The sequence below is a fragment of the Elephas maximus genome, chromosome X, assembly GCF_024166365.1.
Source record: "Elephas maximus indicus isolate mEleMax1 chromosome X, mEleMax1 primary haplotype, whole genome shotgun sequence".
Classification (NCBI taxonomy): Eukaryota; Metazoa; Chordata; class Mammalia; order Proboscidea; family Elephantidae; genus Elephas; species Elephas maximus.
This window is the reverse complement of record NC_064846.1, coordinates 18,772,989-19,012,413: the sequence shown is the minus strand read 5'-3', so window position 1 is coordinate 19,012,413 and position 239,425 is coordinate 18,772,989. Positions and strand designations below refer to the sequence as shown.

General features: G+C 40.7%; 2 protein-coding genes, 1 long non-coding RNA gene and 1 other non-coding gene across 7 annotated transcripts; 1 reads left to right on the top strand and 3 right to left on the bottom strand.

The window, feature by feature from the left end:
- Positions 1-1,425: 1,425 nt before the first annotated feature.
- Positions 1,426-10,546, bottom strand: RBMX (RNA binding motif protein X-linked). 4 transcript variants are annotated; one of them, XR_007515931.1, is made up of 10 exons: positions 10,382-10,545; positions 9,123-9,252; positions 8,821-8,927; positions 8,042-8,213; positions 7,481-7,633; positions 6,606-6,720; positions 6,393-6,518; positions 6,227-6,309; positions 3,415-3,498; positions 1,426-2,615 (listed from the first exon to the last, which is right to left on the bottom strand). XR_007515931.1 is itself a non-coding variant. In XM_049872941.1 (9 exons), exons 2-9 carry the CDS (start codon positions 9,229-9,231, stop codon positions 3,494-3,496), a joined length of 870 nt encoding a protein of 289 aa, XP_049728898.1. In that variant the 5' UTR covers positions 9,232-9,252; positions 10,382-10,545; the 3' UTR covers positions 1,426-3,493. The 4 variants fall into 4 exon arrangements, 3 of the variants coding, with proteins under 3 accessions (XP_049728898.1, XP_049728896.1, XP_049728897.1); XM_049872941.1 differs by having other exon boundaries at positions 1,426-3,498; XM_049872939.1 differs by lacking the exons at positions 1,426-2,615; positions 3,415-3,498 and adding an exon at positions 5,206-5,602 and having other exon boundaries at positions 10,382-10,546.
- Positions 9,006-9,077, bottom strand: LOC126069763 (small nucleolar RNA SNORD61). The gene has a single exon (XR_007516035.1). It is a non-coding gene; the product is annotated as a small nucleolar RNA SNORD61 (small nucleolar RNA).
- Positions 10,547-66,526: 55,980 nt separating the features above from the next.
- On the top strand, positions 66,527-170,702 carry LOC126069501 (uncharacterized). The gene is made up of 3 exons (XR_007515935.1): positions 66,527-66,567; positions 122,249-122,306; positions 170,588-170,702. It is a non-coding gene; the product is annotated as an uncharacterized LOC126069501 (long non-coding RNA).
- A 10,323-nt stretch (positions 170,703-181,025) lies between these two features.
- On the bottom strand, positions 181,026-182,591 carry GPR101 (G protein-coupled receptor 101). Its single transcript, XM_049872935.1, has one exon. The coding sequence runs from the start codon at positions 182,589-182,591 to the stop codon at positions 181,026-181,028; it is 1,566 nt and encodes a 521-aa protein (XP_049728892.1).
- Between the last annotated feature and the right edge of the window lie 56,834 nt (positions 182,592-239,425).

Here is a 239,425-nt window from a genome sequence, read left to right as displayed (position 1 = left end):
CGGCTAAATTCAAAAACATCAAACACTGTTGAGTGTGTGGAGTAAGCAGAACCCTCATACATCATTGGTTAAGTAGATAAGACGTTACTACTTTGAACTCCAACTATCCTGTGATCCAGCAATTCCACACGTGTGTTTTCATCTCTCAATAATTATGCCGAAAGGGTTGTACAAGAACATTTATAGCCACTTTTTTCATAATAACCAAAAACTAGGAAAAGTTCAGATTTCCATCAACAACTAAATACTTGGCAATTAAATGCAACTGATTCTCACAAGCATCTTGAAGAAAAGCCTTGCATGAGGCTATGTATTTTATGACTGCATTTATGTTCTAGAGCAGGTAAAGCTTATCTAGGAAAATTAAAAAAAAAAAAAACAGAATAGTGCTAGTCTCTGGGGAATGAGGGCAGGAATTGTCTGAAAATGGCAGGAGCAAACATTCTGGAGTAATGGAATCGTTCTCTACCTTGAGAGCAGATATTTATCAAATCTCATGCAATGGTATGCTTAGTATTTGTACACTTCATATTTAAATTTTATCTGAAAATCCACATTGAGCTTGACACTTATTTCTCCGCTAAGTCTGATGCATGTAACTTCATAACGGACTGAATGGATTGTTTCTCTGAACAACTGGTGTGGGGAAGGGGATACACAGAATACCATTCCAATGCTCAGCTACGTTCCTGTCCCATGTCTTGAGCTCTAAATTCACAACTGCAGTTCAAATTCATGACTGCAGCTCAAATGCAATACCCAGCAAATGAATGTCAATTGGTCAGATGTGCATAGAACAACTGTTAATTGCCATCCAGTTGATTCTGACTCACGTTAAGGTAAGGCTAAATGGCTGAAACAATTTCAAGGACAGAAATACACATGCCCTTGGTTTAAGAGCATCACTGAAGTGCTTTGTGCAAAGTGCTTGGGACTTACTTGTTATTGTTACTGACCTGTTCCCAAGAGATAAATAGAAAATAGAGTAAAAGCACTATATAGAAGAACCTTGATACTTTCACCTTGGTGTTAACCCTGCCACAGAAACCCTGGTGTAACCTTTAAGAGCTGCAGCTGCTAACCAGATCAGCAGTTTGAACCCACCAGGTGCTCCTTGGAAACCCTATGGGGCAGTTCTACTGTCTTCTATGACTCTGTGAATGGGTTTTACCCCTCCCACTAATTTTTAGGAGAGGATTAAAATTGTCTCAATTACCTTGATGCCTAGCTGAAGCTCACTCTGCTCAAAGCTGTAACAGGAAAAGGCCACTTCAGTGACTCTGGATGTCCCCTAGTCAAGTGTAAGCAGATCATCAGAACTAGAGCTCTTTTGGGGGGGAAGGTAAGAGTCAAGTGAAAAAAATCACTTAAAAGGCTAAGTGAATTCCTTATTTTGTAGAAAAAAGACATTTCCACCAAAAAAAATGCGTATTAAGTTTTATTAAGTTTCAAATACAAAACATTCCAAGAAAAATGACTTATAATACCGAAGTTCTGGCTATTTCTGACTACCAGTTAAACATTCCGTTTCTTTTACAACCAGTATAAAGTTGGAAGACTGTCAACCCACTTTTTCCAATGGGAGCTGAGTGAAGTCTGCTAGATCAGAAAACTATGTCAAACAGGTGTTTGGTCATTTAAACATACTCAGTATGAATGTAGTATTCATGGTATTTACTGTGATCAATCTACATGTTCTACACTACCTCCCAGGTATCTAAATAAGGTCCTCAGACATACTGACCCAAGTAATCATGGAAAAGGTTGGAGGGTATTTATGTATGCTCAATACCCTCATGGTCTGTGGTTAACCAGAAAAATCGGTCCCATGAGGATTAACACTTTTGGATTCTTTTCTCAAATGCAAATGTTAAACATGATAGTACTGACTGACATAATCCCTACGCAAAAATTTGCATAAGTTGAGCTGGTTTCTTTTTGACATTAGCTTTTATTCAATTGGCTCTAGTCTGGAAAGCAACAGAGTACCTGCATTTGTTTCCAAGATGGGAAGTGGGGGGTGAAGCAGGCTTACAGAAACAATACAGTGCCAAGTGGCCTGACCAGTTTTTTTTTAACCAGTTTTAAGTGTGCTTCATAATTTTAGCAACGTTTCTAGTTATTAACTTTCGCTTCCAAATGTTACTCTTCTCTAAGTTTTTGTCCAATAACTAAACCCTGCTTATGGATAGATACACTAACGTCAAAAAAAGTTTCATTTGCTGTCACTTTACTGGTTGTTATGCCTTTCATTCTTCTAATTCAACTTTCTGACATTTTCAGTGACAATTAAAAACTAAATTGCAGGGTTGTCCCTATGGCTTTAAACAAAAATGAAAGCTAGAGCTGTAAAATCTGTCCTAAAGAACTTCCTGACCATCTTCACTTAGCAATTTCCTTAATTGTTTTTCCCTTTCTGCATTTGCTCAATTACTTATTTTAAGTAATTATCACTCCCTAGCTAAGGGTGCTGCTAACCAACACTGATGCCTTTCTCAGATCCTTGGGAACCCTTGAAAGCATAATCTATTGCCTGACCAAACCAACTCTGATGAACACCGCTAATGCAACTGGTGTAATTTATTGACAATCAGCATTCTTCTGCTTCAACAACTCTGCAAAATGAAAAGCATGGTGTCAGATCATAAAGATATTTAGTGGTGCATACTGGGTAGGACTCCTCCTTCTTACCTAATAAACATTACTGCTTTATTTGGAAAGAAAATACTTGCTTTCAAGTACAAACTCTAAAAAGCACCATAAATGCCCATTACAGTTCCTACAAGCACCAAGTCGGTAATATTACCTACTTTTTTTTAATGTGTCATTACACTAATAAAATTCAGTTACTCCAAATAGGAACTTGGTAGCAGTATACAGGAACAAGCACTGCTAATAATGAAAATGTCCCTTTACACAGTGCATGGGAGTGCAAGAACTATATACCCAAAAATGCTAAGTGTATAAGCCCAGTAAAAGAACAATTACAAAGAGATATTAGAAAACACTGTATTTTTAACAGCTAAGAATATTGCACTTTTGAGCCACTAATGGAAATGTGATTATGATACTAGGTGAACATGACAGGTGTTATACGTTACTTTCTCATAATTTCATCTTCATAATCACGGAAGGATTACCCACTAGGCAAGGTACACATGGGCTGACTTGTGTTTGCCAATCTGTAGAACACAAATGTCACCAGTTTTTTACCATGTCAAAGATGTGGTGAAATTATGGACTAGATTAGTAAACACAACAAGCCCATGCACCTTGTTTACTGGCTAATCCACCCCTGCTTATAATCCATGAGTTAGGTGATATTCTCTCTTTTACAGATTGAGCATCAGAAATAACTTGCCACACTGGCAAAGCTACAGTAAGGAAACTTAAGGCCACTGTCGTCAAACTTACCTTAGCATTTGATTTCCCTTGCCGCCAGCTTTATTTAGTGAATAAATCAGCACTCCCATGACCATAATGACCATAATCCTCAACCTGTAAAAACAGATAACTAGTTATCTTTCTTAAGGAAATTCTTTATAACTTGCCTATAACTGCCCTCTTTTCCAGAAGAAAAGGCAAGTTCAGACTTGCAGTTTAATGTATTTCATGTTCTACTACTTCTCTTAAGTGGTGGCAGATTCACTGGCTTGGGATGGACTGGAATGGCTTAAATGGTTAGGTTGCATGGCTTATGGATTGTCATTCTGCTCCAATGGTGCACTGCCATGTTAAATCCATAAGTTGAACGGACAAAACTTATTTGAAGGAATAAGTGCAGTATAAAGGATTTTTAGTTGGAGGTCTTCAAGTTTACTATATTCAAGAGCATCTTTTTCAACTTCATGGCTGGACCTGGGTCATGCTGCCTCAGGTTTTGCTTTTTTAAAGACCACTTGCAAAAGATTTTCTCCATAGAGTGTATGTAGTTTCATAGAACTAAAAACATGTCAGGCATCCAACTAAATGTCAAGTTTGCAATGGCTTACAGGGGTAGAGACTGGGACCCCAAAGTTAAGCCATTTCCTATATTGACTAAAAGACTAAATTTTAAAAAATGTTTAAATATATGAAGCATGTTTAAAGGTCTTCCATCAAAAAGTCTTTAAAAAAAAAAAAGGCACCCCCTCCCAAACCCCAGATCGCTATTGGTAAACAGCTGTATTTAAGGCCTTTAAGTGTCACACATGCTTAAAAAACAAAATCCAAGTGTTGAATTTGGAGGACTTCTAATATGCTATTGAACATCTGTTTTTCCAAGTTTTTTTTTTAATCTAGAAAGTATTTCCATTGCCATGATGTACAGTATGTTTCACTGTACTATGAGGAAGGTAACTGTTCAATTTCGACTTAGACGGAAAAACTAGTTTGCTTTGCTTACCATCTTTGCTGTTTCACAGGCATTTGATGCTTTAAATCTGATGTGGAATGCTGACAGAGTCACTTTTTAGAAGTCATAAGCCTTTGAGAAGTTGGAGATAACTTCATTGCTTATCTATTTTCTCCTTTGCAATCAAGCTGTTCCTTTAAAAGTGAGACACTACAGAGTTGCAAAAATTTGAAACAGTAAGAGCAAGTATTGTTTGCAGCTTCATGGTTGGTTTTGGCCAAACGTTTTATTTAGTATTCTGTAGTTGTTTAACACACACTTAAATGGTCTTATTGGGGGAGGGGGGAAAGGGGAGGTTCTTGTAGATTCCCAAGGAAATGTCAGAAAGGCAAAATGTGGCCAGCATTTATCCACTCGCTTTTTTGGGTTTACTGGGTGAATAGCACTTTCCTTATGTAAGCATCTGATCTCAGGTTTTTCACACTGAGAATATTTGAGATTTCAGTTTGAAGGCACCCTGAAATCCTAAGAGTAGCAAACCCAACCACCCTTCTAATATCTAGCTTGTTTGTGTAGAAAGAATGAGTCACCTCTCCATTTTAGATGGCTAGATGTTTGTGGAAGATCTTAGTATTGCTTGCCTTATTGGGAAGAATCAAATAGGAAGTGGCCTTTAGGGACACTTAGAGAATAACACACTAGTACACAAGTCAAGTCTTACACATTTAACATTTGCTTGTTGAAAGCAATGTCATAAAAATCAAATAAAATTAAACATGTTTTACTTTTTTTTTTTCCTCACCAGAACATAAAAATTATGGAGGAGAACTTAACAGGAAAATTTTTAAAAGTAACACAATTTTTCCTTTTAGTAGTCCTTGGGTAGTTATGACAGAATAGGTTCCACTTTTTGTTTGTTTCTTTGAACAGGGATTTTGGTCCAAAGTTTTGTTTGTTTTTAGTATCTGCTTCTGCCTCCCCCTCTATCAGATCGGCTTCCTCCACGGCCACCACCTCTTGGTGCTCCGCGGCTTGAACTGCTGTAGGAATCACGTGGAGGAGGGTAGCCCCTTTCCATAGAAGGGGGAAGCCCTCTTTCTTGTCTGCCAACCCGATCACGGCCACTTGAGTAGAGGTCACTTCGGCTGCTTGAGTAACTGTCTCGACTTCCACCATATCCGTCACGTGAGCTGCTGTAATCATCATAGCGACTGCTTCCACCATAAGATGGCGGGGGCCCTCGTGTAGGTGGAGCACTACGTGAGTTACCTGCAGGGTCAATGGTCAGGTAATATGGCAACACTATAAATTGTATATATACAACATTTAAATCTGAATTTACAGAATTTCTGTATTAAACGTTTACTTTCTCAACTGGGAAGTTTTAAACTCTGCCATTGCTGGCCATAACAGGGATTTGCTCCTCTGCTGAGATACGGAAATGGATTGATTTTAATGTTTGTTTGAAAAGACTGAAGACGGTGTGTATTTCAAGAGGATATTCCAGACAGCTTGTTATTTTAGAGTAGAAACTCAGCCACTTGCCAGTGATAAGTTGCAATTTTGAACTGTAGACTTTCCTTCATATTGCAATGGTAAACATCTGATCTTGTTAATAAAATTTTTAAATTGTATTTTCACTGTTGGGGGAAAACACATAAGGCTGCCAATTTAAGCAAGCAAAATCCCCTCCAAAGCAAGCAAACAGCCTCCAAAAAAACTCAGAAAAGAACAAAAGCCCCTCACAAAACTAGGAAAAGCCCAGCTGATAAAGTCGCCCCCTAAAAAGCAGGCAAACGTCCCTTTTATAGCAAGCACCACACAGCCTAATAAAATGGCTCATGAACCTAAAGTCAAGCTGGTGACATTCAAGACCCTCAACCAGTATCTTACCATAACTCTCATAAGAGTCTCTGTAGGAACCTCCACTTGGATGATCTGAATAGTCACGGTCACGACCATAGCCATCTCTATCACTACAAAACAAAGTCTTTAAGTCCCAGAGCATCAGGTTTTACAGCAATACTGACAATCAAGCCACACACGCGAAACAACTTACCTATAGCCTCTGGATGGATAGTCATCACGTGAACTGGAATGACCATAATCACGGTATGTATAATCTCTTGGGGGTGGTGCATAATCTCTTGTATCACGAGAACTTGGGTAATCTCTGCTTGAATAGCTGCAGAAACAAAAGTAATTTGATCCATGGTTTGCTGAGTTCCTCCTTCAACCTTAACTACCAATGAGAAGGCAGCTGAACTCTTACCTGTCTTTTGTAGAATATCCATCATCTCTGGGGGACAAATAAACATCTCTACGAGAGGGCAGGGGTTCCCTTCGTGGCGGGCCTCCATAACTATCTCTTCCACGTGACACAGGAGCTTAAACGAAAAAAATAATTTTAAAAATATACTTAAAAGAGAAAAATGAAAATCTGAATTTACACTCAGGTTATTAAGTACTGATTCAGATAGGAATTGGTCTGGACTATAAGACAGTAAGACAGAAGGGAACCCCTGTTGGCACAGCGGTTAAGTGCTACGGCTGCTAACCAAAAGGTCAGCAGTTCAAATCCACGAGGCGCTCCTCAGAAACTCTATGGGGCAGTTCTACTCTGTCCTAGAGAGTCACTGAGTCGGAAATCAACTTGATGGCAGTGGGTTTTTTGGTTTCTAAGACAGAAAATGATACTGGTGAGGAGCTCCTTGGCTCAAGTAAATACATGCGACTATGTGAGCAGCTCCTGTCTGGAGGGGAGATGAGAAGGCAGAGTGGGACAGAAGCTGGTTGAATGGGCACAGGGAATACAGGGTACAGGAGGAGGAATGTACTGTCCCATTAGGAAGAAAACACCTAGGAGTACATAGCAAGCTGTGTTTAACTTTTTGTGTGAGACTCAATGGACTTACAAACTTTCACTTAAAGCACAATAAAGTACTGATTCGACATGGAGCTAGATCAATAAATTTTCTTCTCTAAAATGTTTATTTCCTGTTTGTACCTAAATTATTTTCAGGGCTCATGAATTGCATGTACCCAGGTCCCCTGAAGTCCATGAGTCAATAGTAAAAATCATTTTTAGGGTTTGCCTCAATTCTTGTATTATATTGGGAGAACAAACTGTTATAAATGGAACTTTACCTCTTCCTCCCATTCCACTGCTGCTGCGAACTGGTCCTGAAGGGGCAGATCTTTTAGGAGGAGGACCTCCACTTCGTGGTGGTGGTCCTCTTTTTACTGGAAGTGGTCCCCTGGAAGAACTCATGTTAAAATTCATAGAGTAGCCACCATCATCTGTATTACAAGAAAAAAAAAACAAGTACATTAAAACTCAATCAAAAAGCTGTAAAAGTTTTCTTTCTAATGGAAAGAATATGACCATAATTTATTTAGTTGGGGAGTTTAGCTTTTAACTTGTACAAGATCAGGTAATGAGGAAGTCATAAAGACTGGGAAAATAAAACTAAACTTAGTCTTAAAAATTACTTCAAAGAAAAATAGGCCCATCACCTTTGCCTACTGAAAGGAAACTTCCCTTAACCTTTTCCTACAAAATGAAGTACTTGGAAATATTGTCCTTTGTTTATAATTTATGGTACGTAAACTGTTCAATTTCTAAAGCTGGAGCCTTTGAACAAGGACTCAACCTAAACATACATTAGTAGGAATCTGCAGTTCCCTATCATACACCAAAGTCATTACCCATGTGACCCCCACGTGAAGGTGGTCCCCGGGTTCCTCCACTTCCTCCTCTTCCACCTCTAAGGCCTCTCGGAGGGCCTCTGCTTCTTGGAGGTGGAGGGGGTCCACGTCTTCCACTTTCAAATGTTGGTTTAGTGGCTTGTTCCACCTTGATGGCTTTTCCATCTAGGGACTAAAAAAATAAAACAGTCAAAATCGTTAATTATATCAAAATGAAAAGGAACACCCACATCCACCTTGTACTGTGACACCAAAATGTTCTTCAAAATAGTTACTAAATACTCAATCCAAAAGGTAAATTTCACTCATCCTAGCAAAAATGTTAAAAAGTATACTTAGGTAAAAACTTTTCCATTTACGTTAAATGCTTGCTATCTGTAAGACTGATACTAACTACAATTTTAAAAAAGGGGGGGTACTCATGCTTTAAACTAAAACACAAGGCGAATCCAGAGCTGTTTGATGAAATTTAAAACTTAAAAATAACCAAAGAGGTTATTAATTCATTTTATGGACCCCAAGATAAAGTACTGCCACCTAATAATCTGCTGAGAAACTTTGTTAAAATAATCCTTAACTTTTGCTACAAAGTTTTGCTCCAAAATCGCAGAATAGGCTATTGAGATTATTGCTACAAAAGGCTATGGTAGGAGGACTCTAGAAATATACACAACTCAAAAATTCAGAAGCTGCTCTGGACCAAACTGTGATAACTAAGAACAGACTGTACTCTCTTTTACACACTAGGAAACATGGAATCATTATGCAGTTAATATCACCTTTCCATTCATATCTCTGGCTGCATCTTTGGCATCTGCCGGGCTTTCAAAGGTGACAAAAGCAAATCCTCTGGATTTGTTGGTTTCACGGTCTTTCATCAACAGCACTAAAAAATAGTTTGGGGGTAGGGAAAACAGTGTTACTCTAGTTCAAACGAAATAACAAAAGACACTCCGTAGTGAGAAAGCTCAGAACTTCTTAGAGGACAAAATACATTATCATTTCAGAAGATCAATGCAATAAAATTCATCACAGCTTACTTTTATCATAATAGCCCAGCATATACTCTCAGACAATTTACCTTCCACAATTCGTCCATATTTCCCAAATACTGCCTCAAGGGCTTTCTCATTTGTTTCTGTATTGAGCCCACCAATGAAGAGCTTTCCGGGACGATCAGCTTCAACCATTTTTCCCTTGGGTGATTATATCTGTTGGAAAAAAAATAGGATTTAACTTTCTGGGAAAGTTTACCAGGCACATGTTTAGAAGTGCATTTTTCATTTGTTTCACTAAAACCATTACTTCTAATTTACCGGATAGCAATGTTTTCCAAACCCAAGCCACCACAGAAAAACAAATGAAGTTAACTTTAGTACTAAAATAATTTACCTTAACCCAGTTAATAGGGTCAACTTAAGTTTTGCCATTATCCTTAATCTCCCTTGATTGTTTTTAATTAACGGCTAAACGATTCCTTGGGGGGGGGCGAAATCTAGCTTTACTTTGAATCCTAAATTTCCGTTGCCTTCTGAAAATTCTCTTACCACACCCCAGCCACCCTAACGATGGGGTTTTTTAAAGTCTAGCGGCTCATTCAAGGTCACAGGCCAGACGCAGCACCTCAACACCAAGCCTTCTTCCAAGGCCTCTTCAGGATTCCCTGGTACATCTAAGCGGAGAACTAAAGTTTGAGCCAAGTTCTGCCTCCCCTCTCACCAGCCTCCGCGCTCCGCCGAATAGGTTACTATTAGACTAAAAAGAAACGAAGCGTTCACTCGGTTTCATATTAAATAACGGGACGTGGAAGCGCACACTGTAGCACTCAACACTCCCCAACTGCGGAAGAACCTAATTAAAACCCGTCATTAAATACCGCGTGGAGAAGACAAAATGGCGACACTTGGAACCCGCCCAGAACAATCAACATCGATTAGATGAGGAACTTTTACCACCCAGAAAGGCTGGAAAAATTCAAACGGCTTCCTCTCCGAGGCCGCCTGTGAACAAGGACCCTGCACAAAGTCCTCATGTACATCCTTAGCGCTAGCGCCATGCCAATGCAAGGACCGCGGTGGCGCGGGCTCTCCTTGTCCTGCTCCAGCCTGCAAGCCCCAACCTCCGCCACCATTCCCGCAGGCAGCATTCCAAAATTGCTCGAGGCATACAAGGAGACGGACTCCTAGTCCGTGTTCTTTCAACCCTCTCGGTTCTATGGAACAGCTTGGCGCCTCCGGGTTCTAAAATGGCGCCCGCTGCCCCCTATCTCCAGGGAGATAATCCGACGTTCTAACGTGACACTTGTATACGAAAGACAGACTAGGGAAAGGATGTACATACTACTAGAGAGTTGACGACCGTTTCAAGCTCCTACCAGCTCGCCGACAGGCGCTTTGTAGCGACTCAGCACGAGGGCCGAATGCCGGGTCCGATGACGGAACTGGAAGCCGCTAGCACTACTGCGCAACGAGGGCGAACAAAGGAGACGGCAAACTTTATAGTGCCCGGGAACGAGGCTGAAGGACCCGGATGGAAACCGAGCTTAGAATTTGAACCGCGAAGGGAGGGGAGCGGTTCCCAGCCTCTCCATTGGCCGAACCCTTTGTCACTCACTTCTCGCTCCTCCCCTTTCCCCAGGCCCTCGTTCCGGCCGGCGCCTGTGTCTAACCGTTTTCCCTACCCCCACGGGGCTGCACAGCGCGCGCTTTTGCTTTCCGCTAAGAGGGTACACAGGCTTCATTAATAAACAACTGACACGTATTGAGCGTTCTAGTGAGCTGAGCACGGTGTTAAACACTTTCCACCTATTAACTCCTTTAATTCTCGCAACAATGTGATGAGGGCGGATACTCCTATCCCAATTTTACAGGAGTAGAAAACAAAGAAGTTAGATCATAAAATATATTTCCAAAATTAACTTTGAACAAGAATTTTTAATGAATAGAGGAAATTCTGATACATGCCAGATGAGGGGGAAAAAACGTAGAAAACGGCATACAGAGACTTCATTCATGTGTAACAATTACTGAACATCTGGGTTTTCTTTTTTTTTTAACTAAAAGGCAGGCTCTGGGCGGGACGGTGAGGATGCAATCCAGAGCAAACCTGACCAGAACAAGGTGCCACGTGGATAAGGTTGTGCAGATTTAGTTAATAAAAATACAGGACGCTCAGTTAAATTTGCATTTCAGAGAAACAACAAATTTTAAGCATAATTGTGTCCCAAATATCATACACCAAAAAAAAAAAATTAGTTGTGCCACAAAATGTCACAATTAACACAGTAATTGCAGGTTAACACAGTAACTGCTGGGGAGAACGTAAACTAGGTGTTTTGATGAACAATGTTAGGGAGACTAAATGTGATTAAGAGTTCAGGGAAGGTCTATCTGAAGAAGTAACTGGAGATCAAACTCTAAGGAAGAAAAGTAAGCAGCTATGGGAAGAGCTGGGGAAAAAGATTTTCAGGGAAAAGAACACAAAGCACAAAGTGGAGGGAAAGAGCTTAGCATGTATCAACGGACGGGGATTTAGGGACAAAAAATGAGGGAACCAAGGTAGGCAGGACCTTGGAGACCACTCGAAGATTGTAGGGGACCACGTGTGGAAGCAGGGACACCGCTGGGGCTATGGGAGCAGACCAGAAGAGAGAAAACAAGATAGTGGCTTGAATCCGGGTGACTTGATTTAGGCAGTATACTTGAAAGGAAGGAACAATTTGTAGCAATTGTCCCCTCACCCGGCATATATGCAGGTAGAATGGACAAAATTTGCTGAAGTCAGATAGGGGAAGGATGGGGGTGGAATTGAGCAAACGGAAGTCACTATACATGACTCCCAAGTATCCGGTGTTAGTAGGACAGATGGTGATGCCATTTGCATTAAAAAGAAAGATTGCAGAGGAGGAAGTCTGGGGGGATGGGGGTGGAAAAATGTGCTCAGTGGGGAGACCCGGGCTGAACTGTTACTTTAACCCAACCCAGAGCTATCGAGTCGATTCCGACTCAGAGCAACCCTATAGGACAGAGTAGAACTGCCCCGTAGAGTTTCCAAGGAGCGCCTGGCAGATATGAACTGCCGATCCTCGGGTTAGCAGCTGTAGCACTTAACCACTACACCACCAGGGTTTGTTACTTTAGAGATGGTAATAAAAGCCATCAGAATGGATGAAACCACCCAGTACAGACGGAACAGAAAGGCCAATATACATAATGTAAACTATAAATGTATATGGCAACAAAATAACTAGAATATGCTAAAATACTACCAGTTGTGTGAGGAATTTATGGACTATTACAATTTTTCTTCTTCATAGTTGCAATACCTGTCCATGGTGAATTACTGTTTATAACAGGCAGGTAAATAATGTTCAGGTCATGGCTAAAAGGCCCCAAGGATCTTTGGAACCAGCCCTCAATTATTAACATTAATGGGGGGAATAATAATCAGCAGGACAAGAATATTCATTTTTCTTTTTCTCCCAGCCAAATCATACCAAAGCAAAAGCCATGTCCATCTGCCTGCAGACTGAGTTACATAAATTGATTGGCTCTGATAGTTGAGAGCTGGCCAGATTGACAAAATGCCAGGCTCAGCAAGCAGGCCCTGTACCCCTCAAAGGGGAACCAGAAGAAATCCCTGACCCTGGGGGAGGCAGCACTGTCTTTCTGGGTTTCAAGTCCAGACAGAAGGACTACAGGACCCTCCCTGGACTCAAACTCTAAGCCAGACCTCTCCCAGTCTAGGGTAGCACAAATTAAGTTCCACAATAGATGTCCCTGTTCACCTGGATATCAGGAAGGAAACGTGCATCCCTGCGGACATCCCTGTGGACATTCTGGCCTTTGTGATTATTTCCCATTAAAGTAGGAGAGGGGGAGAGTAGAGTGCTCTAGACAAGGGGGACAGTGCTTCCTAGGACCAGAGCGGGGAGGGGGGAGGATGGCTACTTAAGGGAATTATATGAGACTCAGTATGGCTGTAGCATGGGGGGGAGGGGCAGAGAATGATGAGGGCTGGAGAGGGAGGAAGGAGGCCTAAACAATAAATCCTGAGGGCAATGGGGAAGGGGAGCCTTTTTTTAAGAGGTAGAAGCAAGGTAATCAAACTTGCATCTTAAAGCAATCACTCTCGCTGCAGCCCGATGGGATTGGACGAATAGAGAGACAAACAAATTAGGAGAGTATTGCTAATGTGATCCCGGAGAGAAGAATGCGGGCATGAGACTGTGACAGGCTCTGGCCAATAGGCAGTTATATAAGCAACTCTCACCAAACCCAAAGCTAATTTCTGGATCCCATTCCTCCTTTAAATTTTTCCCTTCACTTCATTTTCAACCTCTTCCTTTCTTTTTTTTTTTTTGATTATCAATTAAATGTAATTATATTCTCTTTTTAATGTAACTTTTCCCTTAGCTCATTATTTCTTTCCAGATGCCATCTCAATGATTGGCTGATAGACTGAGTCAAGCAATGTTATTTGGCCACTAGGTATCCTTGGCACTGAGTGTACATTGGCAAGTGACATAAACAGAGATTCTGCCTTTATGGCTGTGAAAGCTTGGAAGATGGACATTAGAGATGTTATTTACAAGTAGGCCGAAGCCTACCAATAAAAGTGCTACAAGGAATTGAAGAGAATGACTTATACAGCCCAGGGAAATTGCCAGGGCAGGCTTCATAGAAAAACTGACAGTTAAGTTAACATCCGAAGGATGTACAAGAACTTGGGGAAAATGGAAGGGAACAACTTATAATAAGGCCTTGAGCCAAGAAGCTTGGTGCGGTGGGGGGTGGGGGGAGAAGCCAGGGTGTTGGAGTGTAGACAGCATGAGTGGGATAGTTAGGGACCATAATTTATTCATTTAATCTTCACACCAACCCTGTATTTTACAATGAGAACACAGACAGAGGGGTTAAGTAATTTGCCCAAGGATCACACAGCTTAAAAGCCTCAGAGTCAGAACTAGAACATTCCTCTCCATAGCCGTCAGAGTTATCTTTCTAAAAACATAGTCAGATGCATGTCACTCCTTTGATAAAAAGACCACCATCACCACAAGACAAATATAAACACCAGCCGGAAGGCCTTTTCGTCCCTGTGTATCAAACTCCTTATTCTTCAAGGCTCAGGTCAAGTGGTCCCAGTCCCTGTCCCCCCTCCACTTCAGAATTAAATGCATTAGGGCAGTTCTACTCTGCCCTATGGGGACCCTAGGAGTCAGAATTGACTCTCCTGCAATGGGTTTTTGTTTTGTTTTTGGTACTGTACCATTTGTTTGTACGGAACAGGGAGCTCCTTGGGGGCAGGGACTTAGTTTTATTCATCTTTGTACCCTCCCAGAGCACCTGGAATATAATCACAGCTAAAGAAATATTGGAAACCCTGGTGGTGTAGTGGTTAAGAGCTACGTCTGCTAACCAGAACGTTGGCAATTTGAATCTACCAGGCGCTCCTTAGAAACCCTATGGAGCAGTTCTATTCTGCCCTATAGGGTCACTATGAGTCGGAATCCACTCGATGGCAGAGGGTTAAAGAAACATTGGCTGAATTGACTTGTCAGCCCTTCTTATCCTCCACAGCATTTGATACGAACTGGGCTCATAAAAAAAAAAAAAAAGCATTTAATGAATGCTGATGGCCTTGTCTTAAATCCCAGCTTACCTGTAAGGGACTCATGCTTAACTAAACAAACAAAAAGCCATGGTTTTTGAAGCCTCAACCAGTTATACGATTAAGAAATAACCTTCAGTCATCAAACCAGGGGTCACTCTGAGATAAGTAAGCTGAAACTGTCAGGCATGCAGGCTTTTTGACTTTTACCATCTTTACATGCAGGGCGTATGTAAGGTCGCTCTGCATCTAGTTCTGCCTGTTATCCAAACTACAGAAAGATAACCCTGCCACATGTTCTAAAAAAGTCTGTTATCTAGTGTGAAGCAGGAAAGAACTAGCAGTGGAAGAATTCTACTTGATTATAAGATTGGGAGACTTTCCAAACCACTTTATGTAGCCATGATCCGGAATATACCCTACTTGGCTATAACATACAAGGAATAGATACTTTGTAACCACTATACAGCTCAGGTATCTATTTGGGAACAGGTCGACTGAATGAAGATACAATTCTACTTTATCTTTTTCCACAATGACTTTTGAAGATGACAGGTTTTAACCAAACTTAATACTGAATTAAAAGGTATGTGTTAAGAAACATTTCAAATGCAGGAGTGGGATGATGGATTTTTCAGTACATTGGGTTGAAATAACTGGAGAGTCATCTGAATGGAAAAAAAAATCAGGATCCATACCTAATTTTTTAATCCAAAATAAATTCTGGCTCAAATATTTAAATGTAAAAAGTAAAATCTCTAAAGTACTAGAAGAAAATATGTAGATACTTTTACAATCTCATCATGGAGAAGACTGTTCATTAGTTCATTCATTTATCAAATAAAAAAACACTAAATAAATTATAAAGTATTTTGGAAGGTGAAAGTGCTATGAAAGAAATAGAACATGTCTATTGGGAAGTCGCGCAGTCAACGTATCAGTCAGGGTTCTCTAGAGAAACAAAAGCATAGGATGGATATACATATACATACATTTTATATGTGTATATATATATATAAATATATATATATATGCTCAAGCATACCAACAATCATGAAAATGGCACAGGACTGGGCAACATTTTGTTTTGTTACGTATAAGGTCACCATGAGTTGGAAACAACTCAATGGCAATTAAAAACATGTATGGAAGGAGCCCTGGTATAGCACAATGGCAAAGCGCTTGGTTGCTAACCAAAAGGTGAGTGTTCGAACCCACCAGCGGCTCCCTAGGAGAAAATACCTGGCGACCTACTCCTGTAAAGCCTAGGAAACCCTACTGGGCAGTTCTATCATACTGGGTTGTTATGAGTCAGCATGGACTCAACAGCACACAACAATAAGATTTATTTTAAGAAATTGGCTCACAAACTTGTGGGGGATAGCAAGTCTGAAATTTGTAGAGCAGGTCAGCAAGCTGGAAACTAGGCAAGATTTCTATGTTTTAGTCTCGAGGCAGAGTTCCTTCCTTCTTTGGGAAACCTCAGTGTTTGCTCTTAAGGCTTTCAACTGGTTGGATGAGGCCCATCCACCTTATGAAGGGTAATCTGCTTTAAAGTCAACTGATTGTAAATATTAACCACATCTTCAAAGCAACATCTAGCCTACTGTTTGACCAAACAGCTGGGAACCACAGCCTAGCCAAGTTGACACACAAAATTAACATTCACAGGCAGATGGAGTCTCTTATAAAATTCATGATCACAGACCTCAAATGAGACTTCAATATTGCCAAACAATCCTGCTACATATCTTTGGTCAATTCACACTCATACTCCGTGCAATCATTTTTTAAACCTCCTTCTCTTTTAAAGGGAAAATGGAAGCCATTATATAGGAACTCCCTCATCAGGTTACTAAACGCACATACCTATCCATCTCTGCACCCGTCCTATCTTCCTTTCTTCCGGCAACATGAAGTAGTCCCCCAGGCCAGCGGCATCAGCCCACCAGGGAACTCGCTAGAAATCCAAAATCTCAGGCCCCATCCCCTGACCTAACCTAAAAAAACCCAGTGCTCTCGAGTCATTCCGACTCCATATTCTGGGGCGGGCAAGGGAAAAGCTGCAATGTGTGCTTAAAAAGCCCTCCAGGTGATTTTGACACTTAATCCTTAGAAAACACTACAATAGAAGAACAATGGCCCCTTTATGTTTAATGCAAATCATGCTGCCTGTGCTTTGGATAATGTCCTCCCTTGCCTTCTCGAAAATTGTATGTCATTACTTATCTTTTTTTTTCCTCCTGTATATTCAACAACTCCTTCTTAAGTGGAACTTTCTCTTGCCATTAAAATATGGTCAATACTGGACCTACTGAGGCTAGAGGAGTCCCTGAGATTATGGCTCTGAGCTGCTCTTCAAACCTTGAATTGAAACTATCCCCTGAAGTCACCTTTAAACTAAGCAACAGTTTAGCCCAAATAGTGAAGTTTGTCACCCTTGACTACTGCATTTCTTTAAAAAAAAAAAAAAAAAAAAGAATTCTCTACACAAGACCAAATGATCAACAGCTATTTTAAAGCAGAGATAAGAAGTTTAGGGGCAGGGAGATTAAGTAAATGGAAGTGAAATGAGTACAACAGAGATAAGGAGAATGTTGACACAATAGAAAGAATGTAACCGATGTCACTGGTCGTTATGTCTAGAAACTGTGGAAAAGGAACAGGTTTTGCTGTGTATATTTTCACCAAAAATAAAATTAAATAAATTACAGTTAACACACACACACACATACAGCCAAGGCTTTCTCATACACCTATCATCCATAAGCCATTAACTCCCACACATATAACTCCATTAGAAAAAAACTCATTGCCATCAAGTCAATTCCAACTCATAGAGACCCTATAGAACACAGTAGAACTGCCCCAAGGGCTTCCAAGGCTGTAAATCTTTACAGAAGCAGACTGCAACACCTTTCTCCCATGGAGCAGCTGGTGGGTTTGAGCCACCGACCTTTCAGTTAGCAGCTAAGCATTTAACCACTGTGCAACCAGGTCTCCTGTATCTTCATTAAAAAAAAAGAAAGCCCAAGGCCATCTAAACTTTTCAGACTCATAGTGACCCCATAGGGTTTCCAAGGCTGTAAATCTCTATGGAAGCAGACTGCCACATCTTTCTCCCTCAGGGTCAGTGGTAATTTCAAACTGCCAAACTTTCGATTAGCGGTTGATCGCTTTAACCAGTGTGCCGCCAGGGCCCCATTAAAGAGCTATATATTCAACTGCATGCTTGGTATCTCCAGTTGTAATTCTGGGACTCCTCAAGTATAACATGCTGAAATGCAAACTTGTGATCCCTAAACCTGGTCCTCTTCCAATATACCATGCGTTAGTGAATGGCTTCCCCCTCCATCCAGTTGTGCAATCCAGAAGCCAATGGCAGAGCAAGCTCACTTCCCTCTTTCTTATCTTATGTTGTTGTTGTTGTTAGGTGCCGTTGAGTCGGTTCCGACTCATAGCGACCCTATGCACAACAGAACGAAACATTGCTCGGTCCTGCGCCATCCTTACAATCGTTGTTATGCTTGAGCTCATTGTTGCAGCCAATACCTATACCCCTACCTAATCCACCTGTCTTAGACTGGGTTCTCCAGAGCAGCAAAGCCAAGGAAATTTTTATGTATATAAACATACATATAATGTAAAATAAAAAAAACCCAAACCTGTTGCTATTGAGTTGATTCCTACCTGTAGTGACCCTATAGAACAGAACAGAAATGCCCCATAGAGTTTCCAAGGAGTGACTGGTGGATTCAAACAGTCCTTTTGGTTAGCAGCTGACCTCTCAACTACTGCACTGCCAAGTCTCCAAATACATAATATATATATATATATATAACAGTTTGCTGTCAAGTTGATTCTGACTCATAGCGACCCTATAGGACAGAGTAGAACTGTTCCATAGAGTTTCCAAAGAGTGGTGTGTTCAAACTACTGACCTTTTGGTTAGCAGTCATAGTGCTTAACTACTATGGCAACCAGGGTTTACAAATACATACACAGAGAGAAATTTAATTCAAGGAAATGACTCACGCAGTTGTGGAAGCCGGTAAATCTGAAAATCTGTGGGTCAGGCGTCTGGAGGCTTCTACTGACTCATGTGGTTGCAGAGCCAGAGGAACCCAAAATCAGCACGTTAGACAGCAGGCTGCTGGCTCACGTCCCAAGAACAGCAGTTCAGTTGATGACGAGTCAGATGCAGGATCCAGAAAAAGAATGAGCCCTCTGGAACATCTATTTATATACTGGAGGGAGGCCACACTCCAAACAAAACTCCCTTTTCAACTGATTGGCTGCTTGTAGCAGACCTCATCATGGAAGTGATGACGTTACATAAGACCTCATTGTGGAAGTGATTACATTATGGAAGAGCAATCAATGTCGGCCAAACCACTAAGAATCATAGCCTAGCCAAGTTGACACATAACATTAACCATCACACCATCAATCCCCAAGTCCTGTCGTTTTAGCTCCTAAATATCTCATCACGTCTGGCAGTTCTCATAGTATGGTTTGGGGACCTCTGGGACTCCCTGAGACCCTTTTAGTGCATCCACGAGATCAAAACCAATGTTCATAATACCAAGATGTTATGCACTTTTTTTCACTCTTATTCTCTCACACGTGTAAAGCTGAATTTTCCAGAGGCTACATGACATGTGATATCAGAGCAGAATGAAAGCAGAAATAAAGACAAGAATCTGGCTGTCTTATATTAAGTCAGACATTAAAGAAATTTGCAAAATTGAAACACAATGCCACTCTTCTTACTACTTTGTTTTTAGAGAAGAGTCTTTTCATAAAAATGTGTTATTTATGTTAAAATGGTTTTACAATTATTAGTTTCCACGACCCATCTGATTTTCTTCAGTTTCGGCTTGAACTCGCATATGAGCAATTGATGGTCTGTTCCACAGTCGGCCCCTGGCCTTGTTCTGACTGATGATATTGATCGTTTCCATCGTCTCTTTCCACAGATGTAGTCAATTTGATTTCTGTGTGTTCCATCTGGCAAGGTCCATGTGTATAGTTGCTGTTTATGTTGGTGAAAGAAGGAGTTTGCAATGAAGAAGTCGTTGGTCTTGCAAAATTCTATCAATCTTCGGCATTGTTTCTATCACCAAGGCCATATATTCCAACTACTGATCCTTCCTTTTTGTTTCCAACTTTTGCATTCCAATCGCCAGTAATTATCAATGCATCTTGATTGCATGTTCGATCAATTTCAGACTGAAGCAGCTGATAAAAATCTTCTATTTCTTCATCTTTGGCCCTAGTGGTTGGTGTGTAAATTTGAATAATAGTTGTATTAACTGGTCTTCCTTGTAGGCGTATGGATATTATCCTATCACTGACAGCATTGTACTTCAGGATACATCTTGAAACGTTCTTTTTGATGATGAATGCAACACCATTCTTCAAGTTGTCATTCCCAGCATAGTAGAGTGTATGATTGTCTGATTCAAAATGGCCAATACCAGTCCATTTCAGCTCACTAATGCCTAGGATATTGATGTTTATGCATTCCATTTCATTTCTGACGGTTCCCAATTTTCCTAGATTCGTACATCGTACATTCAGGTTCTGATTATTAATGGATGTTTGCAGCTGTTTCTTCTCATTTTGAGTCATGCCACATCAGCAAATGAAGGTCCCGAAAGCTTTACTCCATCCACGTCATTAATGTCGACTCTGAGGAGGCAGCTCTTCCCAGTCATCTTTTGAGTGCCTTCCAACCTGGGGGGTTCATCTTCCAGAACTATGTCAGACAATGTTCCATTGCTATTCATAAGGTTTTCACTGGCTAATACTTTTCAGAAGTAGACTGCCCGGTCCTTCTTCCTAGTCTGTCCTAGTCTGGGAGCTCAGGTGAAACCTGTCCTCCATGGGTGACCCTGCTGGTATGGATTGCGCCTCAACATAAAGAAAACAAAAATCCTCACAACTGGGCCAGCGAGCACCATCATGACAAATGGAGAAAAGATTGAGGTTGTCAAGGATTTCATGTTACTTGGATCCACAATCAACAGCCATGAAAGCAGCAGTCAAGAAATCAAAAGATGCATTGCATTGGGTAAATCTGCTGCAAAGGACCTCTTTAAAGTGTTGAAGAGCAAAGATGTCACCTTGAAGACTACGGTGCGCCTGACCCAGGCCATGGTATTTTCAATCGCATCATATGCATGTGAAAGCTGGACAATGAATAAGGAAGACCGAAGAAGAGTTGACGCCTTTGAATTGTGGTGTTGGCAAAGAATATTGAATATACCATGGACTGCCAAAAGGACAAACAAATCTGTCTTTGAAGAAGTCCAACCAGAATGCTCCTTAAAAGCAAGGATGGCGAGACTGCTTCTTACATATTTTGGACATGTTGTCAGGAGGGATCAGTCCCTGGAGAAGGACATCATGCTTGGCAGAGTACAGGGTCAGCGGAAAAGAGGAAGACCCTCAACGAGGTGGATTGACACAGTGGCTGCAACAATGAGCTCAAGCATAACAACGATTGTAAGGATGGCTCAGGACTGGGCAGTGTTTCATTCTGTTGTGCATGGGGTCACTATGAGTCAGAATCGACTCGATGGCACCTGAACAACAACACCACCACCCATCTGTCAGTTTGCCTTACTGTGGTGACCTGCATGTTGCTCTGATGCTGGAAGCTATGCCACCAGTATTTCAAATACTAGCAGGGTCATCCATGGTGGACAGGTTTCATCGGAGCTTCCAGACTAAGACAGACTAGAAAGAAAGGCCTGGCAATCTACTTCCATAAATTAGCCAATGAAAACCCCATGGAGCCCAACAGAAGATTGTCAGATACAGTTCTAGAAGATGAACCCCTCAGGTTGAAACCCTTTGCCATCGAGTCGATTCCGATTCATAGTGACCCTACAAGAGCAGAGTAGAACAGCCCCATAAAGTTTCCAAGGCTGTAATCTTTACAGAAGCAGACTGCCACATCTTTCTCCCATGGAGGCTGGTGGGTTCAAACTGCCGCCATTTCGGTTAGCAGCCAAGCACTTAACCACCTTACCACCAGGGCTCCTTCCTAGGTTAGAAGGCACTCAAAAATACAGTGACCGCAACAATGGACTGAAGCATACCAATGACCATGTAGATGGCACCGAACCAGGCAACATTTCATTCTGTTGTACATGGAGTAGCCATGAGCTGGAGCCAAGTCAACAGCAACTAACAATAGTTTAAAATGAATTAATAAATATTTTTTAAAGTTCTGTTTTATTTGCTAATATGATAACTGCCCCCCAAAGTTTGAGAACCATTGCCCTTATCTAAGCCATTCTTATCCTTCACTTGGAGTAACTGCAATAGGCCCCCTGCTGGCCTAGCCACATCAGCTTTGGCCACTGGGGTCACTAGGGGGGTGACACCGTCAGAGGGGGTGACACCCAAATGACTGTCTGTAAAATTTTGGTGCAATGTTTCCGCCACGCAGCCCAGGAGGAGACAGTGAAGCTGATCAATAGGGGGTGCCTGCAACTCCGCAACTCCTGCTACCCCTCCACCTTAGCCCAGTGAAGCTACAGAGCTGCCCACGTGGTGCCCCTCACGGGTCCTGCACCCCACAAAATGCAGAACCACACTCCAATGTGGCTCCTGGGCACTGCAGACAGAGGGCAGGTGCCGACCTGCACTCGTGGGTGCACCCTGGCCTGCACCAGCTCCACGCCAGCTCTCCTGTCTCACTCTGAGCCCAGGGTACCCTGGGCACTCTGGCTCTGGTCCACACAGTGGGGTTCTCAGCACCAAGGTGCCCCCTAATATGCATCTCCTGCCCACCTGCAGGAACGGTCCCTACCGGTATCAAGGGAGGAGGTCAATGCGGGTGGTGGTGACACCATTAGTTACTGCACTGGGTGGCACCAACCCTAGTGACCCCACTGGGTTTGACTCCTCTGTGATCATATCTTTATAAAGCAGCAAGAGTGAGCTGATAATATCACATCGCCTCCTCAACACACACATGGTTTTTGTTGTTGGGTTCCCTAAACTGGATTCCAACTCATAGTGACCCCATTTCACAGAGTAAAACTGCCCCATAGGGTTTTCTAGGCTATAATCTTTACAAGAGCAGGTTGCCAGGTATTTTTCCTTCGAGAGGCTGAGTGGGTTCAAATCACCAACCTTTAGGTTAGTAGCTGAGCACTTAACTGTTACACTACCAGGGCTCCTTAGAACACACATACACCCACATATTTACAATTATCCAGTGAGTTTCCAATGCCTTTAGGTAAAAGCTTTATATTTTTTATATGATCGACAGGACAATTGTGGTCTGGCTCCTACCGATTGACATTCTGTACCCTCTGCCTAAAACCCTTCCACCCTGCCCCATCTCCTCTCCTAACCTATTACCTTTTACTTATTCTTTTGAGGAGACCCTGGTGGTGTAGTGGTTAAGTGCTGTGGCTGCTAATCAAAAGGTCAGCAGTTCAAATACACTAGGTGCTCCTTAGAAACTCTTATGGGGCAGTTCTACTTTGTCCTAGAGTGTTGCTATGAGTTGAAATTGACTAAACAACACTGGGTTTGGTTTGTTCTTTTGAAGCTGGATCCCTACCCCCACCACTGGGTCAATGCTCTGGTTTTTCTTTTTATAAACAGCTTTCTTGAAATATATTTTACACATCATAAGATTCACCCATTTCAAGCGTACTTGAATTCAATAGTTTTTCATAACTTGACTAAGTGGTGCAACTGTTACCACAAATCAGTTTTAGAACATTTTTATTTCTACAACAAGATCCTTCCTGTCCTTTTACAGTAATCCCCTTTCCCATGCCCAGCCTCAGGCAACCACTAATCTACTTTACGTCTCCCTAAAACTATCTTTTCTGGAGATTTCGTATAAAAGGAATCATACAATATGCAGTCTCTTGTGTCCGGTTCTTTCACTTAGCAAACGTTTTTGAGGTTCATCCATATTGTAGCATGTACCACTAGTTCATTCATTCTTATTGCCAAACAATATTCCATTGTGTACATAGGCCATATTGTATTTTAATATTCATCAGTTGATGGACATTTGAGTTGCTTCCAGTTTGGGCTATTATGAATAATGCTGCTGTGAACACTTGCATGAAAATCCTCTGTGGACATATGTTATCATTTTTCTGGGTATATAGCTAGAAGTGAAATTTCTGGGTTGTATGGTAGTTTCGGAAACCCAGGTGGCGTAGTGGTTAAGTGCTACAGCTGCTAACCAAAGGGTCAGCATTTTGAATCCACCAGGTGCTCTTTGGAAACTCTATGGGGCAGTTCTACTCTGTCCTATAGGGTTGCTATAAGTCGGAATCAACTTGATGGCACTGGGTTTGGTTTGGTTTTGGTTTATGGTAGTTTTATCTTTGACTTTTTCAGGAACCTCCAAAATGTTTTCCACAATGGTGGTACCATTTTACATACCTACCAAGAATGAAAGAGTGTTCCAATTTGTATATATCCTCTCCTACGTTTGTTACTGTCTGTGTCCTTTATTATACCCATTTTTAATGTGTATGTTCCACCACTCGTCTGTCAGTTTGTCATACTGTGGTAGCTTGCATGTTGCTATGACGCTGAAAGCTATGCCACCAGTATTTCAAATATCAACAGGGAAACTTATGGTGGACAGGTTTCAGCAGAGCTTCCAGACTAAGACATACTAGAAAGAAGGACCTGGTGATCTACTTCTAAAAAAAACCTGGCCAGTGAAAATCTTTTGCATAACAGCGGAACATTGTCTGATATAGTGCCAGAAGATGAGACCCTTAGGTTTGAAGGCACTCAAAATATGACTGGAGAAAAGCTGCTTCTTCAAAGTAGAGTTGCCCTTAATGATATGGATGGAGTCAAGCTTTCGTGGCCTTCATTTGCTGATATGCACAACTCAAAATGAGAAGAAACAGCTACAAATATGACTGGATTGTGGAATGTACAAAATATGAATCCAGGAAAATTGGAAATCGTCAAAAATGAAATGGAACTCATAAACATAGATACCCTAGGCATTAGTGAGCTGAAATGAACTGGTATTGACCATTATGAATCAGACGATCACATAGTCTACTATGCTGGGAATGACAAATTAAAGAGGAATGGTGTTGTATTCATTGTTAAAAACGTCATTTCAAGATCTACCCTCAAGTACCACACTGTCAGTGATAGGATAATATCCATATGCCTACAAGGACGACTAGTTAATATGACTATTATTCAAAAATTTATCCACGAACCACGAAGGCCAAAGATGAAGAAATCGAAGATTTTTACCAACGTTTTAAATCTGAAATTGATCAAACATGAAATCAGTATGCATTGATAATTACTGGTGATTGGAATGTGAAAACTGGAGAAAAAAAAGGATTGGTAGTTGGAAAATATGACCTTGGTGATATAAAGGACATCAGAGATTGCATGATAGAATTTTTCAAGACCGTTGATTTATTCATTGCAAATAACTTTTTTCAACAACATAAATGGCAACTATACACATGGAAGGTTTTCACTGGCTAATGCTTTTCAGAAGTAGGCTGCCCTGGGTCTTTCCTAGTCTCTCTTAGTCTGGAAGCTCAGCTGAAACCTGTCCTCCATGGGTGACTCTGCTAGTATCTGAATACTGGTGAGATAGCTTCCAGCATCACAAAAACACGCAAGCCCCCACAGTACGACAAACTGACAGCAACTGGCTAAAAGCAGAGAATACCAGAAGGATATTTACCTGTGTTTTATTGACTACTCAGAGACATTCCACTGTGTGGATCATAACACATTATGGATAACGCTGCAAGGACGGGGAATTCCAGAACACTTAATTGTGCTCATGAGGAACCTTTACATAGATCAAGAGGCAGTTGTTCTGACAGAACAAGGGGATACCGATTGGTTTAAAGTCAGGAAATGTGTGCGTCAGGGTTGTACCCTTTTACCCAACCTATTCAATCTGTATGCTGAGCAAATAATCTGAGAAGCTGGACCGGTGTGAAGAAGAACGGGGCATCAGGATTGGAGGAAGACTCATTAACAACCTGTGTTATGCTGATGACACAACCTTGCTTGCTGAAAGTGAAGAGGACTTGAAGCACTTAGTAATGAAGATCAAAGACCACAGCCTTCAGTATGGATTGCACCTCAACCTAAAGAAAACAAAAATCCTCACAACTGGACCAATGAACAACATCATGATAAACAGAGAAAAGATTGAAGTTGTCAAGGATTTCATTTTACTTGGATCCACAATCAATACCCGTGAAAGCAGCAATCAAAAAATCAAACAACGCATTGCATTGGGCAAATTCGCTGCAAAGGACCTCTTTAAAGTGTTAAAAAGCAAAGATGTCACCTTGAAGACTAAGGTGTGCCTCACCCAAGCCATGGTATTTTCAATAGCCTCATATGCATGTGAAAGCTGGACAATGAATAAGGAAGACCAAAGAAGAATTGATGCCTTTGAATTGTAGTGTTGGTGAAGAATATTGAATATCCCATGGACTGCCAAAAAACGAACAAATCTGCCTTGAAAGAAGTGCAACCAGAATGTTCCTTAGAAGCAAGGATGGCGAGACTGCATCTTACATACTTTGGACATGTTGTCAGGAGGGATCAGTCTCTGCAGAAGGATATCATGCTTGGCAAAGTGCAGGGTCAGTGGAAAAGAGGAAGACCCTCAATGAGGTGGATTGACACGGTAGCAACAACAATGAGCTCAAGTATAATGACAATTGTAAGGATGGCGCAGGACCGGGAAGTGCTTCTTTCTGTTGTGCATTGAGTAGCTATGAGTTGGAACCAACTCGGCGGTATTTAACAACAACAACAGCAACATACACATGGACTTCACTGGACAGAATACACAGGAATCAAATCAACTACATCTGCGGAACGGGACAATGGAGGAGCTCAATATTATCAGTCAGAACAAAGCCAGGAACTGACTGTGGAACAAACCATAAATTGCTAATATGGAAGTTCAAGTTGAAGCTGAAGAAAATTAAGACAAACCCATGAGAGCCAAAGTACCACCTTTAGTATATCCCACTTGAATTTGGAGACCATTTCGAGAGTAGATTTGACACATTGAACACTAATGATAGAAGACCAGACAAGTTGTGGGATGACATCAAGGACATCATACACGAACAATGCAAAAGATTATTAAAAACACAGGAAAGAAAGAAAAGACCAAAATGGATGTCAGAAGAGAGTCTGAAACTGGCTCTTAAATGTAGAGTAGCTAAAGCAAAGGAAGAAATGATGAAGTAAAAGAGCTAAACAAAAGATTGGAAAACTCGAGAAGACGAAGTATTATAATGACATGTGCAAAGACCTGGTGTTAGAAAAACAAAAGGTAAGAACATGTTCAAGATTTCTCAAGCTGAAAGAACAGAAGAAAATATTCAAGCCTCGAGATACAATATTGAAGGATTCTGTGGACAAAATATTGAACAATGCTGGAAGCATCAAAAGATGGAAGGAATACACAGAGTCACTGTACCAAAAATAATTTGTTGATGTTCAACCATTTCAGGAAGTAGTATAAGATCAAGAACCGATGGTACTGAAGGAGGAATTCCAAGGTGCACTGAAGGCACTGGCAAAAAACAAGGGTCCAGAAATTGACAATACCGACTGAGACGTTTCAACAAACAGATGCAATGCTGGAAATGCTGTCTCGTCTATGCCAAGAAATTTGGAATAAGCTACCTGACCAACTGACTGGAAGAGATCCATGTTTGTGCCTGTTCCAAAAGAAAGGTGATCCAACCAAATGTGGAAATTATCAAACAATATTATTATTATCACATACAAGTAAAATTTTGCTGAAGATCATTCAAAAATGGTTGTAGCACTACATCAACAAGGAACTGCTGGAAATTCAAGCCAAATTCAGAAGAGGATGTTGAACCAGAGATATCATTGCTGATGTCAGATGGATCTTGGCTGAAAGGAGAGAGTATCAAAAAAGTGCTCACCTGTGTTTTATTGACTATGCAAAGACATTTGACTATATGGATTATAACAAATTGTGGACAACATTGTGAAGAATGGGAATTCCAGAAACTTAATTGTCCTCATACAGAACTTGTACATAGACCAAGAGGCAGTTGCTCAAACATAACGAGGAGATACTGCATGGTTTAACATCAGAAAAGGTGTGCTTCAGGGTTGTATCCTTTCACCATACTTATTCAATCTGTATGCTGAGCAAATAATCCAGGAAGCTGGACTATATGAAGAAAAACTGTGGCAATAGGATTGGAGGAAGACTTATTAACAACCTGCAATATGCAGATGACACGACCTTGCTTGCTGAAAGCAGAGCTGAAGAATTTATTGATGAAGATCAAAGACCATAGCCTTCAGTATAGATTAAGCCTTAACATGAAGAAAACCAAAATCCTCACAACTGAGTCAATAAGCAACATCATGATAAGGGGAGAAAAGACTGAAGTTGTCAAGGATTTCACTTTATTTGGATCCTCAATCAATGCGCATGGAAGCAGCAGTCAAGAAATCAAATGATGCATTGCATTGGGGAAATCTGCTGCAAAAGACTCTTTAAGTGTTAAAAAGCAAAGATGTCACTTCAAAGAACTAAGGTGCTCCTGACCCAAGCCACGGTATTTTCAATCACTTTATAATCCTGTGGAAGGTGGACAATGAATAAGGAAGACTGAAGAGGAATTGATGCCTTTGAATAACGGTGTCGACGAAGAATATTGAGTAAACCACGGACTGCCAGAATAATGAACAAGTCTTGGAAGAAGTACAGCCAGAATGCTCCTTAGAAGTGAAGATGGTGAGACTTTGTTTCATGTGCTTTGGACATGTTATCAGGAGGGACCAGTTCCTGGAGAAGAACATCATGTGTGGTAAAGTAGAGGGTCAGTGAAAAAGAGGAAGACCCTCACTGAGATGGGTTGACACAGTGGCTGCAACAATGGGGTCAAGCATAACAATGATTGTTGAGGATGGGATGGTGCAGGACTGGGCAGTGTTTCGTTCTTTTGTACATAGGGTTGCTTTGAGTCAGAACTGACTCAATGGCACCTAAAAACAGCAACAACAATAGTTTGCCTATTTTTTATTGAATTATTTGTTTTCTTATCGTTGTGTTCTAAGATTTCTTTGTAAAATCAGTATGGAAGTCTTTTATTGGATAAGTGTTTGCAAGTATTTCCTCCTAATCTGTTTTTCCCGCCATTTTCTTTAAAGATATCCTTTGAGGGAGAAACATTTTGGGTTTCGATAAGGTTCAATTCAGCAAATTGTTTTCTTTTATGTTTTTATACTTAAGAAATCTTTGCCTAATCCCAAGTCTCAAAGATTTTCTCCTAGGTTTTATTCTAACTTTCATTGTTTTAACTCTAAAAATTAAATGGATGATCCATTTTGAGTTAACTTTTGTGTATGGTGTGAGTTGATCGTCAAGCTTACCTTTTTAAAGGTAAATATTCAATTGCCTCAGCACCATTTTTCAACAGACTATCTTTTTCCCAATGAATTGCCTTGATACCTTGCCAAAAATCAACTAACTATAAATACAAGAATTTATTTCTGGACTCTTAATTTTGTTTCATTGATCTGTTTGTTTATTCTTATATCAGTACTGCATTGTCTTGATAACTGTAGCTTTGTAGGAAGTTTTGAAATCAAAGTGAAACCCCTCCAACTTTGTTCTTCTTCTTCAAAACTCGTTCAATTATTCTAGGTGTTTCATATTTCTACATAAATTTTAGAATCTGCTTATTAATTCTTGTAAAAAAAAAGCCCTGCTGGAATTTTTCTTGGGTGGTCACTGAATTTATAGTTCAACATGGGGAAAATTGCCATCTTAAAAATATTGAGTCTTCCTCAGGTGGACATTTGAGACTGAGTTGGCATCTCCTGTCTGGAGGGGAGATAAGGGGGTAGAGAGGGTTAGAAACTGGCAAAATCGTCATGAAAGGAGAGACTGGAAGGAGGGAGCGGGCTGACTCATTGGGGGAGAGTAAGTGGGAGTATGGAGTAAGGTGTATGTAAGCTTATATGTGACAGACTGACTTGATTTGTAAACTTTCACTTAAAGCACAATAAAAATTATTTAAAAAAATATTGAGTCTTCCAATCTGTTACGAATTGAATTGTGTCCCCCCAAAATACGTATTGAAATCCTAACCCCCCCTACACCTGTGGATGTAATCCTGTTTAGAAATAAGTTTTTCTTTGTTATGTTAATGAGCCAAACCAGTGTAGGGTATGTCCTAAACCTAATCACGTCTGAATTATAAAAAATCAATAGACGCAGAGGCAGGTACACGCAAGGGAAGACAAATGTAATTTGAGAATCCTTTACAAGGCATGCCTGGGGTACCAACAAGGAAGGAATCCACAATTCTGAGGTCTTCATTTGGGCTTTTGGCTTCCAGAACTGTGACAAAATACATTTCTGTACTTTAAAGCCACCCACTTGTGGTATGTCTGTTAACGCAGCACTAGGTGACTAAGACATCCCAGTGATAATCTTATGATATAGGTGCAACCATTATTATTCCCATTACAGGTGAGGAAACTGAAACACAGGTCTTCAGAAACTTGCACAAAAGATCACATAGCTCTTAAGTGGCAGAACCAGCAATACGGTTCCATTTAATGCCTGCACTTTTTAGAATTCAGCTACAAATGAAAAGTAATAACTATAGTAATTCAATATTTCTTAATAAATATGTAGTTCTACAGTTATCAATAAAATATTGTCCCTGCCCTTAAGGAATTTACCATCCACTTGGGGAATAGATAACTAAGGAGAAATTATCCCTTGGTGTAGGGAAAATTTCTGTGCTCCAGTGGAAAAATTATCCATTATCTGATTCTAGAGAAGCCCTCTGGGTTATTACATTCTGATTCTATGGGAGCTGTTCTACAACTCTGTAAATTGTAGATAACGGGTAACACAGAGTAATTTTTGTCTATAGACATGTGGATTCTGTCCTGTTTGGGTGAGAGTTAATGGACTTCCCTCCCCCCACTTGGGAAAAAACGAGTTCTGCCTCTATCTGCACATTCATTTCAATATCGCTTACGTAAAGATGGGTCTCTTTGAATTCTCTTTTGAACTAGTAATAACCAGGGCTTCAAACTGGTTCCTTCCAGTTTGAATCCCTGCTGGGAATTTGCATTTCTAACAAATTCCCAGGAAGTTATATGTAATAATCACCTGGGAATCTTGTTTAAATATAGGCTCAGATTCAGTATATCTGGGGTGGAAATGCAAATTCTCAGCAGGGAACTTGTTAGAAAGGCAAATTCTCAGCAGGAGTTCGAACCAGAATAAACCAGTTCGAAGCCCTGGTTATAACAGCTGTCTGGTTCCCTCATGAAGTAAATAAAATTGTTAATTTGTGTTCATTTTTATATTGTAAAACAGTCATGATTTTACCTTTTTTTGAAAACTATCTGTCTTAGTCAAGGTTCTCTAGAGAAACAGAACCAGAAACACATAAATATAGAAAGAGATTTGTTTCAAGGAATTGGCTCACCCAATTGCAGGGGCTGGCAAGTCCAAAATATGTAGGTCAGATGGCAGGTGGATGACTTCTGCAGGCTTGCATCCCAAGCCTGCAGGTCAGGCGATGGCAAGAGTACAGAGTAGAGAGAGAGAGTGAATTCTGCGAAAGTATCTGCTTATAGTATCAAGGCAGACCACACACAACCTAAGAAAACTCCTCTTTCCAAGAGAGGATGAAGAAAACTAAAGATACAAGGGAAAGATTAGTCCAAAGGACTAACGAACTGCATCTACCATGGCCTCCACCAGTCTGAGCCCAGTAGAACTAGATGGTGCCCGGCTATCACCACTGACTGCTCTGACAGGGATCACAATAGAGGGTCCCAGACAGAGCTGGAGAAAAATGTTAGAACAAAATTCTAACTCACAAAAGACCAGGCTTGTTGGCCTGACAGGGACTGGAGAAACCCTGAGATTATGGCCCCTGAATACCCTTTTAACTCAGTACTGAAGTCACTCCTGAAGTTCACCCTTCAGACAAAAATTAGACAGGCCTATAAAACAAACAATAACACATGAAGTTCAACCATGTATACAAGACTAAATGGGCACACCAGCCCAGGGACAAGGATGAGAAGGCAAGAGGGGACAGGAAAGCTGGACAAGTGGAAATGGGGAACCCAAGGCTAAGAAGGGGAAAGTGTTCACATGTCGTAGGGTTGGCAACCAATGTCATAAAACGATGTGTGTATTGTTTCATGAGAAACTAATTTGCTCTATAAACTTTCACCTTAACCACAATAAAAAAAAAAAGAAAAGTCTTTCAATGCATTGACTGGATCACATCCTTAGAGGTGATTACATTGCGTTATATTGCATTATGGAACCACAACTAGTCTAGTCTTTGATCAAACTGTTACTGGAATAAGGTTCTTGCCTCTCAACTGGTCAAGAATGAGCAGGTAAGGCATATAGAGTTTTCCACATGAGCAAACTTTATTGAAGAGGCTTGCAAGCGGAGAAGAGGAAGGCCTAAGAACGCATAACCCCGTTTCACAGAACAAAAGATGGGCCTGGTTTTTAAAAAGTTCTTGGGCGGAAGAAGGACACTACATAATGATAAAAGGGACAATTGACCAGGAAGATATAACCATATTAAATATTTATGCACCCAATGACAGGGCTGCAAGATACATAAAACAAATTTTAACAGAACTGAAAAATGAGATAGACACCTCCACAATTATAGTAGGAGACTTCAACACACCACTTTTGGAGAAGGACAGGACATCCAGTAAGAAGCTCAATAGAGACACGGAAGACCTAATTACTACAATCAACCAACTTGACCTCATTGACTCATACAGAACTCTCCACCCAACTGCTGCAAAGTACACTTTTTCTTCTAGCGCACATGGAACATTCTCCAGAATACACCACATGTTAGGTCATAAAACAAACCTTTGCAGAGTCCAAAACATCGAAATATTACAAAGCATCTTCTCAGACCACAAGGCCATAAAAGTGGAAATCAATAACAGAAAAATTAGGGAAAAGAAATCAAATACTTGGAAACTGAAACAATACCCTCCTGAAGAAAGACTGGGTTATAGAAGACATTAAGGAGGGAATAAAAAAATTCATAGAATGCAAAGAGAATGAAAATACTTCCTATCAAAACCTCTGGGACACAGCAAAAGCAGTGCTCAGAGGCCAATTTATATCGATAAATGCACACATACAAAAAGAAGAAAGAGCCAAAATCAGAGAACTGTCCCTACAACTCAAACAAATAGAAAGTGAGCAACAAAAGAATCCATCAGGCACCAGAAGAAAACAAATAATAGAAATTAGAGCTGAACTAAATGAATTAGAGAACAGAAAAACAATTGAAAGAATTAACAAAGCCAAAAGCTGGTTCTTTGAAAAAATTAACAAAATTGATAAGCCATTGGCAAGAATGACGAAAGAAATACAGGAAAGAAAACAAATAACCCGAATAAGAAACGAGATGGGCCATATCACAACAGACCCGATTGAAATTAAAAGAATCATATCAGATTATTACAAAAAATTGTACTCTAACAAATTTGCAAACCTAGAAGAAATGGATGAATTCCGGGGAAAACACTACCTACCTAAACTAACACAATCAGAAGTAGAACAACTAAATAGACCCATAACAAAAAAAGAGATTGAAACGGTAATCAAAAAACTCCCAACAAAAAAAAGCCCTGGCCCGGATGGCTTCACTGCAGAGTTCTACCAAACTTTCAGAGAAGAGTTAACACCACTACTACTAAAGGCATTTCAAAGCATAGAAAATGACGGAATACTACCTAACTCATTCTATGAAGCCCCCATTTCCCTGATACCAAAACCAGGTAAAGACATCACAAAAAAAGAAAATGACAGACCTATATACCTCATGAACATAGATGCAAAAATCCTCAACAAAATTCTAGCCAATAGAATTCAACAACATATCAAAAAAATAATCCACCACGACCAAGTGGGATTTGCACAAGGTATGTAAGTCTGGTTTAATATTAGAAAAACCTTTAATGTAATCCACCATATAAATAAAACAAAAGACAAAAACCACATGATCTTATCAATTGATGCAGAAAAGGCATTTGATAAAGTCCAACACCCATTTATGATAAAAACTCTCAGCAAAATAGGAATTGAAGGAAAATTCCTCAACATAATAAAAGGCATCTATAAAAAAAAAAAAAAAAACCAACAGCCAACATCACTCTAAATGGAGAGAGCCTGAAAGCATTTCCCTTGAGAACGGGAACCAGACAAGGATGGCCTTTATCACCGTTCTTATTCAACATTGTGCTAGAGGTCCTAGCCAGAGCAATTAGGCTAGACAAAGAAATAAAGGGCATCCGGATTGGCAAGGAGGAAGTAAAATTATTTCTATTTGCAGATGACATGATCTTATACACAGAAAACCCTAAGGAATCCTTCAGAAAACTACTAAAACTAATAGAAGAGTTTGGCAGAGTCTCAGGTTATAAGATAAACATACAAAAATCACTTGGATTCCTCTACATCAACAAAAAGAACATCGAAGAGGAAATCACCAAATCAATACCATTCACAGTAGCCCCCAAGAAGATAAAATACTTAGGAATAAATCTTACCAAAGATGTAAAAGACCTATACAAAGAAAACTACAAAGTACTACTACAAGAAACTAAAAAGGACCTACTTAAGTGGAAAAACATACCTTGCTCATGGATGGGAAGACTTAGCATAGTAAAAGTGTCTATTCTACCAAAAGCCATCTATACATACAATGCACTTCCGATCCAAATTCCAATGTCATTTTTTAATGTGATGGAGAAACAAATCACCAACTTCATATGGAAGGGGAAGAAGCCCCGGATAAGTAAAGCATTACTGAAAAAGAAGAAGAAAGTGGGAGGCCTCACTCTACCTGATTTCAGAACCTATTATACAGCCACAGTAGTCAAAACAGCCTGGTACTGGTACAACAACAGACGCATAGACTAATGGAACAGAATGGAGAACCCAGATATAAATCCATGCACATATGAGCAGCTGATATTTGACAAAGGCCGAGTGTCAGTTAATTGGGGAAAAGATAGTCTTTTTAACAAATGGTGCTGGCATAACTGGATATCCATTTGCAGAAAAATGAAACAGGACCCATACCTCACACCATGCACAAAAACTAACTCCAAGTGGATCAAAGACCTAAACATAAAGACTAAAACGATAAAGATCATGGAAGAAAAAATAGGGACAACGTTAGGAGCCCTAATACAAGGCATAAACAGAATACAAAACATTATTAAAAATGACGAAGAGAAACCAGATGACTGGGAGCTCCTAAAATCAAACATGTATGCTCATCTAAAGACTTCACCAAAAGAGTAAAAAGACCACCTACAGACTGGGAAAGAATTCTCAGCTATGGCATCTCTGACCAGTGCCTGATCTCTAAAATCTATATGATTCTGTCAAAAGTCAACCACAAAAAGACAAACAACCCAATCAAGAAGTGGGCAAAGGATATGAACACGCACTTCACTAAAGAAGATATTCAGGCAGCCAACAGATACATGAGAAAATGCTCTCGATCATTAGCCATTAGAGAAATGCAAATTAAAACTAGGATGAGATTCCATCTCACTCTAACAAGGCTGGCATTAATCCAAAAAACACAAAATAATAAATGTTGGAGAGGCTGTGCAGAGATTGGAACTCTTATACACTGCTGGTGGGATTGTAAAATGGCACAACCACTTTGGAAATCTATCTGGCTTTATCTTAAACAGTTAGAAATAGAACTACCATACAATCCAGAAATCCCACTCCTGGGAATATACCCTAGAGATACAAGAGCCTTCATACAAACAGATATATGTACACCCATGTTTATTGCAGCTCTTAGCAAAAAGCTGGAAGCAACCAAGGTGTCCATCAACGGATGAATGGGTAAATAAATTGTGGTATATTCACACAATGGAATACTACGCATCGATAAAGAACAGTGATGAATCCGTGAAACATTTCATAACATGGAGGAACCTGGAAGGCATTATGCTGAGCGAAATTATACAAATATTGTATAAGACCACTAGTATAAGATCTTGAGAAATAGTATAAACTGAGAAGAACACATACTTTTGTGGTTACGAGGGGGAAGAGGGAGGGAGGGTGGGAGAGGGTTCTTTACTGATTAATTACTAGCTAAGAACTTCTTTAGGTGAAGGGAAGGACAACACTCAATACATGGAAGGTCAGCTCAACTGGACTGGACCCAAAGCAAAGAAGTTTCTGGGATAAACTGAATGCTTCAAAGGTCAGTGGAGCAAGGGTGGAGGTTTGGGGTCCATGGTTTAAGGGGACTTCTAAGTCAATTGGCAAAATAATTCTATTATGAAAACATTCTGCATCCTACTTTGAAATGTGGCATCTGGGGTCTTATATGCTAACAAGCGGCCCTCTAAGATGCATCGATTGGTCTCAACCCACCTGGATCAAAGGAGAGTGAAGAACACCAAGGTCACACGATAACTAAGAGCCCAAGAGACAGAAAGGGCCACATGAACCAGAGACTTACATCATCCTGAGACCAGAAGAACTAGATGGTGCCCGGCCACAACCGATGTCTGCCCTGACAGGGAGCACAACAGAGAACCCCTGAGGGAGCAGGAGAGCAGTGGGATGCAGACCCCAAATTCTCATAAAAAGACCAGATTTAATGGTCTGACTGAGACTGGAGGAATCCCAGCGGCCATGCTCCCCAGACCTTCTGTCGGCATAGGACAGGAACCATCCCCGAAGACAACTCATCAGATGTGGAAGGGACTGGACAGTAGGTAGGAGAGAGATGCTGATGAAGAGTGAGCTGTTTGTATCAGGTGGACACTTGAGACTGTTGGCATCCCTTGTCTGGAGGGGGGATGGGAGGGTAGAGAGGGTTGGAAGCTGGGAAATTGTCACGAAAGGAGAGACTGGAAGAGCTGACTCATTAGGGGGAGAGCAAGAGGGAGTATGGAGTAAGGTATATATAAACTTATGTGTGACAGACTGACCTGATTTGTAAACGTTCACTTGAAGCTCAATAAAAATTAAAAAAAAAAGGTTCTTGGGCGGAGAAGATTCATGTTTATTCACAGGTATAGGTGGGGCTATGTTAATTACGGTGCATGCACAGCAGGTTTCTAAGATGGCTCCTGTCCTGGAGGCCTCTGGGATTCGTAGCAGGATTTGTTACGGGGTGTCGCACCTGCGCAGTCTCCCGGCTGTTGCTGCAGCCCCTCACTGCCCTTGGTGGAAGGTCACACAGCGGTCACAGATGGATGTTCTGCACATGTCCCTGGGGCTGGTTTTCTCCAGCTGCTTCTGAAACACAACTTTAAAGAAGTTTGCGGGCTATTTTCTGATACCCTGCCCCATTGTTCTGGGGAATGGCTTTGTTTCTGTGCCCTGGACCATTTCCTGTTACTTTGTTTGCAGATTTGGCGGGGGAGAGGCCTCTGTTCCCTGTCTTAAAACCACTACAACTGTAGCCTAGCCTAGTTGACACACAAATTAATCCTCACACTATCTTTTAACAGTGGCAAGGACAGGGCAGGAGGAAGCTAGAGACTGAAGCAAGACATGGCACCACCAAGGGTTTAGACACTGAGGTAAATGAGCCACGTTTGAGAAGACAAATTTTTATCTTTATTTAATTTTATTTTTGGTGAAAATATACACAGCAAAAGCTGCTCCCATTCCACAGTTTCTAGACATACTGATCAGTGACATTGGCTACATTCTCCACATTTTATCAACAGTCTTGTTATTTCTGTTTTAGTTGTTTCACCACCATTTTCTTAGTCTCCCTGCCTCCCAACCTTGTCTATGCTTTAAAATACACGTTGACCCTTTGGTCTCAAGTAGAGAATTTTTTTTTTAAAGAAACACAATATTCAAGGGTGACCATCTTTGATCTTTGAGCTAGACTGTTACATAACTGGAAACCCTGGTGGCGTAGTGGTTAAGAGCTACGGCCGCTAATCAAAAAGGTCAGCAGTTCGATTCTACCAGGTGCTACTTGGAAACCATATGGAACACTGTTCTATAGGGTCACTGTGAGTCAGAATCCACTCGATGGCAACGGGTTTTTTTTTTCTGTTTGTTTTTTGTTACTTAATTTAAAGGTGACTTAAGGGGATTGTTTCAATTCACGGTTTGAAGAATAACTCAGGGCCATGGTCTCAGGGACTCCTCCAACCTCAATAGGTCCAGTAAGTCTGGATTCTTTAAGAATTTGAAGTTCTGTTCAGCTTTTTTATCCCTTTTTATCAAGATTCATCTATAGTGTTCTTGATCAGAATGTTCAGTAGTGGTAGCCAGGCATAATCCAGTTGAGAAGACAGATTTCAACTGTTAATGTCAGGCTTGAAAGGCAAGAAAGGAAAAAGGACTCTTGAATTGCTTAGAAAAATATCTCTGTACATAATTAGCATTCCAATTTTTTGTTAACAGTTTGAATAAGTATCTTTGCTTAAGTTTTGGCATTCATAAAACTGTGGTAAAAAAGTATACTCTTTTCATAAAATGTTGGTATTTGTGCAGAAATCTGATTCTCAGTCTGAACTTCATAGTATCAAGGGAAAAACTAAAACTCTTGGCTCTCACCATGTTGCAGAGTATATAAATTATAAGAATTCCTCGAATGAAAAACTTAATCCCCAAAACCTTGAACGTGTGAAATCAAGCTATTTCAATGGCTGCCTTGTTATATAAGTGATAGGTGTGGATAGAAGATCCAGAGTTAGCAGGTGACTCGTGGGGGAGATACACAGAGCTATCACACAGTGTGATAAGTGGCAAATTGGAGGAACACATAGGGTACAGTGAGAGTACATGTAAGGGGCACTTAATCCAAACATGTGTATGTGTGTGTGTGTACAGGGGTGGGTGGAGGTGTGTGTGGGTCGGTGGGTGGCAGGTGGTTTATTTGGGGCCTGTCAGGGAAGACCTCTTGGGAAAATTAACTTCTAAATTAATTAAGAGCTGAAATAAATGGGCATTATTTCAGCCACACAAAAGGAAGGACAGGGGGCAGCAGGGAAAGCAGCACATACAAGGCCAAGGGAACAGTAAGGAGCTTCTTTGTTCAGAAGCTAGAGGGAATGGACTCTCAGTGGAACTAGAGTAGTTCAATGAAGCTGAGCCAGAGAGAAGAGGGTGGGAGTGGAGGCCTAGGCTCAAGTTGGATGCTGGCGAGATATGTCTGAGGGAGGGTAAGGCCATGCAAGTCTTCTCAAGCCAAGGTGTTACAGGAATAAGGTTCTTGCCTCTCACTGGTCAAGAATGAGCAGGTAAGGCACGTAGTTTTCCACAGGATCAAAGCTTTATTGAAGAGGCTGCAAGCGGAGACAAGGAGGGCCTAGAGCAACACTTACCCTCATCTCAGAAAACAAAACAAAAAAACAGTCCTAAGTTTTTAAAAGTTCTTGGGCGGGAAAAGATTCATGTTTATTCACAACAAGGGCGGGGATATGTTAACTAAGGTGCTCGCGCAGCAGCTTTCCAAGATGGCTCCTGTCCCCGAGGTAGTAGGTCACACAGCGGTCACAGGGATGTTCTGCACATGTCACTGAGCCTGGTTTTCTCCATCTGCTTCTGAAAGGCAACTTTAAAGAAGTTTGCAGGTTCTTTTTAGATGTCTTGCCCCACTGTTCTGGGGAAGGGCTTTGTTCCTGCTCCCTGGCTCATTTCTTGGTACTTTGCAGGTTTGGGGGCCCCTCTGTCCCTTGTCTTACTAAGTCTCTAGGTTCCACACTCAACCTCCTATTACCTCCCTGATTAAAAAAAAAAAAACTCCCTGATAGTATAGTCTATTTCTCTTTTACTTGCTTCTGAACCTCTAACCATACCAGTCTCTTCGCTATTTCTCAAACAGGCACCTTCCAATCTTAGGGCCTTTGCTCCCTGTCTTAAAGGTAAGGAGTTTGGACTTAATCCTTAGGGCGATGGAAAGCCAGTAGAAGAAGTTTTTAAGGTTTTTCTTTTGAAATAATTTTAGACTTACAGAAGCATTGCAAAAATAGCACAAAGAGGTCTTTATACACTTCTCCCAGCTTCCCTTAATGAGAAAATCTTACATAACCTCTGTACAATGATCAAAACTAAGCGATTCACATGGGTACAAGACTATTAACTAAACTACAGGCTTTATCTGGATTTCCCCAGTTTTCTCACTAATGTCTTTTTTTTCTTTCAGGATCCAGTCCAGGATCCCACATTGCATTTACTTGTCCCGTGAAAAATTTTAAAGAGGAGTGTAACCCAATGGGATTTGCACCACCAATTCGGGAGAAACAGATTTGGGGGAGCTGGAAAGGAAAAAGTGAGTCAAGGCATGAAGCCCAAGGGGTAAGCTAGTCTGGCCCTGGCAGCAGTTTGTGAAAGGTACGATGTGCTGCTGGAGCTTGTAAAGGTATGATGTGCTGCTGGAGCTGGTAAAGGTACAATGTGCTGCTGGAGCTGGTACACTTGGCATGCCAGGACACATTAGTTTCCCTTTTTGATGTGCCAACACGCTTATTTAGAAATGTGGCTTAAATAGAGCATGAGTCCACTGGATCGTGGTATTGTTTTTTTCATTACTTAATTTTGGTATTCACAGGTTGAAGTGAACTAGAAAGACTATGAGAACTGTAGCTCAGATACCTTTAACTCTAAATGGTTAGAAACTTGGGGAAAATACTTAAAGACCTAGTTGTTGCATTACAAAAAAAACCACAACAACCCAAATCCATTGCCCTCCAGTTGATTTTGACTCCTAGTGACTCTATAGAACAGCGTAGAACTGCCTCATAGGGTTTCGAAGGCTGTGATACTTATGGAAGCAGATTGCCATGTGTTTCTTCCCCTGGGGCAGCTGGTAGGTTCGAACCACTGAATTTTCCATCAGCAGCCAAGAGCTTTTAACCACTGTCCCGCCAGAGGTGTGGCGATGGGGGGGGGGGGCGAGGCAGAGGAGGGCCCTTGCCCAGAGGCACAAGTTCAAGGGTGTGCCAGATGAAGGGAGGAATGAAATTCCAAGGCACCATGGATATGAAAGGCAGCCCAAAAAGACGTGAAAGCGTTTCTGCTGACAAGAGGCTGCTATCAAAGTCTAAAAAAAATTAAAAAATTGTCTATTCACCCTGAAATTGGGTGGAGGGTCGCAATTTAGAGATCATTATCCTCCTTATGCCTCTGTGCCCCACCAGGGCTCCTAGTAGCTGTATTAGTCTGTTGTATACATTTTCTTTAAGGTGGCCTGAAGCACCAAATTTTGTAAGGTGCCATTCCTTGTTTCTCTCTCCTTTTACAAAATCATTTGAGTGACCCTGGATATCACAAATTTCATAGATAAATCTCCGTAGGCACTGTTCTAAATATAGCCCTTATGTGGGTGGAGATTCGCATGCTTTATTCAATCTTTTCCTTGCTTGTTTCTGAAACATTCTTACCTGATGTAGCAGGAAATTTAACAGCTGTATCATAAGACAAATTTACTTCTTTTTATTACCAAACACTTTACATTTTCTTTCAATGCCATTATATTTGGGGACTATAGTAGGAAGATCTGCTTTCTACTCTAAGCTTGGTCATCTACTAGCCATGTGACCTTGGATAAGCAAATTAACTTCTCTCAGCCGCAGGTCAAAGATGAAGAAAATGAAGATTTTTATCAGCTGCTGCAGTCTGAAATTGATGGAACATGCAATCAGGATGCATTGATAATTACTGGGGATTGGAATGCTAATGTTGGAAACTAAGAAGGATTGGTAGTTGGAAAACATGGCCTTGGTGATAGACACAATGCTGGAGACTGAATGACAGAATTTTGCAAGACCAATGACTTCTTCATTGCAACGACCTTTTTTCACCAACATAAACAGCGACTATACACACGGACCTTGCCAGATGGAACATACAGGAATCAAATCGACTACATCTATGGAAAGAGATGATGGAAAAGCTCAATATCATCAGTCAGAACAAGGCCAGGGGCCGACTGTGGAACAGACCATCAATTGGTCATATATGAGTTCAAGCTGAAACTGAAGAAAATCAGAGCAAGTCCACAGGAGCCAAAATATGACCTTGAGTATATCCTACCTGAATTTAGAGATCATCTCAATGATAGATTTGCCACATTGAACATTAATGACCAAACACCAGACGAGTTGTGGAAGGACATCATACATGAAGAAAGCAAGAGGTCATTGAAAAGACAGGAAAGAAAGAAAAGACCAAGACGGATGTTAGGGGAGACTCTGAAACTTGCTCTTGAACACTGAGGAGCTAAAGCAAAAGGAAGAAATGATGAAGTAAAAGAACTGAACAGAAGATTTCAAAGGGCGTCTCGAGAAGACAAAGTAAAGTATTATAAAGACACGTGCAAAGATTTGGAGATAGAAAACCAAAAGGGAAGAACATGCTCATCATTTCTCAAGCTGAAAGAACTGAAGAAAAAATTCAAGACTCAAGTTGCAATAGTGAAAGATTCTATGGGGAAAACACAAAACGACGCAAGAAGCATCAAGAGAAGATGATGGAAGGAATACACAGAGTCATTATACCAAAAGGAATTAGTTGATATTCAACCATTTCAAGAGGTGGCATATGATCAGGAACTGATGGTACTGAAGGAAGAAGTCCAAGCTGCTCTGAAGGCATTGGCAAAAAACAAGGCTCCAGGAATTGATGGAATATCAATTGAGATGTTTCAACAAACAGATGAAACACTGGAGGTGCTCACTCGTCTATGCCAAGAAATATGGAAGACAGCTTCCTGGCCAACTGACTGGAAGAGATCCATATTTATGCCTATTCCCAAGAAAGGTGATCCAACTGAATGTGGAAATTATAGAACAATATCATCAATATCACATACAAGCAAAATTTTGCTGAAGATCATTCAAAAATGGCTGTAGCAGTATATCAACAGAGAACTGCCAGAAATTCAGGCCAGTTTCAGGAGAGGATGTGGAACCGGGGATATCATTGCTGATGTCGGATGGATCTTAGCTGAAAGCAGAGAATACCAGAGGATGTTTACCTGTGTTTTATTGATTATGCAAAGGCATTCGACTGTGTGGATCATAACAAATTATGGATAACATTGTGAAGAATGGGAATTCCAGAACACTTAATTGTGCTCATGAGGAACCTTTACATAGATCAAGAGGCAGTTGTTCGGACAGAACAAGGGGATGCTGATTGGTTTAAAGTCAGGAAAGGTGTGTGTCAGGGTTGTATCCTTTCACCATACCCATTCAATCTGTATGCTGAGCAGATAATACGAGAAGCTGGACTGTATGAAGAAGAACAGGGCATCAGGATTGGAGGAGGGCTCATTACAACCTGTATTATGCACATAACACTACCTTGCTTGCTGAAAGTGAAGAGGACTTGAAGCATTTACCGATGTAGATCAAAGACCAGTCTTCAGTATGGATTATACCTCAACATAAAGAAAATAAAAATTCTCAGAACTGGACCAATATGCCACATCATGATAAACAGAGAAAAGATTGAAGTTGTCAGGGATTTCATTTTACTTGGGTCCACAATCAACACCACTGGAACACCACCAACTTCCACTGGAAGCAGCAGTCAAGAAATCAAAAGATGCATTGCATTGGGCAAATCTACTGCAAAGATCCTCTTTAAAGTGCTGAAAAGCAAAGATGTCACCTTGAAGACTAAGGTGCGCCTGACCCAAGCCATGGTATTTTCAATCACATCATGTGCATGTGAAAGCTGGATAATGAATAAGGAAGACTGAAGAAGAATTGCCACCTTTGAATCGTGGTGTTGATGAAGAATGTTGAATATACATACCACGGAGTGCCAAAAAAATGAACAAATCTGTCTTGGAAGAAGTAGAGCCAGAATGCTCCTGAGAAGCAAGGATGGTGAGACTGCATCTTGCATACTTTGGACATATTGTCAGGAGGGATCAGTCCCTGGAGAAGGACATCATACTTTGTAAAGTAGAGGGTGAACGAAAAAGAGGAAGACCCTTAAGGAGATGGATTGACACAGTGGTTGCAACAATGGGCTCAAGCATAACAATGATTGTAAGGATGGTGCAGGACTGGGTAGTGTTTCATTCTGTTGTATATAGGGTTGATATGCACTGGAACCAATTGGAGGGCACCTAACAACAACAATTTGCGTGTTTCATGTAAGTGAGATCACACAGTGTTTGTCCTTCTGCAGCTGACTAATTTTGCTCAGCGTGTTTTCAAGGTTCATTCATGTAGTGCCATGCATCAGGTCTTCATTTCTCTTTATGGCTGAGTAATGTCTCATTGTATATAGATACCGCATTTTTTTTTAATCCATTCATCTGTTGATGACATTTTGGCTATTGTGAAAATGCTGCAATGAACATTGGTGTACAGGTTTCTGTTTGCCTTACTGCTTTCAGTTCTTGTGGGGATCTACCTAGGATTGGTATTTCTGGGTCATATGGTAGTTCTATGTTCAATTTTTTGAGGAACAGCCACAGTGGCTGTACCATGTTACATTCCCACCAGCAGTGGATGAGGGTTCCTGTTTCCCCACAACCTTCCCAACACCTACTGTTTCCTTTTTTTGACCATTGCCATTCTAATCAGTGTGAAGTGGTATCCCGTTGTGGTTTTGATTTGCTTCTCGCTGGTGGTATAATGGTTAAGCGCTATGGCTGCTAAGCCAAAAGGTCAGCTGTTGGAATCCACCAGGCGCTCCTTGGAAACTATGGGGCAGTTCTACTCTGTCTTATACGGTCACTATGAATTGGAATAGAGTCAACCTTTGTGGGTTTGGTTTTTAACACATAATGACCTTGAGGATCTTTTTGTTGGTTGTTGGCTATTTGAATATCCTCCTTGGTGAATTGTCTGTTCAAGTCCTTTGCCTACTTTTTGACTGGGTCGTTTGTGTTTTTGTTAAGTTGTACAAGTATTTTATATACTTTGGATATTAGACTCTCATTGGATATATGTTTTTCCCCAAATTTTCTCCTAATCTGTAGGCTGCCTCTTGACTTTTTTGATTAAGCACTTTGATGAACAAAAGTATTTAACTTTTATGAGGTCCCATTTATCTATTTTATCTTTTGTGCTTGTGCTTTTGTCATATCTGATATTCCATTACTAAAAACTAGGTCCCACAGCTTTCCCCTACTTTTTCTTCTAAGCGAAATTAATTTTAATAATGTTTTACTTAACTCAAAGTACCCAAAATATTATCATTTCGACATGCAATCAATATAAAAAAAAATTAGTGAACTAATTTACATTCTTTTAATCATAGTCTTTGAAACACGGTGTGCAGTTTACACTTAGAGAACATCAAAATCCCATTAGCTGAATTTCAAGAGCCTAGCAGCCACATGGAAACCCCAGTGGCGTAGTGGTTAAGAACTACGGCTGCTAAGCAAAAGGTTGGCAGTTGGAATCCACTAGGCCCTCTCTGGAAACCCTAATGGGGCAGTTCTACTCTGTCCTACAGGGTTTCCTGTGAGACGGAATCCACTCGACGGCAACGGGTTTGGTTTAATAGCCACACGTGGCTAGTGGCCCCAGTACTGGACAACTCTGGCCTCAGAATTTGCCCGCCAATCCCCTGGCAGCCAGAAAAAGATGGCAGGGGCGTTTAACACTTTGGGACTGAGAGAGGCAACCTCGGGAAGACATGAGACCCTGTGATATTGAGACCTCTCAGTCAGCCTCTCCCCTCTCCCCCCACGGGCTCCGCCAGGCAGCACCAAAGACAAGCGAGAGGCACCGCAGGAAAGTGCCCAGGCGGAAGAGTAGAAGTGGTGGAAGCGCGGCGGGCGCCTGCACGCAAGCGCGCCCCGCAGGCGCACAAACCCAGCCAGGTGCCCTAGCAACCCGGTTCCACGCCAGGGTCTCGCCCGATGAAGTGGCATTGCCGGGACTTCCAGTCCCACCAGTCGATCTCAGCTCTTTCCTCTTCACGGTTCTTCCCTGTCGTTCCTTCCTCTCCCTTTTCCCTGGTTCCCATCTCGGTGTGTGCCCCGAGAGCCCGGGCCGGCTTTTAAAATGAATGCCCGTGGTTTCCGCGGGGGAGGCAACTTCTGCGCCCCTGGCTCGCCCTCTTCGGGGTGGGCTGGCTGCTGGGTTGGCTGGGGCTGCTTCTGCACGGCTCTCTAACTCCCCAGGTTGTCTTTGGTTAACTTCTGCGAAGAGGACCGAGAGACTGAGTCCGGCAAGGTGAGGATCAAAGGGAGAGAATGTGAGGCGAAGGCTTTGGGTGGGACCTTGGGGCCGGCCAGGCCAACTCTAACTCAGAACGCGCAGGCCCTCTCTGTGGGTCAGTCTCCAGGTCTCTCAACCTCTGAGATGCTGGCTGCCTTCCACAGGGATCCTGAACTCTTTTTCGCTGACCCTCTTTCCCTCCCTCTTGTCTCTTCTCCCCCCTCGGTTCCTCCTCCTCTTTCTCAGCTCCTCCCCTTGCTCCTCCTCTTTCCCTTTCCCTTCCCCCTCCTCAGTTGTTCCTTCCCCTCAGTTTCCTTTCTTCCCCTCCCACACCTGTTTTGGCTCCTCCCTCCTCCCCTTTGGCCCCTCTCTCTTCCCTTCCTGCCTCCTCCTACCTAGGCTCCTCCTCTCCTCACATCGCCCCTCCCCACACCTCCCCACTCTTCCCTCCTCTCCGGCCCCTCGCCCTGCCCCTTCCCCTCTGCTCTACCTCCTCCCTCTCAGCTCCTCCCCTTCCCCTTCCTCTTGGCTCCTCTTCCCCCTCACTCTTGGCTCCTCTCCCTTGGCTTCTCCCTCTCCCTCTTAAATAGGGAAATTAATTCCTTGTTTAACATGTGTGGCAAATCCTTTTTCCAAGTCTGTCGTCTTTTTTTAAAAAAACATGTTTTATTGTATTTTTGGTACAAATGTACACAGCTAAATATGCTCCCATTCAACAATTTCTACATATAATGTTCAGTGACATGGGTTACATTCTTTACATTGTGTCAACATTCTCATTATTTCCATTCTGGTTATTTCACGGGCATTAACTTAGTCTCACTGCCCCCAAACTTCTCATCTGTGCTTTAGAGTAACTATTGTCCATTTCGTCTCATATAGATAATTTTTTAAAAGAGCACAGTACTCAAGGATGACATTCTTTACTTTTTGAGCTAACCTGCTATTTAATTAAAAGGAAACTTTAAGGGATAATTTCAAGGTTTAAAGCTTCAGGGTTTAAAGAGTATCTTAGGGCAATAGTCTCAGGGGTTCCTCCAGTCTCAATGGGTCCAGTAAGTCTGGATTCTTTGAGAATAATGTTCCACATTTTTCTCTCTATCAGGAAACATATATTGTGTCCCTGATCAGAAAGTTTGGTAGTGGTAGTCAGGCACTATCTAGTTCTTCTGGTCCCAAGGTAAAAGAGGCAGTGGTTCATGGAGACAATGAGTTCTTTCTCTGATTCTTGAGTTTCTTCCTTTCTCTTGCTCCAGATGAATAGAGACAAATAGTTGTAAATTAGATGGCCACTTCTCAACCTACCTGGATCAATGGAGAATGAAGAACACCAAGGACACAAGGTGATTACAAGCCCAAGAGACAGAAAGGGCCACATGAACCAGAGACTTACATCATCCTGAGACCAGAAGAGCTAGATGGTGCCCGACTACAACCCATGACTGCCCTGACAGGGAACACAACAGAGAACCCCTGAGGGAGCAGGAGAGCAGTGGGATGCAGACCCCAAATTCTCATAAAAAGACCAGACTTAATGGTCTGACTGAGACTAGAAGGATCCCAGTGGTCATGGCCCCCAGACCTTCTGTTGGCCCATGACAGGAACCATTCCCGAAGCCATCTCTTCAGACATGGATTGGACTGGACAATGGGTTGGAGAGGGATGCTGGTGAGGAGTGAGCTTCTTGAATCAGGTGGACACTTGAAACTATGTTGGCATCTCCTGCCTCAAGGGGAGATGAGAGGGTGGAGGGGGTTAGAAGCTGGTGAAATGGACCCGGAAAGAGAGAGTGGAGGGAGAGAGCCGGCTGTCTCATTAGGGGGAGAGTAATTGGGAGTGTGTAGCAAGGTGTATATGGGTTTTTGTGTGAAAGACTGACTTCATTTGTAAACTTTAACTTAAAGCACAATAAAAATTATAAAAAAAATTAGATGGCCACTTGTAAGCTTTTAAGATCCCAGATGCTACTCACCAAACTAGGAGGTAGAACATAAACTTTAAGAACTATGTTGTGCCACTTGACTGAATCGTCCCACGAGACCATGTCAGTTGTCTTTTGATTTTGCTTACAATGGCTCTTTACAATTTATTCTAATTTATCAATTTTTTTATAGCTTCTGAGTTTTGCGTCCTACTTTGAAAACCGTTTCCTATGCCAGCTAAGCTTGTAAAGTAATTCTCCCATGGCTTCTTCTACTACTTTTATGGCTTAAATTTTTAACATTTAAGCATGATTCATTTGGAATATTTCCTGGTATAGTGTATGGGGTAAAGATCCCACTTAACGTTTTCGTTCAGATTGCTGACCAGTTGTCATAACTCCATTTATTGAATTATTCATCTAGTTCATTTGAGACACCATCCAGTTTCCTTTAGATGCAGTAAACTCCAAAGCACATTCCAAAATATAGTTCAAATTTTATGCTACTTTGCCTTGTAAGTTTTTGTACTCCAGGGTGTACATTACTATACTTAATTATCTGCTGTTCTTTCAGAAACTTAATTTTTTTTAGTGTTTTCAGTTTTTTTATTGTGCCTTAAGTGAAAGTTTACAGTTCAAGTCAGTTCCTCATAAAAAATTTATACACACTTTGCTATGTGACCCTAGTTGCTGTCCCTATAATGTGACAGCACACTCCTCCTTTTCACCCTGTATTTCCTGTGTCCATTCAACCAGCTTCTGTCCCTCTCTGCCTTCTCATCTTACCTCTGGACAGGAGCTGCCCATTTAGTCTCATCTACTTGAGCTAAGAAGCACACTCTTCATAAGTAATATTTTATGTCTTATATTCCAGTCTAATCTTTGTCTGAAGAGTTGGCTACGGAAATGGTTTTAGTTTTGGGCTAACAGAGAGTCTGGGGGCTATGTCTTCTGGGGCCCCTCCAGTTTCAGTCAGACCAGTAAGTCTGGTCTTTTTACAAGAATTTGAGTTCTGCACCCCACTTTTCTCCCGCTATGCCAGGGACTTTCTTCTGTTGTGTTCCCTGTCAGGGTGGTCATTGGTGGTAGCCAGGCACCATCTAGTTCTTCTGGTCTCATGCTGATGGAGTCTCTGGTTTATGAGCCCTTTCTGTCTCTTGGGCTCATTTTTTCCTTGTGTCTTTGGTGCTCTTCATTCCCCTTTGCTCCAGGTGGGTTGGGATCAATTGATGTGTCTTAGATGGCCGCTTGCAAGCTTTTAAGACCGCAGACACTACTCACCAATCTGGAATGCAGAACATTTTCTTAATAACCTTTGTTATGCTGACTGACCTAGATGTCCCCTGAAACCGTGGTCCCCAGACTGCTGACCCTGCTACTTTGTCCTTCAAAGTGTTTGGTTGTATTCAGGAAACTCCTTAGCTTTTTGTTTAGTCCAGTTGTGCTGACTTCCCCTGTATTGGTTTAGTCCAGCTGTGCTGACTTCCCCTGTATTATGTGTTGTCCTTCCCTTCACCTAAAATAATTCTTGTCTACTATCTAATTAGTGAATACCCTCCCCTCCCTCCCCACCCTCATAATGATCAAAGAATGTTTCCTTCTGTGTTTAAATCTTCTCTTGAGTTCTTATTATAGTGGTCTCATACAATATTTGTTCTTTTGCGACTAATTTCACTCAGCATAATGCTTTCCAGATTCATCCATGTTATGAGATGTTTCATGGATTCATAGATGTTCTTTACTTTTGTGTAGTATTCCATTGTGTGAATATACCATAATTTGTTTATCCATTTTTCTGTTGATGGGCACCTAGATTGTTTCCATCTTTTTGCTGTTGTGAACAGTGCTGCAGTTAACATGGGTGTACATATATCTATTCATGCGAGGGCTCTTATTTCTCTAGGATATATTCCAGGGAGTGGGATTGCTGGGCAGTATGGTACTTCTATTTCTAGCTTTTTAAGGAAGCACCAAATCAATTTTCAAAGTGATTGTACCATTTTTACATTCCCACCGGCAGTGTATAAGTGTTCCAGTCACTCCACATTTATTATTTTGTGTTTTTGGGATTAATGCTGGCCTTGTTGGGGTGAGATGGAATCTCATTGTAGTTTTGATTTGCATTTCTGTAATGGCTAACGATCCTGAGCATTTGCTCATGTATCTGTTAGCTGCCTGAATGTCTTTTTTGGTGAAGTGCCTGTTCATATCCTTTGCTCATTTTTTAATTGGGTTATTTGTCTTTTCGTAGTTGAGTTTTTGCAGTATTTTGTAGATTTTATAGATCAGGCGCTGACCGGAAATCTCATAGCTAAAAAACTTTTTCCCAGTCTGTAGGTAATCTTTTTACTCTTTTGGTGAAGTCTTTGGATGAGCATAGGTATTTGATTTTTAGGAGCTCCCAGTTATCTAGTTTTTCTTCTGTGTTGTTAGTAATGTTTTGTATACTGTTTATGCTATGTATTAGGGCTCCTAACGTTGTCCCTATTTTTTCTTTCATGATCTTTATCATTTTAGGTTTTATATTTAGGTCTTTGATCCATTTTGACTTCATATTTGTGCATGGTGTGAAGTATGGGTCGTTTCATTTTTTTGCAGATGGATATCCAGTTATGCCAGCACCGATTGTTAAAAAGACTGTCTTTTCCTCATTTAACTGCTTTGGAGCCTTTGTCAAATATCAACTGCTTATATGTGGATGGATTTATGTCTGGCTTCTCAATTCCGTTCCATTGGTCTATGTGTCTGTTGTCGTACCAGTACCACGCTGTGGCAGTATAATAGATTCTAAAATCAGGTAGAGTAAGGCCTCCCACTTTGTTCTTCTTTTTCAGTAATGCTTTACTTATCTGGGGCCTCTTTCCCTTCCATATGAAGTTGGTGATTTGTTTCTCAATCTCGTTAGAAAATGTCATTGGAATTTGGATTGGAATTGCATTAAATCTATAGATCGCTTTTGGTAGAATAGACACTTTTATAATGTTAAGTCTTCCTATTCACGAGCAAGGTGTATTTGTCCACTTATGTAGGTCTCTTTTGGTTTCTTGCAGAAGTGTTTTGTACTTTTCTTTGCATAAGTCTTTTACATCTCTGGTAAGATTTATTCCTAAGTATTTTATCTTCTTGGGGGCTACTGTAAATGATATTGATTTGGTGATTTCCTCTTCAGTGTTCTTTTTGTTGGTGTAGAGGAATCCAACTGATTTTTATGTTTATCTTCTGTCCTGACACTCTGCTCAACTCTTCTATTAGTTTCAGCAGTTTTCTTGAGGACTCTTTAGGGTTTTCTGTGTATAAGATAATGTTGTGTGCAAATAGAGATACTTTTACTACTTCCTTACCAATATGGATGCCCTTTATTTCTTTATCTAATTGCGCTGGCTAGGACCTCCAGCACAATGTTGAGTAAGAGTGGTGATAAAGGGCATCCTTGTCTGGTTCCTATTCTCAAGGGGAAGGCTTTCAGAGTCTCTCCATTTGGAATGATGCTGGCTGTTGGCTTTGTATAAATGCCGTTTATTATGGAGAGGAATTTCCCTTCTATTCATATGTTGCTGAGAGTTTTTATCATGAATGAATGTTGAACTTTGTCAAATGACTTTTCTGCATCAATTGATAAGATCATGTGCTTCTTGTCTTTTATTTATATGATGGATTGCATTGATTGTTTTGCTAATGTTGAACCATCCCTGCATACCTGGTATGAATGCCACTTGGTCATAATGAATTATTTTTCTGATATGTTGTTGAATTCTATTGGCTAGAATTCTATTGAGGATTTTTGAATCTATGTTCATTAGGGATATTGCTCTGTAATGTTCCTTTTTTGTGATGTCTTTACTGGTTTTGGTATCAGGGTTATGCTTTCTTCATAGAATGAATTTGGGAGTATCGTATCCTTTTCTATGCTCTGAAATACGTTTAGTAGTAGTGGTGTTAACTCTTCTCTGCAAGTTTGGTAGAATTCTCCAGTGAAGCCATCCAAGCCAGGGTTTTTTTTTTTTTTTTGTTGGGAGGTTTTTAATTGCCTTTTAAATCTCTTCTCTTGTTATGCGTTCATTTAGTTGTTCTACCTCTGTTTGTGTTAGTTTAAGTAGGTACTGTGCTTGTAGAAATTTGTCCATTTCTCCTAAGTTTTCAAATTTGTTAGAGTACAGTTTTTCATGGTATTCTGTTATGATTCTTTTAATTTCAGTTGGGTCATTTGTGATATAATCCATCTCATTTCTTATTTAGGTTATTTGCTTCCTCTCCTGTTTTTCTTTTGTTAAGTTTTGCCGGTGGTTTATCGATTCTGTGGATCTTTTCAAAGAACTAGCTTTTGGTCTTGTTAACTCTTTCAGTTGTTTTTCTATTCTCTATTTCTTTTAATTTTCTTTCAGAAACTTTTGCCTGTTCACCTTTATATAAGTGATATGTTGCCATTGATAAGTTTCTGAGTAGATTTCACTACGTGCATGTAGAATTCTCTTATTTTGCAGAGTTATCGTAGTTCCATTTATATTTGTTCCCAAACTTGATAATTTTCTGTATCTTCTCCTTAAAAAAAAAACAAACTAAATTTACGGTAAAGCTGATAACAGATGTTTAATTTTTTTTTCTTTTCGCAGCCCATGGAGTTTTCAAAAAGGATAGTTATTACCCAAGTTCTGCTGTTTTAGTGGTTTAAAAATCAAATCTGGTTACCTATCAGGAACAAAGCTGAGATCTAGGAATTAACCAGAAATAGCCAGTGAAGAGCCAGAGTAGATGTCAAAATGTTCATGAACTAAATCTCATGCCCTCAGATGTACTTTTATACCTAGTTTTAATGTATGGTTATTTACTTCCACAAATTGAAGCCCTGTTCTCTGGCAGATAACAGCTGACAACCTGAACGAAAGAGACATAACAACTTTACAAACGTTTAGTTTTAGGGCAAAGAGCTCTTCTGGTCCCATTTGATCCTGAGGATATCACAGTGTTAAAGCAGGTACAATGATTGATATTTAAAATAACCCTGCATCATCAAGGAAGTTAAATTGTCATCATATGTTCTGTTTAAAATAGGAAAGAGTGAAGTGTATTTTAGAATGATTCTTATAAAAATGGTTAAAATAATACAAGAAAAGTACTTATGCAGGTAGCTTTAATTAACCCTTGGAGAATATGATGCATTCCATGGACTCCATGGGCTCTATGAAGCCTTTTAAAACTGAAAAGAAGATTTGGTGAATATGTGTGTTTTTTTGGAAAGAGAAGCCAGTACTTTTGTCATATTCTCCAAGGGTTCTATAATTTATACAAGGTTAAGAATGGCTGAGGTATCTGAAAAATTTATGTATCCAGAGAACCCAATGGTGCTAGATAAATGAAATGTTATAAATTTCTAATACTCTGTTTAAAATCTATAACAGTACTAAGTTACAAATTTGTAAAAAAAAAATTTTTTTTAAGTATACAGTAATTATAAAATGATGGTAGCAATGAGCCTAATTACCTTTCATTTACTTCATTATGGATTTTTCAAGTGATACCTTATCTTACCTTGTGTTATTAATGAATTTTTTCCTTTCTTTTAGTCATCAATTAAACTATTTAAGAATATAATAGACTCAGTGGAATTTGTGCTACCTTATGAATATGATACGTAAGTGTGGTATGAAGTATGGTATGATATAATTGTGTTAAAATGTGCCTTAACTTTTTTTAAAGATAGCGAATGAAAGCCCTGAATGTATTAATAAATGTTGTGGTAATTTTTTAATAAAGGTGACAAGGAAAAAATATTTGAATAGAGAGTTCTCAATGTGAGGCAAATGCTTAAAAAATTAGGAAATTGTTATACTTGATTTTTCTTTCTAAGGTAGGCAAGGTTTAAATCTACTACATTTTGGAATTAGAAAACATATTTTTGGAGAGTTGCAGATTATTCGCAAAACATGGAATAGATAGGTGTATGCTAAGTTTTTTTAATGGCTGAAGGTGCTTAGTTTAGTCATGAGTAGTTATATGATTAAAATTAAATATGATGCATCATTTGAGGAATAACAATAAATAATATGCTTTTTAGAAAAAATGATTATAGTTCCCTATGGTATTACTTTATTTCTTCTAACAAAGCAGAAATCAAGTTATGTCTGATTGTCATTAAAATACCGCATACAAAAGTAGAGTGCTAGTATGAGTATTTAAAATATTATACAGGACTAGTATTTATTTTATCTTCTACTTAAGCCATTTTATATTTAAATTTACTTAAAGGCAGTTGTAATTTTTTCACCTAGTCGCCTTCTGATTTCTGAGTGTGGGAATGTGTTCGGGAGAGGGGCCCTTTGTTTTTAAGATCCCTTTGATCAGAAAGGAAACCTGGTGGGTAGTGGTTAAGAGCTATGGCCGCTAACCGAAAGGCTGGCATTCTGAATCCATCAGGCGCTCCTTGGAAACTGTATGGGGCAGCTCTACTCTGTTCCGTAGGGTTGCTGTGAGTCAGAGTCGGCTCGATGGCAACTTTTTTTGTTTTTTGTATTTAATCAGAACTGGTAATTGCACTTTCTAAATCTCCAGAATTAGTACAAGCTTTAAACTTTTGGTTTCCTTATTTTTATGTAATTTGAAGTTTAACCCTGAAAATAATATTGTTTTCTTCTTTTTAAAGATTGTGATTTCCTACATTTAAAAACTCACAAGCAGTACCACAAGCATTTTCAATAATGAATTCATCATTATCCAAGGTTAAACAATGTAAAGAGAAATATCTAATACAGTATATTAATTGGACGCATTCTGGGTCATATTTTTAGAAGGATCTACCATTAACAGTGGAGGGGCTAGATAAATTGCAAAGGTTGATTTCTTTGCTGATATTTTTACCTTACTTGAACCTCTTACAGCTTTTTTTTTTAATCAACTTTTATTGAGCTTCAAGTGAACGTTTACAAATCCAATCAGTCTGTCACATATAAGTTTATATACACCTTACTCCGTACTCCCACTTGCTCTCCCCCAATGAGTCAGCCCTTCCAGTCTCTCCTTTCGTGACAATTTTGCCAGCTTCCAACTCTCTCTATCCTCCCATCCCCCCTCCAGACAGGAGATGCCAACACAGTCTCAAGTGTTCACCTGATACAAATAGCTCACTCTTCATCAGCGTCTCTCTCCTACCCACTGTCCAGTCCCTTTCATGTCTGATGACTTGTCTTCGGGGATGGTTCCTGTCCTGGGTCAACAGAAGGTTTGGGGACCATGACCACCAGGATTTCTCTAGTCTCAGTCAGACCATTAAGTATGGTCCTTTTATGAGAATTTGGAGTCTGCATCCCACTGATCTCCTGCTCCCTCAGGGGCTCTCTGTTGTGCTCCCTATCAGGGTAGTCATCGATTGTGGCCAGGCACCAACTAGTTCTTCTGGTCTCAGAATGATGTCAGTCTCTGGTTCATGTGGCACTTTCCGTCTCTTGGGCTCTTAGTTATCATGTGACCTTGGTGTTCTTCATTCTCCTTTGATCCAGGTGGGTTGAGACCAATTGATGCATCTTAGATGGCCGCTTGTTGGCATTTAGGACCCCAGATGCCACATTTCAAAGTGGGTTGCAGAATGTTTTCATAATAGAATTATTTTGCCCATTGACTTAGAAGTCCCCTCAAACCAAGTTCCCCAGACCCCAGCTCCTGCTCCGCTGACCTTTGATGCTTTCATTTTATCCCGGAAACCTCTTTGCTTTTAGTCCAGTCCAATTAGGCTGACCTTCCTTGTGTTGAGTGTTGTCTTTCCCTTCACCCAAAGCAGTTCTTATCTACAGATTGATCAATAAAAAGCCCTCTCCCTCCCTCCCTCCCTCCCTCCCTCCCCCCTTTGTAACCACAAAAGTATGTGTTCTTCTCCGTTTTTTCTATTTCTCAAGATCTTATAATAGTGGTCTTATACAATATTTGTCCTTTTGCCTCTGACTCATTTCGCTCAGCATAATGCCTTCCAGATTCCTCCATGTTATGAAATGTTTCAGAGATTCGTCACTGTTCTTTATCGATGCGTAGTATTCCATTGTGTGAATATACCACAATTTATTTACCCATTCATCCGTTGACGGACATCTTGGTTGCTTCCAGCTTTTTGCTATTGTAAACAGAGCTGCAATAAATATGGGTGTGCATATATCTGTTTGTGTGAAGGCTCTTGTATCTCTAGGGTATATTCCTAGGAGTGGGATTTCTGGGTTGTATGGTACTTCTATTTCTAACTGTTTAAGATAACGCCAGATGGATTTCCAAAGTGGTTGTACCATTTTACAATCCCACCAGCAGTGTATGAGAGTTCCAATCTCTCCGCAGCCTCTCCAACATTTATTATTTTGTGTTTTTTGGATTAATGCCAGTCTAGTTGGTGTGAGATGGAATCTCATCGTAGTTTTAATTTGCATTTCTCTAATGGCTAATGATCGGGAGCATTTTCTCATGTATCTGTTGGCTGCCTGAATATCTTCTTTAGTGAAATGTGTGTTCATATCCTTTGCCCACTTCTTGATTGGGTTGTTTGTCTTTTTGTGGTTGAGTTTTGACAGAATCATGTAGATTTTAGAGATCAGGCACTGGTCTGAGATGTCATAGCTGAATATTCTTGCCCAGTCTGTAGGTGGTCTTTTTACTCTTTTGGTGAAGTCTTTAGATGAGCATAGGTGTTTGATTTTTAGGAGCTCCCAGTTATCTGGTTTCTCTTCATCATTTTTGGTAATGTTTTGTATTCTGTTTATGCCCTGTATTAGGGCTCCTAGGGTTGATCGTATTTTTTCTTCCATGATCTTTATCGTTTTAGTCTTTATGTTTAGGTCTTTGATCCACTTGGAGTTAGTTTTTGTGCATGGTGTCAGGTATGGGTCCTGTTTCATTCTTTTGCAAATGGATATCCAGTTATGCCAGCACCATTTGTTAAAAAGACTATCTTTTCCCCAATTAACTGACACTGGTCCTTTGTCAAATATCAGCTGCTCATATGTGCATGGATTTATATCTGGGTTCTCAATTCTGTTCCATTGGTCTATGTGCCTGTTGTTGTACCAGTACCAGGCTGTTTTGACTACTGTAGCTGTATAATAGGTTCTGAAATCAGGTAGAGTGAGGCATCCCACTTTCTTCTTCTTTTTCAGTAATGTTTTGCTTATCCGGGGGTTCTTTCCCTTCCATATGAAATTAGTGATTTGTTTCTCTATCCCCTTAAAATATGACATTGGTATTTGGATTGGAAGTGCGTTATATGTATAGATGGCTTTTGGTAGAATAGACATTTTTACTATGTTAAGTCGTCCTATCCATGAGCAGGGTATGTTTTTCCCCTTAAGTATGTCCTTTTGAATTTCTTGTAGCAGAGTTGTATAGTTTTCTTTGTATAGGTCTTTTACATCCTTGGTAAGATTTATTCCTAAGTATTTTATCTTCTTGGGGGCTACTGTGAATGGTATTGATTTGGTTATTTCCTCCTCGGTGTTCTTTTTGTTGATGTAGAGAAATCCAAGTGATTTTTGTATGTTTATTTTCTAACCTGAGACTCTTCCAAACTCTTCTATTAGTTTCAGTAGTTTTCTGGAGGATTCCTTAGGGTTTTCCATGTATACGATCATGTCATCTGCAAATAGTGATAGCTTTACTTCCTCCTTAGCAATCTGGATACCCTTTATTTCTTTGTCTAGCCTAATTGCCCTGGCTAGGACTTCAAGTACGATGTTGAATCAGAGCGGTGATAAAGGGCATCCTTGTCTGGTTCCCATTCTCAAGGGAAATGCTTTCAGGTTCTCTCCATTTAGAGTGATATTGGCTGTTGGCTTTGCATAGATGCCCTTTATTATGTTGAGGAATTTTCCTTCAATTCCTATTTTGGTAAGAGTTTTTATCATAAATGGGTGTTGAACTTTGTCAAATGCCTTTTCTGCATCTATTGGTAAGATCATGTGGTTTTCATCTTTTGTTTTATTTATGTGATGGATTACACTAAGGTTTTTCTAATATTAAACCAGCCTTGCATACCTGGTATAAATCCCACTTGATCGTGGTGAATTATTTTTTTGATGTGTTGTTGGATTCTATTGGCTAGAATTTTGTTGAGGATTTTTGTATCTATGTTCATGAGGGATATAGGTCTAAAATTTTCTTTTTTTGTAATGTCTTTACCTGGTTTTGGTATCAGGGAGATGGTAGCTTCATAGAATGAGTTGGGTAGTATTCCGTCATTTTCTATGCTTTGAAATACCTTCAATAGTAATGGTGTTAAGTCTTCTCTGAAGGTTTGGTAGAACTCTGCAGTGAAGCCGTCTGGGCCAGGACTTTTTTTTGTTGGAAGTTTTTTGATTACCGTTTCAATCTCTCTTTTTGTTATGGGTCTATTTAGTTGTTCTACTTCTGAATGTGTTAGTTTAGGTAGGTAGTATTGTTCCAGGAATTTATCCATTTCTTCTAGGTTTTCAAATTTGTTAGAGTACAATTTTTCGTGGTAATCTGAAATGATTCTTTTAATTTCATTTGGCTCTGTTGTGATGTGGTCCTTCTTGTTTCTTATTCGGGTTCTTTGTTTCCTTTCCTGTTTTTCTTTAGTCAGTCTAGCCAGTGGTTTATCAATTTTGTTAATTTTTTCAAAGAAGCTGCTTTTGGCTTTGTTAATTCTTTCAATTGTTTTTCTGTTCTCTAATTCATTTAGTTCAGCTCTAATTTTTATTATTTGTTTTCTTCTGGTGCCTGATGGGTTCTTTTGTTGCTCACTTTCTATTTGTTCAAGTTGTCGGGACAGTTCTCTGATTTTGGCTCTTTCTTCTTTTTGTATGTGTGCATTTATCGATATAAATTGGCCTCTGAGCACTGCTTTTGCTGTGTCCCAGAGGTTTTGATAGGAAGTATTTTCATTCTCGTTGCTTTCTAAGAATTTCCTTATTCCCTCCTTGATGTCTTCTATAACCCAGTCTTTTTTCAGGAGGGTATTGTTCATTTTCCAAGTATTTGATTTCTTTTCCCTAATTTTTCTGTTATTGATTTCTAGCTTCATTGTCTTGTGGTCTGAGAAGATGCTTTGTAATATTTCGATGTTTTGGATTCTGCAAAGATTTGTTTTATGACCTAATATGTGGTCTATTCTAGAGAATGTTCCATGTGCACTAGAAAAAAAAGTATATTTTGCAGCAGTTGGGTGGAGAGTTCTGTATAAGTCGATGAGGTCAAGTTGGTTGATTGTTGTAAGTAGGTCTTCCGTGTCTCTATTGAGCTTCTTACTGGATGTCCTGTCCTTCTCCGAAAGTGGTGTGTTGAAGTCTCCTACTATAAATGTGGAGGTGTCTATCTCACTTTTCAATTCTGTTAAAATTTGATTTATGTATCTTGCAGCCCTGTCATTGGGTGCATAAATGTTTAATATGGTTATGTCTTCCTGATCAATTGTCCCTTTTATCATTATATAGTGTCCTTCTTTATCCTTTGTGGCGAATTTAAGTCTAAAGTCTATTTTGTCAGAAATTAATATTGCTACTCCTCTTCTTTTTTGCTTATTGTTTGCTTGATATATTTTTTTCCATCATTTGAGTTTTAGTTTGTTTGTGTCTCTAAGTCTAAGGTGTGTCTCTTGTAGGCAGCATATAGATGGATCGTGTTTCTTTATCCAGTCCGTGACTCTCTGTCTCTTTATTGGTGCATTTAGTCCATTTACATTCAGCGTACTTATAGATAAATAAGTTTTTAGTGCTGTCATTTTGATGCCTTTTCATGTGTGTTGTTGGCCATTTCATTTTTCCACATGCTTTTTTGTGCTGAGACGTTTTTCTTAGTAGCTTGTGAGATCCTCATTTTCATAATGTTTAACTTTGTGTTTGTTGAGTCGTTACGTTTTTCTTGGCTTTTTTCTTGAGTTATGGAATTGATATTCCTTTTTGTGGTTACCTTATTATTTACTCCTGTTTTTCTAAGTAAAAACCTAACTTGTATCCTTCTATATCGCCTTGTATCACTCTCCATCTGGCAGTTCAATGCCTCCTATATTTAGTCCCTCTTTTTGATTATTGTGATTGTTTATCTATTGATTTCCATGATTTCCTGTTATGTGTATTATTTTGTTTATTTATTTATTTTTTAGAATTAGTCTTAATTTGTTTGTTTTTGTGCTTTCCCTATTTGAGTTGCGTTGATATCAGGACGTTCTGTTTTGTGACCTTGTATTGTGCTGGTACCTGATATTATTGGTCATCAGGCCAAACAATCTCCTTTAGCATTTCTTGCAGTCTTGGTTTAGTTTTTGCAAATTCTCTAAACTTGTGTTTATCTGTAAATATCTTATTTTCTCCTTCATATTTCAGAGAGAGTTTTGCTGGATATATGATCCTTGGTTGGCAGTTTTTCTCCTTCAGTGCTCTGTATACGTCGTCCCATTTCCTTCTTGCCTGCATGGTTTCTGCTGAGTAGTCTGAACTTATTCTTATTGATTCTCCCTTGAAGGAAACCTTTCTTTTCTCCCTGGCTGCTTTTAAAATTTTCTGTTTGTGTTTGGTTTTGGCAAGTTTGATGATAATATGTCTTGGTGTTTTTCTTTTTGGATCAATCTTAAATGGGGTTCGATGAGCATCTTGGATAGATATCCTTTCGTCTTTCATGATGTCAGGGAAGTTTTGTGTCAGGAGTTCTTCAACTATTTTCTCTGTGTTTTCTGTCCCCCCTCCCTGTTCTGGGACTCCAGTCACTCGCAAGTTATCCTACTTGGTAGAGTCCCACATGATTCTCAGTGTTTCTTCATTTTTTTAAATTCTTTTATCTGATTTTTTTTTCAGCTATGTTGGTGTTGATTCCCTGGTCCTCCAGAAGTCCCAGTCTACATTCTAATTGCTCGAGTCTGTTCCTCTGACTTCCTATTGCATTGTCAAATTCTGTAATTTTATTGTTAATCTTTTGGATTTCTACATGCTGTCTCTCTATGGATTCTTGCAACTTATTAATTTTTCCACTATGTTCTTGAATAATCTTTTTGAGTTCTTCAACAGTTTTATCCGTGTGTTCCTTGGCTTTTTCTGCATTTATCCTAATTTCATTTGTGATATCTTTAAGCATTCTGTAAATTAGTTTTTTATATTCTGTATCTGATAATTCCAGGATTGTATCTTCATTTGGGAAAGATTTTGATTCTTTTGTTTGGGGGGTTGGAGAAGCTGTCATGGTCTGTTTCTTTATGTGGTTTGATATGGACTGCTGTCTCCGAGCCATCACTGGGAAACTAGATTTTCCAGGTAATCAGCTAAAAAAAATGCAGTCAAATCCCTATCTGAATTCTCCCTCTGGCTCCAGGTATTCGGATGTTAATGGAGCCGCCTGGGGAGGGTGGGGGTGCGATCAGAGAGCTAGGAGTGTAGCACCACAGAATATAGAGCTGATCACCGCGTTCACGCTCCGCCCCCGTCCACCAAAATCCGGGCGGGACGGCTCCCCGGTTGGGACGCTACTCTCCCCACTCCGAGACCTGTCACTTCCTCCCAGGGACTTCTCCCTCCGGTGCGCGGCACTGCTTGCGTGAACTGGGTGGGCGTCACCCGCACGACCAGGTGGGCCCGCCCCCTGGGTCAATTCAGGGGAATATAATTGGACCCCACGCTCACGCCCCGCCTGCTTTCGCCAGAATCCCGGCGGGAAGGCTCCCCGGCTGGGACGCTGCTCTCCCTGCTCCAAGACCAGTCACTTCCTCTCGGTGACTTCTCCCTCTGGTGCACCGTGCCACACGCACGAACTGGGTGGGCGTCCCCCCGCACGAACGTGTGGGCCCCGCCCCGGGGTCGCTTTAGGGAAATATAGCTGACCCCCCCCCCCGCTCACGCCCCGCCCGCTTCCCGCCAAACTCCCAGCGGGACGGCTCCCCGGCTGGGACGCTGCTCTCCCTGCTCCAAGATCAGTCACTGCCTCCCTGGTGCTTCTCCCTCCGGCTGCGCCTCTACGCCGCCCGCGCCAACCAGCTAGACTCTCTCCTGGGATGGGTTCGGGGGGGTAGGGCTGGGCCCCTTGTCTGTGCCATCTGCCCCCCTGGGCTCTGCGCCAGATCGGGCTCCGAAGGTCACCTGCCTGGTATGCTGGCTTCTAGTTCTGAAAACGGTCGCTGTCTGCCTGTATTTGTTCGTTTTCCGTCTCTAAGTCTGTGCTTGTTTTTCAGAGTTCGTAGATTGTTATGTATGTGATCGATTCACTTGTTTTGCGAGTCTTTGTTGCAAGAGGGATCCGCGGTAGCGTCCACCTAGTCCGCCATCTTGGCCCCGCCCTCGCTTTTTTTTAATTAAAATATTTTATTGTGTTTTCGGTGAAAGTTTACACATCAAATTAGGTTCCCATTTAACAATTTGTACACACTTTGTTAAGTGACATTGGTTATATTTTTCATAGTGTGTCAACCTTATTATTTCTATTCTGGTTGTTCTGTTTCCAGTAATCTAGTTTCTCTATTCCTTTGTCTTCTTGTCTTTTCTTTTGAGTAAATGGTGACTGTTTGGTCTCATATAGGTAATTTAAAAAACCTGTTTTACCTTTCACTTCTGTCAGGACTCTGGAAAGAAAAGATCTGAAAATCTTGAACAAGTACCATTTGGAGAAAGAATAACATCTCCTTATGAGGTTATTCAGCTGATTTCATTGTTAGATCTTATTTGAAAATGAATCTTCTCAAAAGTGACTACTTCTAATTATACCAAAGATTCTTTGTTTTAAAAGGAGGTAGAGAAAAAGAAAACAGAGGGATAGCGAGGGAGGAAGAGGGGGGCACTTGCCGCTGGGTGAAAGTCCAAGGGGGTGCCAGATGAGGTGCGGAATGACATTCTGAGTGCCACAGATATGAAAGGTGCCTTACTGAGGTAGCCGGCCAGGAGGGGGGAAGGTGTTTATGCTGATGCATCGCTGCTATCAATTTCTATTCATCTTGGAATTGTGGGCGTGAATTCAAGATTGTCCCTGAGGACTCTACCCTCCCTCTGCCTCTGAAAGAAAAGGAGGTAGAATCTGGCATTGCCAGAAGAATGCATTAAAATATGCTTTTTAAGCTATCCATAGTAGTTAGTGATCCCAAATAAAGATTTTTTTCTTTGAAGTTTCATAAAGAAAAAAGCTTAATTTATTGTTCTGTGGATAGGGTGATATAAGCAGATGTAAGTGGAATCTCAGTGTCTTTTGATACTGCCTTCACGGAATTAAGATGTTTTCATAAGCAGTTATTATTGAGGCATTAACTTTTTCTCCTTTCCCCCCCAACTTTATTGAAGTATAACTGAAGTACAATAAATTGAACAGATTTAATGTATATAATTTGATCAGTTTTAACATATATATAATTGTGAGGCATCAGACGTTGTTGTGTGCTGTGCAGTCGATTCCGAGTCATAGCAAAGCTATATGACAGAGTAGAGCTGCCCCATAGGGTTTCCAAGGCTGTACTCTTTATGGAAGCAGTTTGTCACATCATCCTCCTGCAGAGCTAGCTGCTGGTGGGTTTGAATGGCTGACCTTTCGGTTAGCGGCTGAGTGCTTTAACTATTGCTCCACCACGGCTCCTTAACTTTAAAAAAGAAACTTTATTTTGCAATAGTTGTAGAGTCACAGGAAATTGCCAAAAGCATACAGAGAGGTCTCATGTGTCCTTCACCCAGGTTGGCTCAATGGTAACATCTCCCAGGACTGTAGTACAAGACCCAAACCAGGAAATGGACATTAGTGTAATCCATAGAGCTTATTTAGATTTCACTCATCATCTGTGCACTCAATTGTATGTGTGTATAGAGTAACCATTTCAGGTATGAATCAAAACTTAGAGGAGATAGTGTTGAGAATGATGGCATACTGAAGTCTTTGAACAAAAGTTTTACCTGTAAGATAAAGTGCTCATTTTGTGACATTTGATTTGTACAATTTAGTCAAGTTTCTTAAGAATTTTTAATTATTTTTTAACAGTTCTCTTTTATCCAAACAGAAGCATGTATAAAAGTTTGTGTAAAATCTTATGATCCAGCAAATGAAGACCAAAAGAACAAGCTGACCTTTTTGAAGAAAGGAATGCAACACAATCATCAACATCAGTGGTAGGCTGGCATGTAAAATAACGACTTAATGTTTCAATTCCTTTCAGAAGGACTTCTAATAGATATTTGAAATTGTATACCATTTATTTTTGCAATGTCATCTTGATTGAAAACTTAAATATATGTAGGGTGATGTTAGTATTGTTTGATGTGAGGTGCTTGTTAAAACTTTTATTTTAAAAACATTTATACTTAGGATTATTGATAATATGCTGGTAACATGGTGTCGTTATATGGAAAATGGAAAAAAGTCCTGTACACTAGAATTTCCAATAACCCAAAACCAAACTCATTGCTGTCAAGTTGATTCCAACTCATAGCAACCGTATACGACAGAGTAGAATTGCCCTGTAGGGTTTCCAAGGCTGTAAATCTTTACAGAAACACACTGCCACATCTTCTCCCATGGAGCAGTTGGTGGTTTTGGACCATAAACCTTTCAGTTAGCAGCTGAGCGTTTAGCTACTGTGCCACCAAGGCTCCGTGGATTTCTGATAGGATGTTTTTTTACCCAAAGTGGCGTATTAAAATATGCTTACGTTATCAGTGTAAGTGCTGAAAACTATTATCGGAATCAACTCAACAGCACTGGGTTTGGTTTTTTTTTTTTTTGTTTATTATTGTTATTTAGCAAACATTAATGGGGCACCAACCATCTTCTAGGAGTCCCTGGGTAGGGCAAATAGTTAACATGCTCAGCTGCTAACTGAAAAGTTGGCAGTTTGAGTCTACCCAGAGGTGCCATGGAAGAAAGGCCTGGTGATCTACTTCTAAAAAATCATCCGTTGAAAACCCTGTGGAGTTGCCATGACTTGGTCGTCTTGATGATTCCTGGTAGTGGCGCCATCTTCTAGGCTTTGTGCTAGGTTTTGTGTTGGGGATACAAAGACATGTAGATGTGGTTCCTGTCCTCTAGAAGTTCACATTCATAAGTAGACAGATAGACATGTAAACGAGAGAGTGCATTAAATGTTACATGATAGGAGACTATATAAGGAGCAATAAAAGAAAAAAAAACCAAATTATTGTCATTAAGTCGATTCGGGGTATGTAATAGAGGGAATGAAAAGGTATTTGTTAGGCAAATGGAGAGGTGAGCATTTCTAGCAGAGAAATTAGTGTGATCAGGAGATTGGAAGTGTGAAACAGCATGCTGTGATTGGGGAACTGAGTAGTTGAGCATGTCTGTGGCATAAGGTTTGAGGTATGGGGGTTGCAGCTAGAGATTAAGCTAGAAAGGAGGTAGGCAGAAGCCAGATTACGGAGGGAGGTCTCCTATGCAATGCTATGGAAAAGAATACCGAACATGCCAGGAACAATGTTACATTACTCTACACGCAGTGACTGATTTAATCCTCAGAATCGCCGTGTTGTTAGAATCTACTACTGCTGTTTTACAGATGAGGACCCTGAAACGCAGAGAAGTTAAGCGACTTGACCAGTCATACACTTAGTAAGTGGCAGAAGTAGGATTCCAACTCAAATCTCTTTAGCTTTGAAGTCCCAATCACACTGTTTGAAATCTATCTTGTTCTCAAACTGTCTCCTGATGGACCTGAGGGTAACAGAAGTGACTCAGGGGCTGCCATGGAGGCTAACGAAGAGGCTGAGTTGGCATGGTAGAGCTCACCTATTTTGTATGGGGGGCCTGGACATGATCACTGATGGGCAGGGGGAAAAGAGAGGGTGGAGTATAGGATGACTCCCAGGTTTCTGGCTTGGTAGTCACGGTAGATGGTGGTACTATTGTTTTTTTTTTTCCAGAAAAAAAAAAGGACTGGTGTTTCTTAAATTCCAGTCATTCATGTACCATGTTGATGATTTTTGCCATATCCAAGGACACCTTTATTATTATTTATCTCTTTAAAAAAATCCATTATTTAACATAAATATATTTAGAAAGGAAATTATAATATTCCCCCAATTACAGGTTTACTGTACTATTTACATTTTTATTGATCTCATTAAACAACAATTTTGAATTGTTATTGTTAGGTACTGTCAAGTTGGTTCCAACTCATAGCAACCCTGTGCACCACAGAACAAAACACTGCCCAGTCCTGCACCATCCTCACAATTGTAGTTATGCTTGAGCCCATTGTTGCAGCCACTGTGTCAGTCCATCTTGTTGAGGGCCTTCCTCTTTTTCGCTGACCCTCTACTTTACCAACCATAATGTCCTTCTCCAGGGATTGATCCCCCCTGACAACATGTCCAAAATATGTAAGACGCAGTCTCACCGTCTTTGCTTCTAAGGAGCATTCTGGTTGTACTTCTTCCAAAACAGATTTGTTTGTTCTTCTTGCAGTTCATGGTATATTCCGTATTCTTGGCCAACACCACAATTCAAAGGCATCAATTGTTTGGCCTTCCTTATTCACTGTCCAGCTTCAGCATGCATATGAGGCGATTGAAAACATCATGGCTTAGGTTAGGTGCACCTTAGTTCTTAAAGTGACATCTCTGCTTTCTAACACTTTGAAAAGGTCTGTTGCAGCAGATTTGTCCAGTGCAATGTATCATTTGATTTCTTGACTACTGCTTCCATGGCTGTTGATTGTGGATCCAAGTAAAACTAAATCCTTGACAATTTCAATCTTTTCTCCGTTTATCATGATGTTGCTCATTGGTCCAGTTGTGAGGATTTTTGTTTTCTTTACGTGCAGGTGTAAGCCATACTGAAGGCTGTGGTCTTTGATCTTCACCGGTAAGTGCTTCAAGTCCTCTTCGCTTTCAGCAAGCAAGGCTGTGTTATTTGCATAACACAGGTTGTTAATGAGTCTTCCTCCAATCCTGATGCCCTGTTCTTCTTCTTATAGTCCAGCTTCTCGTATTATTTGTTCAACATACAGATTAAATCGGTATGGTGAAAGAATACAACCCTGACGCACACCTTTCCTGACTTTAAAACAATCAGTATGCCCTCGCCCTTGTTCTGTCCGAACAACCGCCTCTTGATCTATGTAAAGGGTCCTCATGAGCACAGTTAAGTGTTCTGGAATTCCCATTCTTCGCAATGTTATCCATAATTTGTTATGATCCACACAGTCGAATGCCTTTGCATAGTCAATAAAACACATGTAAACATCCTTCTGGTATTCTTTGCTTTCAGCCAGGATCCATCTGACATCAGCAATGATATCCTTGGTTCTATGTCCTCTTCTCAAACCAGCCTGAAAGTCAGGAAAACTGTGCGTCAGGGTTGTACAAAGCGAGACCTCTTGCCGTCGAGGAGATTCTGACTCATAGCGACCCTACAAGACAGAGTAGAACTGCCCCATAGGGTTTCTAAGGAGAGCCTGGTGGCTTTGAACTGCCAACATTTTGGTTAGCAGCCGAACTCTTAACTACTAGTCTCCCCATAATCTTCCCGATTTTAACGGATTCTGTTTATGGATATATAATTTTAATCTATGTGAGATTAAAAACAAAAAAACCCGTTGCTGTCGGTCAGTATGTGTGTGTATGTGTGTATATATACATATAAAATTTCTGTAATCTGCTTTTTAATTTTGTCATTAGTTTATTTATATGTAATGAACTTGTTTTCTATACTCATACTATGTGTGTGTGTGTGTGTGTGTGTGTGTATGTATATATAAAGAGAGAAAACGAGAAAGAGAACATGAGAGCAAGAGTATGTATACTTTATAATAAGTTCATAGTATTCCATTGTATGGATGTATCAATTTTTTATCTGTTACATTATGATGTTTTCAATTTTCTGCTATTAAGGCTTCAGTGCACATTCTTTTACTTCTCTGAGTCTCATACATAAATGGGAATAGTAACAGTGTATACCACAAAGGGTTGTTGTGAGGAGAAATAGGATAATACTTGTAAAGTGCTTAGAACAGTGTCTAGTACATAGTAAACCAAAACCAAACCAAACCCATTGCCGTCGAGTTGATTCCGACTCATAATACTTAGTAGGCACTCAATAAATGATAGCTATTATTGTTATTGTACAAACGATTGTGTACTCTTGTCTGATTATTTTCTTAGGATAAATTCATATACGTGTAATTACTGGTTCGAAGTACGGACCTTTTAAAACTTTTTTTTAACCACACAGATCAAATATACAGTTTAATGAATTGTTATAAAGGAAACACCTTTATAAATTCCACCCAGGTTGAGACTTAAAATTTGGCCAGCCACCCCAGAAACTCTTCACGTGTCCCTCCGCATTCGTAACACCCTTCTTTCTCCTGAAACTAACCATTATCCTGCCTTAAAAAACATTATATATATGTATCTTTTATTGTGGTAAATATATAGGTAACAAAACATTAGTTAGGTTTATCATGTTGTTCAACCATCACCATTAACCATTTCTAAATTTATCCTGACTTTTACACTAATCGCTTTCGTGCGTTTCTTGTATAGTTTTGTGACCCAAGTGTACATCCCTAGACACTGTGCTTTAGACTTGACCATTTCTTGATGTGTCTTTTTCCAACATTTTATTATAAAAATTTTCAAACACAAAGAAAAATTCAATGAATTATGTAGTGAACACTCATATTCATCACCTAGATTCTACAATTAACCATTTGACTATATTTGCTTTATCACATATCTGTCCATCTCTCCATCCCTGTATCATTCAATTCAATTCGTGGTGGATGCTCTTGCCCTTTGTATTTCCTGCAAATTGGCAGCTGGATCCAGAGGCTTGATCAGATTCAGGTTTGATCTCTTTGGCAGGATAAGGTGATGGTGTGCTCTTGCATCAGGAGGCACATGTCTTTTTGTCTTTCTGTTGGTTCCTAGATCCATGAATTCATTCAGGGTTGTAGCACATCGGAGAAGGAGCCTGTAAAGTGAGCGCATATCAAACAGGAAACAAAACTCTTTTCCTTTGCCATATCTGTACAGTGCCCTAGCGCCCTCTACTGACAAAGCTGCGTGTCAGTTTGCAAAGGAAAATGTTTAAAGGGCCTGGATTATTCTCACAGAGAGAGGCAATACATTGATAACTGGCACACCTGACAGGCATGGGATGGAATGATCAGTACTCTCCTGAACACTTGAGGAGAAAGCCTCTGTATATCTCCAGAAATCTCTTTCTGTGCTGCCCTCTTCTCTCTGGTACTCTGCCCTGCCAATTCTGGCCGCCTTGGCCTCCTTGGACTTTGAACTTTTGTCTTCTCAACCCAAGGAGACCACAGGGCTCTGCTTGGGTATCCCTTCCCTGCATCACAGCCTGGAAATTCTCTTTGGGCAGAAAGTTTGAGGCAGTAGTAGGGCTCAACTTGTTTCATTTCAGTGATCACTGTCCTGCTCCTTGTTGTCCAATGTTTGAAAAACGATTGTTTCAGATATTTTGCCCATTTTTTTTCTTAGTTGTTTAAAGCAGGAGGATGAATGTGATTTCATGTTATTACCTTATGTCTTTGGTGTTCTTCATTCTCCTTTGCTCCAGGTGGGTTGAGACCAATTGATGCATCTTAGATGGCTGCTTGCTACCATTTAAGACCCCAGACGCCGTTCTCCAAAGTGGTATGCAGAATGTTTACTTAATAGATTTTATTATGCCAATTGATTTAGTTGTCCCCTGAAACCATGGTCCCCAAACCTCTAAGCTAGCCTTCAAAAGCACTCAGTTTATTCAGAAAACTTCTTTGCTTTTAGTTTAGTCCAGTTGTGCTGACCTCGCCTACATTGTGTGTTGTCTTTCCCTTCACCTAAAACAGTTCTTATCTACTATCTAATTAGTGAAAAACCCTCCCTCTCCCTCCCTCCCCACTCTCCTAACCATCAAAGAATATTTCCATCTCTGTTTAAACTATTTTTCGAGTTCTTATAATAGTGATCTCATACAATATTTGTCCTTCGGCAACTGACTAATTTCACTCAGCATAACGCCTTCCAGGTTCCTCCATGTTACGAAATGTTTCACAGATTCCTCACTGTTCTTTATTGATGCGTAGTATTCCATTGTGTGAATATACCATAATTTATTTATCCATTCGTCCGTCGATGGGCACCTTGGTTGCTTCCAGCTTTTTGCTATTGTAAACAGTGCTGCAGTGAACATGGGTGTGCATATATCTGTTCGTGTAAAGACTCTTGTTTCTCTAGGATATATTCCAAGGAGTGGGATTCCTGGATCATATGGTAGTTCTATTTCTAGCTTTTTAAGGAAGTGCCAAATTGATTTCCAAAGCGGTTGTACTATTTAACATTCCCACCAGCAGTGTAGAAGTGTTCCAATCTCTCCACAGCCTCTCCAACATTTATTGTTTTATGTTTTTTGGATTAATGCCAGCCTTCTTGAAGTGAGATGGAATCTCATTGTAGTTTTGATTTGCATTTCTCTAATGGCTAATGATCGTGAGCATTTCCTCATGTATCTGTTAGCTGCCTGAATATCTTCTTCAGTGAAGTGTGTGTTCATATCCTTTGCCCACTTCTTGATTGGGTTGTTTGTCTTTTTGTGGTTGAGTTTTTGCAGTATCCTGTAGATTTTAGAGATCAGGCACTGATGAGAAATGTCATAGCTAAAAGCTTTTTCCCAGTCTGTAGGTAGTCTTTTTACTCTTTTGGTGAAGTCTTTGGATGAGCATAAGTGTTTGATTTTTAGGAGCTCCCAGTTATCTAGTTTTTCTTCTGCATTGTTAGTGATGTTTTTTATACCGTTTATGCCACGTATTAGGGCTCCTAGTGTTGTCCCTATTTTTTCTCCCATGATCTTTATTTAGATTTTATATTTAGGTCTTTGATCCATTTTGAGCTCGTTTTTGTGCATGCAGTGAGGTATGGGTCTTGTTTCATTTTTTTTGCAGATGGATATCCAGTTATGCCAGTGCCATTTGTTAAAAAGACTGTCTTTTCCCCATTTAACTGTTTTGGGTCCTTTGTCAAATATCAACTGTTCATATGTGGATGGATTTATGTCTGGATTCTCAATTCTGTTCCATTGGCCCATGTACCTGTTGTTGTACCAGTACCAAACTGTGGCGGTATAAAAGGTTCTAAAATCAGGTAGAGTGAGGCCTCCCACTTTGTTCTTCTTTTTCAGTAATACTTTACTTATCCGGGGTTTCTTTCCATTGCATATGAAGTTGGTGATTTGTTTCTCCATCTCATTAAAAAATGTCGTTGGAATTTGGATTGGAATTGCATTGTATCTATAGATTGCTTTTGGTAGAATAGACATTTTTACAATGTTAAGTCTTCCTATCCATGACCAAGGCATGTTTTTGCACTTATGTAGGTCTCTTTTGGTTTCTTGCAGTAGTATCTTGTAGTTTTCTTTGTATAGGTCTTTTACATCTCTGGTAACATTTATTCCTAAGTATTTTATCTTCTTGGGGGCTACTGTAAATGGTATTGATTTGGCAATTTCCTCTTCAATGTCCTTTTTGTTGGCGTAGAGGAATCCAATGATTTTTATGTTTATCTTGTGTCCTGACACTCTGCTGAACTCTGCTATTACTTTCAGTAGGTTTCTTGAGGATTCTTTAGGGTTCTCTGTATATAAGATCATGTCATCTGCAAATAGAGGTACTTTTACTTCTTCCTTACCAACCTGGATGCCCTTTATTTCTTTATCTAGCCTAATTGCTCTGGCTAGGACCTCCAGCGCAATGTTAAATAAAAGTGATGATAAAGGGCATCCTTGCCTAGTTCCCGTTCTCAAGGGGAATACTTTCAGAATCTCTCCATTTAGGATGATGTTGGCTGTTGGCTTTGTATAAATGCCCTTTATTATGTTGAGGAATTTTCCTTCTATTGCTATTTTGCTGAGAGTTTTTATCATGAATGGGTGTTGAACTTTGTCAAATGCCTTTTCTGCATCAATTGATAAAATCATGTGATTCTTGTCTTTTGTTTCATTTATATGTTGGCTTACATTAATTGTTTTTCTAACACTGTTAAACATCCCTGCATACCTGGTATGAATCCCACTTGGTCATGGTGAATTATTTTTTTGATATGTCATTGAATTCTATTGGCTAGAATTTTGTTGAGGATTTTTGCATCTAAGTTTATGAGGGATATAGGCCTGTAATTTTCTTTTTTTGTGGCGTCTTTACCTGGTTTTGGTATCATGGATATGCTGGCTTCGTAGAATGAGTTTGGGAGTATTCCCTCCTTTTCTATGCTCTGAAATACCTTTAGTAGTGGTGGTGTTAACTCTTCTCTGAAAGTTTGGTGGAACTCTGCAGTGAAGCGTTTGGGCCAGGGCTTTTTTTTTTGTTGGGAGTTTTTTGATTACCTTTTCAATCTCTTCTTTTGTTATGGGTTTATTTAGTTGTTCTACCTCTGTGTTAGTTTAGGTAGGTAGTGTGTTTCTAGAAATTCATCCATTTCCTGTAGGTTTTCGAATTTGTTAGAGTACAATTTTTCGAATTAATCAGATATGATTCTTTTAATTTTAGTTGGGTCTGCTGTAATATTGCCCATCTCATTTCTTATTTGGGTTATTTGCTTCCTCTCCTGTTTTTCTTTTGTCAGGTTGGCCAATGGTTTATCAATTTTGCTGTTTTTTTCAAAGAACTAACTTTTGGTCTTATTAACTCTTTCAGTTGTTTTTCTGTTCTCTTTTTCTTTTAGTTCTGCTCTAATTTTTATTATTTGCTTTCGTCTGGTGTCTGAGGGTTTCTTTTGTTGCTCTCTTTGTATTTGTTCAAGTTTTAGGGATTCTTTGATTTTGATTTTCTTTTGATTTTCGTCTTTTTGTATGTGTGCATTTGTTGATATAAACTGACCACTGAGCACTGCTTTAACTGTGTCTGAAAGGTCCTGATAGTGTTTTCATTCTCATTGGATTCTAGGGATTTCTTTATTCCATCCTTGATATCTTCTATAACCCAGTCATTTTTGAGCAGGGTGTTGTTCAGTTTACAAATGTTTGATTTATTTTCCCTGCTTTTTCTGTTATTGATTTTTACTTTTATGGCCTGATGGTCAGAGAAGATGCTTTGTAATATTTCAATGTTTTGGATTCTACTAAGACTTGCTTTATGACCTAATATATGGTCTATTCTAGAGAGTGTTCCATGCGTATTGGAAAAGAAAGTATACCTGGCTGCTGTTGGGTGGGGTGCTCTCTATATGTCCGTGAGGTCCAGTTGGTTGATTGTGGCATTTAGATCTTCGTTTCTTTATTGAGCTTCTTCCTGGATGTTCTGTCCTTCACCGAAAATGGTGTGTTGAAGTCTCCTACTATAATTGTGGAGCTGTCTATCTCAGTTTTCAGTGCTGTTAGACTTTGTTTTATGTATCTTGCAGGCCTGTCATTGGGTTCATAAATATTTAATATGGTTATATCCTGCTGGTATATTGTCCCTTTAATCATTATATAGTGTCCTTCCTTATCCTTTGTGGTGGATTTAACTTTAAAGTCTTATTTTGTCAGAAATGAGTATTGCCACTCCTGCTTTTTTTGATTGTTTTTGCTTGATGTATTTTTTTCCATCCTTTGAGTTTTAGTTTCTTTGTGTTTCTAAGTCTAAGGTGTGTCCCTTTTAGGCAGCATATAGACGGGTCATGTTTTTTTACCCATTCTGCCACTCTCTGTCTCTTTGTTCGTGCGTTTAGTCCATTTACATTCAGTATAATTATGCATAGGTATGAGTTTAGTGCTGTCATTCAGATGTCTTTTTTTGTGTGTTGTTGACAGTTTCTTTTTCCCACTTAATTTTTTGTGCTGAGTACCTTATCTTTATATACTGTCTTTTCCTCTTATTTGTTGCTGTTGATTTTGTTTCTGCTCAGTCTCTATTTTTTTCTTGTATTTAATTTGGATGAGTAGGATTGTTAGTCTTCCTTGTGGTTACCTTAATATTTCTTAGTCCCTCTTTATGGTTTGATGTCTTCTTTTACATAATGACAACACTGTTTCCCCATTTTGAGCTTTTTTTTTTTTTTTAATCTGTATTTGTTTTTATGATTTCCCTATCTGGGTTGACATCTGATTGCTCTGTCCAGTGTTCTAGTCTTGGGTTGATACCTGATATTATTGATTTTCTAACCAAAGAACTCCCTTTAGTATTTCTTGTAGTTTTGGTTTGGCTTTTTCAAATTCTCTAAACTTCTGTTTATCTGGAAATGTCCTAATTTTGCCTTTATATTTGAGAGACAGTTTTGTTGGATATATGATTCTTGGTTAGCAATTTTTTTTTCCTTCAGTGCTTTATATAAGTCATCCTATTGCCTCCTTGCTTCCATGGTTTCTGCCAAGTAGCCTGAGCTTAGTCTTATTGGCTCTCCTTTGTAGGTGACTTTTTGTATATCCCTAGCTGCTCTTAAAATTCTCTTTTTATCTTTGGTTTTGGCAAGTTTGATTATAATATGTCTTGATGACTTTCTTTTAACATCTACCTTATGTGGAGTTCGATGTGCATCTTGCATAGGTATCTGCTCATCTTTCATGATATCAGGGAAGTTTTTGTGAACAAATCTTCAACAATTCTCTCTGTATTTTGTGTTATCCCTCCCTGTTCTGGTACTCCAATCACTCGTGGGTTATTTCTATTGATAGAGGCCCATGTGATTCTTAGGGTTCCTTCATTTTTTTATCTGATTTTTCTTCAACTATATCGGTGCCAAGTGCTTTATGTTTAATCTCACCAATTCTGCCTTCCACTTGCTCAGTTCTGCTCCTCTGACTTTCTACCGAGTTGTGTAATTCTGTAATTTTATTGTTAATCTTCTGAATTTCTGATTGCTGTCTCTGTATGGATTCTTGCAGCTAATTAGATTTTTCATTATGTTCTTGAATAACCCTTTTAATTTCTTCAGCTGCTTTATCTGTGTGTTCCTTGGCTTGTTCCGCATATTGCCTGATCTTCCTGATGTCTTGAAGAGTTCTGTATATTAATCTTCTGTATTCTGCATTTGGTAATTCCAGAAATGTACCTTCATCCAGAAGATCCCTCGATTCTTTGTTTTGAGAGCTTGTTGAAGTGACCATGGCCTGCTTCTTTATGTGATTTGATATTGACTGTTGTCTCCGAGCCATATATAAGTTATTCTATTAGTTTATTTTGTTTGCTTACTGTATCCTAGCTTCTTGCTTTGTTTTGTTTTGATATGCTCAAATAGGTTGCTTGAGTGAGCCTGCTTGGTTATTTTTGCTTTCGAAGCTCTAATACCGTGTCACCAGTTGGCTGGAGCTGTTATAAGGTATATGAGCCTAGGAGTCCATTCACTTTTCTTGTATGGATTCAGCTCAGGTGTCCAGGTAGTTTGTCATCAAGTGTGTGGTACCGGCTCTGTTCCACAGTCTTAGTGGGGCAGGGGTGATTGGTTTAGGCACAGGTATCTGGTTGTAGCAGGGGGTCACAATCTGAAGAATCAGGGGGCTGATAGCCATCCCCCAAGTATCTGTGAGGAGAATGGGTCCCTGTTCCCTGGAACGTACAGGTGGGTGGGTCCTGTAGTCGGACCATGGGCACCCAGTGCTTTTGGTTGTAAGGACTGGGAGGTACCACTTATCCTTGGACCCCTGTCACAGGTGGCTAGGTGACATGGGTGGAACCACCAGTCCTTAGGCCCCTGATGTGGGTAGGTGAGGACCCTGTTTAATAGGCAAAGCAGTGAGAAATATCAAACACCCACCTTTCCACTGCACAGCTGAAACAGTTGTGACTGCCAACAAGGGCCTTTTCGCCTGAAATGGGCCCACGCAGGTCCATGCAGGGGTGAAAGGTATTCAAACTCCACAGCCCATTTGCGCCTGGACAGGAGCCACTTCTGTCCTGAGCTCCCCAGGTTAGTGGAACTGGCAGGTTATCTTTTCCCCCAATTGCGAATTTATTCCTTCTCCAAGGCCAGGAGGATAGCTCAGAGCACACAGCAGGACCTGTCTCAGGCCCAGGGAAACCGATAGCCACTGACGCTGGCTTGGGGGCTGAGAGCATGGTAAAATATAGGCAAGTACTTAGCTTTTGCCAAGAGCGTTGTTCTTCTCTTGTTCCGGAGGTGTGAGTAGGCTGTGCGGCTCGTTGTTTCTCCCTGAGGAAACTGCAGCCAAAGGCTACCTCCAGCCCACCGCAGTCGCTCCTGGGAATGGTGCCTGAGGGTTCCCAGCAATTCAGGTCTGGCAACTTCTCTCTGCTTCTAAACCATTTCTCATTCCCCCTGTTGCTCAGTCTGTTTTCTAACTTGGCCTTGATGTTCAGGGCTCCTAAGCTTGTCATAAATGTAATGGTTTCACTTGTTTATTTGGGTCTTTGTTGTAAGAGGGTTCACCAGAAGCATCTGATTACTCCATCATCTTGGCCCTGCCTCCTCTAATTCTTTATAAAATATCTTTAGTCACCTCTTTAGGTGGTCTTTAGTGTCTGCAGTTTCACCATTATGTGTTTAGTTATGAATTTTTTTTAATCCTGTTTGTAATTTCTTGTGTTTCCTGGATTGATGTCTTTAATTGGTTCTAGAATTCTCAACCAGTAGCAGGTATTGCCTCTTCTCTATTTTCTAAAATCCTTTTTGGCTCCAGTTAAAGCTATGCTAAATATTCTCATTTTCTCCTTTATGTATTGTGATGGTTAAGGTTGTGTGTCAACTTGGTTGGCCATGAATCTCAGTAGTTTGGCAGTTATGTAATAGTATAGTCACCTTCCATGATGTGATCAGCTAATCAGTTGTAAGGGGAGTTTCCTCAGGGGTGTGGCCTGCATCCAATATGTATATGGATGTTCTGGTAAATCTTGCTCACTTGCTCCGAATTCTGCATCCACCTCATCATCATCTGACCTCTGATTCTTGGGACTTGAGCCCATGGCCTGCCCTCTGACCTGCTGATCTTGGGTTCATCAGCCCCACATAGGTGCTGTGGCTATGTAAGTCAGAAGCATCCTCCAGCCTGACGCCTGACCCACGGACTTGGGACTTGCCAAGCTTCTACAACTGCATGAACCAGTTCCTTGAGATAAATCTCTTTCTCTCTTTCTCTATGTATGATTTACTGGGTTTTCTTCTCTAGAGAACCCAGCCTATGACATATATCTTAACCTCTTGTATTTTTCCATCTTTGTGTCTTTGTGCTATGTTCTTCTGGCCTATGCTCTAATCTACCAATTCTCTCTTTAGCTGTTTCTTATCTTCTCTTAAAGCACATATATTAAAATTTTAATTTCAGTAATCATCCTTCTCATTTCTACAAGTTCTATTTTGTTCTTTTTCTAATCTGCTAAGTGATTTAAAAAAAGTTTCTATTTCCTGCATACGCTTACAAACTATTATTTTCTTTTAAATATATTAAATTTAGTTAATTTAAATCTGCTTCTGATAATTCCTGTACCTGAAATAATTGCAGATTTGTTCCTGCTGGTTCTTGCTCATGATGTAGTGGTTCTTACTCATGAAGTAGTAATAATATCCTTATTTGCAGATGATATGAGCTTACACAGAGAAAACCTTAAGGAACCCAGAAGAAAACTACTGAAACTAATAGAAGAGTTCAGCCAAGTATATAAGGATACAAGATAAACATACAAAAATCAGTTGGATTCTTCTATACCAACAAGGAAAACTTAGAAGAGGAAATTGCCAAATCAATACCATTTACAATACCCCCTAAAAAAATAAAATACTTAGGAATTAATCTAACCAGAGATGTAAAAGACCTGTACAAAGAAAAGTATAAGACACTACTGCAAGAATCCAAAAGAGACCTACATAAGTGGAAAAACATATTGGTCATGGATAGGAAGACTCAACATCATGAAAATGTCTATTCTACAGATACAATTCAAATTCCAATGACATTTTTTTAATGATATGGAGAAACAAATCACCAACTTCCTATGGAAAGGGGAAAGAGACCCCTAATAAGTAAAGTATTACTGAAGAAGAAGAACAAAGTGGAAGGCCTCACACTACCTGATTTCAGAACCTGTTATACCACCATGGGAAACCCTTGTGGCGAAGTGGTTAAGTGTTATGGCTGCTAACCAAAGGGTCAGCAGTTCGAATCCACCAGACGCTCCTCGGAAACTCTATGGGGCAGTTCTACTCTGTCCTATAGGGTCACTATGAGTCAGAATTGACTTGACAGCACTGGGTTTGGTTTCAGTTTATACCACCACTGTAGTCAAAAAAGCCTGGTACTTGTACAATAAGAGATACTTAGACCAATGGAACAGAATTGAGAATCGGGACGTAAATTCATCCACCTATGAGCAGCTGATATTTGACAAAGGCCCCAAATTCAGTTAAATGGGGAAAAGACAGTCTCCACAACAAATGGTGCTGGCATAACTGGATATCTGTCTGCAAAAAAATGAAACGACCCATACCTCACACCATGTACAAAAACTAACTCAAAATTGATTAAAGACCTAAATATAAAATCTAAAGTGATTAAGATCATGGAAGAAGAAATAGGGACAATGCTAGGAGACCTAATACATGGCATAAACAGAATACAAACTATAGCTAACAATGCACAAACACCAGAAGAGAAACTAGATAACTGGGAGTTCCTAAAAATCAAACACTTGTGCTCATCAAAAGACTTCACCAAAAGAGTAAAAAGACAACCTATAGACTTGAAAAAAAAATTTGGCTATGACATATCTGATCAGTGTCTAATCTCTAAAAATCTTCTAGAAATAGAAGTACCATATGATCCAGCAATCCCACTCCTTGGGGTATATCCTAGAGAAATAAGAGCCTTTACAGGAACAGATATATGCACTCCCATGCTCATTGTAGCACTCTTCACAATAGCAAAAAGATGGAAAGAACCTATATGCCCATCAACAGAAGAATGGGTAACCAAATTATGGTATATTCACACAATGGAATACTACGCATCAGTAAAGAACAATGATGAATCTGTGAAACATCTCATAACATGGAGGAATCTGGAAGGCATTATGCTGAGTGAAATTAGTCAGTCGCAAAAGGACAAATATTGTATGAGACCACTATTGTAAGAACCCAAGAAAAGATTTAAACACAGAAGGAAACATTTTTTGATGGTTACAAGGGTAGGGGAAGAGGATAGAAGACAAGAATTAGATGAAGGGAAGGACAACACACTATACAGGGGAAGTCAGCACAACTGCACTAAACCAAAAGCTAAGAAGTTTCCTGAATACAACCAAACACTTTGAGGGACAGAGAAGCAGGGGAAGGTGTCTGGTTTCAGGGGACTTCTAGGTCAACTGGCATAAGAAAGTTTATTAAGAAAATGTTCTGCATCCCACTTTGGTGAGTGGCAACTGGGGTCTTAAAAGCTAACAAGTGGACATCTAAGATGCACCAATTGGTCCCAACCCACCTGAAGCAAAGGAGAATGAAGAACACCAAAGACACAAGGAAAACGTTAGCCCAAGGGACAAAAGGGCCACATAAGCCAGAGACCCCATCAGCCTGAGACCAGAAGAACTAGATGGTGCCTGGCTACCACCAACAACTGCCCTGACAGGGGACACAACAGAGAGTCCCTGACAGAGCAGGAGAAAAGTGGGGTGCAGAACTCAATTCTAGTAAAAAGATCAGACTTAATGGTCTGACTGAGACTAGAGGGACCCCAGAAGACCTGACCCCCAGAATCTCTGTTAGTCCAAAACTAAAACCATTCCCGAAGCCCACTCTTCAGACAAAGATTAGACTGGAGTATAAGACATGAAATGGTGCTGTTGAGGGGTGTGCTTCTTAGCTCAAGTAGATAAAAAACCAAACCCAGTGCCGTCGAGTCGATTCCAACTCATAGTGACGCTGTAGGACAGAGTAGAACTGCCCCATAGAGTTTCCAAAGAGCACCTGGCGGATTCGAACTGCCGACCCTTGGGTTAGCAGCTGTAGCACTTAACCACTACGCCACCAGGGTTACGTGAGACTAGATGGGCAGCCCCTGTCCGGAGGTGAGATGAGAAGGCAGAGAGGGACAGGAGCTGGTTGAATGGGCATGGGAAATATAGGGTGGAAAGGAGAAGTGTGCTGTCACATTATAGGGAGAGCAGCCAGGGTCACATAACAATGTGTGTATGAATTTTTGGATGAGAAACTTACTTGAACTTTTAACTTTCACTTATATCAAAATTAAAAGAGAAAAAAAAGGAGCACATTCCTCATGGGTGTTATTGTTTATTTTATAGGCCAATCTATTGTTGTTGCTAGGTGCCATCAAATTGATTTGGACTCATATTGACCCCATGTACAACAGAAGAAAACACTGCCCAGTCCTCCGCCATCCTCACAATTGTTGCTATGTGTGATCCCATTATTGCAGCCACTGTGTCAACCTATCTTGTTAAGGGTCTACCTGTTTTTTACCTTACCAAGCATGATATCCTCCATCATGTCCACAGTACGTGAGACGAAGTATTTCCATCCTCAATTCTAACATGCACTCTGGCTGTACTTCTTCTGAGATAGATTTGTTCGTTCTTTTGGTAGTCCACGGTATATTCAATATTCTTTGCCAACAGCATAATTCAAAGGCATCCATTCTTCTTCGGTCTTCCTTATTCATTGTTAAGCTTTCACATTCATATGAAAAATTCATAGGAGGCAATTGAAAATACCATGGCTTGGATCAGGCGCACCTTAGTCCACAAGGTGACATCTTTGCTTTTTAACACTTTAAAGAGACCATTTCCTGATCTGCCCGATGAAATTCATTGTCTGATTTGCTGACTGCTGCTTCCATGGGTGTTGATTGTGGATCCAAGTAAAATGAAATCCTTGACAACTTCAGTCTTTTCTCCATTTATTGTGATGTTGCTTACTGGTCCACTTGTGAGGGTTTTTTTCTTTGTCTCGAGGCACGTAATCTATACTGAAGGCTGTGGTCTTTGATCTTCATCAGTAAGTGCTTCAAGTCCTCTTCACTTTCAGCAAGCAAGATTGTGTTGTCTGCATAATAAATCTTCCTTCAGTCCTGATGCCACATTTGTCCTCATATGGTCCAGCTTCTTGAATTATTTGCTCAGCATACAGATTGAATAAGTATGGTGAAAGGATACAACCAGGGATGGATTACCCTGTAAGCGAGGTATGCATGGGCTTACTTGTGCTTACTTACTAAACTGTAGTACACATTTTCACCTGTTTTCACCATGTGTAACCATGCTCACCCTCCTTTTCTGATTCAGTTCTCTGTTAACATAAATTCACTGCCCCCTAAGGTTCCTATCTAATCTTTTGAGTTGCTATTGTCAATTTGATTCCATATAGTTACTAAAAGTGCATAATTGTCTCCATAAAAAGGCGGCATTATCTTAACTTTTAAAAAGAGGAAACTGAGGCTCAAAGAGGTTAAATGACTTGTCTGTGAGGGGGTGGAGTGATTTCAGCTTGGTCATATAACTAGTAAATAGCTGTCTGATTGCAAACCTTATGTTCTTTTTTTAAAAAAAAATTTTATTGTGCCTAAGTGGAAGTTTACAAATCAAGTCAGTCTCTCACACAAAAACTTACATACACCTTGCTACATACTCCCAATTACTCTCCCCATAATGAGACAGCCTGCTCCCCCCTCCACTCTCTCTTTTCGTGTCCATTTCGCCAGCTTCTAACCCCCTCCACCCTTTCATCTCCCCTCCAGACAGGAGATGCCAACATAGTCTCAAGCGTCCACCTGATGCAAGAAGCTCACTCCTGACCAGCATCCCTCTCCATCCCATTGTCCAGTCTAATCCATGTCTGAAGAGTTGGCTTTGGCAAACTTTATATTCTTAATCCTTATGCTGAAACTGCCCCAAATCCCCACGGAAAAATAGTCATTCACTCTCACCAAAAAAAAGCAGTCAAAGTTTTCTTTCTTCTGTCCTAGAGCAGTGGTTCTTAAAGTTTGTTTCAAGACCAGGAGTGTCAGCATCCCCTGGGAGCTTGTTGGAAATGCAGAATCTCCGACCTACTGAGTCAGAACTTTCAACAAGATGCCCATTGATTTGTATACACCTTCAAGTTTAGGAAATTTGCATAGTTGTCTTCAGCTATAGTTGTAGCTACTACTTTTTGTGTTTGATGCTTGTGATTATCGACGTAAATGTATGCTCTTTATGGAAAATTGGAAAGTACAGAGAAGCAGAAATAAGCAGTGGAAAAACTATTCTGTAATCTCACCACCCAGAGGGAACATTATTACCATTTTGAAACATTTCCTTCTATTTTTTCTTGCTTCATTGCTTTTACCATAGCTAAGGGCCCCAAATCTTCATGTGCTTAATCTTTACGTACCGATAATGTTTTATTAGTTTATTTGTATTACTTTTTAAGGGCCCCAAATCTTCATGTGCTTAATCTTTACGTACTGATAATGTTTTATTAGTTTATTTGTATTACTTCCAGTCTGTGTAGTTAAAATCAAGAGGCACATATTTTTGTTAATTTTATAGTTTTGTATTTTTTTTAACAACTATTTATATAACTGTAGAATTAACTAACATTTTAATTTTAGGGCAGATGTTAATGGCTGCATTTTTAATCTTATAAAAACACACTTACTCTTTAGTATCCTGTTACTTGTAAAGGGCAATTCTGTACTAGGTAGGAGATTGGATAAATGACCTTTGATGTTTCAACTCTAAGATTCTTTGAAAGTGTAGGATAATATTAGTGCTCCTCAATTAAGACAGGTAAAGAAGGGAATATATCACACAACGTGTAAAATCACGATCCATTATGAGCAAAGTATTACAAAACCTGAAATGTTAGGATGGAAGAAGTTATTCCTTGCAATTTATGTCAAGTCTATTAAAGGAGGCAGCTGTAGTATAGTTTCAGGACACAAAACAAGACATTAGGAAATCTGGATTTTAGTATCATCTCTGCTGGCTCAATTTTGGAAGTCTACCCTGAGTTCGTAGAAATGAATTGGACCTCATTGTTTTTAGGCTTACGTTCCTATTTTATTTTAGCCAAGATTGTTGGGTTTTTCACAGATGATGGCCAAAGGGAAAGAATGGTTAGAGAATGTATTGTACCAAACTTTTGACCATGACTAGCTTAACTTGATCTCTCTTAGGCTTACCTTTATCTGTAAAACGAGAGCGCTGAATTAGGAGATTTTGGTATGGAGTCTTGTGTGTTACTGTGATACTGAACAGGTTTCAGTGGCGTTTCCAGACTAAGACTAGGAAGGAAGTCCTGGTGATCTGCTTCTGAATATCAGCCAATGAAAAAACCCTGTGGATCACAGTGGTCCCATCCACAGCTGATCATGGGGATAGTGTAGAACTGGGCATTTCATTGCATTATCAATGGAGTTGCCGTGAGGCAGGGGCGGAAGCAACAGCAGCTAATAGCAACAGCAACAACGTGAAGCCCGATGCATCAACCCTTGGAAATTTTGATTCATGTGTATTTTTCTGATGGAAAGGGTCCATAGATTTCACTGGACAAAGAGGTCTCAATTGGTTATAAACACTGATACTTTACAGCTCTGCTTTGTTGTTAATAAAAAGATGTTCTTTTTAAATTAGTCCTGGTGGCTCAGTGGTTAAGAGCTTGGATGCTAACCAAAATGTCGGCAGTTCGAATCCACTAACCACTCCTTGGAAACCCTATGGGGCAGTTCTACTCTGTCCTACAGAGTCACTATGAGTCAAAAATTGACTTGATGGCAATGGGTATGCTGAAACTGTGACGCTTATTTATTGATACAAGGTGTTCTAGACAGGAAATGAAAAAGGAATTAAAAGGACTAGGGCATATGTTGGAAACCCTGATGGCGTAGTTGTTAAGTGCTACGGCTGCGAACCAAAGGGTCGGCAGTTTGAATCTGCCAGGTGCTCCTTGGAAACTCTCTGGGGCAGTTCTACTCTGTCCTATAGGGTCACTATGAGTTGGAATCGACTCGACGGCACTGGGTGGGTGGGGTGGGTAGGGCATATGTATAAATATCTGCAGTATAGATACCTACTAAGAGAGGCCAGGACACGCCTATTTTTTAAATTGCATTTTAGATGAGGGTTTACAGAGCAAATTAGTTTCTCATTAAACAATTAATACATATATTGTTTTGTGACATTGTTTGCCACCCATATGACATGTCAACATTCTCCCCTTTTTGACCTTGGGTTCCCTGTTGCCAGCTTTCCAGCCCCCTCCTGCCTTTTCGTCCTTGCGCCTGGGCTGGTGTGTCCATTTAGTCTTGTTTTGTTTTATGGGCCTATCTAATCTTTGGCTGCAGGGTGAACCTCAGGAGCGACTTCATTACTGAGCTGAAAGGGTTTCCGGGGGCCATACTCTCAGGGTTTCTCCAGTCTCTGTCAGGCCAGCAAGTCTGGTCTTTCTTTTGAGTTAGAATTTTGTTCTACATTTTTCTCCAGCTCTGTCTGGGACCCTCCGTTGTGATCCCTGTCAAAGTACTCAGTGATGGTAGCTGGGCACCATCTAGTTGTACTGGACTCAGTCTGGTGGACACCGTGGTAGTTGTGGTCCGTTAGTCCTTTGGACTAATCTTTCCCTTGTATCTTTAATTTTCTAAAACCTGAAGGAGTGAGACCAGTGGAATATCTTAGATGGCTGCTCACACGCTTTTAAGACCCCAGACGCTACTCACCAGAGTAGGAGGTAGATCATTTTCTTTATAAACTGTGTTATGCTAATACTTGGAAACTGAACAATACCTTCCTGAAAAAAGACTGGGTTATAGAAGACATTAAGGAGGGAATAAGGAAATTCATAGAATGCAACGAGAATGAAAATACTTCCTATCAAAACCTCTGGGACACAGCAAGAGCAGTGCTCAGAGGCCAATTTATACTGATAAATGCACACATACAAAAAGAAGAAAGAGCCAAAATCAGAGAACTGTCCCTATAACTTGAACAAATAGAAAGTGAGCAACCAAAGAATCCATCAGGCACCAGAAGAAAACAAATAATAAAAATTAGAGCTGAACTAAATGAATTAGAGAACAGAAAAACAATTGAAAGAATTAACAAAGCCGAAAGCTGGTTCTTCGAAAAAATTAACAAAGGTGATAAACCATTGGCCAGACTGACTAAAGAAATACAGAAAAGGAAACAAATAACCCGAACAAGAAACGAGATGGGCCATATCACAACAGACCCAACTGAAATTAAAAGAATCATATCAGATTATTACGAAAAATTGTACTCTAACAAATTTGCAAACCTAGAAGAAATGGATGAATTCCTGGAAAAACACTACCTACCTAAACTAACACAATCAGAAGTAGAACAACTGAATAGACCTAGAACAAAAAAAGAGATTGAAATGGTAATCAAAAAACTCCCAACAAAAAAAAGCCCTAGCCCAGATGGCTTTACTGCAGAGTTCTACCAAACTTTCAGAGAAGAGTTACCACCACTACTACTAAAGGTATTTCAAAGCATAGAAGATGACGGAGTATTACCTGACTCATTCTATGAAGCCACCATTTCCCTGATACCAAAACCAGGTAAAAACATCACAAAAAAAGAAAATTACAGACCTATATCCCTCATGAACATAGATGCAAAAATCCTCAACAAAATTCTAGCCAATAGAATTCAACAAAATATCAAAAAATTAATCCACCATGACCAAGTGGCATTTATACCAGGTAGGCAAGGCTGGTTTAATATTAGAAAAACCATTAATGTAATCCACCATATAAATAAAACGAAAGACAAAAACCACATGATCCTATCAATTGATGCAGAAAAGGCATTTGACAAAGTCCAACACCCATTTATGATAAAAACTCTCAGCAAAATACGAATTGAAGGAAAATTCCTCAACATAATAAAGGGCATCTATACAAAGCCAACAGCCAACATCACTCTAAATGGAGAGAGCCTGAAAGCATTTCCCTTGAGAACGGGAACCAGACAAGGATGGCCTTTATCACCGCTCTTATTCCACACTGTGCTAGAGGTCCTAGCCAGAGCAATTAGGCTAGACAAAGAAATAAAGGGCATCCGGATTGGCAAGGAGAAAGTAAAATTATTTCTATTTGCAGATGACATGATCTTATACACAGAAAACCCTAAGGAATCCTTCAGAAAACTACTAAAACTAATAGAAGAGTTTGGCAGAGTCTCAGGTTATAAGATAAACATACAAAAATCACTTGGATTCCTCTACATCAACAAAAAGAACATCGAAGAGGAAATCACCAAATCAATACCATTCACAGTAGCCACCAAGTCGATAAAATACTTAGGAATAAATCTTACCAAAGATGTAAAAGACCTATACAAAGAAAACTACAAAGTACTACTACAAGAAACTAAAAAGGACCTACTTAAGTGGAAAAACATACCTTGCTCATGGATGGGAAGACTTAGCATAGTAAAAGTGTCTATTCTACCAAAAGCCATCTATACATACAATGCACTTCCGATCCAAATTCCAATGTCATTTTTTAATGTGATGGAGAAACAAATCACCAACTTCATATGGAAGGGAAAGAAGCCTCGGATAAGCAAAGCATTACTGAAAAAGAAGAAGAAAGTGGGAGGCCTCACTCTACCTGATTTTAGAACCTATTATACAGCCACAGTAGTCAAAACAGCCTGGTACTGGTACAACAACAGACACATAGACCAATGGAACAGAATGGAGAACCCAGATATAAATCCATGCACATATGAGCAGCTGATTTGACAAAGGCCGAGTGTCAGTTAATTGGGGAAAAGATAGTCTTTTTAACAAATGGTGCTGGCATAACTGGATATCCATTTGCAAAAAAATGAAACAGGACCCATACCTCACACCACGCACAAAAACTAACTCCAAGTGGATCAAAGACCTAAACATAAAGACTAAAACGATAAAGATCATGGAAGAAAAAATAGGGACAACGTTAGGAGCCCTAATACAAGGCATAAACAGAATAGAAAACATTACCAAAAATGACGAAGAGAAACCAGATAACTGGGAGCTCCTAAAAATCAAACACCTATGCTCATCTAAAGACTTCTCCAAAAGAGTAAAAAGACCACCTACAGGCTGGGAAAGAATTTTCAGCTATGACATCTCCGACCAGCGCCTGATCTCTAAAATCTATATGATTCTGTCAAAACTCAACCACAAAAAGACAAACAACCCAATCAAGAAGTGGGCAAAGGATATGAACACACACTTCACTAAAGAAGATATTCAGGCAGCTAACAGATACGTGAGAAAATGCTCTCGATCATTAGCCATTAGAGAAATGCAAATTAAAACTACGATGAGATTCCATCTCACTCCAACAAGGCTGGCATTAATCCAAAAAACACAAAATAATAAATGTTGGAGAGGCTGCGGAGAGATTGGAACTCTTATACACTGCTGGTGGGAATATAAAATGGTACAACCACTTTGGAAATCTATCTGGCGTTATCTTAAACAGTTAGAACTAGAACTACCATACAACCCAGCAATCCCACTCCTCGGAATATACCCTAGAGAAATAAGAGCCTTCACACGAACAGACATATGCACACCCATGTTTATTGCAGCTCTGTTTACAATAGCAAAAAGCTGGAAGCAACCAAGGTGTCCATCAGTGGATGAATGGTTAAATAAATTGTGGTATATTCACAAAGGAATACTACGCATCAATAAAGAACAGTGAGGAATCTTTGAAACATTTCATAACATGGAGGAACCTGGAAGGCATTATGCTGAGCGAAATTAGTCAGAGGCAAAAAGACATATATTGTATAAGACCACTATTATAAGATGTTGAGAAATAGTATAAACTGAGAAGAACACATACTTTTGTGGTTACGAGGGAGGGAGGGAGGGAGTGTGGGAGAGGGTTTTTTACTGATTAGTTAGTAGATAAGAACTGCATTAGATGAAGGGAAGGACAATACTCAATACATGGAAGGTCAGCTCAACTGGACTGGACCAAAAGCAAAGAAGCTTCCGGGATAAACTGAATGCTTCAAAGGTCAGCGGAGCAATGGCGGGGGTTTGAGGACCATGGTTTAAGGGGACTTCTAAGTCAATTGGCAAAATAATTCTATTATGAAAACATTCTGCATCCCACTTTGAAATGTGGCGTCTGGGGTCTTAAATGCTAACAAGCGGCCATCTAAGATGCATCAATTGGTCTCAACCCACCTGGATCAAAGGAGAATGAAGAACACCAAGGTCACATGATAACTAAGAGTCCAGGAGACAGAAAGGGCCACATGAACCAGAGACTTACATCATCCTGAGACCAGAAGAACTAGATGGTGCCCGGCCACAACCGATGACTGCCCTGACAGGGAGCACAACAGAGAACATCTGAGGGAGCAGGAGATCAGTGGGATGCAGACCCCAAATTCTCACAAAAAGACTATACTTAATGGTCTGACTGAGACTAGAGGAATCCCGGCGGTCATGGTCCCCAAACCTTCTGTTGACCCAGGACAGGAACCATCCCCGAAGACAACTCATTAGACATGAAAGGGACTGGACAATGGGTAGGAGAGAGATGCTGATGAAGAGTGAGCTATTTGTATCAGGTGGACACTTGAGACTGTGTTGGCATCTCCTGTCTGGAGGGGGAATGGGAGGATAGAGAGAGTTCGAAGCTGGCAATATTGTCAGGAGAGACTGGAAGGGCTGACTCATTAGGGGGAGAGCAAGTGGGAGTATGGAGTAAGGTGTATATAAACTTACATGTGACAGTTTGACTTGATTTGTAAACGTTCGCTTGAAGCTCAATAAAAGTTAATAAAAAACAAAACTGTGTTATGCTAATTGAGCTACATGCTCCCCGAGACCATATTCCCCAGCCCTCAGCATAGTAATTCAGTCCCTCAGGGAGGTTGGATGTGTCTATGGAGCTTCCATGACCTTGCCTAGGTCAAGATGTGCTGGATTCCGCAGTATTGTGTACCATCTTACCCTTCACCTCACTTATTTAATGTCTATTTAGTATTTTTCCATCCCCACCACTGCGCTCCCTCATAACCATCAAAGATTATTTCTTTTTGTGTGTAAACCTTTTCATGAGTTTTTATAACAGTGGTCTCATACAGTATTTGTCCTCTTGTGGTTGACTTATTTCGCTCAGCATAATGCCCTCCAGGTTCATCCATGTTGTGAGATGTTTAGCAGATTCATCATTGTTCTTTATCATTGCGTGATACTCTACTGTGTGTATGTACCACAGTTTGTTTATCCATTCATCTATTGACGGGCACTTAGGTTGTTTCCAACTTTTTGCTATTGTGAATAGTGCTGCAGTGAATATGGGTGTGCACGTGTCTATTCATGTGACAGCTCTTATTTCTATCAGGTATATACCTAAGAATGGGATTGCTGGGTCTTATGGTATTTCACACTCCCTCTTTTCATCCCAGATTTTCCGTGTCCATTCAACCAGCTCCTGTCCCTTTCTGCCTTCTCATCCCGCCTCCAGACAGGAGGTGCCCATTTAGTCTTCTGTATCTATTTGAACTAAGAAACACACTCTTCACGAGTATTTTATGCTTTATAGTTCGATCTAATCTTTGTCTGAAGAGTTGGCTTCGGGAATGATTTTAGTTCTGGGTTAACAGAGAGTCCAGGGACCATGTTTTCTGGGGTTCCTCTAGTCTTAGTTAAGACCATTAAGTCTGATCTTTTTATGTGAATTTGAGTTCTGCACCACACTTTTCTCCTGCTCCATCAGGATCCATCTGAAATCAACAGTGATTTCCCTGGTTCCATGTCCTCTTATAAATCCGGCTTGACTTTCTGGCAGTTCCCTGTTGATGTACTGCTGCAACCACTTTTGAATGGTCTTCAGCAAAATTTTGCTTACGTGTGATATTAATGATATTGTTCCATAATGTCCACATTCGTTTGGATCAGTTTTCTTAGGAATAGGCATAAATATGGATCTCTTCCAGTAGTTGGCCAGGTAGTGGTCTTCCAAATTTCTTGGCATGGATGAGTGAGCACTTCCAGTGCTGCATCCATTTGTTGAAACATCACAATTGGTATTCTGCCAGTTCCTGGAGCCTTGTTTATCACTAGTGCCTTTGGTGCAGCTTGGACTTCTTCCTTCAGTACCATTGGTTCCTGATCATATGTTACGTACTGAAATGGTGAAACGTCAGCCAATTCTCTGTGTGTTCTTTCCATCTTCTTTTGATGCTTCCTGCATCATTTAATATTTTCCCTGTAGAATCCTTCAGCATTGCAACTCGAGGCTTCAATTTTTTCTTCAGTTCTTTAAGCTTGAGAAATGCTGAGCACGTTCTTTCCTTTTGGTTTTCTATCTCCAGGTCTTTGCACATGTTGTCATAATACTTTACTTTGTCTTCTTGAGCTGCCCTTTGATATATTCTGTTCAGCTCTTTTACTTCATCATTTTTTCCTTTTGCTTTAGCTACTCAACGTTCAAAAGCAAGTTTCAGAGTCTCTTCTGATATCCATTTAGGTGTTTTCTTTCTCTCCTGTGGGGGCTTGGTTGTTGCTCTGATGCTGGATGCTATGCCACCAGTGTACAAACACCAGCAGGGAAACCAATGGCGCATAGGTTTCAGGTTAACTTCCAGACTAAGGCAGACTAGGAAGAAGGGCCCACTGGTCTACTTCTGAAAAGAATTAGCCAGTGAAAACCTTATGAATAGCGACGAAACATTATGCGATATAGTGCCAGGAGACCGGGCCCCTTAGGTTGGAAGTCACTCAAAATGCAACTGGGGAAGAACTGCCTCCTCAAAGTAGAGTCAACCTTAATGATGTGGATGGAGTCAAGCTTTTGGGACCTTCATTGGCTTATGTAGCATGACTCAAAATGAGAAGAAACAGCTGCAAACATCCATTAATAATTGGAACCTGGAATGTATGAGGTATGAATTTAGGAAAATTAGAAATCGTCAAAAATGAAATGGAATGCATAAACATCAATATCCTAGGCATTAGTGAGCTGAAATGGACTGGTATTAGTCATTTTGAATTGGATAATCACATGGTCTACTCTGCTGGGAATGACAGCTTGAAGAGGAATGGCATTGTATTCATTGTCAAAAAGAACATTTTTGAACATCAAAAAGATCTATCCTGAAGTACAACACTGTCAGTGATAGGATAATATCCATGTGCCTACAAGGAAGACCAGTTAATACAACTATTATTCAAGTTTACGCACCAACTACTAAGGCCAAAATGAAGAAATGGAAGATTTTTACCAACTTCTGCAGTCTGAAATTGATCAAACATGCAATCAGGATGCACTGATAATTACTAGTGAGTGGAATGTGAAAGTCGAAAACAAAGAATGATCGGTAGTTGGAAAATATGGCCTTGGTGATAGAAATAAAGCTGGAGATTGCATGATTGAATTTTCAAGACTGACAATTTCTTCATTGCAAATACCTTTCTTACCAACATAAATGGTGACTATACAGATGGGCCTCACCAGATGGAATACACAGGAATCAAATTGACTACATCTGTGGAAAGAGATGATGGAAAAGCTCAATATCATCAGTGAGAACAAGGCTGGGGCCATCAGTTATTCATATGCAAGTTCAAGTTGAAACTGAAGAAAATTAGAACAAGTCAACGAGAGCCAAAGTACGAACTTGAGTATATCCCACCTGAATTTAGAGACCATCTCAAGAATAGATTTTACACGTTGAACGCTAATGACCGAAGACTAGATGAGTTGTGGAATGACATCAAGGACAACATACATGAAGAAAGCAAGAGGTCATTAAAAAGACAGGGTATTGCTAGGTTAAGATTGAAACGATGGCTTCAAGAGTATTTACTATGCTAAAGAGCATGGTGAATTTCCAAAAGATGATTATAATATGCAGTATTTCATAGACCCTGGAGCAATTCCTTTTGACTGGAATGTTCTGTAGAACATACAAAGGAAACACTATACATGGTGCTAAAAGGATTATAACTTTACACAAATGACATCTACTACATGTACTATTTTCACTTAAGCTGTATGTCATGCACATCTTCCCATGTCAATAAATAGTTACATCCTTATTTTTCATTTTTTTATGATACTACATTTTTTTATTGTGCTTTAAGTGAAACTTTACAGCTCACGTTAGTTTCTCATACAAAAATTTATGTATGTATTGTTATGTGCCCTAGTTGCTATCCCTATAATATGTCAGCAAGCTCCTCCTTTCCATCCTGGGCTTTCCGTGTCCATTACACCAGCTCCTGTCCTTTTTGCCTTCTCATCTCGCCTCTGGACAGGAGCTGCCCATTTAGTTTCATCTATCTACTTGAACTAAGAAGGACTCTCTTTGTGAGTATCATTTTATGTTTTACGGTACAGTCTAATCCTTGTCTGAAGACTTAGCTTCAGGAATGGTTTTAGTTCTGGGTTAACAGAGAGTCTGAGGGCCATGTCCTCTGGGGTTCCTCCACTCTCAGACCACTGAGTCTGGTCTTTTTACCAAAATTTGAGTTCTGCACCCCACTTTTCTCTTGCTCTGTCAGGGACTTTCTGTTGTGTTCCCTGCCAGAGCGGTCATTGATGGCAGCCAGGCACCATCTAGTTCTTCTGGTTTCAGGCTGATGGAGTCTCTGGTTTATATGGGCCTTTCTGTCTCTTGGGCTCATATTTTCCTTGTGTTTTTGGTGTTCTTCATTCTCCTTTGCTCCAGGTAGTTTGGGACCAATTGATGCATCTTAGATGGCCACTTGCTAGCTTTTAAGAGCCCAGTTGCCACTCATCAAAGTGGGATGCAGAACAGTTTTTAAATAACCTTTGTTATGTCAATTGACCTAGATATCCCCTAAAACCACAGTCCCCAGACCCCGCCTCTGCTACTGTGTCTCTGGAAGTATTTGGCTGTATACAGGAAATTTATTAGCTTTTGGTTTAGTCCAGTTGTGCTGACTTCCCCTGTATTCTTTTTTGTCCTTCCTTTCGCCTAAAATAATTCTTGTCTACCATCTAATCAGAGAATTCCCCTCTCCCTCCCTCCCCGCCCTCATAACCATCAAAGAAAATTTTCTTCTGTGTTTAAACCTTTTTTTAGTACTTATAATAGTGGTCTCATACAATATTTGTCCTTTTGCGACTAACTCATTTCACTCAGCATAATGCCTTCCATATTCATCTGTTATGAGATGCTTCTCAGATTTATTGTTGTTCTTTTTCATTGAGTAGTATTCCATTGTGTGAATATGCCATAATTTGTTTATCCATTTGTCCTTCAATGGGCATCTAGATTGTTTCCATCTTTTTCTTATTGTGAACATAGGTGTGCACATGTCTATTTGTGTAACAGCTGTTATTGCTGTAGGATATATAATATTCCAAGGAGTGGAATTGCTGGATCGTATGGTACTTCTATTTCCAGCTATTTTTTTAATATGGATTTAAAAAAAATTTTATTGTGCTTTAAGTGAAAGTTTACAAATCAAGTCAGTCTCTCACACAAAAAACTTATATACACCTTACTACATACTCCCAGTTGCTCTCCCCATAATGAGACAGCCTGCTCCCTCCCTCCACTCTCTCTTTTCATGTCCATTTCGCCAGCCTCTAACCCCCTCTACCCTCTCATCTCCCCTCCAGGGAGGAGATGCCAACATAGTCTCAAGTGTCCACCTGATCCAAGAAGCTCACTCCTCACCAGCATCCCTCTCTAACCCATTGTCCAGTCCAATCCCTGTCTGAAGAGTTGGCTTCGGGAATGGTTCCTGTCCTCGGGCAACAGAAGGCCTGGGGATCATGACTACTGGGTCCTTCTAGTCTCAGTCAGACCATTAAGTCTGGTCTTTTTATGAGAATTTGGGTTCTGCATCCCACTGCTCTCCTGCTCCCTCAGGGGTTCTCTGTTGTGTTCCCTGTCAGGGCAGTCATCGGTTGTAGCCGGGCACCATCTAGTTCTCCTGGTCTCAGGCTGATGTAGTCTCTGGTTTATGTGGCCCTTTCTGTCTCTTGGGCTGGTAATTACCTTGTGTCCTTGGTGTTCTTCATTCTCCTTTGATCCAGATGGGTCGAGACCAATTGATGCATCTTAGATGGCCGCTTGCTAGCACTTAAGACCCCAGACGCCTCTCTCCAAGGTGGGATGCAGGATGTTTTCTTAATAGATTTTATTATGCCAATTGACTTAGATGTCCCCTGAAACTGTGGTCCCCAAGCCCCTACCCCTGCTACGCTGGCCTTCGAAGCATTCAGTTTATTCAGGAAACGTCTTTGCTTTTGGTTTAGTCCAGTTGTGCTGCCCTCTCCTGTATTGTGTGTCGTCTTTCCCTTCACCTAAAATTATTCTTATCTACTATCTAATTAGTGAATACCCCTCTCCCTCCCTCCCTCCCTCTCTCCCTCCCTCCCTACTCTCATAACCATCAAAGAATATTTTATTCTCTGTTTAAACTACTTCTTGAGTTCTTATAATAGCGGTCTAATACAATATTTGTCCTTTTGCAACTGACTAATTTCGCTCAGCATAATGCCTTCCAGATTCTTCCATGTTATGAAATGATTCACGGATTCATCATTGTTCTTTATTGATGTGTAGTATTCCACTGTGTGAATATACCGTAATTTATTCATCCATTCATCAGTTGATGGGCACCTTGGTTGCTTCCATGTTTTTGCTATTGTAAACAGTGCTGCAGTGAACGTGGGTATGCATGTATTTGTTTGTGTAAAGGCTCTTATTTCTGTAGGACATATTCCAAGGAGTGGGATTGCTGGATCATATGGTAACTCTATTTGTAGTTTTTTAAGGAAGCACCAAATTGATTTCCAAAGTGGTTGTACCATTTGACATTCCCACCAGCAGTGTATAAGTGTTCTAGTCTCTCCGCAACCTCCCAACATTTATTATTTTGTGTTTTTTGGATTAATACCAGCTTTGTTGGAGTGAGATGAAATCTCATTGTAGTTTTGATTTGCATTTCTCTAATGGCTAATGATTGTGAGCATTTCCTCATGTATTTGTTAGCTACCTGAATGTCTTCTTTAGTGCAGTGCCTGTTCATTTCTGTTGGGAGCTTTTAATTACCTTTTCAATCTTCTTTTGTTATAGGTTTATTTTGTTGTTCTGCTTCTGTTTGTGTTAGTTAAGTAGGTAGTGTTTCTAGAAATTTGTCCATTTCCTTTAGGTTTTCAGATTTGTTGAAGTTCAGATTTTCATAGTATTCTTTAATTATTTTTTCAGTTTCAGTTGAGTGTGTTGTGATATCACCCATCTCATTTTCTTATTTGGGTTATTTGCTTTCTCTCCTGTTTTTCTCTTGTCAGTTTGGCCAATGGTTTATCCATTTTCTTTATCTTTTCAAAGAACCAGCTTTTGGTCTTGTTAACTCTTTCAATTGTTTTTCTATTCTTTATTTCATTTAATTCTACTGTAATTTTTATTATTTGCTTTGTTCTGGTGCCTGAGGGGTTCTTTTGGTTCTCTCTTTCTATTTGTTCGAGTTGTAAGGTTAATATTTTGATTTAGGCCCTTTCTTCTTTTTGGATGTGTGCATATATTGCTATAAATTGATCTCTGAGTACTGCTTTTGCTGTGTCCCAAAGGTTCTGGTAGGATGTGTTTTCATTCTCTTTTGATTCTGTGAATTCCTTTATTCTGTCCTTAATTTCTTCTTTAACCCAGTATTTTTTAACCTAGGTGTTGTTCAGTTTCCATGTGTTTGATTTTTTTTTTCCTTGCTTTTTTCTGTTATTGATTTCTAATTTTATGGCTTTATGGTCAGAAAAGATGCTTTGTAATATTTTGATGCTTTGGATTATGTTCAGGCTTGCTTTGTGGCCTAATATGTGGTCTTCTGGAGAATGTTCCATGTGTGTTGGAAAAGAAACTATACTTGTCTGCTGCCGAGTGGAGTGTTCTGTATATGATCAAGTTCATTGATGGTGGCATTTAGATCTTCTATGTTTATTGAGCATCTTTCTGGATGTTCTGTCCTTCACCGAAGTGATGTTTTGAAGTCTCCTAGTATTATTGTGGAGCTATTTCTCTTTTCAATGCTGTTAGACTTTGTTTTATGTGTTTTGGAGCCCTGTCATTGGGTGCGTAAATATTTATTATGGTCATGTCCTGCTGGTGTGTTGTACCTTTTATCATTATATAATGTCCTTCCTTATCCTTTGTGGTGGACTTTGCTTTAAGGTCTAATTTGTTTGAGATTAATATTACCACTTCTGCTGTTTTAGGATTGTTGTTTGCTTGATATGTTTTTCCATTCTTTGAGTTTTAGTTTGTGTCTTAAAGTCTAAGGTGTGTTTCTTAAAGGCAGCATATAGACAGATGGTGTTTTTTTAAATCCATTCTGTCACTCTCTGTCTCTTTATTGGTGCATTTAATCAATTTTACATTCACTGTAATTATTGATAGGTTTTTTTTATGAGTTTAGTGCTGTCATTTTGATTTTTTTTGTGCATGTCGTTGGAAGTTTCTTCGTTCCACTTAATTTTATATGCTGAGTTGTTTGTCTTTATGTATTTTCTTTTCATCGTTGTTGATTTTGTAATTGCTGAGTCTTTAGTTATTTATTTTATTTTGATGTGTAGGATTATTAGCTTCCTTTGTGGTTACCTTAATATATACCTCTATTTTTCTAAGTTTAAACCAATCTTTTATTTGTTTATATCGCCTTGACCTCCCCTCCATATGAAAAATCTATGACTATATTTTTTAAGCCCTCTTTTTTATTTGGTGTTGTCATCTTTTGCATATTGACATCTGTTTCCACATTTTCAGTGTTTTTGCTTTGCTTTTAGAATACTGTATTTTATGTACAGCGTGTTTGACTTATTTAATCCCCCATTGATGAAAATAAACCAAATATATGGTTCTAGCCAGGCACCATCTAGTTCTTCTGGTCTCAGGATGATGTAGTCTCTGGTTTATGTGGCCCTTTCTGTCTCTTGGGCTGGTAATTACCTTGTGTCCTTGGTGTTCTTCATTCTTCTTTGATCCAGGTGGGTCGAGAGCAATTGATGCATCTTAGATGGCTGCTTGCTACCTTTTAAGACCCCAGACGCCACTCTTCAAAGTGAGATGCAGAATGTTTTCTTAATAGATTTTATTATGTCAATTGACTTAGATGTGCCCTGAAACCATGGTCCCCAGACCCCTGCCCCTGCTGCGGTGGCCTTCGAAGCATAACATGATTCTTCTTAATCTCATTCTGAAAGCAAATCCAGATTGGGGATGCCTTGCTTTTGCCCCTGAAAAAAAAATTTTTTTTATCACCTATAGTGGTCATCTCCATTTTATAAGTGATACTGAAGCCCAGTAAACTAATTTTCCCAGGATAACAGCTAGTAGGTAGTAGAAGTGATATGCAAACCCAAATTGGTCTGGCCCCAAAACTCATAGTTTTCCCACTACTATTTTACCTTTCTATATTAAGTGGGTCTATATTTTCTGCCTATGGAGCTACTGTAAAGAAAATGGGATACATTTGTGTTAGAAATGCATGTGTACCTTGAATCATCCAGCCAGAGGTTAGGATTACTTGATCCTACATCCTGCAGTTTACGCAGACTACAATTGGTGAATACAGGCAATTTACTTGTCTAATAATGAGTATACTCTAGTCTTCTAATTTCTGGATGGAATACAGCAGTGTAATTTGGGGAAAGGAATGAAATACACTCTGAAGAAATTGAAATAACCTTTTCCTAATGATTGAAAATGATATCCAAAATCTAAGCTCTTATCAAAAATTGATAGAAGAGCTGAAGCCCTTATAAATTTTTATCAAATTAAAATTTTAAATGTAGGAACTTTTGTTACAGTAAAAAGCCAAAGGAAAGCACATGTAAATTGAAGTTCAGAATCATACCCAGAGCCTACGTGATATAGTGTTAGTGGTCTATCTGCCTGTGAGGAAGCAATAGAAGCTATCAGAATAGCTGAAGTGCAAGCTCAGATTCAGCCCTATCAAGTGAGGGAAGGAGAGAAATCTCTCTCTTGTTCCTCAACAGTCATGTTTAAATACTGGAAGCTGTTTTAGAAGAGGGAATTTTCTTTTCTCTTTGAAATTTGTTTAGGGTGCCTAGAAAACCCTTGGCTTCCACAGGTGGCACCATGGATAGAAACAGACATACCTGAGCTTGAATCCTAGCTCTGCCACTTACTAGCTGTATGACATTGGGTAAGTTACTTTGAGCCTATATTTCCTAATCTGTAAAATGGGGATAAAAATATTCACCTCATGTGATTGCTATCAGAATTAAGTGAGCCAACTTTTAAAATACTTAGCAAAGTGCCTAGCTCACAGTAGACACAAAATGTCTCCCATTCCTTCTCTCAGATACAGGTTCTCATAGACCCAGGACCACTTGACTTTCAAATGTCTTATACAGCAGTAGCTCATGCATGCAGAGAGTGGAATTATGCAGTGAGAGCCCACCAAGCCACCATGTTCTTTATCTGAACACCAGGAAGTTGCTGTCAGAGTTGTTGGGGGAGGGTACAACGAAGAGTGGGGCTGTATGTCTCTGATGGTGCTGGGTTTTTTAGTTTTCTTGTCGTGGGAGGAAATGCTTTTTCACCTAGTGACAGTGATTATTGTTGTTAGCTGTTGTCAAGTTGACTGCGACCCATGGTGACCCTATGTACAACAGAAGGAAACATTGCCTGGTCCTGCATCATCCTCACTATTGCTGGCATGTTTGAGTCCATCAATGTGGTATTGTGCCAATCCTTCTTACTGAAGGCCTCCCACACCCTTGGTGGCCCTCTACTTCACCAATCCTGATGTCCTCCTGTAGCAATTGATCCCTTCTGATGATGTGTCCAAAGTAAGCAAGTTAGGCAGTGTTCTGTTTTGCTCCATAAAGTTTTCATTGGATAATTTTCAGAGGTACGTTGCCAGGCCCTTCTTCCTAGTCTGTCTTATTCTGAAAGCTCCGCTGAAACCTGTGCACCATGAGCGGCCCTGTTGGTATTAGAATTACGAGTGGCATAGCTTCCAGCATCATGTTGTTGTTGTTAGGTGCCGTCGAGTCAGTTCCGACTCATAGCAACCCTATGTACAACATAACGAAACACTGCCTGGTCCTGTGCCATCCTCACAATCATTGTTATGCTTGAGCCCATTATTGCAGCCACTGTGTCAATCCCTCTCATTGAGGGTCTTCCTCTTTTTCACTAACTCTCTGCTTTACCAAACATGATGTCCTTCTCCAGGGACTGATCCCTCCTGACAACATGTCCAAAGTATGTAAGATGCAGTCTCACCATCCTTGCTTCTAAGGAGGATTCTGGCTGTACTTTCTCCAAGACAGATTTGTTCATTCTTTTGGCAGTCCATGGTATATTCAATATTCTTCACCAACACCACAGTTCAAAGGCGTCACCTCTTCTTTGGTCTTCCTTATTCATTGTCCAGCTTTCACACACATATGATGTGATTGAAAATACCATGGCTTGGGTCCGGCGCACCTCAGTCTTTAAGGTAACATCTTTGCTCTTCAACACTTTAAAGAGGTCTTTTGCAGCAGATTTACCCAATGCAATGCGTCTTTTGATTTCTTGACTGCTGCTTCCATGGCTGTTGATTGTGAATCCAAGTAAAATGAAATCCTGGAGAACTTCAATCTTTTCTCCGTTTATCATGATGTTGCTCATTGGTCCAGTTGTGAGGATTTTTGTTTTCTTTATGTTGAGGTGTAATCCATACTGAAGCCTGTGGTCTTTGATCTTCATTAGTAAGTGCTTTAAGTCCTCTTCACTTTCAGCAAGCAAGGTTGTGTCATCTGTATAATGCAGGTTGTTAATGAGTCTTCCTCCAATCCTGATGCCCTGTTATTCATGTAGTCCAGCTTCTCGGATTATTTGCTCAGCATACAGATTGAACAGGTGTGGTGAAAGAATACAACCCTGACACATACCTTTCCTGACTTTAAACCACACAGTATCCCCTTGTTCTATTCAAACCACTGCTTTTTGATCTAGGTACAGGTTCTTCATGACCACAATTAAGTGTCCTGGAATTCCCATCCTTCACAATGTTATCCATAATATCATTATCCAGCACCACAGCATTCATTCTAGCCCTCTTCCCCTTGCTTATTTATAACTTCTTTCTCTGACAGTGAGAAACCTGGCTCTCTTTTTTTTTTTTTTAATAATTTTTATTGTGCTTTAAGTGAAAGTTTACAAATCAAGGCAGTCTCTCACACAAAAACCCATATACACCTTGCTACACACTCCCGATTACTCTCCCCCTAGTGAGACAGCCCGCTGACTCCCTCCACTCTCTCTTTTCGTGTCCATTTCACCAGCTTCTAACCCCCTCTACCCTCTCATCTCCCCTCCAGGGAGGAGATGCCAACATAGTCTCAAGTGTCCACCTGATCCAAGAAGCTCACTCCTCACCAGCATCCCTCTCCAACCCATTGTCCAGTCCAATCCATGTCTGAAGAGTTGGCCTCGGGAATGGTTCCTGTCCTGGGTCAACAGAAGGTCCAGGGGCCATGACCACCGGGGTTCTTCCAGTCTCAGTCAGAACATTAAGTCTGGCCTTATGAGAATTTGGGGTCTGCATCCCACTGCTCTCCTGCTCCCTCAGGGGTTCTCTGTTGTGTTCCCTGTCAGGGCAGTCATCGGTTGTAGCTGGGCACCATCTAGTTCTTCTGGTCTCAGGATGATGTAGTTGCTGGTTCATGTGGCCCTTTCTGTCTCTTGGGCTTGTAATTACCTTGTGTCCTTGGTGTTCTTCATTCTCCTTTGATCCAGTAGGGTTGAGACCAATTGATGCATCTTAGATGGCTGCTTGCTAGTGTTTAAGACCCCAGACGCCACTCTTCAAAGGCTCTCATTTTTTATAATGTTGTTATTAGTTGTCGTTGAGTCGATTCTGACTCATGGCAACCCCACGTGTGCAGAGTAGAGCTGCTCCATAGGGTTTTCAAGGTTGTGACTTTTTAGAAGCAGATCACCAGGCTTTTCTTCTGAGGTATTCCTGGGTGGGTTTGAACCACCAACCGTTCAGCTAGTCCTCAAGCACTTTACTGTTAAGCCACCCAGGGACCTCACTGTTTTTATACCACCAACCAAAGGCTTTTTGGCTTTATCCTAACCACATTAATTTTAGCTATATATTTGAGTTATATAAGCTTTTTGTGGGCTAGCCTGAGACTCTAGCCACATTTATAGCATTGATTTTATTGAAAGCTCTATTCCTGATTTTCACTGAAGCATGGACCAACAGCTGAATTGAGAATCAGAAAGTCTTGATGCTGGCCTGCCTCAAAGTTATACTGTGACCTTGAACAAGTTCATTTTCTTTTCTGGACCTCACTCTCCCCATATGGAAAATGGGTTGGCTGGACTATGTCTTAGTCATCTAGTGCTGCTGTAACAGAAATACCACAAGCGGAGGGCTTTAACAAAGAGAAGTTTATTCTCTCATAGTCCAGTAGGCTAGAAGTCTGAATTCAGGATGCCAGCTCCAGGGAAGGGCTTTCTCTCTCTGTTGGCTCTGGAGGAAAGAACTTGTCATCAGTTTTTTCTTGGTCTGGGAGCATCTCAGTGCAGGAACCTCAGGTTCCAAAGGATGCACTCTGCTCCTGGTGCTGCTTTCTTGGTGGTCTGAGGACCCCATGTCTCTCTGCTTGCTTCTCTCTTTTATATCTCAAAAGAGATTGGCTGATAGAGTTGGAAGCTGGCAAAATTGTCATGAAAGGAGAGACTGGAAGGGCTGACTCATTAGGGGGAGAGCAAGTGGGAGTACGGAGTAAGGTGTATATAAACTTATATGTGACAGTTTGACTTGATTTGTAAACGTTCACTTGAAGCTCAATAAAAGTTAATAAAAAAATGATATGAAATTTAAAAAAAGAGATTGGCTGAAGACAGTGTCTAATCTTGTAGATCTTGTCAATATAACTGCCACTAATCCATCTCATTACATCATAGTGATAGGATTTACAACACATAGGGAAATCACATCAGATGACAAAATGGTGGACAAATCATACAATCATACAAGGGAATCTTGACATACCCAAATTGACAGATATTTTTTGGGGACACAGTTCAATCCATGAGAGACTGGATCAGTAGTTCTCAACCCTATCAGATCAATGTTCCCCTTTAATAATACCTATTTTATAACTCTCCCTTTAATAATCTAAAATGATATTAATAGATAATAGATCATAAAGCCTGCCTATATACACAATTTCAATAAATGTCAATATAGCACTCTAACTATAATATAAAAGGAAAATAAAAGGAAAGTAACTTTTAATAAAATAATATGTATTTCACTATGTATTTCAGTTGTTGTCAGATGCTGGTTGCCTACATGCATAAGCATTTGTCAATGTGACAGCTGTAAATGCAGATGGATGTAAGTATATTGTACATTGGTGACTCAAAGACCACAGGTTTCCAATGATGCCATGATTTTCTGAAATGTTGACCAATGTTTGGTAAAGTTACAAAGCAAACATAGTACCATTTTCCTTCAATTTACTTGGTAGTTGCATGCCTGGGGGAAAAAAATCAATGTATATTAAAACCGTGTAAAAATCCTTGATATTAATCTGTAAAATGGAGTTATATTCTAGGCACAGATAATTTTAAGCAGTTTTTCGCCTACGTGTGTGTCATGTGGGGCGTGGGACAGTTCTCAGTTCTCCACCGTGCAGGTCTCCCCAGTGCACTGCAGGACACCTGGCATTCTACTATGCTGAGAAATACCAGTAGCATCCCCACACATTTTCATTATGCCCCCTAGGGGGTGCTGCTCCCCCTGTTGAGAACCACTGGATTTCTGTAAATCTGAAATTGCTTGCCAGCTTGATTCTTTTTTTTTTTTTGATTTATTTTATCTTTTTTGGTGAAAATATACACAAGAAAGGATATACCATTTCAACAAATTCTACCGTACAATTCAGTGACATTGCTTATACTCTTCAAGTTGTGTAACTGGAAGTTGGCCAGCTTGATTCTTTGAATCTCTGCATGAATTTTTTAAATTAATTTTTATTGTGCTTTAAGTGAAAGTTTACAAATCGAGGCAGTTTCTCACACAAAAATTTATATACACCTTGCTATATACTCCTAATTGCTCTCCCCATAGTGAGAGAGCACACTCCTTCCCTCCACTCTCTATTTTCATGTCCATTTGGCAAGCGTCTGATCCCCTCTGCCTTCTCATCTTCTCTCCAAACAGAAGCTGCCCACATAGTCTCATGTGTCTATGTGTCCAAGAAGCTCACTCTTTACCAGTATCATTTTCTGTCCCATAGTGCAGTCCAATCCTTGTCTGAAGAGTTGGCTTTGGGAATGGTTCCTGTCTTGGGCTAACAGAAGGTCTGGGGGCCATGACCTCTGGGGTCCTTCTAGTCTCAGTCAGACCATTAAGTCTGGTCTTTTTACAAGAATTTGGGGCCTGCATCCCCCTGCTCTCCTGCTCCCTCAGGGGTCCTCTGTTGTGTTCTCTGTCAGGGCAGTCCTTGATTGTAGCCGGGCACCATCTAGTTCTTCTGATCTCAGGCTGATATAATCTCTGCTTTATGTGGCCCTTTCTGTCTCTTGGGCTCATAATTACCTTGTGTCTTTGATGCCTTCATTCTCCTTTGGTCCAGGTGGGTTGAGACCAATCGATGCACCTTAGATGGCCGCTTGCTAGCATTTAAAACCTCAGATGCCACTCTTCAAAGTGGGATGCAGAATGTTTTCTTAATAGATTTTATTACCTGCATGAATTTTTATTGAATGAGACCCATCATGGGATACTGTGCTGTGGATTAAGAAATCCTGCCTTCGTTTTTACCTTTGTTGCTTGGGCCTCCATTTTTACCCACATTAAGACCTGTTTACCACATACGATTTTTTAAGAATTGCTCTGTCTTAGGAAAGATTTTGAAATACTGTAAAGATGCAAAATAATTAATTTTAAATGAATTAAAAAATAGATCCCACCACTTGGTTACCCTCTTGCCTTTGTCTTTTTGTTTTCGAATGTGCCTTACCCTTAGAGCTTTTAAATAATTCCCTATTTCTTTATGGAAGAGTAATGTGTATTATGGAAACCCTGCTGGCATAGTGGTTAAGTGCTATGGCTGCTAACCAAAAGGTCGACAGTTCAAATCCACCAGGTGCTCCTTGGAAACTCTATGGGGCAATTCTACTCTGTCCTATAGGGTCGCTATAGTCAGAATCCACAGGATGGCAGTGGTTTGGTTTTTGGTTTGGTTTAATATGTGTTATGGCCTATTATTTCCAGCAGGTGGCAATGTTTGGTGCAAAAACTACTTCAAAGACAACTGCAAATTTTCTAGACGCTGCATTTAAAAACCAAACTTTATAGTGTATATTTGAAAGCATCACTCTTTTTAAAAAGAATTGATATGAGTTAACTTGCTTAAGGCAGTGGATAGGCTGGTGAAGAGATGCATGCAATTCACGTCTTGAAAAATTAAGTCACATTTTACTATTGAAGCAATATTTTAATAGATGGCTAAGACAAATCTTTTCATGTCATGCATATTCATCCCATGATTTTCTTATAGGTTTAAAAATATAATTTCTCATAGGTTTTGAAAAATAATTTATTTTTAAGCAATTCCAGATTTACAGAAGAATTGCCAGAATGGTAGAAAGAACTTCAGTAGTAAGTTTGCCCAGATGTCCCAATTGTTAACATTTTACTTAATTTGCTCCATTGTTTACTCTTCTGGGTCTATGGCCATTATCATGAGTCTTTCCTCCGAATCTTCTGCGAGTTAGCTGAAGACATGTTGTCTTATCACCCCTAAACACTCCAGAGTCTATTTCCCCCAAACAAGGTCACTCTCCTATGTAACTAAAAAAAAAAAAATGTAACTAGCATAACAAAAAACCCAAACCCATTGCTGTTTAGTCAATTCTGACTCATGGCTACCCTACAGAACACAGTACACCTGTCCATAGGGTTTCTAAGGCTGTAATCTTTATGGGAGTAGACTGCCAGCTCTTTCTCCCCAGGAGCAGCTGGTGAGTTCGAACCACTGACCTACTGGTTAGCAGCCAAGCACTAAACCACTGTGCCGCTAGGGTTCCTCATAGCATAAAAAAAAGCCCTCCAAATCAGAAACTCAATATTGACGTAACATTACCATCCAGTCTACATATTCCATTCATATTTCACCAGCTGGCCAACAATGTCCCTTTTTTTCTTTCTGGTTCAGCATCGTATCCAGGATTATGTGTTGCGTTCAGTTTTAGGTCTCCAATCTGGACCAGTTCCTTCGTCTTTCTCTGTTTTTCATAATCCTTGAAATTTTTAGAGTACACACCTTACACTTTGTAGGGTGAACATCAGCCTTGGTCCGTCTGATATTTCTTCATGACCTTACTCAGATCGTGCATTCTTGGTAGGAATACCACAGAAATGATGCATCATATTAGGATATCAACCTCCCTCATCACTGGCGATGTTAACCACGAGCATCTGGTCATCAAGTTTTAACTAAAACCCATCAATGAATTAAAACCTGTTTAATTAAATGCTGCAGCTGCTGCTGTTGTTAGTTGCCTTTGAGTCTGTTCTGACTCACAGCAACCTCATGCATCCAGAGTAGAGCTGCTCCATAGGGGTTTTTTTAAAAATAATTTTTATTGTGCTTTAAGTGAAAGTTTACAAGTCAAGTCAGTCTCTCACACAAAAACCCATATACACCTTGCTACACACTCCCAATTACTCTTCCCCTAATGAGACAGCCCACTCTCCCCCTCCACTCTCTTTTTGTGTCCATTTCGCCAGCTTCTAACCCCCTCCACCCTATCATCTCCCCTCCAGGCAGGAGATGCCAACATAGTCTCAAGTGTCCACCTGATCCAAGAAGCTCACTCCTCACCAGCATCCCTCTCCAACCCATTGTCCAGTCCAATCCCTGTCTGAAGAGTTGGCTTCGGGAATGGTTCCTGTCCTGGGCCAACAGAAGGTCTGGGGGCCATGACCACCGGGGTTCTTCTAGTCTCAGTCAGAACATTAAGTCTGGTCTTATGAGAATTTGGGGTCTGCATCCCCCTGCTCTCCTGCTCCCTCAGGGGTTCTCTGTTGTGTTCCCTGACAGGGTAGTCATTGGTTGTAGCTGGGCACCATCTAGTTCTTCTGGTCTCAGGATGATGTAGTCTCTCATTCACATGACCCTCTCTGTCTCTTGCGCTTGTAATCGCCTTGTGTCCTTGGTGTTCTTCATTCTCCTTTGATCCAGTAGGGTTGAGACCAATTGATGCATCTGAGATGGCTGCTTGCTAGTGTTTAAGACCCCAGATGCCACTCTTCAAAGTGGGATGCGGGATGTTTTCTTAATAGATTTTATTATGCCAATTGACTTACATGTCTTCTGAAACCATGGTCCCCAGACCCCTGCCCCTGCTACGCTGGCCTTCAAAGCATTCAGTTTATTCAGGAAACTTCTTTGCTTTTGGTTTAGTCCAATTGTGCTGACCTCCCCTGTATTGTGTGCTGTCTTTCCCTTCACCTAAGGTAGTTCTTATCTACTATCTAATTAGTGAATACCCCTCTGCCACCCTCCCTCCCCCCTCTCGTAACCACAAAAGAATGTTTTCTTCTCAGTTTAAACTATTCCTCAAGTTCTTAAAATAGTTGTCTTATACAATATTTGCCCTTTTGCAACTGACTAATTTCACTCAGCATAATGCCTTCCAGGTTCCTCCATGTTATGAAATGTTTCACAGATTCCTTACTGTTCTTTATTGATGCGTAGTATTCCATTGTGTGACTATACCATAATTTATTTATCCATTCATCTGTCGATGGGCACCTTGGTTGCTTCCATCTTTTTGCTATCATAAAGAGTGCTGCAGTAAACATAGGTGTGCTTATATCTGTTCGTCTAAAGGCTCTTATCTCTCTAGGATATATTCCAAGGAGTGGGATTGCTGGATTCTATGGTAGTTCTATTTCTAGCTTTTTAAGGAAGCACCAAATCAATTTCCAAAGTGTTTGTACCGTTTGACATTCCCACCAGCAGTGTAGAAGTGTTCCAATCTCTCCACAGCCTCTCCAACATTTATTCTTTTGGATTAATGCCAGCCTTGTTGGAGTGAGATGAAATCTCATTGTAGTTTTGATCTGCATTTCTCTAATGGCTAATGATCGTGAACATTTCCTCATATATCTGTTAGCTGCCTGAATGTCTTCTTTAGTGAAGTGTCTATTCATATCTTTTGCCCATTTTTTAATTGGGCTATTTGTCTTTTTGCAGTTGAGTTTTTGCAGTATCATGTATATTTTAGAGATTAGGCGCTGATCAGAAATGTCAAAGTAAAAACTTTTTCCCAGTCTGTAGGTAGTCTTCTTACTCTTTTGGTGAAGCCTTTGGATGAGCATAGGTGTTTCATTTTTAGGAGCTCCCAGTTATCTAGTTTTTCTTCTACGTTCTTTATAATGGTTTCTATACTGTTTATGCCATGTATTAGCTACTTGAATGTCTTCTTTAGTGAAGCGTCTATTCATATGTTTTGCCCATTTTTTAATTGGGTTAGTTGTCTTTTTGCAGTTGAATTTTTGCAGTATCATGTAGATTTTAGAGATCAGGTCCTGATCGGAAATGTCACAGCTAAAAACTTTTTCTGAGTCTGTAGGTAATCTTTTCACTCTTTTGGTAAAGTCTTTGGATGAGCATAGGTGTTTGATTTTTAGGAGCTCCCAGTTATCTTTTTTTCCCCCAGTTATCTAGTTTTTCCTCTGCATTGTTAGTAATGTTTTATATACTGTTTATGACATATCTTTGGGCTCCTAACATTGTCCCTTTTTTTTCTTCCTTGGTCTTTATCATTTTAGATTTTATATTTAGGTTTTTGATCCATTTTGAGTTAGTTTTTGTGCATGGTGTGAGGTATGGGTCTTGTTTCATTTTTTTGCAGATGGATATCCAGTTATGCCAGCACCATTTGTTAAAAAGACTGTATTTTTCCCATTTAACTACTTTGGGGCCTTTGTCAAATATCAGCTGCTCTTATGTGGATAGATTTATGTCTGGATTCTCAATTCTGCTGCATTGGTCTATGTATCTGTTGTACCAGTACCAGGCTGTTTTGACTACTGCGGCGGTATAATAGGTTCTAAAATCAGGTAAAGTAAGGCCTCCCATCTTGTTCTTCTTTTTCAGTAATGCCTTATTTATCCGGGGCCTGTTTCCCTTCTATATACAGTTGGTGATTTGTTTCTCCATCTCATTAAAGAATGTTGTTGGGATTTGGATCAGAATTGCATTAAATGTATAGATCGCTTTTGGTAGAATAGACATTTTTATAATGTTAAGTCTTCCTATCCATGAACAAGATATGTTCTTCCACTTATATAAGTCTCTTTTGGTTTCTTGCAGAAGTGTACTGTAGTTTTCTTTGTAAAAGTCTTTTACATCTCTGGTAAGATTTATTCCTAAGTATTTTATCTTCTTGGGCATTGATTTGGTGATTTCCTCTTCGATGTTCTTTTTGTTGGTGTAGAGGAATCCAACTGATTTTTGTATGTTTATCTTGTATTCCGATACTCTGCTGAACTCTTCTGTTAGTTTCAGTAGTTTTCTGGAGGATTCTTTAGTGTTTTCTGTGTATAAGATCATCTCATCTGCAAATAGAGATACTTTTACTTTTTCCTTGCCAATCTGGATGCCCTTTATTTCTTTATCTAGCCTAATTGCTCTGGCTAGGACTTCCAGCACAATGTTCAATAAGAGTGGTGATAAAGGGCATCCTTGTCTGGTTCCCGATCTCAATGGGAAAGTTTTCAGGCTCTCTCCATTTAGGGTGATGTTGGCTGTTGGCTTTGTATAAATGCCCTTTGTTGTATTGAGGAATTTTCCTTCTATTCCTATTTTGCTGAGAGTTTTTATCATGAAGCAGTGTTGAACTTTGTCAAATGCCTTTTCTGCATCAATTGATAAAATCATGTGATTCTTGTCTTTTGTATTATTCATGTGGTGGATTACATTAATTGTTTTTCTAATGTTGAACCATCCCTGCATACCTGGTATGAATCCCACTTGGTCATGGTAAATTATTTTTTTGATATGTTGTTGAATTCTATTGGCTAGAATTTTGTCGAGGATTTTTGCATCTACATTCATGAGGGATATAGGTCTGTAATTTTCTTGTGGTGTTTTTACCTGGTTTTGGTATCAGGGATATGGTGGGTTCATAGAATGAGTTAGGCAGTATTCTATTCTTTTCTATGCTCTGAAATACCTTTAGTAGTAGTGGTGTTAACGCTTCTCTGAAAGTTTGGTAGAACTCTGCAGTGAAGCCATCCGGACCAGGGCTTTTTTTTGGGGGGAGTTTTTTGATTACCGTTTCAATCTCTTTTTTTGTTCTGGGTCTATTTAGTTGTTCTACTTCTGATTGTGTTAGTTTAGGTAGGTAGTGTGTTTCTAGGAATTCATCCATTTCTTCTAGGTTTTCAAATTTGTTTGAATATACTTTTTCATAGTAATCTGATATGATTCTTTTAATTTCAGTTGGGTCTGTTGTGATATGGCCCATCTCATTTCTTATTTGGGTTATTGCTTCCTCTCCTGTTTTTCGTTTGTCAGTTTGGCCAATGGTTTATCAATTTTGTTGAGTTTTTCAAAAAACCAGCTTTTGGTCTTGTTAATCCTTTCAATTGTTTTTCTGTTTTCTGTTTCATTTAGTTCTGCTCTAATTTTTATTATTTGTTTTCTTCTGGTGCCTGTGGGTTTCTTTTGTTGCTCTCTTTCTGTTTGTTCATGTTGAAGGGATAGTTCTTTTATTTTGGCCCTTTCTTCTTTTTGGATGTGTGCATTTATTGATATAAATTGGCCTCTGAGCACCGCTTTTGCTGTATCCCAAAGGTTCTGATAGGAAGTGTTTTCATTCTCATTAGATTCTATGAATTTCTTCATTCTATCCTTAATGTCTTCTATAATCCAGTCTTTTTTGAGCAGGGTATTGTTCAGTTTCCAAGTGTTTGATTTCTTTTCCCTGCTTTTCCTGGTATTGATTTTCACTTTTATGGGCCTTATGGTTAGAGAAGATGCTTTGTAATATTTCAATGTTTTGGATTCTGCTAAGTCTTGCTTTATGACCTAATATGTGGTATATTTTAGAGAATGTTCCATGTGCACTAAAACAGAAAGTATAGTTGGTTGCTGTTGGGTGGAGTGTACTGTATATGTCTACGAGGTCAAGTTGGTTGATTGTGGCATTTAGATCTTCCGTGTCTTTATTGAGCTTCTTTCTGGATGTCCTGTCCTTTACCGAAAGTGGTGTGTTGAAGTCTTCTACTATAATTGTGGAGGTGTCTATCTCACTTTTCAATGCTGATAGAGTTTGTTTTATGTATCTTGCAGCCCTGTCATTGGGTGCATAAATATTTAATAGGGTTATACCTTCTTGGTGTATTGTCCCTTTAATCATTATATAGTGTCCTTCCTTATCCTTTTTGATGGATTTAACTTTAAAGTCTATTTTGTCGGAAATTAATATTGCCACTCCTGCTCTTTTTTAATTGTTGTTTGCTTGATATATTTTTTTCCATCCTTTGAGTTTTAGTTTGTTTGTGTCTCTAAGTCTAAGTTGTGTCTCTTGTAGGCAGCAGATAGACGGATCTTGTTTTTTAATCCCTTCTGCCATTCTCTGTCTCTTTATTGGTGCATTTAGTCCCTTTACATTCAGGGTAATTATGGATAGGTATGAATTTAGTGCTATCATTTTGATGTCTTTTTTTGTGTGTTGTTGACAGCTTCTTTTTCCCACTTGATTTTATGTGCTGAGTAGATTTTCTTTGCATATTGTTGTTTCCTCATATTTGTTGTTGATTTTGTTTATGCTGAGTCTGTATTTTATTTTGATGAGTAGGATAGTTTGTCTCCTTTGAGGTTACCTTATTATCTACCCCTATTTTTCTAAATTTATAACTAACTTTTATATCTTTGTATCGCCATATCTTCCTCTCCATATGGAAGGTGTATGATTACCTTTCTTAGTCCCTCTTTATTATTTTAATGTTGTCTTCTTGTATATAATAACATCGCTGTTACCCTGTGTTGGGCTTTTTTTTTTGGATTTCCCTGTCTGGGTTGACTTCTGGTTGCTCTGACCAGTGTTCTAGTCTTGGGCTGATACCTGATATTATTGATTTTCTAACCAAGGAACTCCCTTTAGTATTTCTTGTAGTTTTGGTTTGGTTTTTACAAATTCCCTCAACTTGTGCTTATCTGGAAATGTCTTAATTTCACTGTCATATTTAAGAGACAGTTTTGATGGATATATGATTCTTGGCAGGCAATTTTTTTCCTTTAATTTTTTAACTATGTCATCCCATTGCCTTCTTGCCTGCATGGTTTCTGCCGAGTAGTCCGAGTTTATTCTTATTGGCTCTTCCTTATAGGTGACTTTTCTTTTATCCCTTGCTGCTCTTATAATTGTCACTTTATCTTTGGTTTTGGCAAGCTTGATTATAATATGTCTCGGTGACTTTCTTTTAAGATCTACCTTATGTGGAGTTCAATGAGCATCTTGGATAGATATCTTCTCATCTTTCACAATATCAGGGAAGTTTTCTGCCAACAATTCCTCAAAAATTTTCTCTGTATTTTCTGTTATCCCTCCCTGTTGTGGTACTCCAAGCACTCATAGGTTATTTCTCTTGATAGAGTCCCACATGATTCTTAAGGTTTCTTCATTTTTTTTAAATTCTTTTATCTGATTTTTCTTAAAATATATTAGTGCCAAGTGATTTATCTTCAAGTTCAGAAATTCTAACTTCTACTTGCTGAATTCTGCTCCTCTGACTTTCTATTGAGTTATCTAATTCTGTAATTTTATTGTTAATCTTCTAAATTTCTGATTGCTGTCTGTCTATGGATTTTTCCAGCTTATTAAACTTTTCATTATGTTCCTGAATAATCTTTCTGATTTCTTCAGTTGCTGTGTTTGTGTGTTCCTTGGCTTGTTCTGCGTATTGCCTCATTTCCTTCCTGATGTCTTGAAGGGTTCTGTATATTAAACTTTTGTATTCTGCGTCTGGTAATTATAGGAATGCACTTTCATGTAAAAGATCCCTGGATTCTTTGTTTTGAGAGCCTGTTGAGGTGATCATGGCCTGTTTCTTTATGTGACTTTATATTGACTGTTGTCTCCAAGCCATCTGTAAGTGATTGTATTAGTTTATGCTTGCTTACTGTGTTGTAGCTGCTTGCTTTGTTTTATTTTGGTATACCCCTATGGGTTGCTTGAGTGAGCTAGCTTGAGTATTTTCACCTTTGGAGCTCTGGTGTCCTGTCCCCAGCTGGCTAGAGCTGTTATCAGGTATATCAGTCTAGGAGTCTATTCAGTTTTCTTGTATGAATTCAGCTGAGATTTCCAGGTAGCTGATAATCAAGTGTGTGGTACAGGCTCTGTCCTACAGTCTTAGAGGGGCAGGGGTGATTGGTGTATATACCCATATCTGATTGCAGCAGGGGGTTACGCTCTGAACAAGGCAGGGGGTGAGAACCAATCCCCACATGTCTCTGAGGAAAATGTGTCCCTGTTCCCTAGAGCGTGCTGGTAGGTGGGCTCTGCAGAGGGACCATGGGCACCGAAAATTTTTGTTGTAAGGACAGGGAGGTACCAGTTATCTTTGGAGCCCTGTCGCGGGTGGCTGGGTGACCTGAGTGGAGCTACCAGTCCTTAGGTCCCTGATGTGGGTAGGTGAGTACCTTGTTTAATAGGCAAAGCAATGTCAAACATCCACCTCCCCATTGCAGCGCTGAAATGGTTGTAGTTTGCCAAAAAGGTCCTATTCTCCCGAAATAGGCCCACACAGGTCTATGCAGAAGGGAAAGGTGCTCAAGGTCCACGGACGGTTTATGCCTGGACAGGAGCCACTTCTGTTCTGAGTTCCCCCGGTTAATGGACTTAGCAAATTATCTTTTCCCCCCAGTTGCAAATTTTTTGCTTCCCCAAGGCTGGGAGGATGGCTCTAGGTGCTCACCAGGGTCTATCTCAGGCCCAGGGATTCAGCTGCTGAAGCTGGCTTGGGGGTGGGGAGGGCACGGTAAAATATACACAAGTACTTAGCTTTTGCCAAGAGTGCCCTTCTCCTCAGGTTTCAGAGGTGTGAGTGGGCTGTGTGGCTGCTGCTTCTCCCTGAGAAAACTGCGGCCGAACGCTAGGACCATCCTGCTGCCGCTGCTGCAGGAATGGTGCCCGAGGGCTCCCCGCGATTCAGGTCCGGCAACTCCTCTCCGCTTCTGAACGGCCTCTTCCTCCCCCTGCCCCTCAGTTCATTGTTTAAGCTTGCCTTTGATGCTCAGGGCTCCCAGCTTGTCAGAAATATACTCCTTTTACTTGTTTTTTTGGGTCTTTGTTGTAAAGAGGGCTCGATGGAAGTGTCTCTCTATTCCGCCATCTTGGCTCCGCCCTCCATAGGGTTTTTAAGGCAGTTACCTTTCAGAAGCAGGTTGCCAGGTCTGTCTTCCAAGGCTTCTCTGACTGCTAACCTTGCAGCTAGTAGTTGAGTGCTTAACCATTTGCACCACCCAGGGAGTCCTAAAACTCATTTAATTGAAATATGTCATTTATGTTTTTTTTAGACAGTGTATATTGACTTTCTTCATATAGCCTAAATTTAAGGAAAAAATACCTAAAGGTATCCAATATATTTCAAATATAACTTGGTCAGTTTGTGCCAGTGTTTCCCGTTTGCTAATAGCATGTCGTTGATTTGAGGGGTAATAACACCACATTAATGATATAAGTGTTTATTGGGCATATCATTTAAGATCTACATCTACTGGGGATATTTTATAAGAAAGCTACTGACAAGTTGAGTTTGACCACACATCAACAGAAAAAGCTTGATTGGTTATTTTATATTCTTAGGTTTTATTCCATACCAAAAATCATAGTATTAAAAAAAAAAAACTTTTATAGATACATCCACCACTCATCTGTCAGTTTGTTGTACTGTGGTGGCTTGCGTGTTGATGTGATGCTAGAAACTATGCCACCAGTATTTCAAATACCAGCAGGGTCATCCATGGTGGACAGGCTTCAGTAGAGCTTCCAGACCCAGACAGACTAGGAAGAAGGACATATTGATGTACTTCTAAAAAATTGGCCAGTGAAAACCTTATGGATAGCAGCGGAACATTGTGTGATATAGTGCCGAAAGATGAGCCCCTCAGGTTGGAAGGCACTCAAAATATGACTGGGGAAGAGCTGCCTCCCCAAAGTAGAGTCAATCTTAATGACATAAATGGAGTCAAGCTTTCCAGACCTTAATTTACTGATGTGGCGTGACTCAAAATGAGAAGAAACAGCTGCAAACATCCATTAATAATCAGAAGGTGGAATGTATGAAGTATGAATCTAGGAAAATTGGAAGTTGTCAAAAATGAAATGGAATGCATAAAAATCTATATCCTAAGCATTCATGAACTGAAATTGACTAGTACTGGCCATTTTTAATCAGCCAATCATATGGTCTACTTTGCCGAGAATGACAAATTGGAGAGGAACAGCATCATATTCATTATCAAAAAGAACATTTCAAGATGTATCCTGAAGTACAACACTGTCAGTGAGAGGATAATAGCCATACACCTACGAGGAAGATCAGTTAACACAACTATTATCCAATTTATGCACCAACCACTAATGCCAAAGATGAAGAAATTAAAGATTTTTACCAATTTTTGCAGTCTGAAATTGATCAAACATGCAATCAAAATATATTGATAATTACTGGTGATTGGAATGCGAAAGTTGGAAACGAAGGATCAGTAGTTAGAAAATATGGCCTTGGTGATAGAAATGATGCTGGAGATCGAATGATAGAGTTTTGCAAGACCAACAGCCTATTCATTGGAAATACCTTTTTTTCAACAACATAAATGGCGACTCTACACATGGACTTTGCCAGATGGAATACACAGGAATCAAATCAATATATATGTGGACAGAGACAATGAAAATGCTCAATATTGTCAGAACAAGGCCAGGGGCCGACTGTGGAACAGACCATCAATTGCTCATATGCAAGTTCAAGTCGAAGCTGAAGAAAATTAAAACAAGTCAATGAGAGCCAAAGTATGACCTTGACTATATCCGACCTGAATTCAGAGACCATCTCAAGAATAGATTTGACACACTGAACACTAATGACCAAAGACCAGACGAGTTGTGGGAGGACATCATACATGATGAAAGCAAAAGGTTATTAAAAAGACAGGAAAGAAAGAAAAGACCAAACCGGATGTTAGAAGAGCCTCTGAAACTTGCTTTGAACACAGAGTAGCTAAAGGGAAAGGAAGAAACGATGAAGTAAAAGAGCAGAAGATTTCAAAGTGTGGCTTGAGAAGACAAAGCTAAGTATTACAATGAAATGTGCAAAGACCTGAAGTTAGAAAACCAAAAGGGAAGAATACACTCATGATTTCTCCAGCTGAAAGGAGTGAAGAAAAAATTCAAGCCTCGAGTTGCAATATTGAAGGATCGTATGGACAAAATATTGAACGACAAAGGAAGCATCAAAAGAAGATGGAAGTGCTGGTCTGACAGAGATTGGAGAAACCCTGAGAGTATGGTCCCCGGACATGCTTTTAGCTCAGAAATGAAATCACTCCTGAGGTCTACCCTTCAGCCAAAGATTAGACAGGCTCATAAAACAAAACAAGACTAAGTGGGCACACCAGCCCAGGGGTAAGGACTAGAAGGCAGGAGGGGACAGGAAAGCTGGTAATAAGGAACCCAAGGTTGAGAATGGAGAGTGTTGACATGTCATGGGGTTGGCAACCAATATCACAAGACAATATGTGTACTAATTGTTTAATGAGAACCTAGTTTGTTTCTGTAAACCTTCATCTAAAGTACAATAAAACAAAAAAAAGAAGATGGAAGGAATACACAGAGTCACTGTACAAAAAAGAATTGGCTGATAATCAGCCATTTCAGGAGGTTGCATATAATCAAGAACTAATGTTATTGAAGGAAGTCCAAGCTGAACTGAAGGCATAGGCGAAAAACAAGTCTCCAGAAATTTACAGAATACCAATTGAGATGTTCCAACACAGGAATGCAAGGCTAGAAGTGTTCATCTATCTATGCCAAGAAATTTGGAAGACAGCTACCTGGCCAACCACCTGGAAGAGATCCATATTTGTGCCCATTCCAAAGAAAGGTAATCCAACGGAATGTGGAAATTATCAACCAATATCATTAATATCACATGCAAGTAAAATTTTGCTGAAACTCATTCAAGAGCAATTGTAACAGTACATTGACAGGGAACTGCCAGAAATTCAAGCAGGATTCAGAAGAGGACTTGGGATGAGGGATATCATTGCTGATGTCAGATGGATCTTGGCTGAAAGCAGAGAATACAAGAAAGATGTTTACGTGTGTTTTGTTGACTATGCAAAGGCATTTGACTTTGTGGATCATAACAAATTATGGATGACATTGGGAAGAATTGGACTTTCAGAACACTTTGTGCTCATTTGGAGCCTGTACATAGACCAAGAGGCAGTCATTAAAACAGAACAAGGGGATACTGGGTGGTTAAAAATCAGGAGAGGGTGTGCATCAGAGTTGTATCCTTTCACCTTACTTACTCAATCTGTTTGCTGAGCAAATAATCTGAGAAGCTGGACTATACGAAGAAGAACATGGCATACTGCTTCTATGGGTGTTGATTGAGGGTCCAAGTAAAATGAAATCCTTGACAACTTCAGTCTTTTCTCCGTTAATCATTTGTTGCTTATTGATCCAGTTGTGAGGATTTGGGTTTTCTTTATGTTGAGGTGTAATGCATACTGAAGGCTGTAGTCTTTGATCTTTCTTAGTAAGTCCTTCAAGCCCTCTTCACTTTCAGTAAGCAAGGTCGTGTCATCTGCATATCACAGTTTGGAAGCAGCAGTCAAGAAATCAAATGACCCAGTGCTGAAACACCAGAAGAGAAACTACATAATTGGGTACTTCTAAAGATCAAACACTCATGCTCATCAAAAGACTTCACCAAGAGAGTAAAAAGACAACCTAGAGACCAGGAAAAAATTTTTGGCTACGACATATTTGATCAGGGTCTAATCTCTAAAATCTACAAGATACTGCAAAACCTCAACAACAAAAAGACAAATAACCCAATTAAAAATTGGGCAAAGGATATGAACAGATGCTTAACCAAAGAAGACTTTCAGGCAGCTAACAGATACATGAGGAAATGCTCACGATCATTAGCCATTAGAGAAATGCAGATCCAAACTACAATGAGATTCCATCTCACTCCAACAAGGCTACCATTAATCCAAAAAACACAAAATAATAAATGTTGGAGAGGTTGTGGAGAGACTGGAACACTTATACACTGCTGGTGGGAATGTAAAATGGTACAACCACTTTGGAAATCGGTTTGACTCTTCCTTAAAAAGCGGGAAATAGAAGTACCATACAATCCAGGAATCCCACTCCTTGGAATATATCCTAGAGAAATAAGAGCCCTAACACCAATAGATATATGCACACCCATGTTCATTGCAGCACTGTTCACAATAGCAAAAAGATGGAAACGTAGATGCCTATCAACAGATGAATGGATAAACAAATTATGGTATATTTACACAATGGAATACTATACAACAGTAAAGAATAACTATGAATCCATGAAACATCTCATAACATGGATGAACCTGGAAGGCATTATGTTGAGTGAAATTAGTCAGTAACAAAAGGGCAAATATGGTATGAGACCACAATTATAAGAACTCAAGAAAAAGTCTAAACACAGAAGAAAACATTCCTTGATGGTTACAAGAGAGGGTATTCACTAACTAGCTAGTGGACAAGAATTATCTTAGGTGAAGGGAAGACAAAACATAATACACAGGAAGTCAGCACAACAGGACTAAACCAAAAGCTAAGACATTTCCTGAATACAACCAAAGACTTCAAGGGGCAGAGTAGCAGGGGCAGGGGTCTGGGGACCATCAGGGGACATCTACGTCAATTGGCATAACAAAGTTTATTAAGAAAATGTTCTGCATCGCACTTTGGTGAGTGGTGACTGGGGTTTAAAAGCTAGCAAGAGGCCACCTAAGATACATCGATTGGTCCCAACCTACCTGGAGCAATGGAGAATGAAGAACACCAGAGACACAAGGAAAATATTAGCCCAAGAAATGAAAAGGGCCACATCAACCAGAGACTCCATCAGCCTAAGAGCGGAAGAACTAGATGGTGCCCCGCTACCACCAGTGACTGCCCTGACAGGGAACACAACAGAGAGTCCCTGACTGAGCAGGAAAAAAGTGGGGTGCAGAACTCAAATTCACATAAAAAGACCAGACTCGGTGGTCTGACTGAGACTGGAGGGACCCCAGAACACATGGCCCCTGCACTGCATGTTAACCCAGAACTAAAGCCATTCCCGAAGCCAACTCTTTAGACAAAGAATAGACTGGAGTATAAGACATAAAATGATACTCATGAAGAGTGTGTTTCTTAGTTCAAGTAGATACATGATACTAAATGGACAGCTCCTGTCTGGAGGCGAGATGAAAAGGCAGAAAGGAACAGGAACTAGTTGAATGGATACGGGAAATCTGGAGTGGAAAGGAGGAGTGTGCGGACATATTATAGGGATAGCAACTAGGGTCACAAACAATGTCTGTATAAATTTTGGTTTGCGAACCTAACTTTAGCTGTAAACTTTCACTTAAAGCACAATAAGAAAAAAATCAAATGACGTATTTATTACATTCGGCAAATCTGCTGCAAAAGACCTCTTTTAAGTGTTAAAATGCAAAGATGTCACCTTGAGGGCTAAGGTGCACCTGACCGAAACTATGGTATTTTCAGTTGCCTCTTTTTTTTTTTCTTATGTATGCGAAAGCATATGGACATTGAATAAGGAAGGCCAACGAAGAATTGATGCCTTTGAATTATGGCATTGGCGAAGAATATTGAATATACCATGGGCTGCCAGAAGAACAACCAAGTCTGTCTTCAAAGAAGTATAGCCAGAGTGCTTCTTAGAAGCAAGATGGTGAGACTTCATCTCATGTACTTTGGACATGTTATCAGAAGGGATCAGTCCCTGGAGAAGGATGTCATGCTTGGTAAAGTAGAGGGTCAGATAAAAAGAGGAAGAAGCTCAACGAGATAGATTGACGTGGTAGCTGCAACAATGGGCTCAAGCATAGCGAGGATTGTGAGGATGGTGCAGGACTGGGCAGTGTTTTGTTCTTTTTTTCCATGGGGTCACTATGAGTCAGAATCAACTCAACAGCCCCTAACAACAACATAGACAAGTAGATACATCCCAAAGTGCTTAACAAACAAGAAAGGTACAATATTGGAGTTTTTGATAAGAAATTATGACTGAAGTTGAACATTGTTCTATAATTAAACAAAACACCTTAATAATAAATCTATTTTCAGGAGGTAGAACTGATGGGTTGCAGTGAAGCAAGTTGTTTTTAAATTTAATTTAAAGCAGGATGTTAATACTACTTGTATATGAGAAAGACTTCATATAGAAAAAAATCTAGGTAGAATTCTCCCTTCTCTTATCCCTAATTCGTAGTCTCTCCCTCGACTCATAGCAACCCTATAGGACGGAGTAGAACTGCCCCATAGGGTTTCCAGGGAGCACCTGGTGGGTTTGAGCTGCTGAGCTTTTGGTTAGCAGCCGTAGCTCTTAACCACTACACCACCAGGGTTTCCTCCAAAAGTATAACCATTATTTTTTTTCTTGCTTGTCTTTCCCCAAAATGTTTACATTTGCAAGATATACACACACACACAATTTTCTTGGGAAAAAATGGAATCCGGCTATACATATTTTTCACCTTGCTGTTTTCATTTAATGCTATTTAATGGCCATATCATCACCTACAGGTCCCTGGGTGGCATAAATCCTTTGTGCTTGGCTGTTAACCTAAAGGGTTTTGGTTTGAACCCACTTATTGGTGCCTCAGATAAAAGATCTGCCAATCTGCTTCCATAAACAAGAGTACAGTAAAGAAAACCCTACGGAACAGTTTTACTCTGTAACACGTGGGGTCACCATGAGTTGGAATTGACTTGACGGCAGTGGGTTTGGTTTTGGCTTATCATCACCTATAGATGCCTTTCATTCTTTTTAATGGTTACATACTATTTCCCAGAATGGATTGCCATTGTTTATTTATTCCCAATGGACATTTTTTTTAGGTTTTTAAATTTACAAACAAGGCTACTGTGACTCTGTTTATTACATGTATATGTTCATGCCTTTGTAAATATGATATGAGGGTACAATTAAGATGAAAATGTGGTCTGGACAAAAGGAAATGAAATACGGGGTGGATTTATGGTTACGTAAAAATAGTTGCAAAAAGGTGCTTATTTCTGGTGAGTAGGAGAAGCTAAATTTATTTTCTTCCTAAACCCTTTTTGAAATGAGGTAGTAAATACAAATAAGATAAAAATGTCAAGGTAGATACCATGATTCCATGAAGTTAGAAGTAAAGAAATGGGGAAAGCTCACACAGAATCATTTTTCTGTCTGTTTTAGGATTATGACCTGCAAAAGATCAGTGAAAATTTGGTCTTATTATTTTATATTTTTGTTTTAGGAAAACAAAAACATGTAAGTGGATTGAATTGTGTCCCCCAAAAATATGCATATCAATTTGGCTCGGCCATGAATTCCCACTATTGTGTGATTGTCTACCATTTTGTCATCTGATGTGATTTTCCTATGTATTGTAAATCCTACCTCTGTGATGTTAATGAGGTGGGATAGGCGGCAGTTATGTTAATTAGGCAGGACTCAGTCTACAAGATTGGATTGTGTCTTGAGCCAAGCTCTTCTGAGATATAAAAGAGAGAAGCGAGCAGAGAGACGGGGACTTCATACCACCATGAAAGCAGTGCCGGGAGCAGAGCGCATCCTTTGAACCTGGGTTTCCTGTGCACAGAAGTTCTTAGACCAAGGGGAAGACTGATGACAAGGACCTTTCTTCAGAGCTGACAGAGAGAGAAAGCCTTCCCTTGGAGCTGATGTCCTGAATTTGGACTTCTAGCCTACTAGGCTGTGAGAGAATAAACTTTTGTTTGTTAAAGCCATCCACTTGCGGTATTTCTGTTACAGCAGCACTAGATAACTAAGATAGTGGGCCTCTAGGTGGGGTTATATTTTGGGGCCTATGCCTCATTCAGTGGTTTAGGTAAGCACTTAATGAAATAAAGAATAAGTAATTATGTATATATACATATATATGTATTTGCAGTTTAAAAAAAATAATATTTTATTGTGTTTTCTGTGAATGTTTACACAGAAATTTAGGTTCCCATTCAACAATTTCTACATAAGTTGTTCAGTGACATTGGTTACTTACCTTTCCTTCTTCTCCCCATCCCCTACACACAAAGCAAAGAGATGGACCACGGGAGTTCATAATTCAAAGGCTAGCAGTTTGAAATGCTGTGGTGAGCTTGGGCCCTGGTCTTTAAATGTATAAATAAAATGACATCTTTACTAGGCTTCCAATGGCAGATGATCCCTGGCTGCCATCATTTATAACCTAAAGATGGAGTTTGTCAGTTTTTAATAGCCAGAGTAGTGATGGTCATAAACGAAGCTGTAAAAACTGGCCAGTTAGGTGTTTTAGATGTCAATGATAATTTCAAAATTCAGCTCTTAAGGTTATATTTTCCTGATACCAAGTCTTGCTTTGATTCTTGTGTTCCTCACTTTGAATAAAAGGAAACAGAAGGAAATTTTTGTGGGAAGAAACAATTTGCTCTTTTCAAAGTGACTTTCCAGGTCAGAGCGGGAAGGTATTTTCTTTAAATTGGATTGAAACAGTGGAATTAAAGACTAACTCAACTCCAAAACTTACATTGAAAATACAATTTTTTTTCTTTCTGAAAAAGTTGTCAAAGAATTAGCTAAATGAATAACATTTGTTTGCAATGTCATTTACACACTCACATCAAAGAATTTTCTTGTGTACTATTTCACATTATATGTTTTAATAAGGTCGTGTTTATAATTTATCATAAAGTCCTATGCACTTCTGAGGCTATTGTAGTCAGAGGTTCGATATTCTGTGTTTGTGCCTTTAGTTCTGTCCTGCCTTGGTTTTCTTTTCTCTGCCAATCGAGATGCTTTTATGGCCTGTACTGTTGTATTTTGGGTGCTTCTGGGAACACTTGCCAGGATATGCATCTGCTAAAATGTGTAAGAGTAAGCATTACAATTGTTATTGTGCCAGTAAGTTGGTGTATTAAATGTAGAAATTAAAAGACAGTAAAATAAAAAAATTGTATGGTGAATTTTACCTGACCTAGCAAAACATAATTATGCCTTGGTTGGTTACTATAACCTGGTGGTGCAGTGGTTAAGAGCTCAGGCTGCTAACCAAAAGGTCAGCAGTTTGAATCCACCAGGCACTGCTTGGAAACCCTCTGGGGCAGTTCTACTCTGTCCTATAGGGTCACTATGAGTCTGAATCGACTTGACGGCAACGGGTATTTTGTTGTTGTTGTTTTTGTTACTATACAGGATTTGTAAAGTGGACAAAATCAAATTGCTATAGTAACTGTTCTTTTTTTCTTCTTCTTTTACATCCTCAGCATTTAAAGATATGAAGTGGAAGACAAAATTTTGGCTGACAGCACTATTAAGTCCTAGGTTAGTATCTCATGTGGTCTTTTCTCTATGCAATTATCCTCTTTCTTATACTTTATCTTGGGAAAGTCGTTGTACACAGTGATGAGAAGTAGGAAGGAGATGAATGGCCACTGTGTTTTCTGTAGCTGCAGTGTTCCCTTTCTGTTGTATCTGTGTCCTTTTCATCTTTGTGTGCATCTTAACCTCTGGTATAAAGGGATGGCAATGGTGCCACGGTATTCAATTTTAATCTTTGTTTTTAAAGCAGATTTTATATTTATCTCATTTATATAGCTTACATTATATATCATGCTAGAATGGCAATTCATGCACCACATTGTGTTATCCTCCTGGTCTCTACTTCAGCGGTCATTTCTTCCTGTCTCACCTAGTTATTGCAGTGTCATTGGTAAATGCAGTTTCAAGTTCACAGTCAAATTGGGGATGGTGGTGGTGCTGTGCAGTGGCTGTGAGAGCGGCTCATCTGGTTCCCTAATTTATACAGATGGAGAATCTCTGACCGAGCCAGGCAACAACTTGTTCAAAGACACAGGTGGAGTCTGTAATAGGGTCTGTGCTCTATGTAACCCAGCGTTTCCCTGAACCACCATCCAGTGCTCTTCCCTCAGTACCTTACTTCACTGATGAAATGCTGACTTGCTCAGGGTTTGCCTCCAAATTCCTCAATATGCTTCATTAAAAAAAAAACTTTCCCCATGGTATGTTCTGAACGTTTTTGTTTTTAAAGGAAAAAGTGATGCATTATATCTTAATTGTTAGATGGCACTTTTAATTTCTCTTTGTAACAAAATCTCCATGTCCTTGATGCTAGAAGTGTGTCACAATAGGGGAAGAGATCCTATCCTGAGAGTTTTACAGAGTAAATTCAATTACGTAGACGTTATATACTAATTAGTAACAAAATGAGAGCAGATGGCTTAATAATGCGCTGTGACTCATTATAATGGCCAAACCTGTGCAATGCAGTGCTGTATTCAGTAGACTGAGAATCTTTTATTTACATGTGTTTTTTTTCCCCTAAACTCTGGTAGAAAAGATAAGATCGTTGAAAGGACTGAACATTACAAGCTTGCACATCAAATGCATGTATGTCAGAATTTTTGAGTCATTTAAACACAGTGTATCTCCCTCTCCACCTCACCACCTTGAATAGAGCCATCTGCTTTCTCCATGACTCTTTTCAAGGAAAATAGTACGGGTGGTCTTTCCTGAGGTGAAACCTTGAGTACATTTACGTAAAAAAGCAATGTCCTTGACAATTTTTCAGATATGTGTTGCTTTATGTTCATGGCTCAGATGAATCTAAAACCAAATAAATTTGGTAACAAAGTGGCATTGTACAAAAGTCATTATGTTGGATTGTAATGCAAGGGATGTCGCAGGCAAGAACTGGTCAATAAGCCATCTACTATTCTCTGCATTATTTAGTTGCTCATTCAATATGTTCGTCGTGGGTTTCTTTGTTTTTACCCTATTTAAGACATTATGCTAAGCACTGTGAAGGAAATACATATAAATCATCCCTGAAACTCTGCCTTCAAATAACAGTATAACCTAGTGGGTTGTTGGGACAGGAGGAGAGGAGGAGAAGGCATGTAAAACAATAGCAATTCTATTGCATAGGTGAGTACTAGGCGTTATAAGAGGGGTATTTATAAAGGGATGTGGGATTCAGATGAGTAAAACGGAATTTCCTATTTGGGGCACCTGGCAAGGCTCTGCAAAGGTCATAATGCTTAATCTGTGATAATGGTGCAGTTATCACTTAATGCAAACACACACATACATAGCCATGCTATTTAAAAGGTATTTATTTTTAAATTCTGTATAGTAAAATTCATTCTCTTTGGGGTACAATTCTTTGAGTTTTGACAAATGCATAGAGTCATACAACTACCACCACAGTCAAGATACAGAAAGATTCCATCACCCCCAAAAATTCCCTCATGTTACCCCTTTGTAGTCAACTTTGTCCCCCAGCCCAAACCCTGGAAACAATTGATCTTTTTCCACCAGTATAGTTTTGCCTTTGTCAGAATGTCGTATGAATTAATCATACAGTGACTCATATAGATGTTTTTAGGTCTGACTTATCTCACTTTTTTTCATTGCTGAGTAGTATTCCATTGTATGAATGTCTTGTGGTTTATCTATTCACCAAGTGAAGGACATTTAGTTTATTTCCAGTTTTTGGTCATTATGAATAAACATTGCCATAAAGTTCTATAAATATTTAGAAAACAGGTTTTTATGTAAACGTAAGTTTATATTTCTCTTGGGTAAATACTTAAGAGTAGAATTATTGAGTATTATGGTAAGTGTATACTTAACTTTATAAGAAACTGCCCAGTGGTTTTTCAGAGTGGTTGTATCATTTTGCATTCCCATCAGCAATGGATGACAGTTCTAGTTGCTTCACATCCTTGCCAGTACTTGACAGTGTCTGTTTTCTTTTAGCCATTCTAATAGGTCTGTAATGGTATTTCATTGTGATTTGAATTTGTAGTTTAATGACTATGTTGAGCAAATAATCTGAGAAGCTGGGCTATTTGAAGAAGAACGGGGCATCAGGATTGGAGGAAGGCTCATTAACAACCTGCGTTATGCAGATGACACAACCTTGCTTGCTGAGAGTGAAGAGGACTTTAGCACTTAGTGATGAAGATCAAAGACCACGCAGCCCTCAGTATGGATTACACCTCAACATAAAGAAAACAAAAATCCTCATAACTGGACCAATGAGCAGCATCATAATAAACAGAAAAGATCGAAGAAGAGGACATTGAACAAAGGATATCATTGCTGATGTCAGATGGATCCTGGCTGAAAGCAGAGAATACCAGAAAGATGTTTACCTGTGTTTTATTGACTGTGCTGAGGCATTTAACTTTGTGGATCATAACAAATTATGGATAACACTGTGAAGAATGGGAATTACGGAACGCTTAATTGTGCTTATGAGGAACCTTTACATGGATCAAGGGGCAGTTGTTCAGACAGAACAAGGGGATACTGTTTGGTTTAAAGTCAGGAAAGATGTGCATCAGGGTTGTATTCTTTCACCATACCTATTTAATCTGTATGCTGAACAAATAATACGAGAAGCTGGACTATATGAAGAAGAACAGGGCATCAGGATTGGAGGAAGACTCATTAACAACCTGCATTATGCAGATGACACAACCTTCCTTGCTGAAAGTGAAGAGGACCTGAAGCACTTACTAATGAAGATCAAAGACCACAGCCTTCAGTATGGATTGCACCTCAACATAAAGAAAACAAAAATCCTCACAACTGGACCAATAAGCCAGATCATGATAAATGGAGAAAAGATTGAAGTTGTCAAGGATTTCATTTTCCTTGGATCCACAATCAACAGCCGTGGAAGCAGCAGTCAAGTAATCAAAAGACGCATTGCATTGGGTAAATCTGCTGCAAAGGACCTCTTTAAAGTGCTAAAAAGCAAAGATGTCACCTTGAGGACTAAGGCGCGCCTGACCCAAGCTGTGATAGTTTCAATTGCCTCATATGCTTGTAAAAGCTGGACAATAAATAATGAAGACTGTGGAAGAATTAGTGCCTTTGAATTGTGGTGTTGGTGAAGAATATTGAATATACCATGGACTACCAGAAGAACCAACAAATCTGCCTTGGAATAAGTACAGCCAGTCAGACTGCTCCTTAGAAGCAAGGATGGCGAGACTGTGTCTCTTGTACTTTGGACATGTTATCAGGAGGGACCAGTCCCTGGAGAAGGACATCATGCTTGATAAAATAGAGGGTCATTGAAAAAGAAGAAGTCCCTCGAGGGAATGGATTGACACAGTGGCTGCAACAATGGGATCAAACATAGCCATGATTGTAAGGATGGTGCAGTACAGGGCAGTGTTTCATTCTGTTGTACATAGGGTCGCTATGAGTTTGAACAGACTTGACAGCACCTAACAAAAGCAATGACTAATGAAAGGAGCCCTGGTGGTGCAGTGGTTACAGCGCTTGGCTGCTAACCAAAAGGTCAGCAGTTTGAACCCACCAGCTGCTCCCCGGGAGAAAGAGGTGGTGGTCTGCTTCTGTAAAGATTACAGCCTTGGAAACCCTATAGGGCAGTTCTATTCTGTCATATAGGGTTGCTGAGTTGGAATCAACTTGATGGCAACAGGCTTGGTTTTCGGTTAAGGACTAATGAAGGAGTGGCACAAAAGCACTCGACTACTTGTCAGAAGGTTGGTGGTTTGAACCCATTCAGAGGCACCTTGAAAGACAAGCTTGACGATCTGCTTCCAAGAGGTCACAGTGTTGAAAACTTTATAGACTAGTTTGACTCTGCACACGTGGGGTCACCATGAGTCGGAATCATCTCAACAGCAACTGACAACAACAATGACTAATCATGTTGAGCATCTTTTCATGTACTTACTTGCCATCCGTATCTATTCTTTGGTGAAGTGTCTGTTTAAATCTTTTGCTCATTTTTTAATTGGATAGTTTTCTTACTGTCAAGTCTTGGTATATTCTGGACACAACTCCTTTGTCAGATAAGTGATTTGCAAATCTTCTCTCACAGTGGCTTGTCTTTTATAGAGCAAATTTTTTTACTTTTGCTCAAGTCCAATTTATCAACATTTTTCTTTTATAGATTGTGCCTTTGGTTTTATATTTAGGAGATATTTGTTTAACACAGAGTCACAAAGATTTTTCTCCTAGAAGTTGTACAGGTTTACATTTTGCATTTAAGTCTATGCTCCATTTTGAGTTAATTTTTTATGTAGCGTGAGTTATAGATCAAGGCTTATTTTCTTTCTTATAGATGTTCTATAGTTCCAGTACCAGTTGTTTAAAAGACCGTCCTTTTTCCATTGAATTACGTTGGCACCTTTGTCAAAAATCAATTGTCCATATTTTTGTGGGTTTATTTCTGAAATCTATTCTGTTCCATTGATTTGTCTGCCTACCCTTTTGCTACTACCACACTATCTTGATTATTGTACCTGTACAATAAATTCAGAAATCCGACAGTGTGAATCCTCTTTGTGGTTCTTCGTAAAGATTGTTTTGATTATTTTCGTTCCTTTGCCTTTCCATATAAATTTTAAAATAAGCTTGTCGATATATACAAAAACTCTGCTGGAATTTTGACTGTGATTGCATTGAATCTATAGATCAGTTTAGGGAACATTGACATCTTCATAATAAGAAGTCTTCTAATCCACAAATATGGTATATCTCTCCATTTATTTAGGTTCTCTTTGATGCCTTTCATCAGTGTTTTGTACTTTTCAGCATACAGACCTTGCCCATATGTTATTATACTTGTACCTACACCTGTCTTTGTTTCTTTCTTTCTTTTTGGTGCTATCATAAATGCTATTCTTTTTAACAAGTTTGAATTCCAATTGTTTATTGAAGGTATATAGAAATACAGCAGATTTTTGTATATTCACCTTGTATCCTGTCACCTTGCTAAGCTCATTTATTTGTTCTAGGAACAATTTTTTTGTAGAATCCTTGGTATTTTCTATGAAGACAATCACGCTGACTGTGAATAGAGACAGTTATATTTCTTCCTTTTCAATCTGGATGCCTTTTATTTCTTTTTCTTGCCTTACTGTACTGGCTAGACTTCCAATATAATGTTGATGAAGGGTAACAGTGGATATTTTTGCCTTGTTCCAAACCTTAGGGGGGAAAGCACCCAGATTTTCACCATTAAGTATGGCATTAGTTGTAGGTTTTTTCAGAGATGTGCTTTATAAGGTTGAGGAAATTCCCTTCTATTCCTTATTTCCTGAGAGCCTTTATCAGGAGTAGACGTTGAATTTCATCAAATGCTTTTTCTGCATTTATTGAGCTGGTCATATGGTTTTTCTTTTTAGTCTGCTAATATGGTGAGTTACATTGATTTTTTTTTCTTTATTGTTGAACCAGTCTTTCAGTCCCAGGGTTAATTTCAATGTTTGTTATTGTTAATTTTCAATAAAACACTAGAGCTAATTTTATGTGAATTGTTACTTGAAGGTTTATAACCTAAATGCAAGTAAAAATGTTTTCTCTAAGTAACTTGTCATGATGTATTATATATTATTAGTCATATGTGTATGGATTTATTTCTGAATTCTCAGTTCTGTTTTGTTGATCTATATGTCTATTCTTATGTCAGTACCACACAGTTTTGATTACTGTTGCTTTATAGTTAGTTTTGAAACTAGAAGTGTGATCTTCCAAATTTTTTATTTTTCAAGATTGTTTTGGTTATTCCAGATGTTTGCATTTTCATATGAGTTTTAGGAACATTTTTTCAATCTCTGAAAAAAAAAGTATCCAGCTGAGATTGTGTGGAATCTGTAAATCAACTTCGGGAGTATTGTCATCTTAAGAATATTAAGTCTTCCTCTTCATGAATGCAGGATGCCTTTCCATTTATTTAGGTCTTCTTTAACTTCTTTTAATGACGGACTTTAGTCCCTTAGATTTTACTAAGGCTTGTTTTATGGCCTAACATATGGCCTATTCTGGCAAATGTTCCATGTTCACTTTAGAAGAATGTATGTTCTTCTGTTCTTTGGTGGAGTGTTCTATAGATATTTTTTAGGTCTAGTCAGTTTATAGTGTTGTTCAAGTCTTCTCTTGCCTTGTTGATGTTCTGTCTAACTATTCTATCTATTATTGAAAGTAGTGTTTTGAAGTCTGTGGATATTATTGTTGAATTGTCCATTTCTTCCTTCAATTCTCTCAGTTTTGGCCTCATGTATTTTGGGGCTCTGTGGGTGTTAGATATATGTCTGTTTATATTGTTATGTCTTCTTGATGGTTTGACCCTTTTATCATTATAAAATGTCCTCCTTACACTATATAATGATTAAAGGGACAATTTTTTTATACCAAGAAGATATAACCATATTAAATATTTATGCACCCAATGACAGGGCTGCAAGATACGTAAAACAAACTCTATCAGCATTGAAAAGTGAGATACACAGCTCCACAATTATAGTAGGAGACTTCAACACACCACTTCCAATGAAAGACAGGATATCCAGAAAGAAGCTCAGTAAAGACACGGAAGATCTAAATGCCTAAATAAACAAACTGGACCTCTTAGATATATACAGAACACTCCACCCAACAGCAGCCAAGTATACTTTCTTTTCTAGTGCACATGGAACATTCTCTAGAACAGTCCACATATTAGGTCATAAAGCAAGCCTTAGCAGAATCCAAAACTTTGAAATATTACAAAGCATCTTCTCTGACCATAAGGCCATAAAAGTGGAAATCAATAACAGGAAAAGCAGGGAAAAGAAATCAAACAGTGGAAACTGAACAATACCCAGCTCAAAAAAGACTGGATTATAGAAGACATTAAGGATGGAATAAAGAAATTCATAGGATACAATGAGAATGAAAACACTTCCTGTCAGAACCTTTGGGACACAGCGAAAGCAGTGCTCAGAGGTCAATTTATGTCAATAAATGCACACATACAAAAAGAAGAAAGGGCCAAAATCAAAGAATTATCCCTACAACTTGAAGACATAGAGAGCAACAAAAGAAACCCACAGGCACCAGAAGAAAACGAATAATAAAAATTAGAGCAGAACTAAATGAAACAGAAAACAGAAAAACAATTGAAAGAATTAACAAGACCAAAAGCTGGTTCTTTGAAAAAATCAACAAAATTGATAAACCACTGGCCAAACTAACAAAAGAAAAACAGGAGAGGAAGCAAATAACCTGAATAAGAAATAAGATGGGCGATATTACAACAGACCCAACTGAAATTAAAAGAATCATATCAGATTACTTTGAAAAATTATACTCTAACAAATTCAAAAACCTAGAACAAATGGATGAATTTCTAGAAACACATTACCTACCTAAACTAACACAAACAGAGGTAGAACAACTAAATAGACCCATAACAAAAGAAGAGATTGAAAAGGTAATCAAAAAGCTCCCAACAACAAGTAAAAAGACTACCTACAGACTGGGAAAAAGTTTTTAGCTATGACATTTCTGATCAGCACCTGATCTCTAAAATCTACATGATACTGCAAAAACTCAACTGCAAAAAGACAAATAACCCAATTAAAAAATGGGCAAAAGATATGAATAGACACTACTAAAGAAGACATTCAGGTACCTAACAGATATATGAGGAAATGTTCACGATCATTAGGCATTAGAGAAATGCAGATCAAAACTACAATGAGATTTCATCTCGCTCCATTGAGGCTGGCATTAATCTAAAACACACAAAATAATAAATGTTGGAGAGGCTGTGGAGAGATTGGAATACTTATACACTGCTGGTGGGAATGTCAAATGGTACAACCACTTTGGAAATCGATTTGGCACTTCCTTAAAAAACTAGAAATAGAATTACTATATGATCCAGCAATCCCACTCCTTGGAATATATCCTAGAGAAATAAGAGCCTTCACATGAACAGATATATGCACACCCACGTTTATTGCAGCACGGTTTACAACAACAAAAACATGGAAGCAACCAAGGTGCCCATCAACAGATGAATGGATAAATAAATAATGGTATATTCACACAATGGAATACTATTCATCGATAAAGAGCCGTGAGGAATCTGTGAAACATTTCATAACATGGAAGAACCTGGAAGGCATTATGCTGAGTGAAATTAGTCAGTTGCAAAAGGACAAATATTGTATAAGACCACTATTATAAGAACTCGAGAAATAGTTTAAACGGAGAAGAAAACATTCGTTTGTGGTTACGAGATGGGGGAGGGAGGGAGGGGGAGAGAGGGGCATTCACTTATTAGATAGTAGATAAGAACTACTTTAGGTGAAGGGAAAGACAGCACACAATACAGGGGAGGTCAGCACAATTGGACTAAACCAAAAGCAAAGAAGTTTCCTGAATCAACTGAATGTTTCGAAGGCCAGCGTAGCAGGGGCAGGGGTCTAGGGACCATGGTTTCAGGGGACATCTAAGTCAATTGGCATGATAAAATCTATTAAGAAAACATTCTGCATCCCACTTTGAAGAGTGGTGTCTGGGGTTTTAAATGCTAGCAAGCAGCCATCTAAGATGCATCAATTGGTCTCAACCCACCTGGATCAAAGGAGAATGAAGAACACCAAGGACAGAAGGCGATTACTAGCCCAAGAGACAGAAAGGGCCACATGAACCAGTGACTACATCAGCGCGAGACCAGAAGAACTAGATGGTGCCTGGCTACAACCGATGACTGCCCTGACAGGGAACACAACAGAGAACCCCTGAGGGAGCAGGAGAGCAGTGGGATGCAGACCCCAAATTCTCATAAGACCAGACTTAATGGTCTGACTGAGACTAGAGGGACCCTGGTGGTCATGGTCCCCAGACCTTCTGTTGGCCCAGGACAGGAACCATTCCTGAAGCCATCTCTTCAGACATGGATTGGACTGGACAATGGGTTGGAGAGGGATGCTGGTGAGGAGTGAGCTTCTTGGATCAGGTGGACACTTGAGACTATGTTGGCATCTCCTGTCTGGAGTGGAGATGATAGGGTGGAGGGGGTTAGAAGCTGGCGAAATGGACACAAAAAGAGAGAGTGGAGGGAGAGAAAGGGCTGTCTCATTAGGGGAAGAGTAACTGGAAGTGTGTAGCAAGGTGTATATGGGTTTTTGTATGAGAGACTGACTTGATTTGTAAACTTTCACTTAAAGCACAATAAAAATTATTAAAAAAAAAAAAAACCTCCCAATAAAAAAAAAGCCCTGGCCCAGATGGCTTCACTGAACAGTTCGACCGAACTTTCAGAGAAGAATTAATACTGCTGCTACTAAAGGTATTTCAGAGCGTAGAAAAGGATGGAATACTCCCGAACTCATTCTATGAAGCCAGCATATCCCTGATACCAAAGCCAGGTAAAGACACCACAAAAAATGAAAATTACGGACCTGTATCCCTCATGAATGTAGATGCAAAAATCCTCAACAAAATTCTAGCCAATAGAATTCAACAACATATCAAAAAAATAATCCACCATGACCAAGTGGGATTCATACCAGGTATGCAGGGATGGTTCAACATTAGAAAAACAAGTAATGCAATCTGTCATATAAATAAAACAAAAAACAAGAATCACATGATTTTATCAATTGATGCAGAAAAGGCATTTGACAAAGTTCAACACCCATTCAGGATAAAAACTCTTGGCAAAATAGGAGCAGAAGGAAAATTCCTCAACATAATAAAGGGCATTTATACAAAGCCAATAGCCAACATCATCCTAAATGGAGAGAGCCTGAAAGCATTTCCCTTGAGACTGGGAAATAGACAAGGATGCCTTTTATCACCACTCTTATTCAACATTGTGCTGGAGGTCCTAGCCAGAGCAATTTGGCTCGATAAAGAAATAAAGAGCATCCAGATTGGCAAGGAAGAAGTAAAAGTGTCTCTATTTGCAGATGACATGATCTTATACAGAGAAAACCCTAAGGAATCCTCCAGAAAACTGCTGAAACTAATAGAAGAGTTCAGCAGAGTATCGGGATACAAGATAAACATACAAAAATCAGTTGGATTCCTCTACACCAACAAAAAGAACATTGAGGAGGAAGTCAACAGATCAATACCATTTACAATACCCCCAAGAAGATAAAATACTTAGGAATAAATCTTACAAGAGACTTAAGTATACAAGGAAAACTACAAGATACTACTGCAAGAAACCAAAAGAGACCTACATAAGTGGAAAAACATACCTTGCTCAAGGATAGGAAGGCTTAACATTATAAAAATATCTATTCTACCCAAAGCGATCTATAGATTTAATGCAATTCTGGTCCAAATTCCAACCACATTTTTTAATGACATGGAGAAACAAATCACCAACTTCATATGGAAGGGAAAGAGGCCCCAGATAAGTAAAGTATTACTGAGAAAGAAAAACAAAGTGGTAGGCCTTACTCTACCTGATTTTAGAACCTATTATACTGCCACAGTAGTCAAAACAGCCTGGCACTGGTACAACAACAGATACATAGACCAGTGGAACAGAATTCAGAATCCAGACGTAAATTCATCCACTTACGAGCAGCTGATATTTGACAAAAGCTCAAAGTCCACTAAATGGGGGAAAAGATAATCTCTTTAACAAATGGTGCTGGCATGACAGGATATCCATCTGCAAAAAAAGAAACAAGACCCATATCTCACACCGTGCACAAAAACTAACTCAAAATGGATCAAAGGCCTAAGTATAAAATCTAAAATAATAAAGATCATGGAAGAAAAAATAGGGACAACATTAGGAGCCCTAATACATGGCATAAATAGTATACAAAATGTTACCAACAATGCAGAAGAAAAACTAGATAACTGGGAGCTCCTAAAGATCAAACACCTATCTATGCTCATCCAAAGACTTCACCGAAAGAGTAAAAAGATTACCTATAAACTGGGAAAAAGTTTTTAGCTATGACATTTCTGATCAGCGCCTGATCTCTAAAATCTACACGATACTGCAAAAACTTAACTACGAAAAGACAAATAACCCAATTAAAAAATGGACAAAAGATACAAATAGGCACTTCACTAAAGAAGACATTCAGGTTGCTAACAGTTACATGAGGAAATGCTCACGATCAGTAGCCGTTAGAGAAATGCAAATCAAAACTGCAATGAGATTCCATCTCACTCCAACGAGGCTAGCATTAATCCAAAAAACACAAAATAATAAATGTTGGAGTGACTGTGTAGAGATTGGGACACTTATACACTGCTGGTAGGAATGTAAAATGGTACAACTACTTTGGAAATCGATTTCGTTCTTCCTTAAAAAGCTAGAAATAGAACTACCATAGGATCCAGCAGTCCTACTCCTTGGAATATATTCTAGAGAAATAAGAGCCTTTACATGAACAGATACACGCATACTCATGTTCATTGCAGCATTGTTTACAATAGTAAAAAGATGGAAGCAACCAAGGTGCCCATCAATGGATGAATGGATAAATAAGTTGTGGTATATTCACACAATGGAATACTATGCATCGATAAAGAACAGTGATGAATCTGTGAAATATTTCATGACATGGAGGAATCTGGAAGGCATTATGCTGAGTGAAATTAGCCAGTTGCAAAAGGAGAAATATTGTATAAGACCACTATTATAAGAACTCGAGAAATAGTTTAAACTGAGAAGAAAACATTCTTTGAGGGTTACGAGAGGGGGGAGGGAGGGAGGGTGGGAGAGGGGTGTTCACTAATTAGATAGTAGGTAAGAACTACTTTAGGTGACAGCAAAGACAGCACACAATACAGGCAAGGTCAGCACAACTGGACTAAACCAAAAGCAAAGAAGTTTCCTGAATAAACTGAATGCTTCGAAAGCCAGGGTAGCAGGGCGGGGGTTTGGAGACCATGGTTTCAGGGGACATGTAAGTCAATTGGCATAATAAAACCTACTAAGAAACATTCTGCATCCCACTTTGAAGAGTGGCATCTGGGGTCTTAAAGGCTAGGAAGCGGCCATCTAAGATCCATCAATTGGTCTCAACCCACTTGGATCAAAGGAGAATGAAGAACACCAAGGACAGAAGGTGATTACTAGCCCAAGAGACAGAAAGGACCACATAAACCAGAGAGTACATCAGCCTGAGACCAGAAGAACTAGATGGTGCCCGGCTACAACCGATGACTGCCCTGACAGGGAACACAACAGAGAACCCCTGAGGGAGCAGGAGAGCAGTGGGATGCAGACCCCAAATTCTCATAAAAAAACCAGACTTAATGGTCTGACTGAGACTAGAAGGACCCCGGTAGTCATGGCCCCCAGACCTTCTGTTGGCCCAGGATAGAAACCATTCCCAAAGCCAACTCTTCAGACATGGATTGGAGTGGACAATGGGATGGAGAGGGATGCTAGTGAGGAGTGAGCTTCTTGGATTAGGTGTGTCCTTGAGAGTATGTTGGCGTCTCCTGTCTGGAGGGGAGATGAGAGGGTAGAGGGGTTAGAAGCTGGTGAAATGGACAGGAAAAGAGAGAGTGGAGGGAGGGAGCAGGCTGTCTCATTGGGGGAGAGCAATTGGGAGTGTGTAGCAAGGTGTATATGGGTTTTTGTGTGAGAGACTGACTTGATTTGTAAACTTTCGCTTAAAGCACAATAAAAATTAAAAAAGAAAAATCTTTACATACACAAAATTATCTAAATAATATGACAAACTAGAAAAAAATTTACAATTGATTTAATTACAGGGAATATTAATTGAACCGCAATGAAGCAAAATGATATCTCCCAAAAAAGAATTCTATTTTTCTCCTTAGTAAACCTGCATTGCAAAAAAGTAATTATTATTATATTTTGAATTTCATGAATAAAAAATTTGAGGAAAAAAATGTCCTTTTTGTCTCTCACAGCAATTTTTATCTTTACATCCATTTCGTCTAAGTCTAGCCACTCCAGCTTTCTCTTGGTCACTGTTTGCATGGGTTATTTTTTCCATCCTTTTACTTTCAACCTATTTGTGTCTTTGAATCTAAACTGTAAAATGTCGCTGTGAGGCGAAAGTGACTCAATGGCAATGAGTTTGTTTTTGTTTTTTTTTTTGGTATAGACATCATATATTTGGATTATATTTTTCTTTCAATCCATTCTATCAATCTTTGCCTTTTAATTGGAGTATTTCTTCCATTTACATGTAATGTAATTATTGATAGGGTAGGATTTACATCTCTCATTTTGCTATTTGCTTTCAGTATGTCTTTGTGTCTCTTTTGTTCCTCTACTCCAACATTCCTGCTTTCTTTTGTGTTAATTATTTTCTAGTATACTGTTTTTATTCTTTTGTCATTCCTTTTACTCTATTTTTTGAGTTATTTTCTTAGTATTTTCCCTGAGGACCACAATTAACATCTTAATTTTTGAAAATCTAGTTTAGATTAATGCCACAGTAATTTCAATAGTATATACAAACTGTATTCTTATATAGGTCCTTTTCCTCCCCCTCCTTTGTGGTGTCATTGCCTTAGTTTCCTAGTGTTCATGTAAGAAAAAATATGTGAAGTGAGTGGCTTTAGAGAACAGAAATTTATTGTCTCATAGTTTTGAAGGCTATAAGTCCAAATCAGGGCATTGGCTCTAGGGGAGGTCCTTCCTTTTTTTTTTTTTTATAAATATTGTATTTTTGGTGAAAGTGTACACAGCAAAATAGGGTCCCATTCATCAGTTTCTACACATACTGTTCGGTGACATGGGTTATATTCTTCACATTGTGTCAAAATTCTCATTATTTCTGTTCTGGTTGTTCTTTTTCCAATAACCTAGTCTCCCTGCCCTCCTACCTTCTCATCTATGCTTTAGAGTGTTTCTTGACCATTTGGTCTCATATTGATGATTTTTTTAAAAGAGCGTAGTATTCAAGGGTGATATGCGTTACTGTATGAACTAACCCACTATTTAGCTAAAAGGTGACTTGGGGGGATAGTTTCAGTTCAAGGTTTAGAAAGTATCTTAGGGCAATAGCCTTAGGGAGTCCCCCAGTCCCAATGGATCCAGTAAGTCTGGATTTTTTTGAGAATTTGGAGTTCTGTTCCACATTTTTGTCCTTTTTTATCAGGGCCCATCTATTGTGGCTCTGATCAGAACATTTGGTAGTGTTAACTGGGCACCACCTCTTTCTTCTGGTCTCAGGGTAGAGGAGGCAGTGGTTCATGTAGACAATTAGCCCTATAGACTGATTCCTTCTTTGAATCTTGTTTTTCCCTCTTCTCTTTTGCTACAGATGAGTAGAGACCAATAATTGTATCTTACATGGCCGCTCATAAGCTTTTAAGTCCGCAGATGCTACTCACCAAACTAGAATGTAGAACATAAACTTTATGAACTATATTATGCCAATTAACTGAGCTGTCTCATGAGACAGACTAAAATGGACTGAGTCTTCAAACCAAGAAAACTAATTTTGTGAGGTGATTATGTCTATGAATTATCATTTTCTGTTATGTTACCCTTATATATTTTATTATGTATGTGAAGTACACATACATATATATATGCATACATACACATAAACACTTACATATGTATTTTTGTTACAAAATTATATATATCGTAGCATTTACCAAATCCAGGGATGGATTATCCAATAGGTAAGGTAATCACAGTGCTTACCTTACTTACCAGATCATCTGTAGTGAAATTTTTCACTACAGGTTAGTAAGTAAGCACAAGTAAGCCTCTGCTTACCTTGCTTACTGGGTCACCTGTCCCTGTCAGGGATTATAGATTTGAAAAGAGGTTTTGATTTCTGTAGGAAGGTGCTGTGGGATTGGGAGAGAGATGGGTACTACCCATACCTAGAAGCAGAGTCTTTGATATGGTGAAAAAAATGTGAAGTTGTTCACTACAGTTGTTTTGGTAAGCAAGGTAAGCACTGTGTTTACCTTGCCTATTGGATACTCTGTCCCTGATCAAATCACCTTTGAGTGTGTGTGTACAACTTGCTGGCATCAGTTATCTTGGTCAAGCTGTACATACTTCACTCACATTGAGTGCTACCTTTCCCATCACCATAAATAAAAAGTGACTACTATCCAGAGAATGAATTGCCCTTTCCCGCCTCTACCTTGTTACCCACTGATGATCATTGTTCTCCATATAGATAGCTATTCTTGTCATTTTATAAAAGTGAGATCACACAGTATTTGTCCTTTTGTGATTGACTTATTTCGCTCAGCATAACGTCCTCCAGATTCATCCACATTCCAAGATGTTTCAGGAACTCATCTTTTCTCTATGGCTGCATAGTATTCCATTGTATGTATGCACCACATTTTGTTTACCCATTCATCCATTGATGGGCACTTAGGTTGTTTCCATTTTTTGGCTATTGCAAATAGTGCTGCAATGAACATAGGTGTGCATATGTTTGTTTGTGGTTCTACTATTAGATCTCTAGGGCATATATCAAGGAATGGACTTGCTGGATCATAGGGTAGCTCTATTTCTAATTTTTTGAGGAATCATAATACTGTTTTCCATAGTTGTTATACCACTTTACATTCTTACTAGCACTGGATAAGGGTCCTTCCTTGTTGATGGTCCTGGGTGTTCCTTGGCATTCCTTGGCTTGTAGATGGTTCTTCACATGGTCTCTTCCCCCTGTATGTGTCTCTTCCTGTCTTTTTTCCCCTTTTATAAGATACAACCGAGAAGGGATTGGGTTGAGGACCCACCGTACTCTAGTATGACTCATTAACGTAACACAAGAAAGCCTCTATTTCCAAACAAGGTCTCATTCATAAGTACAGGAGTTAAGAGTTCCACATATCTTTTTGGGAGACGCAATTTAATCCATAACATTGTCATACAAATTACATCTTTATACTTTGGTGTGCCCATCATCACAGATTTATGATTATTGCTGTATGCAGTTGTCTTTTAAATCAGATAGGTGAAGAACAGAGTTTCAAACGAAAATGCATGTGTACTCTCTTTTACGTGTTCCTGTGTAATTACCTTTAGAGCCCTGGTGGTGTAGTGGTTAAGAACTCAGCTGCTAACCAAAAGGTCGGCAGTTCAAATCTACCAGCCGCTCCTTGGAAACCCTGCGGGACAGTTCTATTCTGTCCTTACAGGGTTGCTATGAGTTGGAAACGACTTGACAGCACCTAACAACGATGGCATGTAATTACCTTTACTCTTTATAGCTTCCTGTAGATTTGAGTTACTGTCTATTATCCTCTCATTTTGAACTGAATGACTCACTTTTGTATTTATTGTAGGGCAGGTTTGTTAGTGATGAATTATCTCAGTTTTTGTTTTTCTGGTATAGTAGGTATAATTGTGCCACCCAAAAAAAGATATGTTCATGTCCTAACCCTTGATACCTGTGATGTTAGCTTATTTGGAAGTAAGGTCTTTGCAGATGTAATCATTTAAGATAAAATCATACTGGATTGTAGATGGAGTAAGTGCTCAGTAGATGTTTACTGTATGAATGAATAATGTGAATAATTTACAAATACAAAACAAATTCAGTTTCCTAGTTAGTAAAACTGAATGTAATTTCAGTGTAATAAACCAGGTTTCACACAGAGAACATATTCCATCAAGTAGTTTAGACAGATGGAGAGAGAATCATGAGGTACTGAGATTCTTGTTTCGTAAAATGTGGTAGTTTGAAAGAGAATTTCACTGCCTCACAGTGTATCAATGGGTAGTGTGAAAATGGATTTGAATTGAGATGGGGAAGAAATTACACTAGTGAACATATATGCTTCCTAGAAGAACTAGAAAAAAGTTATGCTTTTCCTCCATGTGACCCCAAAAGTGGTAGGCAGTGAAGGGAGGAAGCAGCGTAGTTTGGAATTGGAAGAAAAAAGTTTGAGTTCCAGGACTCAGTATTAGGTGAGTGAGTTTGCGTTTAAGTCCTGTAACCTTTCTGATTGTCCGTTTCCTTGCCTGCTATGCTTGTGTCGCAGAGCTGTTTTGAGAAGTAAATGAACTGATGGATATGAAACTGTCTGGTGAACGATAAAGCATTTTTGGCCACTCTTTTCTTCTTGGTTCTTACTGCTGTATGTTCATCGGTCTGCTATAGTATGTCCTATATTGTATTGTGAGGGTAGTGGTGGTTCCATGGTAGAATTCTTGGTTTCCATACTGGAGACCCGGGTTCGATTCCTGGCCAACACATCTCACGTGCAGCCACCACCCATCTGTCAATGGAGGCTTGTGTGTTGCTATGATGTTGAACAGTTTTCAGTGGAGCTTCCAGACTAAATTGTACTAGGAAGAAAGACTTGGCTATCTACCAAAAAATCAGCCAATGAAAACCCTATGGAGCACAACAGCCCAATCCGCAACTGATTATGGGGATGGCACAGGACTGGGTAGCATTTCATTCCAATGTGCATGTGACCATCATGAGTCAGGAGCTGACTCAAGGGCAGCTAAAAACAACATGTTGTATTGTAATTTATTTGTCCCCTACTAAGGTAAAAAAAAAATTTTTTTAAGGTGAGCTTTTTAAGAGCAAAGATTTTTCTTTATCTATCTTTAATAAAATTTTACTGAAGATAATTAAAAAATGGTTTCAGCAGTACATTGACAGGGAACTGCCAGAAATTCAAGCTGGATTCAGAAGAGGATGTGGAATGAGGAATATCATTGCTGATGTCAGATGAACCTTAGCTGAAAGCAGAGAATATCAAAAAGATGTTTACCTGTGTTTTATTGACTGTACAATGGCATTCAGTTCTGTGGACCATAACAAATTATGGATAACATTACAAAAAATGGGAATTCCAGAACAATTAATTGTGCTCATGAGAAACCCGTACATAGATCAAGAGGCAATTGTTCGAACAGAACAAGGGGATACTGAGTGGTTTAAAGTTAGGAAAGGTGTGTGTCATGATTGTATCCTTTCACCATACTTATTCAGTCTGTATGCTGAGCAAATAATCCGAGAAGCTGGACTATATGAAGAAGAATGGGGCATCAGGATTGGAGGAAGACTCATTAACAACCTGCATTATGCAGATGACACAACCTTGCTTGCTGAAAGTGAAGAGGACTTAAAGCACTTACTGATGAAGACCAAGGACTACAGACTTCAGTATGAATTCCCACTGCTGTTGAGTCGATTCTGGCTCATAGTGACCCTGTAGGGTTTCCAAGACTGTAAATCTCTATGGAAGCACACTGCCACATCTTTTTCCTGTGGAGCCACTGGTGGTTTTGAACTGCCAACTTTTAGTTAGCAGTGGATCACTTTAACCACTGTGCCACCAGGGATTACATCTCAACATAAAGAAAACAAAAATCCTCACAACTGGAGCAATAAGCAGCATCATGATAAATGGAGAAAAGATTGAAGTTGTCAAGGATTTCAGTTTACTTGGATCCACAATCAACACTCATGGAAGCAGCGGTCAAGAAATCAAAAGACACATTGTGTTGGGCAAATCTGCTGCAAAAGACCTCTTTAAAGTGTTGAAAAGCAAAGATGTCACTTCAAGAACTAAGGTGCACCTGACCCAAGCCATGGTATTTTCAATCACCTCATATGCATGCAAAAGCTGGACAATGAATAAGGAAGACTGAAGAAGAATTGATGTCTTTGAATTATGGTGTTGATGAAGAATATTGAATATATCATGGACTGCCAGAAGAATGAACAAATCTGTCTTGGAAGAGGTATAGCCAGAATGCTCCTTAGAAGAGAGGGTAGTGAGACTTTGTCTCATGTACTTTGGACGTGTAATCAGGAGAGACCAGGAGGAGAAGGACATCATGCTTGGCAAGGTAGAGAGAGGGTCAGCAAAAAAGAGGAAGACCCTCAACAAGATGGATTGACACAGTGGCTGCAATAGTGGGCCCAAACATAGCAACAATTGTGAGGATGGCATAGGACCAGGCAGTGTTGCGTTCTGTTGTACATAGGGTCGATATGAATTAGAACTAACTTGATGGCACTTAACAACAACAGCAATCTTTGAATACCAGGGCCTAACAAATAAATACTCAATAAATGTTTGATGAATGTGTGAATAAACGTTTCAGGTAGAAAACTGACCCAGGTGACTTCTTAATCTTCCTGCTGGTTTTGCTGTTTAATATGCCATGAAAAGGTCTAGAAACAGTTGGAGATTGACATAGGAAGCAATATTTAGAATGTAAAAACATGAGATTGAAGGACAGTCATGGATTTGTTAAACTCATTAGTATTCTAGAGTGTGCTTTCAAAAGGGAAATTGTTGATAAGGGCTAATTGAGTTTATGCATAAGAGGGAAGGTTATGATTCATCAAGTAAAAAGTAATTTTTCTGGTCATGGAATGATAACAACTGAAATGAATCTCTCAAAACCTAAAAAATCTGACAAAGGAATATTATGGCTAAACAAATTCACTACACCAGAAAGGCATTAAAAACATGTTATAAAGTACGGTTAAATCATGGGAAACCAGGCTCTTTATTAACACGCCAGACTGATGAGATATAGGGTAGAGGTTTTGTTGTTGTTTTTAAGGACTCAAAGCCACATCTCCAGCAGAAGCAAAGCATGAGTCTTTAGAGAGCAGAATAGATACACCTATTTGAAGAAGGCATTAATGGACAGAAGAGATTGTAAACACAAGGGGGAAAGTTGAAGCAGAAGTACCGTAGTGAAAGAAAAGAAGAAATGACTGAAGTTGGCTCCTCCATTGCCGCCAAGTCGATTCCGACTCATAGCAGCCCAATAGGACAGAGTAGAACTGCCCACGGGATTTCCAAGGCTGTAATCTTTACAGAAGCAAGCTACCACATCTTTCTCCCGAGGAGCAAGCTGGTGGGCTCAAACAGCCGACCTTCTGGTTAGCAGCTGGCAATTAACCACTGCACCACCAGGGCTCCTTGACGTTGGCGTAGACAGGACCAACTGTCACCACATCATACGGATTCTTATCACCTTTTATCTGGACTCCTTTTTTCTAGCATCTTTGTCTATTTGTGTGACAGCTCTTATTTCTCTAGCATGTATTACTAGGAGTGGGATTACTGGATCATGTGGTATTTCTATTTCTAGCTTTTTAAGGAGGTGCCATATCGTTTTCCATAGTGGTTTTATATTTTTACATTCCCACCAGCAGTGCAGAAGAGTTCCAATCTCCCTGCAACATCTGTTATTTTCTTTCTTTTTTTGATTAGTGGCAGTAATGTGAGAGGGTAACTCATTCTAGCTTTGATTTAATTTCTCTAATGGCTACTGATAGCAATAATTTCCTCATGTGTCTGTTAGCTGCCTGAACGTTTTCTTTGGTGAAGTGTGTGTTCATATCCTTTGCCCATTTAAAAAAATATTTTATTGTGCTTTAAGTGAAAGTTTACAAATCAAGTCAGTCTCTCATACAAAAATTTATATACACCTTGCTATATACTCCTAGTTGCTCTCCCTCTAATGAGACAGCATGCTCCTTCCCTCTACTCTCTACTTTTGTGTCCATTCGGCCAGCTTCTGACCCCCTTTGCCCTCTCATCTCTCCTGCAGACAGGAGCTGCCCACATAGTCTCATGTGTCTACTTGATCCAAGAAGCTCACTCTTCACCAGTATCATTTTCTATCCCATAGTCCAGTCCAATCTCTGTTTGAAGAGTTGGCTTTGGGAATGGTTCCTGTCTTGAGCTAACAGAAGGTCTGGGGACCATGACCTCCGGAGTCCTTCTAGTCTCAGTCAGGCCATTAAGTCTGGTCTTAGGAGAATTTGAGGTCTGCATCCCACCGCTCTCCTGCTTCCTCAGGGATTCTCTGTTGTGTTCCCTGTCAGGGCAGTCATTGATTGTAGCCTGGCACCATCTAGTTCTTCTGGTCTCAGTCTGATGTAGTCCCTGGTTTATGTGGCCCTTTCTGTCTCTGGAGCCTTTGCCCATTTTTTAATTTGATTATTCATCTTTTTGTTTTTGAGATGTTGAAGTATTCTATATATTTTAGAGCTTAGACCCTTGGATATGTCGCAGCTAAGTTTTTTTTCCCCATTCTGTAGATCTCTTTTTATTCTTTTGGTGAAGTCTTTTGAGGAGCATAAATGTTTAATTTTTAGGAGCTTCCAGTTATCTAGTTTCTCTTCTGGTGTTTGTGCATTGTTAGTTGTGGTTTGTATTCTGTTATGCCATGTATTAGGGCCCCTAGTGCAGTCCCTGTTTTTTCTTCCATGATCTTTATCATTTTAGCTTTTATATTTAGGTATCTGATCCATTTTGAGTTAGTTTTTGTGTTTGGTGTGAGGTATGGGTCCTGTCTCATTTTTTTTTTTTACAGGTATTCAGTTTTGCCAGCACCATTTGTTAAAAAGACTGTCTTTTCCCCATTTAACTGAATTTGGGGCCTTTGTCAAATATCAGCTGTTCATAGGTGGATGAATTTATGTCTGGGTTCTTGATTCTGTTCCATTGGTCTATATGTCTGTTGTTATACCAATCCCAGGCTGTTTTGACTACCGTGGCTATATGGCAGGTTCTGAGATCAGGTAGTGTGAACCCTCCGACTTTGTTCTTTTTCTTCAATAATGCTTTGCTTATCCGGGGCCTCTGCTTCCTGATTCTTGACTGTGTTCTGGTATCAGGAACTGCCTAAGTGGAGTGTTATTGTGGAGGACTTTCTAGAGATGGGGCAAAGGTACCATCAAATAAAATGCAGCAGTTAACTGTATGTGTTTACAATACTTTTATCCCAAAGCATCCCTTTGACAACACTTTCAAGTCTTCAAAAATTAGGTTTAATTATGCACATTAATTTCTGAACTTTTAGACAGCACTGTGCAGAATTTGTTTGAAAGGTAAGCAATAAAATCAGTTACCTTGTCAGCAACTTAATATTTAACATGCTGCAAAGTAGATTATAGTAACCATATCTTCTAGATGTCTTTGATGGGAGAATAATTTTAAAGCAAGAACTAAAAGATTCTTTAGACAAATTAAATTTTGTTTCAACGAAATACAGCGTACTTGTTATATACAGCTTGTATTTAAGGGATGATTCTTTCACTTTCCTTTGTCCTCACACCCAGGTATATATTTTATATGATATTTTAGAATGGGGATTGATTGGTTAATTAGTTTCTTCTTATCTTCAGAAGACTTTTAAAAATGTATATTGCTGTAATGGATTGAATTATGTCCCCCCAAAAATGTGTGTATCAACTGGGCTAGGCCATGTATGATTGTCTTCCATTTTGTGATCGTAATTTTATGTTGAGAGGATCAGGGTGGGATTGTAACACCACCCTTACTCAGGTCACCTCCCTGATCCGAGGTAGAGTTTCCCTCGGGTGTGGCCTGCACCATCTTTTATCTCTCAAGAGATAAAAGGAAGCAAGCAGAGAGTTGGGGACCTCATACCACCAAGAAAGCAGCACCAGGAGCAGAACACGTCCTTTGGGCCCGGGGTTCCTGTACCTGAGAAGCTTCTTGGCCATGGGAAGATTGAGGACAAGGGCCTTCCTCCAGAGCCAACAGAGAGAGAGCAAGCCTTCCCCTGGAGCCAACACCCTGAATTTGCACTTCTAGTCTACTAGACTGTGAGAAAATAAATTTCTCTTTGTTAAAGCCATCCACTTGTGGTATTTCTGTTATGGCAGCACTAGATGACTAAGACAATTGCTCATTCTAATTTAGTCAGCTCACCTTTATACTATGAAGGGAATTACTTCATTCCTTCAAAGTTTGACCGAAATGTAATCCACACACAGATTTTTTTAAAAAAAGATACATGTTTGAAAAAATATTTCATACAATTATGCATGTTGTACTATAAAGACATGTTTGAAGAGACTGCATGTCAATAAGAACTTCAAAAGCGAAGTGGTGTTTGATTCTGTGGTTTTATGTTGTATATTACATTTGCTAGTATTTATGGCATTTACAACCTTCTATTCCAGAAGAGAAAGCAAGTTTTTAAATGTATGTAGAGCAAATTGTAGAGAAATTGATGGGTCTTAAGTGAAAATGAAATTATATGGGAAGAGAAATATGGGTAAGGAGCAGCACTGATCCTGACTAGAGAAGATATGGCCAAACTCTGAAGCTACATGGATAAGGGGGTGTCTTGGTCATCTAGTGCTGCCATAACAGAAATACCACAAGTGGATGGCTTTAACAAAGAGAAATTTATTCTCTCACTGTCTGGTAGGCTACAAGTTCAAATTCAGGGTGTCCGCTCCAGGGAAAGGCTATCTCTCTCTGTTGGCCTTCTCAACATTCTTTCCCCAGACTAGGAGCTTCTCTGCACAGGAACCCCAAGTCCAAAGGACGTGCTCTGCTCCCAGCGCAGCTTTCTTGGTGGTATGAGGTCCCCACTCTCTGCTTGCTTCCTCTTCCTTTTATCTCTTGTAAGATAAGAGGTGGTGCAGGCCACACCCCAGGGAAACTTCTTTACATTGGATCAGGGATGTGATCTGAGCAAGGGTGTTACATCCCACCCTAATCCTCTTTAACCACAGGCAGAGATTAGGATTTACAACATATAGGAAAATTATATCAACCACAAAATGGAGGACAGCCATACAGTACTGTGAATCATGGCCTAACCAAGTTGACAGGTATTTTTGGGGGACAGAATTCAATCCATGACAGGGGGTTTTGTTTTTTGTTCTAGATGAATAGCTGAAGGTTTGGAATACAGAGTGAAAGGTTTAGAGAAGTGTGAGATAGTCTATTGTATAGATTTGGGCTGATCTTTCTGTGTATATTTTTAAGTTTAAGTTTATTTTAAGGCTATTATTCTTGTTTTCAGGTCTCATGAAATGTATTACATGTTTGGCTTCCTTTTTTCTTAGTTGTTGTAATTCTTCTGATTACCTGTTCAGAAGCCACAGCTTTGCTGTGTTACTTTCAGTTATGTGCTGAGGTACAGACATAAGAAACTAACGTATCTTAAGCTTTCTAACTTGTATAGTTGGAACTAGCAGTCTGTGTTTAGAAAGGCCTTGAAATAAATGTTAACTGCATGGCTTGTACCACCTGGCCTCAGTTTTATATTGTATTTCCTAATGATACATTTTGACTCTGATGCACCTATCACGTTAATGCTACTTTGATGGGAAATTTAAACAGAAAGTCATTGGTCTCTGGCCGTTTCCTGTAATTGCAGCATAATCTTCAGTTAACAGAGAAAGATATGGGGGACTGATTGATAGAGACATATACAAGATATGGTTCAATGATACTTTCTTTTTAACAAAGTTTTCTTTGCTCTTAGGCCACGGTTGTATTTTGTGGGTTTCAGATCATTGCTTAATGTCCTTTCTCTTTCATTTCATTGCTTTTTGGTTATCACATAAAGTGCTCTTTTTACCCTACCCCTCACTCCCATTTTTTTTCTTGAATTTGTTCTGAATAACTGAGGTGTTCTAAACCCCTCTTAGTGTGGTAGTTAAATGTAACTCTGTAAAGGTGACAATAGATGGTTTACGGAATGCTTTTTATACGCATGATGTCCTAGAGAATTTTCTTCTTGAGCTATAGGTGTGATGGTAAAAAAATAATTATATATATTATACTTAGCTGCTCCTCAGTTCCAAGGTATGTTTTATCATAGATAATCTGCAACAGTTGTTCATGAAACATACTGTAATAAGCATGTTCTTAGGTGCTGTGGCCTTGGTTCTGACTCACTCATAGTGACCCTATGTACAACAGAACAAAACACTGTCTGGTCCTGTGCCGTCCTCACAATCATTGCTATGTTTGAGCCCATTGTTGCAGCCACTGTGTCAATCCATCTCATTTAGGGTATTCTTCTTTTTCACTGACTCTTTATTTTACCAAGCATGATATGCTCCAGGGACTGGTCCCTCCTGATAACATGTCCAAAGTACATGAGACGAAGTCTTGCCATCCTTGCTTTGAAGGAGCATCCTGGCTGTATTTCTTCCAAGACAGATTTATTTATTCTTCTGGCAGTCCATGGTATATTTGATATTCTTTGCCAACACCCTAATTAAAAAACATCAGTTCTTCTTTGGTCTTCCTTATTCATTGTCCAGCTTGTGCATGCATATGAGGTGACTGAAAACACCATGGCTTGGGTCAGGCACACCTTAGTACTTAAAATGACAGACACATACTGGACAGCAATAAGCATATGATGTGGATATTTTTATTTCTTAAAAAATATGCTGGGTTAGTCCAAAGGACTAATAGACCACATCTACCATAGCCTCCACCAGACTGAGTCCAGTACAACTAGATGGTGCCTGGCTACCACCACTGGCTGCTGTGACAGAGATCACAATAGAGGGTCCTAGACAGAGCTGGAAAAAATGTAGAACAAAATTCTAACTCAAAAAGAAAGACTGGACTTGCTGGCCTGACAGAGACTGGAGAAACCCCGAGGGCATAGCCCCGGACACACTTTGAGCTCAATAATGAAGTCACTCCCGAGGTTTACCCCTCAGCCAGAGATTGGACAGGCCCATAAAATAAAATGAGACTAAAGGGGCACACCAGCCTAGGGGCAAGAACTACAAGGCAGGAGGACAGGAAAGAAGGTAATAGGGAACCCAAGGTTGAGAAGGGAGAGTGTTGACATGTTGTGGGGTTGTTAACCAATGTCATAAACAATATGTATACTAACTGTTTAATGAGAAACTAGTTTGTTCTGTAAACCTTCATCTGAAGTACAATTTAAAAAAAGATAGACTTAAGACACACACACATACAAAAATATTGTGGAGGTCCCTGAGACCACCCACATGTTTGGTGATTCACTAGAAGGACTTGTGGGACTCAGATATAGTTGTAGTCATAAAAAGGCTAGGGTTTATTATACCAAAAGGTTACACAAAAGGATTAGCAAGGAAGAAGGACATAGGTGGGGTATGGAAAAGTCCATGGACAGTCTTCCTATGCTTTCTCCTATGAGGAGGCACACAAAGAATGCTCCATTCTCCAGAAGCAAAAAATGCAGTAATATGTGTGTAATGTTTCTGCCCAGGGAAGCTTATTAGATACTCAGAGCCCAAGGTTTTTATTAGGAGCTGGTCCCATATGCAGCTTCTGCCTAGCTACTACCAAAATTCCAGACTCCCAGAAGGAAAGCAGGCGCTCGACATAAATTACATTGTACAGCCTAGCTAGTTACAGCAAACCAGGGAATAGTCAAGTGCCAAGTTCCCAGATGCAAACCAAGGCTAACCTTGCAAGAAGGCCTTTCTAAATATAGTAGCATTGGGCCTGCCGTTAACTCTTTTCTGCACAGTCTACTCTTAGCCCTTGGCCACAGTCTTTACATTAAAATTATTGTCAATAGGAGTCCATGGGACAGAGTCAAACTTGCAGTATTGATCTTAGTTGTGCCCTGCAGGGGTCCTGGATTTAGCCAGTTAAATCAAATCCCATTAACTATAAAGTTCTATCTTAAGTTTCTGTGTGGTGCCTTGGTGGTGCAGTGGTTAAGCACTCAGCTGATAACCAAAAGGTCGGCAGTTCGAACTCATCAGCTGCTCCCTGGGAGAAAGACGTGGCAGTCTGCTTCCGTAAAGATTACAGCCTTGGAAATCCCATGGGACAGTTCTACTCCGTCCTATAGTCGCTGTGTGTTGGAATCCACTCGATAACAGTATTTTTTTTTTTTTTAAGTTTCTGTGTGAATTTTTTTTAACCTGGACTGAAGCATCAATTGAGGCATAGCCCAACTCTGGCCAGTAAGTGGAAGCTGACCTGAATGCCTCCTAGGGCTGAGGCAGTGTCATGATGGTCAGGCCCCACACACCGGAGGTACAGCCCCAGGTACATGTGGCCCAATGAAAATGAAGAGCTTACAGTGTTCGGATACCCCAAGAGGACATATATTAATCAGGTAGTATGTATTATATTAAATTTCTTATAAAACTTCCTCTTTTGCTTCTTCTAGTCCTATAAGTTTATCTTATGGAGCCTGTCTTGTGTTTGTTATTACAATAACTAACTCATTTATAGTTAGAATTTCACCTGAAAAAGTCATTTTTTTTCTACTTCTATTTGCAGGATTATCATCGGTGGTGGAGAGCCTTTTTTACCAGCAGTTTTACTTCTGTTTATCTTTTTATGTATGCAGTTTATTACTTCTTCACCAAACTTTAGATCACAGGCCTTGCAAGGGCCATTTTGTACTTTAGGTCCATGATGATCATGGTCTTGATTTTCTTCCTTTTCACAGATAACCATAGACCTACTTAGTATATTTTAGACTCTCTAAAGAGCCTTGGAGATAGCCATAAGGTAATAAGCATCAATAAACAATAAATGAAGGAATAGGGAACAAAGTCATCATGTTCGTTTTAATGCTCTGGAGATAAAAGATTGCAAAGCCTGGAGAGTGGGAGGGACCTTATGTACTTACGGCAAGCCTGACCTTTGTGAATACTTTTAAACAGTAGAGATGTGTTCCAAAGCACAGAAAGGGTTATGTGTAATCACCTTTGGATAGCTTCCAAGCATAAAAATTAACTGATGTGAATAATTTTAAATGAGTAAAATTGCGTTAATTAAATGTATGGTCATATAAGCAATTATATGTAAAGGACAAGATGTATACTTCTTTGCTAGGATTATCCATTTGGGTTGTTATATGGGTTCAAATATGATGGAAACCTTTGTTTAGATTAATGCTTGATGCAGGGAAAAAAAGTCGAATGGTTTATAAAATGCCCTAGTTGGAGAAATAATGAAATTGGAGAGCTTTAAGCCCTTCTGAACAGAAATGAAGTAGCATCCCGTCTCTACCTGCCTCGCTTCAAGATCTGGTTTTAGCTCAAGTCTTACTTATGTAGGTCAGAATGGAAAATTTCAAGTGTCTTCTCTAATTTCAACTCTCAAGGTCAACAAATATGTAAAAATTTAACAATGGAAATTTTTCAGAAATCAAACTTAAGACAAATGAAAACATTATCTAAGAAATTGGGCATCTTGGTGGTGGCTCCTTTTTAATACGATTTTAACCTATGTACAGCTGGTCTCAATGGCTCAGTAAAGAGAAGACCACGAAGGTCTCCTTTCATTTTGCAGCCACCAGAATTTCTATGTAAAACTGAAGGCCTGAGAGCTTCTCACCATTCTAGTCTACCCAGGCTTTTCATGTTTGTTTGTTAACTTTTTATTGGAATATGTGTACAGAAAAGTGCACGTCTTAAGTGTACAGCTTGATGAGTTATCACAAAGTGAACATACCTATATAAGTAGCACCCAAATCAAGCAGCAGTACATGATCAGTACCCCTGAAGCCACCACTGAGACCCCTTCCACTCGTCTTCCCCAAAGGCAACCACTATCCTGACATAACAGATTAACTTGGCCTGGTTTTAAATTCTGTGTAAATGGAATCATATAAGATGTACCCTTTTGTGTCTGATTTCTCTCTCAGTATTGTTTGTGAGATTCATCCATATCATTGCATGTAGATGTAGTTTGTGCTCCTCATGTCTTTTGTTTTGAATTTTCTCCCTAGTGAATTACTGGCTTTTATATTTGTGTAACGTGCAGTTGGATGCATCAAGCACAGTGATTTCAGGCTTATGTTTTCTTTATCACCTGACACTTTAACTCAGACATCCTTTGTTTCTGGGAATCTTATATTACAATGGCTTCTTTCAAATGTTAGATGTAATCCTGAAATGGGTCACATTGCTGACAAAAATCCTCCCCCATGGTTGACTGCACCACCTGCATTCTAGCTTCTGTTGCCACACTATACTGAATACTGCGTCATAGAGGTTGACAGTGATCTCTTGCCAAATTTAATGGCCTTCACCTTCCTTGGCTTCTTCATTTTACACTAAAATCCATTGCCATTGAGTCATTCTCTCAACATTATTTGCTTTCTTCTCCTTGTACCACTCTGTGCTTTCTCTTGTAGTCCTTCTTCCTATCACCTTACTCTAGTGTTTATCCAAGGTTCAGTCTTCAACCTTTCAGTCCTTTCTTTTTCTTTTTAATTATAATTTATTTTATGTATTTTCATTGTTGAAAATATACACAGCAGAACATATACGAAGTCAGCAGTTTCTATGTGTAGAATTCGGTGACATTGATTACATTCTTCAAGTTGTACAACCATTTTCACCCTCCTTTTCTGAGCTGTTCCTCCTCCATTAACCTAAATTTACTGCCCCTTAAGGTTCCTGTCAAATCCTTCAAGTTACTGTTGTCATTTTGATCCCATATAGATAAATCTTGAAAGAGCACAATGCTCAAGGAAGACATTCTTTACTAGTTAAGCTAAACTATTATTTGGTTAAAAACAATAAATAAAATAATAAAAAGCAAAGATATCACTTTGAGGACTAAGGTGTGCCTGGCCCAAGCCATGGTATTTTCAATCACATCATATGAATGTGAAAGCTGGTCAATGAATAAGGAAGACCAAAAAAGAGTTGACGCCTTTGAATTGTGGTGTTGGCGAAGAATATTGAATATACCGTGGACTGCCAAAAGAGCAATTTAATCTGTCTTGGAAGAAGTACAGCCAGAATGCTCCTTAGACGCGAGGATGGCGAGACTACGTCTCATATACTTTGGACATGTTATCAGGAGGGACCAGTCCCTGGAGAAGGACATCGTGCTTGGGAAAGTAGAGGGTCAGCGATAAAGAGGGAGACCCTCAATGAGATAGATTGACACAGTGGCTACAACAGTGGGCTCAAGCATAGCAACGACTGTGAGAATGGTGCAGGACTGGGCAGTGTTTCAGTCACTATGAGTCAGAACCAACTCGATGGCACCCAACAACAACAACATTGGTTTTAAGAAGACTTCGGGGAATATTTTTGGTTTAAGGTTTAAAGATTACCTCAGGGCAATGGTTATGGGGGTTCATCCAGCCTCCATGGCTCCAGAAAGTCTGGAGTCCATGAAAATTTGAAATTTTGTTCTGCATTTCCCCTTTTTGATCAGGATTCCTCTATAGAGTCTTTGATCTAAATGTTCGGTAATAGTAGCTGGGCACCATCCGGTTCTTCTGGTCTCATGGCAAAGGAGGCAGTTGTTCATGGAGGCAACTAGCCACACATTCCATAACCTCCTCCTATTCCTGACTCTCCTTCTTCCTCTGTTGCTCCAGGCGAATAGAGACCAATTGTTGTGTTGTGGATGACCATTTGCAAGCTTGCAATGAACTAGGTGGTTGAACAGAAGTACTAAACACATTATTAGGCCAATTAACTGGGGTGTCCCATGATACCATGACCCTAAACCTCTAAACGAAGGAACCAAATCCCATGAGGTGTTTTGTTGTACATAATCAATCCTTTCTACATTGTTCCTTTTAGAGCTCATTTAGTCCCACAGCTTCATTTGTTTCCTCAATGTTGACAGCTCCCGAATCTACATCTCTTGCCCTAGCCTGTATCTAGCTGTGTAGTGGACACTTGCATGTCCCATTGGTACTTCAAGCTCAACATGCTCCCTAAGTGAATTTAGCGCTTCCGTTTCTCCAGACCTACTTAATTTTTTTCTCTTTGACCATCATCACTAATCTCTGATCTCCTTGGTTCATTCTGAAGAAATTCTTAACATAGCCCTTCCATACTACTTCTCTATTTATTCTTCTTTGAAAGCTTCTCATTTCTGCCCATCCCTTTCTATTTCTACTCCTACAATCTCAGTCTCTGCCTTTATTCCCTTATGCCTGGATTGTTCCAATAGTCTCCTAATTGGTCGACTGGACTCTAGCCCCTCCTCTTCTAACCAACCCTGTACATTATCTTCTTCCAGGTGAAATTTTTTCTCATTATAATAATGTAATTCAGTCCAAGGTTAATTTTAACATGTCGGCATGTATTTAAAGAACGCTTACACTGTGCCAGATGCTGTGCTAGGTGCTTGGGACATAGTGGTGAAGAATACAGAAATGAACCCTGGTTTTATAGAACTTATAGTCTAGTGGAAGGAAGACATATTAAAGAAGAAATTATAGGTTTGATGAGCTTTGCAAAACAAGTGATGTTGAAGAAGGGGATGATATGTGTTAGAGGGTGGAGGTGGATGGTCAAATGTTTCAGGCAAAGGAAACAGTGTGTTCAAAAGCCCTGAACTGGGAAGGAGTTTGATATCTTCAAAGAACAGAGGGAAGTCCGGGATGACAAGAGAGGAAAGGTGGCATTAGGTGGCAGTAGTGATGTTAGAGAGGTAAGGAACAGTCAGATCTTATGAGTGTCTTGCAAACTACCTTAAGGAATTTAGATTTTATTGTAGGACTGATGGGAAGTTGGGGGAAGGGTTTAAACAGTGGGCTAATGTGATGTCATTCTTATTCAGAAACTTTAATAGCACCATATTTCCTTCTCTATCAAGGTCTAAACTCACCTTGGCTTTTGGAGCCCTCCACAGTGTGATATTGCTCTGCTTACTCAATGTATTTTCTCAGCCTCTCAAAGCTGAACCACTCACTAATCTCACGCTTGTATTCTTCCAGCTTCTGGGGCGTGTTGTGATCATTGTGGTCTTTGTGCTTTGATGTGTGCTCTCTCCATCTCTCTAACTGAATGTCTTTTCTCTCTTTTCAAATATTCCAAATCATACTCAGTTTTCAGGAGTGAGATCTTTTCTTCTTCACTAAACGTCCCCTTACCCTTTAAATTCCTATAGCCTTGTTGACTATGTTGTTCATTTTGACACTTAGGCTATTTAATTCGTTTATGTGTACTTTGTCTCCCCAACTACATTGGAAGCTCCTGAGAACAGGGACCACATCTTATACCTATTACCCATTCTTCATAGTGTTAAGCACATGGTTCTTGTTGAATAGCATAGAGTATGGAAGAGAGCGGGTACCATCATGGCGTCAGGTATCCATATTTGTTTTAAAATTAAATCCTGGATATGAGAAAGCCCCAAAGTAAATTATAGTTGCCATTCATATCAGGAAAAAAATTATGAAATCATGAAGTCTACTTTTGACATCTGTTTTCCAAAATTGCTCTTCAAGAAGCTGTATCTGCTTACAGACTCTTTTTGTTTTTAATTTTTATTGTGCTTTAAGTAAAAGTTTACAAATCAAGTCAGTCCCTCATATAAAAATTTATATACACCTTGCTATTTTTTTTTATATACTCCTAATTGCTCTCCCCCTAATGAGACAGCACACTCCTTCTCTCCACTCTCTCTTTTCGTGTCCCTTTGGCGAGCATCTGACCCCCTCTGCCCTCTCATCACCTCTCCGGGCAGAAGATGCCAACAGAGTCTCATGTGTCTACTTGATCCAAGAAGCTCATTCTTTACCAGTATCATTTTCAATCCCATTGTCCAGTCCCTTCCATGTCTGATGAGTTGTCTTCGGGAATGGTTCCTGTCCGGGGCCAACAGAAGGTTTGGGGACCATGACCACCGGGATTCCTCTAGTCTCAGTCAGACAATTAAGTCTGGTCTTTTTATGAGAATTTGGGGTCTGCATCCCCCTGCTCTCCTGCTCCCTCAGGGGTTCTCTGTTGTGTTCCCTGTCAGGACAGTCATCGGTTGTAGCCTGGCACCATCTAGTTCTTCTGGTCTCAGGCTGATGTAGTCTCTCATTTTTGTGGCCCTTTCTGTCTCTTGGGCTCATAATTACCTTGTGTTTTTGGTGATCTTCATTCTCCTTTGGTCCAGGTGAGGTGAGACCCATTGATGCATCTTAGATGGCCGCTTGCTAGCTTTTAAGACCCTAGGTGCCACTCTTCAAAGTGGGATGTAGAATGTTTTCTTAATAGATTTTATTATGCCAATTGACTTAGATGTCCCCTGAAACCATGGTCACCAAAGCCCCACCCCTGCTATGCTGGCCTTCAAAGTGTTCAGTTTATTCAGGAAACTTTTTTGCTTTTGGTTTAGTCCAGTTCTGCTGCCCTCTCCTGTATTGTGTGTTGTCTTTCCCCTCACCTAAAATAGTTCTTGTCTACTGTCTAATTAGTGAATACCCCTCTCCCTCCCTCCCTCCCCACTTTTGTAACCATCAAAGAATATTTTCTTCTCCAGTTAAACTGCTTCTTGAGTTCTTATAATAGTGGTCTGATACAATATTTGTCCTTTTGCAGCTGACTAATTTTACTCAGCATAATGTCTTCCAGGTTCCCCCATGTTATGAAATGATTCATGGTTTCATCAATGTTCTTTTTTTTTTATTTTTTATTGTGCTTTAAGTGAAAGTTTACAAATCAAGTCAGCCTCTCATACAAAAACTTATATACACCTTGCTACATACTCCCAATTGTTCTCCCTCTAATGAGTCAGCCCACTCCCTCCATCCACTCTCTCTTTTTGTGTCCATTTCACCAGCATCTAACCCCCTCTTCCCTCTCATCTCCCCTCCAGACAGGAGATGCCAACATAGTCTCAAGTGTCCGCCTGATCCAAGAAGCTCACTAGTCACCAGCATCCCTCTCCATCCTAGTGCAATCCATGTCTGAAGAGTTGGCTTTGGCAATGGTTACTGTCCTGGGCCAACAGAAGCTCTGGGGGGCATGACCACAGGGGTCCTTCTAGTCTTAGTCAGACCATTAAGTAATTCTGCTCTTTTTATGAGAATATGGGGCCTGCATCCCATTGCTCTTCGGCTCCCTCTGGGGTTCTTTGTTGTGTTCCCTGTCAAGGCAGTCATCGGTTGTAGCCGGGCACCATCTAGTTCTTCTGGTCTCAGGCTGATGTAGTCTCTGGTTTATGTGGCCCTTTCTGTCTCTTGGGCTCAGAATTATCTTGTGTCCTTGGTGTTCTTCATTCTCCTTTGGTCCAGGTGGGTTGAGACCAATTGATGCATCTTAGATGGCCGCTTGCTAGTGTTTAAAACCTCAGATGCCACTCTACAAAGTGGGATGCAGAATGTTTTCTTAATAGATTTTATTATGCTAATTGACTTAGATGTCCCCTGAAACCATGGGCCCTAAACCCCCACCCCTACTATGCTGGCCTTTGAAGCATTCAGTTTATTCAGGAAAATTCTTTGCTTTTGGTTTAGTCCAATTGTGCTGACCTCCTGTATTGTGTGCTGTCTTTCCCTTCACCTAAAGTAGTTCTTACCTACTATCTAATTAGTGGATGTCCCTCTTCTACCCTTACTCCCTCCTCCCTCTCATAACCCTCAAAGAATATTTTCTTCTCTGTTTAAACTATTTCTTGAGTTCTTAAAATAGTGGTTTTATACAACTTTTTGCAACTGACTAATTTCACTCAGCATAATGCCTTCCAGATTCCTCTATGTTATGAAATGTTTCACAGATTTCTCACTGTTCTTTATCGATGTGTAGTATTCCATTGTGTGAATATACCATAATTTATTTATCCATTCATCAATTGATGGACACCTTGGTTACTTCCATCTTTTTGCTATTGTAAACAGTGCTGCAGTGAACATGGGTGTGCATATATCTGTTTGTGTGAAGGCTCTTGTTTCTCTAGGGTATATTCCGAGGAGTGGGATTTCTGGGTTGTATGCTAGTTGGCCAGTTTTGTAGTCTTGGGTTGATACCTGAGATTACTGATTTTCTAACCAAAGAGATCCCTTTAGTATTTCTTGTACCTTGGTTTTGTTTTTACGGATTCCCTAAACTTCTGTTTATCTGGAAATATCCTAATTTCACCTTTATATTTGAGAGACAGTTTTGCTGGATATATGATTCTTGGCTGGCAATTTTTTTCCTTCAGTGCTTTATACAAGTCATCCATTACCTTCTTGCCTGCATGGTTTCTGTTGAGTAGTCTGAGCTTATTCTTATTGATTCTTCTTTGTAGGTGACTTTTCATTTATCCCTAGCTGCTCTTAAAATTCTCTATGTTTGGTTTTGGCGAGTTGGATTATAATATGTCTTGGTGACTTTCTTTTAACATCTACCTTATGTGGAGTTTGATGAGCATCTTGGATAGATATGTTCTCATCTTTCACGATATAAGGGAAGTTTTCTGCCAACAAAACTTCAACAAATCTCTCTGTATTTTCTGTTGTCCCTCCCTTTTGTGGTACTGCAATCACTCATAGGTTATTTTGCTTGATAGAGGCCCACATGATTCTTAAGGTTTCTTCATTTTTTTAATTCTTTTATCTGATTTTTCTTCAAATATATTGGTGCCATGTGCTTTATCTTCAGTCTCACCGATTTTGCCTTTCACTCGCTCAATTCTGCTCCTCTGACTTTCTAGTGAGTTGTCTAATTCTGTAATTTTATTGTTATTCTTCTGAATTTTTGATTGCTGTCTCTCTATAGATTCTTACAGCTTATTAAATTTTTCATTATGTTCTCGAATAACCTTTTTAATTTCTTCAACTATTTTATCTGTGTGTTCTTTGGCTTATTCTGTGTATTGCCTGATCTCTTTACTGATTTCGTTCCTGATGTCTTGAACAGTTCTGTATATTAATCTTTTGTGTTCGGCATCTGGTAATTCCAGGAAGGCACCTTCATTCAGAAGATCCCTTGATTTTTGAGAGCTTGTTGAAGTGATCATGGTTTGCTTCTTTACGTGATTTGATATTGACTGTTGTCTTCGAGCCATCTGTAAGTTATTGTATTAGTGTATTTTATGTTTGCTTACTGTATCCTAGCTTCTTGCTTTGTTTTGTTTTGATATGCCCAAGTGGGTTGCTTGAGAGAGATAGCTTGATTATTTTTGCCTTTGAAGCTCTGAAGTCCTTTCACCAGATGGCTAGAGCTCTTATCCTGTGTATTAGCCTAGGATTTTATTCACTTTTCTTGCATGTATTCAGCTCAGGTGTCTGTTTAGCTGGTTATCAAGTGTGTGGTACATGCTCTGTCCTACAATCTTAGAGTGGCAGGGGCAATTGGTATAGGTACTGGTATGTGGATGCAGCAGAGGGTCACGCTCTGAACAAGGCAGGGAGCTGACAACTGTCCCCCAAGTGTCTGTGCGGAAAGCGCATCCCTGTTCCCTAGAGCGTACAGGTGGGTAGGTTCTGCAGCGGACCATGGGCCCCCAGTGGTTTTGGTTGTAAGGACTGGGAAGCACCAGTTATCCTTGGACCCCTGTCATGGTGGCTGGGTGACCTGAGTGGAGCCACCAGTTGTTAGGCCCCTGATGTGGGTAGGCGAGGACCCTGTTTAATAGGCAAAGTGGTGTCAGACATCAAATAGCCACCTGTTCACCACACAGCTGAGACAGTTGCAGTCTGCCAACAAGGGCCTATTCTCCTGCAATAGGCCCACACAGGCCCATGCAGGGGGGAAAGATATTCAAAGTCCACAGACCTTTTTTGCATAGACAGGTGTTGCTTCTGTCCTGAGGTCCTCAAGTTAGTGGAGCTGGCAAGTTATCTTTCCCCCCAGTCGTGATTTTATTCCTTCTCTAAGGCTGGGAGAATGGCTCAGAACACTCAGCAGTGTCTATTTCAGGCCCAGGGAAATCAACAGCCACTGAAGCCTGCTTCTGGGCGGGGGGCATGGTAAAACATACGCAAGTACTTATCTTTTGCCGAAAGCAACATTCTTCTCCTGTTCTGGAGGTGTGAATAGGCTGTGTGGCTGGCTGTTTCTCCCTGAGGAAACTGCGGCCGAACACTACTACCAACCTGTAGCGGTCGCTTCTGGGAGTGGTGCCGGAGGGATCCCGGTGATTCAGTTCTGGTTACTCCTCTCCGCTTCTGATCTGTCTCTCCCTCCCCCTGCCCCTCAGTCTGTTTTCTAACTTTGCCTTTGATGTTCAAGGGTCCTAGCTTGTCATAAATGTAATTGTTTCACTTGTTTTTTTCTGGTCTTTGTTGTAAGAGTGATCACTGGAAGCATCTGGGTATTCCGCCTTCTTGGGCCCGCCTCAAGTCTTTACTTTTTTGTGAATTTGAATTGTTCTATAATTTTTCTCCCTCTCTGTCTAGGACCCTCTGTTGTCATCCCAGTCAGAGTGGTCAGTAGTGGTAGCCATGCACCATCTAGTTCTTCTGGTCTCAGGGTCATGGAGGCTGTGGTTCTTGTAGTCTGTTAGACCTTTGGACTAATTGCTCCCTTAAGTCTTTGGTTTTCTTCACTCTCCTTTGCTCTGGATAGTAAAAGATCAATAGTCGTATCTTAGATGGCTGCTCAGAAGCTTTTAAGACCCCAGATTCTACTCACCAAAGTAAAGTGCAGAACTTTGTCTTTATGAACTATATTGTGCCAGTTGATGTAGATGTCTCCTATACTTACAGATTCTTAAATGGCATCTCCTTACATTTCATCATCATGTTTTCAGTTTCACAGTGGGAAGCCAGGCCTTTTACCTGTTTTTCATGTTGTTTCATTTATGTGGAAGAAGGCCTTAATAAATAGTCTTGGGAAGATAGAGGTACAGAAAATTACAGTTATTAATTGCTGATTACTCTTTTTTGCTGCAGACAAATTTTCTGAGAGTTTTTTTTTATATGACAACTTGAAAATGTGCAATACCTTCTAATGTAAAAACTGTTGAGGAGTTTCACGCTTATTTAGAATAATTAAACATTTATTCAAAGCTTGTCCTGTGGTCACCACATTCCTCTCTGGTGTTTGCACACATCCATAGCATTGCTGCGGAAGTAGAAGACTTTGCAGCTGTCACTTTTTCATATTGAGGATTGTGACTGTAAGGAAAACCAACCCAGCAACTATAAGGAAGGTACTTTATATGCTAAGTATTTTCCATGTTGCTGCATAGTCTTCATATTTATCATTTTTATGACTGCTTAATCCCTTGAGGAGATTGCTTGACTTTTTCTTCATTATTGAATTTATTTCTTCCCCTGTTTTGGATGATTTCCCTATTACAAAGTCTGTAAAGTGGGATGACAGGGTCAAAAGACATGAATATTTTTATGGCTCTTTATGCTTTTGTGCCATCACCAGAATATATCAGTTTCACTCAGCTGATACTGAGTATATTTTAAAAAATAAACAAACAAAACCTTTTTTGTTAATACAATGTGTCTAAAATGGTACCCCATTGTTTTCTTCCTTTCATTTTTTGAGCCAAGGGAAATGATATGCATAGTGGCTGTTGTTCTTCTACACAATTTTCATTTGGCCGCACACTTAGAGATGTGTGAACAATGTATCAAAATAGGACTTAAGAGACAGGGAAGGGAGGATAAACCACAACATACTAACAATGTCATCAAAGGGTACCCGTAGGGAAACGTTATATATTTTCAGTCTCCAGGAAGCTTTTATTATAGTCAATGGAAGATGAAAATTAAATAGGCAATCAAATACAAAATGAAATGAAACATATAGAGGTTATTAGAGGTTTACTTCACTCTCTTAAATTGCTACATAGTATCTCATAGTGGCATTCTACCATAATTGGACATATATTCTGCTCCTAGCAGGAACCGGGGACACACTAGTCACCAAGACAGACGATGTCCTTGCTGTATTGCCGTTTTCTTGGTCTAAAGGAGTTCCTGGATGGCTCAAATGGCGAAGCATGCTTGGCTACTGACCAAAAGATTGGAAGTTTGAGTCTACCCAGAGGCACCTCAGAAGAAAGTCCTGTTAATCTACTTCAAAGTATTACAGCCGTTGAAAACCCGATGGAGCACAGTTCTGAAACACATTAGGTCCCCACGAGTTGGAATTGGTTCTATAGCAGCTGGTTATTGGTTAAGTAGTCATCTTCACTTATAACTTTTTAAAGTAGTTAAATTTAACATTTTGCTTATTTGATTGGCAAAGATTAAGAACAGGGATCATGCATAAGGTTAGTAGGTGAAGGAATGGGGACTCCAGCTTTGGGGATGTAGGTTGGTAAGAGGTTTTTGAGGCTAACTTGGTGACATATGATAATTTCCTTTAATCAAAGTTCATCAGGAAGACAACAAAGTCAAGCTTATTGCCTCATTGCAACGAGCGAGAATCCATATCGTGGGGATTCCAGGGGCATCTCAGTAAGAGGATCTTATTATTGTTAGCTGCCGTCAAGTTGGCCCCAACTCACGGAGACCCCATACACAATGGAACAAAACGCAGCCAGATCCTGTGCCATCCCCATGATCTGTTGCTGATTAGACTGTTGTGCTCCATAGGGTTTTCACCAGCTGATTTTTGGAAGTAGATTGCTAGGCATTTCTTCCTAGTCTGTCTTAGTCTGTAAGTTCTGCTGAAATCTGTTCAGCATCCTAGCAACACACAAGCCTGTACTGACAGAAGGGTGGTAACTACGCCTGGAAGGTAAGAATTTTACCATTGAACCACCGCTGCTTCAAGAGGATCTTAAAAAGGACTTATTACTGGGGTTGGGATTGGGTTAGGTGATTTGGGGAAGGTTCAAAGAAGGGCGGCTTTGCCTGACTGGATACTGTCTGGAAATGGGGGTAATTTTGTGATTCATTAACTTGTCTAGAAGGTGAGGAGAATGGAGTGCTGCTAAAGCTGTGATCTGTATATAAAAGTAGCTGTCACTCATACGAGTCAGTATACAGAGATGTTAGTCTTTTTGGGTTTGGACAATGCTTGTGTTTTTGTCTCTGATTAGGAGCCCTGGTGGTCCAGTGGTTAAGCCCTTGACTACTAATTGAAAGGTCAGTGATTGGAATCCACCATCTGCTCTGCAGGAGAAAGTTGTGGCCGTCTGCCTCCGTATCGATTACAGCCTTAGAAACTATGGGGCAGTTCTGCTCTGTCCCATAGGGAAATCTTATATTTTTATAGATAAAGATAAATGAATTCCAGTTAAATCTGAGTGACTTGCCTTAAATCCTACACCTGGTTAAACTAGTTTTTTTTTTAAGTAAGTTTATGCATGTCTAAATATTATGCTATGATCTCTAATTTGATTGTTTTATTCAGATCTCTAATGTATACACATAGTTGGCACCTTTATGGATACTTAATCCTGACTGGAGGATAGTGATTTCTTATTTGCATCAAGTTTTATTTTAGATGTCAAAAAATGAGTTAAGGTCTTAAGAAAATTAATTGAAATAATATATTTCTGTTTTGATACAATGGATGTAAGATCACAATAACCAAATAAGATGTAACGCTTAGGCTTTATCTTAAAGTCTAAAATGCTATCTTGTATAATGGAGTTTAAACAATGGGAATTTATAGCTTAATATAAGCTTTGACTACCATTGCCATTGGGTAGTAGATTAAGTATTTTTATATGATGATATATGTTTTAGGCAAGCAATTAAAAAAATGTTTGCATTTAGCTACAGTTTTAGAGCAGTGCTTCTCAACCCAGAACGATTTTTCCTCCTTGGGAACATTTAGCAATGTCTGGAGATATTTTTAATTATGACTAGAAGGGTGCTAATAACATCTAGTGGGTAGAGGCCAGGAACACTGCTGAACATTCTACAATACACAACGTCCTCCTCAACAAAGAATTATCTGGCCCAAAATGTCAGTGGTGCTGTTGTTAAGAAACCCTGTTCTAGAGTGGCCTTTTTTTTTTTTTAATTTTACTTTAGATGAAGGTTTACAGAACAAACCAGCTTCTCATTAAACAGTTAGTACACGTATTGTTTTATGGCATTGGTTAACAACCCCACAACATGTCAACATTCTCCATTCTTGACCTTGGGTTCCCCATAACCAACTTTCCTGTCCCCTCCTGCCTTCTAGTCCTTGCCCTTGGGCTGGTGGGCACCTTTAGTCTCCTTTTTGTTTCATGGGCCTGTCTAATCTTTGGCTAAAGGACAAACCTCAGGAGTGAGTTCATTACTGAGCTAAAAGGGTGTCTGGGAGCCATACTCTCAGGGTTTCTCCAGTCTCTGTCAGGCCAGTACCTCTGGTATTTTTTTGTGAGTTACAATTTTGTTCTACATTTTTGTCCAGCTCTGTCACAGATCGTCTATTGTGATCCTTGTCAGAGCCGTCAGTGGTGGTAGCTGGGCACCGTCTAGTTGTACTGGACTCTGTCTGGTGGAGGCCACGGTAGTTGTGGTCAATTAGTCCTTTGGACTAATCTTTCCCTTGTGTCTTTAGTTTTCTTCATTCTCCTTTGCTCCCAAAGGGATGAGACCAGTGGAGTATCTTAGATGGTAGAGTGGCCTGTTTTTGAACCTCACTTTTACTTTCAAAATACAGTTTTGATCATCTGAAGAGATTATGTTTATAACCTGAGACTCTGAACCCCATTCACTGTGCAGTGATTGAAACTAGTGTGATACAAAGACTCAGAAGAAGTATTAGCCAAGTGTAGAGTGGTTTTCTCTTTGATTTTGAGAAAAAGCAAGTTTCTGTGCTTTGAATATATTTTTATTCATTAAAAGAAGCTAATGCAGTTCAATATACTTTGAGAGAGTGTACTATGTAATATTTTATCACAGAATTAAAATGAAAAATCCATGTTCTCACACAGTACAAGATGAAATATAGTATAAAAAAAAACTGAAGGAAATATCCAACTATCTTAACACACAAATGTTAGCTATAGTGGGCCTTTTGTGTTTTATTATACCAAGTTGTTGCTAGTTCTACCTTATTAAAAATTTCACTTCTAAAGTCCAAATGATCAAAAAGAGATAGAAATGTATTAATGCTAATCTTTAACCAACAAATAAGTATTTATTAAGCTTTTTTCTTTGGGATTGACAATGTGCTAATTGGGAATAGCAAAACAAAAGATACAATACTATTTGTTTTTGATTGAGTTGACTGTGTATCAAATGTTTGTATACATTTATCTCACTTAATTTTTACAGTTACCATGAGGTATAGATCATATTACTCCCATTGTATGGACGAGGAAACTGAGGCCCAGAGAGAACAAGTGACTTATTCAGAGTCACTCAGCTAGTAAGTGATGGAGCCATGAGTCATTCAAACTCAGGTTGGTCTGACTCCAAAGCTCATTATCTTAAACACAACTCTTTACGTCCTCAAGAAGAGAAGCACTTTCTTTGAGCTGGGATCAAACCAACAACCAAAGGATGCCCACAGAACTCTGTGGTCTGCTTGACAAGGTGGACTGCCCTTTAATTGAGGAACTAAGGCTGATGCACATAAAGCAGTAACATATCATCTTCAGGAAATGTATGATGACAAAGAGAATATCTCAAGAGTTTCCCATGCCCACTCAAGTCTTCTTTAAAAAATATAGAGGCCCTTCCTTCCAATTTTTCTCCATTTTATTCTAGGATAGAGGGGGTCAAGGCTAGTGCAACTTCTGGAACAATTCCATTACCTCTTCAATTTGAAGCTTATTTTGATTTCAGCTTTTGTTGATGGACCAGAGTGCTAGTTGCTATAGCGATGAACAGGACACAGTCCTTCTCAAGGACCTCGAAAACCTCTGGGTCCCATTGTTATTCCCAGTGCAAGTAATTATAGACCTACTCTACTCTGGGGCCCTGTGATAGCCAACATTCTTCTAGCTTTGAGTAACATACTAAAAAATTTCAAAGGAGGGAAAGCATTCCTTTCCTTCCAGAGATAAGCAGAAGCTGCATTCTCTGGCATTTTTGTATTTTGCATTTTACATTGTCTGGCATCTCCTACCTGGGTTGGATGCTATGCTTAGCTTTTCCTGTCCAACTGCTGCTTGTTCTTTGAGGGCTTTGTGTACAAAGCAGGTCCTGGTCACTTCAGCCCATACTGTTATCTCCATCCTAGAACAATCAGGAACAGAATTGGTCTTGAGTCCCATCTGTGCAGCTTACTGACTGTGTGTTGTAAAGCAAGTCACTTTATCTCTCCGAGTCCCCATTTCCTTATAAGATGAGGAAAATAATATACCTACCTCATACAGTTCAACTCAGTGTTATATAGTACATGTAAAGCACTTAGCCCAGAGCTAGGCATTTAATAAATATTCAGTAAATAACAGCTATGATAATGATAATGAAGAAAGAGGAGAAGGAGAAAAAGAAGAAACGCAAATCTTATAATCTTATCTCATTCTCTGGTTTATGTATCTTCACTGGCTCCCAGATATGCATATGAGTCGATTGAAAACACCATGGCTTGGATCAGGCCTCCTTAGTCCTTAAAGTGACATCTTTGCTCTTTAACACTTTAAACAGATCTTTCGCAGCAGATTTACCCAATGCAATGCGTCTTTTGATTTCTTGACTGCTGCTTCCATGGGTATTGATTGTGGATCCAACTAAAATGAAATCCTTGACAACTTCAATCATTTCTCCGTTTATCATGATCTGGCTTATTGGTCCAGTTGTGAGGATTTTTGTTTTCTTTATGTTGAGGTGCAATCCATACTGAAGGCTGTGGTCTTTGATCTTCATCAATAAGTGCCTCAAGTCCTCTTCACTTTCAGCAAGCAAGGTTGTGTCATCTCCATAAGGAAGGTTCTTAATGAGTCTTCCCCCAACCCTGATGCCACATTCTTCTTCATATAGTCCAGCTTCTTGGGTTATTTGCCCAGTATACAGATTGAGTAAACTTGGTGAAAAGAAACAATCCTGATTCACACCTTTCCTGATTTTTAAACCATGCATTATTCCCTTGTTCTGTTCAAACAACTGCCTCTTGGTTCTATTTGCTTTAATGCCTCCTTAATCCTCTGATCTTAGTTCTTAATTCTCTGCTATTAACACTCCAGCACCCCTGTCACGGTTTTTTCTTTCTTTCTTTCTTTTACTGTTTCAGGCTTTTAAGGGTACTTTTTCCTTTGTCTGAAATAGTTGTCTCCCATCCTCAAATGCCTCTGAACCTGGCTTTATAGCAAATTCTCTGTTCTGCCTTCCCCACGTTATTGCCATTCATTCTTTCAATAAATATATATTAAACACCTACTCTTTGTCACGTACTGCCCTAGGGGCTCAGGCTTCAGGTAGTGAACAAAGTGGATAAAAAAAAATCCCTATGCTCATGGAGCTTACGTTTTTATGCGGTGTATTTAAATAGTTCAGTTTGACAAACATTTGCTGCCCACCTACAATGCTTCCAGTACTGTGCTAAGCACCAAAAGAGGACAAAATTGAGTAAGACTTGATCCCTAGCATCTCCACTATAGTCTAGAGAGAATACCCCTAAGTAGATTGTTTCCATGCATTGTAGTAAGGGGCCTCATAAAGTTAAGCCCAGGGTTTTGTGAAAGGACAGAGGAGGAGCACCTAGCCCACTGGAGGGGTGAGAGGTCAGGGAAGACTTTCCTGTTGAAGGCGATACCTGAGCTTCTCACCCCTTGACTGAAATAGAGCAAGGCATGGTATATGGAGATCTGTAGGTCATGTGGGGTTGTCGGAGCTTGAAATTTCAGGTGCACAGTGGCAGGAAAAAGGCCTAAAAGAATAGGCTAGGGCCAGGTCCTGGAGGACCTGTGTGTCAACACTAAGGGGTTGGAATTTTTATCATACATAGTTGTTTTCAAACTTGGGTGTACATCAGATTCACATTCACTTCTGGTAATTATTTAAAGCCAACTAAAACCAATAGATCTGATGTCCATGGCCCATCACAGAGTCCATGAATCAGAATCTCTATTGATCTGTATTTTTAACAGCTTAAAAGATGTTTCTGATACACTCCCAAGTTTGAGAATATTTGCTATAGGACAGGAAAATAGGAACCATTAAAGGGTTTTATGTGGGGGCATGAAATCAAATTTGTGTTTTAGAAATATCACAGTCACTCTCAAAGAGTGGAGAATGGACTTGAGAGTGAGACTGGACATAAGGACACAAAATGGGAGTGAGTTTTCTAGGTGAAAGATGAAGAGGGCATGACTTAGGATTCAGTGGCTGTGAAGAAGATGGATGGATGGAGAGAATGGATTCAAGAGCTGTTAAGGAGTTGGAATTTGCAGGACTTGGTGACTTGACAGGATGTGGGTGTAAAAGAAGGAAGAGTTAAGGTTGAGTTCCAGGTCTCTGACTGTGATCTCTAAATAAATAGTGATATGTACTATAGCCACAAACAAAGATTGTTCCCTACAAGAGGAACATTTTTTGTATCCCTCTCTCTCTCTCTCACACACGTGCGCACGCATCAAATCCATTGCTGTTGAGTTGATTCCAACTCACAGTAACCCCATAGGACAGAGTAGAACTTCCCTATAGGGCTTCCAAGATGTAATCTTTACAGAAGCAGACTGCCACATCTTTCTCTTGCCGGAGCCACACTTTTCGGTTAACAGCCAAGTGTTTAACCGCTGTGCCACCAGGGCCTGGCAAGTGCCAAGCCCAGAGAAAGTAGCTGAAGAGAATCAAGCCCCCAAGACCCTGTCCTCCAAACAAGCTTTCTCTGTATTCCTTTGTGCAATGGCTAAAATTCCAACATTAGGAAAATCTTTCTTCTGCACGTCTTATTTACTGCTCCAAGTTCTGAAATTAATGTGTCTTGGAATTTAACTCCCGTATCTTCTTTAGTACCTATAAGAAGATTTTTTTTTTAGGAGGGGGCTCTTGAGGAGGCATCACATACATGGGAGTAGAGAGATGAGGGCATAGGAGAATGCCCAAGTGTGGGTAAATGAGGTTGGAAAAATCGGGAGATGGCCAAGGTTTGAGAAGTGAGGAGTTGGGAAGGGAAAGGATGCAGCCCAGGTATGGGGAGTGAGAGGGTGTGAGGGGCCAGGAGATACTCCAGGTTTGGGTAATGAGGAGGTCAGAGGTGTCAGAATGAAGCGCAGGTGTGGGTAACTAGGAGCTGGGAGGATCAGCAGGCAGCCCAGGTATGAGAAAAGAAGATGTAGTAGGAGCAAGGAGAACTCCCAGGTGTGGGTAATGAAGAAGTGGGCAGGGTCAGGAATTAGCCCGGGATGTGAGGATGTTGGAGAGGTCAGGATAATGCCATCATTTGGGTATTGAGGAGGTGGGAGGGGTCAGGAGATAGACCAGGTATGGCAAATGAGGAGGTGGAACTGGTTAGGAGGCACACCAGTTATAGAGAGTGAGAAGGTGGGTGGGGTCAGAGAATACCCAGGTTTGGGGAACAAGTAGATGGGAGGGGTTAGGAGAAAGCACAGTGTTGAAAAGCGAGCAGGTAGGAGTGGCAAGAGGATATCCAGGTGTTACATAGAGGAGATGGTTGGGGTATAGGAAGTAAGGAGGTGGGAGGGGCCAGGAGAACACCCAGGTATGGGGAAAAAGAAGGTGAGAAAGTTTAGGTGGCAGCCCAGACATGGGTAATGAAGAGGGGCCAGGGGGTTGCCAAGGTGTGGGAAATGAGGCTGTGTGACGGGCTATGCTGTGGCTGTATAGGCCGAGAGCAAGACCAGATTTGAATTAGGGGGTGGTGGGAGTGGCCAAAAGAAGGCCTAAAAACCAAAAACATTGCCTTCGGCTCCTAGTGACCCTAAAGGACAGAGAAGAACTGCCCCATAGGCTTTCCAAGGCTGTGATATTTACGGAACCAGACTGCCACATCTTTCTCCCACAGAGCAGCTGGTGGGTTTGAACCACTGACCTTTTGGTTAGCAGCCGAGCATTTTAACCACTGCAGCACCAGAACTTCTTAGAAGAAGGCTTAGGTTTGAGTAATTAGAAGGCATGAAGGGCCAGGAGTGCCCCTATCACGATGTAATGAGGAAGTCAAAGAGGTCAGAAGACAGCCCAGTTATGGGAAGTGAGGAGGTGAGATGAACCAGGAGACCATATGGGAAGACTTCTTAAAGGTTCGTTTATACGTGAATAGAAAGTGGTTGACTTTCAAAATGTTTTATTTAGCTAGTTTCTTCTTTTTCTTTTTAAAATGTACATGTAATGTCTACTTTGGGTAAGACTTAGAATAAACTTACATGGGATGCTGGTCCTACTATCTTTATCTTTTCATTACAGAATTGAAATTAGGGAAAAGAAAAGGTTAAAAATGGGTTTCTCTGCTTGTCTTGGACTGCCTCATTCAAGAGTCTGTGGATGGATTGTCTTTTTATGTATCGGCTGACCAAATGCTAAATGGTTATGAAGTGTAGAATGAAACTAGGATATTTCTAGTGTTGGTTTAGTGTTTTCTCTGACCTGAGGCAAAAGTAGGCAAAGACACTGAGGTGATAACTCTCTCCCTTTTTGTCCCATCTCCCTTTCTCTACTTGAGAGTTGTGATACGAGCAATTGAGCTATGGGAAAAAATATTTTAATTTCTCCGAACATTTAAGTTGCTTTTAACAATGACCCTTATAAATTTCTCCACCTCTCTTCATACTTAGTTATGTTTGTTTACATATGAAAAAAAGAAAAAAGGAAAGAAAGAGTAAAAGGAAGGAAGGAAGACTAGTCTAGACGTTCTCAAAAATCCTGATGCTTAGAGTACATCCCATACCAATTTAAATCAGAATCTTTGTGGGCGTGACCCAGGCCATTCCAATGTGCAACCAATGTTGAGGACCACTACTCTAGTCAAATGAACCCCATGTGACCATATTTTTCGAGTGCCCAAATAAGAACATCAACTATCACTTCTTGCATGCTAACTTTGCCAAGCACTCCATTATATATGATCCTTTTTCTCTCAGGTCAAGTCGGCTAGTTGGGTAGGGGTATAATTCCTATTCACATATGAGGAACAGAGGGAATAGGTAGCTTGCTCTACATCTAAAATAACGAAGTGTCTGCCTGACTCCAAAGTCCAGGCTCTAGCTCGGCTGACTATCAGGACAATGTAAGGGTTGATGGATTTTTGTGTTTTGGGTAGGAGATGATTTGGGTATTATAGACAGAGCATCAAAAAGTTGAGAATTCATAGACATTTCATTGGTTTATGGGAACGATGGGCAGGAAATTGAAATTAGGAATGTTTTGGATTCAGAGGCATGTGTTAGCTGTGTATGTGTCATCTCCTGAATCTTCAAGTCATTGGTTGCAGAAAAGGAAGCATAAAGTAGGAATAGACACTGTTGTCATTAACTGCCATGGGGTCGCTGTATGACTCTTGGTGACCCTATATACAACGGAATCAGGCTGTGGTGATCCATGGGGTTTTCACGGGTTGATTTTTGGAAGTGGCTCACTGTTGCTTTCTTCCTAGCCTGTCTTGGTCTGGAAGCTCTGCTGAAACCTGTTCGGCATCACAGCAACACGCAAGCGTCCACTGACAGATGAGTAGTGACTGCGCTTGAGGTGCACTGTGCATTAGCTGGGAATCCAACCTGAGTCTTCCACATGGAAGGCAAGAATTCTACCCCTGAACCACCACCGCCCTCAGGAATAGGCATTATCATCCCCATTTTTCAGCCAAGAAAACTGAGTCTTGTCAGGATTGTCACTTGCCCAAGGTCATACAGCTAGTAAGCAGTACAGTAGGTCTGTGTGACTCCAGAGCTCATGTTCTTAATATATAATACTGACTCCTGACAAGGAACTTTGAGGAGTGGGTGGGAAGTGGTGTGGTGATATATTGGATGGAAAAGTTATTCTAAGTTTGGAAATTGGCAAAGAAAAAGGTACCAAGCCCTGACTGAAACTTTCTGTGATCTCATTACTGAGTGAGATGTTTTTCTAGTTGAATTGTCTTGGGGTGCCCTCATTACACTGTACAATCCGGAAAGCCTATTAGAGTTTTCTTCAAGTAAGTCACTGAACCTTAATGTCATCTGCTCTGCTCTGTGTAGTACGTGTTTATGCTTATGTATTTTTTTTTTTAATGTTCACATTGGTGTGATGGCTGGGAGCAGCTTACTGTCTGGCTTTTGTCACGTAACACCGTATTATAAAGTTTGCCCCAACTGCTATGTAGCCTTTATATTTATCATTTCTGATGACTATGCTATTTTACTGAGCACTTTGACCACAATTCAGCAGTCATCTATTATTGTGCATTTGTAATGTTTCTGTATTATAAACAATAGTATTATGAACCTGTAAAAAAACAATAAAACCTGTTGCCATCAGTTCCAGCTCATAGCAACCCCGTGTGACAGAGTAGAACTGCCCTGCCCTGTAGGGTTTCCAAGGATGTTATCTTTACGGAAGCAGACTGCCACGTCCTTCTTCTGTGGAGTGACTGGTGGGTTCAAACCGCCAACCGTTTGGTTGGCAGCAAGCTCTTAACCGCTGCACCACCAGTGCTCCTTAGTGTTATGAACACCTTCTTGTATCTAAATTTCTTCTTTGGGACCACTTCTTTAGTATAAATCCCCGGATTTTTTTCAAGTCTATTTAGAAAACTATTATATGCTCTGGATATGCGATAGATTACTCCCTCTTTTGGGACTTAAAATGTTACTTGCATTTTCTAATGTAAGTGTTATTGAAAGTTATAAGAAGTCTATTGTTTTAGAAATTAGCCTTGGACCTCTTGGTATTTTGTTTGTTTGTTTGAGAGGGAGAACTTTAGCTACTCTGACGTTTTTGCTTTGATTGCATTCAATCAGGTGGATTCTCACAGCCTCTTGCAGGCGCCTGCCTCCGGCCTGCCGCTCATCCTTTTGATTACGGGAGAGAGCCTGGTGGTTTCTGTTAGACGATGTACACGTTTTGAGGTTTAGAGAACCAGTGGAGCACTTCAAAACTGCCATGTTTTGTGTTTTTGGGAAAGCTATATTGATTTGCTAGAATGTCTGGTTAACAAAGATCTTTTTCATTTGGTTTCAGGGACAGTTGGATTTTTTGCCTGCTTCTGGTTTGTTACCAAAATCTACAGCGTGATGAAAGTGGATTAAAGAACGTCCCCAAAGGCTTCCAGGCATATCGCCCTTGCTTTTCAATATCTGTATATGAACATCTGCAGAGATATATGTGTATGCTTCCAATTACATAAGTTTTAAGTGTATGTAAATTTAAAGTCTCATTTTCTGGACTCAGTTTGTATGACACAAAATGTCTTAGTTCTCTAGCGCTGCTGTAATAGAAATACCACAAATGGGTGGCTTTAACAAACGGAAATTGCTTTTCTCACAGTTTAGGGGGCTAGAAGTCTGAATTCAGGGTGCTGGGTCTAGAGGAAGTCTCTCTTTCTCTGTCAGCTCTGCAGGAAGGTCCTTGGTCCCTTCAGCTGCTATTTCCTGGTTCCTTGGAGATCTCCATGTGGCTTGGCATCTCTCTTCCCCATCTCTACTTGCTTGTTTAATCTCTTTTATATCTCAAAAGAAATTGACTCAAGACACACTCTACAGTAACACACTACAAATTGACTCAAGACACACTCTACAGTAACACACTACACATTCCTTCCATTAACATAACAAAGACAACCCATTCCCAGACGGGATTATAACCACAGGCATAGAGGTTAGGATTTACAACACTTACTTTGGGGGGACACAATTCAATCCATGACACAAAATGTTGATTTTACAGAAGAAAACAGGTTGGGAAATAGGTTTATGCTGCCCTATTTTCTTGAAAAGTTGCCATAAGAAGGTTATACTGAACACAGAGCAAGGGAGATACATTTCTCTACAAAATTAAAGTTGAGTATACTGGTTTTCAGGTAAAATTTTCTTTGCTCTTTTGCTTCCTCATTTTGTTTAAAGCATCTGAGTACTCCATTAGAACTATTCTCCGATGTTATGTAAAATGTGAATTTTTCTAATTCAAGTTGTCCTTTGGAGGCTGAGAACATTTAAGCTTGACCTAGTTGTGTGTAGATAACACATCTTTGGAGTCAAATTTCTTGGATTTATTAGCTTATACTAAAAAAAAAAAAAATTTTTTTTTTTTTTTACTAAACAATAGTCAGGTGTGACAGCCCCCCAAATGTTGAGAATTTGTACTGCAAATGTTCTTCAAGCCTGCAGTTTCAAGCCGTCATGAAAAGCATATATTTTCTATGATAAATTTTATTGATACGTATTGTTCTTATTTAGGAAAATGTTTGAAAGCTGTCCATACATCCCCTTCAATTTGTGAACATTCAAAGCCATCTTTAAGCTTAGGAGTAGTTGTTTGGTTTGCAGGGATCAAGGAAGACAAGTTGCCCTTGAAGGAGAGATTGGAATGAGGAGGGACAGGGTCAGAGTTGCATCCTGAGAGGGAGCAGGAATTAACTAGTTGTCTCATAGAAAGAAGACATGATTCACATTCACTATCCAGTAGTAGGCTTTTGTCTAGATTGGAACGAGTGGGGCTGGAAGGAGCAGGGCTATGGCTGGTGACAAATGGGCCTGGGGCTTAAAGCAGACTGGTGGGAGAGGGAGTGGCTACAGAAGGTCAAAGGTGGTGTCTTTTGACAGTGGAATTTTCAGATCTTTTTGGTCCTCTCCCATTCAGTCTCATAATCTAGGGCTAGACCCTAAGCCCTGCCTGAGAGGAGACACTGTGATTGTGAGGTTCACTGGGAGCCAATTCCATTCTCAAGATGCTGTGAACTAACCAGTGTTATAAGTGAGCTTCAGGGCACTCTTTTTTTCCACCAGGTTTGCTGCCTAATAGTTTTATTTGAGCTTCTGAGCTCATTTATTTGCAATGATAGCAGTAGTTTGCTAGGAAAGCGAATTTATTTCTGCAGCAGGAAAGAATCATCACCTTCATGGCATTGATAGATTCAGGTGAAGGAAGCTACATGCAGGTCTTGTGGCAGCCATCTTTGAGCATCTTGAAATACAGTGTGTACATCAGTATTTAGCTTGATTTTGGAGTAAGAAGGGGAGAAGAGCACTTTACCTTGATTCAAACAGGGATGGATAGCTCCCTAAGCCTTTGAATTTGGGCCCATGAATGCCACTTCAGAAACACAAGGTGTTCCTTCCACCACCGCAGATGAGAGTACCAGAAGAGGAGCTACTAGTAAGTCAAGCACTTTGACTCAAGAGGAACTAACAGGATCTTATGTCTGAGACACATTTGCCTATCTCATCTGTGTAGTGTGTTTTTATATGTAATAGTTGGTGTTAGAGGTATAACCATTTCCTGAAACTGGCACTTGAGAGAACACGCTCCTGCCCTCCTGTTCTGTGAACCCTGGGGAGTTGGGGCTGAACTGAGGTGAGTGTGGGGAGCTAGGCCAGGCAGGGCTGAGTTGTGCTTTGGGAAGTATACTGGGCCTGAGTCACAGGGCATCCGGGACAGGTGTCCAGTGGAGGTGACCCAGGTGCTGGGCAGTACTGTTTCCTAAAAACAGAGGCTATCTACCCCACCTCCCCTCTGCTCAAACCTCCCTGCCTTTAGAATAAAGTCTGGCATTTGAAAGCCCCACAAAACATCTGGTCCCATGTTTCCTCTCTGCCCACCCCTACCCTCACCTTTGAAATCCTTTTCATTTGTGGAGCATTAGGTGAATGCTCCTCTTCAAGCAAGCCTCCCCGCCCCCACCCCCAGCCCCACTGCACATTCCTTATATTGGAATGTGAAATATTGGAGCCCGTCTACTTCATTCTAATTGGTTATCCCCTTGTCTCCTCCACTGGACAAAAGAGCAAGGATGGAGACCTATTTGTGTGTCTCCCTTGGCGTGTTCTCACAGAGCTCCACATAATAACCAGATACATGCATAAAATTAGACTTTATTTAGCATATTAAGAAGAATGTAGCAACAACAGATTAACAGCACGCACCTATTTAAGAAATACAAACATAATTTAGTAATATTTAGTTAAACCTCAAACATTAATCTGTCCGCATTCCCCAAGCAGGAGTCTATTCCTGTTCGGCAAAAAAACAAATGCATTATAACCATTTTAGGAAGGATCCAATTAAAGCCAATCAATATATGAAACCTTGCTCTTGGGTAGAGTTTTTGAAACCACTGACCCATGTAACAGTATTGATTTATGAATTTGATTGGGGTGTAAGGGGCTTTCTTTTGCTGGGGGGAGATGGATAAAGCCTACCTCTTTGTACACCTGAAGGTAAGTTGTGCCCATGGGAATGGCCTCAGGATTAAAATTTGACAATCCTTTGAAGAGGTACTTTTAAATTACAAATATTTTTTAAAGGAAAGAAATTTTAAAATTCAACATCTTAAATATTAAAGAGGAACAGAATTGTTCATTGACTGAATGCATTTTTTCTATTGTTTTCAGCCTTAAAGCAGCACACAAAATTTGGTATTGAAGGCAGCTTTAGAAATGATTCAATGAGGGTGTGTGTATACGGTTTTCTAGTTTTTAATACTTTTGTTTGAAAAATATAATAAAATCATCTCATAGTTGTCTTTTATTGTCTGATGCAAATATTCGTGATACATGATTGTCCTTCTCAAACACTTTAGCTGCGACCCCCAGAGGAGTCCCACTACCTCTGCGATCTATTTACCTATCCATGTTCCACCTTATCTCTCAGGCAACCAACCCAAGAAAGAACCAGAAGTCTTCTTCTTGCTTTTGGTAATGCTCCAGGAGGGCAGGATGGTCACTGTAGTGATCCTGCCTGTCCACGGTCAGGTACTGGTTGGGTCTTGAGAGTGCAGTATTCTTCTTGTCTTCTAACAAGACTCCAAGAGCCTATCCTGGGGTCCTTTTTGGAGAAAGGGTTGTCTTGTCTTTTGCATTCTGTACATTCAGTTCATGGAAAATGCATACTAGTGGCAAGTGTGCTCTGGAGAACTGCCAGCAAGGACTTCGGCCAAGACGATTAGTTCACATTAACGAGCACTGCTACCAGAACCAGTTCTCACCCATCGTACGTTGTACCAGGGATTTAGTGAATGAAGGGCACCACTTCCTGCCACCCCACCTTGGAGCCATTTTTAAAATCCTGTGGTATATACTCTAAACGTTTAAAAACAAATGTACTATGTTCTACTTCAGAAACTGACATAGAATTCTGCATGCATTTTATTAACTAGGTTTACATACGTATGTACTACCCATTTTTTTGAAGATGGCACTACGAACACAAAATCTTATCTCCAAAAACACATATACAGTTAGAGCTTACAATTAGGAGAATCACTACAAAAAGCAATACACCACTAAAGCAAAAATACCACACTTTTAACATTAAAGTTGTAACACAGATGAAGAGGGGGGAAAAGCCACTCAAGTTTGAAGCACCAAACTAAAGCCAATCTTGTTTGTGTCTATATTTTAGAACAAGAGAGATCTATCTAATCCTCAGACATGGCCAACCTCTTGTGAGTGTACAAGTTACTATGGTTCCCCTTGGTATGTGTACTCCAGGATCTGGGGACTTGGGGAAGCAATGACGGGAACACTTGGTTCCTATTGACAACCTTCATTTACCTTATTCTAGGGATTCTTATTCTGCTTACCGAAGAACAGTTATGTTGCCGGTGACCTGGCAACCAGTGGCCAAGTTCAGTGGATTTTAGCTTTCCTATGTCTTTCTTCAGCCAGTCTCGTTGTTTATAGGAGACTGCTGTAAGCAAGCTGGGCATTTGCAGGAGAGGAAGGGATGGTTTGTAAGTCATTGAAAGAATTTATGACAAGGGTTTCTCATCTTTTTGAGTTTTAGGCTATGGCCTGCTGTTTCCAGCTCATTGTTTCTATCTCCTCATCCTAAACTTGGGGCGGAGGGGTGGGGCTTTGAGAGGCTAAGAGCACCTGTCCAGCCAGCAGAAGAAGAAAAAAAAAAAGAAGACGAGAGAAATAAAGAGGGAGAGGGTTAAAGCCATGACTGACAAGATTTTCTCTCCTTATCTTGGCAACTGGCTAGCAGCCAATGGTTCCCTTAATCTTTTGTCTGCTCTAGAAGGAAAAGACATTTTGCTTAGAGAAGCCTCTCCTGACAGCATGGGGTTTGTCTTCAAGAGGAATCCAACAAAAAAGGCATTATAAGGGGAAAACACTTTTTTTTTTCTCAAAATACGGCGGCCGGGGGGTGGGGGAGGAGTTCAGGAGAAAAAAATAAAGTCCAGTAGTATAAATTGTTACTCTGTTTCATCGCAACAACCCCTGAGGGGTTTATCTTGAAGAGTTCAAATTGCCAGGTGATGCATATTTTTTCTCTTCCAAATGGTGTATTTCAAATATTTTAAACAGCTTTTTGGCAAAATCTAAGAAAGCCTAGTTTAATTGTGTAGATCATTCTTCAGATAGGATGAAAAAATCTTTTGAAGTAACCCTACCTAGCTGAATTGGCTAATTATGTACAAAATAAGGCAATGTTAGACACCTTATAATTTTATAGATAAAATATTTTTGTGTGTTTTTTTTTGCTGAAATAATTGGACAGCATCTACAGGATTGAATGCGCCCCAAAGATGTGTTGTATTGGGGTGCCTTTTGTAGGAAATGAGGTGTCTCTGTCCCTTAAATTATAAAATGGCACTTCTCCTTACCTGTTGAATTTGCAGTAGGTATCTATCATCTCTAAATTGGACTGGAGTTGGGGAAGAGATGGAAAAATACCTTTCATTGCTGGTCAGTTCTCTCCTTCCCTGCTTCCATGAGTCCCCAGTTCCTTGTCAATCTGTCAGCTCTGAGTTTGGGGGCATGGATGGGGGGGGCAGGTGAGCAGACAGGACTTCAAGCAGGGCCAGCACGGGGGTGGGAGGGTGGGGGGAGTAAGGCAGGTGAAGGCAGAGGGCATGACGGCAAGAGGTAGACAGGGAGCTGGTATTCGCAGCATCTTAGAAAAGACCGACCCTCACATGATAAACTTCAATAGAAGCCCAGGGTTTGCTCCTTCTTACTCCCTTCCCAAGCTCGTTGAAATTGGTGTGTTGGCCAAAGCACCTGCAACTCTGTGGCAAACTGGATGCCCTATTCTTCTTAAATAAGGAAACCATTAAATTTGAAATCACATCATTTTTAAAGTCTGGCTTGCCTTGGCCCTTGTACTTTAATGGGATTTTTCCTGCACACATGAAGTGGCCTTGGCAAAAGAATACATCCTTTAAAAAACGTTTAGGAGAAGCTACTGCATATGATGACGATCTGGGAGGCTAATGATGACTTTTTTGTGTGCTTTCAGATTTTCCGATGGCAAAGGGTTTTTGCAGTAAACCCTCATTAAGCTGATAGAGTTTTATTTGAAATAGCACAAAATTTGAAGCAGTTGCTATATCCAAGCTAACTAGAGGCCCTATTGTTCATTAAGAAGAAAATGTCATCAAGGCAGAATGCTCTTAATTCAAAGGTCCTCTTTTCCACTCTCCAATTTTCAAAAGGTCTTCACCTTTGAAAAATCCAATTTGCCAAAAGAATGGCCAATAATTAAAATAGGGAAGAGAGGAAGTTTAAAAGAGAATATCGGCGAGCCTCGTTGCCTTGGAGAACATTGTGTATTCTGTGAAATGAACTTACCACACTCGTACAGGTTCTGGTTCCACTTGGATTTGGGAGTTTGGCAAATAGTTTTCTCTGATACACTTTGAAGGAGTTGAGCTTTAAAAATAAAACGAGAAGCTCAGTTTCAACAAAATATTTGGAGACACTTATGTTTGAAATCCCTGTTTCCTACCAAGATCGGCATCTCTGCTCAAAGGACAACCTACAGCTGCCTTGAACTCCTCCGACCATGGCAGGCCTTGAAGGCAATACCCCTGTAGAAGGAGCGGTCACATAGGCCCTTCTTTCACCAGGATACCCTGTAAGGCAGGTTAATACAAGAGTTAGGCAATACATTGGTATAATAAAGTTATGACTGTTGATTCACTTTATACATTTGAGTTGAAAAATAAATGGTAGTGTGTGGGTAAACTTCAGCCCTCAAGCCTTGTCTGGATTATCACAAGTTCCAAATTTACGAAGTTGGAATCAATAAGGTTTACGTGGACATACCAATTTGACCAGCCAGCTCAATATCATTTGGGTCTGTCCCCTCTCCTTTTCCAAATTCTGAACATGACAATCCCAAATTCCCATGCAGGCTTATTTACAGCCCCAGTACATCGAGGCTTACTTCTCCCCCTGGAGAAGCCAATGTTGGAAGCTGTGAGGAGGAAGAGATCGAGGGAAATCTAAATGAGCTGGGCATACAGCCAATAAATAAGTTTGTATGAATGAAATTTAAGTTCTCATAAAGATATGGTAATCATACAAGAATGAGGCTGAACTCTGAGTATGGACATCTTTATATACAACCATCTGATGAACTATTTTTCACCTTAAAACTCCCTCCTCTTCTCTAACCCATATTAACAATTTAATTTGGTTTTCAGAAGGCTCAAAAGCACTGGCTTGATAGTTTTCTGGTTCAAGTCTATTTGGTCATGTAGATATGGCCTGTGCCCTCAGAAATAACATATATAACCCTACTCAAGGTAATTTCAAGATCTAGAATTTGGAAATACCTTCCCTCTGTACTGACCTGGGGGATAATTTAGATAGTGTAAAGATTTTTCCAAAGTCATATATTTCAACAGCAGTAATTACGATAAGTCTGACCTGAAAGCTTTGTTTGCAACAGGTCAGCTGCTTGCCAGGCATTAACGATCCTCTGTTATTTCTGACTCTCTCATATACCTTCCGCATCTGCAGAGAGAAGCTTTAGAGAGAGCCACAGGTGGAAAAGACACAGCGTGCCTGGAGGAAGGAAAACGCTCATCCTGATTTATTTACTTCCCATGCGGAGATCATACTTCTTGTCTATGATCTCACAGACACAAAAGAGATTTCTGAAGGGCACATCACTCTTGGTTGGCAGTGTGAGTTTTGTAGGACTTTGGCCACTTTCATCTGAAATTCTTTTTTCTAGAAATATTATTTGGTCAAAAAGGCCTATTTGAGGAAAAAAAAAAGTCAACGTTGAAGTTTTGTGTACCCTGATTCACTCACAAAGGGGAAATTTAGAAGAGTGGCATGATTTCTGTCCCACTATTTTTCAAATAGTTTAAGTCAATTGGCAGTTTTCCACTGTATGACACGACCATGCAAAAACCCCAGGATTTTATAGGAAAAAAGTCAACGTTTGGCCCCATGAATGTAGGTTATTATTTCTCTCTTTTCCCCTGGACTAGCTTCCTATTTCATACAAGCCATATTATCCTTGTCCACTTTTCTGGATCCCTTTAGGGGACTGAGAAACCTTCTTGGTATTCTAACTACATGATGCCCTTTGTCTTAGCTTCCATAATAGCCTTTGCACCAGGTTGTGGGTCTCTTCAGTTCGAAATTTGGCTCAGACATTAATCAGTCAGTCAGGCTCTGCTTCCTGGGCTCCATGAATGATTTGGTCCATTGCTTTTCTTTCAGTTGAACGTAAGCCGTAGCCCTTGCTCATGAGCTCCTGACCCGAAGGCCTAAGAGTCCTTAAGTTCTCAGGAATCACCTTTCGTTTTCCTCAGAGCTAAGGAAGCCACGCTGTGGCTCCGGGGAGACAAACAGAATACTGAGTACCGGTCCAAAATGGATAGCCCTTGTTGCTTTAAGAAATTTAGAGCCTAATAATTTTGGGGGAGAAATTTCAGTCAGAACCTCAAACCTGTGCTTTGAAAGAAAACCCAGTTCCTACTATGCTTTTAAGGGAAAACCCAGTTCCTACCTCTTGCACATATTTACCTAGCTTGCAGTAAGAATGATGTGTGTGCAACACCTCTGCTTAGGATGGTACGGGTTGGCATTAATGGAATTGTGGGTGGTTCATTGTGGACGGACAGTTCAGGGCTTGCTTTAGAAGTGACTTCAAGGCGAAGAGGCGGAATCGTGGGAAGGGACGATCTTACCACCCTGTGTGCCGGCTTCAGTTCCAGGCAGGTCTGGGTGGCTGTCTTCTTGGGCGGGCTTTTCCTTGCAGAAGAATTTCCTCAGCATATCCTGGATTTCCTTTCTGATGGTCCTGTGCATGTAACCGTAAACGTAGGGGTGGATGCAGCACTGCAGGAAGAAAAGCCAGATTATTATGGTGATCACCCACTGGGGAACCCGGGTTTGGACATCCACCCAGATGGCCAGGACTGCTAGAAAGCAGTAGGGACCCAGGGACAGCACGTAGGAGAAAATGATGAGAAAGATCACTTTGGCAGCTTTGCACTCGTAGCACCTGGGCAGAGAAAGGTCGCCACTGTTTCGACGACTGGGTGGGAGACTCTCTGGGATGTTCCAGGCCTCAATGTCATCCTCATTGAAATGGACACCTTCACCAAACTCCAGGCCATCCTCACCGAACTCTAGGTCATCTTCCCCCAAGTCAATGCTGCAGTGGTCGACCTCTGTACGGCCCTTGTCTGCCTTTATGCTGCTCTCCTCAACTTCGGTGCCACCGTCTTTACCTTTTACACTGCCCTCCTTGGCCTCCATGCTGCCTTTGCTGGCTACCATGTTGCTCTTTGTGGTCTCCTCGATGTCCTCAGCCTCCATGGTACCCTCAGTCTTCTTCAAGTTACCTTCCTTGACCTTCATGTTGCCCTCTTCTGCCTCCATGCTGCCCTCCTTGGCCTTGACCTCACCTTCATCCTGACTTTGGAGCTCGCGCTCATGCTGGAACTTATCCTTCTTCCTCCTTCTCTCTTTATGCTTATTCACACAGTCCTTGGCCCGCACCTCCAAGCGGTGGCTCCTGACGTTGTACAGCAGAGCATGCTGCCGGCGGGCTGCACTGAACACCACAGCGTAGCAGATGATCATGACCATCAGGGGGATTATGATGAAGGACACTACGCTGAGGGTGGTGTAGCTGGGGCTGTCCCCCCAGAGCATGGAGCAGAGGGCATTACGCTCGTCAAAGGCAGCCTTGCCCCAGCCATAGAATGGGGGTATGCTCTGCAGAATGGCCATGATCCAGGTGCCATAAATAAGCTTGTAGCCCTTGCTTAGGGTCATCCTGGCTGGGTATGTGAGAGGGTGGATGATGGACAGGTAGCGATCTATGGACACCACCACGATAGTGTTGACACTGGCGAAGGCAAACAGGTGGGTGAGGCTAACCAGGGCTGTGCAGAAGTGGTTGTTGAGGGGCCACAAAAAAGGCACGGAGATGGCCACCACCCAGGGGGCCACAAGCAAAACTTGCAGCAGGTCAGTGACTAGGAGGTTAAAGATGAAGCGGTTGGCCACCTGCAGCAGCTGCGGCTTGCGCTGCAGCACGATCCCCAGCACTAGGTTGCCAACTAACGCAACGACGAGTAAAATGATCAGCACGGTGGAGCGGATAATGCCATGCGCCAGGCTGATGGGCATTTTTGAGAGGGGGACGCACGCGTGGCTGCTGCTGTTGTGCGTGTCTGTGCTGTTGGTGCAGTTGGATGTCATGGTGGAGACGGGGAGCAGTGCTCAGGCTGGGGGCGAAAGAAACAAACGGGGCCGGTTACTCAGCCTGCCGAGCGCCCCTCCCTCCCTGGCCCGCGCCGCCCGGCCAGACGCTTTCCCTGGGTTCTTCTCTGCTCTGCGGACCTCACTCAGGGCCTCTAAGTCCCTGGCGCCTCTGTCTTTCCCGACGGCCTGTGTGTGTGTGGCGGGGGCGGGGGGGGTGGTCTCCCGCACTGTCTCTGGATCCCGGAGTTAGGGCTTTCCAGCAGGCTCTCCTGTCAGCGCATGCGCGCGCGCTCCAGCCCTGTCCGTCTCCGTGGGTCACTCTAGTCTCTGTCTCTCAGGTCTCTCACTAGTGCGCTTTCCCTGTCCGGGGGCGGATTAACCGGTAAACACTATAAGCACCAGTTTGCATTGAGCCAGGTACGCACGGGCTTAATTTTATGTATTTGCTAATCTGTGGTTAGCAATCTCACATGGGTTTCACCACGTCTTTGACGTTGTGGGGGACAGGTGAAATTGTGCACTGCAGATTGGTGAGAAGACACAACTGGGCCGTGTGTACCTTGCTTATCGGGTAATCCAGCCCTGCCTCTATCTCTTGGGGTGTGCGGGTGTGTCTCACCGTGGTCTCTGACTCTCTTGCCTCAGTTTCTCACTCTTTTTGTCTGTTTCTCAGCCTCTCGCTCGCTCAAGTGTGCGCACTGTCTGTAGGTCTCTGTCTCCGCGCTCTCCCCTTTCTGTGTCCCTTGTTACTCCCCTGTCTCCCCCCACTCGCAGCCAGCGTCGCTGTCTCTCTGCCTCTCTGCGTCTCTTTTTCTAGCGCACTTTCTCTGTAGCTAGGCGCTCCTCTCTGTCTCTCTCCGTCTTTCTCCACGCTTGTCCCTGGCTCTCCTTCTGTCTCTCTCTGATCTGCTCTCGTCTCTCTGAGTTTCTCTGCTTGTCGCTGTCTCTGTTCCTCGCTAGTGCTGTGCTGCTCCATCGTTCCCTGACACTATCTGGTCTCTCCAGTTCTCTCAGTTGATTTCCCTGACGGTCCACCTCTGTAGGTCCCTGGCGCACCTGTCCAGTGTCACATGCTGGAGATGTGTCTCTGTCAGTCTCCGTGTCCCCCGGGTACTTTCTCTAACCATTACCTGTCTCTCTGTCTTTCTCGTCTCTGTCTCTCCCTGTCTCTCTCTGCAGGTTAGTGGTTTTTGGATGCGCACCCACTCTGTAGCAGCCGGCTTGCCTGTCACACTGCAGGTCTCTGGCCCTCTTGCGCCATCTCCCCTGCTTGTTCCTGTCTCTCAGGGTTTCAGACGCTCTCTCTAGCATACGCACTCCGTGTCCAACCCATCTCCCTCTCCTGGTCCCCCTCTCTCTGGGACCCTCGCAAAGCACTTTCTCTGTCTAAGTGCCGGGATCTCTGTCTCCCCAGTCTTCTCCGACGGCCCCTTGCCTCAGTCTCTCTGGTTGGCCTCTGTCTCTTTGGGACTCTGTGGACTTTGTTCACCATAAGAACCAGTCCCGCCGACCCCCACGGGCTCAGGTGGGAAATCACTCGCTTCTCAGCAGCATAGCGGTGGCGGGAGGAGCCAGGGCATACTGGGGCACCCCCAAATTCAGCCTTGGGGGCTTGGGGGAAAGCAGGGGAGCAAGCAGGGGAGCCGGGAGGTGGGGAGACACTGAGAAAGAGAGACTGGGGAGGGCGAGAGGGTGAGAAGCAGGGGAAGAGAATGAGAGAGAGAGAGACAGAGACATATAAAGAATGACAGAGACAAAGAATGAGAGGGAGAGAGAGGATGAGAGAGCAAGAAACAGACAGAAAAGAGAATGAAAGAAAATTCGAGATACCCAGAGGGACAGAGAAAATGAGAGACAGAGAGGGAGAGATACAGAGACAATGAAAGAACAAACGAAAGAGAGGGAGAGAAAGGGAAAAGGACAGAGAGAGAGAGAGAAAGAGGGTGAGAGAGAGAGGGAATTCAAGACAGGGAGAGAAACTGAGGCAAGGAGAGATGGAGATAGAAAGGGCAGAAAAGAGAGCATAAGGAGAGGATGAGAAGTAGAGAATGATGGAAAAATGCGGGAAACCCGCGTGAATTGAGAGGGAGAAGCCCGCGTACAAGGAAGTGCGGGCGCCGACGCGGGGGCCACCGGCTGGGCCAGGGGCCGCAGGGCAGGCGGGCGCGGGACGGCGCGGGGGGGGCGGCGCCGAGCCCACGGGCTCGTACCTGTTGCTGCGGGAGGCGTCGCGCTGGAGCTGTTGGCTCGTGCCTCGGGGCTAGCGCGCTCGGCCGGCTGCCTGCTGTCGGGCTGCGAGCTGGGCGCGGGCGGCAGAGCGGTGGAGCGAGAGCGGAGCGCGGGCGGGAGTGGGGCGCTGCTGTGCCCGCACGTCCTGCCGGCTCCGCGCGCTGCGAGCTCCGAGCAGCGCAGGGGCGCGTGGCGTCTTAAGGCGGCGGGGCCCTCACCTTGCGGCGCCCCCGCCCGCGCAGTGACGCACGAGCTGCGGCGCCCCGGCAGCCCGCGTGCGGGGGAGGGGGGCGCTGCAGGGGACCCCGCTGGGATCTGCTGGCCGCCGCGCCTGGGCGGCCGGGGCTTGGGCTCGCGAAACCGCACGCGCTAGCGCTTGTCACCGTGCCCTCCTAGCCAGGGCCCGACCACACACCTACAGAGCCTTCCAAAGGGGAGCAGAACCCGGCCCGGGCCTCGGGCTTCGGGCCTCAAGCTCTGAAGATCCCCCAAAGTATGGATCGCCCCTGGGCTCGGGAGAGGAATTGTGACTTTGATGTCAGCGATTTTCCCCAGTTTTCTCTAGCTCCCGGCAAGAGCTAAGCAGCCATTCCTTTCCCTTAGGTTTTGGGAGCGGTTTGCCTAAGACAAGCTGCGTAAATACCTACTGTAGTATTTGATTGAAGTCTGTCCGTCTGTAAGTCAGTCTCAGTCTCAGTCTCTCCCTCTTCGTCCCGGCCAGCACCGCTGTGTGAAGCTGTTTACACAGAGAATGCCTCCGAAGTCTTACCTCAGCCTTGTGAAATAAATACGCTATTATCTACATTTTATAGTGACAGAAGCAGAAGCCAAGAGAGAGAACCCTACTTGCCCAAGTTCCAGTAAACGTCGCACCTGCTGTATTACCCAAGACTTTCTGGTCTCTCCCAAATACATACAGGTGTTCGGTCTCTATCAGGCCTGGGCAGGCACCCGGCCTAAGGCCCCCGGCCTAAGGCCCCCTGGGCAGTGGGGAGCAGAGAGTCTGGGAAGGTGTCCCAGAACAGGGGGTCGTTTTCTTTGCATTTCCAAGGAAGCGTTGTCTAGGCAGGACAGAAGGGGAAGTGTTCTGAGAGGAAGGAGCTGCAAGGGCAAATTTAGGGCTGCAGCAGAGAGCTGGGAAAACTGAGGGAGTGCAGTCCTGGAGGGCTGGAGGCCAGCTGGAGGAGTTGGTTAGGGCAGCTCCTGAGGGGCTTTGAATGCTGGTGCTAGGACCTTGGACTTATCCTGAGATCCCTGGAGAGCCACTGAGAATTTGCTTTAAACCTTTTTATTATGAACAATTTCAAACATACCCAAAAGTAATAAGAATAATAAAATGTACCCCATGTCCTCCACCTCCAACCTTCACAATTATTCATATTTTGCCATTCCTTTAAAAAAATTATTTATTTTGTTGTCGTTGAGAATATACACAGCAAACCATACACCAATTCAACAGTTTCTACATGTATAATTCAGTGCCATTGATTACATTCTTTGAGTTGCGCAATCATTCTCACCCTCCTTTTCTGAGTTGTTCCTCCGCCATTAACATAAACCCACTGCCCCCTACTGTTCCTATCTAACCTTTCGAGTTTCTGTTGTCACTTTGATACCATAGAGACCTTAAAAGAGCATAATGCTCAAGGCAGACATTTTTTTACTAGTTAAGCTAAACTATTGTTTGGTTTTAAGAAGACTTCAGGGGATATTTTTGGTTTAAGGTTTAAAGATTATCACAGAGCAATAGTTTTGGGGGTTCATCCAGCCTCCATGGCTTTAGAAACTCTGGAGTCCATGAAATTTGAAATTCTGTTCTGCATTTCCCCTCCCCCCCCCCTTTGATCAGGATTCTTCTGTGGAATCTTTGATCAAAATGTTCAGTTATGGTAGCCGGACACCAGCCAGTTCTTCTGGTCTCATGGCAAAGCAGGCAGTTGTTCATGGAGGCAATTTGCCACACATTCCATTTCCTCCTCCTATTCCTGCTTCTCCTTCTTCCTCTGTTGGCCCAGGTGAAGAGAGACCAATTGTTGTGCTTTGGATGGCTACTTGTAAGCTTTTAAGACCCCAGGCACTATGCAATGAACTAGAAGTTAGAACAGAAACACTAAACACGTTATTAGGCCAATTACCTGGGATGTCCCATGAAACCATGATCCTAAATCTCCAAACCAAGGAACCAAATTCCATGAGGTTTTTAGTTGTACATAAGCAGCCTCAGCAGCTACTCTTTGTCATTGTTGTAAGCATAATTATCACACAACTTTTGCCAGTTCAACTTTTTACAGGTGTACAACTTATTGACAGCACTTAAAATAATTGGCTATGTAACTCTACCCTTAATCAATGTAATTTTTTTGTAACTGTAAACCAAAACTCAGTACTCTGGAAGCAATATCTCCTCTTTCCTTCTCCCTCCCACCCCTGGTAACCACTAGTAAACATTGGTCTCTCTATATTTGCTTTTTCTTGTCTTTTTATATAAGTGATGTGAGACATATTTTACCATTCTTATTCATTGATGGTTTTTAAGCAGAATGATGTGATGAGATTTCTGTTTTTCCAGGGCATCCTAGGAGCAGGGCTGGGCGAGGCTGGGGTGTTGGAGGGAGGGAGAGCAGAAAGGAGGCTGTGGCAGAAGACATGGTGGGTCTCAACAAGGGCACCCAGAGAGGGCTGAGCAGAGACGTGTAGGGATAGGGTCTAGGATGAGCAGGTTGGACCACATAGTGATGGCCCCCCTCCTCGTTGTACCTCTGGGACAGGAGGAAGGGCAGATGTGGAATCAGGTCCCAGGATGCTCTTTGGATTTAGAGTCCTACATTTGCTCTGAAATTGTGTGCCTTTTTTTCTGCTAGGCTGGATCTTATCTTTCCAAGGCTGGATGGTAGAAACTGGGTTGTTTTTCCTGGAGACAGTTTCCAGGATAGTTACTCACAGTTATTAATTCCTAGTCTTGCGCTGGCCATGGTGCAGAATACTGGGTGGCAGGCACTGTCATGCAGCAGTTTGGTCAGACTTGTTGTTTTATGGTCACTTGGAAGATAGTCAAGCTACAAGAAATGTCCAGAGGCCGTGGATAATCCTTCTTGCCCTTTCTTCCTTTTCACTGTGGTCCTGAGAGTACCCTGGGAAAAAGCCTCTAGGGACATGTTAAAGATGGGTGCCTCAGAGAGGAGGGCCCCTGCAGTCTGCAGCTCTACACCTGGGTGCTAAGAGGGATGGTGGGGAGTGGAACTGAGGCCATCCTGCACCTGGCTGCCAACCTGCTAGAAGGGGACACTGAGAAAGCTGGGGAAGCTCTGTAAAAGCCATGCAAGCCACATTTCTGTACAGGGAGATGTTTGGATGTTGTTAATCCTCAGGCGGCTATTTCCTTTCTTTCTTTCCAGAAGTGAACAGAGTTGGTGCCCTTGAATTTCAAAGGCATCCAAGTATCAGCTCCCCAACTGGAAGTATGAGAGGGGGCCTCTGAGGATGTGGACTTGGCTTCCTGCCCTGTGGGCTGATTCCTATGACCTTGGAAGAGTCCTTCAACTGACAAGCCTCATTAGGCTTTGGGGAGGATCTTTGGAATGAGACGGAGACAATATGGGATCATGGTTCCAGAAGTCACCTAGTGCATTTCCCTACCCTTGGAATTCAGTAGCAGCAGAGGTAAGATCTGGCTAAAGATATTAATGGGGCAGGGGTAGAGGGCAAGAGGCTACTGACAAGAAAGGACCCTAGGGCCTGACAACAATCCCTAACTGGAACACTGGCCAGCAGATTGTCAGTCTAATCTCCCCAGACTTCTGCACCCCATCAGACTGCTCTGATTGATGGACCAACTACCAGGTGAAGGAAGTTGGAAGGCCTAAGACCCAGCCAGGTATTGATTCTAGTCACAATGGGGATGCAAGAGCCCTTGAGTGCCTACTGTGTGCCAAGCCCTGTGCTTACTTTATCCTATTGAATCCTTGAGGAAATGGCAAATTAGGCATTAATACTGAATTTCTTGAAATCCAAGACGCCATTGATGGTGAGATGCACTGTAATTTCATGTTACCATTAAGAAAGAAAAATCTCTGCATATTCAACTACGCCACACTATTGTTAGCAAGATACATCTCAATTTCAAAGATAATAAAATGTGGGGGAAAACCCCATGTACTTTAGAATTAATGTAAGATGGTACCACCCCATCCTTCTCGACAGTTAAGTAACTTACAGAGATGTTAAGTAACTTAATCAAGGTAACATGCTAGTAAGTATTGGAGCTGAGTATTAAAACCTGTTCTAACTCCAAAGCGGAGGTATTTCCCAGGTTGCTTTTTGGAAAGGCCCAGAGGCAGAACAGAGGGCTCCCAAAGATCCAGCAGCCGAGATAAATTTTTATTTTATTTATTTACTTATTTTTATTGTACTTTAGATGAAGGTTTACAGAACAAACTAGTTTCTCATTAAACAGTTAGTACACATATTGTTTTATGACACTGGTTCACAACCCCATGACATGTCAACACTCCCCCTGCTCAATCTTGGGTTCCCTATCACCAGCTTTCCTGACTCCTCCTGCTTTCTAGTCCTTGCCCCAGGGCTGTGTTAGTCTTGTTTTGTTTTATGGGCCTGTCCAATCTTTGGCTGAAGAGTGAACCTGAAGAGTGACTTCATTACTGAGCTGAAAGGGTGTCCAGGGGCCATACTCTCAGCGTTCCTCCAGTCTCTGTCAGGCCAGCAAGTCTGGTCTTTCTTTTTGAGTTAAAATTTTGTTCTAGCTCTGTCCGGGACACTCTATTGTGGTCTGTGTCAGAGCAGTCAGGGGTGGTAGCCGGGCATCATCTAGTTGTACTGGACTCAGTCTGGTGGAGGCCGTGGTAGATGTGGTCCATTAGTCCTTTGAAATAATCTTTCCCTTGTGTCTTTAGTTTTCTTCATTCTTCCTTGCTCCCGAAGGGGTGAGACCAGTGGAGTATCCTAGATGGCCGCTTCCAGGCTTTTAAGGCCCCAGACGCTATTCACCAAAATAGAATGTAGAACATTTTCTTTATAAACTATGTTATGCCAGTTGAGCTAGATGTGCCCCGAGACCATGGTCCCTACAGCCCTCAACCCAGCAATTTGGTGCCTTAGGGAGTTTGGATGTGTCTATGGAGCTGCTATGACCTTGCCTTGGAGAAGTTGTGCTGGCTTCCCCAGTATTATGTATTGCCTTACCCTTCACCAGAGTTACCACTTACCAGATAAAATTTTTGAATCTAGGTGAAAGGGGCCTAGGAATTGCTAGAATTATGGGAAGACAAATGCCATTGCAGTGGTAATGGCTTCTTTTTGTAGGACACATGGTTTCCATCGGTGGCAAAATGACTAAGTCAGTCTAAATTCTCTGTCACACTCCTTTCCGCTTAGTGAGTTCATAATAAGTCAATGGGGGAAAATATATGGCTGTATTCTGGAGTACCTATCCATGGGGGTGTTTTCAATGTTTCAGTGTTATGAGCTGCTCTGGTCTTCACTTTAGTTCAACCGCTAGGTGTTGTGTTTGCAAAACTTGAACTCAAGTACCATCTGGCTGTGAGCTAATATTGCCCACTCTGTGGGCTCAGGCAGAATGGAAGGCCTGGATTTCAAAGTCGTCTATCCAAACAAACTGATTTGGAAGAGAAAATCATCAGAAAAGAACTGGATGGGTGTCTTGTCACCTTCGCACCTGTACACATCTCCTTAAACCATAATAATCTCTGAATAAAGACAATTATAAAGCCATACTTGCACCTAACATGATACAATGAACACACATACAACTGAATATGCAAAAGCCCTGTTTACATCTTATATTTTATCAGTAAAGAAAGCAAAAAATATTTGGTGCACGCATACAAGGCAGAAATACTTATAACAATTACAGTCCTCATTTCTGCAACTAGTCACATGGTCGTGTAACTGGTATTTGGAACTACCTTCTTCTACCACCCATTCCATATCCCTTTGCCCTCAGCAAGCACCTCAGCTGGTTGTGGTTCTTTACTTGGTGGGGTGACCCAAACCTTCATTCCTGAAGGGCCTGGGCCATTAGCAGTCATGTTTGAATTGGGTTGCTATAGTTTTCCATTGACTTTAATCACAGGGCATGGTAGTACTGAGACACCCTAAGGGATCTCCTGCATTCGAGACATACTGTTCTTTACCTCCATTATGTAATATCAATTTGATTTCCTCTTGGTAATCAGAATCAGCCACTTCAGTCAATATGGTCACTCCCTTCTTTGCCTGTTGATCCAGAGGCATAAGGAGCCCAAAGTGGCCACGTGGCATTCTTAGCTTCCAATTCAATGGAATCAGTGGTGTTTCTCTAGGTGGGAGAATTCCTTCCTTTGGAACTAAGACCTCTAGACCCACAGAGCATAAAGTTGCAGGGACAGGAAGCAAAAATTTTGTGAGCAGGTCACTAGGGATAATAGTGAGTGGTGTCACTCCCATTTCCACCCCTCGATTCCTGGACCCATGAATTCTGGCTATGGGAGAAACAGCACCATATATTGGACACTGGTTTAGAGTATACACAGCCTACTGGAAAACATTTCCCCAACCCTGCAAGGTATTGACACCTAGTTGGTGCTGTAATTGTGTCTTTAGAAGGCCATTCCATTGTTGTATCAAACCAGCTGCTTCAGGATAATGGGGAACATTGTAAGACCAATGAATTCCATGAGCATGGGCCCATTGCCATACTTCATTTGCTGTGAAGTGAGTCCCTTGATCTGAGGCGATGCTTTGTGGGATACCATGATGGTGGATAGGGCATTCTGTAAGTCCACGGATGGTAGTTTTGGCAGAAGCATTGTGTGCAGGGAAAGCAAATCCGTATTCAGAGTAAGTGTCTATTCCAATAAGAACAAAATGCTGCCCTTTCCATGATGGAAGAGGTCCAATGTAATCAACTTGCCACCATATTGCTGGCTGATCACCTTGAGAAATGGTGCCATATAGGGGACTCAGTGTTGGTCTCTGCTGCTGGCAGATTGGACACTCAGCAGTGGTTGTAGCCAAGTCAGCCTTAGTGAGTGGAAGTTCATGCTGCTGAGCCTGTGCATAACTTCCATCCCTGCCACCATGGACACTTTGTTCATGAGCCCATTGAGCAATGATGGGAGTAGCTGGGGAAAGATGAGTGGTTTCCACAGAACACATCATCCTATCCACTTGATTGTTAAAATCCTCCTCTGCCGAGGTCACCCTTTGGTAAGCATTCACATGGGACACAAATATCTTCACTTCTATGGCCCATGCAGAGAGGTCTATCTACATACCTCTTCCCCATACTTCCTTGTCTCCAATTTTCTAGTCATGTTTCTTCCAGGTCCCTGACCATCCCTTCAAACCATTGGCCACAGCCCATGAATCAGTATACAGTTTTGTATCTGGCCATTTCTCCTTCCAAGCAAAGTGAACAGCCAGGGGCACTGCTCGAAGTTCTGCCCACTGGGAGGATTTCCCTTCACCACTGTCCTTCAGGGAGGTCCCAGAAATGGGCTGTAGTGCTGCCACTGTCCACTTTCGAGTGATGCCTGCACATCATGCAGAACATTCTGTAAACCAACCGTGAGTTTTTGCTTCCTCAGTCAACTGATCATAAGGAATTCCTCATGAGGCCTTAGGTGCAGACTGGGAGATGGAAGGTAATGTGACATAAGTGGATACCATGGGCGTTTGGGTCATTTCCACAGGCAACTTACTTGTGCCTTCAGGTTCTGCTCAGGCCTGACTCATATATTCCATTTAATGATGGAGTGCTGCTGTGCATGTCCAACTTTATGGCTTTGTGGGTCAGACAACACAGTTCATGAATGGGCAGGTCAGGCTTCATGGTGACTTGATGTGCCATGGTTAAGCATTCAGTCCCTACTAAGGCCCAGAAACAAGCCAAAAGCTCTTTCTCAAAAAGAGAGTAGTTATCTACTGCAGAGGATGGCAGGGCTTTCCTCCAAACTCCTGAGGGTTTGCGCTGTGATTCAACAATAGGGGCCTGCCAAAGACTCCAAACAGCCTGCCACTGCCACTTCAAGCACCGCTGAATCATATGGCCCAAGTGGTAGAGTGGCTTGCACGGCAGCCTGAACCTGTTGCAGTACCTTCTCTTGTTCTGGACCCCACTCAAAACTAGCAGCTTTTCAAGTCACTTGGTATATAGGCCGGAATAGCACACCCTAATGAGGAATATGTTGTCTCCAAAATCCAACGAGGCTCACTAGGCATTGTGCCTCCTTTTTCATTGTGGGAAGGGCCAGGTGTAATAACCTGTTCACTTTAGAAGGAATATCTCGACATGACACGCGTGTAATGGATTGAATTGTGTCCCCCCAAAATATGTATCAACTTGGTTAGGCCATGTGTAGTTGTACTCCATTTTGTGATTTTCCTATGTGTTATAAAAAATAATCTCTGCCTGTGGTTAAAAGGATTACTCAGGTCACCTCCCTGAGCCAAAAGGGAGTTTCCCTGGGGTGTGGTCTGCACCACCTTTTCTCTCTCAAGAGATAAAAGGAAGGGAAAGCAAGCAGAGAGCTAGGGACCTCATACCACCAAGAAAGCAGCACCAGGAGCCGAGCGCATCCTTTAGACATGGGGTCCCTGTTCCTGAGAAGCTCCTTGATGGGAAATTTGAGGACAAGGAACCTTTCTCCAGAGCCAACAGAGAGAGAAAACATTCTCCTGGAGCCGACGCCCTGAATTTGGACTTGTAATCTATTAATCCACCACCACTGCCTTCGTAATCTACTAGACTATGAGAAAATAAATTTCTCTTTGTTAAAGCCATCCACTTGTGGTATTTCCATTTATGGCAGCACTAGATAACCAAGACAATGCCCTACACCTTTGGACCCCTAGAAATTGCACTGAGGTGGAAGGTGCCTGAATTTTTGTGGGATTGATTTCTTACCCTCTAGCATGCAAATGTTTTACCAATAAGTCCAGAGTCATTGACACTTCTTCCTTACTAGGTCCAATGAGCATAATATCATCAATGTAATGTACCAATGTGACATCTTTTGAAAGGGAAAGGCGATCAAGCTCCCTGTGGACTAAATTATGACATGGGGCTGAGAGTTGATGTTGTCCTGAGGTAGGCAACTGAAAGTGCATTGTTGGCCTTGCCAGCTGAACGCAAACTGCTTCTGGCGGTCCTTTGAGACAGGTATGGAGAAAAAGGCATTATCCATATCAATAGCTGCATACTAGGTACCAAAAAACAAACAAAAAACCTCACTGCTGTCGAGTCAATTCCGATTCGTAGTGACTCCAGGTACCAGGAGATGTATTAATTTGCTCAAGCAAAACTGTATCTGGAACAGCAGCTGCAATTGGAGTCACCACCTGCATGAGTTTTCAATAATCTGCTGTCATTTTCCAGAATCCATCTGTTTTTTGCACAGGCCAGATAGGCGAGTTGAATGGGGATGTGGTGGGAATCACCATGCTTGCATCTTTCAAGTCCTTGATGGTGGCAGTAATCTCCATAATCCCTCCAGGAATGTTTTTGGTTTACTATTTTCCTAGGTAGGGGCAGTACTAATGGCTTCCACTTAGGTTTTCCTACCGTAATAGCCCTTATTCCATTTGTCAGGAATCCAGTGTGGAGTTCTGCCAGTTGCTGAGTATACCTGTTCCAATTATGCATTCCTGAACTGGGAAAATCAGTACAGGACGGGTTTGGGTACCCACTGGACCTGCTGTGAGATGGACTTGAGCTAAGACTTCATTAATAACCTGACCTCCGTATGCCCCCACTCTGACTGGTAGGCCACAGTGACATTTTGGATCTCCTGGAATTAGTGTCAGTTCAGAGCCAGTATCCAGTAATCCCTGAAAAGTCTGATTATTTCCTTTTCTGCAATGAACAGTCACTCTCATAAGAGCCTGTAGATCCCTTTGGGGAACACTGGGAGAAAGATTAACAGTATAAGTTTTTGGCACTGTATTGGAGCCCTTCCTCAAGGGGACTTGGCCTTGCCTTCATTCAAGGGGTTGTGGGCGTTTAAACTTGCTCAAGTCTGGAAATTGAGGGGCCGTGACTCTATTCTGGTGATTCGAGTTAGACTGCTGTTCACTTGACCTAGAACTCTTCTGCTCGTACAGATCAAGTAAATATTTAGTAGATTTCCTATCGATTTCATGCCTAGGGACACCATGACTAAGTAGCCAATGCCATAAGTCTATGTGAGTCAGACTGTTCTGATTACTGCTTTGACTCTGCTGTCCATTATGATAACTATGCTCACTTTGTCTTTGTCGATTGAGTGCCCCCACTTGGCCCTGCTACCACGGGGTCCAATCAGCCCCATTGTAGTTAGGTGTCTTAATTCAGTTGGGGAAGTTCTCACTGTCAAAATCTGACTTACATAAAATAGCAATCACAGCAGTCTTCAAAGATACTGGGGCTCCCCTCACAAATTTGTTCCTCACAGTTGTGGTAAAAGGTGTGTTCTCCGGGCATTTTATGTGTGGGTCTGTGGGTCTAACTTGATAAATCTGTTCTAGCATGCCAGTTTCCCTAAGTCTTTGGATACCTTCTTCCATGGTATACCAAGGCAGGCCTGGTACTTCAACTTGAATTAGTGTAGGCCACTACTTAATCCATGCTTCAGTGACCCAACCAAATAAACTATTAGATCCTTTCTTAACTTCTTGAGCTGAAACATTGAATGAAGAATCTGTGTTTAGTAGGCCCATATCAATAAGCTCAGACTGATCCATCTTTATGTTTCTTGCACCATTATCCCATACCTTTAATAGCCATTCCCACACATATTCCTCAGGTTTCTGTTTGTACATATTAGAAAAGTCAAACAGTTCTTTTGGAGTGTAATGTACCTCCTCCTGAGTCACACTTTGTACTTCACCTTTTGGTGCTCGCTGGACTTAAGTCTAGCTATAGGTCTAGAAGGCAAAATCGGTGGTGGGGAAGTGTTTTGAGAACATTCAGCATTGCCTTGTAAAGCTTCTGCCTCAGGCAATGCCCTAGGCAAACCTGGGTTAATCTCATTACATGGAGGTGGAGGGGCTAATGGTTTTACCGGGGAGGGTGGCTTAGCAGACAAACATGGAGTAATTTCTTTAGATGGGAGGGAAAGGTCTAGCTCTGTTGGCGGGAGTGATTCAACGGAATTTAGGGACTCAGGGTCTCCAGCTTCCTGATTATCTGCCCATATGTCCCCATTCCAAGTTTCAGGATCCCATTTCTTCCCAATCAATACCCTCACTTTAACTTCAGGTATCTCTTTAGGTTGGCAATTGAGTTGGCATTGTAATTCAGCCACTCTGGGTTTGGTTTTTGGCAGTATCAGCTCTATTATTACAAGAAATCAGACTTTCTTTCAAGGTACAAGTGAAAGACTTGAAGTCGTTTATGTAGCACTTGAGCTTTGACTCTGAAGCCCTGAGCTCATCTCTTTCTTTCACCAGTTTGCCTAGTTAAAGTAGGACCAACCAACCAGCTTCCTTATACTTCTCATTATGACAAAATTGTGGAAATGTATCACACATGCAATCACCCAGGGCCTCGTGTTTCACCAATACCTGATCTATTTGTGGTAATGTTTTGCGTATTTGTATTGCCACCTCATGCCATGGATTAGTATTGCCCTCTTTACTACTAGAAGCTGAGTCATCAACATCTTTAAGACTAACCAGACTTGAGAATCAATTTAGAAAACTCATTCTTACAATTTTGTTTCTCTAGAATCACTCTCAGTACCAAATGTCTTAGGCTGGGTTCTCTAGAGAAGCAAAACCAGTAAAGTATATAAATATCTGTGTAGAGAGATTTATAGGAAATGGCTCATATGGTTGCAGAGGCTGAAACTTCCAAATCTGTGGGTTAGGCTGGAGGTTTCTCCTGATTCACGCTGCCACAGGGGCCAGCAAACCCAAGATCGGCAGGTAAGAGAGCAGGGCTCTTGCTCACAGCCTGCAAAGACCCATGAATCCCAAGATTGGTCAGTGAAGACCAAAGGTAAGCTGCTAGCTCAAGTCCCAAGAACCAGAGGTCAGAAGAACAGGAGCCAGCTGCAGGATCCAGAGTGAGTAAAACCCCATCAGTTTTGCCAGAAAGTCCACTTATATATTTGATGCAGGCCACACCCCCAAGGAAGCTCCCTTTCAATTGATTGGCTACTCACAGCAGATCCCATCATGGAGGTGATCACATTATCATATGACTGCCAAACTACGTCATAACTGCCGGACCACTGAGAATCACAGCCCAGCCAAGTTGACACAAAACCTTAATGATCACAATGGGTTAAAAATGGAGGGTAGGAGACCTGATTTCTGGTCCTAATTCTGTGGTTAACTTGCTGTGTGGCTCTGCCAAGATATCCTCCCCCTTCTGACCTCAGTTCTGTAATCCACCAAGTGAGGGAGTCGGGTTAGGTAACCTCTAAGGATCCTGTCAGTTTTCGACCTTCTATTCCATCTGCTTTCTCTCTGGTTGTTATGAAAAATCCAAAAACTAATCCAACACAAATATTTAAAAATTGAAACCTGGACTTCTGTTTATGGCCGTGGTTGAGTAACAGGGAGGTGATTTACCCTTCTATCTTAAACAACTAAAGAAATGGACAAAATATATGAAATAATGGTCAGACTTCGGAAAACAGGGAACACAGGACAACGATCATCAGGAGAAAGGAAACAAATGATGTGAGCCCCACGATCACATTTTCTAGGTCTCTGTGAAGGGAGGGGGAACCTAGGCTGAACCTGGCAGTCAGTTTAAATTGAGGAGATAGAGCTCAGAATTTGGGGAGGGGTGGCACAGTGGTTAAGAACTTGGTTGCTAACCAAAACATTGGCAGTTCGAATCCACCAGCCACTCCTTGGAAACCCTATGGGGCAGTTCTACTCTGTTCTATAATGTCACTATAAGTTGGAATTGACTCAATCGCAACGGGTTATGGTTAGGCTAAAATTTACAGGGCAAGGGTACTGGAGAGGAGCTGCCCAGAGAGTGAGGTCAGGAGATCTGTAGAAGGTTCCCCTAAATCTTTGGCTGAATACAAACCAGTGTATGCATGTGAAGGAACAACCCAAGGCTGGGGAGAGAACCACTCAAGAGGAGTTGTTATTGTTGTTAGGTGCCCTCGAGTTGGTTCTGACTCATAGTGACCCTGTGTACAACAGAACAAAACACTGCCCAGTCCTGCACCACCCTCACAATCATTGTTATGCTTGAGCCCATTGTTGCAACCACTGTGTCAGTCCATCTCATTGAGGGTCTGCCTCCTTTTTGATGATCCTCTACTTTACCAAGCGTGATGTCCTTCTCCAGGGACTGGTTCCTACTGATAACATGTCCAAAGTATGTAAGACGCAGTCTAAGGAGCATTGTGGTTGTACTTCTTCCAAGACACATTTGTTCACTCTTCTGGCAGTCCATGGTATATTCAATGTTCTTCACCAACACCATAATTCAAAGGCATCCAATTCTTCTTCGGTCTTCCTTATTCATTGTCCGGCTTTCACATGCATATGAGATGATTGAAAACACCATGGCTTGGGTCAGGTGCACCTTAGTCCTGAAAGTGACATCTTTGCTTTTTAACAGCAGATTTGTGCAGCAGATTTGACGGATCGTTTGATTTCTTGACTGCTGCTTCCATGGGCATTGGTTGTGACTGCTGCTTCCATGGGCATCCAATAAAATGAAATGCTTGACAATTTAAATATTTTCCTCATTTATCATGATGTTGCTTGTTGGTCCAGTTGTGAGAATTTTTTTACCTGAGACAGGGGAGAGAAGCACTCAAAAGGAGTGATGAGAGTGACTTCTAGAGTTTGCACAGAACTGGGAATAGCTCAGTTTCCTGATAGCCAAAGAGAAAGTACTTCGTAATATACATGACATTGGATTGACTACTCAGTAAACCAAAAACCAAACGTGTTGCTGTTGAGTTGATTCCGACTCATGGAGACCGTGTGTGTGCCCATCAATAGGTGAATGGTATATCCACACACTGGAATACCCAGCCAAAAAAGAGAACAAATTATTGACTCACACAACAACATGGATTAATCTCAAGATACTATTATACTGAGTAAAACAAACCAGACAAAAAAGTACATATATGTGATTTCATTTACATAAAATTCTAGAAATGCGAGCTAAAGTGACAGCAGATCACTGATTGCCTTGGGATGGAAGAGGAGGGTAAGGAAGGGGGATGAATTACAAAGGAGCACGAAAAGCCTTTTGGGGGTGATGCAAATGTTCATTATCTTGAATATGGTGATGGTTTCATAGGTGTATACCTATGTCAAAACTCATCACCTTGTATTCTTTAGATATGTACGGTTTAATCCACATATATTATACCTAGATAAAACTGTAAAAAAAAACAAAAAACAATAAAACCTTGACTAAAAACCCCAAAGCCAAATGGTTGCATGTTCAGGAGCCCATGTCCAGCATTAAATCACTGGCTCTTCCCCGAGGTCTCGGGAACCTCTGTCTTGGCCCTCATTAGTCCACCTTTTGTTCCAGTAATCAGCGTTCTTGCTCCATCTTCCCTCCGTGATGGGAACACAGTGTAAGCTCTTCTCAAGTGCTTGCAGAATCGTGTCCATTCCCTCATGGCATGCTAACCACTTGCATTTACTGAGGATGCATAGCATAACCTAGCACTTGAACCCTTTCAGCTCATTTAATGAACCCTGTAAGGTAGGTGCTATCATTAACCCTGTATTATAGATGAAGAACCATCAGCTCAGAATGGGGCATTGACTCACCCAGAGTCATTCAAGAACAGGCAGGGCTGGAATTTGAATTGAGGAGTGACTCTCATTTTAAGACTGGATGCTTCGTTACTACACTATTTTGCCTCCCTATCCCACAATAAGGAGGCAAAATAGTGTAGTAACGAAGCATTTATCCCACAACAGGAAACCCTGGTGGTGCAGTGGTTAAGAGCTATGGCTGCTAACCAAAAGGTTGGCAGTTTGAATCTACCAGGTGCTCCTTGGAAACCCTATGGGGCAGTTCTACTCTGTCCTATAGGGTCACTATGAGTTGGAATTGACTTGATGCCACTGGGTTTTGGTTTTATCATATAACAAAGGAGCCCTGGTGACGCTGTGGTTAAGCGCTCGGCTGATAGCCAAAAGGTCAGTGGTTCAAGCTTACCAGCTGCTGTGCAGGAGAACAATCTGGCAGTCTGCTTCTGTAAAGAGTACAGCCTTGGAAACCCTATGAGGCAGTTCTGCTCTGTTATATAGGGTTGATATGTGTCAGAATCAACTCGACAGCAACGGGTTTGGTTTTTGGTTATACTACAATAACAACAACAACAGTTGTCATTAAGTCAACTCCAACTCATGGTCATCCCACGTGTGTCAGACTAGAACTCTACTCCATAGGGTTTTCAGTGGCTGGTTTTTTGGAGAAGATCACCAGACCTTTCTTTCAACAGGTCTCTGAATGGATTCAAACCTCCAACCTTTTGGTTAGCAGCGAAGTGCATTAATTGTTTGCACTACCCAGGGACTCCTCCCTATCCTAAGGAACTTTTTAATTTTATGCTATCACTTACTGATGTGCGAGAAACTTTATACATCTTTACTCATATAATTTTCCAAAAGTCTTGTTTGATGGATATTGTCAATATTCTTTATTTATAGATAAGAAAACTGAGACTCAGAAAGCTGAATAAATTGCTGAAAGCCACCCCAATTGCATGTGGATAACTTCAGAGCCCACTCTCTATAGTTGCTTCACTCACCATCACCCTCAGGGCAGGAAAGCTTAGACACTTTCCTTATCCCTGGAGCCATGCTTACTCTTCTTGAGTCGGTATGTGCAGATGTTCAAGAGTTCATAATGTCACTTTGGTGCAGTATCAGGTGCCAGGAGCATCAGAACAATCTACCCCATTCTCCAACATCTATCTCTTGAGTGGAGGGCCTGGGAGATTAGAGCTGGCATATCAACTAATGATCGTTGTTAGTTGCTGTCGAGTTAGCGCCAATCCATGGTGATCCCGAGTACAATAGAACAAAATGTTGCCCAGCCCTGCACCATTTTCACAGTTATTGGTATGCTTGAGTACCTTGTTGCAGCCACTGTGTACTTTGAGTGACTTTCAACCTGAGGGGATCGTCTTCCAGCACTATATTGGACTACATTCTGTGATCCATAGAGTTTTCATTGGATAATTTCCAGAAGTATATTGCCAGACCTTTCTTTCTAGTCTGTCTTAATCTGGAAGCTCCGTTGAAACCTGTCCACTATGGGTAACCCTATTGATATTTGAGATACTGGTGGCATAGCTTCCAGCATCCTAGCAACACACAAGCCACCACAGTATGACAAACTGACAGTTGGGTGATGGTATCAGGGACAGATTATCCAACAAGCAAGGTAAGCACAGGCTTACTTGTGCATACTTATCAATCTGTTGTGAACAATTACACATCAGCTTTACCACGCCATATCAAAGTGAAACCCATGTGAAATTGTTCACTATAGATTAGTAACCACAAGTAATCCTGTGCTTACCTTGCTTACTGGGTCAATCTGCCCTTGTCAGGGACTGTAAATTTGAAAAGAGGCTTTGATTCTGTAGGAAGGTGCTGTAGGTTTGGAAGACAGACAGATGCTAGTTATACCTAGAAGCAAAATCTTTGATGTGGTGAAAATACGTGAAATTTGTACTACAGATTAGTAAGTAACCAGAAGTAAACTTATGCTTATCTTGCTTATTGGATAATCCGTCCCTGGGTGGTATCACTAATTAGTATTGAATATTCAAAGTACCAAACATTTCAAACTTCCCATGGCTTTGCAATAAATACCAGGTTGGAGGAGTTTTTGAAGGCTAATTTATATTTTGTTTGTCATCAAATTAACAGCTTAGTGGTTTGACTTCATAAAACTGTGTAAACACTGAGACTGATGACACTTGCTATCAGAAGAGTGCCCTGGAGCCAGCGGGTTAACCAGAGAAAGGCTAGTTCATCAAATGCTTGGTGTCTTCCTTGAATAGTTGGTGTTGCTTGTTGGTTGTAGAGATGTTGCCAAAATGCTTCAAAATGGAGTCTACAGAAAACGGGATTATGTTTTCACATTTAGGAAAATATTTCTGCCATGCTCAGAATTCAGCATTAGAGAAAAAAAATCAACCTCTCTAGGCCAAACTGTGTTGTTAGGTGCTGTTGAGTCAGTTCCAACTCATACCAACCCCATGCACAACAGAACGAAACACTGCCTGGTCCTGCACCATCCTCACAATTGTTGTGATGCTTGAGCCCGTTGTTGCGGCCACTCTGTCAATCCATCTCCTTGAGGGTCTTCCTCTGTTTTGCTGACCCTCTACTTTACCAAGCATGATGTCCTTCTTCAGAGACTGCTCCCTCCTGATAACATGTCCGAAGTACATGAGATGAAGTCTTGCCATCCTCGCTTCTAAGCAGCATCCTGGCTGGACTTCTTCCAGGACAGATTGGTTTGTTCTTTCTGGCAGTCCATGGGATATTCAATATGCTTTGCCAACTCCATAATTCAAAGGCATCAATTCTTCTTCAGTCTTCCTTACTACTGTAATGACCATGTAAGTTTTTTCCCAGAGGAATGCAAAGGGTGGAACTTTTCTAAAAGATGCCCATGTGAAATTCTTCAAAAAGAGTATTCTCTAGTTACAGTGTCATGGCCAGAGACAGTCTGTACTGGTTTGTGAGAGCTGATTGTTGTATTTTCATAAATTCTGCAAGCCAGTTTTTAAACACACTTATCATTAAAAATTAAATTATATAAACCTACAGTTAAATATTATTTTAAACAAAGGTAATAAATACTCAAAACTCATCATTTTGTAATTATTTCACTACTTTTTTTTAAAAAAAAAAACTGTTCCTAGTTTTTTTTTTTTTTAAAGTATGTTGTATCTGTGTAGTGGAAACATCCTATAATGAGTGCTGCTCTGCATATGCCTCTTCCCAAATCAACGTTCAGTGACATCACAGTGGTCACTTGAAATGGGCTACCATGGAAGATTTTTACCATGGAAATCATCAAACACTATAAATCCAGGCTTTTTTTTTTTTCCTGAGAAAAAAAGATGTCTTGTTCCTGAGAGCCAGATATTAAACATTTACCAGCACACTACGGCCTGTATAGAATATTTTAATTCTTATACAGCTTTCTTGAGATATAATTCACACGCCATACAATTCATCCACTTAAAGTGTACAATTCAATGGTTTTTAGCATATTCACAGAGTTATGCAACCATCACCAAAATCGATTTTAGAATATTTTTATGACCTCAAAAAGAAACCCCGTACCCATTAGCCATCACCCCTCATTCCTCCCTGCCCTAAAAAAAAAAAAAATTTTTTTTTTTTTAAGCAACCACTAATCTACTTTTTGTCACTATGGATTTACCTATTCTAGATATTTCATATAAATGGGATCCTACAATATATGGCCTTTTGTGTCTGACTTCTTTCACTGAGCATAATCTTTTCAAGATTCATCCATGTCATAGCATGTATCAGTACTTTATTCCTTTTTATTGCCAAATTTTATTCCATTACATGGATATACCACATTTTGTTTATCCATTTATCTGTTGACGGACGTTTGGATTATCTCCACCTTTTGGCTATTGTGAATAATGCTGCTATGAGCATTCATCTGCAAGTTTTTGTTTGAATTCCTATTTTCAGTTTTCTAGGGTATATGTGTAGGAGTGCAATATATACCTAGAGTGGTAACTCTGTGCTTAACTTTTTGAGGAACTGCCAAACTGTTTTCCAGAATAGCTGCATATTTTACATTTCCATGAGCAGTGCCTGAGGGTTCTAATTTCTCCACATCCAACATTTGCCATTATCTGTCTTTTTGATCCTAGCCAGCCTAATGCGCGTGAAGTGGTTATCTGATTGTGGTTTTGATTTGCATTTCCTTGATGACTAATGGTGTCGAGCATCTTTTCAAGTGTTTATTGATCATTTGCCTATCTTCCTTGGAGAAATGTCTATTCAGATAAGGCACTATTTAAACATCTCTAATTCTCATTACAACCTTGCAAAGTAGATGCTATGACCCCTATTTTACAGCTGAGGCAACTGTCCTAGCCATCTAGTGCTCCTATAACAGAAATACCACAGTGGATGGCTTTAACAAAGAGAAGTTTATTCTTTCACAGTCGAGTAGGCTACAAGTCCAAATTCAGGGAGTCAGCTCCAGAAGAGGGCTTTCTCTCTCTGTCGGCTCTGGAGGAAGGTCCTTGTGATGCATTGGTCTTCTGTTGGTCTGGGAGCATCTCAGCGCAAGAACCTCAGGTCCAAAGGATGAGCTCTGCTCCTGGTGCTTTCTTGGTGGTATGAGGTCCCCATGTCTCTCTGCTCACTTCTCTCTTTTGTATCTCAAAACAGATTGGCTTAAGACACTACCTAATCTTGTAGACCTCATCAATATAACTGTCGATAACCCATCTTATTACATCATAGTGATAGGATTTACAACACATAGGGAAATCACATCAGATGATAAAATGGTAGACAATCATACACGGGAATCATGACCTAGCCAAGTTGACAGATATTTTGGGGGGGACACAATTCAATCCATGACAGCAACTGAGGCTCAAAAAGATTAAGCAATTTGCTCTAGTTCACACACCTAGAAATGGAGCTGGGATTTGAATGCATCTGTCAGCTGATGCTTAAAGGTCCATATTTTTTGTCCAGTGGCTATGGTCTTGGATGAAGTACTGGGTTCTAGTCCTGGCTCTGTCTCTGGACCTCCATAGTCTCATCTCTCAGAGGTAGAGTTTGAGCTGGATGACCTCTGTGTTACTTGTTTGGTTTAATCGCCAGAATTAGACCTTTTAGATGGAGATGTCCCGAGGATTTGTACAAAGGAAGCTTGATTGCTTGGTGTGTTATTTTGAGTGGTTAATGGAATTCTTTATTCTCAGTGCATTATGTTGCACTTGCCTACATTGACTCTCACCTGCTACTTTTCAGCCCACTCAGATGCCTCTCAGCATCTTCCTGAAGTTTAATCCAATGAGTTTAAAGTGTTACTACCCAGAAGGGTTGAGTGTTGCCTGGAAACTTGATGTTTTTACTAGGCTGACTGTCTTGCACACGATTTTTGAGTAAGTCAAATAGACTGATCCCTCTACCAGTTTGTGAGGGGAGACCATAGTGCCTGCGGTGGCCTCCCCAGAAAACAGGTTTATTCCTTTGTCTCCTATCTCTATGCCCATTGCCTATCCATGAGACAACCATACCCCCAATCCCATAGAGATTTGGCACTATGCCAGAAACTTCCGTTCCCATGTTCCCTTTTTATCCTATGTGTGTTTTTTAATGCTCAAAATTTTCTGATTGGCCAGGCATGACTTGTCTTGTAGAAACTCTTGTCCAAGTGATCACTGAGTTTCTCCTTTGTTTAAAAAATTACGTTTTTTTCCCAGCTTGTGCCCTAGGGTCTCTTTAGGACCCCATCTTATAAAGGGAACTCACAGTGGCAATGCACCAGTTTCTGTCATGGGGGCCCTTGGTGAGAACAGTCTGTACCTTCTGGCCTACTTTCATGGGGACATTTTACCTCTGAGTCCTAGTTAAGGGTGCATGTTTAGGCTATCTTTAGGTCTTGAACATCCACAATATCTGCCACTATTTTGGTCCCGTGACTTGGACACTTCCAATGAGAACTACTGAATAGACATCCCAGTGATATCCATTTTGGCATCTGTTCATTTCCTGGCCTCCCAAGCCTGGCCGTTTTCCTGACTATCACTTATTCCCACTGATTATTTTCCTGGCACCCTCCCTACACTATACCTCCAGGAGCTCTTGTTTTTGGCTTTTCAGTACCTTGCCTGGAGTCTCTCCAGTTCCCTTGGTCTCCCCTGAGTTTAGTTTGCCCTGCTCTTCCACTTTGGAAAGTGTCTTTGTTCCCTTTGCTTGTGCCACCTTTCCATTTGGAGAAGGATATCTTTTTTTTTTTTTTAATCTTTTTTCACACTGTTCATCCCTCTGACTTGGTTACTTAGTTGATCAAAGATAATTTTTTACCCTAAGTTTCAGATATTTAGGATTCTTGAATCATTACTCTGGATTTCCAATAAAATGTTTTCTTAAACTGCCTACACAGGCTTTCTGTGGTTATTGAAGTATTTAACTCTTTTACCCAAATTCTTTCCAAACTAATGCTCACATTTGGCCAGGGGTCCCTTTCCTAGAATAAAATAAATGTGTGGTGGGTTTCTTTGACTTTACTTCTTCCACTGGGTTACTGGCCCTTGTTGTGCTGGGTTGTGATGATAGGCCTCCATCTTCCATGGGGGCCCAGGATATAGAAGAAGACAAATTAAGCCAGTGGTCATCGGTGGTATCAAAGAATCTGGCTTCTAGCCTGATTCAGTCACAAATTCTCTGTATGATAGTAGGTAAACCACTTCCCTCTCTGGGCTCAGTTCCTTCATATTAATGAGATTGGCCCATAGGAAGAACAGGGATTCATAAATGAGGCTCCAATGGTTCAGTTTGCATCACTACCTTTTCAACATGTGCCTTTGCCTATGGCTGAAGAGTTAGATTCAGATTTCCTCAGCCCTGGGCAAAATTTTTAGTTCCTTCCAGTAACCTACACCTGATGTCTAGATTGAAATCTAGGTTGGTGACTAGGACTGGGCTGTTTGGCTGCTAGAGAAAGAGGGTCCTGGAAATACCATTCGCAGTTCCGCCAGGCCTAGCCCTATACTCCTTTTTTTTTAATAATTTTTATTGAGTTTTAAGTGAACATTTACAAATCAAGTTAGTCTGTCACATATAAGCTTATATACACCTTACTCCATACTCCCACTTACTCTCCCCCTAATGAGTCAGCCCTTCCAGTCTCTCCTTTCGTGACAATTTTGCCAGTTTCTAACCCTCTCTACCCTCCCATCTCCTCTCCAGTAAGGAGATGCCAACACAGTGTCAAGTGCCCACCTGATACAAGTAGCTCACTCTTCATCAGCATCTCTCTCCAACCCATTGTCCAGTCCCTTCCATGTCTGATGAGTTGTCTTTGGGAATGGTTCCTGTCCTGGGCCAACAGAAGGTTTGGGGACCATGACCGCCGGGATTCCTCTAGTCTCAGTCAGACCATTAAGTCTGGTCTTTTTATGAGAATTTGGGGTTTGCATCCCACTGTTCTCCTGCTCCCTCAGGGGTTCTCTGTTGTGCTCCCTGTCAGGGCAGTCATCGGTTGTGGCTGGGCACCATCTAGTTCTTCTGGTCTCAGGATGATGTAAGTCTCTGGTTCATGTGGCCCTTTCTGTCTCCTGGGCTCATAGTTATCGTGTGACCTTGGTGTTCTTCATTCTCCTTTGATCCAGGTGGGTTGAGACCAATTGATGCATCTTAGATGGCCGCTTGTTAGCATTTAAGACCCCAGACGCTACATTTCAAAGTGGGATGCAGAATGTTTTCATAATAGAATTATTTTGCCAATTGACTTAGAATTCCCCTTAAGCCATAGTCCCCAAACCCCCACCCTTGCTCTGCTGACCTTTGAAGCATTCAGTTTATCCTGGGAACTTCTTTGCTTTTGGTCCAGTCCAGTTGAGCTGACCTTCCGTGTATTGAGTATTGTCCTTCCCTTCACCTAAAGTAGTTCTTATCTACTAACTAATCAGTAAATAACCCTCTCCCTCCCTCCCTCCCTCCCCCCCTCGTAACCACAAAAGTATGTGTTCTTCTCAGTTTATACTATTTCTCAACATCTTATACTAGTGGTCTTATACAATATTTGTCCTTTTGCCTCTGACTAATTTCGCTCAGCTTAATGCCTTCCAGGTTCCTCCATGTTATGAAATGTTTCACGGATTCGTCACTGTTCTTTATAGAAGCGTAGTATTCCATTGTGTGAATATACCATAATTTACTTAACCATTCATCCGTTGACGGACACCTTGGTTGCTGCCAGCTTTTTGCTATTGTAAACAGAGCTGCAATAAACATGGGTGTGCATATATCTGTTTGTGTGAAGGCTCTTGTTTCTCTAGGGTATATTCCGAGGAGTGGGATTTCTGGGTTGTATGGTAGTTCTATTTCTAACTGTTTACGATAACGGCAGATAGATTTCCAAAGTGGTTGTACCATTTTACATTCCCACCAGCAGTGTATAAGAGTTCCAATCTCTCCGCAGCCTCTCCAACATTTATTATTTTGTGTTTTTTGGATTAATGCCAGCCTTGTTGGAGTGAGATGGAATCTCATCGTAGTTTTAATTTGCATTTCTCTAATGGCTAATGATCGAGAGCATTTTCTCATGTATCTGTTAGTTGCCTGAATATCTTCTTTACTGAAGTGCGTGTTCATATCCTTTGCCCACTTCTTGATTGGGTTGTTTGTCTTTTTGTGGTTGAGTTTTATCAGAATCATATAGATTTTAGAGATTAGGCGCTGGTTGGAGATGTCATAGCTGAAAATTCTTTCCCAATCTGTAGGTGGTCTTTTTACTCTTTTGGTGAAGTCTTTAGATGAGCATAGGTGTTTCCTTTTTAGGAGCTCCCAGTTATCTGGTTTCTCTTTGTCATTTTTGGTAATGTTTTGTATTCTGTTTATGCCTTGTATTAGGGCTCCTAACGTTGTCCCTATTTTTTCTTCCATGATCTTTATAGTTTTAGTCTTTATGTTTAGGTCTTTGATCCACTTGGAGTTAGTTTTTGTGCATGGTGTGAGGTATGGGTCCTGTTTCATTTTTTTTGCAAATGGATATCCAGTTATGCCAGCACCATTTGTTAAAAAGACTATCTTTTCCCCAATTAACTGACACTGGGCCTTTGTCAAATATCAGCTGCTCATATGTGGATGGATTTATATCTGGGTTCTCCATTCTGTTCCATTGGTCTATGTGCCTGTTGTTATACCAGTACCAGGCTGTTTTGACTACTGTGGCTGTATAATAGGTTCTAAAATCAGGTAGAGTGAGGCCTCCCACTTTCTTCTTCTTTTTCAGTAATGCTTTACTTATCAGAGGCTTCTTTCCCTTCCATATGAAGTTGGTGATTTGTTTCTCCATCACACTAAAAAATGTCATTGGAATTTGGATCAGAAGTGCATTGTATGTATAGATAGCTTTTGGTACAATAGACATTTTTACTATGTTAAGTCTTCCTATCCATGAGCAAGGTATGTTTTTCCACTTAAGAGGTCCTTTTTAGTTTCCTGTAGTAGTACTTTGTAGTTTTCTTTGTATAGGTCTTTTACACCTTTGGTAATATTTATTCCTAAGTATTTTATCTTCTTGGGGGCTACTGTGAATGGTATTGATTTGGTGATTTCCTCTTCGATGTTCTTTTTGTTGATGTAGAGGAATCCAAGTGATTTTTGTATGTTTATCTTGTAACCTGAGACTCTGCCAAACTCTTCTATTAGTTTCAGTAGTTTTCTGGAGGATTCCTTAGGGTTTTCTGTGTATAAGATCATGTCATCTGCAAATAGAGATAATTTTACTTCCTCCTTGCCAATCCGGGTGCCCTTTATTTCTTTGTCTAGCCTAATTGCTCTGGCTAGGACCTCTAGCACAATGTTGAATAAGAGCGGTAATAAAGGGCATCTTTGTCTGGTTCCCGTTCTCAAGGGAAATGCTTTCAGGCTCTCTCCATTTAGAGTGATGTTGGCTGTTGGCTTTGTATAGATGCCCTTTATTATGTTGAGGAATTTTCCTTCAATTCCTATTTTGCTGAGAGTTTTTATCATAAATGGGTGTTGGACTTTGTCAAATGCCTTTTCTGCATCAATTGATAAGATCACTTTTTTTTGTCCTTTGTTTTATTTATATGGTGGGTAACATTAATGGTTTTTCTAATATTAAACCAACCTTGCATATAAATCCCACTTGGTCGTGGTGGATTATTTTTTTGATATGTTGTTGAATTCTATTGGCTAGAATTTTGTTGAGGATTTTTGCATCTATGTTCATGAGGGATATAGGTCTGTAATTTTCTTTTTTTGTGCTGTCTTTACCTGGTTTTGGAATCAGGGATATGTTGGCTTCATAGAATGAGTTAGGCAGTATTCCGTCATTTTCTATGCTTTGAAATACCTTTAGTAGTAGTGGTGGTAACTCTTCTCTGAAAGTTTGGTAGAACTCCACAGTAAAGCCATCCGGGCCAGGGCTTTTTTTTGTTGGGAGTTTTTTGATTACCGTTTCAATCTCTTTTTTTGTTATGGGTCTATTTAATTGTTCTACTTCTGATAGTGGTAGTTTAGGTAGGTAGTGTTTTTCTAGGAATTCATTCATTTCTTCTAGGTTTTCAAATTTGTTAGAGTACAATTTTTCGTAATAATCTGATATGATTCTTTTAATTTCAATTGGGTCTGTTGTGATATGGCCCATCTCGTTTCTTATTTGGGTTATTTGTTTCCTTTCCTGTATTTGTTTAGTCAGTCTGGCCAATGGTTTATCAATTTTGTTAATTTTTTCAAAGAACCAGCTTTGACTTTGTCAATTCTTTCATTTGTTTTTCTGTTCTCTAATTCATTTAGTTCAGCTCTAATTTTTATTATTTGTTTTCTTCTGGTGCCTGATGGATTCTTTTGTTGCTCACTTTCTATTTGTTCAAGTTGTAGGGACAGTTCTCTGATTTTGGCTCTTTCTTCTTTATGTATGTGTGCACTTATCGGTATAAATTGACCTCTGAGCACTGCTTTTGCTGTGTCCCAGAGGTTTTGATAGGAAGTATTTTAATCTCATTGCATTCTATGAATTTCTTTATTCCGTCCTTAATGTCTTCTATAACCCAGTCTTTTTTGAGCAAGGTATTGTTCAGTTTCCAAGTATTTGATTTCTTTTCCCTAATTTTTCTGTTATTGATTTCTACTTTTATGGCCTTGTGGTCTGAGAAGATGCTTTGTAATATTTCGATGTTTTGGATTCTGCAAAGGTTTGTTTTATGACCTAATATGTGGTCTATTCTAGAGAATGTTCCATGTGCGCTAGAAAAAAAAGTATACTTTGCAGCAGTTGGGTGGAGTGTTCTGTATAAGTCAATGAGGTCAATAGCCCTATACGCTTGATCCCTAATCTTTTCTACAATGGGTTGGACAGTGCTGCTAATCAAGCTGTAGTGTTTCTTCTTTTTTATTTTAAAATTTTATTGTGCTTTTGGTGAAAGTTTATAGCTCAAGTTAATTTCTCCTTCAAAAATTTGTACACATATTGTTCTGTGACATTGGTTGCAATCTCCACAACGTGAGCATGCTCCCCCTTTCCACCCTGGGTTCCCTGTGTCCATTCATCCAGTTCCTTTCCCTTCCTGCTTTCTCATCTTGCTTTTGGAGTGGAGCTGCCCATTTGGTCTCGTATATTTTATTGAACTAAGAAGCACGTTCCTTATGTGTGTTATTTTTGTTTTATAGGCCTGTCTAATCTTTGTCTGAAAAGTTCTGAGTTAGCAGAGCATCTGGGAGCCATAGTCTCAGGCGTGTAGTGTTTCTTGAGAACGGTGCTTCCTAACATTTTTTCTTTTTTGGCTCGGGGATCACTTTAAGAAACTGATAAAAGTTAGGGACTCTGTCCACTGAAAAGTATGAATACACACACACACACACACATGAACCCAGTTACGGGGGCGCTTAGATTTATGAAGGTGATCCATAGAGTCTGGAGTCTAGGGGTCCCTGATTTTTAACCCTTGCTATAGAAGATGCGAGCTCTCGTGGCTCAGTGGTTGAGAGCTTGGCTGCTAACCAAAAGGTCAGCAGTTCGAATTCACCAGCTGCTCCTTGGAAACCCTATGGGGCAGTTCTACCCTGTCTAATGGATTGGTTTGGGTTGGAATTGACTCAATGGCAACAGGTTTAGTTTTTGGTTTCTTGAAGATTGTCCCTGGTTGTACTGAGCTCAGTGTCTTCCCTTGCAGTTTGCTTATGTTCTGGCTTCATGTACTAGAACCAGTGTGGAAGGATCGACAAACCAGCAGAATGGATTCAGAGGCTTGATTACACCTGGAAGGGACCATTTCTCCTTGAACAGTGATTATATATTATATAGCTGAGAAGGTGTGCTAAGCCCTGCTGACGATAAAAAGGAGGTACAATGAGGGCTGAGTGTGCAAGTTCTCACAGCAACTCAGGTCAAGAAGCTTTCTCTGGTGGAAGACTTGCTGGTTTATATGGAATGGCTGGGAAGTACTTTTTTGTTTGGCAAATTGAGAGGAGAATCCACTGGTTTATGTTATACCATCCCAAATCTAAGAATAAACAGTCAAATAAAGGTAAAGTTAAGGCTCAATTGAGGGAGAAATATATTCAAATACAAAGTGGGCACTTTCAGTGAGGATGAAGGACTAATGGGTGAAATAGACTTAGAAAGCCAGTGGCCTAAAAAAAGGAATGAGCCTAAAGAAAAGTAAATGGTAGAGGAGGAGGGATGTTCTTAGGGGGTAAGATCTCCCCACCCTGAGATCATACTTCCTGATGGAGATGTAATGATACCCTTTGGGAGAGCTTGCTCATCCATGCCGTGGAGCTGTGGGGAAATGTGAGAGGGATGCTGGGATTTAGAGTGGAGATCAAAGGGAGCTGGGAAAAGGGCACTGAGGTGTTTCTTGGTGTCAGCAGATCTGCTCTTAAGATACCTGGGCTTGGTCCATTTTGAAGCAGAATATCCTTTCCAAAGGCTGAGGTGGATTGACTGCTGGCTGTACATACCCTCCAGGATTATGGACAGTAACTGTCTAAGATATGGAGTTCATGAAGAAGCTTCGGCTAGCCTGGTACCATCAGAGAAAAACTCCTTTGGAGTCACCAGGCAGAGAGAAAAGGGGTCAGTGAATTGGAGTTAAATGTGTCATTTTTGGGCATCTGTTTGGCATCATGTATTTACCCTTGTCATTGACCCAGCCAAAGAGCTGGAGTGGCAGCTGGAGTGTAACTGGCAGAATGAAAAGCCTATTTTTCTTGTGGTGTATTCAAGTGGGACAAGCCAATGGGGCTTGGAGGCTGAATAGCTTTCCTTCTCAAATGTAGCACTTCCCCTGCCTAAAGCAACATCCTGTTTCTGTGGGTGGTTGTAGATGTGCTCATGGGGTAATAACCAGGGAACTATCGATAATCAACAGTTTCGGAGGGAGGCGGTGGGAGTGGGGTGCTGTTAATGAACACGAACCACTCCCCATCACTTACTTACCCCACCACAACTGGGCAAAGGCAGGCCTGACCCCAGAAGTTTTTTTTTTTTTTTGTCTTGAACCTTTTTGTTGTTGTTTGTTTTAATGTTATTTACTGTTCTGAGAAATAATAGGTTGTTGTTGTTAGGTGCTGTCAAATCGATTTTTGACTCCTAGTAACTCCATGTGACAGAGTAGAACTTCCCCATAGAGTTTCTTAGGCTGTAGTCTTTAAAAAAAATTTTTTTATTGTGTATTACATGAAAGCTTACAGTGCACAATAAAATTAAAAAATTTTTAAAAAAAATTTTTATTGTGTATTACATGAAAGTTTACAGTGCAAATTAGTTTTTTTTGTGCTTTAAGTGAAAGTTTACAAATCAAGTCAGTCTTTCATACAAAAATTTATATACACCTTGCTATATACTCCTAAGAAACTCTGGTGGCGTAGTGGTTAAGAGCTATGGCTGCTAACCAAAGGGGCAGCAGTTCGAATCCACCAGGCACTCCTTGGAAACTCTATGGGGCAGTTCTACTCTGTCCTACAGGGTCGCTATGAGTCAGAATTGACTTGACGGCACTGGGTTTTTTTTTATATATATAGTCCTAATTGCTCTCCACTTTGCACCTAATGAGACAGCACACTCCATCCCTCCACTCTCTCTTTTCGTGTCCATTCAGCCAGCTTCTAACTTCCTCTGCCCTCTCATCTCCCCTCCAGGGAGGAGATGCCAACGTAGTCTCAAGTGTCCGCCTGATCCAAGAAGCTCACTCCTCACCAGCATCCCTCTCCATCCCATTGTCCAGTCCAATCCCTGTCTGAAGAGTTGGCTTTGGGAATGGTTCCTGTCCTGGGGCAACAGAAAGTCTGGGGCCCATGACAACCGGGTTCCTTCTAGACTCAGTCGGACCATTAAGTCTGGTCTTTTTACGAGCATTTGGGGTCTGCATCCCACTGCTCTCCTGCTCCCTCAGGGATTCTCTGTTGTGTTCCCTGTCAGGGCAGTCATCTGTTGTAGTCGGGCACCATCTAGCTCTTCTGGTCTCAGGCTGATGTAGTCTCTGGTTCATGTGGCCCTTTCTGTCTCTTGGGCTCATAATTACCTTGTGTCCTTGGTGTTCTTCATTCTCCTTTGATCCAAGTGGGCTGAGACCAATTGATGCATCTTAGATGGCTGCTTGGTAGTGTTTAAGACCCCAGATGCCTCTCTCCAAGGTGGGATGCAGAATGTTTCCTTAATAGATTTTATTATGCCAATTGACTTAGATGTCCCCTGAAATCGTGATCCCCAAAACCCCACCCCTGCTATGCTGGCCTTGGAAGCATTCAGTTTATTCAGGAAACTCCTTTTTTTTTGTTTAGTCCAGTTGTGCTGACCTCGCCTATATTGTGTGTTATTTTTCCCTTCACCTAAAGTAATTCTTATCTACTATCTAATTAGTGAAATACCCCTGTCCCACCCTCCCTCTCTTCCCCCCTCTCGTAACCATCAAAGAATATTTTCTTCTCTGTTTAAACTATTTCTCGAGTTCTTATAATAGTGGTCTTATACAATATTTGTCCTCTTGCAACTGACTAATTTCACTCAGCATAATGCCTTCCAGGTTCCTCCATGTTATGAAATGTTTCACAGATTCCTCACTGTTCTTTATCGATGTGTAGTATCCCATTGTGTGAATATACCATAATTTATTTATCTATTCATCTGTTGATGGGCACCTTGGTTGCTTCCATCTTTTTGCTATTGTAAACAGTGCTGCAGTAAACATGGTTGTGCATGTATCTGTTCGTGTAAAGGCTCTTATTTCTCTAGAATACATTCCAAGTAGTGGGATTGCTGGATCATATGATAGTTGTATTTCTAGCTTTTTAAGAAAGCGCCAAGTCGATTTCCAAAGTGGTTGTACCATTTGACATTCCCACCAGCAGTGTATAAGTGTTCCAATCTCTCCGCAGCCTCTCCAACATTTATTGTTTTGTTTTTTGGATTAATGCTAGCTTTGTTGGAGTGAGATGAAATCTTATTGTAGTTTTGATCTGTATTTCTCTAATAGCTAATGATCGTAAGCATTTCCTCATGTATCTGTTAGCTACCTAAATGGCTTCTTTAGCAAAGTGTCTGTTCATATATTTGGCACATTTTTATTAACGGGGTTATTTGTCCTTTTGCAGTTGAATTTTTGCAGTATCATGTAGATTTTAGAGATCAAGTCCTGATCAGAAATGTCACAGCTAAAAACTTTTTCTGAGTCTGTAGGTAATCTTTTCACTCTTTTGGTGAAGTCTTCGGATGAGCATAGTTGTTTGATTTTTAGGAGCTCCCAGTTATCTTTTTTTTTCCCCCAGTTATCTAGTGTTTCCTCTGCATTGTTAGTAATGTTTTATATACTGTTTATGACATATCTTTGGACTCTAACATTGTCCCTATTTTTTCTTCCTTGGTCTTTATCATTTTAGATTTTATATTTAGGTTTTTGATCCATTTTGAGTTAGTTTTGTGCCTGGTGTGAGGTATGGGTCTTGTTTCATTTTTTTTGCAGATGGATATCCAGTTATGCCAGCACCATTTGTTACAAAGACTGTATTTTCCCCATTTAACTACTTTGGGGCCTTTGTCAAATATCAGCTGCTCTTATGTGGATGGATTTATGTCTGGATTCTCAATTCTGTTGCATTGGTCTATGTATCTGTTGTTGTACCAGTACCAAGCTGTTTTCACTACTGTGGTGGTATAACAGGTTCTAAAATCAGGTAGAGTGAGGCCTCCCACTTTGTTCTTCTTTTTCAGTAATACTTTACTTATCCGGGGTTTCTTGCCATTGCATATGAAGTTGGTGATTTGTTTCTCCATCTCATTAAAAAAAGTCGTTGGAATTTGGATTGGAATTGCATTAAATCTATAGGTCGCTTTTGGTAGAATAGACATTTTTTACAATGTTAAGTCTTCCTATCCATGAGCAAGGTATGTTTTCCCACTTATGTAAGTCTCTTTTGGTTTCTTGGAGAAGTGTTTTGTAGTTTTCTTTGTATAAGTCTTTTACATCTCTGGTAAGATTTATTCATAAGTATTTTATCTTCTTGGAGGCTACTGTAAATGGTATTGATTTGGCGATTTCCTCTTCAATGTTCTTTTTGTTGGTGTAGGGGAATCCAACTGATTTTTGTGTGTTTATCTTGTATCCTGACACTCTGTTGAACTCTTCTATCAGTTTCAGTAGTTTTCTTGAGGATTCCTTAGGGTGTTCTGTTTATAAGGTTGTGTCATGTGCAAATAGAGATACTTTTACTTCTTCCTTGCCAATCTGGATGCCAGTTATTTCTTTAGCCTGATTGCTCTGGCTAGGACCTCCAGCACAATGTTGAATAAGAGTGGTGATAAAGGGCATCCTTGTCTGGTCCCCGATCTCAAGGGGAATGCTTTCAGGCTCTCTCCATTTAGGATGATGTTGGCTATTGGCTTTGTATAGATGCCTTTGATTATGTTGAGGAATTTTCCTTCTATTCCTATTTTGCTGAGAGTTTTTATCATGAATGTGTGTTGAACTTGCAAAAACCAAAGATAAAGAGAGCTCTTAGAACTTTGTCAAATGCCTTTTCTGCATCAATTGATAAAATCTTGTGATTCTTGTCTTTTGTTTTATTCATGTGGTGGATCACATTAATTGTTTTTCTAATGTTGAACCACCCCTGCAATGTGTCAGCACTCTCCTTGTTTATCCTTAGCAGCACTCTCCACCTTTCCCTTTCTACCGTAGGTTCTCAGTGTCGGTTCATCCAGTTTTCCTGTCCTTTCCTGCCCATTTCTTCTCATACACTTGATTGAACTGAGAAGCACGTTCCTCACATGTGTTACTGTTTGTTTTTATAGACCTGTCTAATCTTTGGCTGAAAGGTGGATTTTGGGAGTGGGTTCAGTTCTGAGTTCGCAGGATGTCTGGGGGCCATACTCTCAGAGATTCCTCCAGTCTCTGTCAGACTGGTAAGTCTGGTCTTTTTCTGTGAATATTGTTTTACCTCTTTCCCCGCTCTGTCCTGGACTCTTTATTTTGATCCGTGTCAGAGAGGTAGGTGGTGGTCGCTGGGCATCATCTAGTTCTTCTGGGCTTAGGCTGGTGTAGGCTGTGGTTCATGTGGTCCATTAGTCCTTTGGACTAGTATTTTCCTTGTGTCTTTGGTTTTCTTCATTCTCCTTTGCTCTGAATGTGCTGGGACCAATAGATACATCTCAGATGGCTGCTTGGAAGCTTTTAGGACCCCAGATGCTACTCATCAAAGTAGATGTAGAACATTTTCTTTATGAACTATGTTATGCCAATTGACCTAGATGCCCCTTGAGACTATGGTCCCTAGCCCTAGGCCCCAGTAACTCAGTCTCTCAAGGTGTTTAGATGTGTCTTTGCATTGGTAAAATTGTGTGGATTTCCCCTGTATTGTATGTTGTCTTTCCCTTCACTAAAGTTAACACTTGTCTACTATCTAGTTAGTGATTTCCCTTCCTCACCCCTCCCCTCCCTCATCATCATAATTTTTTTTTCTGTGTGTAAACTTTTTCTTGGGTTTTTATAATAGTGGTCTCATACTGTATTTGTCCTTTTGTGATTGACTTATTTCACTCAACATAATGCCCTCCAGATTCATCCATATTGTGAGATGTTTTGCAGATTCATCATTGTTCTTTAGCGTTGTGTAGTATTCCATTGTGTGTATGTACCATAATTTGTTTATCCATTCATCTATTGATGGGCAGTTAGGTTATTTCCATCTTTTTGCTATTGTGAATAATGCTGCAATGAACATGGGTATGCATATTTCTTTTCATAGTGGTTGTACCATTTTACATTTCCACCAGCAGTGCGTAAGAGTTCTAATCTCCCTTCAACGTCTCCAACATTTGTTATTTATTTCTTTTGATTCATGCCAGTAATGTTGCAGTGAGATGATATCTCATTGTAGTTTTGATTTGCACTGAACCTTTCTTAACCTCTTTATGGCTGAGGACTCTCCAGGGAGAGATATGAGAGTTGGTCATCAGGGTGAAAACACTAAGGGAGTGGGGAGTGCCAGGCCTACTGAACTCTTTAGGTTGTCAGTAGCTCCTGGAGTTCCTTTAGACCACACTTCAGCCCATGGGCACTTCAGAGGAGTTTGACTTGCTCTTTCACTTTCGCTATCCAATGCTACCCTGTGTGCCTGTCAGTTTGTCTTACTGTGGTGGTTTGCATGTTGCTGTGATCTGAAAACTATGCCACTGATATTTCAAATACCAGCAGGGTCACCCACAGTTGACAGGGTTCAGCTGAGCTCCCAGACTAAGACAGACTAGAAAGAAAGGCCTGGCAGTCTATTTCTGAAAAAAAAAATTAGCCAGTGAAAACCTTATGAATAGCAGTGGAACATTGTTTGATATAGTGCCAGAAGATGGGAACTTCATCTTCTGGCACTCAGGTACAACTGGGGAAGAGTTGCCTCCTCAAAGTAGAGTCAACCTTGAAGACGTGGATAGAGTCAAGCTTTCATGATCTTCATTTGCTGATGTGGCATGATTCAAAATGAGAAGAAATAGCTGCAAACATCCATTAATAATATAAATGTGGAATGTAGGCAGTATGAATCTAGGAAAATTGGAAATCATCAAAAATGAAATGCAATGCATAAACATCAATATCTTAGGCATTAAAAACAAAACAAAAAAAAACCCCAAAAATCTGTTGCCGTAGAGTCGAATCCGACTCATAGTGATCCTATAGGACAGAGTAGAACAGTCCCACAGAGTTTCCAAGGAGTGCCTGGTGGATTCGACCTGCCAACTTTTGGTTAGCAGCCTGAGCTGTTATCCACTTCGCCACTAGGGTTCCATCCTAGACATTAGTGAGCTGAAATGAACTGGCATTGGGCATTTTGAATTGGACAATCATATTGTCTACTATGCTGGGAATGACAAATTAAAGAGGAATTCGAGTCATCGTCAAAAAGAACATTTCAAGATCTATCCTGAAGTACAGTGCTGTCAGTGATAGGATAATATCCACACCCTTAAAAGGATGACCATTATTCAAATTTATGCACCAACAACTAAGGCCAAAGATGAAGAAATTGAAGATTTCTTAAATTGTACTTTAGATGAAGGTTTACAGAACAAATTAGCTTCTCATTAAAAAATTAGTACACATATTGTTTTGCAACATTGGTTAACAACCCCATGACATGTCAACACTCTCCCTTCTTGACCTTGGATTTCCTATTACCAGCTTTCTTGTCCCCTCCTGCCTTCTAGTTCTTGCCCCTGGGCTGGTATGCCCCTTTAGTCTGGTTTTGTTTTATGGGCCTGTCTAATCTTTGGCTGAAGGGTGAACCTCAGGAGTGACTTCATTATTGAGCTAAAAACAAATTGGAGATTTTTACCAACTTTTGCAGTCCGAAATTGATCAAACACGCAATCAGGATGGATTGATAATTACTAGTGGTTGGAATGAGAAAGTTGGAAACAAAGAAGAAGGAACAGAAGTTGGAAAATAAGACCTAGGTGGTAGGAATGATGCTGGAGATCACATGATCTAATTTTGCGAGACCAATGAATTATTCATGGAAAATACCTTTTTTCAGCAACATAAATGGCAGCTATACATGTAGACCTCATCTGATGGAGTGCACAGGAATCAAATTGAATATATTGGTGGAAAGAGATGTTGGAAAACTCAATATCATCAGTCAGAACAAGGGCAGGGGCCGACTGTGGAACAGACCATCAATTGCTCATATGCAAGTTCAGGTTGAAGTTGAAGAAAATTAGAGCAAGTCAACAAGAGCCAAAGTATGGCCATGAGTATATCCCACCTGAATTTAGAAACCATCTCAAGAATAGATTTGATGCATTGAACACTAATGACCAAAGACCAGACGAGTTGTGGGATGACATTATACATGAAGAAAGCAAAAGGTTATTAAAAAGACAGGAAAGAAAGAACAGAACAAAATGGATGTCAGAAGAGACTCTGAAACTTACTTTTGAACATCGAGTAGCTAAAGAGAAAGGAAGAAATATGATGTAAAAGAGCTGAACAGAAGATTTCAAAGGGCAGCTCAATAAGACAAAGTGAAGTATTACAGTGACATGTGCAAAGAACTGGAGTTAGAAAACCAAAAGGGAAGAACACGCTTGGCATTTCTCAAGCTGAAAGAACTGAAGAAAGAATTCAGGCCTCGAGTCGCAATATTGAAGGATCCTAAGGGCAAAATACTGAATGACACAGGAAGCATCAAAAGAAGATGGAAGGAATACACAGAGTCACTGTACCAAAAAGAATTGGTCAATGTCGAGCTATTTCAGGAGATAGCATATAAGCAAGAACTGATGTTATTGAAAGAAGAAGCTCAAGCTTCACTGAAGGCATTGGCAAAAAACAAGTCTCCCGGAATTGACAGAATACCAATAGAAATGTTTCAACAAACGGATGCAGGTGTCAAGCAATTTGGAAGACAGCTACCTGGCCAACTTGCTGGAAGAGATCCATATTTGTGCCCATTCCAAAGAGAGGTGATCCAACAAAATGTGGAAATTATCGACCAATATTAGTATCACACACAAGTAACATTTTGCTGACGATCATTCAAAAGTGGCTGAAGTAGTACATAGACAGGGAACTGCCAGAAGTTCAAGCCGGATTCCGAAGTGGACATGGAATGAGGGATATCATTGCTGATGTCAGGTGGATCTTGGCTGAAAGCAGAAAATACCAGAAAGATGCTACCCATGCTTTATTGACTATGCAAAGGTATTCGACTGTGTGGATCATAACAAATTATGGATAACATCGTGAAGAATGGGAATTCCAGAACACTTAATTGTGCTCATGAGGAACCTGTACCTAGATCAAGAGACAGCCTTTTGAACAGAACAAGGGAATGAATACTTCGTGGTTTAAAATCAGGAAAGGTGTGTGTCAGGGGTCGTATCCTTTCATCATGCTTATTCAATCTATATGCTGAGGAAACAATCCGAGAAGCTGGACTTATATGAAGAAGAATGGGACGTCAGGATTGAAGGAAGACTCATTAACAACCTGCGTTATGCAGATGACACAACCTTGCTTGCTGAAAGTGAAGCACTTACTGATGAAGATCAAAGACCACAGCCTTCAGTATGGATTGCACCTGAACATAAAGAAAATAAAAATCCTCACAACTGGGCCAATGAGCAACAGCATGATAAATGGAAAAATGATTGAAGTTGTCAAGGATTTCATTTTGCTTGGATTCACAATCAATGCCCATGGAAGCAGCTGTCAAGAAATCAAATGATGCATTGCACTGGGCAAATTTGCTGCAAAAGACATCTTTAAAGTGTTGAAAAGCAAAGATGTCACTTTGAGGACTAAAGTGCACCTGACCCAAGCTGTGGCGTTTTCAATTGTCTCATATGCAGGTGAAAGCTGGACAATGAATAAGGAAGACTGAAGAAGAATTGATGCCTTTGAATTATGGTGTTGGTAAAGAATATTGAATATACTGTGGACTGTGAGAAGAGCGAACAAATCTGTCTTGGAAGAAGTAGAACCAGAATGCTCCTGAGAAGCAAGGATGGTGAGACTTCATCTCACTTACTTTGGACCAGTCCTTGGAGATGGACATCATGCTTGGTACAGTAGAGGGTCAGCCAAGGAGAGGAAGATCCTCAACGAGATGGATTGACACAGTGGCTGCTACAATGGGCTCAAGCACGGCAACAATTGTGACCAGGCACTGTTTTGTTCTGTTGTACATAGGGTCGCTGTGAGTCAGGACTCCAGGGCACCTAACAACAAAACATCCAATGCTAGACTGGGGCAGTTTCAATCACTTTTGCTAGTTCTCATTTGGCTAGCAATGCTCTGAGCCTTAGACTCTGCTATTGGAGCCACGTCCAAAAATTCTAGAAAGAAACACTTCATTTTTATTTATTTACTTAGTGTGCTTTAAGTGAAAGTTTACAAATCAAGTCAATTTCTCAAACAAAAACTTATACACAGCTTGCTATGTACTCCTAACTGCTCTCCCCCTACTGAGACAGCACACTCCTCCTCTCCACCCTGTATTCCCATGTCCATTCAACCAGCTCCTGTTCCCCTATGGCTTCTCATTTCGCCTCCAGACAGGAGCTGCCCATATAGTCTCATGTGTCTACTTGAGCCAAGAAGCTCACTTCTCACCAGTATCATTTTCTGTCTTTATAGGCCAGTCCAATCCCTGTCTGGAGAGTTTGGCTTTGGGAATGGTTCCAGTCCTGGGCTAACAGAGGGCCCAGGGACCATGACTTCCAGTCAGAAACAGCTCATTTTATGTTCTATTGGTTGTTGGAATGAGAGTTATATGCCTGCCATGCTCAAATTTCAGTTCTAGCGGAAACAGCCTATTCCATACATCTGTCTCTCTCTCTCTCTGTGTTGTGAGCTGTTTGAGCCAGGAATGGTCACTTGACCCAAGAATGACCCCTACCTTGGCTGGCACCAAAGATCTTGCCTGAATAGCCTTTACAATTAGCCAGGTCACGAAGACAATTTCCTTTGAAGATCTGGATTAAAGAATGTCAAGAGGCTTGGTTAGTTGGTCACAAGAGGAGAAAGATAAAGAGACACCATGAAAGGCAATGTGACATCTGGGAAAGAAAGTGGTAAGGGTAGCAGATACCCAGATAAGCCTTAGCTCCTGTTGACTTCCTACTTCCACATCACAGCTGTCATTAAAAAACAAACAAAAAAATACAAAACAAAACAAAAACCTTTTATTGTGGAAAATTTCAAACATATACAGAATCAGAGAGAATAGCCTGATAAATCCCATGTACCCATCACCCACCTTAAGCAATTATTAACTCATGGCTAATTTTGTTTCATTTAATTCTCACCCACTCTCTCCCCCCATCTGTTGAAGCATTAAAAAAAAAAATCCGGCTTTATTGAGATATAATTTAAGTACTATAAAATTCACCCATTTACAATTCAATGGCTTTTAGTAAGATTACAGATTTGTACAAATATCACCACAATCCAATTTTAGAACATTTTTTATAAACCCAGAATGATTCCTTATGTCCATTTTCAGTCACTCCCTGTTCCTACCCTGAGCCTCCAGTAACCACTAATCTGCTTTCTGTCTTTATAGATTTGTCTTTTCTGGCCATTTTATATAAAAGGAATCATAAATATGCAGCCTTTTGCACCTAGCTTGTCACACTTAGCATAATATTTTGAGGTTCATCCATTCTGTAACACGTATAAGTACTTCATTCTTTTTTATGAATAATGCTGCTATGAATATTTGGTCCTTGGAACATTTTGAAGCAAACCCTTGGTGTCATATCATTTCACCTGTAAATACTTCAGTATGCATCTCTAAATTAAACACAAGATCCTTTAAAAAACAAAAAACCAAAAACACCACACCATTTACCACACCTAAGAAAATTAACAATAATTCTTTAATATCAGATATCCAATGAATGTTAACATTTCCAATTATGTCTTAAATGTCATAGGATTTTTAGTTTTATAATTTGTTTGAATCAGGTTCTAAATACAGCTCACACGTTACAATTGCTTGGTATGTATTTAAGCCTCTTTTGATCTAGAGGTTCCCCCATATGTCACCTTCTGTCCTTCTATCTACCATCTATCTACCTACCCATCCATCCATCCGTCCGTCCGTCCGTCCGTCCGTCCGTCCGTCCGTCCGTCCGTCCGTCCGTCCGTCCGTCCGTCCGTCCGTCCGTCCGTCCGTCCGTCCGTCCATCCATCCATCCATTATCTATCTCTGTCCCTTTTGTTGTGACTCTCTTTATATATTATTTATTGAAGAAACATGATCATTTGTTCTGTAGAGTTTCTCACTGGATCTTGCTGATTGCATCCCAGTGATGTCTTTTAGCATGTTCCTCTGTCCTTTGTATTTCTTACAGATTGGTGGTTTGATTGAGGCTTAATCAGATGCACTTTTGTCAAGACTTCTTAGATGGTGCTTTGTGCTTCCATCAAGAGGTACGTGATGCCTGGTTGTCTCTCTTTTTGTGATGTTATCAGGTACTGGGACTCATTGACTAGATTCATTCATAGTTCAGGTGAACGAGACTCTAGCTCTTTCAACCCAAAGCATCTAACTAGCCTGAGGAACTCATGTCTAAGCTGAGACAGCAGCTTAGCCTGGGAAAGTATCTAGAAACTCCGGAGCCTTTGCAAGTGTGTGCAGTTTGGTTGGAGCCACTTGGGTGGCAGATATGGTCCAGCCAGAAGCCCCACCGCTCTGGTCCTCTGTGTCTCCAGTTGCTGAGTTCTGTAATATTCATAGTGCCTTTGTTGTTTTCCAACATCTTTTCTTTTCCTCATTCTGTCTTTTCCTTCCTGTTCCCTCATCGATCCTTTCTTCCACCCCTTATTGCCCATCTTTCCATCTCTTACCAGTAGCAGCCAGTTTCAGCACTGTGTTACAGGGTAGGGCAGTGTAGGGATTATTCAGCCCAATGGGTCAGACCACTCTTCCCTAAGCACATTTTAGCAACTAGTGGAGAGGATGATACTCTACCAGATGGTAGTGTTTGCTTTCAGTATTAACTTTTATTCAGCTTTCTACAGCACAGCATTCAATCTGTATGCTGAGCAAAGAATCTGAGAAGCTGGACTATATAAAGAAGAACGGGGCATCAGGATTGGTGGAAGACTCATTAACAACCTGTGTTATGCAGATAACACAACCTTGCTTGCTGAAAGTGAAGAGGACTTGAAGCACTTACTGATGAAGATCAAAGACCACAGCCTTCAGTATGGATTACATCTCAACATAAGGAAACAGAAATCCTCAAAACTGGACCAATAAGGAACATCGTGATAAATGGAGAAAAGATTGAAGTTGTCAAGGATTTCATTTTACTTGGATCCACAATCAATGCCCATAGAAGCAGCAGTCAAGAAATCAAATGACTCAGTGCATTGGGCATATCTGCTGCAAAGGACCTCTTTAAAGTGTTGAAAAGTGAAGATGTCACCGTGAAGACTAAGGTGCACCTAACCCAAGCCATAGTATTTTCAATCGCATCATATGCATGTGAAAGCTGGACAATGAATAAGGAAGACTGAAGAAGAGTTGATGCCTTTGAATTGTGGTGTTGGCGAAGAATATTGAATATACCGTGGACTGCCAGAAGAACGAATTAATTTGTCTTGGAAGAAGTGCGGCCAGGATGCTCCTTAGAGGCAAGGATGGCGAGACTGCGTCTTACATACTTTGGACATGTCAGGACGGATCAGTCTCTGGAGAAGGACATCATGCTTGGCAGAGTACAGGGTCAGTGGAAAAGAGGAAGACCCTCAACGAGGCGGCTTGACACACTGGCTGCAACAATGAGCTCAAGCATAACAACGATTGTGGGCATGGCATAGAACCGGGCAGTGTTTCATTCTGCTGTACGTAGGGTCACTATGAGTCAGGACTGACTCAACGGCACCTAACGTCAACAACAGTACAGATGAGTACCTGTTATCAAAATACAGGTGCAAAAGAGAGATGGAACAGGGATGTGGACAAGAAGAGAGGGGTGTAGTAGACATTGCACTGTGCAGAGAAAAGGATTCACATTTTCACAGTTTCTGTATCTTTTTTTTTTTTTTAATAAACTGTATCTGTGAGCAGGCCTCACTGCTTGAAATAAACAAATGTAAAAGCCAGAAGAAAAAGCAAACAAGCCCATCTTGTTTAATTTGTGGAAAATGGTAGATGTTTTAAGCCGAGATGCAGCCGTAATTCAATTTCAGAACTCTCTGAGAGCCTGCAATGTGCCCAGCTCTGTCATGGCCTCTACTCCTGTGGCTCTTGCCAGCTCGCCTGGGAGATGAACACATATGAGAGAATCAGAGAACAGGAGACAGAAACAAGCAAGTTACCTGATGGCTCATACATTAAGTGCTGGGTTATGGGGTGGGGGAGTCTGAGGCAGGAGAAGTTGTTGTGGGCTGAAGGAGCTGGTATAGGCTTCCTGGGGGAGCTAAGACCCTGGGATTGGCAGCTCATCACAGTGTGTTTGGTGTCACCTATGAGCCAACTGGACCCTTTTTCATTCCTTTGTGTACAGAAAGCAGATCCTGCGAAGGCTGGCAGCCCTTGCCCGAGAGTCAGAAAGAAAAGGCTCTGGGTATCTTGGGGCCACTGTGACTCCTGGTGTATGAGGTCACCTAACTCAAGTGAGGAAGGCTTGGGTCATTTCCAAAGTCAAAAAGGATTAGAGTTGGAGTGATTTTTATGAACTCATTTGCATATTTCCAGTTCCAGTATTTCCTGCTGGCCGGAAGAAATGTGGAAGCAGCCAGGTGAAGAGCCATGTCTCCCTCAGGAGCCGCACAATGAAAAGAACATGGGCTGAGTCTCAGCCTGTGGTTTACAAACTATATGAACACGGGTAGGTTCTGTAATCCCTCTGAGCCTCACTTTCCCCATCTGTGAAGGGGGCTGAGAATGCCTCATGGGATAGTTTTGAGGATTAAATAAGATGATCAGTGTGAAAGTGCTTAGCGTAGCGTTGGCAAATAGTAGGTGCCATTTTGGTGATGGGAATACAGTTCTGTGGCGTCCCACACAGGAGGCCCTCCTTGGTGGCTGCTCTGAGGACTGAGGCGGGGTGGACCTCAGGACACAGCAGCTGTGGGGGACTGTGAGGTGCTGCTGCAGGATGGGCTCTAACGGCAATCACCGCTCATCCTCCTAAGTTTAAATGACGTTTGGTTGAGCTCCCGTGGTGGATGCTTCCTTCTCCTTTATGGCCCCTTGGCTGGGTTGTCATTTGCTCTATCTGGTCGGATGTTCCTGAGAGGTGCGAGACCCTCCCTGTGAACTGCACAGGGAGCTCGGGGCCGATGCAGGAGACAAGGTGGGTCTAGCAGGCTGGTCGAGACGTGTTCCTGTCATCACGTGCCCGGGAGCGGCCACCTCCCGCCCACGCTCAGCTCGCAAAGACAGCAAGATGTACGCACGGCGCCCTCTGGTGCCCAGGAGCTGCCACTGCGCCCGCCCTCGACCCCAGCCCGCCCTGACCCACCAAGAGCAGCCACCACAACCTGGGGCGTGACCCGGCGCCACCACCTCCACCTTGGGGTGTTCTTGGCCCCCAGAACACACGGACACAGACTTGGCAGCATTTCGTGTTTTTTATTTCTTTAACAAAACAGCGTAAAACTGGATGCTCTCTGGGTACTCTCAAGGGGCCCGGCAGCCGGCAGCCGGCAGCCCGCATAGAGGCAACACGGAGCCGGCTTTTATTTTCCTGCCCCGAGCTCGACCCAGCAGTGCCTGTCCCCGAGAACGCGTCGCCCCCCTCGGGAGCGCCTGCAATCGAATTCAGCCGCGGTGACCATCGCGCCCCAACAGAGACGGGGGCACCGGGCCCATGTAGACAGTGCCCTGCCAGGTCCCTCGCTCAGCGCCCTCGCAGCTGCCCTCGCCACCGTTTTCGTTTGGGAGAGCATTAACAGGAGAAAGCGGGTTATCTCGTGGGCAGCCTCTAACGACAGGTATCCCTGTGGCCCAGGCACGTGTCCAACTGAGAATCCGCTTTCCACCCCTGCCCAGCTTCCGTCTATTAAAGTTAGCTGGATTTAACAAAGGGAAATTTGCAAGGGCCTGCTGTGCCGAAATGTGGGTTGCTATCAGCGCGATTTGGGTATCAGCGCGGGGGCTTAATGAGAAGGAAATTATTAATACGTGGACGAAATTTACATCGCGTCATTAATACTTCTGAAAGACAACATTCCGAGTGTTGTCTACCTCCTCCTTCAACTGTGGATGCGATTCAAAATGTGTCTGGCTCGCCGGTGCGTTTTGAATGGCAATCTAATTACCATTCATTTCTGAATTTGGCCATGGGGCTTGGAACACCGGCCTTCATTTTTCCCCTGCTCCGTGTTCTTAACGACACCGAGTTTTTCTTTGCTCCCTCTTAATGAGATGTGTTATTGAATGACGGAGACTGCGAGGACACGTATTCATCCCTTAAAATGTTAAAATGTTTTTAACAGCAAAAGTAAGAAGAATTATTATTGTCTCAATTATGGCATTATCTTCTTTTCCTTGAGTTTTTTTTCCCCTCCCCTCCCCTCTTATATAAACTCCGCAGGACAGGCTTATCACAAGTAGAACATTTTAATTCAGTCCCCATCACCAGATGTGTTTTCTGTGAAAGGCAGATCAGTAAGAGGTTGGAGAGAGAAAATGATAAGAGAAATACAATTCCGAGAAACAGTTGCATGTCATCTTTAAAAAAAAAAAATCCAAAGCTCACAAAAGCACCACATTGTGTGGGTCTCCTTAAACGTGTGCTTCTCCTCTCTCTTCTTTTTTTTCCTTATATATACTCTATGTTTTTAACTCTCCTGTGCAAAGTTCAAAGTGCAAATGTTATTTCTGCTGGCGTTCAAATGTTTGCTTCCCTTGGTGACTGTGCATCTTCTGCACCAGGGTAAAAACTGGAAGGGAATCCAGGCCAGATAGTGGAAAAGATTCCCACTGCCCAGGACTTAGCAGAGGCCGCATATACCCCTGGCTTGAAGGGAGACAGGTAGGACCCCTAAGTAGGCAGCAGACTTAAGAGGCCGGACTCTGCTTTGTGGGTTTGTTTTGTTTACTTGGTCTTGGAAGGTGGGGTTGGTAGATGTACCTCAGCTTGGACTCTCAGAAAGGTCTTTTAGATATTTTTATGGTGTTGCTGGAACTTTTCAAGGCGGCGAGGGGGGGTGTGGGATGTGAGTGGCCTGGCTGCCTTATGTTGGGCCCCTGTCAGGCCAGCCTGAGGCCACAGGGGTGCTGTGGGTATCTGGGAATTGAAGTTGGAATCTTCATTCTGCTACTTGCTAGGATTGCAGGTACTTCTCTGCTGACTTCAAGCCTGGGTTTCTTCACATGGGAAAGGGGAAAAACAACCTGGCTGAATTAAGATCAGGAAGGCCTGTCAAGTGTGTAGCTCATAGAAAGGGTTCAAATTATTGTTCTTTTTCTGCTTTGTTGATGTTGTGGATCTGAGAACTTGTATGTGTGTGTGTAAGAGAGAGAGAGAGAGAAAGAGAATGAGTGAGAAAGAATGTGTATGTGAGAGTGGGTGTATGTGAGACAGAGAGAGAGGGAAGCCTGTCCACTAGAATTCTTTTCACATAGGAATAATGGAGCAGAGAGAGAGAGGAGTATTCATATTTAAGGAAGCTAATGCCAGGATGAGCACTGTGGTTGAATGGAAATATTTCTGAGTTTTTAAAGCTATGCACAAGGCTGGATTAAGAGCTGAGGACTTATCCCAAAGCTGCCAGGATGTGGAACCATCATCAAATCTACCAATAAGGTGTAAGGAAAACAATCTTCAAAACAATGAGAAGCACTGAAACCAGGGCCAAAGGCATTGAAGTGAGACTAAGAAAGAACTCTGTGAGTGAGGGCTGTGATGAGTGTTTTGCAAAGGGAGGAAATGAAATCTCGTTCTGTAGAAATACAGTATTTATGAAGAGCCTCGTCTGGGAGCACAACGCTGTTGATGGGCAGGCGGTGCTGTGGATGCCTCAGAAGGCACCTTTCCGCTTCACATTCTTGCATGAATACAGACTTTTTCTTGCTGTTTTTCGTGGAAGCTCAAATTAATATTTTCTCTGCAGGATCAGACTGAGAAAAGAGACTTCCAAAAGCAAAGGCCCCGGTAGCAGCCCTGGAATGGATTTTATTCCAAGGGAAGCTTTTTATACACAGTCATCTGTAGACACATTGCAAAGGCCTGACCATCAGGCAGATTTTAATTTTTAAAAGGCAGCAAGCAGTTTTGGTTGCCATGGCATTTGTTTGGTTGTTTGGTTGCTGTATCATTTGCACTATACAATCTCTTACAGACTATTACGAAAAACCTACTCAGGACTTCAATCCTGCTGCTGTTATTTTTTCTTGTTGTTGGTCAAATGTGTGATGGTTATAGTATTAAAAAAGCTTTCTTATGTAACACCAAGTCCCCCTTTCAAGGACTAGCAATATCAGGGTAGCTGTGACATTGCAGTTCTTTAAAACTTCTTATCAGGATTTCTGTACCGATGAAGATTTGAATGTTAGTTTCTTTTCTGCCTAGCTGGAAAAAGTCAGTTTTGCAAATATATTTAAGAAGAAGTTAATCTGCAGCTAAGCAGGAGTGGGGGAGGTATATGACATGTTATATAAGCTTCTAAAAGGTCTTCTCCCCTCATGAATTTGGTTGAGAAAATCTCATTTTGTGACTAAAAGTCAATTTCTTCTGAAGGCAAGGTTAGCTTTCCTTTCTGGAGATGGTATGTTTTATGTAAGTCATTAGTTGATAGAATCTCTAGCTTGTGGTTGCCCTGTGAAGGGTGGGATCAATCCTTCCCCCCAAACTGGTTTGGATGACAAGGCTGATGATGCTACACATACGCTAAGAGGGTTTGGAAAGGTTTATGACTCACATCATGAGGGTTTCTGGGGAGAGCAGGACAGGCTCCCAAGCCGGCCCATTTGGCCTGAGGGAGGAAGGTACGAGTGGATTTTGTTTTATTGTAGTTAGGGCATAGGGTCTGTATGAGGGGTTTTGTGCATGGGCCACAGTTTTCATGGTTTGAACTTCCCTGTGGAGTCAAAGGAGGGAGCACCTGGGCTTTCTTATTTGCCCAGATGTGGGGCAAAAGGGAGACAGTGGTAAAGCTTGAAGGCTGTCATCAGTCAAATATTAAAAATAGAGTCAGAATTTTTGTTACAATCTCCCTGTCACTTTGGATGATAGATCGCATGCGTTAATACAGTTAATGGGGAACGTAAGACCAATAAAATGATGAAACTGCCAGATTACTTCAAGGGAAAATATCACATACTGAGTTCAGAGCAAATCAGTTGGGAGATGAAAATGGTCACAAACCACAGAAGCAAAAACAGAGCTCAGAATGAAATGACTTTGACCAAAGCTAAAGAAAATGGAGCGTTCCTTGGCTGTGCTATGGTCAGCTCCTGTGGGCCTCCGTGGACTTGAGAGAAAGTATACACCTAGAACCACACTATTTAATTCATTTTCAAGAAGGTCAAGGGTTTTTAGACAATTTTTTGTTTGCACTAAAAGTGCAAACTCCTTGTATCCCTAATTCCTTTCCCTCCCCAAGCTAATCAAACACCCCTGTGGTGGCCAAATTGCTCTCTCTCAAGCTGCACTGTCCAATATGGTGGACACTGGCCACATATAGCTGTCGAGCACCTGAAATGTGGTTTGTCTGAATTGCGTTAGGCTGTGTATGTGTAGACTACAAAGACTTAGATTTCAAAGACTTGGTATGATAAAAACAATGAAAAGTAACTAATAATTTTTAATATTTATTATACATTGAAATGATAGTATTTTGCATATATTAGGTTACATAAAATATATTATTAAAATTAATTTCAGCTCTTCCTTTTGACTTTTTAAAATGTGACTACTAAAAAATGAAAAATTGCATATGTATGCTGAGTTTGTGGCACAAATTATATTTCCCTTACACCCAAAGGAAAAAAAAAAAAAAAAACCCAGTGCCATCGAATCAATTCCAACTCATAGCGACCATATAGAACAGAGTAGAACTACCCCACAGAGTTTCCAAGGAGCGCCCGGTGGATTTGAACTACCGACCCTTTGGTTAGCAACCGTAGCACTTAACCACTACACCACCAGGGTTTCCTTCTCTTACACAGCACTGCTCTAAAGCAGGGGTCAGCAAACTATGGCTCCACACTAAATCCTGCCTACTGCCTGTTTTGTAAATAAATTTTATTGGAATGCAGCCATACTCATTTCTTTATGTATTGTCTATGGCTGCTTTCATGCTATAACATAGACCTTATGGCCTGCAAAGACTAAAATACTTACTATCTGGCCCTAAAATATGGCTTTTATCTTGTTATTGCCCTGTTGAGCCACACTGATTCCCTATTGCTTATTGGACACCCTCCAGCTAGCCCTCCCTGGCCTTAATCATGCCTCACCCTTCTTGCTAACCATTAGAGAGTAAGCTCTTTCTGGCCTGGAGCTGAACTCTTGGCTCCCCTTGTGGGTACTGCACTGCCTAGTCACTGCCTAACATTCTAGGGTCTTAAGAGATGTTCATAGGATTCATTGTAAATGCCACAGGCATGTGGTTACCAAGTTGGTGCGGGGGTAGGGAGAGGTGGCTTTGTGAACAGAGCTGAGCTTACCAACCTTCCATCCCCTCTCATCAGTTGTGTGAAGGAAAACCTATTTAAAGGCAGTCCCAGGCTCCACCAGCAGGTGCTGTAAGGTTCCAAAGGTTTGAGCTACTACTGCTGCTTTTGACAACTGTAGCTATCATTTTTGTGGAGCTTATTATGTGCCGGGCATTGTGCTAAAGGCGTTATCCAGGGCATTATCAAACCACATCCAAGGGATTATCCAAGGCATTTTCTCATGGAATCTTCCCAAGCCTAGGAGTCTAGTACAGTCAGTTCTGCTATAACTCTTGTTTTGAAAATCTGAATTTGTTCTAATACAATTGATATATTAGGGAACAATTTGACCATAACACGAACTTCATGTTTATACCCAATTTTGTCCATGTAAAACACTAAGTGAGCACAAGAAACTACCCAGCTGAACTGAGCCACACAGGAATACACAAAACACGTGAAAGTACACGTGCTCACATGTGCATATGCCCATGTGTCTGCGTGCACATATACACACTTCAAACATCCACCAAGTACATGAGTTCGCCACAGGTATCATGAGCCACACTTGTCCACATCTGGTGTTACAACTTTGTGTCTGATTTCAGGTAACCCTTTTTCCACCACTTCACAAGCTACAATCTTTCTGACACCCACCATGCCCACAAGCAAATGTCAGGGCTTTTTCAAGGTAAGGTACCATATTTATGGTAGTATTTATGTATTTCTTTACCATTTAACATGTGTAAAACTTGATACCATTTTTTAAAAAATAATTTTTATTGTGCTTTAAGTGAAAAAAAAAAAAAAAACGAATCAAGTCAGTTTCTCACATATAAACTTATATACACCTGACTACCTACTCCCATTTACTCTCCCCCTAATGAGTCAGCCCGCTCCCTCCTTCCAGTCTCTTCTTTCCTGACTGTTTTGCCTGTTTCTTACCCTCTCTACCCTCCCATCTACCCTCCAGACAGGAGATGCCAACACAGTTTAAGTGTCCACCTGATACAAGTAGCTCACTCCTCGTCAGCATCTCTCTCCAACCCATTGTCCAGTCCATTCCATGTCTGATGAGTTGTCTTCGGGAGTGGTTCCTTTCCTGGGCCAACAGAAGGTTTGGGGACCATGACCGCCAGGATTCTTCTAGTCTCAATCAGACCATTAAGTCTGGTCTTTTTATGAGAATTTGGGGTCTGCATCCCACTGTTCTCCTGCTCCCTCAGGGGTTCTCTGTTGTGCTCCCTGTCAGGGCAGTCATCGGTTGTGGCCGGGCACCATCTAGTTCTTCTGGTTTCAGGATGATGTAAGTTTCTAGTTCATGTGGCCCTTTCTGTCTCTTGGGCTCATAATTATCTTGTGACCTTGGTGTTCTTCATTCTCCTTTGATCCAGGTGGGTTGAGACCAATTGATGCATCTTAGATGGCCGCTTGTTAGCATTGAAGACCCCAGACACCACACTTCAAAGTGGGATGCAGAATGTTTTCTTAATAGAATTTATTTTGACAATTGACTTAGATGTTCCCTGAAGCCATAGTCCCCAAACCCCCTCCTTTCCTCCGCTGACCTTTGAAGCACTCAGTTTATCCCGGAAACTTCTTTGCTTTTGGTCCAGTCCAGTTGAGCTGACCTTCCCTGTATTGAATATTGTCCTTCCCTTCACCTAAGGTAGTTTCTATCTACTAACTAATCAGTAAATAACCCTCTCCCACCCTCCCTCCCTCCCCCCTCTCCTAACCACAAAAGAATGTGTTCTTCTCAGTTTATACTGTTTCTCAAGATCTTATACTAGTGGTCTTATACAATATTTGTCCTTTTGCATCTGACTAATTTCACTCAGCATAATGCCTTCCAGGTTCCTCCATGTTATGAAATGTTTCACAGATTCCTCACTGTTCTTTACTGATGTGTAGTATTCCATTGTGTGAATATACCAAAATTTATTTATCCATTCATCCATTGATGGACACCTTGGTTGCTTCCAGCTTTTTGCTATTGTAAACAGTGCTGCAATAAACATGGGTGTGCATATATCTGTTCGTGTAAAGGCTCTTATTCTCTAGGTCATATTCTGAGGAGTGGGATTTTTTTATGATAGTTCTATTTCTAACTTTTTAAAGAAACGCCAGATAGATTTCCAAGGTGGTTGTACCATTTTACATTCTCACCAGCAGTGTATAAGTGTTCCAATCTCTCCGCAGCCTCTCCAACATTTATTATTATGTGTTTTTTGGATTAATGCCAGCCTTGTTGGAGTGAGATGGAATCTCATTGTAGTTTTAATTTGCATTTCTCTAATGGCTAATGATCGAGAGCATTTTCTCATGTATCTGTTAGCTGCCTGAATATCTTCTTGGTGAAATGCGTGTTCATATCCTTTGCCCAATTTTTAATTGGGTTGTTTGTCTTTTTGTGGTTGAGTTTTATCAGAATCATATAGATTTTAGAGATCAGGCGCTGGTCGGAGATGTCATAGCTGAAAATTCTTTCCCAGTCTGTAGGTGGTCTTTTTACTCTTTTCGTGAAGTCTTTAGATGAACATAGGTGTTTGCTTTTTCGGAGTTCCCAGTTATCTGATTTCTCTTCATCATTTTTGGTAATGTTTTGTATTCTGTTTATGCCTTGTATTAGGGCTCCTAACGTTGTCCCTATTTTTTCTTCCATGATCTTTACAGTTTTAGTCTTTATGTTTAGGTCTTTGATCCACTTGGAGTTAGTTTTTGTGCATGGTGTGAGGTATGGGTCCTGTTTCATTTTTTTGCAAATGGATATCCAGTTATGCCAGCACCATTTGTTAAAAAGACTATCTTTTCCCCAATTAACTGACACTGGGCCTTTGTCAAATATCAGCTGCTCATATGTGGATGGATTTATATCTGGGTTCTCCATTCTGTTCCATTCGTCTATGTGTCTGTTGCTGTACCAGTACCAGGCTGTTTTGACTACTGTGGCTGTATAATAGGTTCTAAAATCAGGTAGAGTGAGGCCTCCCACTTTCTTCTTCCTTTTCAGTAATGCTTTACTTATCCGGGGCTTCTTTCCTTTCCATATGAAGTCGATTTGTTTCTCCATCACATTAAAAAATGTCGTTGGAATTTGGATCGGAAGTGCATTGTATATATAGATGGCTTTTGGTAGAATAGACACTTTTACTATGTTAAGTCTTCCTGTCCATAAGCAAGGTATGTTTTTCCACTTATGTAGGTCCCTTTTAGTTTCTTGCACTAGTACTTTGTGGTTTTCTTTGTATAGGTCTTTTACATCTTTGGTAAGATTTGTTCCTAAGTATTTTATCTTCTTGGGGGCTACTGTGAAAGGTATTAATTTGGTGATTTCCTCTTCTATGTTCTTTTTGTTGATATAGAGGAATCCAAGTGATTTTTGTATGTTTATCTTGTAACCTGAGACTCTGCCAAACTCTTCTATTAGTTTCAGTAGTTTTCTGGAGGATTCCTTAGGGTTTTCTGTGTATAAGATCATGTCATCTGCAAATAGAGATAATTTTACTTCTTCCTTGCCAATCCGGATGCCCTTTATTTCTTTGTCTAGCCTAATTGCTCTGGCTAGGACCTCTAGCACAATGTTGAATAAGAGCGGTGATAAAGCGCATCTTTGTCTGGTTCCCGTTCTCAAGGGAAATGCTTTCATGCTCTCTCCATTTAGGATGATGTTGGCTGTTGGCTTTGTATAGATGCCCTTTATTATGTTGAGGAATTTTCCTTCAATTCCTATTTTGCTGAGAGTTTTTATCATAAATGGGTGTTGGACTTTGTCAAATGCCTTTTCTGCATCAATTGATAAGATCATGTGGTTTTTGTCTTTTGTTTTATTTATATGGTGGATTACATTAATGGTTTTTCTAACATTGAACCAACCTCGCATACCTTGTATAAATCCCACTTGGTCATGGTGGATTATTTTTTTGATATGTTGTTGAATTCTGTTGGCTAGAATTTTGTTGAGGATTTTTGCATCTATGTTCATGAGGGATATAGGTCTGTAATTTTCTTTTTTTGTGCTTTCTTTACCTGGTTTTGGTATCAGGGATATTGTGGCTTCATAGAATGAGTTAGGTAGTATTCCATCATTTTCTATGCTTTGAAATGCCTTTAGTATTAGTGGTGTTAACTCTTCTCTGAAAGTTTGGCAGAACTTTGCAGTGAAGCCGTCTGGGCCAGGGCTTTTTTTTTTGTTGGGAGTTTTTTGATTACCTTTTCAATTGCTTTTTTTGCTATGGGCCTATTTAGTTGTTCTACTTCTGATAGTGGTAGTTTAGGTAGGTAGTGTTTTTCTAGGAATTCATTCATTTCTTCTAGGTTTGCAAATTTGTTAGAGTACAATTTTTTGTAATAATCTGATATGATTCTTTTAATTTCATTTGGTTCTGTTGTGATATGGCCCATCTTGTTTCTTATTCGGGTTATTTGTTTCCTTTCCTGTATTTCTTTAGTCAGTCTGGCCAATGGTTTATCAATTTTGTTATTTTTTTCAAAGAACCAGCTTTTGGCTTTGTTAATTCTTTCAATTGTTTTTCTGTTCTCTAATTCATTTAGTTCAGCTCTAATTTTTATTATTTGTTTTCTTCTGGTGCCTGATGGATTCTTTTGTTGCTCGCTTTCTATTTGTTCAAGTTGTAGGGACAGTTCTCTGATTTTGGCTCTTTCTTCTTTATGTATGTGTGCATTTATCGGTATAAATTGACCTCTGAGCACTGCTTTTGCTGTGTCCCAGAGGTTTTGATAGGAAGTGTTTTCATTCTCGTTGCATTCTAGGAATTTTTTTATTCCGTCCTTAATGTCTTCTATAACCCAGTCTTTTTTGAGCAAGGTATTGTTCAGTTTCCAAGTATTTTATTTCTTTTCCTTGATTTTTCTGATATTGATTTCTACTTTTATGGCCTTGTGGTCTGAGAAGATGCTTTGTAATATTTCTATGTTTTGGATTTGGCAAAGGTTTGTTTTATGACCTAATATGTGGTCTATTCTAGAGAATGTTCCATGTGCACTAGAAAAAAAAGTATAGTTTGCGGCTGTTGGGTGGAGTGTTCTGTATAAGTCTATGAGGTCAAGTTGGTTGATTGCAGCACTTAGGTCTTCTGTGTCTCTATTGAGCTTCTTACTGGATGTCCTGTCCTTCTCCGAAAGTGGTGTGTTGAAGTCTCCTACTATAATTGTGGAGGTGTCTATCGCACTTTTCAGTTTTGTTAAAGTTTGTTTTATATATCTTGCAGCCCTGTCATTGGGTGCATAAATATTTAATACGGTTATATCTTCCTGGTGAATTGTCCCTTTAATCATCATGTAGTGTCCTTCTTTATCCTTTGTGGTGGATTTAACTTTAAAGTCTATTTTGTCAGAAATTAATATTGCCACCCCTGCTCTTTTTTGATTGTCGTTTGCTTGATATATATATTTTTTCCCATCCTTTGAGTTTTAGTTTGTTTGTGTCCCTAAGTCTAAGGTGTGTCTTTTGTAGGCAGCATATAGACGGATCGTGTTTCTTTATCCAGCCTGAGACTCTCTGTCTCTTTATTGGTGCATTTAGTCCATTTACATTCAGCATAATTATAGATAAGTATGAGTTTAGTGCTGTCGTTTTGATGCCTGTTTGTGTGTGTTGTTGACAACTTCATTTTTCCACTTAGTTTTTTGTGCTGAGACATTTTTCTTTGTAAATTGTGTGTTCCTCATTTTCATAGTAGTTGAATTTATGTTTGCTGAGTCGTTATGTTTTTCTTGGTTTTTATTTTTAATTATGGAATTGTTAGACCTCTTTGTGGTTACCTTAATATTTACCCCTATTTTTCTAAGTGAAAACCTAGCTTGTTTCATCCTATATCGCCTTGTTTTCCTCTCCATATGGAAGATGTATGCCTCCTGTATTTAGTCCCTCTTTTTGATTATTGTGATCTTTTACATAATGACTTCAATGATTCCCTGTTTTCAGCATTTTTTTTTCTTTTTAAAATTAATCTTAATTTGTTTTTGTGATTTCCCCATTTGAGTTGATATCAGGATGTTCTGTTCTGTGACCTTGTGTTGTGTTGTGTTGGTATCTGATATTATTGATTTTCTGACCAATTTCCTTTAGCAATTCTTGTAGCTTTGGTTTGGTTTTTTACAAATTCTCTAAGCTTGTGTTTATCTGTAAATGTTTTAATTTCACCTTCGTATTTGAGAGAGAGTTTTGCTGGATATATGATCCTTGGTTGGCAGTTTTTCTCCTTCAGTGCTCTATATATGTCATCCCATTGCCTTCTTGGCTGCATGGTTTCTGCTGAGTAGTCTGAATTTATTCTTATTGATTTTCCTTTGTAGGAGACCTTTCTCCAGGTTTCTTGTGGCCATCCAACCAGTTCCTGTCCCTTCCTGCCTTCTCATCCTACCTGAGGACAAGAGCCACCCATTTGGTCTTGTGTATTTGATTGAACTAAGAAGAACACACCTCACAAGTATTATTTTTTGTTTTATTGTCCAGTTTAATCTTTGTCTGAAGGGTGGGCTTCAGGAATGGTTTTAGTTCTGGGTTAACAGATTGTCCAGGGGCCATAGTTTTGGGGGTTCCTCCAGTTTCTATCAGACCATTAAATCTGATCTTCCTATATGAATTTAGGTCTGCTCTGCACTTTTTTCTGGCTCTGTCCAGGACTCTGTTGTGTTTTCTGTCAGGGCAGTCATTGGTGGTATCCAGGTACCATCTGGTTCTTCAGATCTCAGACTGATGGCGTCTCTGGTTTATGTGGACCTTTTGTCTCTTGGGCTAATATTTTCCTTGTGTCTTTGGTGTTCTTCATTCTCCTTTGCTCCAAGTGGATTGGGACCAATTGATGCATCTTAGATGGCTGCTTGAAAGCTTTTAAGACCCCAGAAGAAAGGCAGACATTCTTTACTAGTTAAGCTAAACCATTGGTTTTAAGAAGACTTCAAGGGATATTTTTGGTTTAAAGTTTAAAGATTATCTCAGGGCAATAGTTTTAGGAGTTCATCCAAACTTCATGGCTTCAGGAAGTCTGGAGTCCATGATAATTTGGAATTCTGTTCTGCATTTTGCTCTCTTTGCTCAGGATTCTTCTAAGGAATATTTGATCAAAATGTTCAGTAACGGTAGCCGGGCACCATCCAGTTCTTCTGTTCTCATGGCAAAGGAAGCAGTTGTTCATGAAGGCAATTAGCCACACGTCCATTTCCTCCTCTTATTCCTGACTCTCCTTTCTCTATTGCTCCAGGTGAATAGAGACCAACTGTTGTATCTT

Bases quoted from the DNA above. Each gene is read 5' to 3' on its own strand.
- RBMX (XM_049872939.1), bottom strand. From the start codon at position 9,231: ATGGTTGAAGCTGATCGTCCCGGAAAGCTCTTCATTGGTGGGCTCAAT. The intron at 7,634-8,041 runs GTAATGACTTTG...CTTGTAATACAG, and splicing joins TTCACGTGGGGGTCACATGG to ATGATGGTGGCTACTCTATG. The intron at 6,519-6,605 runs GTAAGAGTTCAG...TTGTTTCTGCAG, and splicing joins GGATATTCTACAAAAGACAG to CTATTCAAGCAGAGATTACC.
- GPR101 (XM_049872935.1), bottom strand. From the start codon at position 182,591: ATGACATCCAACTGCACCAACAGCACAGACACGCACAACAGCAGCAGC.